At 41.9% G+C, this 259,872-nt stretch overlaps 2 protein-coding genes across 5 annotated transcripts; one reads left to right on the top strand and one right to left on the bottom strand.

The window, feature by feature from the left end:
• Positions 1-28,629: 28,629 nt before the first annotated feature.
• HEATR1 (HEAT repeat containing 1) lies at positions 28,630-76,519 on the top strand. Of its 2 annotated transcripts, XM_060127095.1 has the most exons (44): positions 28,986-29,142; positions 29,700-29,916; positions 31,759-31,900; positions 33,427-33,528; positions 33,970-34,110; positions 34,903-35,114; positions 35,270-35,403; positions 36,646-36,748; positions 37,660-37,770; positions 38,176-38,293; positions 39,391-39,498; positions 42,062-42,157; positions 42,599-42,687; positions 43,760-43,971; positions 44,306-44,427; positions 45,005-45,196; positions 46,831-47,014; positions 47,165-47,301; positions 48,057-48,249; positions 52,736-52,905; positions 53,508-53,666; positions 54,994-55,236; positions 55,495-55,626; positions 56,717-56,820; positions 56,992-57,135; positions 58,237-58,355; positions 58,451-58,572; positions 60,107-60,235; positions 61,915-62,145; positions 62,915-63,041; positions 64,481-64,641; positions 67,384-67,430; positions 67,536-67,659; positions 68,252-68,392; positions 68,902-69,191; positions 69,846-69,996; positions 70,959-71,117; positions 71,279-71,413; positions 71,540-71,644; positions 71,730-71,898; positions 72,632-72,786; positions 73,328-73,486; positions 75,129-75,237; positions 76,214-76,519. In XM_060127095.1, exons 1-44 carry the CDS (start codon positions 29,001-29,003, stop codon positions 76,300-76,302), a joined length of 6,429 nt encoding a protein of 2,142 aa, XP_059983078.1. In that variant the 5' UTR covers positions 28,986-29,000; the 3' UTR covers positions 76,303-76,519. The 2 variants fall into 2 exon arrangements, with proteins under 2 accessions (XP_059983080.1, XP_059983078.1); XM_060127097.1 differs by lacking the exons at positions 69,846-69,996; positions 70,959-71,117; positions 71,279-71,413; ... (4 more) ...; positions 75,129-75,237; positions 76,214-76,519 and adding an exon at positions 28,630-28,666 and having other exon boundaries at positions 28,969-29,142; positions 68,902-69,839.
• Positions 74,088-176,407, bottom strand: LGALS8 (galectin 8). Of its 3 annotated transcripts, XM_060127101.1 has the most exons (14): positions 176,358-176,407; positions 172,787-172,826; positions 166,573-166,631; positions 144,755-144,800; positions 107,530-107,904; positions 87,631-87,719; positions 86,528-86,738; positions 85,479-85,598; positions 84,601-84,657; positions 83,799-83,825; positions 83,566-83,677; positions 82,981-83,101; positions 82,081-82,246; positions 74,088-79,317 (listed from the first exon to the last, which is right to left on the bottom strand). In XM_060127101.1, exons 3-14 carry the CDS (start codon positions 166,584-166,586, stop codon positions 79,168-79,170), a joined length of 1,488 nt encoding a protein of 495 aa, XP_059983084.1. In that variant the 5' UTR covers positions 166,587-166,631; positions 172,787-172,826; positions 176,358-176,407; the 3' UTR covers positions 74,088-79,167. The 3 variants fall into 3 exon arrangements, with proteins under 3 accessions (XP_059983084.1, XP_059983082.1, XP_059983083.1); XM_060127099.1 differs by lacking the exon at positions 83,566-83,677 and having other exon boundaries at positions 82,981-83,069; positions 176,358-176,399; XM_060127100.1 differs by lacking the exons at positions 83,566-83,677; positions 107,530-107,904; positions 144,755-144,800; ... (1 more) ...; positions 172,787-172,826; positions 176,358-176,407 and adding an exon at positions 97,787-97,929 and having other exon boundaries at positions 82,981-83,069.
• Between the last annotated feature and the right edge of the window lie 83,465 nt (positions 176,408-259,872).

The raw sequence follows: 259,872 nt of genomic DNA, 5'->3' as shown, positions 1-259,872 counted from the left end.
CTGGAGCCCAGTGCATATGACGCCATCGTGGACAGAGAATGTAATGACGTCGCCTGTTATTCCCTGCTTCAAGTGTCCTGTCTAACGAACCTACCCGTTAAGGAGAAAATAAAGCTTTAGTTCATCACCATTTGATGTTGGAAATGCACTCTGGAAGAGGATAGAGTTTACTCATTTAAAGGGTATGTTTTAGCCAAACTTGTCCAAACCCAGCTTTTCTGTGGTCATCTTTACCATTTTTGTCCAGCAGGCAACAAACAACTAATTAGTCCTCACTATGGTCAAGGCAGTGTCCTAAAAAATCAGACAAATAACAAAGATAAAACAGACATGGAACCTGCCCTAAAGAGGATCACAAGCCAGCAGGAGAGGACATATGCATAAACTGTGATTCTGCATGTACACGTATAAGTATATACTTATGTATCTGACATCTCAGAGTAGTGGCCACAGCACCTTCCATCAAGTAGGTTGTACACAAACAAGTGGATCATACACATGTGAGCAGCGCTATTTTAATGGAGGATGCACAGAAATAACGCTTCTAGAAGAGTTTTCCCCAAGAATTCTGGAAGCCAGGGCAAGATTCCAGAACCTTCCTTTTAATAGATATTAGTTTGTAGTATAACAAAACAAACCGTGAAATATAATGCTCAAAAAATTAATAAACCCTAGTTATAAGCTTATGTATATTCCTTACATAATTGAATGGATGATATCTTTTATTTTTGAGGTTTTTGCTCTTTCTCCATCTGTCTTTTTTTAACCATTCTTAAAATTGAAGTATAGTTAATTTACAATGTTATGTTAGTTTCAGGTGTACAACAAAGTGATTCAGTGATTCATATATATGTATATATTCAGCTTTAATGTTTCAATTCTATGAAAAAGTACTGGTATTGTATAACCACATAGTTCTTATACTTTGACTTTATAATATATATACGTATTATATTTATCTAAATACTGTTCATTTATGAGGTTTCAATAATTAAACTGACTCCATTAAAATTTAAGTTTAAACAGTTACTTCTAATAGTAATGGAATGAGGTCTCGGTGGAGAAGGCAACTTTTGCAATCCAAAATCTTTTTTGTGCTGTTTTAGGAAAACAGTGCATAGAAGTGGAACTAGTCTAGGAGTTTGGTGAAAAGGCTTAAAAGCAAATTTGTAATATGTCTTCTAAGCTTCTTAATTTTAAAAAAAAAGCAATCTGACCAGCAAATGACTAGCATACTTTTCTCTAATTTACACCCTCTTGGTCCTGCCGTAGGGGAGCCAGTACCAGTTCTGTGGGAGTGCATCAAGAAGCTCTTGGCAAGAACCTCCGAAGCCAACGCGGTAGAACCACGGAGCCAGGTCATGTGCCTTCCCATCTGCTAGGTGGCTCCGGCCCTGGGCTGCCGGTCCCTGACAGCATGACATTAATCTGTGCTGCCCCTTGTACCTGCCTCTTTCCCTCCCACCCACCTCCCCAACTGGGTGATTCCAGAGATTCCCTCTCCCTCACTTCATAACCCTGGAGGTCCGCGTGCATGCGCGCACACACACACGCTTTGCCTCTCTTTGCCCAGTTCCTTTGCCATTGCAGAATCATCGCTGCATCGCACCATGTCTGAGGTTAGCCAAGTCTCCCACGTGACAACCCCGCCCCCAACTCCTCTCCTTGGTTCTACTGTGAGTATCTGTTGAAAATAGGACCGGACATCCCTGGTGATGCAGTGGTTAAGAATCCGCCTGCCACTGCAGGGGACACGGGTTGGAGCCCTGGTTCAGGAAGATCCCACATGCCGCGGAGCAACTAAGCCCGTGTGCCACAACTACTGAGCCTGCGCTCTAGAACCCGCGCACCACAACTACTGAGCCCACGTGCCACAGCTACTGAAGCCCGCGTGCCTAGAGCCCATGCTCCACAACAAGAGAAGCCACCGCAACGAGAAGCCCGCTCACTGCATCGAAGAGTAGCCCCCGCTCGCCGCAACTAGAGAAAAGACCGCGCGCAGCAACAAAGACCCAACACAGCCAAAAATAGATAGATAGATAGAAATAGAAAATAGGACCTTTGGTGGAGGAAAGGGGGAGAGAGCTTCCCTCTCCACCTCCACCTCACCCCACTCCCTCTGTTCCTCTCTCCCCAACACTAGTCCCTGGTATTGAATGTGGAAAGGAAAGTCTCTCACCGACGTCCTGCCACTGCACCTCCCTCTCCTCCCCACCACCTCGTGCCTGCCACGTGTCCATGGTGAGAAGAACGACAGGAAGATGTGAAAAGATTGACCCAAGGAGGTTGGGGTGCAGTGCTGTCCCTCACGGCCCCTGACCCCCTGGACCACACCATTACTCAGCACCCACAGGGCCCTCTGCCCACCACCCTTGTCCAGTCTTCCCCCAGCCCTTCTTTGCTCCCACATCTCCTGTCATAGTCCCTTCCTCCTTAGGGTCCCCAATCCTTGTTCCCCACTTCTTCCCAGCCTCTGAGGCTCAGTAACTTCTGCCCTGGGCCATGAGATCCTTGCTAGTGGTGTACACCTGGGAGGACTGCAGGGGAGGAGACGTAAGTTCCTGACATTCAGAATTAGGTCTCTGTCAAAGTGGGGTTTGCGGGCTTCCCTGGCGGCACAGTGGTTGAGAGTCTGCCTGCCGATGCAGGGGACACGGGTTCGTGCCCTGGTCCGGGAAGATCCCACATGCCGCAGAGTGGCTGGGCCCGTGAGCCATGGCCGCTGAGCCTGTGCGTCCGGAGCCTGTGCTCTGCAACGGGAGAGGCCACAACAGTGAGAGGCCCGCGTACCGCAAAAAAAAAAAAAAAAAAGTTCAACAGGGACTTTCCTAGTGGTCCAGTGGTAGAGAATGTGCCTTACAATGCGGGGGATGCGGGTTCGATCCCTGGTCAGGGAACTAAGATCCCACCTGCCGTGGGGCAGCTAAGCCCATGCGCCACACCTACTGAGCTTGTGCACCACAACTGCTCAGCTCCTGTACCTCAACTAGAGAGCCTGCGTGCTGCAAGCTACAGAGCCCACGCACCCTGGAGCCTGCGTGCCACAACTGGAGAGAGAAAACCTGCAAGCCACAACTAGAGAGAAGCCCGCGCGCCGCAATGAAAGATCCCGCATACCTCAACAAAGATACCGTGTGCCACAACTAAGATCCAATGCAGCCAAAAATAAATTAAATAAATAAATAATAAATCTTAAAAAAAAAAAAAAAGAAAAGTTCGACAATGTAGGTGTATTGTAGATTATTCATTAGATTAAAATTTACACCTACCACATGCTGGGAACTATTCCAGACATCAGAGAAACAGCCATAAAAGTGACAGGTAAGTTGCCCATCGTCGTGGTCATCACATGGGGGGATATGGGCAAAGAAACAAGTAAACAAATAGAATCATTTCAGAGAGACTTCAGTTCTGTGAATGAAACACTACAGGGTGATGTGGTGGAGTGGCCAGGAGGCATACTTTACAACTGGGTGGTCAGGGTAATCCATGCTGAGGAAATATTAGTGACATTTTCTCTGAGATGAATGATAAGAAGGAAACGGTGAAGGTCTGGATGGCACAATATTTCAGACAGGGAACAGCAGTTACACAGCCCAAGGTAGTAATGAGTGTGTCATGTTTGAGAAGCTGAAAACTTAGTGGTGATGGAGAAAAATGAGAGAGGGAGTGCTGTGGACTGAGTTACATCCTCCCAAGCTTCCTATGTTGAGGCCCTAACTCTCTTTATGATGGTATTTGGAGGTGGGGTCTTTGGGAGGTAATTAGGGTTAGATGAGGTCATGAGGGTGGGGCCCTTGTGATGGCATCAGTGACCTCATAAGAAGAGACAGCAGAGAGCTCATGTGTTTTATCTCTTTGTCTTGTGAGGACACAGCGAGAAGGTGGCTGTCTGCAAGCCAGGAAGCATCCTCACCGGAAACTGAACCTTGACCTTGAACTTCCAGCCTCCGCAACTGTGAGAAAATTAATTTCTGTTGTTTAAGCCTCCCAGTCTGTGGTATTTTGTTATAGCAGCCCCAGCTAACTAGCACGGGGATTAATACCAGAGGAAGTAAGAACAGCAGGCAGAGGAAGAGATCTTTTAGGACCTTGTGCACTGGGGTAAGGAATATGAAAATGTCATACCATCTGTGTGCTGCCTAGGGCTAGGTATTTCAGCCATCTCTTTCTGCACGAAAACCATCTGAACCCTTAGTGTCTTGAAGCAAACACCACCATTTATTTGCTCCTGATTTTGCAGTCTAGGCAGGGCTCCATGGGGATGACTTGGCTCTGTTCCATGAGATATTGGCTGAGGTCCCGCATGCAGCTGTGCTCAGCTAGGGGCTCCCCTGGGGCTGGAACCACAAAGAAGTTAACTGTGTGTTAGGGACCACACACTGCAACCAATGAAGCTGGATGGCTGGGGACTGGCTGGGTCTTTTGCTATCCATGTGGTTTCTCATCATTTAGTGGTCTATCTTGAGCTCCTTTTTAGGTAACTGGATCCCAAGAGGGTGAAAGCAGAAGCCACAATGCCTTTTTAAGTGCTGAGACAGGAAGTCCCAGAATGTCATTTCCACCACATCTGCCAATATTCAAAGGGGATGGAGATGCTGAAAATAAGAAATAGTTTTATTTTCCAACCCAACAAATCGAGAAATATCTCCTCTAACTTTTGCTTGAAAAGAGGACAGGTGTTTTTTGTTTGTTTGGTTGGTTGGTTTTTTTGGCCATGCTGTGTGGCATGTGGGATCTTAGCTCCCCAACCAGGAATCGAACCCACACCCCCTGCCGTGGAAGCTCAGAGTCTTAACCACTGGATCACCAGGGAAGTGGTTCTCTCTCTCTCTCTTTTTTTTAAAATGGTTAGGATAGTCGAATTTATGTTACATGTTTTTTACCACAAGGAAAAAAGTGATACAGCTTCTGCCTGGTTCTCTTGGGATCCTTAGCCATGTTGTGAGGAAGCCCAGACCAGCCCTGGCAGAGGGACCACGTGGAGAGATCTCCCCAGGTATGGGGTCCAGCCCCACTGAGGTCCCAGCCACCAACCAGCATCAACCACCAGGGTGTGAGTTAAGGCAACAGCAAGTCCCCCCTGCCTTCCAGGCTTCCCAGCCCTAACACTGCTGGAGCAGAGACTAGCCAATTCCCTTATTAACTATAGACACCATGCTGTACATTGCATCCCCAGGGCTTACTTATTTTATAACTGGAAGTTTGTACCTCGTGACTCCCTTCACCCATTTCTCCCATCCTCCCACCCTCTCACCCCCATCTCTGGCAACCACCAGTCTATCTATGAGTTCAGTTGTTTGTTTGTTTTCAGATTCCACATATAAGCAAGATCATATAGTATTTGTCTTCTCCGTCTGACTTACTTCACTTAGCATAATGCCCTCAGGATCCATCCATGGTGTTGCAAATGGCAAGATTTCCTTCTCTTTCTATGGCTGAGTAATCTTGCGTAATATTTTTATGAGTAATAAAATATAAATATATAAAATATACTTTACACCATAATATATAGCACATTTTTCTTTATCCACTTATCCATTAATGGACTTTTAGGTTGTTTCCTTATCTTGGCTGGTGTAAATCATGCTGCAGTGAACATTGGGGTGCATGTATCTTTTCAAGTTAAGGTTTTTGTTTTCTTTGGATAAATACCCAGAAGCGGATTTGCTGGATCATTTGGTAGTTCTATTTTTTATTTTTTGAAGAATGTCTATACTGTTTTCCATAGTGGCTGCACTAATTTACATTCCCATTGACAGCACACAAGTGTTCCATTTTCTCCAAGTGTTGTCCTTGCCACCACTTGTTATTTCTTGTCTTTTTTTAAATTTATTTTTTAAAGTAGAGTTGAATTACAATGTTGTGTTAATTACTGCTGTACAGCACAGTGACTCAGTTATGCATATATATACATTCTTTTTCATATTCTTTTCCATTATGGTTTATCACAGGATATTGAATATAGGTCCCTGTGCTATACAGTAGGACCTGTTGTTTATCCATTCTCTCTATATATAACAGTTTGCATCTGCTAAGCCCAAACTCCCAATTATTTCCTCTCCCACCCTCTTCCCCTTGGCAACCACCAGTCTATTCTCTATGTTCCTGCTTCTGTTTCTGTTTCATAGATAGGTTCATTTGTGTCATATTTTAGATTCCACATGTAAGTGATATCATATGTTATTTGCCTTTCTCTTTCTGACTCTGAGCACATTTTCATATACCTGTTGGCCATTTGTATGTCTTCTTTGGGAAAATGTCTATTTAGATCCTCTGACCATTTTTAACTTGGACTGTTTTTTTTTTTTTTCCTACTGAGTTGTGTGAGTTCTTTATCTCTTTTGGATATTAACCCCTTATCAGATACATACTTTGCAAATATTTTCTCCCATTTGGTAGGCTGCTTTTTCATTTTGTTGATGGATTCCTTTGCTGTGCAGAAATTTCTTAGTTTGATATAGTCCCACTTATTTATTTTTGCTTTTGTCACCTTTGCTTTTGGTGTCAAATCCAAAAAATCATTGCCAAGGCTGATGTCAAGGAGCTTACTGACTATGTTTTCTTCTAGGAATTTTATAGTTTCAGGCCTTATGTCCAAGTCTTTAAACCATTTTGAGTTAATTTTTGTGTGTGGTGTAAGAGAGTGGTCCAGTTTTATTCTTCTGCGTGTAGCTGTACAGTTTTCCCAAGACCATTTATGGAAGAGACTGCCCCTTCCCTATTGTACATTCTTGTCTCTTTTGTCATAAATTAATTGATAATATATGTGTAGATCTGTTTCTGGGTTGTCAATTCTGTTCCGCCGTTCTTGTCTCTTTTGTCATAAATTAATTGATAATATGTGTGTAGATCTGTTTCTGGGTTGTAATTCTGTTCCGCCGATCTATGTATCTGTTTATTTTCCAATACCATTCTATTTCCAGTCTTCCCACTGTTAGCCATTCTGGTGCATATGTAGTAAAATCTACCGTGGCTTTAGTTTGACTGTTTATAATCGATGCTAAGAACATATCCATATATTTATTACACCTTTAGAGACTGTCTTTTTTGAAATGACTGTTAAAGACTTCTGCCCAGTTTTCTATTGGGTTGTCTATCTTTTCTTTTTGATTTGAAGCCGTTCCCTAAATATTCTGCATATGAGCCATTTGTCAGATATACATATGGCAAATGTTTTCTCTCTAATCTTTGGCCTGCCTTTGCACTATCTTAGTGGTGTTTTCGAGAAACTTGTCTTTTAAGTATCACTACTCCTAGATGGCCAATTGCTAAACTCGACTTCCCAGTGGGGTCCCCCCATTTCTCTGGGTTCTCTCTAACCTAACTGCTGCCTGTGCCATTGCTTTCAGGACAATGTCTCCTGCTGGCTATGTTGAACACCCTGGAAGTGCAGTGCACCTGTTCCTGTCCTTTCAGGACCTGCCCCATCTCAGTGGGCAGATCTGGTTCCAAGTTCTGGTATTTTCCGGTCTTCTCAGACTCCCTGCAGTTAACTAGCTGTGCCCAATTGTGTTCTGAAAATAAGTTCAGGATGTCCAAACAATTGACTTATAAATGAACTTTGGAGCCCACGACTTTGTTCATTGGGGTAGCCCTAGATATTCTATTTCCTTCTGCCTTAGTCACTTAGGATCAAGTATCAATACTTCTAGCCAAAACGAACTGAAATATTAAAACCATAATTGTGGATCATCAAGACACCTCTGCAACTTAGTACCAGCCTACCAATCCATGGGAGAAGTTACACTATGAGAAAATGAAACTTTTAAGCCAAGTTGAGAAATTCAACAAGTAATGATTGACATGTGTCAGTCACTGTTCCAAACTCTACAGAAGTAACAAAAGAAAAAAAACCAGACACCAATCCATGCATACACGACACATATTTTAGATGGAGCAACAGATAGCAAACAAGCTAAATAAGTAAAACATTTAGCACGTTAGGTAATAAGTGCTAAGGGGAGGTAGGTGTGTCATGACAGAGGAGTTGGGTTGATAGTTTTAGATGGAATTTCCAGGTAAGGGCTCACCAAAAGAGTGATATTTGAGCAAAGACCTGAAAAAAGGGAAAGAGCCATGGAGATATCTAGGGGAAGAACATTTAAGGCAGAGGAAACAGCAAGTACAGAGGCCCTGAGATGGAAGTGTATCTCTTGCGTTGGAAAAGCAGCGAGCATCAAAGAGACAAATGTGGCTGAAATCAAGAGAGAAAAGAAGAGAGAAATAGGAGAAGAAGCCAAAGAAATGTAAGGGGTAAGTAGGGCCTTATAGGTCATTGACTTACAATACGCATAAGACTACACCAATTTGGTATGGTGATGTTCAGAGGCCAAGTTCACCTCGTGTGTAGATAAGAAGGATGGTTGTAATTTGGGAGTCGTTAGGAAAAGCATGCTGCAGCCCTGACAAAAAAAGGAAAAATGAGCCATGGAAAGGGAAGGGCTAGAGGCTGCACTACTGGATCAAGGGTTTGGCTGGGGGTAAGTGAGGAACACTGAGATCCTGAGTCCACAGAGACAAGAAGATTCAAGGAAAGGTCAGGACATAGGGCAGAATTAACAAACTCCAGACACAGAGGTTCAGCAGTGCCTGGCTGGCTTCTTGCAGAGAATTAATAAATGAGGAAATGGGCTGAGGTCACATTAAGAGATCTTACTGGTACATGGCTCATTATTCAAGGATCACGTTCTCTGCAGTGTCTGCCTGCTATGGGTCAGTCTTTCTAGTCCCTTAAATTATTAGGTTTTTAAAAAATATTTTGTGAAGATGTAATGATTTTTATCAGCAAAAAAATTAGTCCATCTTAGGTACTATACCAGTACTGGAAGTGAGACTTCTTTTATTACTTTTTTTAAATTCAAGATGTTGGCTGTCATCTTCAGCAACATGTGTTTTGTTAGTTTTGACTTAAACTCCTCTTTTTGGTAATTCTTCTGAAATAAGATGTATTTTTCTTCGTTGGCTTATTGGGCTCTGGTCTGATATTAGATTGCCTAAGTTGATAGCTCCCTCTGTGTAATAAAAGCTGAAGCTGTCTCTCCTCCTATGGCCTGACAATATAGAACAAGGTAGGTGGACAGTCCCATTGAGGATCACAGACAAAATCTTTCTGTTCTCAGTTTCTTCTTATTTCCTAGCCTCAGGATCAGTGATGACTCAGGACATTATTGAACTGTGTATCAGTAATCATTGCTAGGTACCAATATTACTGCAAACAGTGGTTTAAAACAACACATTTATTACCTCACACTTTCTGTGGGTCAGAAATCCAGGCACAGCCAGGCTGGGTCATCTGCTTCAGCATCTCACAAACCTGCAATTAAAGTGTCAGCAGGGGGGCTTCCCTGGTGGTGCAGTGGTTGAGAGTCCGCCTGCCGATGCGGGGGACGCGGGTTCGTGCCCCGGTCTGGGAAGATCCCACATGCCGCGGAGCGGCTGGGCCCGTGAGACATGGCCGCTGAGCCTGCGCGTCCAGAGCCTGTGCTCCGCAACGGGAGAGGCCACAACAGTGAGAGGCCTGCGTACTGGGGAAAAAAAAAAAAAAAGGATCAGCAGGGGCTTAGGGCTCATCTAAGGCTCAAGGGAAGGACCCATGTCCAAGCTCATGTGGTTGTCGGCAGCATTCATTTCTTTGTGGGCTATTGGACTGAAGGCCTCCATTTCTCTCTGGCTGTCAGCTGGAGGCTGCCCTAAGTTCCTTGCCAGGTGGGTCTTCCCAACAGTTCCTTGTTTCCTCAAAGCCAACAAGGAGGAGAGTCTCCTGGCAAGATTAATGTCACAATTGTATGCAATGTAATCACACATATCTTGTCACCATTGCCATATTCTGTTGGTTAGAAGCAAGTCATAGGTCTCATCTTCACTCAAAAGGCGAGTGTTATATAAAGGCATGAGGACAAGTACAGGGGCTATGGGGACCACTTTAGGACCTGTCTGCCTCTTGGGGCCAGGAAGACCAGACACACTCATGCATTCGAAGTCAACCTACCATAGGAAGGAACATCGATTTTAGCAGTACATGTTCTACCCAGGAGCCTCTCCTTTGTGGTCTTCACGTAAGAGTTTCCTGATATCTTAGCCTCCATGCTCTTCCCTGGTACCTGGAGAGCAGCTCACCCTCACACGTGGCAAAGGGTCTACTTCTCCTAGCTGCTGCTACAGCTACCTGGTCCAGGTGAGGCACAGAAAGTGAAGTTACAAGTGAGCCTCCCTCAGGTGGCACATACCCAGAATTCTCTCTTAAATATATTTTTTAGTAACATGGAATATTTTCCACAGCTTAAGTGTTTGGAAAATATTTAAATAAATTTGACACCCATAAATTATAGTACACTCAAATTATGTAGCTATTAATAGAGATTTTACCATGGAAAAATGTTCCTGGAGAGGGGGGAACAGTTTGAAACAACAGTAGATATTTCAAACATGATTCCTTTTAAATATATGCATGTATGTGTCTATAAATGTTAAAAGTGGTTATCTCTAGGTGATAAGGATAATAGGTGATTTTATAGTTTTTTTTTGACTTAGCTATATCAAAAAATACAGTGAAATGTATTACTTTTGTATTGAAAGTCCAAGCTTTAGAAGTTTTTGCTCATTTTTATTTGAGAGTGTGATCTACTGGAGATTGAGGACTGTGTTATGTATCTCTGTATTTCTAGCAAAACTCCCTTGGACATATTAAGCTCTTAATAAATGTTTTTTGACAAACATATGGGTTTCAGAAGATTTAAAACCAATGTCAAGATATTCTGTGGAGATATGCAGCAATACTAATTTATATGCAGTGTTACAAACAAAAAAAATATCTCCAAAACTTGCACTCCACTTCTTCTAAGGAACCAACTCCACTCCACCTTCCCCAATGCAATCAACTATTATAGGAGGCAAAGGTGGCAGATGGCATGGTTCCTGGTTAAGGATAGTTTAGACAAGTGAAATTCACAGATAATCTAGTTTTTCTTGTTTTAATCTATAGTTTCAACCATCTTCCTCGATATGACTTCTGAAATGAGTACTAAGAAGAAAAATGGAAGGAATTGTCATTACATTTCCTATTTCGGACCACCACTCTAGGAGTTGGTAATAAGTATACAATTGATTTTGAACTTTAGGATGAATGAGGAGGAAAAATAAGGAACCAAGTAAATAACCCTTGTAATATTGGGAACTTACTATAAATAATTCCTTGTTATTTTTTACTTCACCCAAAACAAACTGTTTTTCACCAGGAGTGAGTGGGCTAGAGAATTTTTCCCCAAGAGTACTAGATGGTAACATATCACGATATGTTTATAAGTTGTTATTTCAGCACTGAATTTTAATGCTTACATTATTTTTAAGGAATATGGGCAAGTATAACTTGGGTCCTATTTTACAGAGGGGAATATCAAAGCATGGAAAGAGGCTAAAAAATTTTTACAAGATGGAAAAGTCAATGGCCTATTAAATAATAGATATTTTTACTTTGAAAGTCAGTGGTCCATCAAATAATAGCTATTAATATCATTGATCAATCTGTCTTTAGTATGACTAAGACCTTTTTACCTCCTACTCAATGTTTTCTTTCTTTTTTTAATGTATGAAAAAAAACTTTTAATTTTATTGAAGTATAGATGATTTACAATGTTGTGTTAATTTCTGCTGTACAGCAAAGTGATTGTTATACAAATATATATTCTTTTCCATTATGGTTTACCCCAGGATATTGAATATAGTTCTTTGTGCTATGCAGTAGCACAAAGTAGACCTTCTTTGTGCAGTAGCACAAAGTAGACCTTGTTGTTTGTCCATCCTATATATAATAGTTTGCATCTGCTAATCCCACACTCCCAATCCTTCTCTCTCCCCGTCGTTTGGCAACAAGTCTGTTCTCTATGTCTGTGAGTCTGTTTCCATTTCGTAAATAAGTTCGTTTGTGTCCTATTTTAGATGACACATATAAGTGATATCATATGGTATTTGTCTTCCTCTTTCTGACTTACCTCACTTAGTATGATAATCTATAGGTCCATCCATGCTACTCAACGTTTTCTTGATTCCTAGGAAAATAAAACAACAAATCAATAATTAGATCATTGGTCTTTTCTTTTTTCCTTTTACAATCCTAATATTTTATGATGATTAGCTCAGTTTCCCCTTTTTAGTCTACTCGTTGCCTAATCGTTTTCTCAGGACCCAAGACGGGGCTTTCAGCTACAGACTCTTCAGCCTTGGCTTAGAAACAGAGCTGTCCACCAACATCATGATCCCAGCAAGCGTTTGCTGGTGTGTTCCATCTTGGGTTTTCCCATATAATTGTAACTACTACCTCAATCTCATCTAGGTTCAAACAGCTGCTGCACTTTCCTCATTTATCATCCCTAAAAAAAAAAAACAGACCCTGCCATGTACTAGACACTGTGTAAGGCCTGGCTGAAGGATGGGGTGAGGAAAGGAAAACCCAGTTATAGCTGCTGCTTTCCCGTGGCCAGAATGTTTTTCCTTTCCCTTTCACTCTATAACACACCTTCTTTCTCTACCATCTTCCACAAGTCCCTGCTTGGAAGTCCCCCGGCTTTGTACGTCCTATGTTTGAAATCTGAGCTCCACCCAGGCAAATCAACAGTCTACTTACCTCTTTTCTCTCTTTCCTTGTCTTTTAGTCTCCTTTTCTCTCTCTCTATTGAAGTCCACTTTTTCTTTGAAAAGGTCAAACTTCAATTAGACCTTGCCTCATATTAACAAATTAATATGAGGTTATGTCATGCCCTTCCAGGAGTGCCTAAAGTTGACTATTGTTCTCAGAAATGACATTCAGGGGACTTCCCTGGTGGCGCAGTGGTTAAGACTCCACCTGCCAATGCAGGGGAGACGGGTTCGAGCCCTGGTCCGGGAAGATCCCACATGCCGCGGAGCAACTAAGCCCGTGCGCTGCAACTACTGACCCTGCATTCTTGAGCCCGTGAGCCACAACTACTGAGCCCATGTGCCACAACTACTGAAGCCCGTGCGCCTAGAGCCCGTGCTCTGCAACGAGAGAAGCCACAGCAATGAGAAGACCACGCACCGCAGTGAAGAGTAGCCCATGCTCGCTGCAACTAGAGAAAGCCCGCGTGCAGCAACGAAGACCCAACGCAGCCAAAAATAAATTAATTTTTTTAAAAAAGAAATGACATTCAGGAAGTATTGTTTTAAGTTAAATTGGCTTCTAGGTCTTCAAACATTTTTTTCTGATGTCAAAAGTAAACAAACATTCTTTCAACAAAACCAGAAACTGCAAGGAACACAGAGAAGAAAACAGAAAACAGAGCTTCGTCATCCTGAGTTAATGCTAATATTGGCATACATTTCTTTCAAGATCTTATTTTATGCATGTATGATTGCATATAAAAATATATGTTTACTGGGCTTCCCTGGTGGCGCAGTGGTTGAGAGTCCGCCTGCCGATGCAGGGGATGCGGGTTCGTGCCCCGGTCCGGGAGGATCCCACATGTCGTGGAGCGGCTGGGCCCGTGAGCAATGGCCGCTGAGCCTACACGGCCGGAGCCTGTGCTCTGCCACGGGAGAGACCACAACAGTGAGAGGCCCAAGTACCGCAAAAAAAAAAAAAAAAAAAATGTTTACTGAGTAGGGATAATTTGAGATACACACTTTTGGTATCTTTTTTTATTTAGCATAGAGACATTTTCCAACATAATTAAATGTTCAATTAAACAGGCAATTACCCTTGAATTACTTTCAGATGTTTCTCTTCATCTATTAATTGGGAAAAAGATCAGCCCAATAATTATGGCCATTCCTAAAGTTTGAAAATTCTAACTCCACACTGGGAAATTTTTAATCACTAAAAGTAACTTAAAACTTAAACATACGGAAAAAGCTACTATTGCTGTAGATTTTAAACAAAGATTTCATATATTTTATTTTACTTAATGCTGCCATTCATCATGAATACCAAAATGCAGCTAAAAATAACAACAATAGTAAGACTGCAGAAGATATTCTAAGGACAGATGAGGAAGCATGATAGCAAATACCTCTGTAGTTTGAGAATAGACTTTTGAGCTCTGTTGGAAAGTCTGGGTCTTCTGTTCAACTATGAAATAATATCCAGGTTAATTTCGATCCTGCCTTTGTGGGCTAGTGGTTAGGGAAATGGTCAGAACTGGTCATCTGAGTAAAATATGGTAACCATCAATGAATATTTCCATGATGATTACAATAGTACATAGAGAAAAAATTTTTGAGAAGGATATATTGTTGTTTAAGAGACCCAAAAATTTATGTGCCTTGATAAAAGCAGGAAACCACACATTTTACCTACTTTCTTAAGAAATATGAGATCTGACTAGATCTGTGGGAAGCTAGATGTTCAGGTAGTCTCTCAAGGCCTTGCTGTAGGAGAAAAAGCATCTGATTGGAATTAGAAAACCTGGGTTCTCGTCCTGTCATCTTCACTAACCATTTGAGTGATATGAACAAGTTACTTCACTTATCTGAGGCTCAGATTTTTTTTCCAAAAAAAGAAAAAGGAAAAAGAAAAGACAAAAATAATGCATGCTTATTGTAAAATTTTAAGCAATATTTAAGTATGTAAAGTAAAAATGTACTTTGCCTCACTCTCTGAGTCTACTCCATGGTATAACCCCTGTTTAAAATTTGGTGTACATCACTCTATACATTTCTTTATAAGCAGTTAAATATATTTTAAAAATAAAAATAGGATCAAACTCTATATATTCTTTTTTTTTAACATCCTTATTGGAGTATAATTGCTTTACAATGGTGTGTTAGTTTCTGCTTTACAACAAAATGAATCAGTTATATATATATACATATGTTCCTATATCTCCTCCCTCTTGTGTCTCCCTCCCTCCCACCCTCCCTATCCCACCCCTCCAGGCGGTCACAAAGCACCAAGCTGATCTCCCTGTGCTACGCGGCTGCTTCCCACTAGCTATCTACCTTACGTTTGGTAGTGTATATATGTCCATGCCACTCTCTCACTTTGTCACAGCTTACCTTTCCTCCTCCCCATATCCTCAAGTCCATGCTCTAGTAGGTCTGTGTCTTTATTCCTGTCTTACCCCTAGGTTCTTCATGACATTTTTTTCCTTAAATTCTGTATATATGTGTTAGCATACGGTATTTGTCTCTTTCTGACTTACTTCACTCTGTATGACAGACTCTAGGTCTATCCACCTCATTACAAATAGCTGAATTTCGTTTCTTTTTATGGCTGAGTAATATTCCGTTGTATATATGTGCCACATCTTCTTTATCCATTCATCCGATGATGGACACTTAGGTTGTTTCCATCTCTGGGCTATTGTAAATAGAGCTGCAATGAACATTTTGGTACATGACTCTTTTTGAATTATGGTTTTCTCAGGGTGTATGCCCAGTAGTGGGATTGCTGGGTCATATGGTAGTTCTATTTGTAGTTTTTTAAGGAACTTCCATAGTGTTCTCCACAGTGGCTGTATCAATTTACGTTCCCACCAACAGTGCAAGAGGGTTCGTGGACATTCCAACTGCAGTCTTATATTTCGTGGTACAGAGATACCCTAATTGGTGAAACAGTTTCCATTACTGATGGACATTTACTTTGACCCCAATTTTTCACCATCTAAAAGTCATGAAACAGGGACTTTCCTGGAGGTCCAACGGTTAAGGCTCCATGCTTCCACTGCAGGGGGTGTGGGTTTGATCCCTGGTTGGGGAACTAGGATCTTGTGTGCCTAGCGGCATGGCCAAAAAGTAAAAAATAAAAAATCATGAAACAAGCACATTGGAACATATATTCTCATGTGTATGTATTAGGTTCCGTTAGGATAGCTTTTTAAAAATGAGCCAAAAGGTATATATATTTTAAGTTTGTGTAGGTGGTGAGAAACTGCGCTCCAAAATCATACCATTTGATGTTTCCCCTAATTCCCCCTGCACACTTTAACCAACATTAAATATCACATATCTTCTTATATTCTGCCAGTCTGATCAGTGAAAATGGAACCTTATTGAAACTTTCTTAATCTATAAAAGGAAGAGTTGGATTGCATGATCTCTAAGGACGTCTGGGTTCTAAAATGTTACATGTGGAATTATGTGGAAAACATAATTGCTTTCCCTAAAGACATAAATGTCTGCCATCATAATGGACTTTTCCGAGCCCTTCCTGACCCATCTGCAAAACTATAATGCACAGTCCTGAGAGTTTCTGCTGAGGGTTCCAGAGGAGGTTGGACATCTATTTAGAGATATGGGACCTGACAATCTCATCTGAAGTGAACGAAGACAATTGTTGCTATTTTCAGCAATTTTAACTAAAAGGGAGGAAACAGTACCAAAAAAAAAAAAAGTAACAAAAAGGCTAAAAATATATAATCCTTCCTTCAATACTGTATGTTATAAATAAACCAAGGACAATAGCTCGGTACTTAAGATCTAGCATTTGACAGGGACTCTGTAACTATTGGTAATAATTCTACTGATGAAACTATCTCTGTTAATGTCTTCTTTCTGGCTAAACTTTAGATATGTAGATATTAGGCTAATGCTAATAAAACTTTCAGTTAGCTCTAGGGGAAAAGGATTATGACAGAGCAATGGAAAATCTACCCAGGGGAAGGTTAATTTGATTGATGTGCCCTTCTGGCTTTGGCACTTAATTGCTCTATTAAGAGTTACGTCTTGCAAGTAGCAGTTTGGAAGCTGTCTCCTAGATTTAAGGTACTCCTGAGTTTCCCTCCAGCTCCGAAAGTTGGTAAAGGCTTATGTCTTAATTACCATTGGGTTTTGTTTAATGCTTTCCTTTCAGGTAGATTTTTTTTTTTTTTTTTTGCGGTACACGGGCCTCTCACTGCTGTGGCCTCTCCCGCTGCGGAGCACAGGCTCCAGACGCGCAGGCTCAGCGGCCATGGCTCACGGGCCCAGCCGCTCCGCAGCATGTGGGATCTTCCCGGACCGGGGCACGAACCCGTGTCCCCTGCATCTGCAGGCGGACTCTAAAGCACTGCGCCACCAGGGAAGCCCCAGATAGCTCTTTTTATTTCATAAAATCCTTGTGCAGTTTTAAAACTTTTACCTTTCAAATTTTCAATCAATCATACTATAAAAATGGAGGAAATAATTTCTAAACGGCACCTGTAGGGATTTTTTTAATATTTTATTTATTTATTTATTTTTGGCTGAGTTGGGTCTTAGTTGCATTGCACAGGCTCCAGAGCACGTGGGCTCTGTAGTTGCGGCACCTGGGCTCTCTAGCTGTGGCCCACGGGCTCAGTAGTTGCTGTGCGCGGGTTTAGTTGCCCCGCAGCATATGGGATCTGAGTTCCCAGACCAAGGATCGAACTTCAGTCCCCTGCACTGGAAGGTGATTCTTAACCACTGGACCACCAGGGAAGTCCCTGTAGGGAAATTTATTAAAATGTTAACATAACCCCAGGACTGAACCATTATAATCACCTCCTACTGGCCTCTCTGCCACCAGCCTTCGCTCCTTTGACCCAACCTACAACGTCCCTGCCTTATAGAAGATTTGGCTTAGAGCATCTTCCGTATCTGATCTTGGTCTCCCGATCCCACTTCCTTCCTCCCCTTTTTCCTTCCAGCATACCCCACGTTCTGGGCATGTCAGCCTGGCAGTTCTCCGAATTCTCTATTCTGTATCTCCATGCCTTTTCACAGGTGGACCCACTACCCAGAATGACTTGTCCCCCGGCATGTCATCCCCTTGTTTGTTTCTATTCAACGTTTCAAGATACAGCTCAAATGTCACCTTCTCTGGGCAGATGACCTCCCCAGGGAAAGCTGACCCCTTTTGTGCCCTCAATGTCTGGTCTAGTGCCTGTTAAACAGATGGCAGAGGTTATTTTCAATGGCTGCTTTCTGTACTAGACTCTGCTAACGCCTCTTTCTGGGTAAATACAGGCTCTGTGTATCGGTCATCTTTCCAGCATTTATCAAAGTGCCGGGCATACTGTACAGACGTAATTAGTGTTCATTGAATTGACTTGAATGACATAGTGGCAAATCTGAGTGTATTTGGAGACTCATTTTATTGGCGATCATGGAATAAGTTCCAAGAAAGCATTGTCATATAAACTACACTTATAAATCATGCAAACTCCGAACGAATCACATCTGTGGCACAGTGATCCTAGTCCCCTTATTATTGGGAGAAGGAGGTATGAGAAAGATTTCATTCTGTTATTTTTACAGTCTTCTTTGATGTACTTCTTGTACAATAGCCATGGTTCCCTAAAGATTCTGTGATCTTTTGAGCTGTTTGAAAGCACATTCAATGAAAACAGAAGACTAACCACATGTGTGAAGTAAAATACAATTTACTTTGTTAGTTTTCATCCAATTAATTTTTTAAAGGTATACCACCATCCCCAACCTTTAAAATGTTCAAAGAATTTTGACGTGACCAATTTTGGAGCTTTAATGAAATGGATTCCCCCTCTACCTATCTGACAGTCCAAAATAATAACTGCCTATACATAAATACCTCACCCTTTAATCTAAGGCCTTCAATTCCTTAATGTCTGCAATTATGCTGATAGCTTAAAATTTTTATAAGTATAATGACTTTTACAGAAAAGTCCTCTGAGATACATACTGAAAAATTTCTCAGTGTCTTTATAAGTATATTAAATGGAGTTAATTCATTTCATTACTCCGTCTGTAATAGAAACCTGATTCCCAGAATGGAATGTCTTTTTCAAAGTATGCTGTTTGTTCCCAGGCTGAAGAAAAGCCTTTAAAAAAGAATAGCATAAGGTGTAAACTTCCGGTTATAAAATAAATAAGTACTAAGGTTGTAATGTACAACATGGTGACTATAGTTAGCACTGCTTTATGATATATAGGAAAATTAAGAGAATAAATCCTGAGTTCTCATCATAAGAAGAAAAATTTTTCCTTTTTTCTTTCCTTTTACTGTATCTATCTACATGAGAAGATGGATTTTAGCTGTACCTAATGTGGTGGTAGGTTAATTATTTCTCAATCAAACTGGAAAAAAATAGCATATCACAAAATGTCCATTTTTATTTAAATACTTGTTAATAGATATTCTCTAATCAATTATATGGAGTTATTTATGAAGAAAAATGTTAACTATATTAATTAAGGTTTAAATATTAGAGGCTGACTTAAAATGGAAAATGACATGTAAAAATGGTTTGTATGCATAGATAAATTAGAAAAAGACCTTTGATTATATTTTTCATTTTTAGTTGATCTTTGATTATTTTTGTTTAAAACTATCAAATTATAGTTTTAAGTTTATAATTTAAATTTTATACTTATATTAACTGTATATTTAATTATATATAATTATGCTTTTTAAAATCTACCATTCCACACAATAAAGTGACAACAGTCTGTTTACAGCTGTGGAACGTTGGATTGTTACAGACTTCCAGATATGGAATTAGGAAGTTAATGGGTCCAAACATATTTTGAATTCCTGATGCATATTTCTGAATTGCTTCTGAAAGGGTGACACCACTTTATAGTATCACTGGTAATGCATGAAAATATAAATTAAAAATCTGCTTTTTCCAGGAATAAACAATATTACTTTGTAAAAAAAGTTTGCTAATTTAGTAGATATTTGGTGCATTATTTTCATCTACATTGTTTGCTTTCTAACAGAGTTCAACATTTTCCTGTAAATTTAATAATTGGATTTTGTGTGTGTGAATCATTTGGTTCTGATTTTTGGCTGTTTGTCTATTGAAATCTTAGTGTTTTTCTCATTATTATTATGAGCTATGTGTTATATGCATACATATATAATATCTTTAATCTTCTATATTTGCTGTTTTCTCACTCTGTTGATTGTCTTTTAAAAGTTGTTTAGTTTGTTTACATGTTATTTTGAAAAGCAGAACTACTTAAATTTGTCATTTATATGTAGTTATACCTGCTGACCTTTTCCTCAGTAATTGTTTTCTGAAACTTCTAGGAAGTCCTCTCTCATGACGTCCCCCAAATTGATAAATACGCAATTCCATTATTTTCTGGGTTTTCTAATATTTAAGTTTTTATATAAATTTTTGCCATGTGATTATGATGAGACTTGGTGTCATTTTCTTCTTGTTTCCTGTGTGGGTGTTTATTGAGCTTCCTGGATCTATGGATTCATCATTGTTCATCAATTTGGAAAATGTCCAGCCATTATCTCTTCAAATGTTTTTTCTGCCTGCTCCCTTCCTTTGGGGGGTCCAATTACAAACACATTGTCCAATTGAAGTTGTCCCATAGTTTACTGATGCTTTGTTCATTTTTTTAAAAAATTTTCTTTGCCCTGGGTGTTTCATTTGAATAGTTTCTATTGCTATGCTTTCAAATTCACTAATCTTTTCTTCTGTGATATCTACTTTGCCATTATACCCATGGAGTGTATTTTTCATCTCACACATTGTAGTTTCCTTCTCGAGTAGTTCAATGTAGGTCTTTTTCTTTTCTTTCTAATATCCATGTCTCTTTTAACTTATTGAACATACGGAATATAGTTATGACAATTGTTTGTTGTCCTTGTCTGCTAATTCTAACACCTGTGTTAGTTCTGTGTCTGTTTCAATTGATGTTTCTCCTCACTGCATGTTGTGTTTTCTTCCTTTTTTTGCATGCCTCATAATTTTTTTTTATTGCATGTCTCAGACATTGTGAAATTTACCTTGTTGGGTGCTGGCTGTTTTTGTTTTCCTTTAGACATGCTTGAGTTTTGCTCTGGAATGTGGTTAGGTTACTTGGAAACAGTTTCATCTTCCATGTCTTGCTGTTAAGATGTTAGGTGGGATTGGAGCAGTGGTCAGTCAGGGGCAATTATTCCCCACTTCTGAGGCAAGATCTTTCCATGAATTCTACCCAGTCATGAGACTTTCATCTCGCTGGTGACATGAGTGAGATGAAAGCCTCATGATTGGATAGAATTTCATTCCTGGCGAATACAGATATTGTTCGCTCTGATCCTTTCAGATGACTCTTTCCTCAGCTTGAGATAGCTTCCTCACAAGCAAGTGCTGACCATTACCTGAGGCGGACCCTCTGCATATCTTCAGAGCCCTCTCTGAGGTTTTTTCTTCTTCATACTCTGACCCACAATCTCCAGCCACCTTGTCCTCCCTGGACTCTTAGCTCCATTTCTTCAACTCTGAGGGTCCATTGTGTTCTGCCTGGGTTTCCTCTTCTTGGGCTGCAGCCAGGAGACTCTCCCAAGGCAGTAAACCGGGAGAACCATGGGGCTCACCTCGTTTATGTCATGTCTTTCTAGGATCACTGGCAGCTTAGTTGCCTGATGTACAGTGTCTTGAAAACCATTGTTTCATATATTTTGTCCTCGTTTTGGTTGTTTCCAGTGAGAGTGTAAAAATGGTACCTGTTACTCCATTCAGTTCAGAACTATAATTTCTTTAGGTATCTGGAACCCCTTCTTTCATATGGGTTGAAGTGCGTATCTATTTTGATTTTTTTTTTACTCCATCCAAATTATTTACCCCAACATTAATTAGTGAAAATTTTCTTCCCTGATTGTTGTTGATATTTACATTGCACTATTTTAAACATGCACTTAAATTGGGGTTTATTTCTGGATCACCTCTTGGGTACTGGGGATCTATTTGTCTAATTTTGCCCCAGAGCTATGCTCTTTTACTGACAGGTGCTTTGTCATATATTTTTAATATGTGATAATGCTAATCTTCCCTATTATACTTTTCCATTAAGTGTTCCTCTGAGAATTTTTAATTTTATTCTGTTATTCTTTTATATCCGTTTAAGAGGCATTTTGTCAAATTTAAAAAACCATTCTGGGATTTTTCTTAAGACTGAATTAAATATGGAAATCAACTTGAGGATGGCCTACAGAAATTTCATATAATATTTGTCTTCCTATCCAGGAGCATAATATAGCTATCAATCTTCACCACTCATTCAAATTTTTCATTTTAATTTTCTAAAGGTTTTTATAGTTTCTTCACAAAGATCTTGTGAATATAAGTTTTCTCTCAGGTACTTCTGTGTATGTGTTTGCTATTGGAAATTGACCTTTATTTTTTTTAATTTTTTTAGAACATGTTGAGGGTAGGAGTTTATTAATTAATTAATTTATTTTTGCTGTGTTGGGTCTTCGTTTCTGTGTGAGGGCTTTCTCTAGTTGTGGCAAGCGGGGGCCACTCTTCATTGCGGTGCACGGGCCTCCCACTATCGTGGCCTCTCTTGTTGCGGAGCAGAGGCTCCAGACGCGCAGGCTCAGCAGTTGTGGCTCACGGACCCAGTTGCTCTGCAGCATGTGGGATCTTCCCAGACCAGGGCTCGAACCAATGTCCCCTGCATTAGCAGGCAGATTCTCAACCACTGCGCCACCAGGGAAGCCCGGAAATTGACCTTTATTTTGTCAATTTGTTTTGCTACAATTACAGATAAAATGTTCTTGACGCCACATGTGTGCCTGTGCGTCTGTGTGTATATACTTGCACTGATCTGGCTTCCCATATTCCATACTATATCCAGTTGTTTTTAGAACTGAACCCTTGACTTTTCTAGGTATATAATCATGTCACTAGGAAATAATGGTATTTTTGTCACTTTATTTACAATACTTAAATAATTCCATAAAATGGGTCGTGAAACTGGCTACAACATAGAGTTACACAAGAAATATTAGTCTGGATCCCAAATTGAACTGAAAATAATTTGAAATCTTCATAGAATCCTTTTAAAAATACCAAAGGAAGAATCCAAATGTAACACAAAACAAAAGGTTTTTATTTTTTCTATTTACTTCTTGTCTATCTAATATCATCTCACACAGGGAACTGCTCTTCAATTTATCCCCAAAACTCCTCTCTCTGCCCCACATTCTTCTTCAAATCCAGCTCACACAGAGCCAAGTCCTTCCCCCACCAGCACCACCCAAAGTTTCCTGGATTTTCGGATAACCCTATTAATTCCACTTTGCTGGCTTTCTTGGTTCTCTACATCACCATTACCCTAACCAACAAAAAAAATCTTTCCAGTGGCAAATATTCAATGGAATTTAAGTTAGGATGGGCCTGGGGCAGGGGCAGGAGGTGGATTCAGGCTACCCACACCTACCGTTTAGTGTACTTATCAAACAGATGACTTTGAATGCTTCTCATTAGCTAAGAAACTATAAACATTTTAAAGTCCCGTGGTTCTCTAAAATAATTTTGAAAACATTATTTTTTATTACATGTTATAATATATGGAAGAGTTAATGAACCAATTTTTATATGATTGTACATAATTTTCAAATTTAAAAAGTTTGAAAACTGCTGCTCCACAGAAGGTACCTGGAGGTATAGCTGAATGCACTCCGGGGTCAGGAAAATGCTCTGGTGCCATCTGCTGGTTCCTGAAATTATACCAGTTGATTTCCAAACCACTTCTTTCAACTCCCAGCTCCCTACCAATGGCTTTCAAAATAACCAGAAAAATCATTGCAATTTTGGGTGGCAAGACCACAGTGCTCAACCTCATAATAATGTAGATTACTTTGTTTGGGACACAACATGAAGAAACAAATTCTTAACTTCTCAGTCATTGAACTAGTCATGTATTTGTTGGCCCTTGACTAAAATGTAGATTTCACATGCTGCATTTACAGTGCTAATTAGGTACATCTTACTTGGTTTGTCATCAATAGATACATTTTCAAGGAGACAGTATGCCATCAGTTGTAATATATGATGCAAATAATCTGCTAAAAATACAATTTTGAATTTTCTGAATGATTTACTTTTATTATAGTTAGAATAATTCTAAGTTATTCCTGTAACAATGCTACTCTTACTTGCATTCTGATACATATTTCCTGAACAGGAAGGAGATACAGATAGAGCTTACACACATTTACATTCATTCATTCATTTGTTCAGCTCATAAATATTTATTGTCAACCATACACCATGCACTTTACTGTGTAGCATGGATTCAGCCATAAACTTGAGGAAGCCCTGTCTTCAACACCATCCTTGGACCAGCATAAGGTCTGAACATGGATATCACAAATACATAAGAAATAATTTTTTTTTTAATGTGGAAGCCTGTCCCTCAAAAACTGCCACTTAGGTCTGCACATCCTATAACTCTGAATCTCCAGTCTCTGATTTTTGTATTTAAATTTCAGGGAAACAGGTCTCTTAACCTGCGTCCTCAAATAAAAGAAAAAAGCCTGTTTGAATGTTCTGGTTTGTGGATTGTACTGTTTCTGGACACTGCTTCAGAGTAGGGGGAAGATTTGAATCTGGAAGTGCTTAGATAAGAGAAAGGATAAATTGATGAACTTGTCACAATCTTCCTTTCAGACTGCATGTACACATTAGATTTTTGCATAGTAAAGTATTATTCCTAAGTAGTTCCAAACATGTAGTTTCTTGTTTCCTTTTTTTTTTGCGGTAAGCGGGCCTCTCACTGCTGTGGCCTCTCCTGTTGCGGAGCACAGGCTCCGGACGCGCAGGCTCAGCGGCCATGGCTCATGGGCCCAGCCGCTCCGCATCATGTGGGATCTTCCCAGACCAGGGTACGAATCTCTGTCCCCTGCATCGGCAGGTGGACTCTCAACCACTGCGCCACCAGGGAAACCCATCTTGTTTCCTTTTGTTTTCCAATTTATGGTTCTGGAGGTACTCAGGAATTACTGTACTACATGTTCTCAAAAATTGGATGTGGTAGCTGAGGATCCTTTAACCACATTAAACAATTCATAGGACTCTTACATTTAAAAATAGGTAGATATAGATATAACATGAATGAAGGGTGATACTGATTCTTTACACTGGCAACTAGAAGGACATGGATTAATAAACTTGTGAATAATTTTTTATGAAAATATTTTATTGAAATAAGGTTATAAAATTTTCCAAAAAATTTAAAAAAAACTTTAACTTAATTTAATTTTATTTAAAACGTTCTCATTATAATCTGTACTTTTGCGTTCTTGAAGATAATTCTCTTGAAAAATAATGTATTTATTTTTACATAATTTATATTTTATGAAAATATATTCAAATTTTGTACACTTTGAATGTAATTAAATTTTATTTTTAAATCTCTTTTATCATTTTTGCCAATAGAACACAAATAATACAAGTCTGGATTAAACAACATAATTGGTAATTTTGCTGAAATGAAGGCAAAATTTTATGGGCTAAATATATAGGATATGTATTAGCTCTACATATCTTTATTACTCATCCACAATCATCAGCCAATCAATATTGTACCCAGACAGTTACAATGGTAATTAAATGCTGCCATCTTTTGTATTTCGCTGTCTTTCGGCAGTATGAAAACATTTTCATGTTATCATTATAATTGTTTACTTGTCAAAATTGGAGGTTATAAAAAAAAATTGGAGGTTATAACATATCCGAGGTAACAGTGTGTGAGGTTGATTTATAACTCTTAAGTATTTAGACTGACAGGTGTGTGCCCCTCTGTATCCTTGCCCTGGCTCCAATATCATAGGGGCAGGCTCCATGCCAGCCTATATGGAGACAGTATTCTAGTGAGGGGATACGAGAAATAAATAGATATGCAAACAAATCAGATCATTTCAGGTAGCTGTAAGTGACATGAGGAAAATACAAGCATGGTGTATTTGATGGGCAGAAATTTGCCCTCTTGTGATTGGAGTAAATGTCAAGATCAACCCTAGCTGAGATATCTCCACTTTATCAAGAATTGTCACTCAGGTCTTAGCATAAATGTTCCCTCCTCAGAGGGTACTTCTCCAACCACTCAGACTAATGATGCCCTCCCTCTGTGACCCCTATCATATGGCTTTGTATTATTGTCATCAGACCCCTTATTACATTGCCTGATGGTTTTCCGATTTATCTGTTTGCCTTTTATCTGTGTCTTCCTGGTGGGATGTAAGCTCCACAAGAGTAGAGAACTTACCTGTCTTGTTCACCACCATATGCCTAGCCTGGTATAAAGTACACATGGAATGAATCAAAGTAGCCGTGCTCTGGATTAAAGGGGAGTGGAGTGAGGAAGGGCTTTTTAAAAGTCCTTTATAAAAATCCTTTTAAAAAGAACTCATTCATTCAAATCACTTATGAATTTGCTTTTTGGGGGTAGAGTCCTTGCTATGAAGAGTGATTGAAATAAGGAGTAGAATCATCACTCTGCCATATGACATCCCTCATAAGATGTAAGAATGCATGGTTAAAATACCGTCTCTGAAAACAATGTTTACACTTGCATCAAGAAATATGTATCACGGGCTTCCCTGGTGGCGCAGTGGTTGAGAGTTCGCCTGCCGATGCAGGGGACGCGGGTTCGTGCCCTGGTCCGGGAAGATCCCACATGCCGCGGAACGGCTGGGCCCGTGAGCCATGGCCGCTGACCATGTGCGTCCGGAGCCTGTGCTCTGCAATGGGAGAAGCCACAAGAGGCCCGCGTACCGCAAAAAAAGAAAAAAAAGAAAAAAAAAGAAATATGTATCACTACGGCTAAAATTTTGGATTTAATGAATGTAAAATGGCACAAGGCATTAAAAGGATTATAAGATAGGAGGAATTGCAGAGCTACAGATGATCTATAACCAATATTTTAAATTCAAATAACAACTGAGAAAGGACACTTGCTCTGGTCCTCGGCTGAATAATCAAACCAGGAGACAGGCTTATAATCACAAAAACTGAGGTGGTAATAATCAGAAAACAATTAGGAATATATCAAAAGAATTCTTTTTAAATTCTGGAGAAATTAGATGAGAATTCTAGAGAAATTCTGGAGAAAAAGATGCAACTCAAGATCACAGCATATTTTTTTAAATCAAAGCTTTTTGAAATGAATATTACGTTTATGGATCTCTGACTTGTTCTTTTTACTTTGCTAGTTTACTTCTTTTTAAAAATATATACTTATTTATTTTTGGCTGTGTTGGGTCTTTGTCGCTGTGCGTGGGCTTCTCATTGCGGTGGCTTCTCTTGTTGCAGAGCACGGGCTCTAGGCATGCGGGCTTCAGTAGTTGTGGAACGTGGGCTCAGAAGTTGTGGCTCGTGGGCTCTAGAGCGCAGGCTCAGTAGTTGTGACGCACGGGCTCATTTGCTCCGTGGCACACGGGATCTTCCCTGACCAGGGCTCGGGCCCGTGTCCCCTGCATTGGCAGGCGGATTCTTAACCACTGTGCCACCAGGGAAGCCCTGCTAGTTTGCTTCTAAAGTAAAATTCACACGGTACCATCCACCATTGGAACTGACATAAAAATGGTTGAACCAAATACTTGCGGTAACTTTCCATTTATTTTCACTTTGATGAAGCTTTTAAAAATATGAGGATTTTTTTTTTAGGCAAAAAACCAAATATGTCTTTGTGGATAAAAATAGGCCTGATTTTCATTTCTCACTACTTTCACTTCTCCCCAAACTGACTGCTTTTGTAAAGAAAAAAAAAATTCCTTTGAGAGATCTGTTGTTAAGGATGAAAAAGATACCACCAGAACTTGAAAAACCACACTACAAGGCAATCAACACCCCATGCAAAAGGAGATTATTAACTCTGTAGAAATAACTGAAAAGATTTTTTTGGTTGTTTTAGTTGCTGTTAAAGCAAAGCACAACAGAAGATTGTGTTCACAAAAGGGAGAGATCGGCACGGAGTATAGAAGTGAGCCCCCCAAACTGTAACTCTGTTTCCAACAGTCTCCAGGGAGGAATACTGACACCCTGGCATCGAAGAGCTCCACATCCTAAGAGAAACGAATGCATCCAAAAAAGATAGGTGGGATATCCAATTTCACTCCTGTGTCCTGTGCAGCTTCTTGGAGAGGCCAGTTCACTCCACTTGGGCACATACTGCTGCTTTGGGAACAGATTGTTGTATATCCATATGGGACACTCGTCAGGAACACCAATCTATAGTGACACCAAGAAGACCAATGGTTATCTGAGGCCGGCAGTGGGGTGGGCATCACAGCAAAGGGGCAAGAGGGAACTTTTTAGGGGCGATGGAAACTTTCTATGTCTTGAATGGGGAGATAGTGTTACCTGCTTATTCTTTTGTTAAAACTCATCGAATTGCTAAACTGAAGTGTGTGATTTCATTTGTAAATTACTTCTCACCAGGCTTAGTTTAAACAACCAACCAACAAACAAAAAACAATGTGTGGCCTCCAAGAATGCAAAGTGGAGGAAGGGATGGCCCCCAAGCCCCTAGACGGGTGTGTCCAGAATGTGCGGAGCGGCTCGCACCGCGATCAGTAGCTCATCGCCTGAAATTCGTAGCTTCTTTTCGTTTTATAGAGGAGGTAAGAAACAGAGAGATGAGAATTCGGTGTAGCTCACACCGCCCAAAGGCGTTAGCGTGGGTATACGAACCCGGGCTGTGACATCACTGCGCGATGCTGCTGGTACCTAGTAAAAACGGACCACTAGCTCCCAGCTGGCGGACCGCAGATCCTGAGCCTGAAGTCCCGCGCGGCGGAGGGGCGGGGCTTCACTGCCTGGGGGCGGAGTCGCCTTTTTTTCATTCCGGCAAGCTTGTACCTCTTCACTTGCCGTAGTGCCTGAAACCGGAAGTTCGCCCGAGGAGTGGTCCACATTTCCGGGCGAGAGCTGGACTTTTTGGTACCACGTGGGAGCTGCTGAGAAGATTCGTGGGGCTCTGAGTCCTGCCCCAAGTCGAGCTCCGGGTGAGCAGGAGCTGTGGGTCGGAGTGGTATACAGGGGAACGTAAGGTGCCCGCGGGTTTTCGAGTCTCCGCGGAGTCGGGGTTGAGAAACGTTCGGCGCGGCCCCCGGGGCTGTAATTAGCTGTTAACGCTGTTGCTTTAGTGTTTGCACCTCCGGCGTCCGCGAGTCCCTGGGCAGCAGGTGATGTGCCCGCGACCGCGTTGAGTACGGAGGAAAGTTGCTTGTACGTGAGACATTTGCTGCTTACTGTTAAGCCACCTTCTTAATTTTGTAGAGGCTTCTCACGGGGTTATGTTTCTTAGCCTGTGTGTTTAGAAATCCGCTGGCCTGAAAGATGACGTCCTTAGCTCAGCAGCTCCAACGACTCGCCCTCCCTCAAAGTGATCCCAGCCTCTTATCTAGAGATGAAGTTGCCTCTTTGTTGTTTGACCCCAAGGAAGCGGCCACCATCGACAGGGACACCGCCTTTGCCATTGGTGAGCTACCCTTTAACTTAGGAAAGCTCTGGGAAGCGTGTGTTTCCAGAATGTTGGTGTATTTTCTTGTTTTCTTTTCTGACCCGGTTTCTAACTTGCTAACCTCATTTACGTTGTTAAGGGGAAAGAGAATAACAAAAAGCCATGCGCTAAATGCGTGAAATGTATATAGGCAGCGGCATCTGAATGTCACAGGTGATAAACAAGGTTGGGGGGTCGTCTAAGCTGTAGAAAGGAGGAACAGTCAAAAGGGGCGGGAGGCTGTGGCTGGAGGGTTGGGGAGGAGCCTTCCTAGGACTGGCCTAATTATTGCATTGAAATTGTATTGTATTGAAAAAAGAAAAAAGGCCCCCTGCCAGAAGGTACTTTCTGTTCTCCTAGTTGGTGAGATGAAATTTATTCTCTATGTTGGAAACTAGAAATCTATGTTTGGGACTGTATTACAGATTATATATGCTAAAAGAATTCAGAGAGTTTTAGGCGAAAATAACACTGTAAAAGAGGGGTGAGATGAGTTTACTCACAAAGAATTGTTAAATAAAGTGGCCTTTTCCTAGGATGCACTGGCCTGGAAGAGCTGCTTGGTATCGATCCTTCCTTTGAGCGTTTTGAAGCACCGTTGTTCAGCCAGCTAGCAAAAACCTTGGAGCGGAGCGTTCAGACCAAGGCAGTGAACAAACAGCTGGATGAAAACATTTCATTATTTCTTATCCACCTATCTCCTTACTTCCTGCTGAAGCCGGCACAGAAGTGTCTGGAGTGGTTGATCCACAGGTAGCAAATGGAATTACGGAAATAATTATGGGCTAATAACATAGATTTTTTTAAATTTAAAGTTTAAAGTTGAAAAATCAGGTGTATTGAGATTAACACAATTTGTATTGGGTGAGGTAAGCATGCCCTTCTCCTGTTGAACTCATTTCTGTTGATACTAAGAAGTAGAACTACTGAAGATCTTGAGTAAATAGCCTCATTAGTTCTGAGGGGCTTGTGTCAGTTTGCCGTTACAAATTGTTACTGCATGTTTGGGGCAAAGAGTGTTATTAAACTTCTTGCCAAAATAACAACAAAAAAAAAGGTTTGGGAAGAGGGTAAGAGTATTCTCTAAAATACCATAACTTAAGAAAAACAATAATAGCTAATATGTATTGAACATTTGTACACCAGGCCTTCTGGTAAGCACTTTGTGTGCATTATCTCAGCGCTCACGACATTCCTGTGGGGAGATGCTTCTCTTATCCCCATTTTACAGTTGAAAAGACAAGTGTAGCAGAGTTAAGTTGGCTGAGTCACATGACTGGTAAGCAGAGATGCAAATTTTGTTTCCAAGGTCTGATCTTTACTTTGGAAATTGTCTCAGTAAGTTTATTCAGTTTATTTTCTCATTTATTTGTATTACATTGGTATTACATCATAGTTGACACATTTTAATTTTTTCTCCTATGTATGTTTTAAAAGTAGAAAGGCTTCCACTTCATTATTTAGAAGCATGGGGGTAAGGGAAGCCAGTGAATCATTGAGAAAACATAAGTGTAACCTGGGTCTTCTCATTATCGTATCATTAGATTAATCAGACAAAAAAAAAAGAATCAAACCTGTACTATTTCCCTCTGTCTTCTAGCATTTAATTTACCGCAAATAGATCGTTACTGTAAGGAGTACTTTTTGCGTTTGGTTTTGCATTTATTAATTCAGGTAACTTATTTATTTAGCAAACAGTAAGTTCAATACAAGGATGAATAGGCTGCCCTTTCTTACTATTTTGAAAGAAATGCCACTATAAGGGTGTATACAAAGTTTGGGGCATGTGGTGCTGCCTGAAGTAGTTGAGGAAAGCTTCATGGAGAAAGTGATGTCTTGGCTAGTACTAAAGCCATATTATAGAACTAATAAAAGGCAAGGGGTGTGGTGCTGTAAGAAAGGTACAGGTGAAAGGATAGGAGAGTTTAGACAGATGTAAGAGGGATCACCTGGCTGGGAGAATTAAGAAAAGCATCTTGAAAAAGAATGCATTTGAGCTAGATCTTAAAGACTAGACAGGATGTAATGGATCTGACAGAGTTAATAAATCTGTTTTACGTTATTAGGGTGGCGTGACCAATACCAAGTTTTGTAAAGTTCATGTACAAATTAAATATGGTTGTAATTTGATCTTTTTGTTTTATTCAGAGAAGATAATATGATTTTCTTTATAATTAGTCTTCTGGTTTTAGGATTATGATAGTTAGGTGAAGTGAGGAAACTAAGCTGTGGAAGGTGAACTTTGGAGCATGGAGAGAAGCTGAGTGTTGCTGCCTACTTGACCAGTTTGGTTTTCTGTTGGTTTGACTGCAATGATCCCAAAGTCACGTTAATGTAATAATGGATTTAAAAAAAAAGTTGAGAGACAGTGAATGGATGTCAATTTTGATAGTGAATATTTTAAAATGCTACTGCATGAGAATTGGCAAACCCTGTTGAGTACTTTCATGACTATGCTTTAAGTGAGCTATACCTTGCTTATAGTTGTATGGTTGCTTTAAGTGGGTTTAGCTCATTGGTACACCGTTTGGACATGTAAGGACATCACGCTTGTAAGTTTTGTGTCAGTTAGAAGTGTTTGCTTTTTTCCCCCAGGTTCCACATCCATCTTTATAATCAGGATAGCCTCATTGCCTGTGTTCTCCCATACCACGAGACAAGAATATTTGTGCGGGTTATACAGCTTCTAAAAATCAATAATTCAAAGCACAAGTGGTTCTGGTTATTGCCAATTAAGGTATGATTGTTGAATGACATGTATCTATAATCATTGCAAACCTTCATTAAAGGTATAATTTGGAAAAAATTAAGTCTTTGGTGCTCCTGAGAGTAGACCAAGTATTACCTCCATCACTTTTATTTCCTAACTTCCAGTTGAAACTGTTATGAATAATAGCTGGCTTTCATTTAGTACCTGATATCAGGATAGGCAATTTGTATTATCTTGGATTCTCACAAAATTCTGTTTTTACAGATGAGGACAGGTTGAGAGAATTAAGTTACTTGCCAAAGTTCATGTAACTCTAAAGTGGCAGAGTTGGGATTTGAATCCAGATCTGATTATAAAGCTTGTCTTTCCACTATACCGTGCTGTCTGGCATTTTAAATTTTGGAACTGAGAAGCTTAAAACAAGTTAGAGGTGAAGAAATGCATAAAATACTTACAAAAATTAAAGGGGTAAGGATAACTTGAAGGACTTTGGAAATTATTAAAGTTGTGAAGAAGATGCTAGAAAATTAATTTATAGATGAATAATAGGATGGTTGTCTTACAGGATAGCTCTGGCTGAGATCAGATAGCATGATTTTGTAGTAAAACAACTGACTTGCCATTATCACTTTGTTTGCATCTATAGTAGAGGAAAGTAGATGTATGTTGTTAGCAAGAGTTTTACTGAATGTTGAGCACGGCGATTCCGGCCAGCAGGAGGGCAAATGGGGATGAAAGTAGGTTAATAGGCTGGGCCTGTGGAATGAGTTAACTTGATGGGTGATGACAGGAGGTCCATGGTCAGAATTAGTAAAAAGAAAGGGAATGGGAATTTTTAATTAGAAGAAAAATTTAAGTGTTTGAATGTAAAGCACTTGAACTTAAAGAATGTTCAAGAAGAGAAGGCCAACCTAAAATAAAGCTTCTTAATCCAACTACTCCAACTACTCGACGTTCACTCTGCTAATAACATCAAAATTATTTTTCCCCTAGTCTACACACAGACCCTGCTGTTCTCTAGGCACACTTGTTTCAGGTATCCAAACCCCCCTTACCTATTAAAGTTCACTTCAAATTATTTTTTCATTGATTTATTCAAAATTTATTGAGCACTAATACATGCCATGCACAGTGCTAGGCAGTGGGAAGAGCAGTATAAGTTGACCGTGTTCCTCTCTGTTTCTATTACTAGTGTTATTGTGAAGCAGTGACAGAACCATAGCACATTGGCTCAAAAACCAAATTTAACCAGTAGAGTTACTAAGAATCTAGAGAATCCAGATTTAGATAAATACATATCAAAATGCAACACGTAATAAGTAAGCGTTTTTCACTGAGTACATCCACACTCATTGCTTGGCCTTCTCTTGAATTTCTAAAGTTTGCACAATTTCATGTGTTAATTTCATCTTTACCAACAGCGATAAGGAAAGACTATATTTCGTATTTATGAACTGCAGCAGTTTGAAGCTGTTACTTTGGAAGGTACTTTAAAAGTAATGATGAGTTGATGAATGTCTTAAGTAATAGCTGGTCCTTTCTGTCTATAATAGCAATCTGGAGTGCCCTTAGCTAAAGGAACTGTGGTTACCCACTGCTACAAAGATCTCGGATTCATGGATTTCATTTGTAGTCTGGTGACAAAATCCGTGAAGGTGAGTAGTAAATTGTTTCATGAACATATAATTCCATTAGCAGGTTGCTTCCTCTTCATACAGAAAACAAATGAAGACCTTCTCTATAATGGTGGGACTTTGAAGAAGTGCCCTTTTTTTAAAGGATCTGCTGTTTTGGAGCATGAGCAGTGATCAGTCTTTCATCAGCAAAGCTGTTTTTCTACAAAAATAAATTATTCTCTTCCTGGCCAGATTCTATTTACAGTGACTGTTTAAACAAAGACACAGTCTAAAAATGTCAGGAAGGTTGTTCATTCTTGTCATATTTCATTGAACTGTTAGATGCGTTTATGTAATGTTACATATGGTAAAATTAAAGTGTCAGCCTGAAGTAGTTGAGGAGAGCTGTAAATATTTTTATACTTTCATCTGATTGGCCTTTCACTCTTAAAACTGTGTGTGGTTTGTGGTTTTTTCCAGGTTTTTGCTGAGTATCCTGGGAGCTCAGCTCAGTTGAGGGTGCTCTTAACTTTCTATGCTTCTACCATCGTGTCTGCTCTGGTGACCGCCGAGGACTTATCCGACAATATAGTCGCCAAGCTGTTCCCATATGTTCAAAAGGTTGGCCCTGCTCATGTGTAACAAAGTAGATTATTTTGTACCTGAAGGAATTTTCTTGCTTTTGAAAATTTCACGTAGACATCAATGTTTTCACATTGACAATTTATTTCAGGTGGTTAATGAGATTTAATTTATAGGTAAAAAATATGACTTCTTAAAAACTTACCAGAGTGGGATCTTAGGGCTCCTTAGGGATGAATGTTGGCTGTTTGGCCCTGCCATCTTCTCCCAGATCTGTTTTCTTAGTAGTCATGTTACCTCAGCGGAAAGAGAACGGATTAGAAAATCTCTTCAGGGCAGAGGCTCTCTTACCATTCCGTTTGCATTGACTTCTGCTTCTCAGTGTTTCTTCTCCCCAAGTACCTCATTGCGTCCCACCGTCCCAGATTCCCGATGGAGGAACTGCTTTGCTTCCCACCAGTGTCCCAGAATTATTGTCTTTAATTAGGCACTGTTTTGTTCCTGATTGAAGTCTCCCTTACACAGGTGGATGTTTTCATATAAAAGAAGACTCCTTGGCTCCTCTTAGGATGTGTTGTGGAGGTTTGAGTTGGGAGACCTTCTGAGATCCCTTCTGTCATTCAAGAGACTTGTCTCATTTCCATGTCCCCTCAGGAAAAGGGGCCAACATCTTGATTTTTCACTTCCGAGGAGCGTTGACTCTCAGTGTGTGTTAGGTTGTATTAATCTCTAATTTATGACGTTTCCAATTTGTCAAAGTAAAGTAACATTTTAAGTAGGATACAATAACACAGTTTGTCATTTTTCCCTTATATTTTAAAATATATTTAGGGATTGAAATCATCTTTACCAGATTACAGAGCGGCAACATACATGATAATATGTCAGATTTCGGTGAAAGTGACCATGGAAGATACCTTCGTCAATTCCTTGGCTTCACAGATCATCAAAACACTGACCAGAATTCCCTCTCTGATCAAGGATGGATTGGGGTGCTTGATAGTGCTCCTGCAGAGACAGAAGCCAGAGAGCCTGGGGAAAAAGTACGTATAATTGAATTGGCAATGATAATAATTACAAGTGAATGGAGTTATTTTGAATAGTTTTTTTTCATAAGATAAATTTTACACTATTTTTAAAAATTGCCATTCATTGTCTAACTTGTGAAGTCAACATCTTATGTCTTGCTTCTTCAAAGGCCATTTCCTCACTTATGTACTGTTCCTGATCTTGTTACACTACTTCACGGGATTTCTGAAACATACGACATCAGTCCTCTTCTGCGTTACATGCTTCCCCATCTGGTTGTCTCCATTGTTAATCATGTTACAGGTATGTGGTTTTACGTGTTGTGTCCAGAAACTTCCTTTCTCAGATGCGATTCTCTTAAAATAGGAACCATATCCTTGTTAATATCTTTAAGATATTTAGAGTTTCTGCTAATTGTTTTTGTGTAATGTATCTATTTTTATGAATAGAGAAACATTTGAGGTGGGGAGCAGGTTTAAAGGAAATCCTTGTTAAATGAGTAATATGCTCAGTTTTTGTTTTTTTAATATGTGTTCTCACACAGTCTCTACATGAAAAAGACTGGAATTATTTAAAACAGAACACTACTCAGTACAACTTTCCCTTCTCATTTAGGTATTTAATGAACTTCAGTGATTCATTTACAATAAATATCCAGTTGCCAAAACAGTTTTTCTCCCTTGAGTCATTGAAAATATAAGATCAAGAAAACCTCATGCATGAAAATCCAAATTTAAAAAAAGCCCAAAAGTTAATTAGAAGGTGATTATTTGCATTATACGTTTTTCACCCTTCAATAAATATAGAAAGACAAGGAAGAAATACTTGGTCCTGTTGCTACTGGACTAAGAAAGACATACTAAGAAAGTCATTTCTAAAGTTATATCCATTTATTGGAAAATAAGATTTGCTTAACTCCATCTCAGTTTAAACGTGAGTTTCAGAAACATGACTAGCACGAGTGAAAGTGTACTTTTCCTGTTCTGATGGTGATGAGTAATAAAGCCAGGGCTCACGTTCATTCATAAATGTGGAATGGAAGATGACAGCTCTTGGTTCGGTAAGGAGGCTTTGAGATGAAGTTTAGCCTGTATTCAGGATAGTTTATTGAGATGTAGATTCAGATCCCAACTTCACCGCTTGTAGTGTGGCCTGGGGAAAGACTATATTCTTTGGACTTCTGTTTCATTCACGAGAGAGGCAAAATAGTACTTGTTTTTTTTGTTTTTTATATTTTTATTTATTTATTTTTACATCTTTATTGGAGTATAATTGCTTTACGATGGATAGTACTTGTTTTTAAAAAATGTAAAGAATTTCAGGTAAAGGATAAATGAGGGTAATGTATACAAAAGTGGTTTGAAAAGATATAAATGACTAAACAGGTGAAGTACACTTTTGAAAATAGGTAAAAAGCTGGATGTCGTCATATATATGTTTTAAAGTTATTCCTGTAGAAAGATTTTCTGCTGTAAAAAAACTTAATAGCATACACATGTGGGAAAAGTTTTCCCCAATCAGTTTTAATTTGTTGTATATGCTTAGGGGAAGAAACTGAAGAGATGGATGGTCAAATCTATAGGAGACTCTTAGAAGCCATACTTAAAAATATATACCTGAAGAACAACTTAGACCATTTGTTGGCTAGGTAAGCTGTTACTTTTGACATGCTTCTGATTTGTATTTTTGTGGCTTAGTATACTTTTGAGGGTTGGCTAACAGTTTTCCAGTATCCCTTTATAATGTATTTCTTGCTTTGTCCATGCCATTTCATCTAATTATAAGTACTTAGTCCAATAATTGTGGCAACAGAAAATGTAATTTCTCTTGTTTGTCTTTAGTGCTTATATGTGGTCATGGAAAGTTAATAGTGAAACTAAATTTGGGTTATACTACATGTAATTTGTGGTTGTTTAAAATTTCCTAGTACTAAGTGGACCAAAATGCCTGAAACAATACATCACAGTTGGTAGTCAGTAAATATCAATTAGAAACTTAATATTGAGGGTTGGCATGAAGTAAAGATAGTTCAGCCTCCTGTTTTCTTTTCTCATTTGAAGGGCAACTCGATGCATTGAAAAGAATGTAGTCATGGTGGTCAGATGTAGGTTTAAATCTTACCGCCTCCGGCTAGTAGAATAGTAACTTCTGACAGTCAGGCTGTGTGGATCTCGGTTTGCCGTTGTGTATCGTTGGGCAGGTACCTATCTGGTGGGCGTGTCATTTGTGTCTCTTGCTCCCGTAGTTGGCTTGTGAATTCAATGAGGTTAAATATGCAAAGTACTGTTGAGAGCTTGGCTCTGGACTCAGACAGGCGTAGAAAACCTGCTCTACCTTTTATGGCTCAGTAGGGCTCACTGAGTATTGCCTCTTGTTGCTGTTCTTGTTTGACCTCAGGCAAATTATAAGACTTCTTAGTCTGCGTTTTTGTATCTGTAAAATGAGTCTAATTTCTATCTTGTAGATGTCTGACAGAGAGTATTTCTAAAGTACCTAGAACGTAGTAGGTATTCAATAAATAGTAACTGTCATGTCTGCGTTATTTGTTTTGTTCTGCAGCCTTCTTTTTGAGGAGTATATTGCATATAGCTCACAGGAAGAAATCGATTCTAATAAAGTATCTTTGCTTAATGAGCAGTTTCTTCCACTTATCAGACTTGTAGAAAGCAGGTGAGTTGTGTGTGTGTTTGTGCCCTTCTTAATGTGTACCTCTTGTTTTATAAAGAGATGATTCACAAGTCACAACTTAATATGGTGAATGAATTGTAAAGATACTGTTCTGCTTTTCAGGAAGGGACAATTATAGGATTTAAATATATTTGAAATATAAGGGAAAATAGGGGTTGTGTGGGGACTATGGAGAGTATAATTTTTTTAATATAGAATTTCTGTTGTTGAAAGAGTCATAGTAACAAACTTGATCAATATCATTTAGTTTTATATGTTCCATTTGTCAAAAATTTAAGTCTCAATCTCAGTAATTTAAAAAATTATATATATTTTTTATACATATATGGTGTGTGTGGTTAATAACTTTGTTACGAATAATGAACTAACTCTTTAATTTCATCCCAGATATCCCAAAACATTAGATGCCGTATTAGAGGAACGCCTAAAGGAAATTACAGACCTAAAAAAACAGGAGCTTTTTCACCAATTTATCTCTCTTTCTGCAAGTGGTGGAAAGTATCAGGTAACTTTTTTCAGGGGAATTATGACACTTATGGGTATTTGTGTGGTTAGTTGAAAAGCTCTGGAAGGAAATTTGCTACTTCACTTCTGTTTGGGAAGTTTCATAGAGAGAGAAGATTTTATACAGTTTGCCTAGTTAGCTGAAGTAAGACTCTGAGGCAGGAATTAAATAATTGGAGAAGGGTACAGTGACTTTTAGATAACTGTGAACCTGGTACTTATTTCTGGAAAAGCGTTTGGAAATGTTGTATATGATGCCCATCAGCAATCACCAAAAGATGGCCTAACGTAGGTCTCTAGTGTTCCTTATCCTTCTCCTGTACCCTTATCTTCCCAGTGCAGAACCCACCAGCCACGTGTGGCTTTTTAAGTCATTGATTAGGAAAAGGGAAGTGGATTTTGTTTCATGATTATGCTAGAACTTCAGAAATTTTCTGGTGATTCGCCCTAAGTCTTTATACTAGAAGTTAGACATTTAAGTAGTTCTTATAATTAGCCTTGAAAATAAATGTTAGGAAGAGAAATATGATTGTTTGGGTTTTTCTCTTCCATAATTAGACAGACTTTCGTCTTTCATGGTATTTCATTTCCAAAACCATATGTTGATAGACTTCCTTCGTAGTCTAATTATCAATACATAAATAAAGTTGTCACTAATTTGAGTGTCACTGTTACATCATTTAGATGAATTGCATTCTCTTCAGTGATCAATTTTTTTGATTTATATTTTCATTTAGGCGCTAATACAGTGATTTATCTTAGGTGCTTTTCACCTTGGAATCAGATATACATAAAGAATACAAAATTACTTCATAGAATTACTTCACTAATTTAAACCTACATGTAGACACAAGTATACATGAAATCACAACATTCACAAAACAAATTTTTATCTGCTGTTACTCATACTATGTTCTGGAGACAAAGATTTTTGCTTTACTTTTTACTTTCAGTTTGGTGTACTTTTTGGTTTCTGAAATTAGATGGTTGTTACTGAATAAGTTGGGCAGCTCGGGGTGGTTTTCTCTGGTTCTTCTTGATCATGTGCTGCTCAGATTGAATGGCGAGATCATGTGGTAATTGTGCTGAATCCTGTAGTTTTTAGCAGATTCTGATACCTCCTTGATGCTCAGTCTGAATCATCCACTTGCTCCTGTGAGACTTCTGGCCGTTAATCATCTGAAAAATGTCATGACAACATCAAAGGTTTGTGTCAGATAGCCTTCATTTGTGATGTTTTTACCCTTATGATGAGCAGTGTAATTCTAGAATAAGAAATTGAAGTTACCACCTAGAATCAATACTGTTTAATTATAGAGATAAGCCTAATAAAGAATATGGGCATTCACTGGACAAAGATTTAGGACCATACATGCCAGAAGCCACCATTTTAACCTGTATATGTTTCCACGTTGCAGATGATTAGGTTAGCTTTAGTTGAGAGTTTTTCAACCTGGGATTTATAGATTAATTTACAGAGGGTCATAAATTATCTGAGAATTTTTTAGTTTTGAAATTTGAATTTGATAGTCTTAAGTTTAACATGAGCGTGTTTGGGGACATCAGAATGATAGCTTTTGGAGCCCTGTTCATGATTTCGGTACCTGCCAGTTGCATTTGGCTTTAAAATTTTGGTGGCTCCTAATAGTTAAGTACAGAAGCTGACTTAATTTGTAAATAAAGCCTTTAGAACAAAATGATATTTTACAAAGACTTTGCAGTGATTCAAATAGAGCAGTATTTTCCAAACTTTAGTCATTCAAGCAAATATTTTGCTGTATTAGCTGACCACTGATGTTATTATTTTTTTTAATTTTTCTTTAGTTTCTTTTAAATGGACTCATTTTTTCACATAGCTTTCTTTTTTTTAAATTGAGTTATGGTTGATTTATAATATTATATTTCAAGTGTACAACATAGTAATTCAGTATTTTTATAGATTATATACTTCATACAAAGTAAATACAAAATTTTGACTATATTCCCTGTGCTATGCATTATATCCTTGTAACTTAATTTATACCTAGTAGTTTATACTTCTTTATCCTCTTCATCTTTTTCATAGCTTTTAAATCATGCGTTTGAAGTGCTAATTGTATGTACATTTTACTGTGGGTAATACAGTTTGAAATAAGAATGTTCATCTGTTAATATCTAAAATCATCTCATGTACTACCATTTGCATATTTGGAAAATTTCTAGACTAGATAAAAATGCTACCGGAGTTTAGTTTCTCCATAGCACATAGTAGTATAAACACACTGAACTCTAAACTTGTGTCATGGCCATTAAAACCAGATTCATATTACAAGTAGAATTTAATTTCAGCTAATCATAATTACCATGTTAAGTTTATTTAATTTTAAATTTTACTGTTTTTCTTTAGTTTTTTTACTTTTCAATTGGTAATTTTAAAAATATTTTTGTTCTCATATTTTTAAAGAGTTATACATAATTTTTAAAATGGTAGACGTATTCAAATTTGAAAAATATTGCTTGGCTTGATTCATTTCTGATCTGGTACAAATTATGTTTCTTTCATAAATTGCTGGTAGGTTTGTCTCATTGATTTGTTGGATAATTAAACTCAGTGAATACTGTTCTTTGTTGTAATAGGAAGATTTCAGTGCCTAGAATAAAAAGCGAGATTCCTGGAATCTCTTAATATTCTTGAAGCCATTCTTATCCTTCCTGCTTTTACTCTTAATCCCGTCCTACCCTGTCCTCCTCTGGATTTGTTAGTTTTTTCAGTGAAGGGCAGTATATACATTCAACTTACAGGCTTTAGTATTGTAATTGCAGTTAATGTCTGTCTTTGCATACTTTGATTTCCTTTTCCCTTCACTGTTAATGTCTGGACACAGGTTCTGTTCTGTTCTCGAATTCCAGATTGAGCTATTTGGCTACTTGTTAGCTTTTGAGAAAATTTTGGCATTTGGCATTAAACTTTGACTTCAGTTTTATGAATTTTAGGGATTTTACTTTTTGTCTCCCAGTGTTCCGACATAAATTATCTTTTGTGGGATTATTTACTTGTTTTTTTTCTTTTCACCACCTACAGGTAGAGATATATTCACTTTGGTTAGCAGTCTTATTTTTCTGTTATTGTGAATGATTTTATGCTTTATTTTCTTTTGTTACTTAAAAGAAAAATATGAACTTTTGGGGGCAGACTGCACTGTCATCAGCACTTGTCATCATCCTTGTAAAAACCTTGAAAATTAAAAGCTAACTTTTAACACTGCTTACTATGTCTAAAGTACTATTTTAAGTATTGATATGTATTATTTGATCCTGTAACAACCCTTTGAGGTAGGTATTATTATTAGCCCTGTTTTATAGATGAGAATAATGAGACCTAGGAAGGTTATGTAACTTGCTCAAAGTCGCACAGCTAGTAAGTGGTGGAACTGGGATTTAAACTTAGACATTCTGGTTCTTTAGTTTGTGCTCTCCCAAAATCTAGGTTCTCATTTTAACAAGATGAACTCTTTAATGCAAAATTGTATTTTAATTGCACATCTTATTATATTTTCAATGGAAACTGGAAAGAGTTTGTACCAAACAATTATTCATCTAAAAAGGACTTCTAGAGTTTGCCTAGTTCAACGCAAGTGTGCTTAGTTTTGAATTCGCATCTGGGGCAGCAGAACCTGTGTTCCCTAACTGGAATTTTGGAGTGCTTTTCACAAAACCATACTTTCTTTCTAATGTAAAGTCTTCAGAGGTTTTAGCAACAACTAAATTAATATTTTTTTCTATTGCTCAGGAGAGTATCGATGAGTCTTTCATTAAAGAAGCTATTTTAACCCGATTAGGTGATGATAGCATAGATGTTGTCTTGTCAGCTATAAGTGCATTTGAGGTGAGTGAATTTGTTGTTCATTGATGTGCATGTTTTGTTTGTAAATTTTTACTTACCCTTCTCACATGAATCTCTGCTCTAGGCAGCAGCGTATTTGGAAATTATTCTTTCACTGGAAATTTGTTCTGTTGAGAGCACAGACTTAAGCCTGCTTGGGGAAAGCACATGGGAGTAATTAGATCATACAACTTTATATATTTGGAAGTTCTTTCAAAAAGGAAAAGTGCTTTGTGAGTTTTTACCAGTAGTAAACACGTAGGGATCCTGGGAAATTGGATCCTGAATGGCACTTTGGCGAAATTGCTCTCATAGAACTTTTAAATTATACTGGTATTCTTGGGAGATAAATTCTTTATAATTCATAATTTTTTTAAGTTCGTTTAACAAGCACCATATTTGAAGCAAGCAAAAATTTACTTATGGGTATTTTTTTCTCTCTAGATTTTCAAACAACGGTTTAGTTCAGAAGTGACAGTTTCAAATCTCCTGAATCTTTTTCAAAGAGCAGAACTTTCAAAAAATAAGGGATGGTATGTATTTGTATCTCCTCATACAAATAAATTAATGAAATTCTTTTTTTTAATTAATTAATTAATTAATATTTGTCTGCGTTGGGTCTTCGTTGATGGGCGCAGGCTTTCTCTAGTTTTAGTGAGTGGGCTTCTCATTGCGGTGGCTTGTTTTGTTGCGGAGCACGGGCTCTGGGTGCACGGACTCACTCGTTGTGGCTCGCGGGCTCTAGAGCGCAGGCTCAGTAGCTGCGGCGCACGGGCTTAGTTGCTTCACGGCACGTGGGATCTTCCCGGACCAGGGATTGAACCTGTGTCCCCTGCATTGGCAGGTGGATTCTTAACCACTGCGCCACCAGGGAAGTGCCTGAAATTCTTATATTAAGTTCACTTTTATTTGGGTTTGTATGGATTTGTTGTAATATTCTCTATGTTTGAAATTTTTCTTAATAAAATGGAAAAAGAAGTGTATAATGTATGATATAATACTGAGATCTGGGAAGTAGGATGGGAAGGAGCTTCAATTTTTTACTTCATATAATGTATTTCTATTTTACAAGGATAATATACTTTATAATTAAAACAGTTACAAATATATTAAGTAAAAAATAAGCTCAGAATCACATGATACCTTCTGTAATGTTTTGATGAGCTTTTGTTATTTCATTTTTGGCACCTAAGCTTTTTGCATGAAAAAGTGACTAAGCTCCTTAGAGGATGAGAGCATGTCTTACAGGTTTTTGTGTCCTATTTAGTTCTTAGCATATAGTATGTGTTCAGATAATATTTTTTGAACTGATGAGTGAATCTCTGCTTTCTAGTGGAGTTGAGATGTATAGTGTGATACGTTTTATGTTATAGTTAACCTAATGATTTCTCAAAAAGAAAGATTTGACAGAGTTGGTTTAAAATTAATGTCCCAAATAACTCCTTTGTTAGCATGGATTTTAAGTGTTATCTTGATGTTTCTCAATAACGTGTTTGGTAAAGAGACTAGGATGGTGTCAGTTGAGCTGGAAAAATGTAACGATGATTTTTTGCTGAACTGAAGTCTCTAATGTGTCTCAACCAAATGTGTTTATGTATCTTTTAGGTACAATGTGCTTGAGATAGCAGCAGACATACTAATTAAAGCAGAGATACTGAGTGAAAATGATCAGTTGTCGAATCAGGTGGTGGTGCACCTGCTGCCATTTATGGTCATCAACAATGATGATATGGAATCTGCTGAGATGAAAATGGCTATATATTTATCAAAATCAGGAATTTGCTCTCTGCATCCTTTATTGAGAGGCTGGAAAGAAGGTAAGAAATTCAGTTGCTTTTTAGAAAAAGTGAACAGGTGACACTTTAAAAAAAGATAACCATAATTAAAAATTGGCAGTGATTGTTATTTGAAATTGTTCATTGTGTTACATGCCAGCAAGATATTTTAAAATTTTTGCTAATATGGAAAGTATACAGTGAAAAGGACACTGACCCACTGAAGAATTCATAATTTTATGAAAAGAAAAAAAGCAAACCTTCGTAGGAAAATTGTAAAACTTTTGCCTAAATTCATTACTTGACATGATATTTAGGTGAGTGTTAGTAACATAAGGGCCCTCTGGTGTTCAATTCCTTTTTTTTTTTTAAACAGCTCTTGAAAATGTGATTAAAAGCACAAAGTCAGGAGAACTAATTGGTGTAGCAAGTCAGAAGATGATTGAGTTGCTGGCTGACAATATAAATTCAGGGGATCCCTCTTCAATGTTAAAGATGGTAGGTATGTTGTCGAAGTCAACCCCCTGGGTTTCCTTCTCATAATCTTATTGGATCCTCAGTGTTTGCTTTACTAGATTCTTCTAGTTATTTTAAAATAACTTTTCCATTCTTGAGTACTTTGTTTTGTTTTAAAAACATAGTGTTTAGTATATTTTGCAGATTGTTTGAAATCCTTAACGTTTTATGTAATTTATTTCATCCTGGTTGTATATTGGACCAGTAGGAATATAATGTCTACTTTTTAACCTTTTTTCCTCTCATTTAAAATATTGAAGTCATATTTTTTGTTAAAATAGCAAAATATCTAAAAGAGGAGAAATTTTCTTTTGCCTTAGTAAATCTTTTAAAGGCATAAAAACATCCAGTTGGCAAGTGCAGTTGTGTTCGTTATAATTTCTGAAATTATTTATTTTTATGGTTACCCAGAAATCAATGCTTACTACTTTTTTAAGGTTTTATATTTATCATCTCACTCTAAATATGAAATACATGATACCTAGATACGCAGAGGTAGAAAAAATTGTTTTTATGCAAACCAAGAGCTACCATTCACAGAGTCTGTCTATTTTTCAAGGTGGAAGATTTAATAAGTGTTGGAGAAAAGGAGTCCTTTAGCCTGAAGCAGAAAGTGACTTTTCACGTGATCATGGCTGTACTTGTCTCCTGCTGTTCGTCTTTAAAAGAAACTCATTTTCCATTTGCGACAAGAGTCTTCAGTTTGTTGCAGAAAAAAATAAAGAAGCTCGAAAGTGTCATTACTACAGTGGTAAGGAGTGCAAACTCTCTGGAAAGTTGAATGTTAGAAAAGTGACTGCCTGGCCTGTTAATCGCAGCAGAACTGAAAATTGGGGGCTGAGATGCTGAGTCTTTGGATTCTAGGGGTGAAATGTGAGTCAGCCTTGGGTAGCAGTAGATAGTGGATTGATTAGGTGCTGTCTTCCTTTTGCAAGAAATTTAATTGAATCATGGAATTTCACGTTTGTGGCGTTTGTGTCTGATAGTTGACTCTCCCCTGTATCATCTTTATTGGGTAAGTATCCAAGCTATACTTAACTACGTCTAGTGGTGAGGAATTCACTAGATATATTAGTGCTTGAATAAAGTATTGTTTCATTCTGCTGTTTACTAGAATAGATCTTTTGTATTATTTTTTGGATTTTGCCAGCATACTATTATCTTTGACAGTCTTACTAAGGAACGTGTTTCAGTTGTTGATATTTTTACGAAACACCACACCTTGGGGTTATAGATTATTTCCTTTAATACCTGCCCTGGAATAGTGTCTTGTTTTTATTTGTTTTCCAGACTTCAGAGGGTTCCTTGTTGTAGGAGATGCTCAACAAATCCTATCTTTTTGACGTTCACGTATACTCTCAGGATTTTATAAGTTCTGGTCATAGCCATTATAGCTAAATTTATGTAAACTTTAAGAGACTGAATCTTCATATTTTAAAAAATAGCCCAGGGAATTCCCTGGCAGTCCAGGGGTTAGGACTCGGCACTCTTTTACTGCCAGGGCCCAGGTTTGATCTCTGGTCGGGGAACTAAGATCCTGCAAGCCACGTAGCGTGGCAAATAAATACATACGTACACACCCACATACCCAGATGAGCCCTTCTTAACTTCTTTCTTTATTTTTTGAAAGTGTGGTGACCCGGACTGTATTTGTTCTCAGTGGTAAAGTGTGGACAAATCGAGTGTTTTATACACACGTAGATAACAGGTGGTTTTATATTTGATGCCCTTTCTGAGAGACCCGAGCATCTTTTCGGCAGTAGCAGCACTTTGAGCCAATGAAATCCCTCACTAGAGATATTATCTTAAAAGTCTGGCTTTGGGTTATTTTACTACCAAGTTATTATTCTGCGCTCACCTACATGGAGTCTCATTTGTTGTTTTCCTGCACCATTTCTCATGCTTCCTTTTGGCGCTTGTAGTGTAACATCTAAACACCTTAACGTTTTGCTTCTTGTTTGAATCATCTGCAAGTTTGGGGATTTGACCATGTACCTTCTTCAGATAAGCAGGAAAAGTATGAAATGAGAAAAGTCCCTTTAAGGATCTCTTGAAAATCCAGTACCTTATTTTTCTGTTTAGAAACGTGCCTACCCTTTATTTGACAAGGATGAATTACATGAATAACATTTGTTTTTAGGGATGATGTTTTAAGAAAACATAGATAAAATGAAGCCATGATGAACTTATTTGTGTCTTGTGAATAGTGATGGTTAGATCGCTATAAAAATCTGATTAAAACTATCATTCTTCTCCCCACCCAAATACACATATAGACAAGATTTTGCAAATTACCCAGTCATATAGCCATTGCAGTCCATCTGTATAACCCATGTTCAGAACCCCTTTAAACTTGTGCTATTTTTGCTTCCTTTAACATTTCAGGAGATCCCCTCAGAATGGAATTTTGAGCTGATGATGGACAGAGGGATACCATTGGAGCTGTGGGCACATTATGTAGAACAGCTCAAGACTGCCCGGAGGATTGCTGTGGAGGACTCAGTTTTACTCGTGTTTTCACTGAAAAATTTTATTCATGCACTAAAGGCTCCTAAATCTTTTCCTAAAGGTAGGACAAGCTGTGAATCCTTTGAATGTGATACTGTGGAAAACTGAGTTATTGATTCCACAACTTGTTCTTTGTCTTGAATGAGAAGTTCTCAGCGGTGTATTTGCATAAGTTTATGCACCGTTTCTCCTTCTCTTAACATCCCCGTAGACGATACCTGGTGGAATCCTGAGCAGCTGAAAGAAGACAGCAGAGACTACTTGTGCTTGCTCATTGGGCTCTTCGAGCTGGTTCTCAGTGGTGCTGACACCGTCCATTTTCGGGTTCTGATGAAACTTTTCATGAAGGTACTAGCTCACCTTTTTCAGGCAGACTCTCCCCTTGAAGAAGATGTTGTAGATTCTTTGAGTTATGACAGTTTTTAATGAACATGAAAGTAGACTTTTAGACAGTGACGAGCGTGTGGTGATGGATGCAGACCCTGTAAAGCAGTGCTGATTCGTGACACCTGTCGGTAGGTTGGACGGAGACTGACATTGCTGCCGGCCTCCTCATGCGTTAGGCCTGCTCAGGTGTTTAGTAATCACAATGGCCAGATATGTTCGGTTGACTACTGTCATTACCAACGAGAAACTGCAGTTCAGAGAGGTGATTTAGGATATGCAGTCGCTCAGTGAAGAGATTTCATCACGGCACCGTGACCTCCGTGCTGCCACGCCCAGTGGTCAGTTCTTTGCTCTTGTCTTACTTGCCCTCTCGACAGCATTTGACACAGTTGACACTGCTCACTCCACCCTCACGGTACTTTCTTAGTGAGGCTTCCCGACATCACTTTTGTCTTGGTTTTCTGCCTGGCAACCTCATCCTTTCCATTGTTGTTAAATGTGTTCAAGTGCAAAATTATAGTGAATCGTCTGAATTCTTTCACACCCTTCCCAGTCGGTTAAAGTACCAAGCAGAGAATAATTTTAAGTGACTAGACAAAGAAAAACGTTGCGATAAATTGTTTTCTGTAATTGTACACTAGTGGAAAGAGGATTTGGAACCAGCTTATGTGAGTAAAAATTAAATTAAACTTCACTGTGTTTTGTTTTTAATTTAGGTACATCTAGAAGATGTTTTCCAGTTATTCAAGTTCTTTTCTGTTTTATGGACCTATGGTTCTAGCCTTTCAAATCCACTTAAGTGCAGGGTGACAACAGTGCTGCAGACTCAAGCTCTTTATGTGGGCTTTGCAATGCTGTCTTCTCAGAAAGCTCAGTGTAAACATCAGCTGGCATCCGCATCTTCTCCAGGTACTACAAGTAGCATCGTTCCGTTCTGTCGTGACCAGATGGTAATTCTTTCTCCACGTGTGGTGTGTGAAGGTTGTAGTTTGGAGAATTTCTTTTTATTTTTTTATTAGTGTGGGTGGATACTCTTTCTGTCTGTGTGTGTATGTATTTGTGTGCGTATGTATTTTTGTGTATTTGTAGACTGTTTTTGGTTACTTCTAAGTATTGCTTTTAAGTTCTAAACGTCAGTGGCAAAATCTCACCAAAACAGATAATAAAAATGGCAGGTGGTTAGTAATGGGTTTTTAATATCCATCTGTTCATTTTTTGAATAGTAACTGGGCTGTCTAGGGAAGCCAAACCATCATAATACAATTCAGCATTCAACTGATTAATTATTAAATTGGGCTCCATTCAAGCAACCCTCCTGGATTTATCTCTTTTATCAGGTATAAAGTAATTTTCAGGTTGGACGCTCACTAATGAAACACCCAAAAATAAAACTTCTGTTTTTATAAAGTAAATTGTAAATTTTGCAAAAGATGCAGAATTTCACAAAGTTGATAAATATGCTGTTGAGAAGTGGATTGACTTGCAAAGCTATTGACAAATGAGAGGATCTGTCAGAATTAGACCCTATAGTGATTGACGATGAGAAAGTTGACGAGGATGATGGAATCATTTAAGTATCAGAGGAATGAGAGTGGCCTGTGGAGAATTTGAACATGCTCTTGATTAAGGTTTTTATTCCCAAATCACGTGTTATAAATTTTCTATGAAAGCAAAGTGAATGATCATACATTTTCCCCAGAACAATTTCTCAATATTTATCTTTTATTAGCTCCTTGAAAGAGCACATAATTACAGTTGTAACCAAAATTTTGTTATATGTGAGATAGATACACAATTTTAAGTTTTACTTACACAATAAAATCCCACGAATGTAATTTTTTCTCCACTACTTACTGAAATATTGCAGTCCCTTTTTAAGGTGGATTTACTTTTAAGAAGGTTTATTCAGGTTTTTCGGATGTGAATTTCCTGGACTTTTTTTTTTAACATCTTTATTGGACTATAATTGCTTTACAGTGTTGTGTTAGTTTCTGCTGTATAACAAAGTGAATCAGCTATATGTATACATATATCCCCATATCCGCTCCCTCTTGCGTCTCTCTCCCACCCTCCTTATCCCACCTCTCTAGGTGGTCGCAAAGCACGAAGCTGATCTCCCTGTGCTATGCAGCCGCTTCCCACTAGCTATCTATTTTACATTTGGTAGTGTATATATGTCCAGGCTGCTCTCTCGCTTCGTCCCAGCTTGCCCTTCCCCCTCCCTGTGTCCTCAAGTCCGTTCTCTACGTCTGTGTTTTTATTCCTGTCCTGCCCTTAGGTTCATCAGAACCTTTTCTTTTTATTTTTTAGATTCCATATATATGTGTTAGCATACGGTATTTGTTTTTCTCTTTCTGACTTACTTCACTCTGTATGACAGACTCTAGGTCCATCCACCTCACTACAAATAACTCAATTTTGTTTCTTTTTATGGCTGAGTATTCCATTATATATATGTGCCATATCTTCTTTATCCATTCATCTGTTGATGGACACTTAGGTTGCTTCCATGTCCTGGATATTGTAAATAGTGCTGCAGTGAACATTGTGGTACATGACTCTTTTTGAATTATGGTTTTCTCAGGGTATATGTCCTGGGCATTTTTTAAACTTTTTGAATGAATACATTGTAAGCATCTTTCTATATTAATATAGAATTATATATATTTTTTAAATGTCTGCAGAATATTTTGTATGGAGATACCATAGTTTATTAAAATAGTTATCTACTGTTAAACTTATGAGTTTTCAAAAAAACGAAGTCATAAGTAGTTAGATTTTCTAATTAGGTGTGAAATGTGCTATCCTTTGGCATCAAAGGCAGTGGCTTCTGAGGAATATATGCCTCTTTGTACATAGCATGACCAAAGGACCTAACTTTTCCTCTGGTATTGCTGCAAGACGGGCTCCCTTTCTACCCCTGCTGTCTTGCCTTCTGTCACCTCCCCACTTCCTGAAGTACTTTTGCATTTATGCTGCCTAGATATGTCACAGTTACTCCACTGAAAACAGGAGAGATGCACTCTGTTCTTCATGGAAGCTCCAGGACCACTAGAGTCCCCCAGGGCCTCAAGCAGAGGGCTGCTTCCTCATTGCACCTGTCCTCAGAGCACTCCACTGTGAATCCACAGTGAGCTTCTAGCCATACCTTTTCCCTTAGGAGTCTAGGAAGTGTTGGCTGGTATTTGTTTTCATATATTTACAAGAAAATATTATGCTGTGCAAAAGAAAAAGGGTTTGCAATATTAATATAATTGTATGAGTTAACTTTTTGTCAGTGGCTTGGGAATCTAACCAGTTGTTTTACTTTCTTTGCAAATATGTATTCCAGCTCAGGCTTGCATAGAGCAAGTCTTTGCTAAATGAATAAGAGTTTAACGTTTGTAAGCTGGAGGCTGCTGTTGGTTTGTTATGCCTTATCAATATAGTAAGTTTATCTACATGTTTAAAAGCAAAACTCAAGTATTTTTTTTCAGCTTTTATGTAAAATATGCTATTTCAAATCTGAAAAAAATTAGTTGGGAGAATGAAGTCACATAGACTTTTAAGTGGAAGGACATACTTAACAGCTGATTGCTTAAATAATGTAGTTTAACCCACCTTGGGTTCCAGTAACTTACTTGAACATAGTAACTATAGTAGTTAGTACTTTGTTTTTGAATTTGGCTTTTTCCGAAAGCTCTGTACCACTCTACTGGGAATTTTAGCAAACAGGTATCTTGGCCTGATGCTGCCCTTTGTATGAATTCAACTTCTCAGCTGTTCATTTTTGCTTTACTTTATAAATTAATGTCATGGAGACCAGGAAGGATTTCCAGCTTTCATATGACCTTCTTGGAAGAGTATGAAAGCTTATCACACTCTTCCTTAGCATTCCAGAAGTAGTGTATGTAGAATGGATCATTTCCAGCAAGATAAAAATCACCAGAATTTGCCCCAGTAAATAGTATGGAATAAAGCTTAAATAACTAATTACCATAAAAGGAATTTAGATGTCTCTTTATCCTGGAGACTTTTCTTCAAAAAACCCTGATTCACTTGATTTCTACCAGGTCCTTGAAGCCGGTTATTTCAGTGTTATTGAAGTGGGCGGGGCATAGAACCAAGGAAAACTTCCAGATTCTTTGTCTAAAACCAGCACAACATCCTTAACAGATAAAAGGCGATGGCTGTATTTAATAATGATGCAAAAATTCTAAATAAAATACTTGCTGGGTCCAGCAACATTATTTTAGAAAATAAACATTTCCCCAGAGTTCTTTCAAAAATACAAAGTTGGTTCAAAACAAGGTATTCTATTATATAACTGGCTAGAGAAAACCCATATAATCATGTCCAAAGATCTGAAAAGGCATGAGATAAAAATCAGTAATTACTCCTAATTAAGTGACAGCAGAGTAGGAGTAACATGATGAAAATACTTCTCAAATCAAAAGCTAGTATTTTTGCCACGTAATTGGCGAAACAAAAGCATTCCTGTTAAGTGCATCATTTTTACTGAACATGGTTCTAGAAGTATAGTTGGCAAAAACAGATACGTTTCAGATACTAATGAGATGCATGAATGGCAAAGCTGATATCCCAGGTCTGTGGGGTTCTTAGGTTGACTGTTACGTAGGACATCTGCTAGCCATTTGCAAACATTAAAGAAGCTTGACTCCAACCTTATTCTTTAGACAAAAATTTCACCTGAACTAAAGATTTCACATTAAAAAACACTTAGTTTTAGTGTTAGAAGAAAATATGGAATACTAGAGGTAGATACTTTTAAAACTCTTTTAGAGTGGGGAGCACCTTTCAAAGCAGCATGTAAAACTAGAAGAAAAATTCTTCTATAAAGCTATAAAATTTCCGCATCAAAAAGAAAGTGAAAACAAACATCTATTCAGGACAAAATATCTGCAAAGTGTGATGCACAGATGGGTTATTTCCTCTGCACTCTTGTGCAAGGATGTATGTACAGGGTGTTTGTTGCAGCAGTTTTAATGCCAAAAGACTAGAAACAATCTAAACTTTTACCAGTAAGGTAAAATACAGTAACCAGTAAAGTAAAATACAATGGAGCATTTGTATACGGTTTTAAAAGGATATTTAACGTAGATATGTATGTACTTATATGGAAAACCTTTCCAGTATACATTGAGATGTGATAGCAGTTGATGCCCAACAGGATATGTATGCTGTGGTCTCATTTGTGTGTTTTCAAAAGAATATAACAGAAAATGTCTAACACTTCTCTAGCATAGAAAACAAATAATTCAACAGTGACTGGTCTTCAGAGAGGGAGCTGGAGCTGAGAGGAAAACTTGCATCATGCACCCTTTGGTACTATTGAAGTTTTACACTGTTTCAATGTTTTGAATCGTTACTTAAATTTTTTTCCCTTTGATTTTAGTGGTGACATCTCTACTCGTTAATCTGGGAAGCCCCATAAAAGAAGTACGTAGGGCTGCCATTCATTGTCTCCAGGCCCTCAGTGGAGTGGCATCCCAGTTTCATCTGATCATAGATCATGTGGTTCCTAAAGCAGAGGAGATCACCTCAGATGCCACCTATGTTGCTCAGGTAAACTCAGTAGCAAAGAAGATTGAGAGTGTGTATGCCCATGTGGACACATGAACCTCTTTCTCCTTTCTTGACATTCTGCTTTGCAGGGATTTTTTTTTTTTTTTTTTGCGGTACGCGGGCCTCTCACTGTTGTGGTCTCTCCCGTTGCGGAGCACAGGCTCCGGACGCGCAGGCTCAGCGGCCATGGCTCACGAGCCCAGCCGCTCCGCGGCATGTGGGATCTTCCCGGACCGGGGCACGAACCCGTGTCCCCTGCATCGGCAGGCGGACTCTCAACCACTGCGCCACCAGGGAAGCCCTGCAGGGATTTTTATTGACTAAGTCATTGAATTTAGAAATTGATACATCAATGTCTGCACGTCTTTCTTCCCCCATTTTAAAAAGATAGCAATGCCATGTTTCATTTCTGCTATCTTTTTACTGGCTAAAAGGCCAGTGTTTAGCTTTTGATAGTAAGCTACCTGATGGGTAGTGATACCCTTTCCTATTAAGGGTATTGCAAATCATGAGCAGTGTCGCATCATTTGGGAAAGAATCTTCCATAAGTAGTACATGTAACTTTTTTTTTTCCAATCCGGTTTTCTTTTTTTGTATACTAGGATTTGGCTACTTTATTTGAGGAACTACAGAGAGAAAAGAAGCTGAAATCTCATCAGAAGTTGTCTGAAACTTTGAAAAACCTACTTTATTGTGTATATAGTTGCCCATCTTATATTGCAAAAGATTTGATGAAAGTACTTCAGGACGTCAGCAGTGAGGTATGTGCAGTTTAAGTGGGCTGTCCAATCCATGTGATGTTACTAAAGATTATTGTAACTGCTCACATGTGCGTAAGACTTTGTGAGAGTTGCATGTATACACTCAGATGTGAACATTTTATTAATTTGGGAGGGGGAAGAGTTGAAGTGGAGAAAAGAGATACAGGATACAAAAAGCAAGTATTAGTGAGTTTCTTTCCATTTTAAAATTGTGTGTTATCCCTGTCTCATCACTGATGTGATTTTAAATGAATTTTACAGTTACACAGGGAAAAACACTGGCGATGCACTGCTGAAAAACTGTCAGTTTTTGTTTGTTCTTCAGGTGAAAATCCTCCACAAAATAATATATTTGAACATAAAAGTCTGTGCACATTCCAAAATCATTTACTCATTTTTAAAATGTATGTGGCTGTACATTTTTCTGTGGGGAGAATCCAAAGCTTTCATTATGTTGTCAAGGAAGCCTGTGATTCAAAAGAAAGAGGTTGTGAATCACATGTTTGTGTGGTGGTTTGTGCTGGTACAGAAAAACTGCTTCTCATCCTTGTGTTCCAAAAACGCCCATGGACCTTACCGTTCTTGGACTGACTGCAACTTGAACTAAAAGAGGGATCAAATGGAGTAAAAGCCATTTGATTATATTGTCTTGTTGTAAGCAAACAGATGGCCTTTATCAGCTCTGTGTCGTCCCTGGTATAAACAAGGAATTGACGGTCTTGGTTTGTAAAAAACCAAGTAGTAAATATTTTAGGCTCTGTGGGCCATACAGAATGTGTTGCAGCCACTTAGCTCTGCCATTGTATTGCGAAAGCAGCCTCAGACAGTATGTAAACAAATGAGCATGCCTGTGTTTCAGTAAACAAAATTGACAAAAACAGATGGTCCTCTGGACTTGGCCTGCAAGCCGTAATTTGCTGACTCCTGGTTGAGTTATTAAAGACTTCAGATACATAATTTGAATTAATATTAATTACATAGCATTGGAAATGTAGTGTAGAAAAACTACAATTTATTTTTATAGTCCAAAACTTGAGTTTGTATTTCCTATTTTCAGAAAGTGTTAGGATGCTCACAGATTATTTTTCCTGTCATCTCTAAAGGGTTTGGAGCTTTTGACTGTTACAGACTGAACTGTCAGAGGGGACCTGGGTGCCTTAGTTGGATTAATAGCTATCCCTGTGTCTTAAGAGGTCATTATTTTATTGGTTTTTTTCTCCAGGCTAAGCTTCCAGTCTTGCAGCATATCTTTGGATATCTTTGTACAGCTAGCAAAAACTTGTATCCATATAGATAACTATTTACTAATAAATTTTCCAAACTTCAGATGGTACTTTCTCAGCTGTTGCCTGTGATTGAGCAACTGTTAGAAAAGATCCAGAAGGAGCCCACAGTTATCCTGAAAGATGAGGTCATTGCTCTGCATCTCATTCTGGGAAAATATAATGAATATTCAGCTTCCCTTTTACATAAGGACCCGAAGAGTCTAGATATATTTATAAAAGCTGTGCACACAACAAAGGAACTTTGCACAGGAATGCCAACCATTCAGATTACAGCCCTCGAAAAGGTCAGTGATTTCTGTCAGAAACTAAAGCATGTTCAGGGTTTCAAAGATCTGTAATGTCTTACTTCAAGAAAATAGACTGGGCATATCTTAAAGGAATATGATGTATTTGACCCATTTTGCAAAACTGAATGATGTACATGAGTCATTTAAACTGACAAAATGGAGACCAGTTTCACATTGTAAAAGAGAATGATAGAAAGATCATGTTTGGAATTGAAGTTTGTTCATTTATCTCAATTGCCTTTTTTCTGCCTCTAGATTACGAAGCCATTTTTTGCAGCTATTTCAGATGAAAGGGTTCAGCAGAAGCTTTTGTGCACATTGTTTGATTTATTGGTGAACTGTAAAAACTCACATTGTGCTCAGACTGTTAGCAGTGTTTTTAAAGGGGTAAGTTGCAAACTTCCTGCCATGTGTTTATTGATGTTTACTCTCTTCCAAGTAATACCATGTTTAAGTTTCCTCCATTTTATAATGCTTTTAGAAGTCAGATGTTCCCATTAACCAGAATCATGGAAAAGGAAGTCATAGAGAAAGTGCAAAATCAATGTTATAAGTCTTCATCGTTATTTTATTATTATTATTTTTTGCGGTACGCGGGCCTGTCACTGTTGTGGCTTCTCCCATTGCGGAGCACAGGCTCCGGACGCGCAGGCTCAGCGGCCATGGCTCACAGGCCCAGCTGCTCCGCGGCATGTGGGATCTTCCCGGACCGGGGCACGAACCCGTGTCCCCTGCATCGGCAGGCGGACTCTCAACCACTGCGCCACCAGGGAAGCCCCATCATTATTTTTATTGTATGAAATAATTATAGTTTTGAACACGTAGGGTGTATGTTAGTTTGGATCTTACTCGTATTAGGGAGGATCTCCCTCTTATGCAAGAACAGGAATGAATGGTGGCTTCATGTTCAGCTGGGTCGTGGATTATTCTGCTTGATTTAAATAGCTGTTTAATGACATATAGAATGGAATTGAGAATCTGCTCATTGGTTTATATGTATATTGAAACCTAGCTGTAGATCAGAATAACCACCTAGTTACTTAGTGTTTTGTTTTGTTGTGCTTTTTTAGGAAAATACTTTCACAAAAATAGATAATAGTGTGGTAAAGTCTTAGTATCCAGATTCTGCAGTTTTCAGAATTTTAACATAATTACTTAGATTTCTAAGATGAGTTAAGTGGAACAAATTAAGGCACAGAGCAGTGTACATAATATGCTCCTCTGTGAGTTTGTGTGTGTGTGTCTGTCTGTCTGTCTGTGTTTAATCTTTATAGAGCTGTTGGTATATGGAAAATTTTGCGAACAATACATAAGAAATTGTCAGTGATATTTGCCTTTGGGCATTGGACTGGGCTGTAGGGTTGTAGGGGGACAAAGTGGACAGAAACATGTTCATTGTATCTGTTTGAATCAACGTAAACTGCTCTAATTTTAACCCATGGAATCCTGTCATCACCGTTCTTCCTTCATATTCCAGATTTCCGTTAACGCTGAACAAGTCAGAATAGAACTGGAGCCACCAGATAAAACTAAGTCCTTAGGCACAATTCAGCAAACAAGGAGGCAGAAAATGCAGCAGAAGTAAGAGCCATGAATGCAGTGAGAACACTGTTGTCCCCCAGGCCTTGGATGTTTTGGAACCATTGTGATTTTTTGATACCCATCAATTGGGCATAATCGGATACAGTCATTTTTACTTATTAGCGTTGATAATGTTTACTCTTCTAACTTTCTGTCTTGTCTGTTTCCCAGAAAATCACAAGATCTGGAATCTGTTCAGGAAGTTGGAGGTTCTTACTGGCAAAGAGCAACCCTCATCCTAGAATTACTGCAGCACAAAAAGAAACTCAAAAGTCCTCAGATATTGATACCAACTCTTTTTAACCTGCTGTCAAGGTAATGACACTTGCCTTTGATCTGTGAGAGAGTGAGATTCTAATTCTTGCCCATCTTATTTTATTTAACATTCTGTTTTCACATTCACTTCTTGCTTAGCTAGTCTGTAAAATAGAGCAAGTTGAATACTATAGTTGAAAGATTTAAAGAATGATTATAGGAACCCGTTGCCAGGGCCCGAAACTAACCTTCATCCTGTATTACGTAATAAATGAGCGCTTTCTCCGGCCTACTTTCCTTCCTCACTTTCAACACCATGTCCCCGGGGGCATCATTACTTGTATTTAAGGATATAGTGTGACACCCGCTATATTTTTTAGGTGTGCGTTATTAGATAGCTGTAGTGTATGCGTTGCATCGCGGATGTGTGCTCTCGTCCAAAAAGAAAGTAATTCCCAAGGTTGTCCTCTAAGGAGATTTAAAATAGGTTGATGGAAGGTGCGATAGAGAGGAGAGGTAATGTGACATAAGCGCCTGCCTGCACCAGAAGAATCAGAGTTAGAAATCTTACATCATGTTTATAGACTTGATGTTTTTTGGTTTTTTTAATAAGTTTATTTATTTATTTTTGGCTGCGTTTGGTTTTTGTTGCTGCTCGCAGGCTTTCTGTAGATGTGTCTAGCAGGGGCTCTAGGCACGTGAGCTTCAGTAGTTGTAGCATACGGGCTCAGTAGCTGTGGCTTGTGGGCTTTAGAGCGCAGGCTCTAGACTTGATTTTGTTTTGTTTTTTTTTTGCGGTCTGCGGGCCTCTCACTGTTGTGGCCTCTCCCATTGCAGAGCACAGGCTCTGGACGCGTAGGCTCAGCGGCCATGGCTCACGGGCCTAGCCGCTCCACGGCATGTGGGATCTTCCCGGACCGGGGCACGAACCCGTGTCCCCTGCATCGGCAGGCGGACTCTCAACCACTGCGCCACCAGGGAAGCCCTAGACTTGATGTTTAAATAATGTTAATATTTTATTAACATTAAATGTTTAATGTTAATGTTTTATTTTAAATTAAATGTTTATTTAATATATGTTCTGGACAGTGGTCATTAATGCAGCACTGAAATTGTACCACTCTTTCATTTCCCATCACTTCTCTTCCGGGCATCCTGAAGGTGTTTAGAGCCTTTGCCACCGGAGCAGGGAAGTATGGAATACACCAAACAGTTAATTCTAAGTTGTTTGCTTAACATCTGCCAAAAACTCTCTCCAGATGGCGGCAAAATACCAAAAGGTGTGTAATTTGTTGGAAGGAAAGGGGGGAAGGATTATCTACTCTGAGTATGAATGTACTTACCACTTAGAGATTTTTTATTTCTCGCCCTCTAGATGTTCTCGATGAGGAGAAGTTCAACGTGGAATTGATAGTTCAGTGCATCCGCGTTTCCGAGATGCCTCAGACCCATCACCATGCCCTTCTACTTTTGGGTACTGTTGCTGGAATATTTCCTGTAAGTGTTAATGATTTTAGACTTAAGCAGGTATTTTTCCCGTGGAAATGCGTAGGCCTGCACTGCTCTGAACTCAGTGGACATTCTGGATCTTACAGCGCTGATGGGACTCTTGGCCCTGCTTCTTTGATAGCTGAGACCGTAAGCTGGTTGATCTTGCTAAGCTTTGGTTCCCCTTTTTGTGAAGTGGAGAATAATAGTAACCTTCTTCGTAGGATTGTTGTGAGAATGGGATTGGATAATTTATTGTTAGCACTTAGCACGGTGCTAGGTGCAATGTAGCTATCCAATAAGTGGTGGTATTAGTGTTATTTGGAAAAAATCCCGTGAATCCTCAGGTAATCCTCACACAGCTTTCAACCAGTGACTTAAAATTAATTTGATTATAAAGTACCTCAGTTAAAGAAATTGTGTTCCTTATAGAAATACGTCATTTAAAAAAGTTTGAAGAGATTGAAAATATTTTCATGTAGGGGATTTAGGTCAGATGTACTTAACCTGGAGTTGGTTCTCCATGACCTTTAGCGGGTCTCTCAATCTACTAAAATCATATACAAGATTTAATGTGTATGGGTTTTTTTTGCCCTTGGTGTAGAGTCAGTAGATCTCAAAGGGGTAGATATTCCAGAAAATATTAAGAATCATTGATATTTTTCTTTTGTTTTTATTGAAATATAGTTCGTATGCCATATGAATATATAGTTAAATGCCACCCATTTAAAGTATACGATTCAGTGGTTTTACTTTATTCACAGAATTGTACAATCATCACCATTATGTACTTCCTAAACGTTTTCATCAACCCCAGAAGGAAACCCCGTGTGCATTAGCATTCACTGCCTGTTTCCTTTACCACCAGCAACCCTGATCTACCTTCCCTATCCTAGACGTTTCCTGTAATGGAATCTTATAATACGTGGCCACTTTTGTGTCTGTTTTGCACTTCATGTAACGTTTCCAAGGTTCATCCGTTTTGAAGCTTGAATCAGTATTCTTTTTATGGCTGGATAATATACCATTGTACGTGTATACCATATTTTGTTTATCATTAGTTTACGGACATTTAAGTTGTTTCCACTTTTTGGCTGTTAACAGTTACGCTGCTGTGAACACTCGTATAGGAGATTTTATGTGAATATGTTTTCAGTATTTTCAATAGGAGTGGAATTGCTGGGTCATAGGCCAACTTAACTTTCTGAGAAACTGTCAGACTATTTGCCAGAGCAAATTGTACCTACCAAGTAGTGTCTGAGGTTCTATGTCCCCACTCCCTCACAGCTGTTATTGTCTTACTATAGTCATCCTAGTGGGTATGAAGTGGTGTCTTCTGATTTGGATTTTGCATTTTCTTAATAAGTGATATTGATCATCTTTTCATGTGCTTATTGACCGTTTGTTTATTTGTGGAGAAATGTCTTTGCAAATCCTTTGCCTATTTTTAATTTGAGTTATTTCTTTTTATTGCTGATTTTAATGAATCTTGATACTTGATGTGCTTAAAATGGAAAATATGGAAAAATGTGTTTTCTTTCAGGATAAAGTTCTACACAACATCATGTCTATTTTTACATTTATGGGAGCCAATGTGATGCGTCTAGATGATACTTACAGTTTTCAAGTTATTAACAAGACAGTGAAAATGGTAATTCCAGCACTTATGCAGGTAAGCTGTCTTTCCACCATTATGGGTGTTATTTTTCTGATTTTTAAGATTTTACATAGCATGAAATTCAAGTAGTGGTAAATACATGACATGAAAAGCCTTTCTGAAATGCTCAGTTATTTATGCCCCTTAAATTTTAAAGTGGTGAAGCTAAGGAGTACTCTTGGAAATAATGTCTTTTCCAGAAATACCTATAAACATGCCGAGCTGGTTCTGCTGTACTGCCAGTATAACTATACAAGTGCCTTAACATTCCTCTGACAAAGTGCATTTACATTTACCGTGTATCTCAGGACGTTGCGTCAGTTTGATAAGACCCCTGTGTAGGTCGATGAAATAGGAAGTTTTAGAGCAAATGTGTTAACATACAATTCAACAAACATTTACCAAGCATTCCCTTGAGAGCTCAGTACGCAAAGAGATGAGTGAGACCTGGTCTCTGCCGGACTAGTCTCAGCAAGGAGTGAAGACTTGGAAACTAAAAAGTAGCCTTGAACATGAATGGGCATGGCTGTCCGCTTGCGTTTTCTGTTTACCCCCACTGTTGTCACTGTCTTTCCTCATGCTATTGACCATTTCAGCGATGACCATATCCAGCACCTCCTCCTTTTAATCTTGGTACAAGGTTGGTATTCTCTGTCCAGCAAGTTAGCCACTACAGGAGACGTATATAAAAAGGAAAATAACGGGGCTTCCCTGGTGGCGCAGTGGTTGAGAGTCCGCCTGCCGATGCAGGGGACACGGGTTCGTGCCCCGGTCTGGGAGGATCCCACATGCCGCAGAGCGGCTGGGCCTGTGAGCCATGGCCGCTGAGCCTGCGCATTTGGAGCCTGTGCTCTGCAACGGGAGAGGCCACAACAGTGAGAGGCCCGCGTACCGCAAAAAAAAAAAAAAAAAGGAAAATAACGATATGCGTTAATATAGTATATGCCAGTGGTATTTGATAAACACTGAAGAGTTCAGGATAGGGGAAGGTCCACGTGGGCCAGGATGACCACACAGACTTTATTAAGAAGTGGACTTTGAATGGGTCTGAAGAGGAGATAGGATTTGCCCCCTGAAAGGGCAGGCAGTCCCGGCCTGGGGGTGGTGTGCGCAGTGTGTGTGAGGGACGTGGAGAGCCGAAGGGGGTGGAAGTAGGGGCACCGGGCTAGCCATTCGTGCAGGTGTCTGTTCCTTCATCCTTTCATCCATTAGGCTGTTATTTCTGAGTACCCACACCAGGTGCTTTGAACTTTATTCTGAAAGCAGCAGGGAGCTGATGGCCTTGCCACACTCTGCTTTTCAGATGAAACCGTTCTTCTTGAGGCACAACTCACATCCTGCTTGGTTTTTGCAGGACGGCCCGAGAGCAGCCTTGCTCTCAGGGCCCGTCTTTGGCATCTGCCATCTAGTGCCTCCTGTTAACCTTTTCACAAGTGTATTGTGTCTCGTGGAGATGATACATCTCCTTTGGGGAAGTGCTCACGCCGTGCACTTTGTAGTCCCCTCAGGGCCACAGAGTGCCGAGGACATAATCTATATATGTTCCTTGAATACTTACCGATTGGTCTTTGATTATTAGAATTCCTTTGATAACTTTTTGGGGGCACATCTGAAGGCCTTTTCGTGTCCGCTTATAGCTTGTCTCTCGGAGGGTTATTTGCTTCTACTCAGTGTCCCTGCTTGCTGTCCTGCAGTCTGATGGTGGCGACTCTGCAGAAGTCACGAGGAACGTGGAGGGCATCGTGGTCAAGATCATGAACGTGTTTGTGGACGCGCTGCCCCACGTGCCCGAGCACAGGCGCCTGCCTGTCCTCGTCCAGCTTGTTGGCACCCTGGGCGCAGAGAGATTCCTCTGGGTTCTCCTCCTCCTGCTGTTCGAACAGTATGTCACCAAAACAGTGCTGGTGGCTGCCTTCGGAGAAAAGGTCAGAGCGTAGGGCGCGGTGACAAGAAAAAACGGGGGGTGTTTCACACAGATTTTGTGTTACTCTCCACTTTAAACGTGGGGCTGGTGGTGCTTAGTGTGCACTACTTAACGGTGTGTGCTCAGAAGGGCTCTTAAAGGTGTTTCTAGCATTTTCTGAAATTGCGTCCAGAGCCTGAGGCACTGAATGCCCTCAGGAGCAACAGGGCTTCTCCTGAGGGCGACTTGACTTTTCTAAGAAACTAGGCTGGTGCCATGCTGGGTGGGTGTATTTTAATTAAGCCCCAAAGAGTACAGCTGTACAGGAATTAAGCTGTGTCCTGAACATGGTGTTGAAGCCTTTTAGGGGGCAGGGGAGGAGGGTCGGTGTCACTGAAGTCAGTGAGATGCAGGTGACAGTTTTGAAGAGCCCTGTTTTGAAGAGAGATGAGGGCAGAAGTTACATGTCCAGGGCTGTTTTTAAATGGCTTCTTAGACGTGGGATCCAGGAATAGATCTAGAGCCTACTCCAAGTAAAGTAATATGTTCATTTCTGCCAGATATCATAATGCCGTTTATCCTGGAATTATGCCTCATAATTCTCATAAATTGGCTTTTTTATGTAAGAAGCTCAGTACCTGATTCCTCTGGTCATACACGTGCCATAAGGAACAGCGTGGAGTGGCTTTCTGTGCGAAGAAGTACTTTTAAAACGTTTCCCTTATTTGTACTTACTAAGTAACATAAATTGGAGAGGTACAGTTTACGACCTGTTTCTCTCCTCTACACAGGATGCTGTTTTAGAGGCAGACACTGAATTCTGGATTTCAGTCTGTTGTGAATTTACTGTGCAGCATCAGATCCAAAGCTTGATGAACATACTTGAGTACTTAATGAAGCTGCCAGAGGAAAAAGAAGGTGGGCATTAAGTCTGATGTTAATTACTGTTTAATCTGGAAGCTTGAGAGAGGCAGAAGGTAATGCAGCTTGTCTTCAGAACCCATGGTGTGTCCTTAGAAGGATTTTTTAAAGTTAGTAATTTTTATTCGAGTATACGGTTGTTACCTTCTCAAATGTTTATGGAAAACAGTAAGTGGGATTTCTGCTTGCTGTTCCTCACACGTTGACTTTCAGACCTCTGTGCCTCTGTGCCTCTGTGTGGGCTGTGGAGTGTTCCAAGTGTCTGGGATGAATTGATGGTAAAGTGACAGCAAGTTAGCAGCATCTTATTAGCTGTATCTTAGTTTCCCCTTAAAATGTGAAGCTTTTTTTTTTGTTTTTTTGTCCTCGCCGTGCGGCTTGAGGGATCTTAGTTCCCCAACCAGGGATTGAACCTGGGCCACGGCAGTGAAAGTGCGGAGTCCTAACCACTGGCCCGCCAGGGAGTTCCCGTGAAGACCTTTCTAAGAAGAAAAATAAAGCAGGTACCACAGCAGTGGTAACTAAATATGAAAATTTTATGACGTCGGGGTCTTGAAGAAAATTCCGCTAATTACAGCACCAATGAGGTTGGCTTAAGAAAGGGCTGACGTGTTGACTGTTCTTAGTTCTCTGCCCTTTGGAGCAGAACAGTGAGGTACACTAGAAAGAAGGGTCTGAAGACTCCGCAGGGACTGTTGTCTGGGTGACCGGCCCTTTACCTTGTCTGCCCTGCTTGGCCGGGTTTGGGAGGGACAGAGCTGGGAGGCGCCGGTGAGCTGTGTGTGGTGACGTGCTGAGGACGAAGCCTTCATTCTGAGTCACTCTCTAGGACAGTGGTTTTTAAGTGGCCCACCACGGACCCCCAGCCATGGCACCCCAACCCCTTTCATATTTGATACATTTGAATGTGGGATTCTACAGAGTTTTAGGACAGACATCTGCAGCTTTTAGAGTTAAATGTTGAAGGCAAGGGATGACCCTCCTTTAGTCTGTTGTGGGCCATCAAAGTAAATGTCTCTGCAGCTTTGGAAATGGGGCATGGAGCCAGTTCAGACTCCTTTTGCAGTATCTTTGTCTTCTATTTATTTGTCTCAGTTACCTTATTTTTTGTTTGGTTGGTTTTGTCTTACATACTGTATTCTCAGGGCTGTTTGGGTACTTTCTTGGTAAATATACTCCTATCTTTCACTGATTTAGAAGAGGAAAAACTGGGTATAACAAATTATATATACACATGCATATGTATAATAATATACATGTTGTATATTATGTGTATAACAGAGTAACAGATTTCTCTCTAAAAATTGTATGCATTTGAATGTGGGATTCAAATTTGAATTCAGATTCAAATTACCCTGCTCATTATGTCTGTATCTATATACCAAAGAATCAGGTCGAAGATGAGTGAGGTCACTTGTTTTGTTGCTCTTTTTCAGAAACCCTTCCCATATCAGTATCTTACAAGAGTGAATCACAAGAAGAAATGCTCCAGGTTTTTAACATAGATGCTCACACTAGCAAGCAACTGCGGCATTTTAAATTTTTGTCAGTGTCCTTCATGTCTCAGCTCCTGGCCTCCAATAATTTTATCAGAAAGGTGAGATGTTCTTTCAATGTGTTTGCTTTTTCTGAAGGAACTGTGTTTTAGGCTAGTAAAAACAGCTCGGCAAGTCTCTCATGAAAACGTGAGGCATGCCTGTAATAGAAACAGGTAGTGCTCTTCACCTCAACATGAACACCCGTTGGGCACGATCTACTCAGACTGTATATACGTACACCCTGTGGCTCAGCAGTTCTGTTCTCAAGTGGTATATACCCGCACAAGTGTGTGAACATGTGCACCAAAAGACATCGACAAGAATGTTCGTGGTAGCATTGTTCATGGTGCCCAGAACTGGCCACAACCCAAGTGTCCATCATCAGTGGAGTGGACAGAGCGTCTCGTCATAGCTGGACGTGGGTGAACCTCAGTGACACACAGCATAACATCGAAGGAGAGAAGGCAGACACACAGGAATGCATCCTGTGATTCCGGTTGTATGAAGTTCAGAAACAGGCAAAGCACACCTGTGGTTTTAGCCGTAACAACAGTGTCTCTCTTTGGGAAGGAGGAAAGGGCAGGGTCAAGTAGCGGAAGGATTCCGAGGTGCTGATAACATGCTGTTTCTTTACCCAAATATAGTGAGCTCTACACACATGGTTCGTGCACCTTTCTGTTTGTGTGCTAAACTTCAAATTAGAGAGAAAGAAGGAAATACAGAAACAAAATGAAGAAATAAAGAAACAGAAAGGAGGAGCCAGGGTCATGACCAGGAACGTAAGAATGGCTGAGCATTCAAATATCTGTATTCTGTTTCTGTTATAATGCATGAACAGATCCGGGGGGAAACCTAAGATCATTGAAATACTTAGAGAAAGAATGTAGTGAATCCAGCGCTTATTCGTGATTTCAGCAAAATAATCCTCACCACTGTGAGATGGACAGAACTCCTCAGCCTGAGGAAGACATCCGTCAGAAGCCTGTGGCTTACAGCACACTTCATGATGAGACGTCCACACGTGCCTGTTAAAGTCTGGAGCAAAAGCGCCCCCGTCACTATGCCTACTCAGCATCAGAGAAAGAGAGGCCGGATGAACTTGTAGGACTGGTAATTAGCTCAGCAAGCTCACTTGAGAGTGATCAGCGTAGACGTTGCTCTGTGTCCAGCAGGCTTGCCGAGGACGGCGGTGCTTCCCAAGCACACGGGCGGGTCAGCGTGACTGGACATCAGGCGGACACACCCATGCGATGTAAGAAACCTGCTCCACGGCTGGTAGCGCCACATGGCGGTGGGGCGAGAAAAGGCCCAAGAACTAGAGCTGGCACGGTCTGTGTTCCAAGTGGGGGAAGAAAGACTGACCTTACACGTAAACAAAAGACCTTACACGTAAACAAAAGACCTTACACGTAAACAAAAGACCTTACACGTAAACAAAAGACCTTACACGTAAACAAAAGACCTTACACGTAAACAAAAGACCTTACACGTAAACAAAAGACCTTACACGTAAACAAAAGACCTTACACGTAAACAAAAGACCTTACACGTAAACAAAAGACCTTACACGTAAACAAAAGACCTTACACGTAAACAAAAGACCTTACACATAAACAAAAGACAGTTCTGGGCGGATTAAAAACTCCAGAGTGAAAAGAATTACTTAGCACTTTGAGAAGAAAACCAAGGGAGAAACATCGTTGTACCTGGAGGGTGGAAAAGAATTTCTTAAGAACTTGAACCAAAAGCCACCATAAACAATGAAAAGAAAGCCACAGACTAAAAGAAGGGTATTGCTGTTTATAAATCAAGAAGTATCCGTTTCTGTTAGGACAACTGGCAAAGAATATGAATTCATTGAAGAGGAATCACAAATGGCCAATGTGACAAAACAACCTCCCTAGTAAGAAGGAAAATTCAGATTATAGAGGATACCACCATGATGTTATCAAACTGGCAGGAAGTTTAAAGTTGTTAATACAGGAAGTGGCAAGGCTGGGGGGACACGGTCATTTTTGTACAGTGATGGGTAGCAGGAGTTGGTACAGCCGCTTCAGAAAGTGCAGGGCAGTGTCCATTCAAAGTGAAGATGCTCACCCCTGCTATCTAGCAGTTTCCTTTCTCTATGAAAACTTGCCTAGATGCTCAAGGAGAAAGGTTCTTTTTTAGCACTGTTACTAAAGGGGGGAAAAAAGGGCCATAAAACTAAATATCTACCAAGAGAGGTGAATGAATAAATAAGTCGTGGTACATGGAGAGGAATACTGTGTGCAGTTAAAACGTGAACTAGAACAACATAAGTTACCATAGATAGATCTCAAAAATCTAATATAATCAAGAAAGCATGTTGCCGGCTGATACGTACTCTTTGATAACATTCAGCCACAGATGCAAGTTTGTGGGGCTTGGGGTGGAAGGAGGTCGGGATTAGGGAACGATACAGAGGGGACTACAGTGTGTCCTTAAGTTTAATATCTTAAAATTAGATATGGGCTAACGAAAGATTAGCACTTTAGAAAACTAATAGGTGTTAATCGTTTGCTGTATTTTTCTGAATTTTTGTAGTACTTTACAGATAGTTTGAATATCTATAGAATGTAATCAAAATAAGTGAAAAGACTAATTAAATTAAGGGAAATGGAGTTATTACAGTATGACGGGGTGATCTGGACCTGATTAAATTGTAATGTCAGAAAACACTGGGGAGTGAGTTGGTCGGTCTCTGATGTTTCATTGCACTTCAGATGATTTTTCATCATCGGCTGTCATATTGTTCTAATGATGCCTTCTTTAAAAATTAGGTAGTTGAAAGTGGCGGTCCTCAGGTGTTGACAGGCCTTGAACAGAGGTATGTTACTTTTTAAAATTCGTATTTGGAAATAATTTCAAACTTTTAATCAAAAAGCTGGAAGAATAGTACACAAGACTCTCTTATGAGTCTCCTGTGTTTCAGGTTGCTGGAAATGGTTCTTGGCTACATTAATGCTGTAGCACAGTCCATGGAAAGAAACGCAGACAAGCTCACCGGGAAGTTTTGGCGAGCACTCCTCAGTAAAGCTTACGACATGCTGGACAAGGTGGGTGTTTATTTCTCCCTGTCTTCTGTGTTTTGTTGCTGTTCTATGTCACCGTAAAGTTATTTAACAGAAAGTTTTACTTTAAGAGTAAACTTAGCAATAGCTTAACAGAAGGCAGTCCAGATTCTTCTTGGAAAAGAATCTCTTGATGACTGGAGATCATTTTATCTGGAAAACAGTTGTTTCCCTACCAATTATGAGAACATGTGCCTCAATAAATATGATGCTTTAAATATTGATTCATGTCCCGCTGTATAATGTTCGCTTTATTCAAGTGGAATAAAAGATACCTATTCAGTGGAGTTTCTAGTTCATCAGTAAAATCACTGGCCAAGACCACTGTTTAAGGTCTAGCTGAATTGCTTAGCTCCATGGCATTGAGCAGTTCACTTAGTGTGAGCATCTTTTTGTTGTTGTTTGATAAATCTGGTTAGTAATGCCTCCCTAAAAGGTTAGTCTAACAACTAGATAGTGAGTGAAAATGCCTCGCACCTAGAAGGTGTGCAGCGAATGGAAGTCTGTCTTAAATGAGTCATCTTCCCTTTTGTATTTTTTATTTTCCTTTTTTGTTAAATGTAAAACTGCTGTGTAGGTCAATGCCTTGCTGCCCACAGAAACCTTCATCCCTGTGATCAGAGGGCTGCTGGAGAACCCACTGCCTTCTGTTCGCCGGAAAGCTTTGGATCTTTTGAACAACAAATTACAGCAGAAAACCTCCTGGAAGAAGAAAATTGTAAGTGAAGACTGTGCTACAGACCCATTTCCCATTCTTTGCTTTATCAGAGCTGCATTTAACTGCTTGAAGTTTCTCCAGCGGTACAATTTAAATAAGTGTATTATTATCCAAATACAATGCTGTGATGCGTGTGTGTTTAAAATGTGATGCTAATTTTGATAGGAGCCACGTATATACGTGTTATAAGAGCTCTTAGAGTGGAATTGCACCCTAGCAGTATTCTTGCTTAATATGGACCATATGTTGCCTTAACTTTAGCACGATTCTAATCCTCTTTCACTCCACACGGGTAGGGTGCTTTATATAAATACAGAATTGGTCACAAGCACATGCGTCCATTTATCAGTAAATAAAGCAGATGGAGAAAAGGTCGCTTGTGTTTAATCGTGTGGCGCAGGACGTCTTGGTCTGATCTCCATTTAGGCAGAGTCTCAAGCAGTAAAACTGGAGAAAAGGACTAGCATTTGTAGCTTTAGTTATGTGGGACGGTGGGCTGTCTTTTTCAGGTTTACCACTTCCTGGAACTGGTCCCAGTCCTTGTGGCCATGGTGAAGCATAAAAGAAAGACATTAGAAGAACAACCAATCAACAGACAGACAGCTTTATACACCTTAAAGCTTCTATGCAAGAATTTTGGTGCAGAAAATCCAGAGCCTTTTGTCCCTGTGCTGAACACTGCCGTGAGGCTGATTGCTCTAGGAACAAAGGAGGAGAAGAACGTCCTGGGGGGTGCCCTGCTGTGTGTGGCCGAGGTGGTCTCCACGCTGGAAGCCCTGGCCATCCCTCAGCTCCCCAGGTATGTCGAGGGGACCGGACACAAGACCACCGCACGAGGTTTCTGGTATCAGCTGGAAAATAAAACCCTTAGTGACTTTTTCCCGAGTGTCAGTAGAAGTTTCATAAAATTAGATTTGTTAGAGAAGTGACCGTTTCTTCAAACCGGAAAATAATAACATTCTCGTTTACCTGATGTGTATTGTCCCCCAGTTTTTGCTCCCCTTTGACTAGCGTTCCTCGGAAGCAGTAGGTGACAACACTGCTTCGTAGAGGGGCCCAGCCGGTTGGGCCACAGCTGCCAGGTGCTGGCTCTCTCGTCGGCTCTGGTGTTTGCCAGCGTGCAGCCTCGCCAGCTGGCCAGGGTTACGCAGCCTGTTAGAGCTTTGCCGTCTACAAATCGAGGCAGCACCAACCTCGCAGGATGCCCGTGGGGCAGTGCGTGCAGGGCTTTTTTGCCCGACACACAGCAAGTGTTAAACTGCAAGGTGGTGGTGTTATTTAAGGTGATGTTGTGTCAGTACCGTGGGCACTGGGAGAGCTCTCGCTCTCAGTCACGTAAACCGTGTAGACGTTTTGTGGGACGTCAGAGATGTAACGGACACGGTTATTTGGATTTTTGCAGAGTGACTTCTGCTCCGTTCTCCTCAAAGAAACTTGTGCCCTTCCTTTCCAGCCTGATGCCGCCATTACTGACAACCATGAGGCGCGCCCGCGACCTGGCCTCGGGCGAGGTCTACCTGCTCAGCGCCCTGGTGGCCCTGCAGAAGGTGGCTGGGACCCTGCCGCACTTCATCAGCCCCTACCTGGAAGATGTCTTGTTGCAGGTGAGCTGGTGACCACAGCGGGGGAAGGGGAAAGCTTACAGATTGGATTGTTTTATTTGTGCTTGACGTCTTTCGTTTGGCAGGAGGATTCTTATTTCTGAAAAGAGGTGCTTGTTTTTAGTGAATGTGTCCCTTTTTCACTGCCATCATCCCTCCTGTTTAGTCGTGACGTTGGTATGGGTGTCACTCTGTCATGAGGCTCTTCTCTTTTTTGACTTTGCAGGATGTATTTCATTGCTTCCCCCCCCCCCCGTGAGCTCCTTGGCCTTGGTCTGGTAGAGCTTCTTGTAGAAACAGGCATGCCCACTTAGTTCTTCACGACCCTAAGGCGTCTGTCAGGGCGGAATGCCTGTGTTGCAGTCCAGACGGCGGGCTAATGGCATTTCCAACTGAATGCAAATGCCCGAGAGTGGCCTCCTGCCCCGCCCCGTGCTGTTGCATTGATCACTGGCCGTTTATGAAGTTAGGAGCCTTAAGTGCCGTGATGCAGATGACTTAACCGATTCACATACTCTCCAGCCAGGCCTTGAAGGTAGACTTCTTATAGAAAGAGGCCTCTGCATCTGAGGAGCTTTCTAGATTCTTCAGCAAAGGAGAACGTGACTGTCTCTCCTCACGGGCCCCGGATTCCTGTTCTCTAAGATGGTCGTTCTGAGAGCTCTGTGTCCTGCCTTCCACCATCTGCCTGCATCCCTGACTCCCTCTTGGAAAGAGGCATCTGTCCATTTTTATCTATTTAATTTATATTAAATACTACAAATAAATTTTTATTTATTTTATTTTAACATTCGGGGTTGGCATTAAAAGGAATCCTGTGTTGATGCTGAGTGCACTGAGCTTTCCCAGTCACCAGCGTTTGGACTGGCTTTTCCATCCTTACCAGGACTTTCTGTAAGTGTGTAGACAGATGCTCCCGGCGAGGACCCGTGGTGGCCTTGATCGTTGTTGTTATATTCCTACAGGTGATTCACTTGGAGAAAGTCACTAGTGAAATGGCTCCTGCCTCCCAGGCTAATGTCCATCTCATGTCCCTTAAAAAGACCCTGGCTACCACGCTGTCACCCCGAGTCTTACTGCCAGCCATCAACAAGACATACAAGCAGATTGAGAAGAACTGGAAGGTTAGACCGTACTGGGTATTAGACTTTGGAGGAGGGAGATGTGGTACTGAAATGTTTAGATTTTCACTTAAAGAAGAATATGGTGGTTTAATTCCATTATAAATGCATTAATGAACTAGAGGAATATTAACAATTGGCATGTCTCTTGACTGTGTTTTCAGAATCTCATGGGCCCATTTATGAGCATCTTGTGCGAGCACATCGGGGTGATGAGGAAGGAGGAGCTCGCCTCCCACCAGCCCCAGCTCACCACGTTCTTCCTGGAGGCCCTGGACTTCCGCGCCCAGCACTCTGAGGTAGGCGTGTTCCCTGCCCCCGACGCCCCGTCCTAAACTTCTCACCTGACTCAGACCTGTTGTACTTGTCAAAGTTAGGGCTAGATGTCACTACTCTGGCTAACAAATCAGCTTTTCTGTTTTCAGAATGATCTGGAGGAAATTGGAAAAACGGAAAATTACATCATTGACTGTCTCATGGCCATGGTTGTAAAACTTTCTGAGGTCACATTCAGACCCCTGTTCTTCAAGGTGAGCTCTTTTCCTCTACTTCTCCTTTTACTCACGTATCAGTTATAAGATCTGAAGAAGAAACTAATGCTACTTTGTCTTTTAGCTGTTTGATTGGGCTAAAACAGAGGACGCCCCAAAGGACAGACTGTTGACATTTTACAACTTGGCAGATTGCATTGCTGAAAAACTGAAAGGGCTTTTTACCCTGTTTGCTGGCCACTTAGTGAAGCCTTTTGCTGACACCTTGAACCAGGTGAACATCTCCAAAACAGGTAGGTAGCTGACTCCAGGTCAGCTGGTGCCCTTGCTCTGTGCACCTTAGCGAGATGCAGTAAGTGTAAGGAAGGTGAATTCTTTATAGTCAGTTGTCAGACACTGAAGTGTTTTAGCACTTTTCCTTTAGCAGTTAATTAATGTTATTAACTGACTCACTTGGGAGGAAGAATAAATGGGCAGTCCTGTGTTATTGGAAGTAACTCTAAAACATTAAGATTGGTTTATTTTTTAATGCTAATAAGCAGTCTACTTGCCAAACTAAGCAATCTTAATAACCAAGAATCTTTTTTTTTTTTTTTTTTTCCGCGGTACGCGGGCCTCTCACTGTTGTGGCCTCTCCTGTTGCGGAGCACAGGCTCCGGACGCGCAGGCTCAGTGGCCATGGCTCACGGGCCCAGCCGCTCCGCGGCATGTGGGATCTTCCCGGACCGGGGCACGAACCTGCGTCCCCCGCATCGGCAGGTGGACTCTCAACCGCTGCACCTCCAGGGAAGCCCTTAATAACCAAAAATCTTAACAACTCTGAAAGAACAGATCACTCCCCCGCGAGACCGTCCATTTAATTTGTGCTCTGCCTTCATCCTGATTGTGATTTCTAGATCATTTTAGAAATAACCTTCTGGTTATAGTTCTGTTAATAGCGATTTGAAGTTAAACACTGGAGATCAAATTGTGAAATTCAGTTTTTTGTTATTTTTGTTTCCATTTGTTTCTCTCCCCTATCTACAGATGAAGCGTTTTTTGACTCTGAAAGTGACCCTGAAAAGTGCTGCTTGCTACTGCAGTTTATTCTGAACTGTTTATATAAAATCTTCCTCTTTGACACCCAGCATTTTCTAAGTAGAGAGAGAGCAGAAGCCTTGATGATGCCCCTGGTGGATCAGGTAACCAGTGGAATGATCTTTTGTTAAAAGATAAGGAAGCCATCAGTGTTACATGCCTGCGGGGTTTATATCAACCAGAACCGCAGTTTGCTGGTGTGTTTTTCCTTTTCATGAAATTTTTATTTCAAAATTGATTTCTCATTTTTCATGGATATATTAATAACTTATCTTTGTAGCGGCATTTACCGAGTTTTACTTTAAATATTTTCAAATAAGAGATATGATGTAAGGTGTATTAAGTTTTTAATTCTTAAAAACTGGGTTCATTGAGAATGTGTCAGGGTCTGGCTGCCCTCCTCTGAGAGGTTCTGCAGGGGGAAAGGGATGATGCTAAGCGCTGTGATTCCATTTGAGTTCTTATAAGGTAGTAAATTTGCTCTCTTTCTCTTGAGAGCAAATAGTACCTGGTTTTTGAGACTAAACAGCACCTTGGTTTTTGAGCCTGCTGATACCAGGAAGGGTAGTAAAGTACTATATACATTGAGTATTTTCTCAAACAGCAATGAGACCCGTTGCTCAGTCCTTGTCTCACTGTTAACAGCTGGAAAACAGGCTTGGAGGAGAAGAGACGTTCCAGGAACGGGTGACGAAGCACCTGATCCCGTGCCTTGCACAGTTCGCAGTGGCCATGGCAGACGACTCGCTTTGGAAACCACTGAACTACCAGATCCTGCTGAAGATGAGGGACTCCTCACCCAAGGTTAGGAGCCGCAGGGCCAGCAGGGATGCTGTGCGCTCTCCCTGGGGCCTCACCGGTCTGCACTAATGCGTGTCTTCTAGCACCAGGGTTTGGCTGTGTCAGGCAGAAGGTTGAGCCTGGGAAACTTAGTTTTCTCTTACAGGCCATTTATAAATAATGGCAGTCCTCCCCCACCCCCATGGTGTGCTAGGCACGAGCACTAAAATACTTTACACTTTTAAATATTGAAAAGACTTGAATTCCTCATGTTTCTTATGCACCATTTAAATGTCAGTGTGCTCCCAGAGACAGCATGCTTTGTCTACAGAACATTCCTTTGAGTTAGAGCAGAGTCCCTGTTGTGTATCGATCTCAGGCATAGGACTTGGTGGAGTAACGCACGGTAAGGGCTAGCGGTTGATGCCCATTAACGTGGGGGGCGGGGGGAATGAGCGGAAGTTTGGAAGTTTTCAAACTGTTCTAGCAATGAATTGCCATTCCTCAAGCTAATTATCACACTAGAACCTCAGGGGATAAAACAGACTGAAGCAGAATTTTGTTAATAAATTTATTAGTTGAAATTCACAGCATTTATTAGGAAGTAATGAAAACAATGAGGCTGTTCCAATGAACCCCCAAATTTTATTTATTATTTTTCAGATTAATGTTTTTATTACTTTAATTTTTTCTAGTTCAGTTTCCTTTTTACACATGAAAGGATCACAGTGCCCAAAGTTTTCTTTTTCTACATTGGCTTGAAAGGTCTTGGAAGTAAAATGTAATTAACAAAATGTATTTTTCTTCTTATTATGCTAATTCTTCTTCACAGATGTATGGATGGGAACCCCCAAATTTTAAATTGTAGGATCTTAACAAAGTTGCAGCATTAAATTTGTTGTTTTGTAATATGTTGTTTTGATTGTACAATATCAAGAAAATCCTGATTGAACATAGGCAGTAACAAACGTTTTTTCAACAACTCACTTTGCTCTATCCAAACCAGAATTACCCAAAACCAGAAAGAAGACTAACATAGCTTTTGTTTCAAAGTGAATCACTAACAAAACAAACAACTGGTTGCATTCCTTGTCAGAGACAAGTCGTGAGCAACACTCCAATCTTTTAAGTTCCAAAACTAGGACATTTATGACACAATGAGTGTGTTTTTTAGTCAGGCTGAGGTGAGGGTGTGGCCAGAGCCGGCGCCTGGCCCCTCACACAACCACACTGTGACCCCAGTCAGGGTCCTGAGGACGGGAGTCCTGCCTGCAGCGGCTGGGGACGCGGTCCTGCCAGGTCAGCATCACCAGCGGCCAGGCCAGCTGGCGGCTCCAGTGCAGTCACATTTGATGACACACTTGAATTTGCAGGTGGCATTTTTACTGGTTTAAGAAAAATGTTATAAAAAGACATTCACATGAAAGGCTTGTAATTCTAGAACACAGATTGAAAAGCACTGATATATAAGGTTGCCCATATTATAGATGGATCCCGTATTGTTAAACAAACTGGTATTCCAAGATGAAAGTTGGCCAGAAAGTGAAATAAACTCACGTGAGGCTAACAGTTTAAAATTCGGAGCTCATCTCAAGTTAGATCATAAAGTAATACAAGAATACTAGTTTTTTTTTTAATTATTCTCCACCTTTTTTATCCCTTTCAGGTTCGATTTGCTGCTCTGATTACGGTGCTGGCACTGGCTGAAAAACTGAGAGAGAATTATATCGTCTTGTTACCAGAATCCATTCCTTTCTTAGCTGAATTGATGGAAGGTAATTCCCAAACTATTAAGAAATAATTAGAGTGAACTTCTGTGGGAATGTGCCCAATGAGAATGCACATTTGGATAGCCTGTGATGAGCTCGTGTCTCCAGCCCTCTGTGCAGAGGCTGAGCTCCTGGTTTGAGTGGGGTGCACGGGCTGCCTCATTGTCATTTGAGATTTGTTTATAGCATAATCTCACTATCTTTATTTTTGTGTTTTTTTTGCTGACGGTGCAGACTATGATACTGTTTTTCTTTAACCTCACGCATGTCTGTGATTGAATATTTTGGTCCACAGATATAGGGTTATTATACCAAAACATCCAGTGCCACTAAGGCTGCAATGGGGTGGCTGCCTGTTAATGACCAGCACTTACTCTGTGCTCTACGTGGATGATGTCGTTAATCCTCACAAGGCATATGCCGTTATCCCCCTTTTATAAAGGAAAAAACTAGAGGCTTTAAGAGATTAAGTAATCTAGCTGATAAAAATGTGTGACAGGTGGAACTGGGGTTTAAGTCCAGGTTTGCGCAGTTCTGGACCGACGGCAGAACGAGCACTGTGCCACCACGCAGCCCAAGAAATAACAGTGCCGCTTATTAGTGGGGTGATGGAGGCGAGTAGACAGATGCCTTCACGTTAGCGATTCACTGCTGATCCAAAACCAGGTGCCTGCACCTTTGTTTCCTCCCTCCTGGAGAGGGGCTGTGTGAACTACTAAGAGTGGCATCGCTAGGCATCTGGAATTTTCGTTTGTGCACCACTTTTTGGGGTCTGTCTTATTCTGCTTCCCCAGTCCTAGACCGAAAGAAGGGAATGAAGGCAGGAAGGAGGAAGGCAGAGGAGGGGTTTCCAGGATGGCTTCCGCCTCAGGACTGTGCTTCATTTCTCTCTTCTGACTGACGGCCAGCGAATGCGAGATGTGAGGAACCAGGCTCTGAGAACTGAGGCAGGAAGACTGACTCATTTTGATTTTGTTTTTAGATGAATGTGAAGAGGTGGAGCATCAGTGCCAGAAGACTGTTCAGCGGCTGGAAACGATCCTGGGAGAGCCGCTCCAGAGCTACTTCTAAAGCCCTGATCTCTGGTATTTCATACTGTTCAGAGGTCAGACCTACTTTTCATATTTTTATTTTGGGTGTTTAGGACCATATTACTTTTGGTGCCGCTAACACCTCCTTGGACTTCTTTACAAAATTCCCACCTGGCTTGTGCTACCACATAAGCCTCTCCTGCCAGTTGTACAGAATATACAAAAAGAGTAAATGATACCTGGTATTTTTATACAGACTGCTGTTTGTTTAATTAAGACCGTCGATGAGGGTCTTTTCTGAGTGATGTTATTACCATTACATACATGATTAATTTTAGCACCCAAAGCTAACCCCCGTTTAGACTGTAAAGCCTTAACTTTCCTGGTAAAGGACTGTCTTTTGTACGTAGCATCGGTGTCAGAGATTTCACTCAAAGCAGCTCTTTACTTCAAGAAAATGAGAGTTATTCAGCACCCAACAAGAATGCATTCAACTGTAAAGCCATTTGGACTTTTACTTTTCATTTTGGGTAGATGACACTGCAGTCTTAATTTTTGCGTGTGCTCATGGAGGGGAGTAGTTGTGGGATGCATTTTCTGCTCTAGAATATGATCGTCTCTCCTTTATCCTTCAGTCTTTTGGGGGGCAGGGGGTGGAAGCAGTAGGCTGTTTATAAAACAGCCACACCTCACTGCTCCCACAAATAACGAGGGCTCAGAAACACCAGGTGGTAAGAGGGAGCCCCTTCAGGGTTAGAAATGCTCACATTTCTATCGGTGGTTAACCAAGGATTACTTTTATGAGGAAAAAAGTAAACAACAGATTTTTTTTCAAAGCTTTGAAGTTCTCTAATCTCTATACTATGTCATGGTGAAGCTGCAAAGTGAGGGTGCAAATAAAAGTAAACAAATCTGCCTTTATTTTGTTTAAGGCATTTTATTTATTTATGCCTTTTTAAAATTTAAGGCCTCTAAGCACTGTTCCATAGGTGTTCAAATCAAGTCTGAAAGCCCTTGATCTAATTTAATACAGAAACTTAGTGTGGAATCATGACAAGCAAAGGCTGATTTGCAGTCTGGAGACGGAGTTTGCTAGGAACACATATTTCTCTTTATGAAACATCTCAACAGGATTCATTAATAAATGCTAATGGCTTCTTTTCAAAAAAAATTTTAAGATTTTGTATTTATTCTATCAAAGAAATGGTCAGACTTCTTAGTATCATCCACATAAAATGAAAATGAACTATGTTTAAGACTTACAGGAAACAAGGTAAGTGAGCTTTTCTTTTTTCCGAAGTGGTCCACCGTTTCCACCATCTGCCAGGCCCTCTGATGTTCTTTTCTGGAGGAAAAAAAAACCTTGGGGGATACTAGACCCTTCTTGCCTTCTACAGCTTTCCCAACATCCTCTCCTCCACCAGTGTTTTTTTGTTTGTTTTAGCTTGGCAAGACTGGGCATAATAAATTAATATGACAAGGTGGAAAAGAATTAAGTGCTACACTGAGTACTTTTTAAAAGTAAGACTGGTAACAGTATTTTTTCCACTATAGGGATACAAATAATACCTAACCAAAAGCTGTTATGAAAATATTCCCAAATCCTGGCAGAATTCAGCCCAGCGATTTAATATAAAATGATCTGACTGATCTAGCTTTTTACCTCCCCACTCCCAAGGCTTTGAAATTCCCTGTGACAAGATCTGACCTGTAAGAATTCTACAAAGAACTTCTGCCAACTCTCTTCAAAGAATAACAGAAAAAATTACAGAAATGCAACAACAGTTTAACTTGCTGATACAGGTTTGATTTTAATCACTGAAGGGAGAACAGCGTTTTGATCTCAGTCACTAACGATGACGGGGTCGTCTTGGAAGAGGAGAGGCAGTGCTGGTCTGCGTGCAGACAAGCAACAGGCACACACGGCCTCTCTCTACTTCACTGGTCTCTGCTGGTGTATTTTACTTTCTGATAGGGCCTGTTCTATAATCAATCATTAAGTCTAATCTTGACATTGCTTTGTTACCCACAAACATTTTACAAATTGAATCCATCTCTCGTCTAAAACTTTCAGAGGAGACCTCTGACTCACCCTAAATTCCAATATTCTAAAATAACCATTTACTGGTACAGAAGATCAGTGGCCTGGAGATTGACATCAAGTTAATTTCAGTACCATTTGGTTTTGTTCGTTTTGCTTTGTTTTTTGCCTCTATCTTGTGCTGTGTTCCGCTCTCATAATGATAATTATTTGGTAATGCTTACAGCTAGAAGATATAAATATTATGCTAAAGAAAACTGCCAGATGTAGGTCAACATCAATCCTCTCAATTACAGGATACAATAAAACACTGGGTATGAAGGGCAGCACTGCAGGAAGAGTGGTGTCGCCTATAGTGTCCTCAGGTGATCTAACAGAATAATTCTTTTAAGTGCCTGGTAAGTTTATGTAGCGCGTGGAGGAGAAACAACGGCACAGTGGCAAAGCACGGAAGGTTCTGAGCTGAACAGAACAGGGAACGTACGTGCCTCACTGTGTCCTCCCAGCTCCCAGCACAGCGCTGGCAAAAGACAAGCGCTCCATGCAGGGTGGCTACTGTGTTACAGCAGGCTCTTAATAAACACTTGTTGAATGTGAAGTAGGTTTAAAAAAGAGGCGGCCAGGGTACAGGAGAGAGAGCAGAAAGGCCTGTTATAATAATGGCTATAAGCTGCTGTTGCCTCAAATGTCCTCACTTTTTGCTTGACAAAGTCTCACTGCGTGACATGGACTGAGGACACCCAGTAGGACTTACAGCTCATTTTAACAATATATATAAACCGTATCATGAGAGTAAGATGCATTTTAACAAAGCCAGTGTTACAGAAGTCATCTGTATTTCAGTTTTTGTAGCACACCTGTCAGCTACCAGCTCCTTACTTCCAGTAAGTGGATATCGCCATCGATTTCCAGCGTGTCGATATGACTCAGGTCTTTAAATCTGTGTCTGTACTCCAGGCTGTGTACACCGTTTACTGCAACCTTGAATTCTCTAACATCACAATAAATTATCATCTGGAAGGAAAGTATACACAACATTAGTGGTGCCCCTGGGCTTAAGAGTTTGTTTCCCCGCACATGAACAGGCGTGTCAAGTAAACCATTTGGTTTCCTCTCCCAGCCTGCCAGCGCCGACTCCCTGCTGCAGTTTCCAGGATCTGACTAACGTGTATCTGTAGTGGCACTTTCTGCCTTGTCCCACTCCAGGAAGTGGCTCTCATGTGCCTGGACCCTCACACTGTCCCCAGGGCCTGCTGGTTTCCTGTCCTCAGCACGCGCCCTCTCCTGCCCTGTGCTCCTGGGGAAGTGGCAAGCCGCCCTCCTCGCCGACACTTGGGAAGGAGAAAGTGGCTGACCGTGGCACTCGTTCACAGAAGAGCTGGTTCCCAGTCACAGGCTGGTACCAAGGGGCTTGGATCCTCACTTTGCTGCCTCAAACTCTAGGGTCTTGGGCAACTCAGACAATATGAAATCTCAGAAGTTTAGGTCACTTGCTAGGGATTGCAGAGCTGCTTGGTGACCCTGATTCCCATCCTAGCTCAGCACCTCTTGTCTGTTTCTCCAAAGCTCTTCAAAGCTCAGTGTTCTATGAACCTCTGAGTTTTGGAAGAGATTCGGTTCAGAGTCCTCACTGGTGTTAGCCCTTCAGAGTTAACCGCGATCCTTTTAAATTGCTCGTACACCTAAACCTCTTACTTCTGCTACCATGTTCCCCGTGCCAGTCTGGCCACTGACTACCATTTGTTTCCCACCCACACTGCAGAGGCCAGTTGGGAGAACCCACACTGTGCTCTCCCCGGCACTCCCCGCCTCCATCCCCGGAGGCCAGACTGAGGCACAAGATATCTGGATCTGCAAAGCAGCCAACTGAGTGTCTTTTTTCTTTTGCTAGGACTAGTGGAAATGGCTGCTGGGGGAGATTAGGAAGAGGGGGAAATTCCATGGATAACAGCAATAACTGACACAGATGAAGGTGCAGGGCTATACAGAGAACTGGGGAAAATAGCCATAACTGGGGATTATATGCCCACAACAATGGTGGAAATCCCAGTTTCAACCAGGTGGAAGGGACCTTTGGTGATGGACATTTAACAAAATCTCAAGAGAACACAAAACACACAGCCTTATGCTCAGAAGGGAAAACAAACTGGCATTAGACGGATACAGTGGGAAAAGAGTTCTCTAGACTAAGTCAGAGCAAGTGCAGAGCCAGCACCTTATGTTACAAATGGAAGAGAAATGGCAGGCAGCCTAGTGGACACACTGTTGCAAAACAAAGTACATACATGCAAACATGGAACACCAAGATCCCTCAACCACCTGAACAGCTCCTAAGAACATGAATTTGATAAAGAGCTCACAGATGACATTACAAAACCGAAAGATAGTTTTTAAGTGATTCCAGCTGGAACTAACAAGTGAATCTGAAATGCCACGGAACAGAAGATACTGTTTAAAAGCAAAGCAATGGCTTTAATGGAAAGATCTGAGAATCTCAATGAAAGCCTATTAAAAAGGCAGGAGTTTAAAGCTATCACTACAAAAAAACTGACAACAGTGATCCCACATGAGGACAACTACTCTTCCTGAAGTAGAAAACTAACAAAAGGAAAAGATTATTTAAGAGAATGTTATTTTCCTCTTTTATTTTGATACAGTAGTCGCAAACTTGGGGCTCAAATAGGCCAGAAAACAGGTCACGAGTTTCCAGTCCCCAACCACAAGGATCAGCTTCCTGCCGGAGCAGCCACCTCTCCCTCCAGTGAACCCACGTCACCCTTCACACCCTGACTGCCGCCTAGTCAGCAACCCCTGTGCCGCCCTTCCGACCTCCAGCAACTTGTCCGTATCATCCCCGAAATCTGTAAAACCCAGATTACCTTCACACCCCCACCTCCTTCTGAATTCCAGACGAGTACCCACCACTTCCAGGGAACCTATGATGAGCTCGCTCCTGTCTATCACTCCCCAAACCAGGGAGGGCACTGCATTAGACAGGAACTTACGGATAAATACTAATGCCAAATCACCACCTTCTGTTCAGCCTGATGTTCACACTTCTAACAACTCTGAGGAGTCTTGCGAGCTCCAACCGTCCAGAGCATGTGACAGTTTAAAACGCTGGAGAAGCCACGACCCAAATCAGTGACCCTAAATGACCACGTGAGCAGTGAGTCACGTAAGCTGGTGAGGGCACCCAGCCAACCATGCAGCATCCACGTGGCGAGACTCCCCGGAAGCACATCTGGGGAGAGGCTGTGTTAGAATATTCGCATCTCTGGGGGCTCAGGACTACATGCCTTCAAGTCCCGGTAGTCTAAATGTGTCTGTCTTTGAATATATACAAACAGGACCGCCTGGAACAGAGTACTGCCACCTAAGCTGTGTGTCACCGAGACGATGGATAGTGCCGGCAGTCTCATGGCTCCTACGTCCTCACGTTCACTTAGGATTAAACGTGCTACTCCCGCCCTGAGACAAGGTTCCTGTTCAAATTCCTATTAACTAATATGGGGTTACACAGAAATTGTCATTATGAAAACATGTCAGATAATTCCAATGCAAATAACGTGGCACTCGACTGGCTTGGCCATTTATGCTGATTATTTGCGTTATAAAAGACGGCATTCAAAATACAATCTCCAAATAAACAAAAACCACACACAACCTCCACATATTAAGTTGGACTCAATTTAAATGGACCATTTATCTTGCATCTTACCCCTGCCCGCAGGATTCTTTTTCCTGTCCCATTTTCAAAAAAGATAATCATCTCACCTCAAAGTACATCCCAGGACTAAAAGGGAAACAGGTAATATTTCTCTCTTCTTCTCCCCAGGACTCCTGAAGAAAAGAATTTCTTACAAATGCTTTAACATTCAGGCGTGGGTTCAGGTGGAGAGCAATATCCCTGGATTTTCCTGATAGTAGATCAACAGCAAAGCTTTTGAGAGAATTTTTAAAAACTAATTAGCCAAGTAGAAGAGAGGAGTCGAGTTTCTGCAATTTTAACAATCAGAATTAAACTCTGATTACACAAAACATGTACACACAAGGACCCAGGAATGCCGATGAAGGTGAAATGTAAAATTCCGAGTCAGCACACCGTTGGTATAAGTATGTTATTTGCAAAATAAAAATATGAAAAGCTTTAAAAATCCACGTTTAAGGCTACAGGAAGAAATTAAACGGTTAGAGCAAGCGACCCAAAGGATCACGTCTGCTGCAAGAACAGGGTCCTTCCAAGCAGGAAGTCTCAGCATTTACAATGCCCTGTTCTTCGAAGTGTACTACTTGCTAGGAAATAGCTCTCATTTCAAGCTTTCAGAACTCTGAACACCTCTGGAAAAGGTTCTAAAAGCAGGAATCTTATAAGACCCATGGCAAGGGGAACGAGCCCTAATAAAAGTGACCTGCTCTCACAGAGCTGCCCTGCAGTTCTACAAGGGTGGGCCTCGTGGACAAAAATGCCACCCTCCAGTCTGGCCACAAAAAGCCTAGGTGCCGCCAACTGCTAGTTGTCAGCAGTCTAACTTCATCTGGCTTTAACAGTCTCACTTTTCAAATGAAGCTTATGACATTAGCCCGACTTACACCTCACGAGATTGTTGACAGGGTTACAGCTGTAAGAGACACGCAGCAGCAGCCCTGTTATTACGGCCACTTACTGATACTGACCCTTTGGCGTTTGTATTTACTTCTCCTTTTACGACAACAGTCCGTCCAGGGCCCATTGAGGAGTTCAACCTCGCTACGAATGGCAGAGTCTGCAAAGAAATCCCAGTTAGCATCAGGAAGCCTGCAAAAAGGGATCATGAGGGAAAACTGCCAGAAGACGCTGGGAAATGTTTAAAGGCCGTGAACCCCATGAAGGGACAGACCAAGTCTGCCTTGGTCCCAGGTGGGTCCCTGGCTCACAGCAAACACTCCATTTTTCAGACAATGAAATGAATGGATGTGGGGAGGGACCTGACATCCTCTGCCTGAGTGAAATGTCCTCTGAGAAAGTCACCTCTGCTGGCCTGAAGAGTGCACTGCCTTCAGCCCGGAGGGGAAGTGGCTGAGGTAGGGGGAGCTACAGAAACACACTAACGGCTCAGGGACCTGATGTCCGGTTGACTGATAGCCGTCCAGGACACCAGTGCAAACACAGAGTGGCTGCTTTGGGCTTGTACTGAGGGTAGCAGTTACGCATATCAGCTAACTAACATTAAATACTTGTTAGACAGAATTAAGAAAATTTTGGCTCTTCAAACCTTTGACAAACGGTAGGTAGTATTTTGGAGCAAGTCAAAGTGTGATTGGCTGGCGAACCTTTGCTCTTGGTGTAGACAGTTCTGGGGACGATTTTAGAAATGTCTCCTCTATTACTAGGCTGTAGGGAAACAGTTCTGCAATAAGGTATGGAATGAATGAACCTGTCTTCCAAGGCTTCAACTATTCATTTCCTGGGCAATCTTATAAAAGGTTCCACAGGTTATAGCAAAAATACTTACAAACTGTGACATGCCAGACTTCTGTACCTATTGGAAGAGAAAGACAAAATACAGATGATTGACAGGGAAGAAATACGTTTTATAACATGAGCAGTTGGATCTTACTGGCTGTACCACCCAGAGCCTGGGCCGGTAGTGCCTGCTCCACTCTGCTGGGGGGACATGCAGGTGGCCAGTGCTTCCTGACCAAGTGCTTTGGAGCTGCAGAGTGCCACTCAGGCTGGGAACAGACTGACTGTCCTGTTCATCTGAATCCTATAGCCTCCGCCACAAGCTGAGCCTTTCCTGAAGGCCACATGTGGGCTTCAAACACATTTTCCTTGTTCTTCCCAGGGTGCTCCCCAAATGCTGAGATTCTAGTCTGTCTAGGAACGTGCTGAGATCAGTAAGGCCTCACTTTCTCCACACTAATAACAGCAAAAAATGTCTGAACTGCAGTTGTTTCCACAGGGGGAGAAGATACACGTGGAAGTTCGTTTGCCCATGCACTGGCTGTGCTCACTATTTATAAACACCTCCGGACAGGCCTATTTAGCAGTTCAGAGAGTTCTTTGTACAGAAGATTGGTGGGTAGTGGTCAGATCCACTGAGAGTCTAAACAGCAAAACTTATAGCACCTGGCACCCTGAAGTATATGCCTCAGTTTTCGAACGATTACTTCCAGCCTGTTAATTACTAAAAATATAAGTTTTCATATTAAAAACATAGTGTTTTTAAAACTCAGCCTGCCTGCCACCTAATTTACATGGCAACTAAAAAAACATTTTTAAACTGGTGGTTGATTAAGAGATTTAATATTTACATTTTCTTCACTTATCTTTGTCCATTCCAGAGTAGATGCTTGGCTACTTCTTAAATCCTGAAGAAAAGTTCAGATTAATATTTAACATCCATCAGAATTCTAAATATAACCTGCTTGACATATCAAAAAAAATTATAAATGGTATTAAACATGAAAATATGACAGAAAATTATCCAAAAATGCATGAACATTAGCAACCTTCTCCCCTCTGTCAAGCTGGCAAATGTTAAAATCAGAACTAATGTCAAGAAGAATGTGAGCAGGGGTTTCCCTGGTGGCACAGTGGTTGAGAGTCCGCCTGCCGATGCAGGGGACACGGGTTCGTGCCCCGGTCCGGGAAGATCCCACATGCCGCGGAGCGGCTGGGCCCGTGAGCCATGGCTGCTGAGCCTGCGCGTCCGGAGCCTGTGCTCCGCAACGGGAGAGGCCACAGCAGTGAGAGGGCCGTGTACCGCAAAAAAAAAAAAAGAAGAAGAAGAATGTGAGCAAATGAATACAGATCTTGAGACTACTTTGTTTTACTCTCTTTGGAGGACACGTTAGCAATTTCAGTCCTAACTTAAAATGCAGTTACCCTTTGACGTCCCGCTTCTAGGAAACAATCCTAGCGAACTGCTCCACTATGCTCCTGCGTCAGGGAAACGGCCCCTCTCCAGCTGTAAAGGCTGTTTGTTTTGTCGTTACTGTTTGGGTTTTTGTTGGAACCATGCTAGATTTGAGATCCTACAGACAAGCAAGCCCTGGTCAATGGTTAGCATCCTACTAGTCTGAAAGATTTACTTCCAAGAAATTAACACACTAACGAGGGACATATTTACACAGTTTTCAAGAAAACATCACCAAAGACCCCCTGCCACCCCCCATGGAAGGGGACTGACCGAGCTGAAGCTGAAACCCACGGAGTGAATGATAACTTTGCCATAAATGCCCAGGGTGTCGATCTTCTCTAGGCTGATCCTGTGGGCGTAGATCAGGGTATGTTTTCCATTGACAGCCACCTGGAAAAACACAGAAGACAGGTCCCCCCCACGAATAAAACAGTTAATAAATGCATTTTAGCGGGTACCAGTGCACAGGGCGCCTCCCTCTCCCGCCAGATGTCAGTACTTGTAGGAGTGTTGGGAAGACACGCCGAACACAGTACAGTCTCTGATCTCAAGGAGCTGAAAATCCCATTGGCGGGCAAAAGAAACACAGGAAAAAACCAAAGCTCAAGAGCACGGACAAGCATTAAAAAGAACGATCCAGACCCAAGTACTCCAATGGCCAGAGGAGGGATGAGGGGAGAGAGGAGGTTTAGGGGAGAAGTGCTGGTGGGAGCAGGCTCTGAGGGTCAGAGGGGTCTGCACCTCGGGTGGGGAGTCTCCACCTGAGCCGTCAAGTCCTCCACAGGCTCGTGGGCCAGGAGGTGGAGGCGCCTCCAGGACCACACACACCCGAGGAAGCAGCGGGAGCACTGACGACACGCAGCGGGGTTGCTATGAGCTCCTCTGGGTCTAGAATCTCAAGATCCTACGGGACTAGGCTGCGGCAGGATGCAACTTTACAAACCCCGACTCTAAGGCCAGGATCCCATCTGTCAGTTCAGACTCTCCCACCCTGCGGGTCCTGCTGCCTGGGGTTTACTTTCCCATCCTGAGTGTGAGGCTGTGCCAGGTCAGAAGGAAGCTCAGCCCTGCGAGGAGCAACGATCTAACAAAATCCCGCTGCGCTGGCCTCGCCCTCAGCCAGCACGGCGACCCCGGCAGGGATGCTGGCTGTGCCCGCCTCACAGCGAGGTCCCCGCCGGGCCCTCCTCTAGAGGAACATGATAAAGGCAAACTCTTCCTCTGGATTTAGGACACGCAAGGGTGAGTTCACTCATGTGAAAAGCTTCCCTCGTGCTTATTCTCATGAATGAGGATCTAACCCGTTCTCCAAAACCTGCCTGGAATTTGTCTTTCAGCACCATGATCACGATCTCAAAAGATTTTTCTTTACTGAAAGGCATGTCATAGGTGATCTCTTCCCTGCCCCACTTCTCATTTTTCAGAGTGTTGCAAACAATGCAGTTGGCCCTTCTGAACCGTGGATTGAAATGAAAGGCCGCGTCCGCTCGAGGTTTCACGCTGCTGCCACACTGCAAGTCCACCTGGAACCTGAGGAGGGGAGGAAACACAGGCCGCGTGAGGACTCAGGGAGGAAGGCGGCCTCGCAGGCCCGGCAGCGCAGAAACCCAGGCCGAGCGACCGCTGACGGATCTTCTGGTCACTCCCATGCTTCTGGTGGCGGTCCACCACAAGCACCCACATTGCCCAGTCTCCCCAAGCTCTGCCGATGGGGTAGAAGTGAAGTGTGCAAGGAAGATTCCTGGAAACGGTCTCTAAAGTCAGTTGGCATCTGCCTTCTGCCCACCCCCCACCCCTTCCCCCCAAATAGCACACGGTCCCAGGCAGCTACCCAAACACAACGTGAGGACCAGAGTCCTAGCTTCCAAGAACCACGAGAAAGAGGACCTCACCCTGGCATGGCAGGGTGAGAGCGTGAAGAGGCCCACTCCTCCAACAGCTTGCTGGCATGCGCCCTCAGCCCTCCGGACTGTCCCCTTTAGATGTCACGTTCACATCTTATTTAAACCACTGTTGTTCAGGCATCCACCACACAGAGCCGAGCCCAACTCTAGCTGATACAGCCTCGTCCAGACTCTACCCAAAGCAAGCATTAGATAAAACCACCCAGAACAGGCCTTAAGAGATGGTGTGGGAATGTTACACTGTAACTAGACTGTGTCCCCGTCATCTGACCACAGTTCCCTTCATTAACCATATCTCTAATTCTTTATACTAAAATCAGACTGACAGCAACAAAAAGTCCAAATAACCTGTATTTCAGTTTTTCATTCCAATTTCCTCAGCACCTTGGCCAGGGCTGCTATGAAAGCAAAATCAGGCCTCCGAGTATCCAAACGGTCTCTCCCTCATGATTTTTTGTTGTCCCACAATCACAACGAGTTTATTCTTGTTCTTTTCTCATCTAACAGAATGACTTTACCTGTCTGAGTCACTAGGAACATGCCCACGTAGTACAATCAAAGTTCCAGGCTCCAACTGCTCAGAAATGGTCCCAACATAGGGGATTATCTAGGAAAAAAATAATTTTAACAAATGTTAATTTACAGAATCAAAAGACTACATTCTTAAAGGCTGCACATAAATATTACTCAGCCATAAAAAGGAACAAAACTGTGCCATTTGCAGAGACGTGGCTAGACCTAGAGACAGTCATACAGAGTGAAGTAAGTCAAAAAGAGAAAAACAAATGTTGTATAGTATCGCTTATATGTGGAATCTAGAAAAACGATACAGATGAACTCATTTGCAAAGCAGAAATACAGGCACAGACGTAGAGGACATATGGGTAACAGCGGGAAAGGGGGGGTGGGATGAATTGGGACGAGGGGATTGACACATATACACTACTATGCATAAAATAGATAACCAATGAGAACCTACTGTATAGCACAGGGAATTCTACTCAGTGCTCTGTGGTGACCTAAATGGGAAGGAAATCCAAAAAGGAGGGGATATATGTATATATATAACTGATTCACTTTGCTGTAGAGCAGAAACTAACACAACATTGTAAAGCAACTATACTCCAATAAAAATTAATTTAAAAAAAAAAAAAGGCTGCACACAAGTCTGCTCAGACCCTAGCATTTTCCGGGTCCTTCCTCCCCACCATTCAAACAGCTACACCGGGACAACACGGCTAGGAGGCTCGCAACACCTGCACACCACTCCGAGTTCTTTAGGAAAAGACACATATTATTCCCAGTACTTTTTATGTGGCTGGGGGTTCTGTGACATGCCACACCCCACCCCTCCGTCCTTCCTAAAGTTCCACTGATCCCAACAGCAGGATCCAGAAGAGGCCAGGCCCTAGGCCAGTGCTGACAGAGATAATGACAAGCACTTACTGCCTGCAGAGGGTGCTCCAAATGCAGCCGCTCTGCTGCAACTGGGATTGCGTGCCTCGCCTTCCCTGCTGGGCTTCCAAGCTGCACCCTACAGGGTACTGCCAGGAACCAGAGAACTGCTTGATCTGAAGGACGTGCTGTGGGTGCCTGTGGATCTCTCAAGACACAGCACCTCCATGCCCCGACTGGTGGTCCCACAAAGGATTCAGGTCTCCCCCTCCCCCCAATCAGCTGGAAGCCAGCCGCTTTGTCTGGGGCCTGACATGATCAGATCTTGTCACTCCCCTCCCCCAGGTGATCCGCCATCCTCCCGGGCCACTGGCTATGTGGATGCATCTCCTGCACCACAACCACCTCCCTCTTCCCCCTGGGAGCCTCTGACCGCACCATGCAGGCCAGACACCAGCATACCTTACACCAAGCTCACCCGGGTGACATCTATGCTAAAATTGATCCAGGGTAGCTCTGATTGTCAAGAAGAAAGAAAGAAAACAAGAGAGGTCGTATAAAAGTAGTTGTAAACCAGTGGCTCATCGGCTGAAAATCTCAGCTCAAGCACAATCTCCTCTGTGGAGCCTTGCTCAGACTCCCTGGGCCAACTGAGTTGGCCGCCCTCTGAGGGTCAATCACGGCACTCTGTACTCTGTTCACTTGCAAACAAAAGCCTACACTGCGAGCTGCATGGGGCAGGACTGGGGCATCACCTTTACACCCCCAGGACAGAGGCCAAGAGATGATCAATAATCATTTGGTGAATGAAGGAGCTCTCACCAGCCCGGAAGCTGGGCTCTGGCAGGCCTCACATGTGCAAAGGAGCAGCAACTAAGCGGCTGCTGAATGGAGCGTTGCTGCCTTAAGCAATAAGACAAGAAATCGCCAAATCCAGCTGTCACCTGGTGTCACGGCAACCGCTGAAAGCAGCATGGGGGAGATGAGCAAGCGTATCAGACCAGAAAACAAGAAGCGTAACAGAGGTGTAGAGCATGGCTACAGCTGCACCTCAGAGTGGGCGGTTTTCACGTGTAGAGAAGGTGGAAGCAATTACTCCTCTTGGCCACAGCCCAGGAATAAATAGCAGCATGTTCCATTTTCTAAATCTCCTAATAAAATGAGAACCATTTTTGTGACTTGAGATTTTTTTATATGTTCAACTTGTATTTATGCAGATTATTTAATAACACAAAAATGTCAGTGATATAATTATCAGTGAGGAAGTGGCCTACAAAACCCCATACAGTACGGTCTTAACCAAGTTAATGATAAACATGAAAAGGGAAAAAGAAAACACTGTAAAGAAATAAGCCAAAAGGGAGCTTCAAGATGGTGGACGAGTAAGACGCAGAGATTACCTTCCTCCCCACAGATACATCAGAAATACACCTACATGTGGAACGACTCCTACAGAACACCTACTTAACGCTGGCAGAAGACCTCAGACCTCCCAAAAGGTAAGAAACTCCCCAGGTAGGGCAAAAGAAAAATGAAAAAAGAGACAAAAGAATAGGGACGGGACCTGCACCAGTGGGAGGGAGCTGTGAAGGAAGAAAGGTTTCCACACACTAGGAGCCCCTTCGCGGGCGGAGACTGCGGGCGGTGGAGGGGGGAAGCGTCGGTGCCATGGAGGAGAGCGCAGCAACGGGTGCGGAGGGCAAAGCGGAGAGATTGACGCACAGAGGATCAGTGCTGACCAGCACTCACCAGTGCAAGAGGCTTGTCTGCTCACCCGCCGGGGTGGGCGGGGGCTGGGAGCTGAGGCTCGGGCTTCGGAGGTCAGATCCCAGGGAGAGGACTGGGGTTGGCTGCGTGAACACAGCCCGAAGGGGACTCGTGCGCCACAGCTAGCTGGGAGGGAGTCCGGGAAAAAGTCTGGAGATGCCGAACAGGCAAGAGACTTTTTCTTCCCTCTTTGTTTCCTGGTGTGTAAGGAGAGGGGATTAAGAGCGCCGCTTAAAGGAGCTCCAGAGACGGGCATGAGCCGCGGCTAAAAGCGTAGACCCCAGAGAGGGGCATGAGACGCTAAGGCTGCTGCTGCCGCCACCAGGAAGCCTGTGTGCGAGCACAGGTCACTGTCCACACCTGCCTTCCAGGGAGCCTGTGCAGCCCGCCACTGCCAGGGTCCCGGGATCCAGGGACAACTTCCCCAGGAGAACGCACAGCGCGCCTCAGGCTGGTGCAACATCACGCCGGCCACTGCCACCGCAGGCTCACCCCGCATCTGTACCCCTCCCTCCTCCTGGCCTGAGTGAGCCAGAGCCCCCAAAGCAGCTGCTCCTTTAACCCTGTCCTGTGTGAGCGAAGAACAGATGCCCTCAGGCAACCTACACGCAGAGGCGGGGCCAAATCCAAAGCTGAGCCCCTGGAGCTGTGCAAACAAAGAAGAGAAAGGGAAATCTCTCCCAGCAGCCTCAGAAGCAGCGGATTAAATCTCCACAATCAACTTGATGTGCCCTGCATCTGTGGAATACCCGAATAGACAATGAATCATCACAAATTGAGGAGATGGACTTTGGGAGCAAAGATGTATTATTATTTCCCCTTTTCCTCTTTTTGTGAGTGTGTATGTGTATGCTTCTGTGTGAAATTTTCTCTGTATAGCTTTTCCTTTCACCATTTGTGCTAGGATTCTATCCGTCCGTTTTTTTTGTTGTTGTTGTTTTTTACTTAAATTTTTTTCTTAATATTTTTTAGTTTAATAACTTTATTTTATTTTATCCTCTTTCTTTCTATTTTTTCTCCCTTTTATTCTGAGCGTGTGGATGAAAGGCTCTTGGTGCTGCAGCCAGGAGTCAGTGCTGTGCCTCTGAGGTGGGAGAGCCAACTTCAGGACCCTGGTCCACAAGAGACCTCCCAGCTCCACGTCATATCAAATGGCGAAAATCTCCCAGAGATCTCCATCTCAACGCCAAAACCCAGCTTCACTCAACGACCAGCAAGCTACAGTGCTGGACACCCTATGCCAAACAACTAGCAAGACAGGAACACAACCCCATCCATTAGCAGAGAGGCTGCCTAAAATCATAATAAGGCCACAGACACCCCAAAACACACCACCAGACGTGGACCTGCCCATGAGAAAGACAAGATCCAGCCTCATCCACCAGAACACAGGCACTAGTCCCCTCCAACAGGAAGCCTACACAACCCACTGAACCAACCTTAGCCACTGGGGACAGACACCAAAAATAACGGGAACTACGAACCTGCAGCCTGCAAAAAGGAGACCCCAAACACAGTAAGATAAGCAAAATGAGAAGACAGAAAAACACACAGCAGGTGAAGGAGCAAGATAAAAACCCACCAGACCTAACAAATGAAGAGGAAATAGGCAGTCTACCTGAAAAAGAATTCAGAATAATGATAGTAAAGATGATCCAAAATCTTGGAAATAGAATAGCCAAATACAAGAAACATTTAACAAGGACCTAGAAGAATTAAAGAGCTAACAAACAATGATGAACAACACAATAAATGAAATTAAAAATTCTCTAGAAGGGATCAATAGCAGAATAACTGAGGCAGAAGAAAGGATAAGTGAACTGGAAGATAAAATAGTGGAAACAACTACTGCAGAGCAGAGTAAAGAAAAAAGAATTAGAACTGAGGACAGTCTCAGAGACCTCTGGGACAACCTTAAACACACCAAGCATTCGAATTATAGGGGTCCCAGAAGAAGAAGAGAAAAAGAAAGGGACTGAGAAAATATTTGAAGAGATTATAGTTGAAAACTTCCCTAATATGGGAAAGGAAATAGTTAACCAAGTCCAGGAAGCACAGAGAGTCCCATACAGGATAAATCCAAGGAGAAACATGCCAAGACACATACTAATCAAACTGTTAAAAATTAAATACAAAGAAAACATATTAAAAGCAGCAAGGGAAAAACAACAAATAACACACAAGGGAATCCCCATAAGGTTAACAGCTGATCTTTCAGCAGAAACTCTCCAAGCCAGAAGGGACTGGCAGGACATATTTAAAGTGATGAAGGAGAAAAACCTGCAACCAAGATTACTCTGCCCAGCAAGGATCTCATTCAGATTTGATGGAGAAATTAAAATCTTTACAGACAAGCAAAAGCTGAGAGAGTTCAGCACCACCAAACCAGCTTTACAACAAATGCTAAAGGAACTTCTCTAGGCAAGAAACACAAGAGAAGGAAAAGACCTACAATAACGAACCCAAAACAATTTAGAAAATGGGAATAGGAACATACATATCGATAATTACCTTAAACGTAAATGGATTAAATGCTCCAACCAAAAGACATAGACTGGCTGAATGGATACAAAAACAAGACGTGTATATATGCTGTCTACAAGAGACCCACTTCAGACCTAGGGACACATACAGACTGAAAGTGAGGGGATGGAAAAAGATCTTCCATGCAAATGGAAATCAAAAGAAAGCCGGAGTAGCAATTCTCGTATCAGACAAAACAGACTTTAAAATAAAGACTATTAGAAGAGACAAAGAAGGACACTACATAATGATCAAGGGATCGATCCAAGAAGAAGATATAACAATTGTAAATATTTATGCACCCAACAGAGGAGCACCTCAATGCATAAAGCAAATACTAACAGCCATAAAAGGGGAAATCGAACAGTAACACAATCATAGTAGGGGACTTTAACACTCCACTTTCACCAATGGACAGATCATCCAAAATGAAAATAAATAAAGAAACACAAGCTTTAAATAATACATTAAACAAGATGGACTTAATTGATATTTATAGGACATTCCATCCAAAAACAACAGAATACACATTCTTCTCAAGTGCTGATGCAACATTCTCAACGATAGATCATATCTTGGGTCACAAATCAAGCCTTGGTAAAATTAAGAAAATTGAAATCATATCAAGTATCTTTTCCGAACACAATGCTATGAAACTAGATATCAATTACAGGAAAAGATCTGTAAAAAATACAAACACATGGAGGCTAAACAATACACTACTTAATAACGAAGTGATCACTGAAGAAATCAAAGAGGAAATCAAAAAATACCTAGAAACAAATGACAATGGAGACACGACGACCCAAAACCTATGGGATGCAGCAAAAGCATTTCTAAGAGGGAAGTTTATAGTGATACAATCCTATCTTAAGAAACAGGAAACATCTCAAATAAACAACCTAACCTTGCATCTAAAGCAATTAGAGAAAGAAGAAAAAAAAACTCCCAAAGTTAGCAGAAGGAAAGAAATCATAAAGATCAGATCAGAAATAAATGAAAAAGAAATGAAGGAAACGACAGCAAAGATCAATAAAACTAAAAGCTGGTTCTTTGAGAAGATAAACAAAATTGATAAACCATTAGCCAGACTCATCAAGAAAAAAAGGGAGAAGACTCAAATCAACAGAATTAAAAATGAAAAAGAAGTAACAACTGACACTGCAGAAATGAAAAGGATCATGAGAGATTACTACAAGCAACTGTATGCCAATAAAATGGACAGTAGGATACAACCAGGAAGAAATGGACAAATCCTTAGAAATGCACAACCTGCCGAGCCTGAACCAGGAAGAAATAGAAAATATGAACGGACCAATCACAAGCACTGAAATTGAAACTGTGATTAAAAATCTTCCAACAAACATGGGCTTCCCTGGTGGCGCAGTGGTTGAGAGTCAGCCTGCCGATGCAGGGAACACGGGTTCGTGCCCCAGACCAGGAAGATCCCACGTGCCGCAGAGCGGCTGGGCCCGTGAGCCATGGCCACTGAGCCTGCGCGTCTGGAGCCTGTGCTCCGCAACAGGAGAGGCCACAACAGTGAGAGGCCCGCATATCGCAAAAAAAAAAAAAAAAAAAAATCTTCTAACAAACAAAAGCCCAGGACCAGATGCCTTCACAGCCGAATTCTATCAACCATTTAGAGAAGAGCTAACACCTATCCTTCTCAAACTCTTCCAAAATATAGCAGAGGGCGGAACACTCCCAAACTCATTCTACGAGGCCACCATCACCCTGATACCAAAACCAGACAAAGATGTCACAAAGAAAGAAAACTACAGGCCAATATCACTGATGAACATAGATGCAAAAATCCTCAACAAAATACTAGCAAACAGAATCCAACAGCACATTAAAAGGATCACACACCATGATCAAGTGGGGTTTATTCCAGGAATGCAAGGATTCTTCAATATACGCAAATCAATCAATGTGATACACCGTATTAACAAATTGAAGGAGAAAAACCATATGGTCATCTCAATTGATGCAGAGAAAGCTTTCAACAAAATTCAACACCCATTTATGATAAAAACCCTGCAGAAAGTAGGCATAGAGGGAACTTTCCTCAACACAATAAAGGCCATATATGACAAACCCACAGCCAACATCATCCTCAATGGTGAAAAACTGAAACCATTTCCACTAAGATCAGGAACAAGACAAGGTCTCCCACTCGCACCACTATTATTCAACATAGTTTTGGAAGTTTTAGCCACAGCAATCAAAGAAGAAAAAGAAATGAAAGGAATGCAAATTGGAAAAGAAAAAGTAAAGCTGTCACTGTTTGCAGATGACATGATACTATACATAAAGAATCCTAAAGATGCTACCAGAAAACTACTAGAGCTAATCAATGAATTCGGTAAAGTAGCAGGATCCAAAATTAATGCACATAAATCTCTGGCATTCCTATACACGAATGATGAAAACTCTGAAAGTGAAATTAAGAAAACACTCCCATTTACTACTGCAACAAAAAGAATAAAATATCTAGGAATAAACCTACCTAGGGAGACAAAAGACCTGTATGCAGAAAATTATAAGACACTGATGAAAGAAATTAAAGGTGATACAAACAGATGGAGAGAGATACCATGTTCTTGGATTGGAAGAATCAACATTGTGAAAATGACTCTACTACCCAAAGCAATCTACAGATTCAATACAATCCCTATCAAACTACCACTGGCATTTTCCACAGAACTGGAACAAAAAATTTCACCATTTGTATGGAAACACGAAAGACCCCGAATAGCCAAAGCAATCTGGAGAACAAAAAATGGAGCTGGAGGAATCAGGCTCCCTGACTTCAGACTATAGTACAAAGCTACAGTAATCAAGACAGTATGGTACTGGCACAAAAACAGAAATATAGATCAATGGAACAGAACAGAAAGCCCAGAGATAAACCCATGCACATATGGTCACCTTATCTTTGATAAAGGAGACAAGAATATACAGTGGAGAAAAGACAGCCTCGTCAATAAGTGGTGCTGGGAAAACCGGACAGGTACATGTAAAAGTATGAAATTAGAACACTCTGTAACACCATACACAAAAATAAACTCAAAATGGATTAAAGACCTAAATGTAAGGCCAGACACTATAAAACTCTTAGAGGAAAACATAGGCAGAACACTCTATGATATAAATCACAGCAAGATCCTTTTTGACCCACCTCCTAGAGAAATGGAAATAAAAACAAAAATAAACAAATGGGATCTAATGAAACTTAAAAGCTTTTGCACAGCAAAGGAAACCATAAACAAGACCAAAAGACAACCATCAGAATGGGAGAAAATATTTGCAAATGAAGCAACTGACAAAGGATTAATCTTCAAAATTTACAAGCAGCTCATGCAGCTCAATATCAAAAAAACAACCCAATCCAAAAATGGGCAGAAGACCTAAATAGACATTTCTCCAAAGAAGATACACAGATTGCCAACAAACACATGAAGAATGCTCAACATCATTAATCATTAGAGAAATGCAAGTCAAAACTACAATGAGATATCATCTCACACTGGTCAGAATGGCCATCATCAAAAAATCTAGAAAAAATAAATGCTGGAGAGGGTGTGCAGAAAAGGGAACCCTCTTGCACTGTTGGTGGGAATGTAAATTGATACAGCCACTATGGAGAACAGTATGGAGGTTCCTTAAAAAACTACAAATAGAACTACCATACGACCCAGCAATCCCACTACTGGGCATATACCCTGAGAAAACCATAATTCAAAAAGTCATGTACCAAAATGTTCATTGCAGCTCTATTTACAATAGCCAGGACATGGAAGCAACTTAAGTGTCCATCAAGAGATGAATGGATAAAGAAGATATGGCACATATATACAATGGAATATTACTCAGCCATAAAAGGAAACGAAATTGAGTTATTTGTAGTGAGGTGGATGGACCTAGAGTCTGTCATACAGTGTGAAGTAAGTCAGAAAGAGAAAAACAAATACCATATGCTAACACATATATATGGAATCTAAGAAAAAAAAGGTCATGAACAACCTAGGGGCAAGACGGGAATAGAGACACAGACCTACTAGAGCATGGACTTGAGGATATGGGGAGGGGGAAGGGTAAGCTGTGACAAAGTGAGAGAGTGTCATGGACATATATACACTACCAAACGTAAAATAAATAGCTAGTGGGAGGCAGCCGCATAGCACAGGGAGATCAGCTCGGTGCTTTGTGACCACCTAGAGGGGTGGGATAGGGAGGGTGGGAGGGAGGGAGATGCAAGAGGGAAGAGATATGGGAATATATGTATAACTGATTCACTTTGTTAAAAAGCAAAAACTAACACCATTGTAAGGCAATTATACTCCAATAAAGATGTTAAAAAAAAAGAGATAAGCCAAAAATATTACAGCACTTTTCTTGAGGGATGACATTTTAATTTTCTTCTTCATATAGTTGTATATTTTCCAGATTTATATAATAAGTACTTATAATGTTTATAACCACAGATTTTTTTATTATATATTTAATTTTAGGGTGAGAGTTTTTCTTTTTAATTTAAGTATAGTTGATTTACAATGCTGTCCCCATGTCTGCTGTACAGCAAAGTGCAAAGAGCTTTTTGAGACCAACCATCTATTCCCATCACTGCTAATAGATTGTTACAACCGTTAATGAGTTGTTCCAGTCTGAGAAACAACTGCGCTGCAAACTTGGGCCATTTGCTGTTTCAGTTGTCCATATTAACGCTGTCTACTTAGGAAAGTACCCTAACTTACATCAACAATACTCAACTTTTTTGGACCATGTGAAGGAAACAAATGCCCGACAGCCCGCTCACTTACTCACAAACATTGCTCCTGAGGAAAGGGAAAAGGGTGGTTTTCTAGGCAACTCTAAGCTTTGAGGCTTTGTTGTTTCAAAAATAATTGATGTAAAACAATAAAGTACAGATCTGAACACATTAGAGACAATACCATAAGCTTAAGCCCTAGTTAGGTTTGGTGTTACCTGTCCAAACATCCTAGCTGATTCATATTGCTTTGCCTTTTTTATGTCATTCATTAAATGTCTGCTCTACACCAGGGTCATGTTAAGGTAGCCTGCAGCTGGAAAGAAGTATGAGTCCCGTCCATCCGGGAGGAGCTGATACAGTTGGGAAGAAGTCAGATACCTATGGAAAGATTAGAGAGGAAATGTGATACTGTTTAGCGGTTCAAATTGGAATCTCCTTCCACAGGTGGAAAATCCTCTACCTTATAAACATGAGACCTCATCTGAACTGTGGCGAGAGCATACGATGAAAATCTGTCCATCAGTACCCCCAGCTCAGACTCTGAGTTAGAACTCGTGACAAGCAGCAGCCAGAATCATGCAGTATTCACTCTGGCCAGGGGGCAGCAGCTACATCTAGGGTCAGAGGCAGCAGTGGCACCGGTGGTGTCGCCAGTGCAAGAAGTACCACGTTTGTTCAGTGGTGGCGACAGACGTCTCTTAGTGAGAACAGCCCTGCAGCCTGATTTTGGGTGTTGTCTGTGATGCTGTAGTTGACAAGCCTGGTTCTTCAGTCCTGCCTGCTGATAGATATCACTTAATAAATTCCTTTTCTGCTTAAATTAGGGGTTGGCTTCCATGTTTACAACTACAAACCCTGACCAATTCTACATCCACAGAAATGGGCCAGTAAGTAACTGTCGAATAAATGCTTCAGAAAAATGTATAAACAATAATAACTGAGGTGGCCAAAGTCTATAACGAGGTATGATTTGAGCTGGGAAGAATATGGTTAGGCAGAGAGGAGAAGGAAGCCAGTTCAGGTAGAAATGTCCGTTTACAAAAGCAGAGAGGCAGGAAAAGATAAAACGTATCTGGGAGCCAGTAAATAGTAAGGGAGCAATTAAAGACAGACAGAGTTAGGGTCAGATTTTAGAAGGACATAAGGAAAGTGGGGGTTGGGAACAACAATCCAGTGGGGGTAAAATTCACTGGAGGGCAGGGGATTATTTGTAAGACTGACTCCTTCCCGGAAGCCTAGCACAAGGAGATAAGGACATAATCCAGGCTGATGGCGGCAGACACTGAGGGGGAAGGGGAGGCAGGAGATAAACACGAGCTATTTCAAAGGAAGCTGCCTATCCCGGGCCACCACCTACAATGGTAACACTGGGGAAGAAAGATTTCAGAGGGAAGATGCTGAGTTTGGCTTGGAATACTTTTAGTGTAAAGGGTTGGCAGGACATCTAAAGGAGTGGAACACTCAGGACCAACATTAAGTGAATGGCCAAGACTCAGAAGTCAGAGTGGAGATGATTACTAAGTACAATGAGAGCTACTAGATAAACTGAGAGAGAGGAAAAGTCAGGAGCAAAGCCTCAAAGGCTGTCAGATTAGGGGGTGTGCAGAAAGAGTTAACACAGCACACCTGGCTGCTATCTTTGAAAGGCCTCCGTCCAAGGCTGGCCCATAGCTGCTGTCTAGGAACTTGGATTTGGAGAGAGCACCCACCACCCTAGGTGAGAAGGGTGGGTTACCTACCTAAACTGTTTGTGCAAACACTATGGTTTATGCTAAAAACCTGCTTTCCTGTTTAGAGTCTGGAGTTTGGCTATGTGCTAGGCAGACGCTATCTACGCATCAAGCCCTCAATAAAAACCCTGGGCAGTGAGTCCCTAATGAGCTTCCCTGGTAAAGAACATTTCACACGTGCTGTCACAACTAGTTGCTGGGAGATTTAAGTCCATCGTGTGTGACTCCACTGGCCGAATACCCTTGAAATCCTGCGCTGTTTCCCCCTGGACTTCGCCCCATGTGCCTTTTCCCTTTGTGATTTTGCTTTACATCCTTTCACTGGGATATATCATAGCCATGGGTATGACTCTATGCTGGTGAATCATCAAAACTGAGGGTGTGTGGGAGACCTCGATGCAGGGGGTGAGAAGAGAAAGAAGAGAGAAGGATCCATCAGAGAGGGCAGGTGTATCAAGGAAGTCGATTTCAAAAACGGGAGGACTGTCAATGTCTTTAACATGGAAAAATAAGGAAGATCCCCCCGGCTTCCCCCCAAATGATACTAAAATGGATATCATACCCTCTGATCCAGTGATTCCACTTCTACAGATTTATCCTGTAAAATACTAGCACATGCGCAGAAAGATGCATCTACGAGGATGTACAGCACAGCACTGGATACAATCATGAAAGGAAATAGCTCTTTAACAGGGGACTGGTTAAATAAGTTACAGTACCTCCATACAGTGGACAAATTATGCAGTCATTAAAAATAAGTGAGTAAACTCTAAACATGCTGGTATCTGCAAAATGTGTTAAATGAAAAAAAGCAAGGTATAGCAGCTTATATGGTATGATACATGCATGTAAAGAAACAGGGTATACAAAAGGTGACACACACAACACACATATTCTCAGGAAGGATATACAAAAATCTGGGAGGAAATGATTGCCTTTAGGGAGGGCAACTAAGCACCAGGTAGAAGGAAAATTCATGTGTTTTTTTTTTTTTAATAAATTTATTTATTTTATTATTTATTTATTTATTTAGGCTGTGTTGCGTCTTTTGTTGCTGTGCACGGGCTTTCTCTAGTTGCGGTGAGCAGGGGCTACTCTTCGTTGCAGTGCACGGTCTTCTCATTGCGATGGCTTCTCTTGTTGCGGAGCATGGGTTCTAGGCACATGGGCTTCAGTAGCTGTGGCACACGGGCTCTAGAGCACAGGCTCAGTAGTTGTGGCGTATGGGCTTAGCTGCTCCGCAGCATGTGGGATCTTCCCAGACCAGGGCTTGAACCCGTGTCCCCTGTGTTGGCAGGCGGATTCTTAACCACTGCGCCACCAGGGAAGCCCAAAATTCATGTTTTAATGAAACCCTTAAATACTGCTTGAATTTTTAAAAATGATTTACACATATTTTCTTTATACTTTTAAAATAATAATAAAAAAGGAAAAGCCACTGAGTTTGATGACATCAATGAATTTAAAATTTTAAAGACAGATTATCTTCAAACTGTTAGGGGCTTGACAGCGTGGAAGGACACTGAGAGAAATGGAAAACCACAAAACGGAAGCTGGTTTGGGAAGGACGATGGGAGTTTCATTTTGAACTCACAGTCTTCAAGGGCTGGCAGGGCATCTAAGAGGGCTGGAGATTCACCCTGGGTGAGAGGGCAGAACTGTACGCAGACTGTATGCAAACTGTATTCATATTCTGGTCAGTAAAGACATCAGAGAAATAAAGACAGACACTGAAGACAAGATTGATAAAGAAATTAAGAGAGTAAAAAATCAGAGGGCAGGGAGGGATAAATTAGGCGCTTGGGATTAATAGATACACACTATTATATATAAAATAGATAATCAACAAGGACCTACTGTAGAGCACAGGGAACTCTACTCAATATTCTGTAATAACCTATGTGGGAAAAGAATCTGAAAAAGAATAGATATATGTATATGTATAACTGATTCACTGTGCTGTATACCTAAAACTAAAAGAACACTGTAAATCAACCATACTCCAATATAAAATTAGAATTAAAAAAAATTAGGATTCAGAAAAAAAAATCAGAGGGCAGAGCCATGGTGAGGAAATTAAGGCAGCAGAAATCGACTCTCTCAAGATGGAGGTCAGGGACTTCCCTGGTGGTCCAGTGGTAAAGAATCCGGCTCCTGAGGCAGGGCACGCGGGTTCGATCCCTGGTGGGGGAGCTAAGATCCCACGTGCCGTGGGGCAACTAAGCCCGAGTGCCACAAACTACAAGGCCCACACGCTCTGGAGCCTGCGCCCCACAACTAGAGAGAGAAAACCCACACAACTCTAGTCACAACTAGAGAGAAGCCCGCGCACCACAACGAAAGATCCCGCGTGCTGCAACTAAGACCCAACACAGCCAAAAATAAAAATAAAAAATAAATAAAATATTAAAAAAACAAAAAAGGTAAGTAAGCAAAAGAAGAACAAGGGAACAAAGATGGGGAAGGACCTTCAGAGGTTAAAAAGAAAAGATTTTATTGTTTTGTTTTGTAAGGTTAAATTGCAAGGTAGAAACGGAGGTACTTAGAATACTAAGGAAAAAAGGATCAGTGTGGAAGTAAGGTTCTGAAGGAAATTGGAACCCATGAGCTTTTCAGGGCCAGGTGGGATTAATGTTAATAAGTGGTTTGTTAATTAGGAGTGACAACCAATCGGTTTAATTTCTAAATAACTTCTCAACTAACACTTAATCACGTTTTAACTCTATAAACAGCAATAATAAAATATTTAAGCAGATACTGAGTTGCCAAACAAGAGATTTCACTGAGGGCATTTCTGGTATGAAGATACCGTCTTCCAAATTATTCACTCAATCTGAGCGGAAAGAAAACTGAGCCGGGCTCCTCTGGTGGTGCAGTGGTTAAGAATCCACCTGCCAATGCAGGGGACACAGGTTTGAGCCCTGGTCCAGGAAGATCCCACATGCCGTGGAGCAACTAAGCCTGTGCACCACAACTACTGAGCCTGTACTCTAGAGCCCATGAGCCACAACTACTGAGCCCGCGTGTCACAACTACTGAAGCCCATGCACCTAGAGCCCATGCTCCTCAACAAGAGAAGCGACCACAATGAGAAGCCCGTGCTCTGCAACGAAGAGTAGCCCTCGCTTGCCACAACTGGAGAAAGCCCACGTGCAGCAACAAAGACCCAACGCAGCCAAAAATAAAATAAAATAAATTAATTTTTTTAAAAAAAGGAAAAAAAAGTGAGCCAGACTTTTTTAAGTCTTGGAATTCTATCAACTGAACTAGTCAATGAAATATACTAAGTAGGAAAAAATTACACAGGCCAGTTATACAATTTATCTTTTCCAAGAGTTAATATGGACAGAGGGCTTCCCTGGTGGCGCAGTGGTTGAGAGTCCGCCTGCCGATGCAGGGGACATGGGTTCATGCCCCGGTCCGGGATGATCCCACATGCCGCGGAGCGACTGGGCCCGTGAGCCATGGCCGCTGAGCCTGCGTGTCCGGAGTCTGTGCTCCGCAACAGGAGAGGCCACAACAGCGAGAGGCCCGCGTACCACAAAAAAATATATATATATCTATATGGACAGAATTTGTCTACCACAATTTTTAAAATATATTTTAAGTCATTTTTATTGAATTAATTTTAATAACACTGTTTTACCTGGTTGGCAGCTGCCCCAAACCAAGCTAAAACAAAGTCATTGTGAATGCTATTCAACATCCTCAAAGTAATCCAGCTTGTTTTTGGAATATATTGTTACAATAATTACACTTTTTTTAAAAAATAGTTACACTTTCAACATCACATAAGTAAATCGAGCATACTCTATTATTCAAAAAGATTTTATGCATTTCATTTAAAAAATCATTCTGCAAGAGGCTTCAGCTTTATCATTGACACATTCTGTACTTCATGCTCTCAAAATAAAAAAGTGCCCTAAAGCTAAGTTTTTTACTGATATTAATGAATAGTATTCAGGGTTATACGAACTAAAATTTAACATTTTACAGTATAAGAGGCAATAAATGTGGACCAAAACTTTGGAAACATTAAGAAATAAAAACAGAAAGATGGCAGTTCCCTGTCTTCACAAGGCTTAATAAAGAGTATAGTAGAAACTCAATAAACACTTCCCTGTTGTTGAACTGATCACTAACAAAGTAACCAGAATGCAACAAAATATTTACTTTGGAAAGTTATCATGACCGATCCTCAGAACAGCACAAGGCCACCGGGAGCCCTGAATGCAGCTGCTGCTCGAAAGCAGCACTACTTCTGCAGGCCCCTGTCCTCAGGAAATGAAACGTCAGCTGATTTTTGTTTCAACTCTGTAGTCGAGGGTGCTAACCCCAGAAATTACAGGAATCATCATTACACTCTAATACCAAGACATGCAGGAATTTTAAGCTATAAAATTATTTTCTAAATAACATTCAAATAAGACATCTCTGTGATGAAGGGCAGAGCCGAAGGGCATTAACCCGACCATCCAAGCCTCCTGGCTTGCACCAACATTACTTCAGTCCCCCTTGGCAGGCAGCGTTGTTTTTTTTTTTTAAATCTTCGCAGAAAGTCAGTCTACAACTTTGAGATGTTTTTAACTCTTAAGATGCGCAAAATTATTTTAAATGTCTAGCTGACTTCAAATTCATCGTCTTCCTTTTTAAACATACTACAATTGAAGGCTATTTCTTCTAAGCCTCTTTCCTGCACAATGACAGTAAACCTTAGGGGGAAAAAAAAAGAGCTACAGCTACAAAGTAAATAACAAAAACTTGAATCCACTTACACTAATAAGACTGGTTTAAAGCCTTACTTGAAGCCTTACCAAGAATCTCCTATAAAGGGTTTATAAGAAAAAACAAAAAACGGCAGCAACTTTATCTCAGACCTAAATTCAGGATTCAGCTTCAGACACATGGAAACTAGACATTTCTAAAGATTCTCACACCACATGAAACTGAACAAGTTCATTACTTCCCAGGACGTACACTGAAATTTCCAGCAATTACATTCAGGGGTTCCTGGACCAGCCTGAGGCTGGGACGTGACCATTAGTTTTTCTCATTCTCCATCTCACCACTGGCTTTTGACATTCCCCTGCTCAACTACCAAGCAGGATTTGAAAGGCAGAGGGAAAAGCTGAGAAATTAACTTCTCGTGAACAGGTCTAATTTAGAAAAAAAATTAAAATGTGTAGACAAAGAAATCCACTCTCCCCTGAAAATTATGTCTTAGGATGGTCTGAGCCTTCCCTCCACTGTCCTCCCAAGTTCTCCGTTCATAACACGTCTTATCGTCTTATACAGTTGACCCTTGAACAACACAGGTTTGAACTGTGCAGGTTTGAATCCACTTATACTGATTTTTTTCAGTTTTTTTCAACACCACCTGATGGACGGTTGGCTGAATCCTCAGATGCAGAACCTTGGGTACCGAGGAGGGCTGACTAGGGAACTTAAACATCTGTGGAGCTCCAAGGGCTGGATCTGGTTTTCAGTCAGGGCCCACTGCAGTCCCACCACATAGCAGGTGCTTTATGTTTACTGAATTTTACTTCTGCCCCTACCCCCCAGCAGTGGATAATTACTATCCAGTTGGACTTGCTCTCAACCCTGGCATAGGCAAAAAGTGATTTTATAGAAATTACTTACCGGGTTACAAACGACATTCTGTAGACTGTTTAAGGACAACATCATTCTTTTCCACCTTACTGTTGACTGGGGTCTCTCTTTTGGGTATGGTCTAAGATTTTAAACAAGTTTCATTTAAAGAATTCCCAGACTGAAACTGAGGCACCTGACCTGTGTAAAATCAAAATAGAGGGAAAGGAAAATAAGCACCATTTTTCTTCATAACTATTTTTAAGTACATAAATTATTTTACTGATATTTACCAAATAACAGGATGCTATAACAAAGATCTGACTCCGGTTCTCATCTAATGTACTTTACTAAATAATTTTGGATTATGAGTACAGGAAATATTGATTTTAAAACTACATCAGTAGAAAACTTCTAATTTGGAAAATTTATTAAAAATACTTATTACTGGGAGTTCCCTGGTGGCCTAGTGGTTTCACTGCTGTGGTCTGTGTTCAATCCCTGGTCGGGGTACAGGGAATCCCGCAAGCCAGGCGGCACAACCAAAAAACACAGGAACAAAAACTTGCTATTAAAATACTATATCAAATAATAGCAAATACTCCTGTACAGCTATCTGAGATATTCATTTAACTTTTCTCATCTGTATAATGAGAATAACAGTATTCACCTCACAGGTTTGTTCTGCGGATTAAATGAATTAATAAAGCAATGGAATAGTACGTGCTTTATAAGTTTTATCTATTGTTATTAGTAGAAGGGATTGCTCTTCCTCCTCCAAATTAAACAAGTCAAAAGGAAAAAAAAATCCAATGCCTCAAATATTAATTTCCATGTGGCTAAAAAAAAGATAAAAGCTTTAAAGGTAAAAGTACCCATCAGTACTACATATAACAGCTCCAGGGAAGACTTGAAGACTAAGCAGAACCAAAAGAGAAATGAAACTCAAGCTTCCTACATTTTACTTCCTCCAATTCTGTCATTATACCAAAGGGCAAAACGCACTGATCACATGTATTATTTTTTCTCTATTAAGAAAAAACTGCATCTCCAACCCTGGATGTAACATAAACTGAGTGGTTAAGTTACAGCAAGAGGTGTTAGCTGAGCAGATGTAGGTTGTGAAAGAATTCACAGAAGTATTAACAAGGGAAGAAAAGAAAGTTTTTATTCACTTTCCAAGGGAGGAAAGGGGCCAGACACATAGAGTGGCATCGGCCCTGAAGGGTGGCGGTCTGAGTCTTTTAACGGGTTTCAAAGGGCAAAGTGCAGGAAAGAGCGGGTGGGTTCACATCTATTTTGGCCCACAGTTGTATTCTGGCTTGCTGTGTTTCTATAGGATGTGGTTTTTCTGAGAATCTGTAACTTTTTGTCTTCAGTAATTTTTCAGTCCTTGGGTGTCTCAAAGAGACATGATAGTGGCCTTTGACAGGCATTACTCTATTTTGAACAATGTCAGATGGGCTCACAAGAGGGATTTTGCAGGTGTAATTAACATCAGCTGATGTCAAGATAGGGCGATTGTCCTGGATTAACTGGTGGGCCCAATGTAATTACATGAACCCTTAATAAACAAAGAAGCCTGAGAGATGCAGTAGCAGAAGAAATCAGAGATTTGAAGCCTGAGAAGGATTCAACACATTCTTGGTGGCATTTCGATGGAGTGCGGGTGGGCATACACGGAAACTGCAAGAAGGAAACAAACCTGGAAAACAAACTGAAGTATCCCGGAAGTTGATTCTTCCCCAGAGAATAGAGCCCAAACTGGATAACACCTGAACTTCAGCTTGTGACACCCTAATCAGAGTACTCAGCCTGGTCTGCCTAATTTTATTTTTGGTCCCCCTAATTTTTGATCTAAGATCTATTAAGAAAATAAGTGGGTGTAATCAAAACATCAAGTTTTATGCGCTAAACGTATACAATTTCTATTTGTCACATATACCCCAATAAAGCTGGGAAAACAAAAACCCTGCAACCCTCTTGGTTTATAAATGTAACCCCATCTATTAACTTACACATTAGTCAAAACCTCAAAACTGTTTTGCTCCATCAAACTCGGGAAGCATCAACAAGAGCAAAAACAAAGGATACAGAGATGCCACAGCCACATTCATAATTTACATCGTTAGTAGAGAGTGACCCAATTTAAGCCACGGGCCCGCGTGAAACCAATCATTCCCAGAAACATCCACAGGCACGGGTCCTGGTGTTATTAACTCTTCGTTCGCTTCCCAAGAAGCCATCACGATGCTGTTGCAATTCAGAGGACAAACGTTTCCTAACGTTTCACACTGCAGTAAATGACTCTGCATCTCAAAAGAGGATGTTCAGAGCCCGGGAGGGCCACGGAGGTCTGTCATTAAATTTAAAGAACCCGTCATTTAAAACACCAAGAAAGAAACGTCCCCGGATTCCACTGCGCGAAGGCGACGCTCGCTCCCGGGCGAGGAGGTCGCACGTGCCAAGACAGCACCGGACGAGGCGGTGGTCGACAGCGGGGCTTCCTCCGGGGACAGCGCCGGTTTGCCCGAGGGCTGCGACTCCCGACCATCCCTCGTTCCCGGGGCGCAGCGCGCGGGGCACTGCCAGCCGCCCAGCCCGACCCTCCGCGGTGAAGACCCGCGCGACAGGGTTACCGGAGCCGGTCCCGCCCGTCTGACTCTGACACGGGGCCAGAAACACCGCATCCCCTCCTCGGCCGACGAGCCCACCGCCGCGACCGCCCTCAGACTCACCCCTGCACTGGCGTCGCGCTCGGCGTAGGAGGCTGTTCTGCGGCCGCGGCGCGTTGTCCGGGTTCCCGGCCGGGCGTGCGCGGGAGAGAACGGGAAGCGAGAGGAGTCAGTCCGCCGCCATTTCCTGGTTCGCGCGCCCCTGGCGTCGCCGTCGGCCTTGCGTCTGCGTGCGGGGCGCGCTGGCGGCTCCGCTGGGCTAGTGGCTGGTCCGCTGCTGGCCGCTCCCCCGGCGGGGCGCCCTGCACGGCCTCGGGGACTCGGACCGCCAGTGGCTTGCTGCGAGACGAGCAGAGACGGAGGGGGCAGAGTGTGTGCTTCCAAAATTCCCGGGTGGATCTGGCCGCCTCTGCCCCGCCTCCGGGGTTGGGGGGCCGGGAAATGGGGAAGCGAGAAGGAGAGACCTTCTGCTCCCTCGGCCCGCGTGTCCCCGGCCTGCAGGGCCGGTGTGGACTTCGCACAGGCCCCGCCTCGACCCGGTGATGGCCGAGAGGGGCCCACGCGGCCAGAGGGGCCGTCTGTGACCTTCCCTGGTCGCCCGGCTCAGCGGGGTCAGTGCCAGGTATTTATCAAGGTCTGCTTCCTTGTCTGCCATGGGTTAGAGTCCAAACAGTACATACAGTGCAATAAAAGAGAAGCTGACTTGGAGGCATCCCGGTGTTTTGTTTGCCACACCTTTGGGTGTAAATAAAATGCGGGGGGAAATGGGTTCAGTATAGCTGGACTGAGTCCAGCCCGGAGCCTCCATCCAGTGAGTCTAACTTGGACTTCAGCCACTGCGGCTTATCTGCCAATTTTGTTGTTGTTTTCTAAATTATATACTACCCCGGGGGAAATGTCAGCAGTATAGAGCACAATTCTGAGCACGGTAGATGTTCAGAAATAACCAACTTTTCAGGCAAGTGCCCATAATGACTGCCAGTTTGACCTGTTGGCTGTAAAAAACGTCAGCGAGAAATACAAATAAAGTTATGTAAGCTACCTTGAACAGCTGGTACAGTTTGTTTTCTGTTAGGGATCACAAAGTTCTTATCTTCCTACTTGTCTCTACTTGATTTTTATCCACGTTTCCTTTGAGAGACATGTTTTGGTGTCCCTACTCTGGGCTTTCTCCTCTGTAGCTTTGGGTTTTATTATTTTTTATTTAAATTGAGAAATTCATTACACACCCAATACCATCGAACTCACATTCTGATTCCCTATTACTTTGCTCTCGTATTCATTTTCCAAGTTTGCTTCACTCTTTAGGATCCAACTTCAATAGCTGTATTTAACCCTTAACATACACTGCCTGTGATTTGTACTTATCTTTCTGTGTGTTGTGTTTTATCTATCCAACTCGAATTTAAATTGAGAAGAGGATGTCGTGAATATTCCCCAATGCCTAGTGTAATGCTTTGCATGAAGTAGACATTCTGTAAATATTAGGTTGGAATGATAGGTTATTGATAAAGTGAGGAGCAATTGAATGTCTTCACAACTTTGCCTGGGTTGATTACCTCCCCCATACAAAGTAAGCTGAAATAAATACACATCAATGCTCCACTTCTTTGGTAAGTAGAATTTCGGTATAAATAGGACTGTGCAAAAGGGCCAGAAATCCTGTATTGGTGCAGTAATTCTGGATTAAAAGATCCACAAATCCAGAGAATTTATCTTAGAAAAACCCCTTCGTTGGTCCGGTTTTGTTCAATGAGCTCCGTATGTTTTTTATATCTTTTAGAATGAACACGTATGTACTCGATGTCCGCCATGACAAGGCACAGTGATAAGTATACAAAGGGCTTTGTAACATTTGCCGTACCGAGCCGGGCCCTCTAGACGCAGAGAAGCGATATAAATATACGGAAGTCCCACTCCTCTTCCTTGGATTATTACAATAGCCTCTTCATTGATTTCCCTGCTTTTTTTTTTTTGCGGTACGCGGGCCTCTTATTGCTGTGGCCCCTCCCATCGCGGAGCACAGGCTCCATTCGCTCAGGCCCAGCGGCCATGGCTCACGGGCCCAGCCGCCCAGCGGCATGTGGGATCTTCCCGGACCGGGGCACGAACCCGTGTCCCCTGCATCGGCAGGCGGACTCTCAACCACTGCACCACCAGGGAAGCCCAGATCTCCCTGCTTTTACCCTTTTCCCTGCAGTCTGTTCTCAACACAACAGTCAGAGAGTTCATGGGGAAACACAGCCTAAACAATGTTACTTTGCTCAAACCTTCCACTAGCTTTTTCTCGTTCTTTGAGTAAAGATCCAAGTCCTTACACTTCATGACCCGCCTCCACCTCCACACGCTCTGACTTCATTTCCTACTACATTCCTCCTCCCTTGTTCTGTAACAACCGTACTGGCCTTTGTGGTGTTCTTACCGCCTGCCTGTCACACTCCCAGCTCAGAACTTTTGCATGTGATGTTTCCTTTACCTCCTTAAAATTGAGTAATGACAGTGAGTAATGTCCATTCTTAGTGAGGCCCTTCCTGACCACCGTATTTAAAATTGCAAACACCCTCCCAAAACACACACACACACACACACACACACACACACACACACACACACACACACAATCCCTATCACTCTTTCTTTATTTCTCTCTAGCATTTACCACATTCTAATACGCTACATTATTTACCTTTTTATTTTATATTACTTCATCCACCAGACTACAAAATCCATGAGGACAGGGAGTTTTTTGGTTTGTTTTTTTGTTTCTTTGCGGTACGCGGGCCTCTCACTGTTGTGGCCTCTCCCGTTGCGGAGCACAGGCTCCATTCGCGCAGGCTCAGCGGCCATGGCTCACAGGCCCAGCCGCTCCGCGGCACGTGCGATCTTCCCGGACCGGGGCACGAACCTCCGTCCCCTGCATCAGCAGGCGGACTCTCAACCACTACGCCACCAGGGAAGCCCGGACAGAGAGTTTTGACTGTTCTTGTTTCAATGGTGCTTAATCCAGTGGGGGACACAGATAGTGATACCTTCCGGAGAAGATTAAGATAGGATGATGGCGCTTCCCTGGTGGCGCAGTAGTTGAGAGTCCGCCTGCCGATGCAGGGGACACGGGTTCGTGCCCCGGTCTGGGAGGATCCCACATGCCGCGGAGCGGCTGGGCCTGTGAGCCATGGCCGCTGAGCCTGCGCGAACAGAGCCTGTGCTCCGCAACGGGAGAGGCCACAACAGTGAGAGGGGCCCGCGCACCGAAAAAAAAAAAAAAAAAAAAGATAGGATGATGTATAATTGGGAGCACTTGGGTGTCTACATTAGTTGCATGCCTAGGAAAGCTTCTCCAAAGAGGTAAAGTTTAAGTTGCTAGTGCATGAAAGAAAGGAGACAGCTAACCAAAAGGAAAAGACAGCTTATGGCGTGGGAGAAATATTTGCAAACAATGCAACCGACAAGGGCTTAATTTCCAAAATATATAAACAGCTCAATATCAAAAAAACAAAAAACCCAACAACCCAATCAAAAAATGGGCAGAAGACCGAAATAGACATTTCTCTAAAGAAGACATACAGATGGCCAACAGGCACATGAAAAGATGTTCAACATCTCTAAGAGAAATGCAAATCAAAACTACAATGAGGTATCACCTCACACCAGTCAGAATGGCCATCATCAAAAAGTCCACAAGTAACAAATGCTGGAGAGGGTGTGGAGAAAAGGGAACCCTCCTTCACTGTTGACGGCAATGTGAATTGGTGCAGCCACTATGGAAAACAGTATGGAGGTTTCTTAAAAACTAAAAATAGAGTTACCATATGATCAAGCAATCTCACTCCTGGGCATGTATCCGGAAAAGACAAAAACTCTGATTTGAAAAGATACATGCACCCCAATGTTCATAGCAGCACTATTTACAATAGCCAAGACATGGAGACAACCTAACTGTCCACTGACAGATGAATGGATAAAGAAGATCTGGTTCATATATACAATGGATTACTCAGCCATAAAAAAGAATGAAATAATGCCATTTGCAGCAATATGGATGGACCTAGAGATTATCATACTAAGTGAAGTAAGTCAGAGAAAGACAAATATATCACTTCTATGTGGAATCTAACAAAAATAATACAAATGAACTTATTTACAAAACAGAAACAGACTCACAGACATAGAAAAAACATTTATGGTTACCAAAGGGGAAACGGGGGGAGGGATAAATTAGGAGTTTGGGATTAACAGATACACAGTACTATATATAAAATAGATAAACAACAAGGTCCTACTGTATAGCACAGGGAACTATATTCAACATCTTATAATAACCTATAATGGAAAAGAATCTGAAAAAGGATACGTATATGAATCACTTTGCTGCACACCTGAAACTAACACAACATTGTAAATCAACCATACTTCAATTAAAAAAAAGAAAAGAAAAGAAAGGCAGCTACATGAAGATCTTGGGGGAGAGCATTCTCAGCTGAAGGAACAGCTAATGCAAAGTCTCTAAGGCTCTTGAGAATACATTTAGTGTGTTCAGGCACAGAGAGGCCACCAGCATGGCTAAGCATAATAAAAGAGGGGGAAATTATATGACATGAAGTCATGGAATTGGATGAGGTCACCTGGGCCAGTAGATAGACCGAGGAGTTGACCTAGGACAGAGCCCTAGGGAGATTAAAAAACAAAACAAAACAATAAAAGAGGCTGGGAAGAGGCGACCATGGAGACCTGCTGAAAACGTGTCTTAGCAACCAAAGAAAGGAAGTGTTTCAAGAGAGTAGAACAACCAGTTGTGGTGTTAAGAGGTCAAGGAACACAGAAGTAACCAATAGATTTAGCAACATGGAGGTCACTGGGGACTGACTCTGAAGTGCGTTGAGACGTGAGGTAAAGAAGTAGTGGGACTAATGACTATAAATATCTCAAGAAATGTCGCTGTGAAGAGGAGCAAAGAAGTGCAGAGGCTAGGGAAGCAGTGGGGTAAAGGGAATATTTTGATTGTCTTGTTTTTTGTTTTTATTTGTTTTTTAAAAGAGAAGATACTACAGTGGTGCCTTTTAGACTTTTATCAAGTAAACCACAATAAGAAATAAATACATTTAGGGAACCTAAAGGTATTTAGTCCAGTGGTTTAGTCCTAAATTTAGTCCAGTGGTTAGGACTCCGTGCTTTCACCGCAAGGGCCCAGGTTTGATCCCTGGTCAGGGAACTAATATCCCACAAGCCATGCGGTGCGGCCAAAAAACTAAAACTAAAAATAAAAACATTTACATTGTGACTTGTTACATATGTACTTAAAATCATGGAAACAAAAATTTCACAAAACGATACTCTTGTTATGCATGAAGCATTCTAATTTTTCTTTTTCTTTTTTTTTTTTTTGCGGTACTCGGGCGTCTCACTGCTGTGGCCTCTCCCGCCGCCGAGCACAGGCTCCGGACGCGCAGGCCCAGCGGCCACGGCTCACGGGCCCAGCCGCTCCGCGGCACGCAGGATCCTCCCGGACCGGGGCACGAACCCGTGTCCCCTGCATCGGCAGGCGGACTCTCAACCACTGCACCATCAGGGAAGCCCTCTAATTTTTCATTTTAAAAAAATATTGTTTATAACTCACTAAAATGTTTGCAAGACTAGATGTTACAAATTATTTGTGGATAATTGCCTTAGACTTCCAGAGATGAAGGGATCATTTTGGTTGGATCAATTTCTTTTCCATCTATCTTTTTTTTTTGGTACCTGGGCCTCTCACTGTCGTGGCCTCTCCCGTTGAGGAGCACAGGCTCCGGACGCGCAGGCTCAGCGGCCATGGCTCACGGGCCCAGCCGCTCCGCGGCATGTGGGATCCTCCCGGACCGGGGCACGAACCCATGTCCCCTGCATCGGCAGGCGGACTCCCAACCACTGCGCCACCAGGGAAGCCCCTCCATCTATCTTTATTGTCCTCTTTCCTTACCCAAGAAGCCACATTCACAAAGTACAAATTTAGAAATAGTGTGATATAAAAATATTAAATATACACACACTACTATATAAAATAGATATACAACAAGGAGCTACTGTATAGTACAGGGAACTATATTCAATATTCTGTAGTAACCTACAATGGAAAAGAATATGAAAAAGAATATATATATAACAACAAATCACGATGATGTAAATCTGAAACTAACACACCATTGTAAATCAACTATACTTCAATTAAAAAAATTAAAATGTGAAGTAATATATATTGCCCCAATTTTCAAAAAACTAGTAAAAAACAAATCACATGATTTTAGACTTATGAATTGAAACTGTATATACACTTGCTACTTGGCAGGATTAGTTGACTAAACGAATACCTGCCATATTTTGTCAACAATGTGAACTATGTTGTTTCAAGCTAGGAAACACCTCTGGTAGTGATTTTGCTTATTGTTGTGTTGCTGTGTTATTTTTGTTATTATAATAATAGTAATTTTTTTAAATGTTGGCCTTCCATTCATTAAATGGTGGTGCCATTGATGGGAAAATATGCTCCCAAATAAGTCTGAAATACAAGTTAGATGTGATAAAACATTGTAAAGAACTTTAAATAATTACTTCTTTTTCACTATGAACTTAGGAGCCAGAACTCTAGAACCTTTAGCAATAATAATGATAAATAAAAGCGATATTAAAGTAAAAATTTGCCACAAAAGTTATAGACTTATGAACTCTGAGAACACATACTCTGTTCCATTTATTCTCATGGAAAAATTAGTCTTGAACTATGCAGGTTTTAAATTATGCAGTCTTTAGGAGTGCATTCTTTACAAAATCACAGCACTCACATTTCTCATGCGTACGTCTACTTCCCAGGGAAGTTTTCATGGTTGGCGTCATCTTCCTCCTCTATCTTCCCCATTCTCAGTGGACTCATTTCCTCTTTGAATCGTCATGCTTTGAACTAATGTCTCCCACACACCAATACTAGTACCACCTATAAGGACTCAAACTCTTTTCTCACACTCCAGACACCCTGTGTTCAGACTGATCAGGCTTACCTCTTATGTTCTACAGGATCATGTCCCAAATCTAGTCTTTTCAGGTGTGAGAAACAAGCTTCTAGAACTATGGCTCTGTCATAAAATAAAAGAATCTTGGAGATGGGAGAAATCTTCAGAGTAGTGTGGATTAATTTACCCCAGTGGCTCAAAGAATGAGATGCTGTCCCATTTTTAAAATACTTTTCTTGAATGGCTTGGCACACTATGGTATGTTAACTAGAAAATGTTGTATTGTTATTTGACATGAAAATGTATCTGAAATTATCTAAAAGTCAAAACAAAATAGAATCCTTTAAAAGTTTATATACATATATATAAATTGGGCAACATATTAGGCTCTAGAGACACGGTAGGTAAAAAATATAGCTTTCCTGGAGCTTAAATCCAGTAGGAGTTAGACATTCAGTAAACACATATATGGATTTTTAGAAGTGCAAAAGAGTGCTGTTAGTAACTGTTAATGTTCATTGTGATCTTTGTTCCTGCAAAGTTGCTGCAACTCATAAAACCATTAAAAGGCCTCCCTCAGCCTCGCTCTCTCAATATTTAACCAACCCGCCATGCACATAGCTAATCTCCTTCCAGCTTGTATTTACACAGCTCATTATAAAATAAACTGACAAGCGAAACCTCAAGGGAAGAATTTCTGTGACAGGTTGAAGCAAGTAAGAAATCCAGGTGGTTTTTCCAAATAGAAAAATGTTATTAAGTCCAAATACTTAATTTTTTATTTTGGAAATTTCAAAACATACACATAAGAGATAGTGTGATGAATTCCCATCCACTCATGGTCCAGCTCCAAAATGGACATGTCTTATCAACATGCCCTATCTTAGTTCATCTACTCCTCACCTACTGTCTCCCCACCCCAGCCCACTTTGAAGCAAATCTCAGACTTCATTTAATCTATAAAACTTCAAAACTGGTTGTTAGACTGTAAGGTTAATAAGACCCAGGTTCAGTTTTTTTGGCCAGAAGACTTCATAGGTGGTATGTATTTCCAATCGCAAGTCAGCAGGAGAAACTGAAGGTCTGGTTGTTTTTCTATTAGCAATAATCACTCCTTGGATAAACCTCCCTGGCGATGACATTGCAACTATGCAACACTGGTTGTTTTTCTTTGTATGATATCAAGACTGGTCAGTGGTTTCCGCTGTTCTCAGCCTGATCCATTCATCTATTACAAAGTTCCCATCAGTTTTTGATCAAATGGTTTTAGCAGCTGCTATTCATGTTCACTGCCTAGAGCCATTATTTCACTAAAAATTGAAAAGTGGTGATACATCAATTCCAACATTCCTCCTGCATTTATGAGTTAGAGTTCTTCTATAAGGAAATATTGTTTCCTATTTGGTGACACCAAGGTGAAGTTTATGCCAGAAAGGCAGGCCAAAAGCTTGATTCCTTCCCTTTACTTAGGAGTTTTCTTAATAATAAGCTGCTTTCCTAGCCTCCACAAAAGGTAACCAATGAGTTGGTTTTTTAAAATGTCATTATGAATTCATGAATATTAATATATTTGATGTGTTTCTTTTTTTCCTGATACTTAAATTATCCCATCTATAACCAAACGGGACCCCTTTGAGCTGGCATCTGTCTTCTTTTGACACAACATAGTAACCTTAGTTTCCTTGCTTCCTGGTATGACAAAATATCCCAAGATATCATTTTCATTTCCTGCCAAACTTGGACTTAGCAGTTTCTCCAAGGAAAGTTTTAGTGGGAAATGGTATAGAGAGACTACAATTTTGGAAAGGAGTGTTCATGGCAACTGGGTTGGTTTCTAGACTTCCTCAGTGGATAGAGCTAGGAAAAAAGTTTTTTGATTTTTGTTTTTAATATCTGAGTTTATACTAATTTCACTCAATTTAGGATTACAATGTTTTCATTTAGCTTTTTTATATTTATACCTCATTTTTCTTATGAAAATCTTAGTTTCTAACAAAATTACTTATTTGCTTTATCCTGTCATATATAATAGTTTCAGGATAAAAAGATAAATATTATCGTAACAATATGATTACATAACCAAACTCAGGTTTATTTGCCATCTTTTTCTCTCCTGAGGCTATATCTCATAAGATATATATAATCATATTTTTGTGTTTTAAAGTAATTTGACAATACTACCCAAAGTGATCTATAGATTCACTGCAATCATTATCAAAATCCCAACAGCATTTTTTCAGAAATAGAAAAAAAGAATCCAAAAAGTTATATGAAATCTCAAGGGAACCTGAAAAACCAAAACAGCCTTGAACATAAAAGAACATAAAAGTTGGAGGCCTCACGCTTCCCGATTTCAAAACATATTACAAAGTTAGTAAGCAAAACAGGGTAGTACGGGCATAAAGACAGACACACAGACCAACATGACAGAATAGAGAACCTTGAAATGAACCTTCGTGTACATGGTCAAATGATCTTCAACGAGGGTGCCAAGACCACTCAACGGGGGAAACACAGTCTCTTCAACAAATGACACTGGGAAAATTGGATGTCCACATGCAAAGGAATGAATTTGGATCCTTACCATACCATATACAAAAATTAACTCAAAATGGATTGAAGAACTAAACAAAAAACTATAAAATTCCTGGAAGAAAATAGGCAGAAAACCTCATGACATTGGATTTTGGCAATGATTTCTTAAATATGACACCAAAAGCGTCGATAATAAATTTAAAAATAGACAAATAGGACTACATCAAACCTAAAAATTCTGTGCATAAAGGACACAACCAACAGAGTGAAAAGGCAACCTGTGGAATGTGAGAAAATATTTGTAAATTATATACCTGATAAGGGGTTAATATCCAGAATATATAAAGAACCCCTACAACTCAACGGCAAAAAGACAAATAACCCAATTCAAAAATGTGCACAGGATTTTAATAGACATTTCTCCAAAGATGATATACAAATGACCAACAAGCATAAGAAAAGGTGCTCAACATCACTAGTAATTAGAGAAATGCAAACCAAAACCACGAGATACACCTCACACTCATTAGGATGGCTGTTATCAAAAAACAATAAGTGTTGGCAAGGATGTGGAAAATCGTTAATTCTTTTGCACTGTTGGGAATACAAAGTTGTGCACCCGCTATGAAAACCAGTATGAAGGTTCCTCAAAAACTTAAAAATAGGGCTTCCCTGGTGGCGCAGTGGTTGAAAGTCCGCCTGCCGATGCAGGGGACACGGGTTCGTGCCCCAGTCCGGGAAGATCCCACATGCCGTGGAGCGGCTGGGCCCGTGAGCCATGGCCGCTGAGCCTGCGCGTCCGGAGTCTGTGCTCCGCAGTGGGAGAGGCCACAACAGTGAGAGGCCCGCGTACCGCAAAAAAAAAAAAAACTTAAAAATAGAATTACCCTATGATCCAGCAATCTCACTTCTCTGGGTATATGTCCAGAAGAACTAAAAGCAGGATCTCAAAGAGATATTTTCATACCCATGTTCACAGCAGCATTATCCACAATAGCCAAGAGGTGGAAGCAACCCAAATGCCCATTGACAGATGAATGGTAAACCAAATGTCATATATTCAACCTTAAAAAAGGGAGGAAATTCTGTCACATGCTACAACATGGATGAATCTTGAGGATATTATGCTAAGTGAAATAACCCAGTCACGGAAAGACAAATACTATGTGATTCTACTTATATGAAGCATCTAAAGTAATCAAATTCACAGAAACAGACAGTAGAATGGTAGTCGCCACTGGCTGGGGGAAAGAGGAAATGGGAAGGTGTTTAATGGGTAGAGAGTTTCAGTTTTGAAAGTTCTGGAGATTTGGTGCACAATAGTATGAATGTACTTAATACTACTGAACCTTACACTTAAAGATGGTTAAGATGGTAAATTTTATGTTATGTGTTAAACACAATTTTTTTAAAAAAGTAATTTGAGGGCTTCCCTGGTGGCGCAGTGGTTGAGAGTCCGCCTGCCGATGCAGGGGACACGGGTTCGTGCCCCGGTCTGGGAGGATCCCACATGCCGCGGAGCGGCTGGGCCTGTGAGCCATGGCCGCTGAGCCTGCGCATCTGGAGCCTGTGCTCTGCAACGGGAGAGGCCACAACAGTGAGAGGCCCGCGTACCGCAAAAAAAAAAAAAAAAAAAAAGTAATTTGAAATAATGTATCTCTGTGAGGAAGCCACCATCTCAATACACCATTAGACTCATTGGTTTCATCTTGCTTTCAGCTCCTGGGCCTTGCTTTTCATTTATTTCATTTTGGTTTAATTTTGGTTTATAATTTTGTGAAATATAGTACATGGTTTCAAAGCCAAATTTACAGACAAGATACATTCAAGGAAATCTAACTTCCACCCCTGTCCTCTCCATGCTGTTCCCTCCCTCTTTCTACAGGTAACATAGCTCGATGGTTACCTCTATCTCTATTCATATTCGCCCCTTAGACAAGAGGTGGCACTCCATGAATAGTTTTGCATTTGGCTTTTACTTCACATATAGCTTGAAGATCTCTCTGCACTAGTATACTACAGAGACATTCCTCATTTCTTTTCATAGCTTCATATTACTCCATGGTGTCAACATACCATAGTTTACTTAACCTGCAGACATTTGGATTGTTTATCTATCATAAGTAATGCTTCAGCACATAACTTTGTGTACATGTCCTTGTATATTTGCCACACTGCCTCTGTGGGATTCCTAGAAGTGGCATTTTTATGTCAAAGGTTAAATGCTATGTAATTTTGCTAGGTATGACTCCAAGCACTTTTTGAGAATTCATTCAAATTCTCTGTCCCTACTCTACTATAGAAGAAGATCCAGGCTACTCTGATGGGAAAGGGGTATTGGAGGTGAGGCCTGAGAAGCTGTACTGAGAAACCTCTCACTGGAGATGAGAGAGGAACAAAAAAACCAAAGGAGTAAACAGGACCAGGAAACACATGGAAAGTCAAAGTCAAGAAGTCAGGAAGGAAATCTAGGGGAATTCAAATAGGGACCACGAGGAGATATGGAAGCTTCAATGCAGGAACAGAAGTGTGGGAATAATGAATGCCCAAAGGTTGGGAGCAAATTGGGAAGTAGTCAAGGTAATTACCCAGAAGAGCAGCTGCTCTTCTCCATTCTTTTCTTGGCTGGCTGGAGCATAATGCAAAGTCACAGAGTCATTGCATATGTTCATAAAATGCACAAGGGCAATTAGCTGAAGGAAGACTTGGTAGCTGAAACCCAGTTTGTACTTTACTCACCAAACCGATAAAGTGCTCCATCTTCAGGTGCAAAGGAATAGTGGTAGGGTGTAGACCACCTTTTTCTAACTTGTACAAAGGTGTCACGTGGTCCAGCCACGGCCTTGCTCAAGTTAGCTGGGCTTATGGGCCATGCAGAATGGGCAACAATCACTCAAAATCTCCTCCCACCTTAGTAGTTATATTCATTTTTCTTCTATAATTTAGCTATAATATTGCACTTTTAAAGTGCAAGGAACTTTAGGAAAGTGAGGGTAAATTTATAGTCTTTTGCACTTGAGCCATAAGTAGAGTTGTTTATTTTAATAAAATGGTTTGTTTTAATAACAATGGTTTCCAGGTTAAACAGCCAACTGGTTAAACCTTAGGGTTGTGTGAGGTGAGGCATGTTAGTACTTTTGTTTATTTGGAGATGGGAGAAGCAGGAAAAACAGCAAACCATGAGATACCTGGAGATGATATAGATCTTTATGCGTAAGATCTTGAGCTTTGGCGTTGAGAGAGACAAGGAACTTAATCCTAGCTCAACGATACACTAGTTCAGATAAGTGCTCTTTAAACACTTCTGCTCACATAACCTCTAATAGAATTTTGAAAAACTATGTAAACTTCCCTTTAACATTGTTCTGGAAGTCCTTGCTTACACAATGAGGAAAGAAAGGGAAATAAAAGGTATACAGCGGGGCTTCCCTGGTGGCGCAGTGGTTGAGAGTCCGCCTGCCAATGCAGGGGACACGGGTTCGTGCCTCGGTCCGGGAAGAGCCCACATGCCGCAGAGTGGCTGGGCCCGTGAGCCATGGCTGCTGAGCCTGCGCGTCCGAAGCCTGTGCTCCGCAATGGGAGAGGCCACAACAGTGAGAGGCCCGCATACCACAAAAAAAAAAAAAAAAAAAAGGTATACAGGTTTGGAAGGAAGACATAAAACTGTCTTTGTTCACAGATGACATGATCATCTACGTGGAAAATTTGAAAGAACTGGCAAAAAAATTTCCTGGAACTAATAAGTGATTATTTCAAGGCTGCAGATACAAGATTAATGTACAGAAGTTATTGCTTTCTAATATACTAACAATGAACACGTGGAATTTGAAATTAAAACCACAATATCATTTATATTAGCACTCCCGAAAATGAAATACTTAGGTATAAATCTAACAAAATATATATGAGAAAAACTACAAAACTCTGGTGAACGAAATCAAAGAACTAAATAAATGGAGAGATATTCCATGTTTACGGAAAGGAAGACAATATTATCAAGATGTCAGTTTTTCTCTACTCGATCTATAGATTCAACGCAATCCCAATCAAAATTCCAGCAAGCTATTTTATGTATATTGACAAACTGATTCTAAAGTTTATATGAAGAGATAAAAGACCCAGAATAGCCAACACAATATTGAAGGAGAGAACAAAATTGAAGGACTGACACTACCCAAATTCAACACTTCAAGCTACAGTTATCAAGAATACCATGGTATTGGCGAAAGAATAGACAAATAGATCAATGGAACAGAATAGAGAGCCCAGAAATAGAGCCATATAAATATAGTCAGCTGGTCTTTGACAAAAGAGCAAAGGGAATAAAGTGGAGTAAAGATAGTGTTTTCAGCAAATGGTGCTGGAACAGTTGGACATCCACATGTAAAAAAATGAATCTAAATACAAACCTTATGCCCTTCACAAAAAATAGCTCAAAATGGATCTTAGACCTAAATGTTAAATGCAAAACTTTTATAAAACTCCTAGAAGATAATATTGGAGAAAACCTAGATGACCTTGGGTATGGTGATGCCTTTTTAGATACACCAAAGACACGATTCATGAAATAAATAAATGATAATCTGGACTTCAATAAAATTAAGGACTTCTTCTTGCAAAAGACAATGTCAAGAGAATGAGAGGATAAGCCCTAGACTGGGAGAAAAAATTGTTGGCAAAGGATACCTCTGATAAAAGACTATTATCCAAAATATTAATATATAAAGAACTCTTAAAGCTTAACAACAACAAAAAACTACCCAATTTAAAAATGGATCAAAAACCTCAATAGACACCAAAATATACAAGGAACCATTAAAACTCAACAATAAGAAAATGAACAACCTGATTTTGAAACAGGCAAAAGACTTGAGCAAATACCTCACAGAAGAGGACATGCAGATGGCAAATAAGCGTACGAAAAGATGCACTACATCATGTGTCATCAGGACAATGCAAATTAAAACAACAATGAAATAACACTACATACCTATTAGAACGGCCAAAATCTGGAACACTAACACCACCAAATGCTGGTGAGGGTGCGGAGCAACAGGAACGCTCATATATTGCTGGTGGGAATGCAAAATGGTAGAGCCTCTTTGGAAGACAGCTGGGAAGTTTCTTACAAAACTGAAGTCTTACCATATGATCCAGCAATTGCACTTCCTGGTATTTGCTCAAAGAGGCTGAAAACTTATGTCTACACAAAAAGCTGCACATAAATGTTTATACAGCAGTATAATATAACTGTACTTATAACTGCCAAAGCTGGGAAGCAAACAAGATGTCCCTCAGTAGGTGAGCGGTTAAATAAACTGTGTTACAACCAGATAATCAGTGCTAGAAAGAAATGAGCTACCAGGGAATTCCCTGGCAATCTAGTGGTTAGGACTCTGCGCTTTCACTGTGGAAGGCGCGGGTTCGATCCCTCATTGGGGTCTAAGATCCTGCAAGCCACGTGGCATGGCCAAAAAACCCCCCAAAAAACAGAAATGAGCTACCAAGCCATGTTCCCACTGACCTCTCCCTCACCCTCCTCCTTTAGACCTAAAGATGCCTACATCTGTTAGCTCCTCACTGGTTTCCTTTAACTCTTGTAATTAGTTCCTTTATTAAATTCCCCTGATGGAACTTACCATTTGTTTCTCCAAAAAGAAACTGACTGAAACAACTAGAAATTCTAAATTCTAGGTATCAAAGACAAACTTCAGCTTCCTAACAGGACAGCTGCCTGTCTTCTTGTCTGTCTTCATTCCTGGACTTGTTGGCCCCTTGGGGCTGGGGACTGCCAAGAGCTGTCATTACATTCTCAGAAGTGAGCTGAGGGCCTGACCACAGTAAACGCTCAGTAAATGTTTGTTGACCGAACTAATGTGATTTCTTCTATTAGTGTCTTTTTTATTTTTTTGGCCACGCCACACACGGGGCCTTAGTTCCCCCACCAGGGATCGAACCTGCACCCCCTGCAGTGGAAGCTTGGAGTCTTAACCACTGGACCGCCAGGGAATTCCTCTATTAGTGTCTTTTTAACATTAAAACTAGAAACAGAAATCATCTAAAAGAGGTAAAATCTGTCCGAATCGGTCACTCCAGAAAAATAACCCTTTTTTTGATCTGGCTTGTTTCAGAGACATACATGTAGAGGAAGAACCAATTTTTGCCATTTATTTCTCTTCATTTACCTGGTCCGGTTGGTTCTCCCATGTTGTTATTTACTGAGTCCACAGCAAACATATGATGATTTTCTGTAACTCGGCCCAATCCAACAGCTACTGCCCTGATCACTTTGGCCTCTTCGGTGTTTTGGCCTGTGCTGTCCCGGGAGAGGGGGGCAGGGCAAAGAGGTTAGATGGATGGTGGTATTTGGAGCAGGGTCCCTAGCTCCACAGACTGTCTGAGGAGCGGGATCTTCAGCTCCCCAGAGGACAGCAGGGGTCCAGAGCGCTCTCATCATCATAGCTGTCACCAAGGAGACGGAAGGCGCATTGTTTTAGCTGTCACCAAGGAGACGGAAGGCGCATTGTTTGGTTGGACTCACTGAGAAGTCCTCATGGGCTTCAAGACCAGCCTCTTCCTCACTTAGCCCTCCACCTTCACCCCACTCCCCTCAGCCACAGACGCCTGGCTCTGAGCTGGGAGCTGCTCTTTCTGCCTTACTCTCCCCTGTGGGAGCAGCTTTGGTTTTTTTTTTTTTTAACGTTTTTATTGGAGTATAATTGCTTTACAATGGTGTGTTAGTTTCTGCTTTATAACAAAGTGAATCAGCTATACATACATATATATACCCCCATATCTCTTCCCTCTTGCGTCTCCCTCCCTTGCTTTGGTTATTTTTTATGTGTGTTTTTTTGTGGGTTTTTTTTTCCCCCAATTGGGATACAATTCACATAACATAAAATTCACCCCGTTAAGCATTTTAAGGTGTACAATTCAGGTGCTTTTTAGTATCTTCACAACGTTGTGCAAGATTCACTACCATTTAATTCTGGAACATTTTTGCTTTGATCTTTGAAGCCCAGAAAATGAACGAAACGGGTTGAACCTCATTAAAATAAAAGCTCCCCATGTCCGAGAAGCATTCATGGTTTGGTATGTAAACCCCCTCATTTTGTATTTATATTTATAAGCATTTTTCCTCCTCAAGGACCACGATATTGTAAAAAAAAAAAAAAGTTTTTGCTTTTTTAGAGTATTAATTCATTAGTTCCATTTCATTATTTCAGCATATTTCCAATTGCTTCTGGATCAGAGGGTGCTGATGAGAAAGAGTGAACAGCGAACAATACCCCTGTCCTCTGGGGTGTGCAGTCGGGCAGGGGTGAGACCAGTAATCAAGTTATTACTGTTGGGATGAGTGTTACGGGGTGAATAATAGGAAGGCAACCAAGTCTGGAAGTCAGGTGCCCTTTCCCTGAGAAAGTGGCGTTGACGTGAGACCTGGGGGCTGAGGTGGCTGAGCTAGGGAAGGCTGGTGTGTCCAGGTCTGAGTGTGGCCAGGGTGTGGACGGGGCAGATGAGGCAGCTCGCAGTGAAGTCTTGGGTGGGAAGGGGACCTCACGGTTCATCGTGGCTGAAGCATCAGGAGCTGTGGGCGAGTGGAGCACGACGACATGCCACACAGGCAAGTCACGGGCCTTGGAGGCCACGCTGCCAATTTGGGACTTAATGTTCAATGGGAACACATCAAAGGCGTTAATGTGGGGATGACAGGATCCGTCCACCGTATGGAGGCCACTTGGGAGACCGTCATCGGGTGAGAAAGCGTGGCTGCTTGGGTGAGGACGGTCATGACGATAGAAGGGAGGGAAGAGATTTAAGAGATATTTGGGAGGTGGGAGAGAGAGGGATGGAGAGGGGGATTTGATGATGACTTAGAAACAAGGTGGACGGTACGATAGGGAACTCCGGTGAGGAACAAGTTTGGACGGAAGAGTCATGGATTCCCTTTAGGACGGGTTGGGTTTGAGGTGCCTGGGAAACATCTGCATGCATGGAGATGTCAAGCTGGTAGTTGTGGGTGTCTGGCAGCTCAGAGGACAAGCCTGGACCAGAGAGATAAAGTTAGGAGGGGCGTAAAGTAACCATGAAACCGCCCTTCACATAGAGATATCACGGCATCTGAAGCACTTCGTCAGACTGCTTATTTACTTGTCTTTCTTTCTACGTCAGTGATTCTCACTTTGTTCTGCCCATTCCTGGACGGGTGTGGCATTTTCTCCAGGAACGTCTCTCATCGTGTACGATGACTCACTCTCCCTCGTCTAAGGTTCCTGGAGGGTAGGAAGGTGTTGTTCATCTTTGCATCCCCGGGACGCATTTTAGAAAGTCACTAGGTTTCTGACTGATGACTGACCAAGAGAACACATGAATCAACAACTGTGTTAGAATCTGCATAAAAGCACCAATTAGAGATACGGTTGACATCAATTTAATTTTGTAGTACCTGTTATTACAGTTTCAAATAATTTCTATTTATAAAGAAAACATAAAATCATGCAGGACATCAAAATGAAGGCAGCTTAAAAAGTACAGCACGAAGATATAGAGAGGATCACAAAAATTCAGTCGTTTAAAAGCATAGCTGAAGAAGTGTCCCCCATGGAGCTTCCAAGGGTCTGCCTCAAAGGAAAATGGTCACTGGCGGTCACATCAAACAGGAGAGCATGGCTCAGCTCAGGAAGCCATGAGAAGCTACCCTCTACGTTTCCAAAAGGGTGGATAAACTCAATCATTTCGTTTCGAGTTGCACCGTTGACTACTTTGATCTCTTCGATTCAGCTGTGGAGTGATTTCCAGGAGGCATCCTCGGCAAACATGGCCACGGGGAGAGAGAGAACAGCCTCTCCTCCTCTGCTGTGGTGCGTCCTCTGGGTGATCTGGACCCCCAGGTGGGGCCCCCCACTCGCCCGGCACTTGGATCAGCGTCACGGCCGTGACCCTCTAAACATGAGGGAAGCAAGACAGACCCTCTCATCCATTTATACCCAAGTGCACACGGTTCAGTAGGTGGAGTCGGAATTCCCAGGTAGGAAATCATAGAACAAAGGGGGAAACTGGTTCTCAGTCAGTTCCTTGGGTGCACGCAGCTCCGTATGTTTCAGTTACAAGGGCAGAAAACGGTTTCAACGTTCTTAGGGCCAAAGTGTCACTAAATATGAAAGACAATCCAACAAATTGTTTCTGCCTGTCTAAGTGAAAAAAGGAAGCCGATGTCAGCCCGTAGCTGGGAGAGAGAAGGCCACAGGCATACAGAAGAAATCTGATTCAAGGAGTGAGGAAATGGCCCTAAAACAAGCAACAGAGCAGAAACATGGACCTGAAGGAGAGGAAAATTCTAGAACAGAGAGGGCAGATGTGGAAAAATGTTATAAGGAGGATAGTCATGGCTCAAAACTAAATGAAACATATTCATTCATCTGAAAAAGGGAAAGAAAATTTGCTAGACCAGTTATTAGGACTGTATTTAAAATAATGTGTTTTTCTATCATGTATCATAGAGGAAGAGGAAAGTCTAGTACTCTGGTTGAAGTTCGCTGTAACTGAGGGAGATCGATCCCTTTGTCTTTTTGCATAGAAGCCACTGTTCTCATGATGTTAGAGACGGAGCATCATTAAATTGAGAGCCAAAGAGACTAACTATCCCCAGACAGCTCACCTTAAATCTCCACAGAAGAAAAGTCCTTCTGAGTGTTTAGGAAGAATCCCCAGAGTGAGGAACTGTTATGACGGGGACCTTCAGGGGAATGGAACCCTCATCTCAATCATGCAGGCCCCATTCCACTTCTAATATTTGTCAATTTGTAAAATAACTGCACTCTTCCTATCTTTTAGTGGGGCTACTTCTAAGGGTTCTAACATAAAACCAATAATCAATGGAAGGTTGGTTCTAGGCTGGTCTTTAACAAGCCTGAAAGGATGTGAACAGATTTCATCCTCCAGCAGAGGGCAGCACCACATTAAAACTACTATTCAGAAAAAAACAGGGGTGCAACATCTTTTGTCTATTACCATGCATTTCCTATACTATTATTTTTTTTTTCATTTTTGCCTCACCAGGTGGCTTGCGGGATCTTAGTTCCCCAACCAGGGATTGAACCCAGGGCCCCTGAAGTGGAAGCACGGAGTCCTGACAACTGGACCACCAGGGAATTCCTCTATATTATTGACTAATTATTTAGTGTCACAAAAATGGAAGACTTGTTCATACAAGTTATCTGAAATATTGATGGGCAATCCTGGCATACAATTGAAGCCCTAACAATTTTAAATCTTATAATTTTAAATAACCCTGTGCTTTATTTATTTATTTATTTTTGCAGTATGTGGGCCTCTCACTGTTGTGGCCTCTCCCGTTGTGGAGCACAGGCTCCAGAGGCGCAGGCTCAGCGGCCATGGCTCACGGGCCCAGCCGCTCCGTGGCATGTGGGATCTTCCCGGACCGAGGCACGAACCTGTGTCCCCTGCATCGTCAGGCGGATTCTCAACCACTGCGCCACCAGGAAAGCCCTGTGCTTTATTTTTGTCTACGTCTACTTGAGTCTTCCTCTGTGCGTATACGTCCTGGGGGTGTGTGGTGTCTAAAACAGCTTTGCTTTCCATTCCCTTGCAAGCAGAAATTTTCTATTGCAACCAAATAAAATGCTTATTACATAGAGCCTCATCACATAACATCATAACATGGCAGATGGGAGTTTTGTTTAAAAGAGTGTATCTCGGAACTTAGCTAAAGAGATTTCATCCTTCTAATAGCAAAAGGACCTCATCAGAAGCAGTTTAGTTTATAATGTGGTCAATTCAACATGGATCCCTACAGAGAGTATAATAAGCAAAGCTCTTAAGTATTTTTTTTAATATAAATTTATTTATTTATTTGTTTTTCGCCGCACTGGGTCTTCGTTGCTGTGCGCGGGCTTTCTAGTTGTGGCGAGTGGGGGCTACTCTTTGTTGCAGTGTGCAGGCTTCTCATTGCAGTGGCTTCTCTTGTGGAGCACGGGCTCTAGACGTGCGGGCTTCAGTAGTTGTGGCATGTGAGTTCAGTAGTTGTGGCTCACAGGCTCTAGAGCGCAGGCTCAGTAGTTATGGCGCACGGACTTAGTTGCTCTGCAGCATGTGGGATCTTCCCGGACCAGGGCTCAAACCTGTGTCCCCTGCATTGGCAGGCGGATTCTTAACCACTGCGCCACCAGGGAAGTCCAAAGCTCTTAAGTATTAATGAACTTAAATAATTTCCTTTCTTTCCACTTTTGCCTTTGTAAAGTATTGGGTTGGCCAAAAGGTTCGTTCGGTTTTTTCCGTAAGATGGCTGTAGTAGCACTTAGCTGTCTTTAACTTCATTCGAAACAATTTTGTTAAGATTGTATGTGACAGCTGTCATATCAGCGTGCATTTAAAAAAGAATTATCAAAATTGGTGAATTTTTGTGTAGCCATTTTAATATTGAAGATGGAAGGAAAAAAGCAACATTTTCAGCATATTATGCTTTACTATTTCAAGAAAAGTAAAAATGCATGGAAATGCACAAAAAGATTTGTGCAGTGTAGGGAAAAGGTGCTGTGACTGATCGAACATGTCAAAAGTGGTTTGAGAAGTTTCGTGCTGGAGATTTCTCGCTGGACGATGCTCCACAGTCAGGTAGACCAATTGAAGTTGATAGCGATCAAATCGAGACATTAATTGAGAACAATCAACATTATACCACGCGGGAGGTAGTCGACATACTCAAAATATCCAAATCAAGCGCTGAAAATCATTGGCACCAGCTCGGTTATGTCAATCGCTTTGATGTTTGGGTTCCACATAAGTGAAAAAAACCTTCTTGACTGTATTTCCGCATGAGATTCTCTACTTAAAGTAATGAGAACATTCCGTTTTTAAAACAAATTGTGACAGGCAATGAAAAGTGGATACTGTACAACAATGTGGAATGGAAGAGATCGTGGGGCAAGCAAAATGGACCACCACCAACCACACCAAAGGCCGGTCTTCATCCAAAGAAGGTGATGTTGTATATATGATGGGATTGGACGGGAGTCCTCTATTATGAGCTCCTTCCGGAAAGCCAAAAGATTAATTCCAACAAGTACTGCTCCCAATTAGACCAAATGAAAGCAGCACTCGACGAAAAGCGTCCAGAATTAGTCAACAGAAAATGCATACTCTTCCATCAGGATAACGCAAGACCGCATGTTTCTTTGATGACCAGGAAAAAACTGTTACAGCTTGGCTGGGAAGTTCTGATTCATCCACTGTATTCACCAGACATTGCACCTTCAGATTTCCATTTATTTAGGTCTTTTTTTTTTTTAATTCATATAGTTATTTATTGATTTTTGGCTGTGTTGGGTCTTCATTGCTGCATGTGGGCTTTCTTTAGTTGCGGTGAGCAGGGGCTACTCTTTGTTGTGGTGCGCGGGCTTCTCATTGCGGTGGCTTCTCTTGCTGTGGAGCATGGGCCCTAGAACATGTGGGCTTCAGTAGTTGCAGCATGTGGGCTCAGTAGTTGTGGCTCGCGGGCTCTAGAGTGCAGGCTCAGTAGTTGTGGTGCACAGGCTTAGTTGCTCCGCGGCATGTGGGATCTTCCCGGACCAAGGATCAAACCGGTGTCCCCTGCAATGGCAGGCGGATTCTTAACCACTGCGCCACCAGGGAAGCCCCATTTATTTAGGTCTTTACAAAATTCTCTTAATGAAAAAACTTCAATCCCCTGGAAGACTGTAAAAGGCACCTGGAACAGTTCTTTGCTCAAAAAGATAAAAAGTTTGGGGAAGATGGAATTATGAAGTTGCCTAAGAAATGGCAGAAGGTAGTAAAACAAAAGGGTGAATACGTTGTTCAATAAAGTTTTTGGTGAAAATGAAAAATGTGTCCTTTATTTTTACTTAAAAACTAAAGGTACTTTTTGGCCAACCCAATATCAGCATATTTATGCTTTTATAGTATTTATTTGTTAAAAATTAACTTTAAACAAAGTTATTTTGGGTTATTTCACAATTGAATTATAGTTCTACTTTAGTTGAGATTTACTTTTGATACTTCTGTATGTAACACAAATAAAAGTCATCCTCCATTTGGTCAAGGTCTAGAATCCGAATGAACTTTAATTAAAAACAATGTTTGGTTAAATCTCTCTCTGCTAATATCATACTCTTAATAATTAAAACAACATATTTTTATCAAATCCCATATTAAAAAAAAATCCCTTCTACCCTGGCACGTCCCCTATGCAATTACAATAGAAATTTAAGCTTTCATAGCCAGTGATGGAAATTATTAGCCATCAGGGCTTTCAAACTAATGCTGCCAAATGGAGAGATGAGTGGGTGGTGCTCTGTGTTCTCACAGTTTTCCTGTAATTCCTGATATAAAGGACAGGACTTCCCTGGTGGCGCAGTGGTTAAGAATCCGCCTGCCAATGCAGGCGACATGGGTTCAATCCTTGGTCCGGGAAGATCCCACATGCCGCGGAGCAACTAAGCCCATGTGCCACAACTACTGAGCCTGCACTCTAGAGCCCGCGAGCCACAACTACTGAGCCCACACGCTGCAACTACTGAAGCCCACATGCCCTAGGGCCCGTGCTCCGCAGCAAGAGAAGCCACCGCAATGAGAATCCCGCGCACTGCAACGAAGACCCAATGCAGCCAAAAAAAAAAAAGATAAGGAGCGTGCTTAGCTCTGCCCATAGCTAATCCACCTGAATTCTGTGTCTTAACGTTTTTGATCCAACTCAAAGATAAGTTCAGCTGACACTTATGAACAAGAGCCATGTTCAAGAAATCTATGAGGATAAATTCTGCCTAAAGTCAGTTTTGAAACTGAAATCTGAAGTTTGGAATTTTGGAAACATGTCCCACAGAAGCAGTGCCAGTAGGGACTAGTGTCCCTAAGTCAGCCCACAAAAAGCTGTTAATCCAGGAATTTGTGAAGCACAGAACTGTCCATTCTACAGAGCCTGATCACCAACAGTGTTTCCATGAGAAAATTTTCATCATTTTCTGGATTTCAAGTCGGGGATGTTAGGAACTGGTTCTTTTTGGTTTTGTTTTGCTGTACGCGGGCCTCTCACCGTTGTGGCCTCTCCTGTTGCAGAGCACAGGCTCCGGATGCGCAGGCTCAGTGGCCATGGCTCACGGGCCCAGCCGCTCCGCGGCATGTGGGATCCTCCCGGACCGGGGCACGAACCCATGTCCCCTTCATCGGCAGGCGGGCTCTCAACCACTGCGCCACCAGGGAAGCCCCGGGCCTACTCTTTGTCAACACCTTTCCCATGGTCCTTATTGCCCTGCTAACTCCTGACTCTGTTCTCCCAATCACCATCGGTTTTTGCATTTCTTTCAAAAACACTCAAGCAAAGTCCTCTTTGATAGTGCCCAGATTATACAAGTATTTGAATAAGAAAGCTGGCATGTGTCCTGAAGAATATCACCACGCGATGCCAGCAGCCTGTGAATTCACCTAAGTACTTCACAACAAAAAGAGTAACAGACTAAAGGGAAACTTCCCTCTGTGGTTTCCTTCTAAGCTGTGGGAGTGTCATTAATCACAAAGGATCTTGTGGATGATGACTTTTGGTTCTGAGTTCAGTCTTCAGTTTTTAAGGGAGAGGATACTTTTATTTTCATCATGGCATGAATCCACTCTGACTGTAGCTTTGGCCCTGGTCCCTATAGGAGCCTACAACATATTTTTCCCAATTCCAGATTCAAATATTAAATAAAAACAGATGTGCAAAACTAAAGGAAAATCCGCCACCAAAAACATACCCTACCCTCCACAAAACCACCAGCTTTGGGGAAAACTAAGGTCCGCTGTCCCACGTCCTTCGCCTAAACTTAAAAAAGAACAGATTCACATTGCCCCTTAACCTGTGCTCGGCTCAGGGTCCGAAGAGGCCGATGAGAAGGAGCTGAGGGCTAGAAGTTCCTGGGGTGCTCTCCACGCCCCCTCCTGGGCCATTCTTCGTCCACCCACCTGCGCAGGACCTTCTCCACATCGGCCCTGTGGTAGAGCCGGCAGAGCTCCATCAGCTGGCCCACCGTCCTCTGACTGTTCCGGAGTAAGAACTCCAGGGTGGGGCTCTGGGGCCGCTGCTCCAGGAAACACAGTTCATCGTAGGGCATGCCCCACTTGCTTGCGAAATTCCTCCAGTTTTTGACTGTTGGGTGACAGGGATCCAGCTTTATCCTGATCACGTCTAGTAAGTCCTGGTCATTGAGCAAGTCGCTGATGGTGGGGGCCAGGAGCAAGCAGGACGAACACGTACAGTTTTCAGCGCAGGACGTGTCCTTGCTTATATCTGCGGGGACAAACGATACGGTCCACGTGTCAGCAAGAGGCGTGCTCATCTCTTCCGTGCTCTACTTTCCCGCTGAAAGGTTCATAGCGTCAGTGTAAGTACAACAGCGCATCTTACAGAGATATTTCAGGACACTCATTTCTACATACTCACCAATAACGTGTTCTTCTTTATGGCCAAGGATGGCTGCTTTGCGGAAGCGGTGGCAAGATTCTATAAAGCCAGTTTTCCTTTCTTTCTGAGACTCTCTGTCGCCCAGGCTGTGCATCTGTGAGACTGCTGGCCAGACGAGGGCCCCGAGGAGCAGGGCTTTCTCCATGGGCAAACTGCCAGTCCAGGGCTGTCGGACTCTCCACCCTCCCCCCTTCCAAGTTACAAGTCAGCCCCGACAGCTTCTTAATGCCAAGCACAGCATGTGAGGGTGTAAAGGATTGCACAATTCTTTAAAAGGTCTTTTTTTAAAGAAAAAAAAAATACACACACACCCCAAACTGGAATATCCACTCCATATGCGTATTTGAAAATTGAGTGATAATTGATAATGCCAGAAAACGTACTTTTTAGATTTATGGCCACCTTATCATGTCTTTGCCTTTATCTCTGGTTTTCTTCACCCATGGGGCTGCCTTTAAAGTGGAGCCAACACCCTGAGGTGCGCAGCAGGTGGGACGAGTGGGTGGCTTTGAGCTCAGCCTCAGCAAGAGCAGCCCCAGCACGGAGGAAGGACAACCTTCCCCATCGGTCATCTTTGGCCTCATGCAGTACCCGGCAGCGTGTTAGCAGGAGGGTGAAGTCAGTAGGTAAGTCGTGAGTAGGTCAGAGGTCAGAGGTTAGTAGGTAAGAGGCAAACCAGTTACAGTAAAATTGTAAGCAGGGTCTGTACAGCATGGCAACCCAAGCGACTTAAAATATGAAACAGCACTGGGTCTCCTGACCCCTCTGACCGGGGACATGAACAGCCAAAGGGGACACTAGAGATCACTGGCTTGGAAAATTCTGGGAGGTTATGATGACCTTTTCTGCACTAAGCCGTGTGGACTTCCCAATTTAGGAAAGTAAAGAATTCAGAAAAAGGGCTCACTTTAGTGACTGTAAAATTGAGAACCAGCAAGTTTGAGGCAAGCACACAGTAAAAGATGACAAGGGCCGTGAAAATTATGTTCGTTCTCTTTGGCCTACGAATGTAACTGCTGAGAATCCAGCCTAAGGAGATCATCTAGAATGTGTATATACACGAACATTTTAATTAGTTTATTCATATTATCCATTTTTTTCAAAAACAGTTTAAAAAGTTAGGGGACTAGTGGAATAAATTATTGTGCTACGTGATGGGATATTATTTAAGTAATTATGAAGACTACGTAGCAACCTAGAAAATGTCTGTGCTCTCACGTTAAGTGGAAAACGCAAGATGTGAGGAATTTATGTACTCATTACAACTATGGAAAAAATCTCTGTTAATATTACTATGGAAGGAAATGTACAAAAATAATAATAGCTGTTGTGGTTAATGTGGTAGGATTCTGTTTCTATTTTCCAAACTTTCTCTAGTGGTGGTGTTATTTCTATGATAACTAAAACAATGTATTACATTAATAAATATATTGTTTAGCACAGAGAAGGCTTAGCAGTGGAGTGACCCTCCTCTTTGCCAAGCTTCACTTACGCCTTTGAGCCCACCCCTTACTTCTTTCCCCATGATTTGTTTCACCAAACATCTCCTTTCCTTCCCCTCATCTCCAGCCACCCAACTCTACTGATTCTCTTTCCTTCATCTACAAATATGCACAGGGCTCCTCTATCATAAAAAATAAGAACCTCAAACTGCCCTCCTCTGGCTTCATAACTCACTGAAGTGACTTTCTCTTAACTCTAATTTACTGTTTTTATAAAATGTATCTATTTATTATTATTCTTTTGGCCACACCACAGGGCACGTGGGATCTTAGTTCCCTGAGCAGGGATCGAACCCGTGACCCCTGCAGTGGAAGCGTGGAGTCTTAACCACCCGCCAGGGAAGCCCCAATTTACTATTAAACTTCTAGAAGGAGAATTCAAAACCTGTTGCTTCCAATGCCTCATCATGTTCTTAATCTTCACCTTCTTTGGCTTTGAGCAGCATCTGACCCAGCCTAGTTCTTGCCAAACCCTGTAGAGACCGGACCCAGTTCCCTGCACCGCAACTGTGGGCCAGAGTCCAGTTCTGATGGGGTAGAAAAGTCCAGAGAAGCAGATCCCCACCTGCCTTTGAGGATCACCCAGACCTCCTGCTGCTGCTGACGCCCCCATCACACCAGCTCCCCTTGGATTTGGCTGCCTCTGGAACTGGGTCCAAGACTCTTTTGCCCCTTTGGACACTGTCTATTGCCCTGCAGGCTGTGTTCTCCCTGAAGGTTCCTTCTGAAAGCCAAGCCCCACATCCCCAGGCATATACCCTACCATGTCCTGGACACATCCCTTCTCTTGTCAGCCTGATATGCTAAGATCCCAGCCTGTCTCATTGCTGAGTCCTTGGGAGTTCCAAGGAAGCGCTCTAGCCCTGTTCTCAGCCCGAAGTTTTCCCCTTCCACATTCTCTCCCTTTGGTCACCCTCTCCACTCCCAACAACCTCTACAAAACTCTCCCACTAGAATAGAAGACCCTTTCTTTTTGCATCTGCAGGACCCAGTATAGCCCTCGGCATATAGTAAATGCTTAACCAACGTGGACTGAATGAGTGAATGAATAAATGAATGGTCAGCCCTGCCCACTCACTTGGGCTCCAGAACTGACTACTGGAAAGCTCCTCTTGATGTTCAGAAGACAACTCCAACTCAAAGGACCCGAACCAGTACTTAAACTTCTCCCGCTATGCACCCAAAGCACCTCAAGTCCCCTATTTACACTCGCAGTTCCCCAGCATCCTTACAGACTTCTTCTCTCTATCCAACCAGTTACCAGGGTCCCAGCCTTTCCTGGAAGCTCTCCACACCTCTCTTACTATTCCCCGTGAATTCCTTGAATATATAATCTGGGCTCCAGAGAAGGGGGACTACTCAGTTCCCTGAACAGACAACCTGTATTCTCCTTTTGTTCAAAGTTTAATTAAATGAAAAGAAAAAAACTAATATAAGCTCAATGTAGAACATTTAAAAATTATATACAATTGTGAATTTTGTATACACTTGAACATTTAGGGTTTTCCCATATTTTCATGACTATGAGGAACAATTTGATGCAGATCCTTACATATAAAAATTTGGGGCACATCTTTAACCATCTCACCAGTAATGGGATTATTGGGCCAAAAGTTATGAGCATTTTTAGGCTATCAATGCATATACGCTAATTGCTTTCCAGAAATAAATGCTGCACCAATTTATACTCCAAACAGAGTATAGTGATGGTGCTTATCTCACTTCACTTTTATCAGCACCAAATATTACTTTAAAAAATCTTTGTCAGTTGCATAGGTGGAAATTAACAAAGATTTCCTCCATGCCTTTTCTGGTATTTTTTCTCTGATCAGTTATCCATCTCTCTTCTTTCTCTCTCCCTTTCACTGGACTTCCTCTAACTGGACTTCCCTTCAGCTACTGAACGTCATCCATTCTATAAAACCCACCTCAGGGCTTCCCTGGTGGCGCAGTTGTTAAGAATCCGCCTGCCAATGCAGGGGACACGGGTTTGAGCCCTGGTCCTGGAAAATCCCACATGCCGCGGAGCAACTAAGCCTGTGAGCCACAACTACTGAGCCTGCTCTCTAGAGTCCACAAGCCACAACTACTGAGCCCGCAAGCCACAACTACTGAAGCCCACGCACCTAGAGCCTGTGCTCCGCAACAAGAGAAGCCACTGTGATGAGAAGCCCGCATTCCACAACAAAGAGTAGCCCCCGCTCACCGCAACTAGAGAAAGCCCACACACAGCAACGAAGACCCAATGCAGCCAAAAATAAATAAATAAAATAAATTTATATATAAAAAAAAACCCCACCTCAGATACACCCTTCATGAAATCCCCCAGCTCCTGCCTAGAATGCTGTCTCTCCCAGAATCCCATCATTTTGTTTGCATCTCCTGACTCTGCCTTGCAGTGAGATATTCTGTATGGTTTTTGTTGTTTTTATTCCTCATTTACCTTAAATGCCCTGAGAACAGATCCATATCCTTCTGCAGTATGTCCCACATCTTACAGTTCTAAAATGTTGAATTACATTTACATGTAATATAGTGAGAGTTATTCTTCAGCTTCATTAATAACGGTATACAAAGAAATAAGACTTTAGCTGCATGGTGGGACAGAAGTTTACTTATTTAAAAAAAAAAGAACTATCTAATGGTGAAGGTGGTTTTGCAGTAAAAGGGGGAAACTGTGCAATTTTCTTTGCCCTTATTTAAAGGTAGGGCCAAAATAATATTCTGTCAAGTGGAAAAGAAAGCAGCTTACCAAAGGGTATGTATAATTCAGTTTTTGTAAAAATAAAATAATACAGTCATTTATATCCACATAAAGTATATGTTATGCACACATTCATGGGCATAGAAAAAATCTGGAAGTACATATAACAATGTTAACAATGGATATTTCCTAATTTTCTATAGTTACTGTGTTTATTTGGCTACTTAAAAATATTTTTTAAATGTCACAGAAAAATAAAGTAGGATTTACACCTCTAAGTGCAGAATTAAATGTATTAGTGTCTGAAAGTGTGCTCTGTATTACCTCCATAAGACTCAGGGTTGGCAATGTTTTCTCCTTTAGTGTCAAGAAGAAGAATGAAAACACCATTAAGGGTTCTGTGAAGCTCCTCTAAGCCTTCTAGTGTGTAAGAAGCTTCTATTTCTTTGAACAACTACACAGACTACAAAATTATCAGTTTGTTTTAAAATACATGATGTGTCAAAAAGTCTATTGATGTTTTCCTTTTGTATTTTCAATGACACAAATGCTAAGCCATTTAGTGAACTGGAATCTACCGAAACTGCCAACAGTTGTGAATTTCAAGTTGCCTTTTAGAAATCATAAACTATAATTAGCTCTCTGAGGACTTCAACAGAGAAACGTGTTTCTTTTCCCATGAAATAAATTTTGTCCTGCCCTGCTATAAACACCTATTATGTAACAGTGCACATGAAAGGAAAGATTGGGTAATGCCTTGGGGAAGAAACAACTGTGGAGAGAGACAGACTCAGGACCAAAGAAGTTTTCATCAGAAATGGGGAAAAATGGGATTATTATTTGATGCTTCTCAATAGCAAGCACAGGGTGGTTGTACGGCAGAAACTGTTTACTAAACGAATGAATGAGAACTGTGCTTTCTCCTCAGGAGACAAGGTAGGTTTCTTACGACTGTCTGATGAATTTTAGGACCTGAAAAGAGACTTACTAGTAAAGGGAACAGAACGTTGCTGATATCTGCCGGCAGTTAACAGATATGGTGGAAAACAGAACAGAATTGGTCTTCAAATACAAAAAGACGGATTGATTCTAGATTTGGGGGAAGGAAAGGAGAGTGTTACTGAGAAAAGAGAAGTTAATTATGTATAAAAATTCACTTAGATTCTCTAACAAGTAGGGTCCTCACTTGTCATATTTTGACACGGGTATTTTCCACCGATGCAAAACAAGAATGTATTACACCATTAATTTATGATGACTTCTCATTGTAGTGGCTAAAACCCTGGAAGGACTTGCCCTCTGTAAGTTCAGTTTGAGTACTGGCTTAAACTAAGGAAGAATTTATCAGCAGAGAAAGGGCCAAATTTCTCAGCGATTTTCATCACCACAGTAACTGTCATTTATCAAAAGCCTAACGTATAACCAGCCCTGCACCGAGTCCTTTACACACATAATCCTGAAGCATCCGATTCTGCATGTGTATCAGATGGGGCCCATCAAACACCGGTGCTCCAGCTTCCCAGAGCTTGACCGCTCATGGCACTTAACATCCATGGACTTTAGATTCCTCATCTATCAAATGGAGATGATAATAATTCCTATAGCTCATGAATTAAATGAGATAAACGGGGCTTCCCTGGTGGCGCAGTGGTTGAGAGTCCGCCTGCCGATGCAGGGGACATGGGTTCATGCCCCGGTCCGGGAAGATCCCACATGCCGCGGAGCGGCTGGGCCCGTGAGCCATGGCCGCTGAGCCTGCGCGTCCGGAGCCTGTGCTCCACAACAGGAGAGGCCACAGCAGTGAGAGGCCCGCGTACCACAAAAAAATAAATAAATAAAAATAAATAAATAAAATGAGATAAACGATGTGAAAGCATTTTTGTCAAGTCTTATGTAAATGTTATTTAATGATGTTAGGTTTTACATTTTTTTTTTTTTTTAAGTAGACTGGAAAAAAAAGAATCCCATGTCATCTGGCCTCTGTTGACACCTCCTAGCTCACCACCTTTTCTACTGCTCCTCACTGCCCGCGCTTGTCCCTAGAATACTAAGCTCAATGCTGCCTCAGGACCTTTGCACCAGCTAGTTCTGTCCCCTGGAGTCCTCCTTCCTCAGATCTCCACATGGCTAGCTTCTTTGCATTATTTAGACCTTGGTGCACCTTCTTAGCTAAAGCAGTATCCTTTCCCTGCAGGCAAAACCCATTGTATTCATTTATTTTCCTCAAGGCATCTACCACCATATGAAATTACTTATTTGGGTTTATTGTCTGTCACTCCCAACTAGTATATAAGCTCCAAGAGGAAAGGGATGTAGATGTCTGATGTCACCACTTCATTACAGGCACAGAGTAGGCACTCAATAATGTCTGCTGAGTAAATCAAATGAATGAAGAATGGGACACAGAGAAACAGTCAAATTAGATACCTCTGGGCAGCCTATGAAGAGCTATCTAGAGATTTTCAGACGAACTGAAAGTTTTTTAGTGCTGAGTATATACAAGGCGGAAGAAAGATGACTGGTTGCTATGGAGACAGAGTACACTGAGTACCACAGAGGTTATCCCCATGAGCTTTAGAGACGTGCCGACTGACTGTCAATACAATCGACACTGTGCAGGTGTGCAGCTTGGACAGGTTACTGAGCTTGCTAACGCCATGGCCTCCCTCTCCGAACAGGGAGAGCGATACCTATTTCATAAGGTTGTTGAGAGGATTAAATGATATCATCCCTTAAAGCCTCATCCTAGTGCGTGATAAGTACGCAACAAAGAATTAGTAGCTGCAGGTAAGGAACCATAACCAACAGCCTTTTTTAAAGCAGTGGTTCTCAACCTTGGCCAAAAAATGGAACTCTCTGATCCCCCTTACCCTACCCCTCCTGCAGAGATTTACAAAATCCTGATGTCTGGTGCCACCCACGAGGTCCTTATTTATTTGGTCTAGGGTGCAGGCAGGACATGGGAATTTTTTTTAAGCTCTCCTGACAATTCTGATGTGTAGTCAGGGTTGAAAACCATTGCGTTAAAGACATCTACAGAGTTAAGTTCTTCGTCAGAAGGGCCTGCCAAGAGTAGATTTTGGAATGACAGCTACTTCTCTTTGAAAGATACCGTGTCTGCTTGGTGATTAGGAGTCTGTGGGTAGATAATACCACAGAACACAAGCTCACAAGCAGAAGAATGGATTTTCCTATGGGGCTTTTTTTGCCCCTCTCCCCTTATTCTTCATCCTCTCTCTCACACACACTTCACATCAAACCTTAAAGAAGAGTTCAGAAATCAAGCATGTTCATCGACAAGGTATGTCTATGTCATTTAAAGCAAAGTAAGAAACAGTTCGTGTCCAATGATGCAGTGTCTAACTCTCAAGTTTGAGGCTGGCAGGTTACAAAATGCTGGTCAATTAACAGTTAATTGGAACAAGATGCAGAATTCACAAGGGTCATGACTGGTTGAACCTAGAAAATGGCTTCAGTCAGGATGTCAGCAGTGGATCACAGATTGACTTAATGTACCTCCCTGCAGGGGAGGTGCCGTTTTATCTTGTACGTCCTGGCTTTTCAAGAGCTATTACCACACGGGTGTTTTCCTCCAAAGCGCTCAGTGCCACTGCTGGCTCTCAGATCGTTTATAATAATGCTCCTCATGATAACTAGCTCTTGAGTTAGCTCACACAATTAAACAGTAAACATTTTACATTGGCAGCTTTGCAAACAGCAAGACATCGTGGTTCTAAAATAAAATAACTCTCTCCTAGGTGTCTATTAATTATGAGATTTGGAAAATACCAACAAGTGTCAAACTACAGTCAAATAATTCTGCAGTTATGTTTGTTAAGGGTGTCAAGGGTGTTAAGGGTGTCATGCTTTTTTCTGTGTGTGGTGTCCGATGTGGTTGGAAATAAATATATTTAAAATGCCAGTTTACGGCTTTGAGAAATCACGGGGGTGCCCACATACCACACGACTCATCAGAGGTAGTTATTTGATATGAGCTGGAAAATGATGGAGAATTATTTTTATCTACTAAGAAACTGACCCAAGGGCTTTTGGTGGGTGTTTGATCTCTTAACCAAAGGGAAAACCAATATGGTTTCATTCTCCCTCTCTGAAATACCCTTTTAAGAAGACATCAAGTTGCTAACATCCCTGGGGAGGCTAACTGACAAACTGGATGGATCCCGGCTAGTAAACCATGCAGGGCATTCTGTCATCAAACAAAACTGGAGTGTAGAAGGCACGTTTCAAAAAAAAGAAACACACATAAGAAAGGACCCAGGTTAAAATTCAACATAGAATTTTACATAAATTCTGAAATTATGTGACACAAGCATATTTACTAAGTGTCACTTTATGGACCTAATTTGAAAAAAATGAAAATCCTATTGTACATTCACTTCTATGGGGAAATTAGGTTTAGATTAGGCAAGTGCTGAATTATACAAGGTCGTCAGAAAAGTCAGTCTTGAAAAACAGGTAACTGTGGAGAATAGATGGGGAGGCGGGTCATGGTCTGGGTGATAAACACCGCCACCAGAAGGGAGAACAAGAAGAGGTTTTTAACTTTACTATTTGGGAGTTTTGTGGGGGTTTTTTGTTTGTTTTTATAACTGAGGCTTATTCCTTTAATGCCCAAATGTTTTCATTTTGAAAAATTGCCTGAAAACATTGTAAAACTTTAATGTCTCCTGGGGGCTTGCTTCTGTATTCAACGGTTCCACCCAGGGGGCTTTGCTTTTCTAGTAGTAGCTGATTCTGAATTGTACTCTTATTCTTTCCTTGATTACAAACTGTCATTTCTCACTCTGGTCAATTCCCTCCTTCTATCCTAGAGCCCTCCGTTCTGCCCATATTCCTTATTTTAACCAGATATAAACTGGATTGCAGGTAACTAAGGTTTTCAAATTGCAAGCATTAAATAAAAGCCAGGCTCTGAGTTAAGGCTTGACCAACTCAGCAAGCTTGCTGTGTGTGGCAGCAAGCTTCTGGGAAAGGTGTTTCAGAGGCTCAGAGGCTGACTCTGTGGGAGTTGGGGTGGACCTTTGTTCCAGATGGAGACTCTGAGCTGGAAGCCTGACCTTCACCCCCATGTGTGACACTCAGGTACTCAACACGTGTGCTACACAGGCGATGTGTCTGACCGATAGAGAGGCAGCCTGGTCTGGTGGGGACGCAAGTGTTGGGTCTGGCCTGGGGCTTGACTCCCACTTAGGACCTATGTGATGGGCACCAGCCACGGAACCCAGGGCTACTTCTGTTGCATCCACCTGGTGAAGAAAATAACTGGACCCCCAGAGTTGTCGTGAACGCTTTTTTTCCTGAGTATATCTCTCAAAGTGCTTGAAGGGGGCCTGGTACATGGCAAATGCTATATTAGTGTAAGTAAAACAATAAGATAAATCTTACTTAGGTGGCTACTCTCATTCAAAGAGGAAATATAGGGATCTGCTTTTGCCCTTTCTTCCAAGAGCAAAGCCAATAAGTCAATGTCTCTCATTTGCTTGGTTATGGGAAAAAAACACCCCAAACCCAATCAAACACCTGTACACTCCTCTGGGCAAAGCACCGTGCTGGGTGGTACAGCTGTTGATTTCAGCAGTACAATTTCTGCTCTCAGTAATACTTGCTATCACTGTGAAAAGTTTATTCTCTTTGACAATCTTCCACGTCATTTTTTTTTTTTTTTTTTTTGCAGGCGTCTCGCTGCTGTGGCCTCTCCTACCGCGGATCACAGGCCCTGGACACGCAGGCCCAGCGGCCATGGCCCACAGGCCCAGCCGCTCCGTGGCATGTGGGATCCTCCTGGACCAGGGCACGAACCCGTGTCCCCTGCAACGGCAGGCGGACTCCCAACCACTGTGCCACCAGAGAAGCCCCTTCCATGTCATTTTGACACAGGTAAAAATTTTTAGAGACAACCCGAAATTTGATTACTCTATTAATGACCTTAACTCATAAGAGTCTTTGAACGGTGTATAGATGTTCCTAAGCAACTTACTTGATTCATTCTCATTTTAGCTGATGTTTCACATTAGAGTGCAGGGTGTTAGTCTTTAGAAAGTTTAAATGTAGATTTTTTTTTAATTAGAAAAGAAATATGTGCTTGTCACAGAAAATCTAAAAACTCAGGTGAACATATGGAAAAAAAATTTCATGTTCTCATCATCCAGGCCCATCACAGTTAGGCTTTTAGAGATTTCCTTGGTTATTTTACCACGTACTGTACGTATCTGCCTACACTGGATCATTTGTTATATATACATTTGTATATACAGATTAAAGTTCTGGGGGTAGATTTTTCTGATACCCACTCATGTTAGAAATTTTTAAAATATAGGATAGTGAAAAGATTATTAAAATTGCCTCTGCCTGTATGCAAAGATGCTTTCCCCTCCTCTACCTCACTCAGCTAGGTGCTTCTAATTTGAGCCTGTGTCTGCTGCAGTATTTGTGAAAGAGGGAAAATTAGCCCGTGGCCTTAGCCTCTAGTAGGGGCGGATTCTGGTCCAAAGAAGGTGAGTTCCACTGGGTGCCTGGATGGGACCCCAGACATTGGGCCTGTCCCATGAAACCTGGTGGGTAAGCGCCACTGGAAGTTCTCCTGGCCCAATTTCTCCTGGATTTCTCTAATCACAGAAGGACAGTAGCTGAACTGGAACCAGAATCCCAAATACTGTCTTCCAGAACTATACCTTTGTCATTTGGCCTCCTTAGAGAGCCTGGCACACAGGGGGGTCTTTAAGAAATAAAAATCTGTTGCATGACAAAAAACCACCTGGAATCTCACCACCCAGAGATAAAACTGCTGCTAACATCATGCTTCTAAGGAAAAGAAATTGATTATGCACCACAGGTTCTGATTTTCAGCATTGTTACCTGGGCACAGCCTGGGATTGATGACAGATTATCCTAAGGCTTTTATGAGCCACCAACCTTTCCATAAAAAAGAAACAAACCAACCCCTGATGAATCAGGCCATTCAATATGTGTTTTGAAAGATATTTTAAAATGTTGGTGAGGTTCTTTTTTCCTAATTATTATTTTGGTAGCTTATTTTAATACTCACTCCATATTTTCCCCATGATTAATTAATGAGGAATCTAAACATTGCCAAAGTTTCTGTCTGACAATAAAGAATAAAAAAGGCAGCGGGGAGGGCTTCCCTGTGGCGCAGTGGTTGAGAATCTGCCTGCCGGTGCGGGGGACACGGGTTCGAGCCCTGGTCTGGGAGGATCCTACATGCCGCGGAGCAGCTAGGCCCGGGAGCCACAGCTGCTGAGCCTGCGCGTCTGGAGCTAGTGCTCCGCAACAGGAGAGGCCGCGGCAGTGAGAGGCCCGCGCACCGCGATGAAGGGTGACCCCTACTCGCCGCAGCTGGAGAGAGCCCTCGCACAGAGACGAAGACCCAATGCAGCCAAATAAATAAATAGCGTTAAAAAAAAAAAAAAAAAAAAAAAAGGCAGCGGGGGATGAGGCAGGGAAGACGAACTTTAAATGTTTCTTGGTTAAACACACTAGGAGCAGAAAACGGTGGGCACCAGCACATGGTCTAACGTCAGGAGGGGCCCCTTTGGCTCCCTAAGGGCCAGAGGAGGGAAGCGGGCAGCAGGCGGCTGAGCAGCCCTTCCCACGCTGACTTGGTGTGCCTACATCCCATTGTTCGCTTCCACCTGGCAAAGTTCTCCGCCAACACTGTGGCTCCCAGAACTCAGAGGGAGGGAGGGTCAGTTCGACCCTCACCTGATCCTAAACCCATCCACTTGAGAAGCCTGCTGTACCCCACCCAAGCGAAGGAGGGTTAACACTGAGAAAATACTCTCTGAAGTCTTCTGTGAAATTCCGTAAGATTTCTTTGCACTTCACTGTGGTGTGTGGTTGGAAAGTTTCTCTAGTGTGTAATACAGATTTTGAAAGTTAATGATAAACATCTCAAATGATCTTGAATTTAGCCACACTAGCTATCACTGAAGCCCAGATACCTTTAGAGTCAATCATTTACCTGAAAGGGGATCTCCAGTACTGTCTGGAAAGCCATTTTCTTCTCCCTTAAAAAACAAAAAGCAATCTTCGTTAAAACCGTACCCATACATGATTGGAGATGCTATCAATTTTCCAATTTAGTTAAATTTCCACCAAAAACTGTGGGTGGGGGAAGGAGAATGGATCTTAAAAATGGTATTTTAATGGGTAGTAAGGCAGACAGAGAAAGACAAATATCACATGGTATCACTTATACGTGGAATCTAAAAAAATGGTACAAATGAAGTTATTTACAAAACAGAAATAGAGTCACAGATGTAGAAAACAAACTTATGTTTACTGGGGGGAAAGCAGTGGGAGGGATAAATTAGGAGATTAGGATTGACATCTACACACTACTATATGTAAAACAGGTAACTAATAAGGACCTACTGTATAGCACAGGGAATTCTACTCAATACTCTGTAATTACCTGTATGGGAAAAGAATCTTAAAAAGAGTGGATATATGTATAACAGATTCACTTTGCTGTACACCTGAAACTAATACAACATTGTAAATCAACCATACTCCAATAAAAACATTTTTAAAATGGGTAGTGAACGATGTGTCTCTCCCTAGAATATAAGCTCCTGGAGGGCAGGGGCCCTTGCCTATTTGCTCTCCATGCTGGATCCTCAGTGGCCAGAACAATGCCCAGCACACAGGAGACACTCAACACATGTTTGTTAAATGAATGACTGTCCTTATTTTAAAAAAAATATAAGTGCACGTAACAACATGCTACTGTTTTGTTTCTTTTTTAAATTTCACATTATGGACTATTCCCCTTATTTTATTTCCTATTTACTTTTTGTTGGGCTTGTTGTTTGTCAGTGCAGGTTATAATTCTTTCCTGTATCTATTATACTTTTTAAGTGCATATTAGAAAGCAGCAAAGAGAAACTGTTAAAAAGCAGCGACAATCCCCTTGAGAGGTAATTGCGTTTCTGCCTGCCTGAGGTTCCATGTTTACAACCTAGGCCATGTTACAGGATATACTACCTGGAGGGATTTACTTGATCTTCTTGGTGTGTGTGTGTGTGTGTGTGTGTGTGTGTGCGCGCGCGCGCGCGCGCGTGTGTGTGTGTGTTTTACTTGATCTTCTTGTAGTGTGTGTGTGTGTGTGTGTGTGTGTAAGGGTTTTCAATGAAGTCAGCAGAGAAGACTGACCCTAGTATATGTCTATGTTAACTCCATCTTTATAAAACTAAAATCTCTCAGCAGCTAACAGTACCCCCTCCATCCCTAGTATTGCAGAAGTAGCACTAAGAGTTGGGTCAAAGCCCTGGGTGTAAGTCCACCTGCACTCATAACCTCAGGCACATCACTCACCAGCACTGGCTTCTGATCCCCTATTTGTATATTGAGGTGGCTGATGGATTCGCTTATCGCTAAGATTCTCCACATTCCCAGGTCTCTGAAAGTTTCACCCTTAATGATGTGTTAACTCCCCGGTGTATCAAACATTTTAAACAGTCTCTTCCTCTTAACCTCCTAAGAAGCCCTTGTCCTTGCTCCGAGCTCATAAATGCCCACGTCTCGGCAGTGCATAGACACTGGTCTAATTACAATCCTATTTTTTTTCACACAAGAAGTATTCCTATGTCTTACCAGCTAGATTTTGTCCCCTAACTCATCTCAATACTGTTTTCGTTTGAGTCCTGTTCCTTCCCACTATCCTCACTAGTACAAAAAGCAAACTGCTCACCATATGTATATACAGTTTGTAAGAGTTTGAGCAGTTTCTAAAAGAACAAAAATTCCTCTCTGCAATTTTTTACTTCTGCAAGGCGGAACCCAGAAGCTCCGAGATGTTAAGGCCACTATTCATTATTCACCCGGTCGTGTGGAGACCTGCCTTTTAGCATCTGTGCAGCTCCTGCAGGACCAGGCAGGCTTGCCCTCCCATCAACACAGTCACGGTTCTGCTCACTGAATTGGAAACTTGCGCGGAAGAAGCAAAAACAGGACCTTCAGTGTCGAGACACACAAGTGTTAACACTTGACAGATTTTTGTGGTACTAACGAGGTCCTGCTAAAACATGAACTGCCCTTTAAGTAAAGACCATATTGCACGGCATATCTGACTTGATTTCTCATCATCTGGAGAAAATGTCACCAAAATCAGTGTCTGGCCAGACTCATCACCCTGATGTAGACTAGGGACATGACTCAATTACTTGTGAAGGTTGATGGGGACAGAATTTAGATCTGTGATCTCTATTCTCGCTCTGATTATTATGTTATGCTACTTTTTAGGTTAGTTTTGTAAGAGTGAAATCAGAAAAGACTGATTTTTGTGGTTTTTAGGGTCCTACTGAAACCTCATTCATCACCTCTTTTCTGAGTAGCTAATAGGTACAAGCTCCTTCGGGGGAATCCACCTACAAAGATAAAAGGACCTGAACCCTTGACCTCAAGGCCTGCCCTCAGATATGCTGGGGAAACAGAGTCGCACACGAGTAACTAAAATACAAGGCAAAAGATGGTGCATTTCAATAGGGAGGAATAGATCAAGTCAGAGGGCAGAGGTTGCTTCCAACAAAAACACCCAGAGGAGCTTTCTTCGAATCAGAGGCATCTGAGACAAGCCTTGATGAGGGTCTGGAGAGTGGGGATGGGGAGGAAAGGGCATTTAGCCAGAGGTCCATGTGAGCCCAAAAAGAAATGGAAACAGATGGGGCCCCTGTAGGGTGTTTTGTCTGAAGCAAAGGCAGTGAGGGGGTGACAGAGGGAGATGAGGTGAGAAAAATGGGCTGAGGCCTGAAAGCCAGTCTCAGGCGATGGAAGTCACTCTCACCAGAGTGAGTCACGATGGAAGGGCTCTCACCAGAAGCAGGGCATCCTCGCAGCTGTAGAGGACCAGAGCGGGAACACGCGCCCAGGAAGAGTGGGGCGGCCAGGCGATTTGATGGAGGGGGGGAAGCATGACTGACTCAAAGGCAAGAATTATGAGGCCCCCAAACCACTCCTTTGGGAGAGGAAGGGATAAAGCTAGAGCCACGGCGGGGATACGGCCAGGACGTGGGCAAGTGAGCGGAGGTGAGACGAAGAGCGAGTTTGGAAGATGAGATGGATGAGACAAGATCACGGCAGGAGCTGAGGATGTCTCTGGTCCTTGGGAGAGGCCGGGGCAGGGGAGAGACATGGATGCTGACATGGTCACGGGAGGAGAGAGAGGCCGTGGAGGGCATGCAGTGAGGTCACAACCTCGAGGAGCACCCAACGGCCTACATTCCGGTGTGAGGGAGGGAATGAGAAGGAAAAGCAGAGGAGGGAGGTCAGAGAGGAGGAGAGAAAAGGTCAGGGCTCCAAGGGCTACGTGAAGATATGGTTTGGTGAGGAGAAGAGTGGTTTGTGAAAGCAGCTCTAGCAGAGTGGTGGAAGCCAATGCACAGCTTCTAGCTGCCTCATTTTCTCCTGTCTTTGAAGCCTCGGCTTAGACATCACCAGCTCTAGGAAGCTTCTCCAAAGTCTCTGTCTGGGTGACGGGCCCTGGGTGCTCCCACAGCATCCTGGACCTGCCACTCCCCAGGGCGCTCGTTACACTGGTTTGCAGTATCTCTTCTGCACTAGACTCTACATTACGAGGCAAAGGGTCTTGTCCATGCTGTCCCGTAGTGATCAACACGCGTCTGAGACAGATAACACAGAAGATCTGCGGGAAGGGAAGTGAGTGGGAGGGAGGGAGGAAAGAAGACTTAAATACAGCCCAGGCTCTGAGTTCTCCAGCCCAGAGGATGCTGCTCTTCAAGCTGCTGTCCTTACCCCTCCCCCATTCCCTTCCACCCTGCTCTCTGGCCTCATCTCCTTGGTCACCAGTTGCGCACCTCCACCCCCAATCCATCCTTCCCACCTGGCTCCTGTCACTTAGTCACTGTCAACCATCTCAGTGATATGTTTAAAAACACCCTAGATGTGTCCGTCAGCTGTGGGCCTTGCCAGTCCTCAACTCTGCATGATTCTACTCCACCAGTCTTGCTCTAAATGCTGAGTATCGCTGGGGAAAAAGAAATGACAAGCCTCACACATTCATGAGCTCACAAATCTGATCTCAGCTGGGTCCCAGCTGCTTTCTGGTCATTCTTAGTTTCCTTTCAAATCGTCCTCATCAAGGTCCTGTTCCAAAGCTGCTCTGTTCAGAGATTTCTGTTCAGAGGACTCGTTTTAATTCTGAGTGAAGTTCAAGGGCAATCTGTTGGCTTTTTGGAAACAACCTAAATGTCCATCAATAGATGAATGGATTAACAAAATGTGGAATACAATTCACCCTTTAAAAGGAAGGAAATTCTGACACATGCTACGATAAGAATGAACCTTTAGGACATTATGCTAAGTGAAATAAACCAGTCACAGACATACAAATACTATATGATTCCATTTATATGAGTTACCTAGAGGAGTCAAATTCAGAGACAGAACGTAAAATAATGATTACCAGGGAGTGGGGCAAGGGAGAATGAGGAGTTAGAGTTTAATGGGGATAGAATTTCAGTTTGGGAAGATGAAAAAGTTCTGGAGATGGATGGTGGTGAAGGCTGCACAACAATGTGAATGCACCTAATGCCTCTGAACTCTATACCTAACAATGGTCAAGATGGTAAACACTGCACGTGTATCTTACCACAGGGGTCCCCAACCCCCAGGCCGCAGACCGGTACTGGTCTGCGGACTGTTAGGAACTGGTCCCTGGTGCCAAAAAGGTTGGGGACCACTGTTTTACCACATACAAATTTTTAAAAATCTCCTTAGAAAATATGAAGGTAACCACAAAGTTGAACGCCAATGGTTTATATATCCAAGTAGGCTAAAGAAAACCCCCATTTTGTAAAACCTTTCCATTGTGAATACGAGGGAATTACCCTATATTTGGGCAAATTTGTTAACCTCTGCTGAGAATTCTTTGAGTAGAAAGGTGGCTAGGTGACACTAATTTTGCACTCTGGTGAGTTTTATAACCTGGTCGTTGGGTCCCATTTCTGCTTAGGGAGCTGCAAGAACCAGGTGCTGAACAAGAGTCCCCCGTGGAGACTTACACGTGGTGATTTCACACCAGGCTCCGAGCAGTAGCAATCCCAGGGCCAAGAAGACACTCAGGGAAAAGCTCTCAACTCAGAGATGAACGTACTCCATGTGCCGTCCACACGGGGGGATGGACTGATGGGCCGAACATGCTGACAGACTGATGGGGAGCGTACTAACCAGCACCAGATTGATGGGGCCAGGTACTGGGTTTCTGGGAAACGTGCTCTTCTGGACTGTTCGGTTCTTCTTTAAATGTCTATGCTTAGGGACTTCCCTGGCGGTGCAGCAGCTAAGAATCCGCCTGCCAATGCAGTGGACACAGGTTTGATCCCTGGTCCGGAAAGATCCCACATGCCGCGGAGCAACTAAGCCCGTGCACCACAACTACTGAGCCTGTGCTCTAGAGCCCGTGAGCCACAACTACTGAGCCAGTGCACCACAACTACTGAAGCCCATGCGCCTAGAGCCTGTGCTCCGCAACGAGGGAAGCCACCACAATGAGAAGCCCGCGCACCGCAACAAAGAGTAGCCCCCGCTCGCCACATACTAGAGAAAGACCGCGGACAGCAACGAAGACCCAACGCAGCCAAAAATAAAATAAATAAATTTATTTTAAAAATGTCTATGCTTAGCTAGCTAATGAAGAGCCCCATCTTTATAATTTTGCAAACTAAGGGGAGGATAACTGAGTGGGGAAGCACTCAACAGGTTGGTTAATCGGACTGTAGCCTAAATCTGGTTGGAAACCACCATGAAGACCAAAGCTATCACCGCCCACCTGGTGGCAGCAACCTACACGACAAAGAGCCTGAGAAGAAAGGCCTCCCTTGCAAATGACGTAACACCGGATTACTTAACTAGCTGCTTTGGGAGAACAACCGATGCTAAAGCTTAACGTCCCTGCTTTATGAAAATATTTTAGTAAATGGTTTTCAAACTAAGATTTTAAATGCCTGAGCGTGCCAGAGTCACAGGGCTTCTGCGGCGTGGATTCAGGCTGTTCTAAGTCTTCTCCCATCACTCAGCCAGCGCAACTCAAGCACCTTTCAATGCTACGAATTCCCAAGACAGACCCAACATCCGTGTAACTCTTCCGAATGTGTTTACTGATTATCCACTTCTAAACATCAGGACCAGACTATGTCTCCTGTTGGGTTTTTCTAAGCAATTTATACTCAATATGTTTTTTGTTTTTTGGCTGCTTCATTGCTGCACGTGGGCTTTCTTTTAGTTGCAGCGAGCATGGGCTACTCTTCGTTGCAGTGCGCAGGCTTCTCATTGTGGTGGCTGTTCTTGTTGCGGAGCACGGGCTCTAGGTACGTGGGCTTCAGTAGTTGTGGCTCGCGGGCTCTAGAGTGCAGGCTCGGTAGTTGTGACGCATGGGCTCAGCTGCTCCGCGGCATGTGGGATCTTCCCAGACGAGGGCTCGAACCCATGTCCCCTGCATTGGCAGATGGATTCTTAACCACCGTGCCACCAGGGAAGCCCTATACTCAATTCTTTTCCTGCAAATTAATTACTATTGCAGTAACTGTTTACTTTCATTTTTATTTTTTACTGAAGTATAATATACATATAGAAAACTGGACATATCTATTTATTTGAAAGTATACAGGCATAGCCTGGAGATACTGCAGGTTTATTTCCAGACCACCACAATAAAGCGAATATCTCAATCAGGCAAGTCACACGAATGTTTTGGTTTCCCAGTGCACATAAAAGTTATGCTTACACCATCCTGTAGTATTAAGTGTACAACTGCATTCTGTCTAAAAAAGAATCTACATACCTTAATTTAAAGAAACTTTACTGCTAAAAAATGCTAACCATCATCTGAGACTTCAGCGAGTCATAATCTTTTTGCAGTAGTAACGTCAAAGATCACTGCTCCCAGATCACCATCACACATGATAATAATGAAAAAGTCTGAAATATTGCAAGAATTACAAAATGTGACTCAGAGACACGAAGTGAGCAAATGTGGTTGGAATAATGACGCTAATAGACTTACTGGAGTCAGGGTTGCCCCAATTTGTAAAAGACACAATATCTGCGAAGCGCAATAAAGTCAAGAGCAATAAAACAAGGTCTGCCTGTATTCCAGCAACTGGCTTTTAAGATGTGTTTCAGTCAGGATACATTCATCAAGCACCTATTCAGTGTTGGCAACAATGCAGACCCCTGATACTGCAAGGTTACAATCCAGTAATGGGACAAAAACATGCACATAAACACTGTTACCACAAGGAATAACGTGTGAAAAAGGCACAGACCGAGTGCCAAGGGAGCACAAAGGTGGGCAGGAACTCGACTGAGACCTCAGGAACAGGGCAAGTTTCACTGAGGATGAAAGAACTAAATCTGGAAGAACAGGAATTTGAAATGAATGTTATGGTGCTTTGCTAGGATGAGAGCAAACCTGTGGGTTTGTGTACATTTAGTTCTTTCTTCTCTTCAGCAAGATTTCTATCCAATTAAAAGGGAGACCTGCTACTTCTGGAGTTGAAGTGAAGGTCAAAGACTGCAGTGGCTGTTCCTGTGACTTCAAGGCGGGGACGCTGAGGTGTAATTTCATACCTTCTTTCATGAAAGAAGGAGGGGGCTTCCCTGGTGGCGCAGTGGTTGAGAGTCCGCCTGCCGATGCAGGGCACACGGGTTCGTGCCCCGGTCCGGGAAGATCCTACATGCCGCGGAGCGGCTGGGCCCGTGAGCCATGGCCACTGAGCCTGCGCGTCCAGAGCCTGTGCTCCGCAATGGGAGAGGCCACAACAGTGAGAGGCCCACGTACCGCAAAAAAAAAAAAAAAAAGATGAAAGAAGGAGGGGTTTTCCCTTTGGGGGTGAAGTATAGCTGGTTATTGTTCAGAAATATCACAAAGTATTTTACAGGAGATTACGGCCTATGTTTCTGCCTATGTTTCTGTCATTCACAAATCCTGGGCCGGAGGATACAAGCGACGCTAGAGCACAGACCAACCGAAGGTTCGAGATGAGGAAGTGCATTCGTGAACTCTTCAGTCTCTGATTTTCCTGTGCTGCATAATTGTGTGCTAGCTGAAGAAAGCCCACCTGGCTTCAAAGGCCAAAATATGAAAAGTTTACTGAGCCAAAATACCACCTAAATGTCTGGATGATTTAGTCCATCACTTTTCTTTTTTTTTTCTTTTGCGGTACGCGGGCCTCTCACTGTTGTGGCTTCTCCCGTTGCGGAGCACAGGCTCCGGACGCGCAGGCTCAGCGGCCATGGCTCACGGGCCCAGCCGCTCCGCGGCATGTGGGATCTTCCCGGACCGGGGCACGAACCCCTGTCCCCTGCATCGGCAGGTGGACTCTGAACCACTGCGCCACCAGGGAAGCCCCATCACTTTTCTTTGAAGAAAACACCAAACACACACACAAAATAACAAGTACTCAAAATCATACTGTTTTTCAAAAAAGCAGCAAGAGAAACAAAAATCTTTTTCTCCTAATCTCTTATCCCAGCTCCCTCCCCAGAGGTTACAACCTGGGGCACATGCTTCCTCTGTCCTTACTGACAGCCACACTCGCAACCTATAGAGAGATGTTGTTTAGCCCCAAACCATACTAGTCTACTGGTTTATTTGTTTAACAATATATTCTGAGTATCTTTTAAGGTCAGTGGTCTCTCCTCTTTTCAATGGCTTAATAGTATTACACGTGTCAAAGTACCAAAATTCATTCAACCACTTCCTACCTATGTGCATGTAAGATACCCACAACTCTCCTCTGTTTCAAACACCCTCTGCTGTGATGTCTGTGAGATCAAGTCCTTAAAGCGGGACCACTGGATCAATGGGTAACAGATGGCTGCCAAATAATTTCCTGAAAGTTGTTATCAATTTATACTCTCAAACGTGTATAAGGGCAGCTACACCCTGAAACCCACACCAACAGGAACTTTAAGTGAAATTCTAGCCCACATGTGAAATTCAAAGGCATTACAGCCCACAGGGCACTGAACAATAATGAGAACAGAAGCTGTTAGGTCAATTAGAGCAGATAAAGTAAAGGACCCGTGCAATTTAATGATTAATAAACAAACTTCTTTTTATGCTGCTCTCAGGGAAATAATTACTAAGTGCTAGGAAGCAGGCATTTTTGCCCTTTAGCTTGTACCTGTCTTACCACATTTTCTTTTGACTCAGTCCCAAAGTAGAAATAAGTCAAAGACACAGACATGAATAGACGCTATCAAATTAGAGTACTATGATTTTTCTTTTAAAATTTCATTTCAGGAAAGCAATCTACAGATTCAAAACAATCCCTATCAAACTACCAATGGCATTTTTCACAGAACTAGGACAAAAAACTTCACAATTTGTATGGAAACACCAAAGACCCCAAATAGCCAAAGCAATCTTGAGAAAGAAAAATGGGGCTGGAGGAATCAGGCTCCCTGACTTCAGACTATACTACAAAACTACAGTCATCAAGACAGTATGGTACTGGCACAAAAACAGAAATATAGATCAGTGGAACAGGATAGAAAGCCCAGAGATAAACCCATGCACATATGGTCACCTTATCTTTGATAAAGGAGGCAAGAATATACAATGGAGAAAAGACAGCCTCTTCAATAAGTGGTGCTGGGAAAACTGGACAGATACATCTAAAAGAATGAAATTAGAACACTCCCTAACACCATACACAAAAATAAACTCAAAATGGATTAAAGACCTAAATGTAAGGCCAGACACTATCAAACTCTTAGAGGAAAACATAGGCAGAACACCCTATGACATAAATCACAGCAAGATCCTTTTTGACCCACCTCCTAGAGAAATGGAAATAAAAACAAAAATAAACAAATGGGACCTAATGAAACTTAAAAACTTTTGCACAGCAAAGGAAACCATAAACAAGATGAAAAGACAACCCTCAGAATGGGAGAAAATATTTGCAAACGAAGCAACTGACAAAGGATTAATCTCCAAAATATACAAGCGGCTCATGCAGCTCAATGTCAAAAAATCAAACAGGACTTCTCTGGTGGCACAGTGGTTAAGAATCCACCTGCCGGGCTTCCCAGGTGGTGCGGTGGTTGAGAGTCTGCCTGCCGATGCAGGGTAGTGGGGGTTCGTGCCCCAGTCTGGGAGGATCCCACGTGCCGCGGAGCAGCTGGGCCCGTGAGCCATGGCCGCTGAGCCTGCACGTCCGGAGCCTGTGCTCCGCAGCGGGAGTGGCCGCAGCGGTGGGAGGCCCGCGTACGACAAAAAAAAAAAAAAAAAAAGAATCCACCTGCCAATGCAGGACACACGGGTTCAGGCCCTGGTCCGGGAAGATCCCACATGCCGCAGAGCAACTAAGCCATGCGCCACAACTACTGAAGTCCGCACACCCCAGAGCCCTGCTCCACAACAAGAGAAGCCACAACATTGAGAAGCCCATGCACCACAACGAAGAGTAACCCCTGCTCGCCGCAACTAGAGAAAGCCCTGTGCAGCAACGAAGACCCAACACAGACAAAACTAAATTAATTAACTGAAAAAAAACCAAACAAACAACCCAATCTGAAAATGGGCAGAAGACTTGAATAGACAGTTCTCCAAAGAAGCTATACAGATTGCCAACAAACACATGAAAGAATGCTCAACATCACTAATCATTAGAGAAATGCAAATTAGAGCTACAGTGAGGTATCACCTCACACTGGTCAGAATGGCCATCATCAAAAAATCTAGAAACAGTAAATGCTGGTGAGAGTGTGGAGAAAAGGGAACCCTCTTGCACTGTTGGTGGGAATGTAAATTGATGCAGCCACTATGGAAAACAGTATGGAAGTTCCTTAAAAAACTAAAAATAGAACTACCATAGGACCCAGCAATCCCACTACTGGGCATATACCCTGAGAAAACCATAATTCAAAAAGACTCATGGGGCTTCCCTAGTGGCACAGTGGTTGAGAGTCCGCCTGCCGATGCACGGGACACGGGTTCATGCCCCGGTCTGGGAAGATCCCACATGCCGCGGAGCGGCTGGGCCTGTGAGCCATGGCCGCTGAGCCTGCGCGTCCGGAGCCTGTGCTCGGCAGTGGGAGAGGCCACAACAGTGAGAGGCCCGCATACCGCAAAAAAACAAAACAAAACAAAACAAAAACTCATGTACCACAATGTTCACTGCAGCACTATTTACAATTGCCAGAACACGGAAGCAACCTAAGTGTCCATCGACAGATGAATGGATAAAGAAGATGTGGCACATATACAATGGAATATTACTCAGCCATAAAAAGAAATAAACTGAGTTATTTGTAGTGAGGTGGATGGACCTAGAGTCTGTCATACAGAGTGAAGTAAGTCAAAGAGAAAAACAAATACCATATGCTAACACACATATGTGGAATCTAAAAAAAGAATTAAAAAAAGATTCTGAAGAACCTAGGGTCAGGACAGGACTAAAGACACAGGCGTAGAGAATGGACTTGAGGACACGGGGAGGGGGATGGGTAAGCTGGAACAAAGTGAGACAGTAGTACTGACATATATACACTACCAAACGTAAAAGAGATAGCTAGTGGGAAGTAGTCGCATAGCACAGGGAAATCAGCTTAGTGCTTTGCGACCACCTAGACGGGTGGGATAGGGAGGGTGGGAGGGAGATGCAAGAGGGAGGGGATATGGAGATATACGTATACATATAGCTGATTCACTTTATTATACAGCAGCAACTAACACAACACGGTAAAGCAATTATACTCCAATAAAGATGTTAAAAAGAAAAAATAAATAAAATTTCATTTCTGGGAAGTTCATTATAGAAAAAAAGGACTCAAGGTCCTGAAATGATGACTGTGGTTGGGTGGCATGAATTTGTAGTGGGAAGAGCAGTTTGCGTTTCATCATTTTCTCCAGGAATCAAAAACAGAGAAAGGAGGAGGTCCTAGTCCACCCAACCTAGGGCTGGGCAAGACAGTGTCCACCCAGAATCAGCAAGAGCATCACCAAAATGCCTGATGAGTGGAGGCTGTTAGCAGCGAAACTTATGGGCAGAGGGAGTGAGGAGGAGGAAGAAAGAAAACAGACCCGGTTAGGTCTCCGATGTGGGAGGGACTGTCCCCAGGGATAAGATGTGATGGTTCCATGTATGGCAGAGCACAGTGAGAAGGCAGGCAGGTCACTGGAAGATACAGCCCAGAATAAATAAATGTAGGCTAGAAAAAGTAAGGTGACACAACTTGAGGTAGTTAAATACCAAATGGGAGATAGAATCAGATCATTATCTGTTTTAGGCAAACTTGTCTAAGGTATTAAAAGGCAGGAAGAAAAGATCCACAGCTCTTAAAGACCCTAGTCAAGCTCACCTGGTATTATTCACGTAATTTTCACTTTCTAATGGTCAGTGCATCTATTCATTGATTCTAAGGTAGCACCTTCCATCACCGTGTTAGAGGAGAGATAGTCAACTCTGTAGGCTGATGGGAAGGTAGATAAATGAAGCACAAAGGGAGCAGGGAGACTAAGGAGCACAAGGCAAGAGAGATTAGAGACTGAAATTCATAGAATCGAACAGGTGATTCCCATTCTAGCAAAACCAACCCCTTGAAATTCCTTCTCCCTCCTCTAAATGCCCAGACAGCTCTGTCTCAAGAACCAACCTTCTGACAGCCTGTTTAAAGAAAGTGCAGCCTGTTTGGACTGGGAGATGGTGATTGCAAGGCTAAAGGGAGTCCCTCTCACCAGAGTTAAAAATACCAAGTGTAAGGAAATTCCCTGGCTGTCCTAATGCACTTCCATTGCAGGGGGCCCGGGTTCGATCCCTGGTCGGGGAGCTAAGACCCTGCAAGCTGCATGGCACGGCCAAAAAATAAATAAAATAAAACAAAGGAACTTAATAAAATCCAGATCAATAATGTAAAATTCACAATGTGTGCCATGCAATAAAAAATTAATAAACATACAAAGGAGGAAAATCTGATTAATAACTAGAAGAAAATATGTCAGTAAAAAAAAAGAAACCCTTAAAAATACCAAGTGCAGGTTCTGGGCAAAGTTCTCTAGTTTTATCTGGTTCCCCATCTCTAAACTTCACATCAGGGGCAAAGTAAGGAATGACCAAGTATTTCCTAAAAGCAGAACAATCTGATTTTCCCTTAGAGAACAAACGAAAGGACTCGCCAATCTATCAAACAGATCTTGTTGGAGCTTGAAAGGATTGCTGCATATCCAGAAGGGCAGGTAGGGGCCTGCTGGGCTGACTCAGAAGATACCATCTACGGCAAGTGCTGGTGGGGTCCATTCCCTGTCATTAAAACACACGGACCTGCTTCGGGTTTGCAGATGGTCTCTGCCAAGGCAATGACGCTGCTGGATGGGATTCTGCCACCCACCTCTCAGTCCACTTTAAAGACAGGAGCAACCCCTCCACTTACCAATTTTGTTCCAGGAGTGTTTACCCTAGCGCTAGTCTGCCAGACTGACAGCACTGAGAACTGTGGAAAAGCCTGTCTCCCTAGATTTAGGCCAGGCAAGAGGCCCAGCAGCCACTGGTAACACCAAGTGCTACCGATTCAGAAATGCTAGGCATGAGGGGGTGGATGGGGGTGGAGGGATGATGGACAAGGCCCCAGGTCCCAACTCAGCCTCTCAACCACTGGCTCAGGTCCCCTCTGTGAAACAACATGATTTCTATGGTCCCCTTCAGCTCTAAAGATGCCAAGTTGTCAATCTGAGCATCTGGGCCCAAACCCACTTTCTAAATGGTCAGGATTAGCAATGCCAAGCCTCCCCGCTGATTTAGTACCAGGAGGCACCAAGCTCAGGAGATAAGGTATAATATAGACAGGGCTCTGGCCTCTGTCAGAACAGAGGGTGTGCGGGAGAGCTGGGAGGAAGGTGAGAGCCCAGAGGGTATGTGAAGGGCCAAGGCTACAGGGGAGAGACCCGCCTGAGATACAAAATATGTGTCCTTGGAAATAAAAGACTTCTGTTTCTTTGGTGAATAAATAAGATACAAAATTAATCTCTTGGGCCGCTACTTTAGCATCAGTTGTTAAAGCCACTTTTCTGTCTTGGCTATCCTATTATACTTTGTATAATACTATCAACGGACCAGCATGCTTGGAGTTTCTGTGGTTTAAAACTGGATGTATGTCCCCCGCCCGCCATTTACTCTGGGTAATATAATGTGGAACGTTAAAAGGCTTGTTTAATTTCGAAGACATCAATTAGCTGTTGATAGGCTTTCGACAGATAAGACAACATGTTTTTTAAAATTTGGTCGTATTTATGACTAGGAATTGACTTTGAGTCCTTACAGCTTGCTTAGTGGAAGAACAAACTGTCAGCGTGGCCTATTAGGTCTAGCCTGGAAATGGAGATGTAAATGCAGTCTAAGGAAATATATAGCCTTATATGGTGGGGACGGACACTTGGACATCCACCATAGCAGTACTGAGGACAGTAAAACAGCTGAAACAATCTCAAAGTCCCATAACTGGGAAACTCAAGTAACTCTATGACATAGAATATAACAGGATAGGGGATGGGATGTTTTCCCACTGTCTTAAGAGTTTTGATTGGGGCCCCAAGCTCAGGACAATGGTATGCATACACCCCACGGAGAGGTCCCAGGTAAACCCCAAAGGACCAGCTGAGAAGGGCCAAGAATAGTGGTATGAGCCCCACCCTCAGCTTATAGAAGAGGAAGAGATTTCTCTGAAGGACTCAGTGGAAGAAGTGAGAGCGGGGGCTGCTTTCCTTCCTCTGCCCGTAAGGAGGAAGGGGCAGCTCTCAGCTCCACCCCCCAAGCCAAGTGAAGGGGGCCTCAAGGTCACCACTTGTTGGGGGTGCATGCCGGAAGGGGAGACGGCCTGTCACTCCTTAGCCTGATGCTTGTTGATGTGTAGATACCCACAGTGCCAAACCCTCTGCCACTGGGAGACACTACCCTGTGTGTATGAGGAGAGAGCAGCCAGCTGGAGCTTTCCTGACGGTCGGACAGTGGGGTGAGCTTGCCACTGCCGAGTGGACCAGAGCCATCACCATCTTGAAAGGACCCTGTCCAAGGTAAGAGGTGCAGGATGTAGGCCTGGGAGAGAAGGAGCTGGGGCTAGCTGTTGGGGGCAGCTGTGAACATTCTGCTGGGAATGCTTTGCCTGTATCAGGTAATTGCAGTGTTGAATTCCCACCTGCTGGGGAAGAGGAGGAGAACCAAGGTCACCTGCCCCTCTTTCGGGCCTCAACATTTCAGATCAGGCCTGAGTTGGAGGTGAAGAGAAAGGCTTTGAACTTGGATGAGAGATTTAATTACTGTATGGAGTTCATTTCATTTAAGAGCTTAAAAAAAAGATGAACTCACTTTTTCCCCACTGCCCAGATAAGCTACTTTGTTATTTTTCGACAGTGGCCCCGCTATGCACCTGGTCACCAGCTGGAACTCTCTGAAGCAGATCTCCAACCCTCCCTTCTCTTCGTTCCAAGTCCTGTCAGACACTGAATCCCTGACTTCTCTCCCTCAAAGTGTGTTATGTCTTGGTTCTTCTTTTTCTTTTTTTTTCCAAGCATTTTTAGGGGTTGAATGGTGTCCCTCCAAAGACGCACACTGGAGTCCAAACCCCCAGTACCTCAGAGTGAGACTGTATTTGGAGAGAGGCTCTTCACAAAGGGGATCAAGTTAAATGAGGCCACGAGGGTGGGCGCTAAACCAATATGACTGGTGTCCTTAGAAAAAGGGGAAATTTGCACAGAGACAGGCACACGCAGAGGGATGATGTGAAGAGACACAGGGAGCAGACGGCCGTCTACACACCCAGGAGAGTAACATGGCACAGATCTTTTCCTCATGGCCCCCGGGAGGAACCAACCCTGCCCACACCTTGATTTCAGACTCACAGGCTCCACGCTGTGAAACAATGCATTTCTGTTGCTTACGGCACCCTCTGCGTGGTGCTTCGTTACAGCAGTCACAGCGAGTGAACACTAACCCCTTGGAATTACAATCCCCGCTCTTCATTCTTCCTTCCACAGCTGCACTGGGGCCCCTGGGATGAGCTTCCTATAACAGGCACTTGGGGTCTCCCGGCCTCAGTCTTTCTTCCTACCCATCCCCTTGACGAGCCACTACAAGGATAACCTTTCTAAGACTCTCTTTTTATCCCATCATTTCCCAGGGCCTGGAAGATGAAGCCCGTACTTCCAACGTGGCCCTCAAGATTCCTCTAGAGCAGCAGCTCCCTCGGTGGCAGTTAGAGAAAATGCTGACTGTTGGGGGACAGGTATGCTGGGGTGGGAGAAACAAGCCTTTCGCTGATCAAAGAAGCTTGCTTACCTGTTGAATGACCTCAGTAAATGTCTTCTCTCTGTCTTTTCCCTCTGTTTTTGTGCTGAGACTCTCTGAGAACCTAAGGGAGAGTCTCTTAGCTTAAACATTCCGACTCAGCTTTCCTTGCTGGAGATTTAAAAACGCCCAATTTCACTGAAAGCTCTAAGTGTGTATCACTGTCCCCCCAGCACCTAGGAGAGTAGTGGTGAGACATTCTTGGACTCAAATGCTGGATGGATGGATGGATGGATGGATGGATGGATGGATGGATGGGTCATCATCTATCCACTTGCAATCTATTTCCAATTTATCAAGCACTGTCATACCACCACCTAGTTCACGAAGGCCTATGGCCTCCCTGCTGTATGAACAGAACAAACTCTTTAGTCCCCTAATATCTTGGTTGGATTTCTTTTTATTTATTTATTTAAAATTTTATTTTATATTGGAGTATAGTTGATTAACAGTGTTGTGTTAGTTTCAGGTGTACAGCAAAGTGATTCAGTTATACATATAAATGTACCTATTCTTTTTCAAACTCTTTTCCCATTTAGGTTATTACAGAATACTGAGCAGAGTTCCCTGCACTATACAGCAGGTCCTTGTTGATTAGCTATTTTAAATATAGTAGTGTGTATAGTCAATCCCACTTCGATGGATTTCTTCCCTTCCTGCCCCATCCAAATGTCATCATTCAAGGCACAATTCAAATTTGACATCAACTAATTCAACTTCTTGCCTTTACATCTAAAAAAGAAGTTTCCATCTTTCCCCTTCTTCTAGTCTTGCCTCTGAAAAAGAGTTGAGGTTCTTACTTTTAAAATGCTAACTCATCTCTCTGTACCTTTGATAACTTTATTTATCTAACATAGGGGCACATGTATCTCACCTTCCAGATTACAAATTCCTTGAGGGAAATCAATGTGCTGTGTCTTCTCCACAAGATATTGCTAAGGATGTTATCAATAAACAGTTGCTAAGAAAATTAATCCTCTCTACCTTCCACAGTGAAAACAAATCCCATTAATTATTCCACTTCTCTTTCTTCTCCCTCTTAATTTTTAATCTCTCCACTCCTGGTGATAACTTATCCTTTAAAATCTGTTGTTTCCCAACCTTAAAAAAAGAAGCTTTTCCTGTATCTTCCAACACCTTCAAATAAAAGTTTATTATTTTTTCCTTGCTACCTTAATGAATTTGACAGAACTACATAAACTTTCTTATCACCCACTCACTCCTTCAGCCTTTTGCAATTATGTTTTTGTCCCTATGATCGAGCTCCTTCCTGAAAGGTCCCAGTAACGTCTGAAAGGACAAATCCAAAGGTGTCTTTGCAGGCCTCGCCCTTGACCACAGGATGACGTTGACGGCCTTTTCCTTGGCACGTGAAGCAATGCCCAATCCTGGCCTTTTTCTCTCTTTACTCAACATGTATTTAATGAGACTTTACTATGTGCTAGGGATGGAGGATACACTTACAAGCCAAAAAACACAGCAGTCCCTGCCCTCGTGGGGAGAGACAATGAAGCCATCAGCAAACATGTGACTGTAAACTGGGAAAGTGCTGCAAAGGAAAGTACAGATGCCTCGACCACTGACAGTGTTCTTCTCTGACCACTCCTCTGTCTGCCTCTGAGCTCCTTTTCTTCCTCTGGCCTCCAGACTTCTTCAAGGCTCCATCCTGGGCTCTCCTCTCTGCTTTTGCACAAGGACTCTCTCTCTTATCGACAGTCCCATCCTCCCCTTGGGCTTCAAGTGTAACCTCCTGATGCAGGAATCCTAAACCAACCCCCAATGCAGCCCTTCCTATCACACATCTCACATACCCCAAACTCTATAGACCATTATCTCCTTTTTCCACAGCCCACAAACAAACAACTCTCAATCCTAAAAACACACAAATCTCATCGTCCTCCTGAATTCTCTATTGATATTGTTAGTAGCATCCCTCTCCCAATCACAGGCCTAAGACCTGGTCTCATCTTCTCTCCAGTCTCCCAGGGTCCCAGATACAGTCATGGGACCATCCCTTAAAACCACCAATACCTTCCATCTGCCTCTCTCTGGCATTCAAGGCTGTGGGACCCCAGATCCAACAGATCTTCCAGCCTCACTGCCTACAATCTCCTAATACTTCAGCTCCAGGCAAAGTATTTGTCCCTGACTCTTCTCAGAGCCTTTGCTTACAGCATTCCTTCTACCAGGAGTGCTCTCACCCTGCCCTCAGACACACATGCTCGAATCTATTTCTGTTATCAATAAACATCAGAGGTGACAGCATCATGCAGCCATTCAGATGGATGGTAAGGCCATGTAGCAAACTGGATGAAATGTTTGTGAGATAATATTATATAACAAAAGCAAGATATAAAATTGTCTGCAAACAGTTTCTATAATTATCCTTATGAAAAAAATGTATAAGTGAATACATCAAAATGACAAAAATAGAGTATTAGAGTGGTGCGATTTTGGATGAATTTTTTTGTTTTTCTAGATTCTAAATTCCATTTAGTGTGGTTTTTAAAATATATATATACTTCAAAATAGTTTTAGATTTACAGAAAATTTGAGAAGATAGTATAGAGCATTCCTGTACACCCTACACCAGTTTCCCTTATTACCAACACCATAAATTAGTATCACACTAATAATACCATATCATACCAATAACTTAATGTGGTTTTTAAACATTAAAAAAAAATTACAGTTTGGTAAAACCAAAAAACCAGTATAAATAGAAGAAAATGTCATTTTCTTCATAACTTCTAACTCCAACTTAGCATCCTAATATTTACTGTTTTTCTTACTACCTCAGTTTCCTCTTGGCATGGATCCTTGGCTACAAACTGGAACAAATTTTGCTTTACATAATTTGCCATACATGTGTGCCTGTAAAGTAGTTAAAATTTTATTGTTTGACAAAGGTTCTGGGAAACATTTTCTATAACATAAAGAACCGTGAGGGTGAAAGAGACTCTTCGCTCCCAATGCAGGGGGCCCGGTTCAATCCCTGGTTAGGGAGCTGGATCCCGCATGCATGCTGCAACTAGGAATTGGCATGCCACAACTAAGGAGCCCATCTGCCACAACTAAGGAGCCCATCTGCCACAACTAAGGAGCCCATCTGCCACAACTAAGACCCAGCACAACCAAATAAATACATAAATGAATATTTTTTAAAAAAAGAACCATGAAAAACTTTTAAACAGCTGAACCATATCCACATTTAGAATCTAATGCTGCGTTCACTGCTTCTCCAGGTCTGGAAGCTCTGCCTGGGGTCTGCCTCCCCCCACTCCCCCTGGTATATTTCATGTCCAAGAATACCCGGTTTCAGAACATATGCTCGACAAGTACCAGCTGTAACAAACTGTAGAAGTAGGATAGCTCTAATAGATGGGGTATTGATTTTAAATTACTAAAAGTAAAGGGTCCTTTATGAAATTTTATGACATGTCAGATTTCCATTTTGATGCCAGGACACCACAATGTTTTTCCGTGGCATCATTCAAAAAAGGTGGCTAAAATTAAGTCTTCAGTGAAGTGGATTTTAGTTTTTAAATTATAAAAATCAATGAAACGGCAAATGGTAATATTCTAAAGAATGTATTTTCAACTTGCTTTTAATGTCTGAGCTATAGAAAATGAAGCGTGGGGATGTTTTTGTTTTTGTTTTTTTTAAACGTTTCTCCCCTAGTGAGTTTTCTTTGTTCTAACTGCCAAGTTGGTTTCAAAGACTCTTTCTGGATATCTAGCAGTTAGAACAAATCCTATAGATTATGCAGAGAAATAACCAACTGCAGTAGGTAGGTACAGTGCTACTTTTTATAAGAATGTAAGACACCCTGTTTTAAAACAGAACTTAAATAAAAATCTCAAATAGGTTTTTCCCGCTTTCTTTAGCTGATAAATCTTTTCCCATCTTTAAAGATAGTCTACTTGATAAAGCCAGAACTATAACACTGAAATCAGAAAAAATACTGAACAGTGTCCTAATGCATATTCTGTACCTAATCTTAAATGATTTTGGAAAATCACTAAAACTAAACAAACAACGTAACATTTTTGTATCTTCAAAGGAGTCTGTATTGTGTTGCAAAAAATGTGGGGAGCGAAACTTTATTAAACAAATTAAGGATTTCAAGAAAGGAAAAATTTATACTTTAGGTTCACTAAAATAGCTCAAATTCAGTCAATATCAAAGTCAATCATTAGATTGTAATTCCAAGAAAAATGCTGAGTATCAGGATTAATAAGAAAATAATATTCTCAGTGGGCGACTGAAGACCCCCAAATCAAAGTTAAAAGTAGCACCACTGGCTTCCCTGGTGGCGCAGTGGTTGAGAGTCCGCCTGCCGATGCAGGGGACACGGGTTCGGGCCCCGGTCCAGGAAGATCCCACACACTGCGGAGCGGCTGGGCCCGTGAGCCATGGCCGCTGAGCCTGCGCGTCCGGAGCCTGTGCTCCGCAATGGGAGAGGCCACAACAGTGAGAGGCCCGCGTACCACAAAAAAAAAAAAAAAAAAAAAAAAGTAGCACCACTGACGATTTTCAAGAGAATCGTGTTTATGATTAAAATTGCTTGTTTTATCAACTATTGTATAACTCTGCTTTACTAAAAAAGTGATTTGATTATCCAAGAATATCACTATTAATGATTACTGACTGATGTTTTAAAAGGAAGACTAAACAAAGCTTCAAATTTGTCTTGCTAAAAATTAACTTGGTATCAATATTATAAAGAGAGCAGGACCCAACCAGTCTATCTTCAGGCAAGACATCCTTTTTGAGACATTTAGTGTTCTAACTATAGTTTAACAGATGTGAGGTATTGTGCAGTTTTGCTAATGAGCTTTGAGTGAGTAAACAGAGATAGGCTGGAAAGTACAAGTAGTAACTGAAGCACACGGTGACCCCAGGAAGCTTCTGGAAGGATGTACCTCAAAAGGTGAACAATGGAATGTGACAAGCGATTCTCAACCTTTTGGTACATTTTTGTTGTATCTGAAGTTAAAAATAACAGTCTTTTATAATCAGAAAACAATAGATGTATTTTGGAAAAGGATAATTAAAATAATATGTTAAAATTTGACATCTGATATCTGAACAAAGTAAAAGTTTTATAAAACATTGCAAAAATGTTTTTAAACTACCCAGTTTTGTTGAGGCTTCTTTAAAAAGTTCCTATCCACAGCATAGCAACTACACACGAAAGAAAGCAACTCTCTAACTCAGTAACACTGATGGTTTTTGGCATCTGGATAAGTATTTATTTCCAAAAAATGGATTAAAGCTACCTCAGTTACTCAAAGTAACAGAAGTTGTATAGATGTGCTACATTACTGGGATGCTTAAAGATCATTTCCAAACTTATTATCTAAAAATCCTGTTCTTGCTTTATTTTTAAAGCTCTAGAAGACAATTCCTAAATAAATTCTAGTTAGATTAGCATGTACCTAAGGGTAAAAATATAACTGAAATTATTCTTACCTGGTGTTGCACATCAGAATTTGTTGGGCAGTTCAAACTAATTGGATCACACACCTCTGCTAGGGATTAAAAAAAAAAGATGCAAGCTTGATAAAGAAAGCACATACTCCGTGGTTGTAAGGCCTAAAATTAAGACTCAATATTACGTGCTGTTTACATCTGGTAAAACCAGGAGGACCCTGAATGGCCCAGCTGCAAGTTCCCCTCCCCGCTCTGCTCCTGTGGATAAGACCTCCAGCTAAACAACGCTCCTTTTCAAGGGGACCAGGCACAGTCCCTGCTTATCCCTGAGCAGTGGGTTTCAGTTCCCTGCCAGACCACTGAATTATTCAGACAAGTCATCATATCCTTCCCTGGGAACCAGGGGTCACACACCGTCTTGACAGGACAGTGCTTGTCACCCACAGCCCCTGGTTGTTCACTCTGTTCCCAAGTGCAACCCCCATGAGACCCTGCATGGGGTGCAGCGTTCTCCCTCCCCAGGCGGTGAATATCCGTGACTCACAAGCTACTGTCAATCTCATCTGCCCAGTGTCAGGTGTCCTGTGTGTGGCCATCCCCATAACCCCAGGGCAGGATCCCTCCCTCACCAACAGGGTGAACAGGAGGTAGTCCAAACACGTTCCCCTCTGATAACCTTACATCAGATTCCATGGTGTTCACTGTTTGACAGTTTACTAAATCTCTCAGAGAGCAGAGTGGGATTATACTTGTCTTGATAGCTCACCCTCCTAAAAGTCAAACCGAAACCATTTCAGTTCTATGGTTAAAGTGGGGATTGCCAGTGAAAGTCAAAGGAACATGATAAAAAAAAAAAAAAAGGAACATGATAGGCATGTGAAATGTCTAACACCTTTCGGAATTAACTGGTAGGAAGGAAATTCCATCCTTAGGTTGTCTTACATATGTGTTAACTTCACAGTTCCCCAACTTGTGGTGAAGACTGTACAAATGCATTAAAAACTGATTTTGTTCCATCAGATTTTAATCTTTAACCACAGAATTCAACATCCCACTCTAACCTTGAAAATCGCCAGTAATATATTATGTTATGAAAGAAATGTTTAGTGGCATGTAAAATTTTAGAGTTAATAAAGCCCTTAATAGAGAATCATTTAATTCAAGGTTCAAAAGTTAGGACTGAGTGACAGATTAATTCATCTATTTATTTTTACATTCCTTAACATTCATTGACCTATATAGGCTGGGCTGATAGATTTATTCATATAAGGGGCTATATTTATTGCTGCCTACACAATTCTGACTAAAGGCCATTTTTTCCTGAACATTATTATCTGCAAAATTTAAATTAAAAGCACGGTCTCTTATTAAGATTCCATATGGTATCTTTTTAAGCTGGAGCAGTAGAGAGCTTACCTAGCCTTCTGTTTCTCAAGATAGTCCCAGCTCTCTTGCACCAGAATCACCTGGGCTGCCTGTTAACAATGCAGATTGCTGGGCTCCACTCCAGACCTTCTGAATTGGAATCTCAGGGACCCCAGAAATCTGACACCTAACAAGCACCCCACAGAATTCGGATGCACACTGATTTTTCACAGCAAAAAGTCACAGACATGTGACTTCAGTCATACTAATTCTCACAATGGCCAGTGTCATAATTGTTAACCCAGCATTATTGGACAAGTGGGGCTTTTTATTTCCCAACGCAATGTTAGCCTGAAATTAAAAAGCAACTTTTCTTACATGGTCCCCCAAGCACTCCTGTGGTTGCACCCCTCTCCCTCCCCGCTACCCTCCATAAAAGAAAACACCTTCGGGGCTTCCCTGGTGGCACAGTGGTTGAGAATCCGCCTGCTGATGCAGGGGACACGGGTTCGTGCCCCGGTCCGGGAAGATCCCACATGCTGTGGAGCGGCTGGGCCTGTGAGCCACGGCCGCTGAGCCTGCGCGTCCAGAGCCTGTGCTCCGCAACGGGAGAGGCCACAACAGTGAGAGGCCCGCATACCGCAAAAAAAAAAAAAAGAATGGCCATCTTTGTATGTGTGTCATAACTGGGGGAGGGGTTGGTTTGCTAAAACAGGAGACTGTCAGGACTCTCCGTCATGGCTGGGTGGAAGGCAGTGAACTTGTGGAATGAGCGGGACCAGGTCACGGTAAATCGTGCGGGAAGGAGGGGCTTTTACTTTCATGTTACAACAAGGAAACCTATCAGCAAGATACTGTCGGTCAACTGGCAAGATGAGAAACCGTCTAAAATACAACACATTGGCCTGCTAGTTTTCAGGCAGACATTTTTACTTAGGAATTATTTTGGTGATCTCCTGAGTACTTGTTTATTTTCTCCTTTTTCAAACGGAACTACTACTTCTACATTTAGTTAACGAATTATTCCAAATATCATCCATACTTAAGTTCAAATTTCTCAAAATAATTAACAATAAAATCAGTCTACTTCTCCTTAACTTTACATCCGCTATTTAAATTTTTTGAACAATGGAAGGGCAGTAATGCCAGAGAAGATGAAGATGGTAAAATCTTGATTGCTTTATGATATAGTTATGTGCCATTTCCCCTCACTAGGAACAGTGCCTCAAAAATCAGAATTCTTTTTCCAAAGACATTTTTCTCTCAAAATATGAAGAGTCACATTCCCTTCAGAACCCTCAAACCAGCAGTTTCTACGAGATACAGGAATTCTGTGATATAAGATAAACCCCAATCTTAAATTAGTCCTGAGTTTGGTGCCTACAGATCCTCACAGAGCACCTATCATAACAGAAGCCTGATAGAATGAACCTCCCGAAATCTCTAAAATCAGGGGAGGCAGAAGCTACACATTTGTTCCCGACAAGAAAACAGGTATAATAACACGTTTCACCTCAAAAACGTGCTGATCATTGAAATCACACTAGAGTCCCACAGTTGATTTATGGGTAAAAGCACATTATTGAGAGCCACTCTAGTGTGGACCGTGTTAAGGGACTATGTTGTACTGTCCAGGGGAAAAGTAGGAGTATACTAGAATTATAATGAAGGCTTTGTGAAACATGCTAATTTTCTTAAGAAAATACATTTTGAGGACTTTTAAAATCATATGGAAATGGTTCAAGCTAATTACAAATGACTCCTCTATTAAATACAGTAGCCCCCCTAGAATTCACTTAAGTGTCAGAGCCTGAATTGTTCTTAATATAATTAGATTACATTTACTTTTTTAAAAAATAAATTTATTTATCTATTTTTATTTTTGGCTGCGATGGGTCTTCGTTGCTGCGTGCAGGCTTTCTCTAGTTGCGGCGAGCAGGGGCTACTCTCCGTTGCAGTGCACGGGCTTCTCATTGCGGTGGTTTCTCTTGTTGCGGAGCATGGGCTCTAGAGTGCAGGCTCAGTAGTTGTGGTTCACGGGCTCTAGAGCGCAGGCTCAGTAGTTGTGGTGCACGGGCTTAGTTGTTCCGCAGCATATGGGATCTTCCCGGACTAGGTCTCCAACCCGCGTCCCCTGCACTGGCAGGTGGATTCTTAACCACTGTGCCACCAGGGAAGCCTACATTTACTTTTAAGCTGTAAATTAGTCTCTTCACTAATTATATATGGGCTTTGTTTCCCTAAAAACAACTTCAGTGAGAAAATTACCATAAGCATTTAACGATGATACTGGCTCCATTATGGTATGTTTGAAAAAAATACTGCACATTAAATTGTTATTAAATGCAAATGTTGGATATTACATAGAAGACGATGTATTTCTTGGAGATAAGAAATTATGTGCTTAATAACACTTCCCCTCCCCCCCTCATGAACAAGGACAGAGGAAAGATCTGGAGTTACTTGTCAACTCACCACCATTTTAATTAATTTTAATTAAGGTTTTGTAAAACTCAAATTCTAGGAGAAACCCAACGGTACAGTTACTGTATTATCAGGCTGCTAAGCAACAATCTTCTCTTAAAACAGAAAATCATGTTCAAGAGTGATAGAAAAGGTCTTCGAATAGTTGCTGCGGCCCAGTCTACCTAAAACGGTGGTTCCACTCTTGCCTCTCCGCTACAAAAGCTTTCAACAGTCCTCTACCCTGATGGCTCACGATTCTTTTGCCAGATTTCCCTCCACACCTGTCAGATGCTTGTTGGGAGTCAGGTGCTGTTCCAGTCTCGTTTCGTTGAATTCTCACAAGCACCCTGGGAGGTCGGTGTAATTCTTTCCTCTCTGCACTGCAGACTGGACACTGGGACCCGAGCCATGAGGTCAACTGCTGAGTCCTCTCAGAGCTGGCGGTCTGGCTGCAGCTCGGTGTCTCTTACATGTCTCCTACATGTGGCACGCCATATCCTTTTTTTTATATAAATTTATTTATTTATTTATTTATTTTTGGCTTTGTTGGGTCTTCTTTTCTTCTCTAGTTGCGGCGAGCGGGAGCCACTCTTCATTGCGGTGCGTGGGCCTCTCACTGTCGCGGCCTCTCTTGTTGTGGAGCACAGGCTCCAGACGCGCAGGCTCAGTAGCTGTGGCTCACGGGCCCAGCTGCTCCGTGGCATGTGGGATCTTCCCAGACCAGGGCTCGAACCCGTGTCCCCTGCGTTGGCAGGCAGATTCTCAACCACTGCGCCACCAGGGAAGCCCCCACGCCACATTCTTGAAGCTTCTTAGGAAGGCTCTCAAAGGGAGGTCTGTGTCCCACCCCCTCAGGTTTGCATTAAAAACACAGGTTTCTGGGCCAGACCCCAGACCCACCACATCATGATTTTGGGGTAGCAAAGCCCAGAATCTGCATTTTAAACTAGCTCCCCAGGTAATTCTTCACTGCACCCTAAAAATCCAAGGAACACGGCCCAAGACTGCCTCCGATTCGTCCTGGTGGGCTGGCTTGCACCTTCCACTTTCTTGCTGAACTAGGCAATCGCAGCTTGGGGAATTCAGGACACTGAGAAGTCATTCATGGAGAGGGGAAAGGGCAAAGCGTGCCTGGGAGAAGCCTCCCCTAGTACAGCCAGGATTTGGGCTCAAACCTGGCCTTCAGCCTCTTTTCCCTACACCACTGCCATTCCTGGGACGTGCACAGGGGGCAAAAGGAATGAAACTCTAATGATGCCATTTCAGAGAGCAGGAAGAAGAGTCCGGTGAGTAGAGAATGAGGGAGGGGGACTTGGCAGAACTACAGACTTAACCACAGGTGGGCCCTGCCAGGGAGCTCCCAACCCTGCAACCCAGTGACCCTGTGATACCCATCACCACAAGGGCTGCTGGGGAACCCCACAGCAGGCTGTGCTGGGAAGTCCTTCCTCTCCAGGAAGCCGGGGTATCCCTGCCATCTCTGAAGCTGCGATTGTTCCCCACCCCTCCTCTCTGGCTGGTCAGCAGAGCACAAGGTAAACGCTCCAGTGCGATAGCGGCAGCTCAGCCTCCATACTGGATACAGCCTTGGAGACTGCCCAGGGGAAATTAGGAAAGGCTCAGGCCTTTATGGTCTGCACCACGCCTGAGACATTCGCCTGTGGATCATAAAAGCAAGCTCTTTTGGCTTTGGGGTCTGACAGCATCCCTTGCCCCTTGTCTGCTAACAGAACCCTCTTTCCTGTGGTTTGAGTACAACTGACTTCATGCCCTCCGCCCCCCACCCTCCAACCTCAAGGCTCAGACCTGGTCACCCCTCTATCCTCCAACGACAGCAGCTGATACAGGGATGGCCACATGACCAAACTGCTCCTCCCACGATTTGCCCCTAAAATTGTGCCACGTGTGCTGGGGGAAAGGCTCCCTCTTGCCCCGGCATCTTTAGCTGCACCAAGTAAAGCTGGAGGTGTCAGAGACTATCTTTCCCACCAAGTGGGGAAAGCCTGCTCCAGTATGGAGCCAACACAGAAGACAGAGCCATTGTGGGGGGAGTGGGGGGCTGAGCCTGAGACATCGTTTAAATGCTTGGATTTAGCAGCACCCAAAGACTCTAAGCCACCAGGTCCCGCCCCCCATTTTAAACTAATTTGAGCTCCACTTCTGACACTTGCAACCCACAGTCCTGGCTTTCTTCATTTTATGCATGTTAAAAAACACCATAGGAATTTGATGTATAATTTGCTATAAAATAATTTCTACATTTTAATAAGAAAATTCATACCAGAGAAGGTCAAATCATGCACTAAATTATCAGTATGCTTCTGTTTTACAATTTTAAAAAATGAAAAATTACTGTGACTAGTGCTTTGTTCAAGATATGAAAGTAATCACAAGTTTAAATTGCTACTTCAACCGTACATACCTTTAGGGAGTCCCGTGTCTTGAATGGGATATTTGTCTGACTGTAGAGACCAACAAAAGAGGAGTGTTATTTTTAAACACCGTAGTCAATTATAAGATCAAAGTAAAGAGAAAGCTTTGTCTTGGGAAAGTCATGATTTTAATTTAAATCCTTGCAAGTTTTTAGCCTTGGATTTATCAATATGCCTAACCCATTGCTTGCTTTCATTCTCAATTTTATAGAAATGAAACCAAGGTGGATGAGAAGTTAATGTTGGAACATGAAACAGAAGAAGCCTTCAGCTCTGACCACTAAACCACACTTCCTCTCTTTTCTGCAGTGCTCTTCTATTTCCTGCAGCTCAAAATTGAGGGACATTTCTGTTAGTGAATTATGGGGACAGATCCATCTCTTCTCACCATTTCTGTGACATTCATTCGGGCCAATAAGCATGTGTTCTGGGCAGTACTCACAATTGGAGAGCTCTGCCACGGGCTGACTAGGACAGGAGTCAAAAGGTAACTATCCCATTAATTGCACGAAGATCTACAAATTAGTTACCCATTATGCACAATTATACACAATTCCCCAATGGTTTAGTTGAGGGCAGTACTGTTACAGGGAATTCAAAATAGCAAATGCTCTTATAATCACATATTTATTTGTTGGTACCGACAAATATGCAGGTATCTAAGCTTCTGGAAGCTTCTACTGCAGATTATACAATGTAGTCATTTTCTAAAGACTTCCATGAGAGGAGTGGGGATGCACCCAATCTCCCTAGCCTGTCCTCTGACCCCGGCTCAGTTCCCACCATCATCTGCATCTGGGCCTTTGGGTCTATAGTCCTCCAGCCTAAAAAAAAAAAAGCTGTACCTCCCAACTCTCCTGTAAGTCTCATCACTATCTTCCTTGGACAGAGGAGGAAAAGAAACAAATGTGGAACCAGGGATTCTGTTTTAAACGCCTTTCCTTGGAGTTTCTTTGGAGCTAGGCAGTAAAGTTTCAGAACCTTCTAGAAGCCTCCAACCCCTTTCCACAAAAGAAATCAATCAATCATCTTTACGGTATCAGTTCAACCTGTGAAGGGGCTGGAGTCTAAGGTCAGACACACTGGTGGTCAAGCGTGTCTACATGACTGAGCCCCAATAACACTCTGGACCCCAAGCGTGGGGTGAGCTTCCCTGGTTGTCAATACTCTGTGTGTATCATCAAACATCATTCCTGAGACAAGTAAACACAACGTCACTGACAGAGGGTAGCTGAAAGCTCCATGCTTGCAACTTTCCTGGGCCCTGTCCTATGCCCCTCTTCCTTTGGCTGACTTTAATCTGAATACTTTTGCTGTAATAAACCACAATCCTGAGTGAAAAAAGAAATCAATCAATCAATCAATCATCAATCACAGGGAACTTAAAAATCAAATACTTTTCCCCCAGACTAAATCCTTATCCATACTCTGCTCCCCAGAGCATGGAAAACACATCTGTACCATAGTGCTTCTCGGGCTCTTTTCAAAGTATTTGTCTATTTCCTCAGACAGACTGTGAGTGTTTCAAGAGAAGGGACCATGATCTGTGCATCCCCAGATTTTGACTCTGTTCAGACTACATGAACGAACAAGTGCAGGTTTCCTGGAGAGACTGACAGTTGAGATGGGCCTAGAGAATGCCCAGGACTCAGAGGACCGCAAGAAAGGAGGATGGTGATTGCAGATGGTGGACACGGAGGAGCAAGGCCAGGTGGTTGGAAGACGGGCCAGCCTGTAGGACGGATGCATGCTGGAGGTGGAAAAGGAAGACAGGGTTGGACACGAAATAATGGAGCCAGTTTCCATGGAAGACGCTGCAAAGGAGGCAAAGGGATTTAGGAAGGCTGCCATTCTAGGATCTCGGGAAGCTTGGCTCATTTAACACTGCTGCCTGCTTCATGCCCCACTCTGCATATGGGAAGACGGTCAGCACAGCCTCACAGGAAGTCAGGCAAGCAAATAATTCCCACACAATGCGATAAAAAGTAGGGACCATGGGGCTTCCCTGGTGGTGCAGTGGTTAAGAGTCCGCCTGCCAATGCAGGGGACGCGGGTTCATGCCCCGGTCCGGGAAGATCCCACATGCCGCGGAGCGACTGGGCCCGTGAGCCATGGCTGCTGAGCCTGCGCGTCCGGAGCCTGTGCTCCGCAACGGGAGAGGCCACAGCAGTGAGAGGCCCCGCGTACCGCAAAAAAAAAAAAAAAAGAAAGAAAAAAGTAGGGACTATGGATAAGGCAGCACCTGAAGGCCCCAAGGCTGAGAAGCCTTCCCAGATAAGGAACACCTGGGCTGAGTGGCGGGTTGCATAGGAGTTCATTATGTGAGGAAGCAGGGAGGGGCCAGCACTATGGGTATCCCAGGACGGGGGGGAGGGCGTGGGGCATTTGTGGAGCAGCAAATAGCTACACACAACTGGCTCATCAGGGGGATGTTGAGACATGGTCATGGAGGACCTCATCTGCCATGTCAAGGACCATGTATTTAATCCTGGAAGGAATGTTATAGTTGAAATGTGTCCCCTCCAAAAATACCTCGAAGTCCTAACCCCTAGTACCTCAGACTGTGACCTCATTGGAAATAGGGTCATTGTAGATAGAATTACTTAAGATGAGGTTATACTGGTGTAGGGTAGGCCCTTAATCCAGTAGGACAGACGTCCTTGTAAGAGGAGAAGAGATAACAAGACACAGACACACGGGGAGAAGACAGCCACGTGCCACCAAAGGAAGAGAATGGAGCGAAGCAGCTACAAGCCAGGGGACACCAAGAACTACCAACGACCATCAGAAGCCAGAAGAGGGACTTCCCTGGCAGCGCAGTGGTTAAGAATCCGCCTGCCAATGCAAGAGACACGGGTTCTAGCCCTGGTCCGGGAAGATCCCACATGCCGCGAAGAAACTAAGCTCGTGCGCCACAACTACTGAGCCTGCGCTCTAGGGCCCGCGAGCCACAACTACTGAAGCCTGCATGCCTAGAGCCCGTGCTCCGCAACAAGAGAAGCCACCACAGTGAGAAGTCTGTGCACCGCAACAAAGAGTAGACCCTGCTTGCCGCAACTAGAGAAAGCCCACATGAAACAACAACAAAGACCCAACACAGCCAAAAATAAATTTTAAAAATTAAAAGAAAAAAAAGTGGTAACAGAGGTAAATCAACAGTGTATGCCCATCTGACACATGAGCAGGCCGCCTTTAACTTTAAGGTTGTCCTATTTTTTCTTTCGATCTCAAGTTAGATATTTTGATTTCTGAAGAACTGGTAATTAAAAATAGTATTAAAAGTAGACAAGCAGATAAAGACCTCACGTAACCTAAGAAGACCACTTCTGATATGTGCAAAATGAGAACAGAGTCTAACACCATTTTTAACCTGGAGAAACCCCAAGTTTATTATGTCACAGAGAAATATCATGAAAAAGAAATTTATCTTGGAAAACCTTATTTTAGGGTTTCAAATTTCATGTAAGTACTAAGTAATAAAAAATATAAAGAAATAACAAAGGGGAAAAAGGAAAACCAGGAGTCATCACCATCACCATTAATGTAAAAGTTGTAACCTACCATATTAAGGGATATAGTGCTAGGGTCTGTGTCTTCCACTGGCTCCTTTGTCAAATGATCTGTAAAGAGAACAAATAGAGAGCATTTTCTTTAACTTAGAAGCACAGTGTGTCCTTTGATAACGGTCTTCATATAGACACAAGCTACCCCAATCAGTTTGGAGAAAAGCTTACTTTCAGTCATTAGTGGAGACAAAATAAGAAGGAATGGGTTCAGGCTGCATCAAGAAAGTGATGATGACGAATAAACTACATTAAAAAATATTTTGGAACAGTTTACTTATAAATATCTACAAATACTCAGAGGTACAAACAACTACAAATTAGGTGAACATGATATTAATGACTCTTTTGCAGACTGGATTTTGAGACAGGCTGGGACCTGGGACTCTTTACTGGAGCGCTTGCACCTGGACAAACATCTCCTCAAGCAACAGAGTACAAAGAAACTATAAAAGACTAAAAATAACTGCATGCAAGTGCCGTTGGGCAAATTATGAACAACATACAGAAAAGAATACAAAAAGGGCACAGACCAACTGCCATTTCTGAGGTCCCTGGAGCACAAGCAGGGTACTGCACGTGCCCCCTGCACACAGCACCACCAAGGGGTGGGCAGGCCACCTAAGCCACCCCTCAGGCCGACCCACCAGTCCGCTCCCACCCTCACCCCAGCTCACCGCGCCCCCCCAGGACAGCAAGCAAGGGCTCCTGTTTCTTGTTTTTACCTCTCATGCTGCAGCACGAGTCCCAATAAAGCACTGCCTGAGTTTCTCGTCTGGTCTCTTATCAATTTCTATTGATTAAAGAGTCCAAGGACCCAGGTCGGCAACGATCTGATTATAACTTTGAGCAAGAAAATTAGAAAAAAAAGCTCCCCCTTTCCAAGACACTTTACGAAACATCTGCCAGAAAACTATCTTGCTCGACAACCACATCTGTCTGAATGGGATCCTCCGTATTTTGTGCAGTCACCACACGACCTGCAAAGCCCCAAGGGGCCAGCCTTGGGCCAATCAAGATTCAGCTTTCATTTTCTCCCAAATCTTCATTAAGTACATAGTGTGGGCCAGGCACGAGGTCCTGGGAATGCCTTGGGGGATCCAAACCAACAAAACAGGTCCACTTATGGAGATCATTTGTTTGTTCTCCCCAGATGTTTCCCATCCGAGAATGTGTCCAGACTTCTCACATTTCTCTCCCAGCAGGTGTTGACAATGCCCAAAGGAGAAGCAGTGTGAAGGGAACATCTCTTTGTTTTATGACAGGCTATAGTCACTGAAGAGATTAAAGGAGGTGGCGCAGAGGAGCGGGGGCAAAAGGAGAGAGTTTTTGCCAGTGTCCCCCCATGGAGCAGGGGACAGACACTGCAGCTCCACGAGTGGGGTCTGTGCCGCGGTCCTTAGCAGAGCCCAGAGGTGGCAAGGCCACATCAGGGAATGCACAAAGGGGGCTAACCCCTGGGTCCCAGGGTTCCCAGCCCCACAGAGAAACAAACCCGCGATTTGGGTCTGCAAGAGAAGCAGATGGCTCCTGGACCTCAAGAGTCTTCTCAGACTTGGACAACAAAGACATCAAGCCCACCCGGATGCACTAAAAATTCAAGGCCCCTCTTTTTCCAAGCACCACATCATCCTCTTAGGTTCCTATATGACCCTAAGGAAGGGGCCAGGCCCCAGTTTGGACTGAAATGGAATTTCCTGCCAGCCCAGTAGATGACAGACTCAGACCTGGATTTAAGTCAATGTAAAGAAAATAAGAACAAGTTGTGTTGCTAACTCCACCCTGAGTTTACAGAACTCCTGCTGCCCAAGGAAAGGAGAAGGCAATTATCATACAGAGCATTTGGTGTTAAGATAGTAGAAATGCAGAATGATATGGAAACACAGGAGGAACACAAGCCTAGCCTGGGGTGTCTGGTGGGGAGTGAAGAGAGGGTAGAGAGGAGCCTATAGAGGAGACGACACGAGTCCAGAAGGATGAGTTGAAGCTAGCCAGGAGAAGTCAGGGAGGGAAAAGCATTCTAGGCAGAGGGAACAGCATAGGCGAAGGCCTAGAGATGAAAAAGAACGGGACACATGAGCATACTTCAAATAGATCCAGCTGGACACCTGCATTCGGTTTTCCAGTTTTTCCTTTCTATCCTTCTCATGTCTAGCTCCTGGCTGGGGAGCGGGTAGTAGAAGCCACCATGAGTAGCCTCCAGTCCTTTCTTTCCCTCCTATCACAGCCTAGTCTCAACCGCTTAATTTTCACCAAAGTGTATCTGGATGATAAAACTTTTTTTTTTGGCCACGCGGCCTTGTGGGATCTTAGTTCCCTAACCAGGGATTGGACCTGGGCCTTCAGCAGTGAGAGCGTGTTGTCCTAACCACTGGACTACCAGGGCATTCCCTGGATGATAATACTTTACAAGCTTACCTCCACTAGGGGAGTGGAATTTTAATAGGAATCCTGTGCAGCTACTGCCCACCAAGTCTATGACAAGTTAGGCCTGTTTCCTACAAAGACATTAGTACGCGAGGAAGGAAAAAGATGAAGAGGAAGAAAATGGAGGAGATAGCTGGGAAAGGCAGAATTACCCCCAAAAGCAGCAGTGAGAATGCAAACAGGACAGTTAAAGGGAAGGCACACAGGGCCTGGGAGGAGAAGGCTTGGGTCCTCACCGCCACACCGCTGAGACCTAGTGGCCTGACCTTGAATGAGTCTAGCTGTATGACCTTGGATGACTCATGTTAAGTGTTCCCGGCCTCTGGCTCTTCCTCTGTAACAGGAGCGGGTCCACGTGGCTGGTTCCCACACCCAGCTGATCATCATTATTCTGGTCAGGTCAGGTTTGGGAACGACTCCCCCTGAGAATCTGTGCCTCAGAGGATGATGGGGTGAACAGGACCACAAGTGTTTGGAGGCCCAAAGTCTCTTGCTTTGGTCTGAAACCTCTGAGAATAGATGGAACTTAAGATGGGAAGGGCACAGAGAATTTAGGGGTTTTTTTTTGTTTGTTTTCTGAAGCACAACAGCAAAGTGAGAGGGCAATGAGGAAAGGCTTAGGCGATCAGGAGAGGTTTAGGACCAGTCTTAGAGGCACTTTCAGGTCTTTTATTATTTTCATTCGCACGGTTGTGACTGTATCAGCTTCTGACGTAGCCCAGGCTGGGGATGAAGTTCTTCCTTATGTGTTATTGCCAAATCCGCTCACAGACCCAGGCCCACGCTGTCTCTCCACTTGTTCTACCTGATCCTGGGCCTTCCCCCGGCCCTCGCTGTAGTTCACGCAGAAACACCTTTGTTCTCCCAGGCCCGTGTTGTGTAGGTTATTTGGAGGAGGGCTGATCCTGGTTATTGGAGACTAGCCTAGAAGCAGTTGTCCTCAAGTATTTCTGAGAGCTCTTCGAGCCACGTGTTTACAACATTATTAGTATGAAATCAAATAGTTTACTCAGGAGCTTTAAAATGTTTATTTTTACAGGCCCCAGGTAACAGCAGGCTGGGCCTCTAGGCAAGGCTCTGATATCAGATGGGGCACGAAGAAGCTGAAACAGAAAGGGGGATCGTGCGAGCTCCGAGGTGGCAAGGCCGGCAGCTCAGCCAGGGGTGGGTGGGGACCTTCCTCCTGATCCTGGCTGTTGCTCTACTGTCCCAAAGCTGCCTCCATTCTCCTGGATTGGTGACTCTAAAGAAGGCAGAGGTCACCCCAAATTAGCTGGTAATAGATCAAAGGGGGTCTCATGATGGCAATGAGAATGATGTTTAATTCACATGAGCATCTTCTGGGGAGGTCCTCAAAAGGCCTGAGTGAAACCCATGGTGAGCTGATGCCGCTCAGCTGCTGGAAGGGCACCCGGCCTGGCTCCCGGAGGCCCCTGGGGAGAGCAAGCAAGGCCAGCTGCAGTTACTTGTTTCTCTGGGCCTCAGGTGCCTCATCTGTAATATTCAGGGGGAGGGGGGACACAGAGCCTCCACGTGCCCTTCCAGCTTTAAAAGTCCATGAGTGGTGAGAAGTAGGGGCCCCAAAGGTGAAAAGAGCATCTTCAGGTGAAGGTCACTCCAACACAGGAAGCCCAGTTACAATTAGAGCTCCCACTTACCCAGTACCCCTCCCCGCCCACCCACCCCATCGCCCCATGCTGCCTGGTTTACACACAGCCCCGTTTCATCCTCACAGTAAGCCTGAGAGAGGGCCAAGTGTCTCCTTTATCCATACTGAGTGCCCAAGGTCACAGGGCAAAGGAAGCAGCAGAATTTGGATCTGGGACTTTCTGACTTCAAAATCTACCCGTTTTCCACTGCCTTCGGGTTGCCTGAAGTGGTTCATGCATTGACCACCTGATAACAGACTGTCCTGGGGGATCTCTGTGTCCAAATTTTCCCTTCCTATGAGGGTACCAGTCACATTGGATGAGAGCTCCCTCTGATGACCTCATTTTAACTTGACTGCTTCTGTAAAGACTTTATTCCCAAATCAGGTCACGTTCTGAGGTACTGGGGGTTAGGATGCCCACAAAATTTTTTGGGGGTGGGGAGCACAGTTCAACCCATAACAGTCCACTCTCTGGCCCCCAAATTCATGTCCTTCCCATGTGCAAAAGACATTCACCCGACATCCCCTAAAGCTTTCATCATTCCGGCATCAATTCTAAATGCAAAATCTCACCTACCCATCACCCACTCAAAGACCCAGCTCTCGTCAGCTCCTGAATCAGAATCCCCAGGAGCCCTGGAGACTGTGGGCTGCACCCGGCAGCCTCTCCACCAGGAACGATCTCGGATTGTCCAACACAGATGTGGGTACGCTGCCCAAGAGCAGCACGGTCACGTCCGGACCTCTCCCTTTAAGAATCACATTAGATAAGGGCCAATAGTTCCTCAAGACAGTTCCTCAAAGGAAGTTCAAAGATCTCCTCTAAAGATGTCCTTTCAGAGAGACAAAGAGGGAAGCGTGTCAGAGCTTCCTGGCTTTCCCGATCATCAGGAAACAAGAGTGGGGCTTTTTGTGCTTCTTAGTGAAAAAGTAAAGGCAATTCTTTGAACTCGGTGATTTCAGAGTTCATTTATTTTTCCTCTGTTATTATTTTTTGTACCCGAGCTTTTCTTTTGACCTACAGCTGTTTTCACTACTGATTCTAAGGAAGCCCTAGAGTCCTAACCGTATTCAGGATTACAGAAGCTCTCAGGGCAGCAGCGCTAACAGGCTGCTAAGTTTACCTTCTTCTCTGTCTGGCAGCAGCCCTGCTCTGTCATCCCTGCACCTCAGAGCAGGGGCTGAACAAGCTGAGAAAGGTCCAGGGATCAAGAAGGTGCACCTCTAGAGCGACTTCTCTGGATGATGGCCAAGCTGAGGGAGAGGGGAGGGGAGGGAAGAGATGAACCAAGGGATGAAAGAGGAATGCAGACAAGGGGGAAATACTTGGGTGGAGAGAAGAAAACTTAGAGGCATTGTAAGAAACGGAAAGAAATGAAGTGGGCATTGGAAAAACCCACGGGACCGGGAAGGAGAAAGGGAAGAAGGAAGGGAGAAAGGAAAACCGCAGCCTATCAGCACTCTCTGGTGGATGTGAATGAACTGGCTGGTCCAGCCTTTCAAATAAGGGTGCTGCTCGAAGTAGTTCCCCCTTTAGTCCTGGTTTCTGCTACTGGAGTTTGCAAGAAGGACAGGGTGCCACATCAGACCCGTCCAAGCGCGGAGGAGGGCTCAGAGGGGTGCATGAGGGGTGAGATGCCACCTATGGGGCTGTCCTGGGCCGGTCTCTAGAGCCAGGGCTCCCAGGGAGCAGCCCTGTGTGCAGTGCAAACAATACCCCGAGGATGAACAAAGGCAGAACGTACGCTGATGTGCTCCCTGGCCAAGGGCACTTACTTAGCTCACTGCGATGAAGCAGTGAACTGTACCATCTCCCCAACTCTCGCGACTTTCAAAGCCTCTTTCTTTGTTTCTGTCCTTAATATATGTATGAACATGAATCAGATTTTATTCACTTTCAACAGGCAATTCTGACTCATTCCACGATGGATGGTTTATTAGTGGTAGAGGTGGAATGAGATGGTCACACTGTAACCAGCATGACTATTTTCCTGCCAGTGTAAATTTTCTCAGGGCAAAGAGTTGTTTTTTTAATTAAGTTCATACGGTATAATAATAGATACCCACCTTTGTTATATGCATGTGGATATACAAACATCTTTTTTTTTTTTAACTTTACAAGGTAAACCCAGTTAACATATCTAACTGAATCAGTTCCTAAGATGCCAATATGGGAAGAGCTTTTTCTGCCCAGTTTGATGAATAGGTGGTTACATTTTATATCTTTCATTCATTTACTGAGGTAAGTATTTAACCAGGGCTTACTAAGTGCTGGGTACTGGGCCAGGCGTTGGAGAAAAACGGTCGAGCAAAACAGACATGCCCTCTGTCCAAGAACTTATAGTCTAACGGGGGAGAGAGAGAATGGTGAAATCTTCACAGCTAGAAAGGGTGACAGGTGCTGGAAGGGTGCACGAAGATTGTGTAACATGGAGCTGAATCTACATCGGTTTTGATCTGAAATCTGAAGGGTGGGCAGGAGGTAAATGGACCGGCGGGGGTTGGGGGGAGGTGAAGGGAGCCTTTCAGGCAGCAGAAACAACTTGTGCAAAGGCCAGGAGGCAGGTGGTCCAGGGCTCTCAAGGAAACAGAGGAGGCAGGGTGGCTGAGGTGCAGACGAAGAGAAAGAGCAGGCTTGCCGACTGAAGGGAGAGCTACAGGCCCACGTAGAGTATGGACACCACTGAAGGACTGAGGATTTACTGGAAAGTCAGCACAGGTTTCTGAGAAGAGGAATGGCGAGATCTGATTTGTTTTTAAAAGGTCACTCTGGCCACTTTTAGGTGAAGAGGTTGGTGGAAGGTGAGAGTGTGTGTGGAAATACCAGCTGGGAGGTGAGTGTAGGAAATCTGGTGAGACAGCATGGTAACTGGGTCTGGGGTGGAGACATGAAAATCCCACGTAATGAGTTTTACACATTATCACCACTTGTGGCTTCATTACAGAAATGAAAGGGATGTGTCCTGGAGGTTATAGAAATGATATGAGATGTTAGAAAGAGGAAGTCATTTTTTTGGTCATATTTCTGTCCAACCCTTTGTTTCTATATGCAAGTGTGGAGATATTATATATCTTTTTTTAAACTGGAAGAACCCTCATCTAATTGATAGAATTCCAGAGTGGGAATGGACATGAGAGTATCTTTCAGATGCCTGGAGATGTTCTTCAACATCGCTGCAAGAGAGATGGAGATCTCTACTCAGGAGGTCTCTCCCCTCTTTGTCGGAAGCCAACAAAAGTCCACCTACAAGTTTGGGTTCTACCTCTCAAAGTCAAGGAGACAGGTTCTTTCCAAATGATGCCCTCCTATCATCATATCCTCAGGTCTCTCATCCCGCCACATGTGCTGGGATTTCCTAGTCCCTTTGTTCCAGGTTGTGAGCTTCCATTTTGGCTGGGCCAAGCAGGCTAAGTAGCATCACCGGACTTCTAGATCCTGCAGTACTATTACTGTCATCTAAGATCCTATTAGCTGCCCTGGTGGCCTTATCACACTCTTGACTCACTGAGGCTTTTTATACGTGAAGCTGTGTTTCACCCACCCAGCACCCGTGAAGCTGTGTTTCACCCACCCAGCACCCACCTCCTCTGGTGCCATTGATTTTGGGGGTCCCAAGCAGACCTTATATGTATCCCCATTCAGTGGGTCCCGATCAAGATCTTTTTGAATCTCCTTCACCATGATCATTTAATGAGATGCGAAACCACTGTTAGTAAAATCTAGCTTAACACCTCTTGGCAACTTGCCAATTACATTTTCAGAAGAGGAAGTGGATGCAGAGGTGAGAGCTGGGGGGCAGGGGTAGGATTTCTCCCTTAATTTCCCCTTCTGTTTTTCCAAACAATGAATATGGGGGAGGAGAGGGATATCCAAACCATTTACTTATCTTCCATCTCCCATGGATAAAATGTTTACCATTCCTCACTTAAAGAAGAACCACTTGAAGGAGAATTCAGATCTTTCCTAAAATCTCCAGGAAACTCTCCCAGACCCAGCACATCACAAGGCCAAGTTAGCAATCTTCTGACCCACCTCCAGATACTTTCTATCTCATTCTCCTAACTGCTCAAGCCCCAAATGCACAATAAAATATTCAAGCTCCGGCCCTGCCCAAGCCCAAGAAATAAAATAGGGAACACGTGTCTCTAAGTAGGTATCTGTGGTTCTGTATATCTGGCTCTCTCCCTAGCCTTTCCAGCCTCAACAAAACTAGAAAAAGCCCCAGTGTGCTCTGGGGGATACATCATTCATTCATTCACGTGTTCGACAAACATTCACTGAGGATCAGCCTAGGGTATGGGAGAGCAAGGACAGCGAATTCCTGAAAGGTTAAGTCTGAGGAAGATTTTCAAGTGAAATTAAAGAAAAATCGAGAGCCTGGTCTCAAGAACAGACACAGTATTCTACGGTTTTTCAATTCAAGTGAGATCAAAGAAAAATCTAGATTCTGGCTTCAGGTGCAAACACAATATTTAACGATAAGGACAGAACTAGAGGCCATTCTAACCAAAGGCCTCTACAGGTGGGATCAGCCGCCTGGTTTTGTGGATACTAGTTTATGAAATAGCTCCGAGGGCCAATATTTAGAACAAAACCATTTAAGAAAAGTGAAACGAGGAGAGAAGAGGAGAAATGAGAAGGCACGTGAGTAGGGAGAAAGGGAGAGCTCGGGAGGAAAGAAAGAAATCCACCCCTTGCGCTCTTTTCTGCCGGAAAGGTTTGAGAGGCTTGTTTCAACCTGGCATTCCCGGTGCAGAACAAAGACGCTGGGGCGAGAGAGCAAGAGGAGAGAAGGGGCGTCTCAGGCACGCTTGGGGGTGACTGGGGCCAGGGGGCCGCGCGCCACCAGCAGCCGCTCGCGGGGGTAGCCTCGCACCTCGCCCTCCGGGACCGGGCGCCGCCGCTGTCCCCCGTCCGGCCCCGCGCGGACCCGGGTCGGGCGCCAGGGTCCAGGGTGGTCCCAGGTCGCCCCTCGGGGCTCGTGGGGAGCTCGGCCCCGACAGCCCCGCCGCAGACGCGGACGCCTCGCGATCTAGCGACCCGCAGTCCGCGCTCCGGGTGAGGGTGCGGCGCGGTGTCAACTTACCCGCGCGCACAGGGTCGTCCGGAGAAGCCATGGGGACGGAGTGGGGCCAACGGGCGCCAGAGCAGGGCCGGGCGGCTGGCGGGACAGGGGAGGAAAGCCGGGTTGCAGGGCTCGGTTGCCCTGCGTTTCGGACGCGTGGGGAGCGAACCTCGGCAGCTCCGCGCGCCCCTCCTCCGCCCGCTCCTCCCCTCTCTCCGCCGCTCTTCCCGGCGCTCACTTCCTGCTTGGCAATTAGCAAAGCCCCTGCCGTGCGCGTCCGGTTCCACCCCCCGCTCCCAGACGCGTAAGCTGGAGCCCGGGTGCAGCGGACCAGGGCGCGGGGAGAGTCCCCGGGTGCCCCGGAGTCGCCAGCACCCGCCGCGAGCGCCCTTCCAGTCCTGCGCCCAGGTCTCCCAGGGCAGGTCCCGCCGCGGAGCTCGCGGGAGTGCTGCCCGGAACCTGCTGCGAAGCGATTATTAGCCTTAAAAGCCGGCTGCAGTCGCGGGTCGCTCTCCTGGCTCCCTCCTTTCGGCCTGAGCCCGGCCGCAACTCTCCTCCGCGGACAGGCCTGTGCTGAGATGCCTGGCGGCGGTCTGATGTTTAGACCGTTTCCTGCTCTTTAGGCAGAGTACGCCGCTGCATGATGGCACACGCTAATAATTTCTATTTTGATTTTTCTTTGGCATTGGTTATTACATGACCTCCAGGGTACTGACAACACAAAGGGAGTGAAAAGAGGAAGCCTGACACACACTCGCACAGCCTCGCTAGAAAAATAGCTTAGGGCTCCCTCGGAAATGCCAAGGTCTAATTTTTTTAATTTTAATTTTATACCAATTACGTGCGCACAGATTGGAATCTTCCACTAAGAATATTTTTAAGAATGTTATATTTTAACTAAACCTATCATCCATCATAAATCTATTACTATACGAGGGTTACAGGCAATTTAAATTTAATAGTGATCTCTTAAGGGTTTAAAATAACCTTTGTCTTCACACATAAGAATTGATAGAGAGGAACTGATTTGAAAGCGATAACACAGCTTTTAGTCAGTTTATCGTGAAGGAGCAGCCTCTGGCTAAAAACTCAGCTCCGAAAAATGCAGGAAAGCAGCAAGTGTGTACATACCCTCTTGGCCACCAGGAGCGTGCTTTGTGCCTCTCCCCCTCTGTTGAGTAGTCCTGAGGCCCATGGCACTCTCCACATCGGCACTTAATATGCCATGAAAGAAACGGGAGGCTCAGAGAAGAGGGTCCGGCTGGCTGTCGACCTTCTGGTGGAAAGCTCTCGGGGGAATCTGTGGGTGGGAGGATGAACTTCCTTTTTGGTCTGCCTTCTGATAGGAAGGGAAATTTTTTTAAACGGTGTTTTCTCTTAGCATCCATTTTGAGGTTTGGTTTGTGGTTCTTTCTGTACTTCTCATGATGATGGAATTATTTCTGAGGTTGGTTGTCAGGAACCACATAGCAAGTCGGCAACACAAGCTCAAGCATTGCTCTGAAGCTGGTTTGCTTTTCAAAACCCTGAGTTAATTGTCTTATCACTCCCACTTTTATTATATCAAATAGAAGAGGGGTGGCAGAAACACACTTCACCATTAATTTTTTAAAAGAAAATTGACTATATATATTATTCCCTTTCATTCCATTTCCTTGTACCTACTTTTTGTGAATTGCAACCATAAGCCCTCATTACCTTATTTTTCCCATGTGCTTTGTGAACTCTAAAGTGTAATGCAAGTGGAACTTTTTTTTTAATTTACAAAAAGCTAATTTAAAAACAATTATCTTTATTGGAGTATAGTTGCTTTACAATGGTGTGTTAGTTTCTGCTTTATAACAAAGTGAATCAGTTATACATATACATATATCCCCATATCTCTTCCCTCTTGCATCTCACTCCCTCCCACCCTCCCCATCCCACCCCTCTAGATGGTCACAAAGCATGGAGCTGATCTTCCTGTGCTATGCGGCTGCTTCCCACTAGCTATTTTACATTTGGCAGTGTATATATGTCCATGCCACTGTCTCACTTTGTCCCAGCTTACCCTTCCCCCTCTCCATGTCCTCAAGTCCACTCTCTAGTAGGTCAGCGCCTTTATTCCCATCTTGCCGCTAGGTTCTTCATGACCATTTTTGTTTGTTTGTTTTTTAGATTCCATATATATGTGTTAGCATACAGTATTTGTTTTTCTCTTTCTGACTTACTTCACTCTGTATGACAGACTCTAGGTCCATCCACCTCACTACAAATAACTCAATTTCGTTTCTTTTTATGGCTGAGTAATATTCCATTGTACATATTGCTACATCTTCTTTATCCATTCATCTGTTGATGGACACTTAAAAACAATTATCATCCACTGGAGTTGCCAAAGGGCTACCATACAATCCATTTGCTGTCATACTGTGTCCTTCTGCTTTTCCTTCTATTGCTACCCAAAGAGGGTTTTAAAACACTCTTTAAAATAGACGTTTTTGACTTTTCTTAATAGCACCTAAATTAACTCACGAATCTCGGAATCACAATAAATGGGAATTGGTAACCAAAGAGTCAGATGTGCTGGATTTGACTCACAGGCCGGTCACCATGAGTTTGTGTTACTTTAGCACAAAAAGTTACTAGTGTGCTTTGCGTGCACACTTTAGCACACAAAGTTTTGTTACTCAAAACTCTTGAGTCTGTAAGAATTTGTAGGATTGTGAAAGTTAAATGAAATATTGCATATATAAATTTACCTAAAAGTGCCTGGCTTATAGTAGGTACAAATAAACCAACTACTTTCCTGCCTTCATTCTTTCCTTGGAATTTAGTCTATTATGAGAAGCTCCTATTGCCTTTGTTATAAGAAATGAACCAGTATTTATTATACGGTTCGTGTACAGCACAGATCAATGGATTGATTGATAGTCCCCTCATGCCCCAAACAAAATGCCAAGCCCTGGGAAACCAAAGTGAGAAGTCCCTGACTTTTAGGAGTGTGTGGTCAAGAGAGATCTGCAGATACTCTTTCACTGTAGAACCAAGATAATGAAAGTTTAAAACAGGAAGGGGTATGTGTGGAAGAAAGGGATTAAAGACCTATGGAAGCCAAGTGGCTTGGTGGTGACCACCCTCAGACTGACAGTTTGCCATGGAAGTTTTCATGCAAATTTTGAGACGTTTGTTTATGATACTATGGTTAAAGCCTTAAGTGGGGGGAAAACAGTTGGTCTTGTGTCTTTTCACAGACAATGACGGTGATCAGGAATGTTATCTTCAAATGGGGAAAACAGCAACTCAAAACATAAGTTTATTTGAGTCATCATTGAAATATGTTGTTTTTGTTCATTTTACATCATTTTGGGTGTTACTTAAATTTATGCAACCTGAGATAAAAAGTTATATTGTTGAACCACATACTTCCTTATTTCAAAGGGTTGTTGTACATTGTGTGTAAATGAACCCAGCAAACTGGTTAGACCTGCAATGATAGCATATGGATTTAGGATAATAGGAGACTCCTTATGTTCCAGAATGGGACAGTCTCTCGTTTGAATTGGCTTGATATACCCTTGGGGAATTGTGTGTTGTAGAAGAGGCGCAAATGAGAGTTAGTAAGTTCATTTGTCTCCTTTTTGGAACAGATATTTGCGAACGTTTGTCTAGAGTATGTTAAGGCAGTGGTAGTGGGTCTCTGCTGTTTTGCCACATAACTTCTCATAGTAATGCCCCAGTGTACTCCCGGAGAACCATCGTTCCGCTCTCAATCCATGTGATCAGGCTGTGGCACCATCACCCCTGCCTCCTGACTCTGGGGGTTGGCAAGTGACCCAGGAGTAGCCTTTCCAGACACTGCTGAATGAGCCAACAAGCCTGCTACCTTTGCTGGGATGGCTGGGAGATGGGCCTGTGCATGGTGAAAGAAATGAGCAGGACTGAAATGTTTGGGAGGGTCCATATCCTGGACAGCCTTGAATGCCATACAAAAGCACGTGAAACTATTTTTCAGCAACAGGAAGCCAGGAAGCTAGTTTTTGGAAAGTGGCATATGAAAATCGGTGTTTTTGGAGGATGGGTGTAGCAGCTGTGTGTAGGATAGGATGCGGCGAGGAGAGAATGCAGGCCAAGAGACCATTTCATCTTTACAATACGCTGTAATTTACTACAGGGTTGAATTTACATCCTTGTCCCAATGTGAGGGAAACTCAAATCGGAAATTTTAAAATGTCTTTTTGTGGCCTTTTTAAGCATTCACCGTCTCACACAAATTGATTGCCTTGTAGATTTGCATATATGCACAAAAAATGATGTATTCAAAAACGTTAACAGAGAGACTGAAAAACTTAAGGAAAATATTATCATTTTTGCTGCTTTGAATACTGTTTGACAGGAGCACAACATTCTGGTGCATTTGTTTAAGCAGAAATAGTTCTTTTTTTAATTGAAGTATAGTTGATTTACAATGTGTTACTTTCTGCTGTACAGCAAAGTGACTCAGTTATACACACATATACTTTTTTTTTTTTTTGGCCACGCCATGTGGCATGTGGGATGCGGGATCTATCTTCGTTCCCCAGCCAGGGATCGTACCTGCACCCCCTGCATTGGTAGCATGGAGTCTTAACCACTGGACTGCCAAGGAAGTCCCTATATATTCTTTTTTTTTTTTTAATTTAATTTATTTGTGGCTGCATTGGGTCTTCGTTGCTGCGTGTGGGCTTTCTCTAGTTGCAGCAAGCGGGGGCTACTCTTCGTTGCGGTGCACATGGTTCTCATTGCAGTGGCTTCTCTTGTTGCAGATCTTGGACTCTAGGCGTGCAGGCTTCAGTAGTGGTGCACAGGCTTATACATTTTTTTTAATATTCTTTTCCATTATGGTTTATCTCAGGATATTGAATATTGTTAACTGTGCTATACAGTAGGACCTTGCTGTTTATCCATTCTATATGTAATCGTTTGCATCTACCAACCCCAAACTCCCAGTCCATCCTCCCCAACCCCCTTCCCCCTTGACAACCACAAGTCTGTTCTCTGTCTGTGTGTTTCTGTTTCATAGATAAGTTCATTTGTATCATATTTTAGATTCCACATATAAGTGATATCATATGGTATTTATCTTTCTCTTTCTGACTTACTTCACTTAGTGTAATAATCTCTAGTTGCATCCGTATTGCTGCAAATGGCATTATTTCATTCTTTTTTATGGCTGAATAGTATCCCATGGTATATATGTACCACATCTTCTTTATCCATTCATCTGTCGATGGACATTTAGGTTGTTTCCATGTCTTGGCTATTATGAATAGTGCTGCTATGAATGTAGGGGTGCATGTATCTTTTTGAATTATAGCTTTGCCTGAATATATGCCCAGGAGGGGGATTGCTGGATCATATGGTAACATTGCTGGATCATATGGTAACTATTTTGAGGTTTTTAAGCAACCTCCATGCTGTTCTCCATAGTGGCTGCACCAACTTACATTTCCACCAACAGTGCAGGAGGGTTCCCTTTTCTCCACACCCTCTCCAGCATTTGCTATTTGTAGACTTTTTAATGATGGCCATTCTGACCAGTGTGAGGTGGTACCTCATTGTAGTTCTGATTTAAGCATAAATCATTTTTCAAGGTCTTCTACTTCTCACTTATGCAATGCCTGCCCTTCTATCTACAGGAGGTTAAATCTCTCTTGTCTTCGCCTATCAGCTTACTTTGAATTATCTATGCATCAAGATACATGAGCTAGAAAACCACAGTTTTTGTGCTGTGTTTGGTTTCCCCAAAAGGGAATGACACAGTGTGGGTGATTCTCAGTATGGTATTTGGCTAAAACGCTTAGAATGCTGTGGGTGGAGCATGGGGGATGGGAAGAGGAAAAGAGAGAGGAAAAGGTGAGGCTGGGCAGCAAGCACTTTTGTTCTAGAAATCCTCCGCCAGCCTCAGGATCCTCACTCACCCCTCACACATGTGTCCTGGTGCCTTCACTTAGGCCCTATCATACTCAGTATGATTTCCAGCTGCTTTCTTATATATCTTTATATATAACAATTGACGTCTTGCTCCAGATTTTGAGAGAAAATCTGTTCAAAGAGACGATCTTTATATGTTAAAAGCTGAAACCCAACTAATAAGAGTCAGCCAGAGGAGATTTTGTTTTGTTTTGGTTGTGAGGAGAAAAGGGCAAATGAATATTATCAGTGATCAACTAAAAATTGCACAGTCAGCACCCGAGGGCATAGTTTCCTGTGCTTTGTACCCCCAGAATGTAGAACACAGGTTCAAATTGGTGACTTAGGAATCTACAAAATCACCAATCATTTAAAAAGTTAGTTTAACAACTTGTCATTTAGAATTTATTCTAAGCTAAGACACAAAGGTGGATCCAAGTGAGTCAACTGAGAACTTTTAGAACTAATAGGTGACTTTCGCTTGAAGGAGAGAGAAAGTTCAACAGATTGAACACCAGCAGCTTTCTTGTATACCAACGATAACCAACTGGGCAAAAATGATCCCATTTACAGCAGCAAAGAAAGCTATCAAGTAACTAGGAATAAATTCAATAAAACTGAGTAAAAAACATAGCAAAAACTACAAAGATTTACTGAAAAAATCTGAAAATAAATCTCACAACATAAAGAGCTATACCACGTTAATAGATTAGAGGTCTCAATACTAAAGATAGTTATGATTCCCTAATGAATTTAAAGATTCACTACAAACTCAATCACATTAACGAGATTTTGGGGGGAACATGAACCTGATTGCAAACTCACATGGAAGGGTAAATTCAACATAATATTGAAAAAGAGTAACAAAGAGACGGGATTTGCCTTCCAAAACAGCAAGATCTTACAAACCAATAGTAACAGTGGATTAATTGAACAGAAAAGAAATTTAAGACACAGACTCGTGTATCCTTTTGGAATTTGCTATATGATAGAGAGAGTTAAATGGTGAAAAGATGGACAGTTCAAAAAATTGTATTGGGATATTTTGATATTTATAGGAACAATACAATTTGTATCCCTGCCTCACTGTATACACAAAAGTAAGCTTTAAATAGATTAAATATCTGTCAAACATTTTAACTTTAAAATTATTAAGAAATAATGTAGGAGAATCTCTTAATAACTTTGGTAACAGGAAAGGCTTTCTTAAGTCGAAAAATCAAAAGACGTAAAATTCTGATAAACCTGACCAGATAAAATTCAAATTCTGTGCCATAAGAAAATAGAAAATTATAAAAGAGGGTATAAACTTAGAGAAATTAATTATATATGTAATGTTCTATTTTATAATTATGAAATATAAAATAAAATATAATTATAAAATACTTGTATTTATAATTATATTCAATAAAATAGAATATTATATATAATTTTTATATATAAAATAAAAGATTAGTCTCTAAAATTTTAAGCATTTATTCAAACAAATTAAAGTACAATAAACATAATTCAATATAAGGTTAGGCAAAGACAAAACAGAATTCCTAGAAGAAACAAAAATGGCAAATAAAAATGTGAACAGGGACTCAACCTTCTAAAAATAAGAGAAATACAGATTAAAATAATAATGAACTGGCAGGTTGGCAGAAACTTAAAAGGTTGCCAATATAATGTATTGGTGAGACTGCGGAGGAACAAGTCTTCGTACATTGTAGGAATGTAAACTCCTATGGTCACATTGGAGAGCAATTTGACTTCTGTACTTTCCCTAAAGGAACTCTTACACATGATGCAAGGAGACATGCATGAGATTGCTGGCTGCAGCATTGTCTGTAATAGCAAAGATCAGAAACAACCTAAATGTCCATCAATAGGAGAATGGATAAATATGATACAATCATGCAATGGAATATTTTACAAAGGTAACTAGAAATAAGCTTAAATTTTTTTTTTAAATGAAAAAGCAAGTTGCAGAATGATGAGGGATAGACACAAACCAATCTATGCCTTTTCTATAACATGTAAATATTTTTAAATGGATACATGCCAACTTTACCTTGCAGCCAAGACAGAGTAACAGGAAGCAGATTTACCCTCATGTCTGAAGCAATAACAACAGCAACAAAACAGACAAAATATTCAATATATGAAACAACAGTTTTTAAGGCACTGCACACCAGGCAAAGAAGAAGAGTGATTCCCCAAGAGCTGGCATATAAACAGGGTGATTCCTATGACTGCCCAGCTTACTGCCTTGAGAGAATTTCCAGGTTGCAGTGCAGAGAAAGGCAACCCAGGCAGAGCCCAGTGGACTCCCTGATTTGAAGAGATGTAGCTAGAAGATCAAGACAGCTGGAAGTCACAGGACAGAGTCCTATAAAGACATCACAGAAAGGGTCCCTGGAGATCATGGAATGTCCCCCTTGACTACTCAGCATAACACTTACTGATAGGTACATTCATGTTGGACATAACTCAAGACTGGGGAAAGGACAACTAGAGGAAATACGTGAGAGGATTAGAGGGAGCAGTACCTGGTGCTCACTCAGGGCCAGTAACAGTGCTTGTTCCTATCAGGGAGACTGGGAAAAAAACCTTACATTTCATGGGCATTCAGTAGAGCGTACAGAAGAGTTTTGCCTCAGTAGTGTGAAATAATTATCCCTAGACTAAGCAAGCACTGTCTCAGGTCCATCTAACAGATCTTAAAAGCAAGACCCAAAAGAATAAAACTCTTTTCAAGTAACTTAGCTGCATCCCAAGAAGCTCAAGAAATACAAATATAAGCTATAGAAATATACAAATATCCAGTACCCATCAAGGTACATGCCCAATGTCTGGAATACAAAGATGGCCAGGCTTCCAAGAAGGAGGAAAATGTAGGCTCATAATCAGGAGAAAAATTAGTCAATTGGAACTGACACAGATGTTAGAATTCACAGAGAAGGACATTGAAACTTTTATCATAACTGTATTCCACAGGTTCAACAAGCTAATCAGAGACATAGGAGATATTAAAAACCCAAAATAGAACTTTCAGAGATTAAAACTGTAATACCTAAAATGAAGTATACACTGGCTGGGATTAACAGCCAATAAGACATTGCAGAAGAAAAGATTAATGACTTGAAGACATAGCAACTGAAAGTGTTGAAAATGAAACTCAGAGAGAAAAAATAATTTTTTAAAAAAGTGAAAATTAACTGTGGGATAACTTCAAGTTACCTAGTAAATATGTAACTGAAATCCCTGAAATGGAAAGAAGGAGGGGGACCAAAAAATGTCTAAAGAAACTGAAAGTTTTCCAAATTTGATGAAAACCTTAAACTAACAGATCCAAAAATCCCAGGGAATACCAAGCACCAGAAATATGAACACAATTTCACCAAGGCACAGCATAATCAACTTGCTCAAAGCCATGGACAAAGACAAAATCTTAAAGCAGTCACAGGAAAAAAGACACATTACAGAGGGACAAAAATAAGGATGACAACAGATTTCTCATCCATGCAACCCAGGAGACGGTGGAGCATCTTTAAAGAATTGAAAGAAAAAACTGTCAACTAGAATTGTGTACCTGGTAGAAATGTCTCTCAAAAACAGAAACAAAATAGGCTTTTTCAGACATACAAAAGTTGAGAGAGTTCGTCTCTGGCAGACCTACATTACAGGAATTGTTAAAGGAAATCCTTCAGGCAGAAAGAAGATGACACTAGATGGAAATCTGGATCTATGCAAAGGAATGAAGAGCACCAGAAGTGATGAATATATGATTAAATAGAAAAGGATATTTTTCCTCTTATTAAGAGTACTTAAAAGCTCATAGATTTTTTAAAGCAAAATTGTAACAATGTATGTGGGGTTTATACTATATGTAGGGGTAAAATTAGTGTCAACAAGGGCTCTAAAGCCTAGAGGGGAAAAATGGAAGTGTACTCTTCTAAGGTTGTAATGCAGGATTGTTATAATGTCATTTAAAGATATACTGTGATATGTTAAAGATTTATACAATAAATTCTAAAGCAACCACCAAAATAACACAAATAAGAGTTATGGTTCATAAAGCCAATAAAGGAAATAAAATGAAGTCAGAAATAATACAGCTTGGCAGTTTCCTAAAAAATTAAATGTACACCTACTATATGATCCAGTTATTCCACATTTAGTTACTCACCTAAGGGCAATTAAAGCATACTTAAAAGACATGTACATAAATGTAAAACCTAAAACTATAAAACTTCTGGAAGAAAAGAGAAGAAATTTTTGTGACTTTGGGTTAAGCAAAGATTTCTTAAGTATAACACCAAAAATACAATATCAATTTAAAAATTGAAATATTGGAGTTCATCAAATTTCAATACTTTTGCTTTTCTAGAGAAACTTAGAATAATGGAAAGACCAGCCACTTCTGGGAGAAAATATTTGCAAGCATATATCTGACACAGGACTTTTATCCAAAATGTAAGAAGAACCCTCAACACATAAGGAAACAAACAACCCCCCCCCAAAATGGACAAAACATACAAAGAAACACTTCACCAAAGACGATGCAAACAAGCACATGAATCACGTCACTAGTCTTCTGAGAAATTCTAATTAAAACTGTAATGAGCTACTACTTAACACCTGTTAGAAAGGCTAAAATTTAAGACTGACCATATCACGTGTTGGCAAGGATGTGGAAGAACTGGAATTCTCATACCCTGGTGGTTGACATGCTAAGAGGTACAATCTCTTTGGAAAACCATTTGGCAGTGTCTTAAAATTTTACATATACACCTACCACATGATGTTGCTATTCCATGTATTTACCCAAGTTTTTAATAAGCATGTGTCCAGACAAAGACTTGAACACTAATGTTTACTACAGCTTTATTTGTAATAGCTGTAAACTGGAAACAACTCAAATATTCAACAGGTGAATAGGTAAAAATATTGGGGTATACCTTTATAATGAAATACTATTCAGCAATAAAAGGAATGGACTCTTGATACACATAACAATATGGATGAATCTCAAAATAGTTATGCTGAGTGAGAAAGGCCAGAAAAAAAAGAGTACACACTGTATGAGTCCACTGATATAAACCTATTGAAGTTCAAACTATCTGTAGTGACAGAAAGCTGATCGATGGGTTCCTGGGCCTGAGGATGGGAAGGAAGAAGACGTTACAAAGGGAAATGAGTCACCTCTCGGTGTGATGAATATGGAGCATGTGGTGACGCTTTCATAGGTGTATGCCTATGTCAAAACTTGTACACTTTAAATATGCGCAGTTGATTGTATGACAATTCTTCCTCAATAAAGCTGGTTTTTATTTAAAGAATGGATACATGCCAAACTCTTAACAATGGCTGATAATGGCTATCTCTGGGCAATGGGAAAAGGACCAGGATTGGGAGAAAGTAATATTTACAGGAGACTTTAGCCTTGTCTGTAATGTTCTAATTTTATAATATAAATATTAATTTATGTATACCTTATTTAATTAAAAAATGATTAGAAATGATTTTCATAAATGCGCCTGCATAACAAAATCAGTCTTGCCCCTCCACAAACATTGTTTCACAGATTGATCTGTTTGCAAAGCTTCAGTCACCTGAAAAAATTATCTTCACTTTTCTCATTTTCCAGACTATAGAATGTTCAAATAAATATGAAAGTTAATAGTTGATTGTTTGGCCCTTTTTATAGAATAAGTGGTGATTAGCATATTTGACTTGAGACTATTCCTATATGCAATTGCACAATTAGCGTTTCATTCCTTTGTGTTACATTATTTTGATCCCTTTTATTTATTTTTTTTAACACCTTTATTGGCATATAATTGCTTTACAATGTTGTGTTAGTTCCTGCTGTATAACAAAGTGAATCAGCTACACATATACATATGTCCCCATATCTCCTCCCTCTTGCGTCTCCATCCCACCCTCCCTATCCTACCCCTCTAGGTGGACACAAAGCACCAAGCTGATATTTTGATCCCTTTTAAAAGACAAACAGTTTTATGCTATTATCAATTAGCTTTATCCAATCAGGTTTTCTCTGGGGAACATGGGAACGTTGTGAAAGGAGGAAATAATGAAGAGGAGCCAGGAGATGGAAATGCACTGAAAGGGACGGTAGGGGGCACCAAAGGCAAACAAGAGTGCAGAGGACCTATGCATGAATTACCTCAAACCAGCACCTGTAATGTAGCTGTTTCAGTGGAAGGAACTAGTACTTCTTCATCAGTAATTTACACTGGGCACCATCAGCATGGAGAGAAGTTTAAGTCAGTTGAAACAGAAGGGGAAGATTAGGTTGCGCATTATAGAACAGAATTTCTCATAGGTTAATAGAAGTTAATGGACCTTTCTTTTGTGGTCATTAAGAACTTGCATTTCAGAAATGCCCATCAACAGTAATTCAATAAAAGCTCTCTCAGTTTCAGAACTCAATTCTTTTGTACAGAAAGGGGATTGTGCTGTTAGTTGTTTCAACAGGCAACTTTCTGTGGTGCTCAGAGATTTTCCATTTCAATCAGGGCAGCTGTGGAAAGAGGCCAGTCCCCATTTCTCTCCTCCTCGCCCCCTGCCACAAACGATCTGATCAATTATGAGTAATACAGTCTTTTTTTTTTTTTTGCGGTACGCGGGCCTCTCACTGTTGTGGCCTCTCCCGCTGCGGATCGCAGGCTCCGGACGCGCAGGCTCAGTGGCCATGGCCCACGGGCCCAGCCGCTCCGCGGCACGTGGGGTCCTCCCGGACCGGGGCACGAACCCGCGTCCCCTGCATCGGCAGGCGGACTCTCAACCACTGCGCCACCAGGGAAGCCCGATCCATACAATTTTAAGCCCAGAAATAGAGTGTGACCTCTGACTTTTGAAAAATTGTGTTGGAGGGAGAATAGAGGGAAGAGGAAGATCCAAAACTAGTATAGGAGATAGAAGTAAAGCAGCTGGACAGTGGTGAAACTTGGCCTTGTACAGTAATGAGATATTTTGTTTGAAACTTGATAGAACAGTAAGGAACCATCGTCAGGCATTATCGCCCCAGCATGACCTTGTTATTGTTTTCGCCCATCACAGGCAGTGAATCTTCCTGAAGAATGAGGAGCCATGACATAGATTTTGGTATGACTTGAGCAGCTGGAAGAGTCATCAGCTCACACCCAGCAAGCGCCAGCTTTCTGCACACACATTCAAGGGCTTCTCCATTGACTCCCTGGCTTCTAGCTGCTCTCTGGGACGTTGCTTTTCCCCACGGGCCCTCAGTCCTGTCTGACCGCCTGGAGCACTCCACTGTGGTTACCCAAATGTAACTCAGCTTATTTCCCATCGACAAAATCTACCAGTGCAGCTTCTTGGTATCAGAACCTTAATTAATGATGAAAGGCCATATGTTATGGTGTCAATGGTTATAATATGTTGCCCTTCTCTGAGAATATAGTATTTTTAATTAGAGCCTTTATGCCTAAAATAATTAATCAGCAAATCTTTTTGTCTATAAAGTAAATGATAGGTAATTTTATAATTTAGTTATCATTTCATTAAAAAGGCATATCCCTTACCTCAAAAAACTTACATATTCTTGGGAAGACATGTACAGATAGTGAAATGAAAATACATATAGCTGGATAATGGATTGTCAAATGCTTGATACAGACAGTAAGTGCTATAGAAAGTTTAGAGGAAATAGAAATATGAAAGAGATCCTTTTGAGTTGTAAAGTTCACAAAAATAACAAGGGCAAAAAGTATTGTTAAGCCTTTGAATGATTGAATGGAGAGCTGGGGTGAGGGGGGGGGACAAATATTATGCAGACGAGGACACGGTGTGGACTGTTGCATAGTGAGAAATCAAACAGTAGTGAGGGAACATGTGATTAAAGTAAAGATTCTTATGGGAGATAAGGTTGGAAAGAGGTGGAAGAGCCCAAGTGAGAAAGACATTAAATGTCAGCCAGAGACTTGTTTGTCCTTTTGAAGGTGGTAAATATTATGGGTTATATGATAAAATTTTACAGTTATAGAAATTAATTTTATTTGGATTATAAATGTTTTATAACAGGTACTGGGATTGGGAGTTAAAGACTACAAAAATCAATATTTCATCTTGTTCCTTCTAGAGAGCACATTTACTTTTCAGTATTATTTCTTCAATCATAATATAATCTGGTTTTACACAATAAACTTCTTTCTTTTTTGCAGAATATATGCTTTAATACAAAAGTAACCTAAACCTGTAGTGAAAGATTATTGATGGGAAGGACAGGATTCTAAAAAGAACATCTTGGTATAGTATTTAATTTTAAAACTAAATGGACCATCAATATTTACAGTAGGGGTCTTAACACTATGTTTTTTTCTATTTAATTTCTATCAAATGTATATCTACAGTAGTGTCTGAACAGTCCTCTTCTTATAAATTAATAAGCCAAAAAAATCTTAATCCAAAAGCCCCAATTTGGGTTTTGAAAAATATTGCCACTTTGTTAATGTAGAATTTAGTATTACACACAAACTTAGATATCATCAACCCCAATCACAAGAATATAGTGAACAGTTAAATGGATAATTTCATCCGCAGGCACTAGGCATAAATTTTGGTGCACTCTGTTTTTCTGGAATCTTGATTTGTTGATTTCATAAAATGTTTAAGATAGTATCTTAAAAAAAAAACCCTTAGTTTCTATTTCCAGCAAAGATGGAGTAATATGGACTCAATTTATTGTCCATCCTGAAACAACCCCCCCAAAATAGACAAGATATATGAATCAATGGTTTTAAAGACCCTCCACATCAAGGAAAGAAGAACAATGATCAAAACACAAACGGACAGGGCTTCCCTGGTGGCGCAGTGGTTGAGAGTCCGCCTCCCGATGCAGGGAACACGGGTTCGTGCCCCAGTCCGGGAAGATCCCACGTGCCGCGGAGTGGCTGGGCCCGTGAGCCATGGCTGCTGAGCCTGCGCGTCCGGAGCCTGTGCTCCGCAGCGGGAGAGGCCACAACAGTGGGAGGCCCGCGTACCGCAAAAAAACAGAAAAAAAACAAAGGAAAAAAAACAAAGAAGGTGAGCCCTATGATTAGCCCCACTTACTACCTTGAGAAAAATTTTAGGCCGTGGTGCTGGGTGGAGAAACTGAGGTAGAATCTGTCAAAGTTCCTGTATTGAAGAAATGGAGTTAAGAGTTTAGGGAAACCAAGGCAGCTACTGTCCATAGATCAGAGTACCAGAGAGGAGAGGGCTACACAGAGAGACAAACCTGGGGATCCTCAGAGGGTCCCCCTCAGTACTCACTTGAGTACTAACCAGCACATGTGTGTGAGGAATCCACACAAGGCCATAGAAAGAACCATCAGAAAGGACTAGAGTGAACACTGACTGGTGTCCACAGAGGGCCAAGCACAGTGCCTGTTCCCACAGCCAGACTGGAAAAGCTCATAATTCACAGGGCATTAGGTTCAGGAAGGTCTTATCTCAGTAGTGAGGAAGAATTAGCCCCTGTCAGAGCACTACTCCCGGCGTGCCTAACAAATTTTAAAAACAAGAACTGAAAGATCCAACTGTTTCCAAGAACAACACACAAGAAGATTTATAGGAATACAAAAATATCCAGCACCCAAGAACGTAAAGTCACAATATCTGGTAACCAATCAAAAATTGCCAAGCAAGCAAAGAGGGAGGAATGTATGACCCATAATGAGAGAGAAATAAATCATAACTACTATAGAACTAACACAAATGTTAGAATTATATCCATGACATTTAGAATTACATTTTTATGCCATTAAATTTATTCCACATGTTCAAAAAGTTAGAATAAGCTTAGCGTTAGAATAGAAACAGGGGACATATTTTAAAAATACCTAAATCAAAATTCTAGAGAGAAGAAAATAACAATGTCTAAGTAGAAAAGTACACTTAGATGGGATGAAAGGCAGAGTATACATTGCAGAAGAAAACATTAGTGACTTTGAAAGCAATAAACACTAAACAAAGCAACACACTGTGAGAAAAATAATAGTAACAGAGAGTGAAGACAGCATCAGTGAGTTGTGACATAACAGCAAGCAGACTAATACATGGATAAATTGAGTCCCCCCAAGGAAGGGGCAGATAGAAAAATATTTGAAGAATATACACACTACTATATATAAAATAGACTAATAAGTACCTACTGTATAGCACAAGGAGCTCTACTCAACACTCTGTAATGACCTCTATGGGGACAGAAGCTAAAAAAATGAGTTGATATATGTATATGAATAACTGATTCACTTTGCTGTAGAGCAGAAACTAACATAACATTGTAAATCAACTACACTCCAATAAAAAATTTTTTTAAAAAAGAAAGAATGGGGCTTCCCTGGTGGCGCAGTGGTTGAGAGTCCACCTGCCGATGCAGGGGACATGGGTTCGTGCCCCGGTCCGCAAAGATCCCACATGCCGCGGAGCGGCTGGGCCCATGAGCCATGGCCGCTGAGCCTGCGTGTCCAGAGCCTGTGCTCCGCAACGGGAGAGGCCACAACAGTGAAAGGCCCGCGTACCGCAAATAAATAAATAAATAAATAATGGTCAGAATTTTTCTAAACTTCATTAAAACTATACACCTACAATCTGTATACAGATTGTATACATCTGTATACACCTACAAATCTGAGAAGCTCAAGGAATTCCAAATACAAGACCTATCAAGAAAAAGAAACCAAGTCACATCATTTCAAGAAATAAGGAGAAATCAAGCAATAAAGAGAAAATCTTATACATTTGTCAAAACCTATAGAAAGGCACAATACAAAGACTGAGTTCTAATGCAAACTATGGGCTTCAATTAATAATAATGTATCAATATTGGTGCATCAATTGTAACTAATGTATCACGCCTATGCAAGATGCTGACAATGGAGAAACTGTGTAGGGGTGGCTGGTGGGAGGAGGGGATTTGTGAAAACTCTCTGTACTTTCTGCTCAATTTTTCTGTAAACTTAAAACTGCTCTAAAAAATCAAGTCTGTTATTTTTTTTTAAAGTAGCCAGGGAAGATAGATGTAACATATAGAGAAACAAAGATAAGGATGACATTGGATTTTTCATAGGAAACAATGCAAGCAGGAAACAGTGGAATAACATCTTTAAAGTATTGAAACAACAAGAAATCAAAACCTATCAACCTAAAATCCTATACTTAGAAAAATATCTTTCAAAAATGAAGATGAAATAAAGACATTTTCAGTCATACAAAAAGCTGAAAGAAATCAGCAGCAGCAGGCCTATATACTCTGAGAAATGTTAAAGGAAATCCTTTAGATAGAAGGAAAGCAATTATTGATAGAAATCTGGATCTACACAAAGAATGAAGATCAGTGGCAATGGCAACTACATGAGGAAATATATCTTTTCCTAATGATTTAAATCCTTCAACAATATAATTGGCTGTTAAATAAAATTTACTACAATGTATTATGATAATACAATATATACATATGTATAAGTAAAATACATGACAACAATGTCTCCTGGCATGCAGGCCAGGAGAAAAGAAATGGAAATATATTATTGTAAAATATACTGTATATGAAATGGTATAATATCATTTGAAGGTAGACTGTGATAAGTTAAAGAATAATTGATAAAACAAGTAGGCAGAATATCAGCAACAATATAGCAGACTGGAACAACACTATTAATTATTTTGACCTAATTGACTTTTATAGAACACTCCGTTCCTTAATTGCAGAATACATATTCTTCTCAAATCCACACAGCACAACAGAATCCAATGGATCATATTAAGTACCATAAAACAAGTCTCAATAAAGTTAAAAGGATTCAAGTCATACGAAGCAGGTTCTTTGACAACAATGAGATTAAATTACAAATCAATAACAAAAACATCACTGAAGGGGCTTCCCTGGTGGCGCAGTGGTTGAGAATCTGCCTGCTAATGCAGGGGACACGGGTTCAAGCCCTGGTCTGGGAGGATCCCACATGCCGCAGAGCAACTAGGCCCGTGAGCCACAACTACTCAGCCTGCGCGTCTGGAGCCTGTGCTCCGCAACAAGAGAGGCCGCGATAGTGAGAGGCCCACGCACTGCGATGAAGAGTGGCCCCGCTTGCCACAACTAGAGAAAGCCCTCGCACAGAAACAAAGACCCAACACAGCAAAAATAAATTAATAAACTCCTACCTCCAACATCTTGTTTTTTAAAAAAAAAACATCACTGGAAAATCACCAAATATTTAGACACTAAATAACATACTCCTAAATAACCTAAGGTACAAAGGAGATATCAAAGGAGGAAAATTATAAAGCATTTTGAACGAAGTTAAACTGCAAACACAACATATTAAAATTTGCGGGATTGGGGCTTCCCTGGTGGCACAGTGGTTGTGAGTCCGCCTGCCGATGCAGGGGACGCGGGTTCGTGCCCCGGTCCGGGAAGATCCCACATGCCGTGGAGCGGCTGGGCCCGTAAGCCATGGCCGCTGAGCCTGCACGTCTGGAGCCTGTGCTCCGCAACGGGAGAGGCCACAACAGTGAGAGGCCTGCGTACCGCAAATAAATAAATAAATAAATAAAATAAAATTTGCGGGATGCCATTAAACCGGTTTTAGGGAGAAATTTATAGTACTAACACCTATATCAGAAAGAAGAATGTCTCAAATCGAAGACCCTATTTTCCTTAAGAACCAGAAAACAAAGGAGCAAATAAAATGCAAAGTAAGCATAAAAAAGGAAATAATAAAGGTTGGAATGGAAATTAATAAAATATAAAATAAAAACAAAAGAGAAAATCAATGAAACTAAAAGCTGGTTCTTTGAAAGATCAATAAAATTGATAAACCTGTAGCCAGAATAACTAGGAAAGATTTTCTCTCTGAACATATAAATTGCCAATATCAGGAATGATAGAGGTGACACCACTACAGATTCTACATATATTAAAAGGAAAATGTGAACAATTTTATGTCAATAAATTTAACAATTTAAACAAAATGGACAAATTCCTTAAAAGATACAAATTACCAAAGCTCACTCCAGAAGAAACAGATAATGGGAAAAGCCCTATATCTGTTAAGGACATTGAATTTGTACTTAAATACCTTTCCACACAGAAAACTCCATGTCCAGATGGCTTCACTGGTGAATTCTACCAGTAAAGTAAGAAATAATCCAAATCTACACATACTCTTCCAAAAACATGAAAATGGAGGGAATGCTTTCTGACTCATTCCATGAGTCCAGCATTAGCTTAATGCTAAAACCAGAAAAGAGATTACAAAAAGTAAAATTATACAACATATTACTTAAACATAGATGTAAATGTTCTAAAAAAAACATTAGCAAACTGAATCCAATAATACATTAAAAGGATAATACATCATGACCAAGTGGAGTTTAGCCCAGGATATGAAGTTGGTTCAGTGTTCAAAAATCAAGGAATGTAATACACTATATTAACAAAGTAAAAAAGAAAAGCCATATGGTCACTTCAATAGATGGAGAAGAACATTTGACAAAATTCAGCATCCGTTCCTGATGAAAACTCTCAGTAAACTTGGACTAGAAGGCAATTTCCTCAAACTGATAAAGAAAATCTTCAAGAAAGCTATATCTAACACCATATTCAGTGATGAAAACATGAACGCTTTCTTCCTAAAATCGGGAACAATACAAGGATGCCTGCTTTCACCACTTCTATTCAACATTCTACTGAAGGCTTCCACTAGTGCAATCAATCAAGAAAAAGAAATGAAGGTATTCAGATTGGAAAGGAAGTAAAACTATTGTTATTCTTAAATGACATGATCATCTATGTAGAAAGTGTGATAGATTCCTCAAAAGAGCTACTAGAACTATTAAGCGAGTTTAGCAAATTTGCAATACAAAATCAGTATGCTAAAATGAATTATATTTCTGATTACCAGCAACAATCATAAATAAAACTAAAAACTATCATTTATAATAGAATTTAAAAATTTGAAATGCCTAGGGATAAATCTAAGGATATAAAAGGCCTGTATGCTGAAAACTAAAAAACATTGCTGAAAGATGTTAAAGAAGTTATGAAGAAATGGTTACCTTTTTCATGGGTTAGAAGACTCAATTTTATTAAAATGTCAGTTTTCCCCAAGTTGATCTTTATATTCAAAGCAACTCCAATCAAAATCCCAACTAGTTTTTCTGTGGAAATTGAGAAGCTAATTCTAAAAGTCATACAGCAATGCAAACTTTATAAAGTAGTCAAATTGCCAAAGAAGGACAGAGTTGGAGGGCTAATACTATCTGATATCAAGAATCTGCATACCGCTACAGTAATCGAAACAGCATGATATTCACTTATATGTGGAATCTAAACTATGACATAAATGAACTTATCTACAAAACAGAAACAGACTCACAGACAGAGAGAACAGACCTGTGGTTGCCAAGGGGGAGGGGAGTTGGGGGAGGGATGGATTGGGAGTTTGGGACTAGCAGATGCAAACTATTATATAGAGAGAGAATGGATAAACAAGGTCCTACTGTATAGCACAGGGAACTATATTCAATATCTTGTGATAAGCCATAATGGAAAAGAATATGAAAAAGATTGTATATATATGTATAACTGAATCACTTTGCTGTACAGCAGAAATTAACACAACACTCTAAATCAACTATACTTCAATAAAATAAAATTTTTTTAAAAGCATGATATTGGCATTAAGATAGACACATAGATCAATGGAACAGAGTCCAGAAAGAGACTCACACATATATGGATAACTGATGTTTGATAAAGTTACTAAGACAAGGAATGGAGGTAGGATGGACATTTCAACGAATGTTGCTGTAACAACTGGATATTCATCGCTTAGAGAAAAAAAAGAATCCATACTTTACACCACGTACAAAAATTAACAAAAAATTGGTCATAGATCTAATAAAGCCTAAAACCATAAAACTTCTAGAGGAAACAAAGGAGAAAGCCTTTGTGAACTTGGGTTAGGCAATTTTTAGGTACAACACCAAAAGTGCAATCCATAAAATAATAATAAGATGATAACTTGGACTTAATTAAAATTAAAAACTTCTGCTCTTAAAAAAAAAAACACTTCCGCTCTTCAAAAGACACTGTTAGAAGAATGAAAAGACAAACCACAGACAGAGGGAAAATTTGCCAAGCAACTATCTGAAAAGGGACTTGTATCCAGGATATATAAAAATTTCTCAAAACCTGACAATAAAAAAACAACCCAATTAAAACTGAGCAAAAGATTTAAGCAGACATATCACCAAAAAGATATACAGGTGGCAAATAAGCACATAAACAGATGATCAACATCATGAGTTATTACGGAGATGCAAATTAAAACCACAATTATATACCACTACGTAACTTTTAGATGGCTAAGGTTTGAAAAGATGACAATACCAATTATTGGTAAGTATTGGAGCAACAGGGACTTTCATATACTGCTTGTGAGAATATAAAATGACACAACCACTTTGGAAATTCATTGGCAATTTCTTTAAAAAGTTAAACCTATAACTATCATATGATCCAGCCATTCCACCCCTAGGTATTTTCCTAAGAGAAAAGAAAGCATTATCCATACAAAAACCTGTACATAAATGTTCACGGAAGCTTTATTTATAATAGCCTCAAACTGAAAACAACCCAAATGTCCATCAATAGGTGAAAGGATAAACAAATTGGGGTACAACTATACAAAAGAACATTACTGAAAAATAAAAAGTAACCACTGATACACAAAACAACATGGAAGAATCTGAAAGTAATTATCCTGAGTGAAAGAAGCCAGACAAGAAACAGTACATATGGTATGAATTAATGCATTTGTATAAAACTGCAGAAAACGCAAAGTAATCTATAGTGACATAAAGGAGATCAATGTTGCTTGGGGACAGGTGGTGATGGTGAGAATGGGGAAGCGGGGGAGGGAGGCATTACAGAGGGTTATGAGGAAACTTTCGGAGGTGATAGATATGTTCGTTATCTTGATTGTGGTGATGTTTTCGTGGGTGTATACATGTCAAAACTTATCAAATTTTACACTTTAAAAATGTGCAGTTTATTGTGTCAATTATATCTCAATAAAGCTGTTCTTTAAAAAAACTTAAAATTTGAGAATGTACTGTGTGTCACTACAGGACCTGCTTCCAGGCTCTGGTAACTGGTAACGCTGCCTCTCTCCTTGTCTCACTAGCATCTACTTCCTTCCTTCTTTCTTCACCTCACTGTCCAGTTTGTCTTCTCAGCTCCTCCATCGTCGGTGTAAAAAAAATCCCTGAATGAAATTTCCTCTGTCCTTAACATGAAGTTGCTTCTGTTTGCCTGGCAGTACTGTCTGATATATTTGATCATCAAGCAATAAGTATATTTAATATATATATAAAGATAAATATGTACCTATGCTGGTGCATATATACCTAAGCTAGTAGATGTAGGTCTGTGTGACCTTACAAGAATGTCAAAAGACCTCATTTTCTCTCTTTCCAGGCTCCTGGGTGTCTGAAATCCCCACTATTAGTGTCACTCCTTGTTGGCCTTCTAGAGAGATGTGCATTTATCCTGGTGGTTTTTTAGTGGTTAAAAAGGAGAGTGTGGGACTTCCCCGACGGTCCAGTGGTTAAGATTCTGCACTTCCACTGCAGGGGGCATGCGTTTGATCCCCGACTGGGGATCTAAGATCACACATGTCTCGCTGTGTGGCAAAAAAGAAACCAAAAAAAAACATAGTGTGAAGCCAGTCAGCCAGTAGAGGACTAAGTAGCAGAGGGGTGAAGGTGTGATGATGTCAGAAAAAAGATGGTAGTAGGATAGAAAGGTTCCAAAGGAGTGGTGGAGAATTTGACGATCAAGTGTACCTTCTTCACAACCGTGCTCAGAGCCATTTATTAATTCATTAAAAAATGAAAAATATATTCCTTGTGTGTTAACACAAATAATATATTTTTTATGAAAACAACTACTTTTTCCAAAACAAAAGAAGTAGTAAGAAGTGTAGCAAAGTTTTACATGTTTGCAAATCTCCTTGTGCCTGGCTTAAGAGAAGACAGTGGCATTCTCATATTTGCCTCTGAATTCAATTTCTCGTGATACGTCGTTTTGATCGAAATGTATCAGGAAAATCCAGCCTCACATAGATATACGGTAGGAAAATGAAGGGTTATTTTACTTTATTTCTTTTAAAGTCTTTATTGAATTTGTCACAATATTGCTTCTGTTTTATGTTTTAGCCTTTTGGCCCTGAGGCATGTGGAGTCCCACCTCCCTGACCAGGAATCAAACCCACACCCTCTGCACTGGAAGGTGAAGTCTTAACTACTGGACCACCAGGGAAGTCCCCCCAATGAAGGGTTATTTTAATAGCATTTTTAAACAGTTTTGAATATTCTTCTTTGATACCAGATCAGAACTTGCAAAAAGAAGCCTACATTCAGGAATAAATGTTCCAGTACTAGTACCTTATTTTAATTGGGAATGACCTAGATATTTAATAAACTTCTACCATTTAGCTTAATTTAGTAAAACTCTTCAAGTTATGAAAATCTGGAGAGATGAATTTTTTTTTTTCTTTGGCCACACTGCATGGCTTGCGGGATCTTAGTTCCCAGACCAGGGATCGAACCCAGGACCCCGGCAATGAGAGCGCTGAGTCTTAACCACTGGACCACCAGGGAATTCCCTGGAAAGACTATCTTTAAGTAGATACTCCTAAAACATAATTATTTGTAAAGAGTTTACCTAAAAGTTTTTATCTCATTTACATTAATTTATTTATAAAAATTTCATGATACCAAGTTATTTTTCTTACTGACAAATTTTGCAACAGATATAAGATCTTATTTGACTTCTAGTAAACCTAGGTACAATAAAAGTATTATACTTAATGTTGATGACTCTAAAGACATGCCTGCATTAATTAAAGCAACAAACAAACTAACTTAAATATCAGTTATTAATTTAATGTCGAATATTTCCCAGTCAATATTGAACCTGAAATCTATTTGGATTAGTTTCTTTTATATTTCTGAGAATTTATATATTCCTTTAAGTCAATTAAATAGTGCTCATTTATGAATTAATTTTTGTAATACCATCTACAGGTAAAGATATATCATATCTATAATGTATACACAGACACAGAGATCTCATAGCTTCATTTTTAAAACTTAGTCATGAATCAGGTATTACAATATAAAACTCACTAGTTTATAAATAACTTTTAGAATAAGTTAAGTTTATTCACTTGAGTTCCAAAAGGACTCTTTTTCCTTTTTTTCCCTCAGTCTCAGGAATTGGAGATGATAAGATAAGAATTCCTGAGAGCACTGGTGAGAGCACTGGTAGAACATTTATGTCTCAAGGCACAGGGAGAGAAATGCAAGCTCCTCTAGAAGGATTTGTTCTCTTAGGGTCAGTGTTCTGAAAAAAAAAAGTTTCATAAAGCTGGCTTTCTCTAATTCTAACTGCATATGCAATAAACTGGTGTTGGAATGTCAAAAGAGCCCCATGTTGGCCATTTTCAGGGTGAGATTTTCTTTAATTCCTAATTAAGTAAGTACTTGTAAGTATAAGTTTCATTTGTACATAAACCTGGCTGGGGTGTTAGTTGGAGGTTGGTTTTCTGATGTCCCTTGTTTATGAAAGACATTAGGCCAGACACCCACCTAATCACCCACTCCACACCTCTCAGTGTCTTTCAATTGAGCAAATCCAAATCTTTCAACCAGGCTCCCCCAGTATTTTTTAACTGGGGGGCACTTTTCCCCAGTGTTTTTCAACTGGGTGCCCCCAGTATCTTTCAACTGGGGGGCCAGGTACTTGTAATACACCACCAAATAAAACTCAAGATCATGAACCAATAATTGGGAGACCAGAGAACCAGGAGAGACTCACCCAAATTCATGTGGACTCGCCAAAGAGGCAGATGGACACAAGGGGCCCTGCTGGTACCAAGGCTCCAGATCCTTGTAGAGTTCAGGCAAAGGAGAGAAGTCTGCTCCAGGTCCCTTCATGGTTGCCAAAACTGTCAACTGAAATAAAAATGCACAACATGAGAGCTGTGAGTTTCAGTTTTATTTGGGGACGTACTAAGGACTATAGGCCAGGAGACAGCCTCTCAGATAGCTCTGAGGAACTGCTCCAAAGAGGTAAGGGGGTAGGTCAGTATATGTGTGATTCTGGAAAAGGGGTATGTGCAATTAAACACACATCTTGGTAGAAGGTTACTTCTGGTCATTAAGCACAAATATCTTAGTTAATCATTTTAGTACTTTCTAAGTATAGGAAGATGCAAGAAATTGGGTTTGTAACATTTTCTCTTGAAAATATCTAACTAACTGAAGCTCTTTACTGCCAGTTTTCCCAGGGCACAGAGTGCCTCATTCCTTATCTCCCTGAAGTTCTTTCAAGGTGTGTTAAAGGTCAGTGACTGCACTGGCTAATGACCTAATCCCTGTAAAGCTGAATTGTGAGAGACATTCTCTAATTGGCAATATTTTATACTAAATGTATATCATATTGTTTTTGACTTGGTCCTTAAAAAAATGCTATGATTTATTATTATAATTTTATGGATGAAGGAACTAAGCCTTAGAGGGGTTAATTAATTTGTCCAAGGTCACACAGACCAACAAGTGAAGATGCTGGGTTCTGACCCTAAGTATGGCCTCCAACATTCTAGCCTTTTCTCTTACTCTGACATTTTCACCCAAAAATCCCTGGGTTTCTCATGGCACTTTAATGTGTGTAAGTCATCTGTGCACGATCCAGGATTTGTTTCCTGGGTAGGCGCTGCAAAACCTACTTGGCATTTGAGGTCAGTACATTAGAGGAATAAACTGTGCTGTATCTAGGCTTTTAAGTATCTAAATGATTAAGAGTTCATCTTCAAAGGAGAAAAATAACAGCCTTGTAAAACGGGATTACCAACGCAGTGCTTAGTATCTTAGAATCTTTAAGCCTCAGAACACAGAGAGAAGAGAAAAAAAATACATTTCTAGCTACAAGAGAACTAATGAGCTCCAAAGGAAAGAGCCTGTCTTTTTGCTAAACAACACCAAAAGCTGAATATCTGGTGCCTGCTCTCTGGGCAAAAGGCAGAAAAATCAAGGGATGAAAAGATACCATCTCGTTTAACAGACACTTACAGCATTATTACACGTTTCCCGCAACTTTACCAAAAATAGTCTCCATTTTAAACACTAACCTTAGTCTAACATCTCTTTGTGTCAGTAAGTGTCTTGTGCATGGTGGGTGCTCAGCAGTCCCACAGTCTCAGTGTGAAAATAATTTTTCCCACCACCTAACATAGCTGTGTGCAGATACACATGAGGAAGGAAGGCCAAGAGATGAACAGCTGGCCCAAGGTCACACGGTTCTTTTCAGCAGAGCTCAAACAGAGCCCAGGTCTGTGGTAGGTGGAAGGTAGCCACCCTGGGTTCTGCTGCCTCAATTGAGGGCTCAACTTTAACATTCAGTGATAGAGTTACCCGGGCCAGAGAAATTGATCATGCCCAACTCACAGAGTTATAGTGAAGGGTCCTGTGATACTCTAAAGGAAAGACCGGCCTTGTGGTACATGAGCGCTCTGTAAATTCACTACCCTTAGGGCCATTATTACTGACCAGCTTCTCTGAGCACCTTCTACCACACAGCCTGCCAACTCTTTCAATAATGTCTTGAAGGTGACCGGACTAGCCACTCCAAAGTATGACTATTTGGCACACGGATTATTTTGAGCTACAGGGAATTGAGAGCCAACAGATGCAGGAAAAGTTCTTTACTTCCCCTTAACTGACTATAATAGAGTATAAATTTCCTCTTTTGCAAAGGAAATGTACATTTATAAAGGAAATTTCTGGGACTTCCCTGGCAGTCCAGTGGTTAAGACTCCACACTTCCAATGCAGGGGGTGCAGGTTCCATCCCCGGTCAGGGAACTAAGATTCCACATGCCATGTGGCGTGGCCAAAAAATAAAAAAACAAAAACAAAAAAAAGGAAATTTCCATTTGTAAAGCTGCCTCAGTGTCAGGAAGATGGCTACACCCAGAGACAACTCTTACAATCTGAGACTATTAGCTGCACAAGACAACCTTTCCATATTTCCTCCTCTCAACTTCTTCTAACCTGCCTCAACTCTCCCAGAAGTCCCAAACTTCTTTTCCTTTGTTTAGCCTAAGATGATATTTAAGCCTCAATCACTTGGCCACCATCTTGAGTATATTTTCCTTGTGAAAGTCCCACACGTCTTTTATCAGTTTAATTTCCAAGGCCCTCAGCTGGAGAACCTAGTTGGGTAGAAGGAAAAGGTTTTTTCCTCCCATACACTCTGATTAAAATAAATTCTTCATTGGGCCGACACAGGAGAAAGTTCTGGTCTCTTTTTAAATACACCAGCCAAACTTGTAACCAAGCAGGACCCTATGGGGTTTTCCTGGAAGAAGACCCCTGCCCCCCGTGTCCTCTGCCTGCCTCTTGTCTGTAGAGAAACTTTAGCCTCTGAGGCCTTCCCCAAGTTCCAAAGAGTAAATTTAATCAGAGAAGTGAGAAAATGCAGAAAGAAAGGAAAACAGTCAAACAAGGCAAAATAATAATAGTTCAGCCATTAAACAAAATCAAGGACCTTTCGTTCCTTCTCAAGGGATACAGATAATATTCTGAGCCACGTCCTTTGAGGTCTTTGGCAGATACTGAAACCCTCACCAGGTGGAAGATGTTAACTGTGTGCTGCTGACAAGCACCTAGACCCCAGACCTGTTAGAATCAGAAGGTTGATGATGCTGACTTCCAATAACCTTACCACCAACCAATCCGAAGAATGTCCACGAGCTTATCACACACCTCACAAGTCCTCTCCTTCCCCCTGTCTTTAAAAACCTTCCCCTGAAAGCCTCGGGGAGTTCAGGCCTTTTAAGCACGAGCCTACCTCGACTCCTTGCTTGGCGCCTGCAATAAACGCTGCACTTCCCTTCACCACCACCAGGTGTCAGTAGACTGGCTTTACTGCGTTAGCGCCAGCTAGGGACCCCCAAGTTTGGTTCAGTAACAAAATCTGTAGAAAGTTGTCAGCATCCAGCACTTGGGATTGGAATACTTTAGCACAACCTAAACTTGAACTGGGTTCATTCAGGGATTTTTATCAAGAGAAGGACCGGAGAAAAGGCAGGCACCTTCTGTACAGGAGGTTCACGTGTTGCAGCTTCACCTTGCAGTTCTGTGAGCAACGGAACTTCTAAGGTCTTGGTCCGTGTGTTTGCAAATGTGGGCCGTGCAGGTGCCGGGTTTCTGAAAGCAGCCTCTTTTTACAGTGAGACGAAGCAGAGGAGGACAGCCCTATCTTCGGAAAGTTCAGGCCAAATTCTGGGCCCTCAGGGCCGTGCAAATTCAGGGCAGAAGAAGTGCAGTCTTTAAATGCACTAACGAAGGATGTGGGAGCGCGACCAAGGCGAGAGGAATGGAAAGGCGCACCGCTCCGCGCGCCCGCACCTCCTTGTTTTGGAGGCCCGCGCGGTGCCGCCTCATTCGCTGAGGTGGCCCAGGAGGCCGGGGAGGCGGAGCGGCCCCCTCAGCTGTACATAGCTCCCAGGTTTGCTCCGCCATCGCTCCCCCCTTCTGGCTCCAGGCGGTCTCGCGGCTGCGCGGAACCACAACTCCCACAAGACCCCGCGATCGGGGGCGCGGCCACGGTGAATGGGCGTGGCCTGAAACGGCTGGGCGAGCTGTGATTCAAAGGGGGTCTTGGTGCTCAGCTTCTCTGCTTCCCCGCCGGGCTTCCTAGGGCTCGGGAGCTTTCTCATCCATCGATTGAGATCTGATCCTCTGACGCCTGGAGTCAGTCACCGTCCGGGAGCGTCGCTTCGGACTGGCACTTGACTGGCAGCGTGTGCCTAAGTGTAGGTTGGGGAGGCGCAGGGTGGGACCGGGTTGCCCTGAAGCTGCTGGTGGTCCTGGACTTCCTGGGGGAGCCTGTCTGAAGCCCAGGAAGTTACACGTGCTGGTAGGGGAATCCCGGGGGAAAAACCGGGGCCCAAACGAGCACTACGGGCCGGAAGCCAGCAATAACTCTGGGGAAAAGCCCAACCTCTAAGATGCTTGAATTTTGGCTATGAAGAAGAGCAGGAAAGATGACAGCCAAATCAATGGGATATCTGTGGACCTGTGCTGAAAATTTTAGATCTGTCTTCCAGATTTTTCTACCTGTCATTCATAGCTTTTATCTTTTTATCCCTTGTGTTGCGTTCTGAAACGATTCTTTGCCTTGGTATTCCAGCTCTCTGGTTTGGTTTTCAGCAGTGACTATTCTGCTATTCAGCCCATCTCTTGAAAGGTTTTATTTCAGTAGCTGTTTGTATTTCCAAGATATCTGGTTAACTCTTTTCGTAACTGCCTGCTCTCATTTCATGATGTGATATTCTTGTTTATCCCTATGATTATTTTAATTATGCTGGTTTTAATGTCCTGATAACTTTAAAAGAAGTTTCCTCAGGTGCAAATTCTCTCTTAAAAAAAAAAAGGAGAAAGCATATGTTAAAGCTGTTCTTCTATGTTTTGATTTTCCTGAAATGTTTGTGATTGTTGGTCACTCATTTTTTTTGTACCTGAGATTCTCTGATTTTTACCCTCTTTGCAGAGGGAAGAGAGATAAGGAGAGGGCACTGTAGGGTTTAATTTTTAATTTTTATTTTTTTTAATGGAAGTGGGAAGAGGCAAGGTTTGCAGCCTAGTGGCTATCTGGGGGACCCCAGCCTTCCAGAACCTGGTAATTATCGGGATTTTGCGTGTTTCTCTTGCTGAAGCTCCCATACTCTCTGCTCCCAGCTGGAAGCAGAGATCCCATCTTCTGCTCCCTGAAAGCTTATATTTTGGTGAAACTTCTCATTCTGGCATCTCAGCCAGTTACCTTTCCATTTCCCTTGGCTCCCTCTCTCCAGGTTTTCAACCCCCTTTCCTTATGTACCAATAGGGATGGTAGGAAAGAGTGACCCAAGGAGCCCTCCCCAAATTTTTTTAGTCTCTTTTTTTCAGTACTTAGAAGGGAACCAAGCATCCTCAGTAGGACTCTCAAAGATGAATGAAAAACAATGCCAGTAATAATTCTGCTAAAGAAATGACGACATCAATTCTTTGTATTGCATATAAATATTTTTTAAATTAATGTTATGTTAAGCATAAGAATTTCCTGGAGGTAATCATTTGAAAATTGATGTCTGTACGCTTATATCTTATTAGACAAGATGCTCTGCTAAGCATCAGAGTCATGCTGATCATCCCTATTCTATATAAGAACTCTTGGAGTTCTGTTAAGATAACACCATCCATTTGAAAAAAAAAAAAAAAGGTAAAACTAGAACACTGATCAAATGTTAACTCCTATCTGTGCCCTGAAGCTCAGTTGTTAGTGGGCATAATTTAAAATTTGATTATTTACCCTTTAAATTAAGAAATTTGAGTGTCTGTTGTTTTCAGCACATAAGCACTTCATTGATAGAGGTGTGATTTTCAGCATTCTTTAAGCAGGTAGCAGAAGACACACAAAAAAATACAGATATTGTTTAATCTTGGTTAAAAAAAATTAAATGACTGTGGCATGTAAAACCTTTAGAGTACCTGGGATGGCATAGTACATCCCCATTTTTTTTTTTTTTTTTTGCGCGATACACGGGCCTCTCACTGTTGTGGCCTCTCCCGTTGCGGAGCACAGGCTCCGGATGCGCAGGCCCAGCGGCCATGGCTCACAGGGGCCCAGCCGCTCCACGGCATGTGGGATCCTCCCGGACCCGGGCACGAACCCATGTCCCCTACATCGGCAGGCGGACTCTCAACCACTGCACCACCAGGGAAGCCCGCATCCCCATTTTGAATTATGGCAAATTCAGGTTGAACAAATGTTTTCGCTTCCATAAATAACATCTTCATCATCCTCACTCTGGACGCCTCTGCATCTGCTGTTACAACAATAGGGAGGTACCTAAGTTACCAAGCTCCACTAGACTGCCCAATAGAGTGTAGAATCAGACTTTATGCATTTCAAAATTTAATCCTTTTGTGCTTTCCATTTCCCGTTCTCTTTCAACAGGTAAAAAAAACCTTGCTCAGCAAAACTTTTATTTTTGACCAGTTCATGAGACAGACAATAAAAATACTGAAACCAATTAATTAGCTATTATTAGTTATTAATTAATAATAATTATAATTAGCTAATACTAATAGCTAGTTGTACATAATTTAAAATGTTGGTGGAGACATTGACCATGAAACTTTTTTTTTCACAGCCTGGTAGTAGAGTGAGAGCACAAACAGCTCAGCTATGACAAATTCACACACACACACACACACACACACACACACACACACACACACACACACTACAAATGAGATTAACGGCTGAATTATGTTGGTGGTTTCTTCATACCCAACCCCACCCTTGCTTGGGTACAAGAACTTCAAGCACCTCCATAAATATCAAGTAATTTTAAACCCTGTGTTCCTTAGGGCCCCTCTCATCTTGTAACCTACGATGTTAGACTTTTCCGAATACTGTTTTAGGAAAGCCTGAGTTTAGGATTTCATCCTAGCAATTTATTAGCACACTTCCTAGATTGGGGAAGAAAGAAAGCACAAATGGTGACAAGAATGCCTTGTCCACGGACAGATCACATTCTGCTGTACAGAGGCTGGTAATATAACCCACCACACACTCCCCCACCCCCAAGCTTCCTCGTCTCTCTAGCTCACAGATTTCAAGCAGAAACCCTGATTTTAAATTTTGTTGCATTTTTATTTTCCAGATAATATATCCACATTAACATAAGTCTCAAAAAAGGTAAGATTCCCCTAACATTTGTGCAAACAAATCAAACTCTCGTTTGGGGTAATTGGTGTTTCCTTTCTATATTCCACATGCATATTATATGATTTATGTAGTTTTAATTATGGTTGAATTTGAAAACTGCCTACTAACTTATGCTCTCTTTATTTTTTCAAAAGCTTTGTTGTCAATCTAAGAGTACAGAATCAAAGTACATTGCTTTGCATGTGAATGTTCTCTTGAAATTATATTACTATTTAAACTAATTACCAGGAATTTGTTCATTAATAGAAAATTAATGAACAATGGGAGAAGAGAAAATGCCTTCAAATTTCCCATGCAGATGGAATTTCTTTGAGGTTAGATTATTCTCATGTGAAAGAAAGTAGGACATGAAATAAATTCACTGGAGAGAGGGGAGAGAATAAATGACCAACTTAGGATAAGTTCAAACTTAAATTGGAAAATCAAAAGCCCTTTCTAAATGTCTCTCTTATAAATAATTCTATTAAAATAACAAAGCCAACAGAGTACAAAATTATTTGTTTCCAAATATATACCCTTGAACTTTTGTTATCATGTAGAAAATTACCCATTTGCCTCTATTGGTTGGTTGGAATTTTGAGAGGAAGCTAGTGTATAGAATAGGAGGGTTTTTAGCATTGAGTGAAGGCAAGGAAATGGGTCCCTTAACACTGCCTGCACAGTGTAGCAGCAACTTTGTGAGGTCACAGTCTGATTTTGGATGGCCATCCTTTGCCTCAGGGAGGGAGTGACTGTTTAGCATGAATGTGTATCTTTGAAGGGAGGGCCGTCCAAGCCTCTGGGGGTGTGCCTGTCTCATTCACTGGTCTGGTGACTTACTGCTTCAGAGAGTTGCATGATAAACTCTAGTTAAAATCCACCTCCAGCTACTTACAAATTATTACAGGTACTGGACCTTCAGAGGCCTATGCAACCAGGCACCCTGTTAAAAACACAGAACAGGGTGCTATGTAGCGTACACGGTGTGAAAAATGGACATCAGTATCCACTCAGTGGTTTCAGTCCGTTGTTTTCCACTAGATTGTAGAGGTGAGAAACATCTGGAAGGTTCCCAGGAAGTGGTGGATTTTGGGGGGAAAGAAGATGAGGGTGGGATTACCAGATTTAGGAGGTAACAAATAAAGCATGAGAGGTAGGCCTGGAATCATGCACTTTTGCTGTTGTCTCGGCAGGAGTTGAGGTATTGGGCTGGCCCCAAAGTTTTTTCAGGTTTCCCGTGACATCTTATACCGAGGCTGCGTTGAAGTGGGTCAGCCACAGGGAGGTGGTGGTGATTCCACAGGGGAGTCATCATTTGGGTTTGAGTATCAAGAAACAACCAAAGTAATTTAGCCAGAGAATCCCCCTTGTAGTGTGCGTCTGTGTGTTAACTCTTCATAGCTGAGGACATTGAGATGGATGGTTACTGACATCCTATCCAATTCCAGCATTCCTCATGTCTGGACGTCTTTGTTCTGCTTCTAACCAGATGTGAGACCTCGGGCAATTCCTCAACCTCTAATTCTACCCCCATGTGGTGGCGTCATGTGTACCAAGCCCCAGAGTTTGTTTTCTACGTAACCAGACACAGGTCCTTCAGTTCCCAATCTCTTAACTGGGCTGACCATTACAGTGTAGAAGGTACATGACAACCCTGGATGAGAAGTGATGGTTACTTCCCCTTGAGAAGAGTGGGAAAGCGCTGAGAGGGCGGATCACAAGGGGAAATCCTGCTAGCGCCTGGGGGCACGGGGAAGAGGGGGAGAGTGTGCTGACATCAGACTTCTGGAGGGGATAGAAGGCGCTATCACTGGTTGCACTGCAGTCACAGAATGGGGTTGGGGGCAGAGCAAGGAGGAGTGCGGTAATGGAGCAGCGGCAGGCGCAGAGAATGACCTGGCTGAGTAATTAGAAGGGAAAGGTCTTGTTATGGGTTTTGATTTTGTGAATGTGTGTGTGTGTGTGTGTGTGTGAGAGAGAGAGAGAGAGAGAGAGAGAGAGAATGCCTTACATTTTAAACGAGGGAGATAAGTGATGTTTACTTTTGTTTCTAGTGATATCTTTTCTGTGATAATAAGAATTTCATATGATTGTAAATGGAGTACTGGTGCCGGACTCCACATGCAGGTTCAGAGAGTCGAAGAGGGAGATCTGGGGAGCCATCCTCTTCTTTTTTTTTTTTAATTTAATATTTTTTTAATTGAAGTATAGTTGATTTACAGTGTTGTGTTAGTTTCAGGTGTACAGCAAAGTGATTCAGTTACATATATGTGTGTGTGTATGTATATATATATACACACACACATACATATGTGTTCTTTTTCAGATTCTTTTCCCTTATAGGTTTTACAAAATATTGAGTAGAGTTTCCTGTGCTATACAGTAAGTCCTTGTTATTTACCTGTTTTATGTACAGTAGTGTGTATGTGGGGAGCCATCCTCTTAATAAGAGAAGTAAACACTAGTCACCTTCAGAGGTCCTACAATACAGCATGGCTGATGTCATCTGGACCCTGTTAAACGTGTTTAACCTAAGAGTATGATTCTTCATTGTGTTAAGTACAACAGGCCTTCCGCAGAGCAGCGAGGGAGCTGGGGGCAGCTGTGCCATTGGGGCCTTTGTGGAAAGTACCTGGTAGTACGAATAGCAGTAGTTATCAGTTTTGGAGAGCTTACTCTCCTCTGCTCCAGGCACTGTGCTATCATGTAGGTTTACAGGGGTGAGATAAAAGTAGAAATAAAAATAGATGTGGGCTCTGTTCCCATGAAGCTGAAGCGCATCTGTTCCCTTTTACTGTGCGTTCCCTTCCTGTCTTCTCTGGGCACCATGCAGCCCTACCAAGGACCTGCAGGGTTGAAGTGCCTGATTCTGCAAAAGGACCGCAGTGTCCTGAGCGCGCTCACCACGCTGGCTCTGCCTTGAACGGTGGAAGAAGACACAGGGCATTTCTTCCTTCTGTTTGCCAGTGATTTTATCATCTGGTGGTGGTTTCTGGTTCCTGAAAGTTGGTGACATTATCTGGCGTGACCACGTAGTTAAGTATGAGATAAGAGTGGAGGAAGATAGACTGATATTGTGGAAGAAGAGCTGTCCCTGAGGGGTCCCTCCCACTCGGGGGGACAAGCAGATTCCAAGAACATGATCAGTGACCTGAGGACGGCAGGTGTGCAGCTGTGGAGTGGATGGGAGATGAAAGGCAATGTCAACAGCCCAGTTCTGTGAACTGATTTTCTGAATGCTGTTATGCCTTGTACAGAAGACAGTTTGTGCAACAGAGGGGCAGCCTTATAGAGCAAGTTTTACCAGTCATGGAATGTATTGCATTTTTCCATCCTGGACACAACGCTCATTAGTCCAGTCAATCTGTTGGTTATAAAAATTAGCTTTCCTCTAACAGACATTTCTCACTTTGTAACCTCTTTGAGCGATACGCATCCTTCTAACTTTATCCCCAAATGCCTAATCCTGTCTTGTAAAGAAAACTTGAGAGTTTTATAGCTCCATAAACATTTAAGAAAAACAATGGACTCATTCTAGTTACTTTTTAATCCTGTTGACATGCCAAGAAAGGAATCAGTAAATATCGGCAATCTTATCACCAAGCACAAATTGCGGTTTATACCTCAGTCATCAGTAAATAAATCTTCTGCCTCCTCCAAAGCCTTTTACCCACCTTCTAATATCTCTATTATGCCGTAAAAATAAAAAACAGTTACCAGTGTCCAACTGTCATTAATCACAATTCAGCTTACTCCAGAAGTACAAATAAACTGTTCATTACATTTTTATCCCATTACTTTGACCCTGATACAGAATTGCTCATTAGCCTTATTCCTAAATCAGGAACTACAAAATTTTAATAGAACAACAGTTTCCTTGATGGTATCATGGAAATGTAAGTGCCCAGTGCAATTTTCTTAACTTGTACAATTACTCACACATTACAGTAAATGGGTCAAGGCCATTGTCAAGCCTCCATCAAGGAGAGTCATTAACTAGAGGAATTTCCCCTTGTTCTTCAGCCTCTGAGCTGAAGGCCATTAGTTGGCCACACACATTTGACACCCTTGTAGACTTTTTATAGCTGAACAGCATATCTGTGTTTAAGGCATTATGATGCTTTTTCTTAATGTAAGAATGCCAGTTTTTTCACCTTTCACACTCCTGCCCTCGCTAGGAAAGCTCCTGCCACAGAAGGTTTAACCAGTCCTCCAAGGGGATCACCTGAAATACCTCCAAGATAAAAGTGAAATTCTAAACAACACCCATAATAACTTTATATTAATACTGATAAGGAAAGGATTTTCCCCTCGATACCGTAATACATATATATGTACATATATGGAAAGATAACTAAAAAGAAAGAGCAGTCTGATAAATGGAAGAAAGAATAAACATAAAAATTCAGAGGAGTGAGACCACTGATATATGGGCTCCATGAGAGCAAGATGTTTGCCTGTTTTGTTTACTGCCGTGTCACGGGCACCCAGAGCAGCACCTGGCACTGTATCCACTCAAACTTAGGTTGTTTTGAATAAATCACTTTGGCCTTTGATAGTGAGGTAGTTAGTTTACAGTCCTCAGGCAAGGGGTGGGATCTGTGTTGGGATTTCAAGAATGAGAGCAGCCAAATAACAAAATAGAGATGCTAAGCTGTGCAAGGATACACTTTGCTGGATTGGGGTAGGTCAAAATGCATTTCAAACATGATTCATGTATGACTGTGGTCTGTACACATGTTGATCATTTTCCTTTGAAAATGTGAAGCACGCAGGTGTCGTCCGCAATGAATTGTTTTGTCCATATACAGAATCACAAAACAAGTTATCCTGGGCTTCCCTGGTGGCGCAGTGGTTGAGAGTCCGCCTGCCAATGCAGGGGACGCGGGTTCGTGCCCCGGTCCGGGAGGATCCCACGTGCCGCGGAGCGGCTGGACCCGTGAGCCATGGCCGCTGAGCCTGCGCGTCCGGAGCCTGTGCTCTGCAGCGGGAGAAGCCACAACAGTGAGAGGCCCGTGTACCACAAAAAAAAAAAAAAAAAAGTTATCCTGACTGGCCTCTGCCCACACACTCCAGGAGTATACTTCTCCCCATGGTCTTTCTGACGTCAAGACTAACAAGTTGACCCTCCTCTATTCAGTCCTGCTCCCATCGGTTGTACATTACTCCCAGTGTTTGCAGTCTCGGAGTTGCCGTGCCGTCTGACTTTTGGTCATACAACGTCTTTGAAAACCAGTGTGTGTTTTACATTTACAGCATGTCTCAGTGTAAACTAGCCACATTGCAAGGGGTCAGTAGCCACGTGTGGCTACTGGCTGTAGTATTTGTAGGGTGCAGGTCTAGAAAGACCACACATTTTTCTACTCAAGAAAATGTCATGAGTTACTACACTACATCTTATTTCAATAATTAAGTCAAGTGATGGTAGCGACTCAATCATGGAATCAAATCTGATGAGGTAAATCCTTGCACTGCCCCTGTGCTTACATTTGCTGTTCTTCTTATTGTTGTGGTTGTTGTTGTTGTTTTAATGCTTCTCACTCACTGTGTGTTTGATCAAAGAATTAGGGAAATGTGTGACTGCAACAAATAGGATGGGCCATGACGAAGCCTGTCTGCTTGACCAAAGTGGAGTCACGCTCCTTCGAGTCCTCTTTCTGACGAGACCCTGATCTCGGGCTCTGTTCTTTAGTCCAGTGGCTCTGCCCATTCGGTCCAGTTTTAGCAAGAATCCTGTTGAGTCGATTTGTCAGAAAATCCCCTACCCTTGATATCTGATCAAATTCCTTATCTCCCACCCTTGATGTTTTATTCCCCTGGCCCGCCTTCAGCAATAATCCTGTCCATTTGATTTAGCCAGAATGCCCCCACCCTTCCCCTGATGTTTCAGCCTGCTCTTTGGCTCTAAATCTCCACTTGTCCTTGTTGTATTTGGAGTTGAGTCAGATCTCTCTCCTGTACTACAAAACCCCATTGTAGCAGCGCCCCTGCCCCCAAGAATGAAGTCTTCTTTACCATCTTTACCAAGTGGCATGAGTGATTTTCCCTTAACAGTCAAGAAGGTGCTAATAGGGAACCATGACAAAAAAAATGTAACCTCCTCTAATGGACATATGTTGGGTTTGCCTGATCAATATCCTTCCCTCTTCCCCTGAGATACTACCCTCCTCAATTCCAGACGGTCTTAGCAGAACTGCCAGCTGAGGTTTTCTTCCTCAGGGGTGGGCAAGTGAGCCGCACTAAGCCAAGATGAAAATTCTGTTGGGAAACTGAACCTTGAGGCTTCAAACCAAGGATGAAAACGGATTGATGCTGCGTTAGTCTGATGGCCCATTCATTCTTGCTTTCCTGGTTTTGGGGTCTACCATAGTTCCGCCTTTCTGAAGATAAGGTCCACTTGGGGGAGAACACTGTTCGCAGAGTCCCTCCGCAATGGCCCACGTGGGCCAAGGTTGGGGAGCATAATAGATCTCTGGAAGTTTTTAAAAGATGCCTTTTTCCCTTTTGCACGTGGCCATTCAAGACAAAAGGTCTGGGTAGAGTAGAGGATGATTAGAAAAGGTGAAGTTACAGCTACTCACTGATTTTGTGGTTGATGGAGAAATGGAAATACCCAGGTACAGGGATGGTGGGCAGGGGTGGGGGTGAGGGGTAGGGAAGGGAGAGACATTAATAATCTTTGTCTCTCAGAACAGCCCCTGAGACCTTCCTCACAAATGAAAATGCCCCAGTGAATTCTGGCAAGTCCCTTAAATTGAACTGACTGCTGAGTCTGCCATCCCCATGGCCAGATAGCTCTGACCATGATCTGATTGCCGTCCTCTTAGCCTGACAGAGGAGGCCACCGGAAACAGCAGGGAATGCCCCCAACTCCTGCATCTCCCACACAAACCAGCTGTCAACACCTGTGAACATCTTCCCCACCCCCATTCCTGTAGACATTGCTCAGTCATTCCACGAGGGGCGCAAATGCTGCTAGTTGGTGGCGTGGACGAAATGAGCAAACTGGGCTTGCAGCAAAGCAAGGACTAGACTCATAATCCAAGCTGAACTAAGAACTCTAGGGCTTACCGGCCTCTGGGGAGGCACTCAACCTGTGCCCTTCCACGGATTTGGGTCACCCTAGGGGGTTTCCAACAATTGTCAACAACATTTTCTTTCTGTTGGATCCATGTGACCTTCTGGGGTCACACTTCTTGTGTAGAAGCCAAGCATTAATTTACCTCCTTTCCAAAACCACATGGACTGGTACTTTGGACGGGTGGGCCTAAGAGACCCTCAAGAGTTTAAGGAAGCACCACCAGGAGGTCCTGTAGCCCTAAGATGACTGCAGAGATCTCCCCCAAATGAGGCTATTCTCGGTTACTCAGGGGAACCTTCCAGAGGGATAACTGCCTCATCATTTATACTCACGTTGCAGACAGTCTTCCCTACAATGGGAGTCATCCAGTTAGAAAAGGTGCTACAAAATTTGTCCTGGCCTTAAAGAAACTGATCAGCAGTTTGACCCGAGGAGGTAGTCAGGTCAGCCTCAACTCGTGGGCCAGTTCTAATGGGTGTCAGAATTGTGGGCCAAGGCAGAGGCTGTGCAATCATCATTACATACTGCTGCACCCAAGGGAATGCCTTGCACCACGTGGAAAGGTCAGTAGAGACCCTTAATGACAACAACGGTTTCTGAGATTTGTTCAGCTGGTTGAGTCCAGGACGCTGGGGGGCGCGGTCGAGGTCAGTATTATGGGTTGGTCTCATCCCGCTGCTTGGGTTCTGTCGATCGTAGCTGTAACTGCTGTATGAGACAAAATGAATGGATTTGGTCCCAGCCTCTACTGGTCAGAGTCATCAAAGTGTCTCACTTACGAAAAGATTCCCCAGAAGCCAAGAGGGTATAGAAATAAGGAGTGGATATTATTGGGAGACAATTTTCTGTGGATCTCTTCATTTCTGCACATCATGTGAGCAGAGGCACTGAAAGCCCTTGTTCCAGACTGGCTGTTCAAAGATATTTATGTAGTGAACATCCTTGAAATATAGGAGTGCCTCTTTCCAAAGCAGAGGGGAGGTTTGCTTACTGTCCAGTATAATAAAGATAATGTCTCCATTTAGGGAAAGGTCAGCCAGGCTTATCGTCCATTATAAAAGAGTTGGGGTCCCTATGCTCAGGGCTCCTCAAATGTGATGCAAACCTATTGTGTGCCGAGCATCCACCTGGGCTGCCCCACGTAACCCCCGTGGCACCTGAGGAATGAGGGGAACCGACAGACGTGAACATGAATCTCATGCCACTTGCTGTGCCATGAGTAATAAAGTCCTTTGTTGTTTTGACCTAAATATGCTGTGTTTTCTGACAACAACCATGAAACTGGCAGTCTAGCTTCTTAGTTTTCGGGTAGGGTAAAATTTCAGACCCTTACAGTCCTTGATAAAAAGTCAAGTAGGCAGTTGAATGTACAAGCATGGAGTTCACCAGGGAAGTCCCTAAAGGGTTATTCTAGTTCTGAATGTTTCAATCCTTGTCAGACGTTTACCACAGTGTTTAGCACACACACACAGAAAATGCTTGGCCCTCAAAAAACCCGTTTTCTAATATTAAGACTACTTATCAGTGCACTTTTTACCCACTACCAACTGGCTGTTTTGCCAAGAACTGATTAAAGCAGAATTGTCACGTGAGACTTCTAAGCCAAACAGTGAACGCTGTGAGAACGCAGCACCTGGGAGGTTTGGTCTTGGCTGTGCACCCATGATTAGAAGGTGGCAGAACAGGCTTCAGAGACGCAGTTCACCCTTTCAGGAGCCAGTCAGTCAGGAACTTTCTCAGAGTGTTAAAGCCTCAAATTCCAAAGGCCACCAGGAACAAGCCTGTTGTCTGTTAAAATCAGATTTATTGACTCAATACTGTGAGAGAAGATATTTCGCAGGAACCAAAGGCTGCTGCCCAAGAGGGTGGAGGAAAGCATCTTTCGGAAGCTCCCTCTGAAGGAGTTTGAGGCAGGTCTAAGAGAAGCAGTTCTGGACTGGTTGCTGTTTCTGAGGTGAAATTAGTAGAAGCAGGGATTAATCAGGATTTGAGTGCTGTCTTAGTTCAGGCTACCATAACAAATAACCTCAGACTGGGTGTCTCAAGAGCAAACATTTATTACTCACGGTTCCAGAGGCTGGGAATTTCAAGATCAAGGTGCTGGCAGATCTGATGTCTGGTGAGGACCCGAATCCTGGTTTGCCGACAACCGTCTTCTGGTTCTATCCAGAGAGAACAAGCTTGCATATCTTTTCTTATAAGGACACTAATCCCATTCATCATGACCTAATCACCCCAAAGGCCATGGCTCCTAATGCCATCACACTGGGGGTTAGGATTTTAACATATGAGTTCAGGCAGAACACAAATGTTCAGTCCCTAACAGGTGTGGCCATGAGGACAGGGTGGCTTAGCAGTTGGGTATCCCCAGGGATTTGTTAATTTTGTTGATCCTTTCAAAAAACCAACTCTTGGTTTTGTTAATTTTCTTTATTGTTTTTCTGTTCTCTTTACCTGGGCTGTAATCTTTATTGTTTCCTTCCTTCTGCTAGCTTTGGGTTAGTTTGTTCCTTTTCTAGTTGCTTAAGGTGTAAAATTAGGTTGTTGATTTGAGATCTCTCTTCTTTTTTAATATAAGCATCTACAGCTCTAAGTTTTCCTCTTAGCACTGCTTTCAGTGCATCACATAAGTTCTGTCGTTAATGTGTTTAATTTTTATTTGTCTCAAGATGTTTTCCGGTTTTCTTTGTGATTTCTTCTTTGATCCATTGGTTAAGAATGTGTTGTTTAATTTGCACATATTTGTGAATTTTCCTGTTTTCTTCTGCTGTCGATTTCTAGTTTCATTCCATTTAGTCAGAAAATGTACTTTGTATGATTTCAATCATTTTTTTAAGACTTGTAGCCTAATATATGGTTTATCCTGGAAATATTCCACGCCACTTGAGAAGAATGTGTATTCTGCCCTTGTTGGATAGCGTGTTCTATATATGTCCGTTTAAGTGTTCTATTTTCTTATGGACCTTCTGTCTAGTTGTTCTATTCATTATCGAAAGTATTGAAGTCTCTGACTATTACTGTAGAACTGTCTATTTCTCCTTTCAACTCTGTCAGTGTTTGCTTCATATATTGAGGAGCTCTGCTGTTTGGTACATAGATTTTATCATTGTTATATCCTTTTGGTGAATTGACCCTCTTATCATTATATAATGCCCTTCTTTGTCTCTTGTGACAGTTTTTGATCTAAATTCTATCTTTTATATTGGTATAGCCACCTCTGTTCTTGTCTGGTTACTATTTGAATAGAACTATTCATCAACTCTTTCCTCATTCATTAAAATGACAAGTCATCCAAAAGGCAGTCATGGTAGAATGGCAATACATTTGCCAGTGCCATGGAACTGCAAATACTAAGTGCAACGTAATTCACACAATCACTTAACACTACAGTAACCTAACAAGAAGCTCTGAAGCCTCTGTTGTTAAAAAAACATCCTGGGCTTCCCTGGTGGCACAGTGGTTGAGAGTCCGCCTGCCGATGCAGGGGACACGGGTTCGTGCCCCGGTCCGGGAAGATCCCACATGCCGCGGAGCAGCTGGGCCCGTGAGCCATGGCCGCTGAGCCTGCGCGTCCGGAGCCTGTGCTCCGCAACGGGAGAGGCCACAGCGGTGAGAGGCCCGCGTACCGCAAAAAACAAAAAACATCCTTAGCCAGTTGATACTGACATACAAGATTCACATTTTACTGTTAAAGTTCATAAAATGTATTTTTCTGAAACGGGCCTGAAAAAGAATGTTAAGACAAACTGTCTTAGTGCTTTCTACCTAAAAAGTAAATTTATGCTAAATATATACTGGTGAAGTTATAGAACAAAGGTATAAGGTCATAGTTGGAAAACTAATCATCACAGTGATGATGTATACATTAAAGTTTGGGTGAGTAAATTAAATTTCTACAACAAATGAATTTAAAAATTATATTTCCCAATAATAAACACATAATAAATATAGTATCTTACAAAAACTTGTAACCCTTCACTCAAGGCTTAAATTCCATAAGAGAGGGCAAAAATTTTACACTGAAAAATAGATTATTACAGGACAATGTTTTGCCTTTCACAGAAAAAAATTAGCCAGAAACAACTTCATAATGCTAAAACTTAAAAATTCAGATTACGTTCAGCACTTTACCCCACTTGGCTAATTCTCTTTTCTCTTTGTGTCTTTATGGTGACTGATAAGTAAATATTTTTCAGGCTTCTCATTTTTCTCTGTCCAAGGATAGTGACAAGTTCAGTGTTGCTTTCTCAACAGTGCTTGCATCATTGATCTTATCCTCTCAAGGAAATTTTATACTGATTTTTTTTTTTTTTTTGCCTATGGCATCCAATTTAGTAAGAGCTAAATCAAAATATTTAGGGTTTATAATTTTCTCTTTCTACAAGAGGCACCAATTCTAGGTTGGTCATTTGGGATATCCTTTGAGATCAAAAGGAAATTCAAACAACATCAATGATTCAATCAACAAATGCTTATTGGCAACTGTGTATAGGTACTGTGGTAAATAATCAGAGAACTATTACATGAGTAAGGAATTCTCTTTTCAAGGATGTTACAGTCTGGATAGGCTATTTTTAAAAAATATTTATTTATTTATTTGGCTGTGCTGGGTTTTAGTTGCGGGATCTTTAGTTGAGGCACACGGGATCTTTTTAGTTGCGGCATGCGGGATCTAATTCCCTGACCAGGGATCGAACCCGGGCCCCCTGCATTGGGAGCTCAGAGTCTTAGCCACTGGACCACCGTGGAAGTCCCTGGGTAGGCTATGTTACAAACACACACACAAAAGACCAGTCATACAGAGGAGCTAATGATGAGTGTGAAATAAATGCTATGGACCACAGTTGACGTTGGGTCAAAGAGAGAGGTTTCTTTGGCCTGTGGTAGTAAGGTTGGCTACCTAGAGTATGTAAAGAATCAGTGTAGGATGGAGAGAAGGGAACAGCGGATGTTGAAGGAGGAGAAGGGGAGATATCTCCAGAATAAACCGAAATGATCTGCCATGAATTGAAGTATGCTTTGGTAGGTTAGAAATTAGATTTGAATATATTTCAAATATACTGATCTGTGCATATTTTCAAAATATCCCTTTGGAAAGGTGAAGCATATATGGTTGACTCTCTTGGCCCCATGCAATGCCACAGGGTACTGCCATGGCCAATGAAATCACCCTACTGCAGGCCTTTCCCTCACCCTTAATCTCTTTCGTGTCTTAGACCCTCTTCCATATCCAGTACTTTGCTTCACTGTGGATTAGGATTTATAATCTTACCATCATCAAGTCCTAAAGATAATTCCCAGCCTTCGTCTATGTAACAATCTTTTACATTGCAGCACTGCTCAGAATTTTGTCTTCTAACAGTCCTTGGATCAATGATCATTTTAACTTCAAAAAATTTCATTAACAGCTGCTAATTAAAGATTTGCAGTTTCAGACTTAACCCATGATTTTTATTAGTCAGGATCAGAATAAAGAGAATATAGGGCTCTGGTTATCTGTTTTAAATACAGCAGTGTCTACATGCCAATCCCAAACTTCAATCTATCCCTCCCCTGTCCCCTCCACCCCCCGCCCCATAACCATAAGTTCATTCTCTAAGTCTGTGAGTCTGTTTCTGTTTCGTAAATAGGTTCATTTGTATCATTTTATTTTAGATTCCGCATAGAAGCGATAGCATATGATATTTGTCTTTAAAATAGATAACCAACAAGGACCTATTGTATAGCACAGGGAACTCTGCTCAATATTCTGTAATAACCTAAATGGGAAAAGAATTTGAAAAAGAATAGATACATGTATATGTATAACTGAATCACTTTGCTGTACACCTGAAACTAACACAACATTGATAATCAACTATAGTCCAATATAAAATAAAAAATTTTTTTAAAGTCATTAAAAAATAAAACAAACAAACAAAAAAGCATATACAGGTCTCCAGAAATAAAATAATCAAATTAAAGAATTCAGGAAAAAATTACACGAATGTCTGCCTGTACACAAACACTCCTCCCTGCTCATCCATGTGGAGGGCTCAAGAGAAAGACAACATCTACCCTCTCACCCCACCCCACCGTGTTAGCCAAAGAGTTGCCTTCCTTACTAGAAAAAGCAAATGATCCCTCACTGACTGCATTGCCACTAATTTCTGATGGATTGGGGGCAACTTGCTAAACTTCTTTGTATCTCAGTCCTAACCCCGTGGGGCTGTTGGGAGAATTAGACAGTAACCTGTAAAGTGAAAAGAACACTAGTGAGTGGCAGCCCCCAGCAACTGGAGTAGTAATAGCTGCTTGCCATATAATCCAGTTTCAACCTCAATATAGCCTTGGTATGATGAGGATAGGAATGGTGCAGAATAGGAAGAAGGACGAAAGAAACGGTAAGAATTCACTTCTTTATTTCTTAAAAATTGGTGGAATGTTTGTGGAGTTTGAGTTTTGAAGGTATTTGATGAAGAGGATCATAATTTCAAATCCAGATAAATGTATTGCTATCAGTATAGTCACTACCGTCTGCCTTCAGTATGTTCACCCTATTAGCTGGTTACATTTCGACAGTTTTCTGGGTTTGCTACTGCAAGCTTGGACCTAATGGTGCCCGTGTTAAATTCTATAAATAGATAAGAAATCCTTTGGCATGATGAAGCAGTGGTTCTTAGACAATTTGACAGTTGTCTACAGACATGTTTGATTGTCACAACAAGGAGGGTCCTCCAGGCTTCTAGTGGGTAGAGGCCAGAGATGCTGCCAACCATCCTACAGTGAGCAGGACAGCCCCTCACAACAAAGAATCATCTGGCCCAAAACGACTGCCGTGCCAAGGGTGAGAAACCCTGATGTAGGTGAAGCAATACCAAGACGTGGAATGATGGGAATACTGGCTTTGAGCCGTAGGAATGTTACTCTCATTCATGCCCTCACTATGTCACCGAAAGGCCAAGAAAATTACTTATATCCCATTGCAGAGGACGTGTTTAATTAAGGAGACAAGGCAACCTGTTTTCCTTGCCAGCCCAGTATAATCATGAATACATCATCTCAGTGGCAGGACTTCAAGTTATGTGAAAGTTCAGTAATATGGACTTTCAATCACCAAAGCTGCCACTGTGCAGTGCCTCATCTGTTTAATTTGCGGGCCACCATAATTCACAATAAACTCCCAATCTGGCAGCCTGATCGGAGATGGCCAGCTAGCTACCTAGTGGTAGGCCAGCAACTTTGGACTCTTTCTTCTCAGAAAGGACAGTAACTTTTCCTTCACTGAGACAGATGCATGCTGAATTTGGACTTGCTTTTCTATCTGTCCTGCCTCTCCCAGCATCATTATCTGTGGATTCTCTTTTGCAACAGGAAGTGATCAAGAATGAAGTAACGGGACAAAAAAATCATTTTGGACTGTAAAATGCAGTAGAACACATGAGAAAGAATAACCAAAATATTTTTAAAAGATCCTAAATCTGATAAAAAAATTGTTTCATGATGACTGAAATTTGATTACTCATGGGAAAAGAAATAATATTAAAGCAGGTGTTCGATTAGTATTGAAATGTTAAGTAACAAAAAAGTTTCTAACTTTCTTTTCAGTAATTTGGAAAAACAGAATTCTGCTTTGAGCAGTGTGCTTTTAAAATAAATTAGAAATGAGTTGCATGAACATAGGAATACGAATCTAATAAACTTTATTAAATATTTAAGCAACATTGCAGAGATTGCACACTACCTTCCCTCACAATCACAAGATAGCTGCTAGTAGCTCTTAAGACAGGACACTTCTTCACTTACCCCATCCCAGTTGTAGAATAAAAGCTCTTCCCATAAGTCTGACTGGACCAGCTTTGGTCACTTCCCTATCCCTGAACCAATAATAATTGCCTGATGTTGTCATGTGTTGATTGCTTCTAACTTAGGTTTCTGATTCTATTATTGTGAGGCCAGTGGAATCACCATATTTGTATAGACTAAACAGGACGCCTCTCTGTGGCTGGGAATGGGATTATTACCTCTGAAATCACATGAGTCATAAGGGGAATAAATGGAGGATGGATGGAAATTGGGGTTCTGATGCAAAGGAGGAAAGGAGAAATAGATGCTAGGGAAAGAGTGTCCACGAGGAGTGAAACTCTCTTTCCCTTGTAGAGAGAGTCAAGGTCACATCCCCTCCAACACTTACACCTCCCTTCTCGTCTGTTTTCCAGGTTGTGCAAAAAGCCAAACACAGCCAAATGACAGTGTCAACTTCTGTTTCAGCAACAAACTTACTATGTCTTGGAGATGGGGTGGGAGGAAGGGAGAACATGTCAGTAAAACCTTCAGATCTACAGAACCAAGAGTCCGGGGAAAGAAAGCAAGTGGTTCATGAGCTGTAATGTTGTGAAGAATCCTCTTATCCATCACTCAGCTCTACTCTTGGGTTCCTGTATCTGTGCATTCTGCTGTGGGAAATACAATATATGCCACTAATTCAAAGCATATATTGCATCTGAAAGGCAGCAGCCAATCCCCATTGCGTTGCTTTTGTTAGCACAGATAAAGCTGACCCACGGAGGAGGGCAGAGCCCAGAGAAGATGTGAGAAATTAAGCAGGACCTTTGATCAAAATGTGGCTGAAACCTAATCTATCTTCTGACTTCATGTTCCTGAGAAAATAAAGTTCATTGGTTTTGATTCAGTTTTTTTAATTTTATTTTTTTATTGAAGTATAGTTGATTTACAATGTTGTGTTAATTTCTGCTGTACAGCAAAGTGATTCAGTTATATACATATATATACACATTCTTTTTTAAAATATTCCTTTCCATTATGGTTTATCATATGATATTGAATATAGTTCCCTGTGCTATACAGTAGGACCTTGTTGTTTATCCATTCTGTATATAAAACCTTACATCTGCTGATCCCAGCCTCCCACTCCATCCCTCCCCCAGCCCCTCCCCCTTGGCCACCAGTCTGTTCTCTATGTCCCTGATTCTGGTTCTGTTTCCTAGATAGGTTCATTTTTGTCATATTTTAGATTCCATATATAAGTGATACCATATGGTATTTGTCTTTCTCTTTCTGACTTACTTCACTTAGTAGGATAATCTCTAGGTCCATCCATGTTGCTGCAAATGGCATTATTTCATTCTTTTATATGGCTGACTAATATTCCATTGTACATATGTACCACACCTTCTTTATCCATTCATCTGTCGATGGACATTTAGGTTGTTTCCATGTCTCGGCTATTGTGAATAGTGCTGCTATGAATATAGGGGTACATGTGTCTTTTTGAATTATAGTTTTGTCTGGATATATGCCCAGAAGTGGGATTGCTGGATCATATGGTAACTCTATTTTTAGTTTTCTGAGGAACATCCATGCTGTTTTCCACAGTGGCTGCACCAACTTACATTTCCACCAACAGTATAGGAGGGTTCCCTTTTCTCCACACCCTGTCCAGCATTTTTTATTTGTAGATTTTTTTTTTTTTTTTTGTGGTACGCGGGTCTCTCACTGTTGTGGCCTCTCCCGTTGCAGAGCACAGGCTCCGGACATGCAGGCCCAGCAGCCATGGCTCACAGGCCCAGCCACTCCGCGGCATGTGTGATCCTCTCAGACCAGGGCACGAACCCATGTCCCCTGCATCAGCAGGCGGATTCTCAACCACTGTGCCACCAGGGAAGCCCTGATTCAATTTTAAATGCAGTTTCTGTTATTTATTTTCCCCCCAAAGTATCCAAATAGATATACTCTGATACAGTGGAGGCCGTGAGGAGAGTGATGAGAATCTGAGGTTCACTCTGGGCTCTTCCTTAATTACTATTTCTAATGGCAAAGGTGCATGAAGACCACTCTCCCCCTACACTGGCAGAAGGACCGTGGAATACGGTGGTGCTGGAAGAGAAGTGTATTTTTTCTGCCCAGCACCCATCATTTGGAGATCTGTCTTCACCTACTCTACATGGTACTTGACATTTTAATCCAGTTTCTTCAAGATTAGATGGCAAGATGGAGTTAAATGTGCAAGAAATTTATTGGGAAGTGCTTATCAGAGAAAATGGGGGGGCTGGAGAACTGGGAGCGTGGTCAGACTTGCATGCAGGTCTGATTAAAGAAGAGGGAAGATGGAAAGGAGATGGAGGCGTATGGGGTCTGTGCTAACCTACTGATGGCCTTCAGAGCACAGTATCAGGTACCTGCAGTTGGAGATCTGAGAGGTGCCTTCCCCTTGGCTGCACAACCAGTAGTAGAAGGGAACATACTGGACTACGCACGCCCGCTGCAAGGGCAGTGAGACTAGGTTGGGTCAATGACATACCCTTTCAGGAACTTTAATATGAGGGAGAAAACCGACAAAGGACTTAAGGTGTCAGAAGCAGAGTCACACAATGGCAGGGTCCCCAGGGAAGTTTCTTCTGCTGATGACTTCAGTGCTGCCTTGATTGCATTTCAAGGTTTTATGGTTCAGCATTTTCTTTGACTGCATGGATTGTTCAGTATAATTGCAATACATCCTTTTGTTTTGAATTTAGAGTCGTTTTCTATTGCTTGTAGACATCAAAGAACCCTAGCTGAGGTGGGAGAAAGGGGTTAGTTTTAAAATAAGTAAATGTGGGGACTTCCCTGGTGGCGCAGTGGTTAAGAATCCACCTGCCAATGAAGGGGACACGGGTTCAAGCCCTGGTCCTGGAGGATCCCACATGCCGTGGAGCAACTAAGCCCGTGCGTCACAACTACTGAGCCTGTGCTCTAGAGCCCACAAGCCACAACTACTGAGCCCATGTGCCACAACTACGGAAGCCCGCGCACCTAGAGCCCGTGCTCCGCAACAAAAGAAGCCACCACCATGAGAAGCCCGTGCACCGCAATGAAGAGTAGCCCCCGCTCGCCACAGCTAGAGAAAGCCCGCGCGCAGCAACAAGGACCCAACACAGCCAAAAATAAATAAATAAATAAATTTAAAATAAGTAAATGCTTTTAGAGAAATAAAAGTAGGTATTAGTATTATTTAAAATTTTTTAAAGTACATACACAATTTTATATTGAATATGTTCTGGAAAGTTGCTTTTTTGTTTAAAATTATGTCTAAAACTTCATCCATGGCTACAGTTCAGTATGGAACATTCCATTAAATGGATATGGTTATTCCATTGAAAGATTACAGTATTTTGCAGTTACATAGGTGAATGTATGCGTATGCGTCTTTTGTGCACCTCTGAAAGCATTTCTACAGAATACGTACCTAAGAGTATAATTGCTGTGTCCTGAGGTAACCACTTCTTTAACTATGATCGTATTGCCAATTGCTCTTCATAGTGGTGGTAACAATTTACTCCCCTGTCAGGAATACCGAAGATGTCTCATTGCTTCACATCACCGAGATACTTGGTATCTTTAGATTCTTTTTTTTTTAAAGCAAGAAGTAGATTTATTAATATAGGATGCTCGCTCGTGAAGGTTACAAGCGGGAAGGCAAGAGGGCTCTGCCCTCTAGATTCTTAAGTGTGGTATAGCCATAAAATATTACTTGGCAGTAAGAAATAGTGAAGTACTGATACATACCACAACATGGATGAACCTTGAAAATATGCTAAGGGAAAGATTCCATTTATATAAAATGTCCAGGAGAGGCAAAGCTACAGAGACAGAAAGCAGATTAGTGATTGCCAGGGGCTGAGTGGGCTGGACGGAAATGCAGGATGAATACCAATAAGTATACAGTTTCTTTGGGGGGAAATGGAAATATTCTAAAATTTATTGTGGTGATGGTTTCACAGTTTTGCAAATATGCTAAAGCCATTGAATTGTACACTTTAAATGGGTGAAGTAGATGATATGTAAGTTATATCTCAATAAAACTATTGCAAAAAAAAACTTTGGAGACCACTGGTCTAAACAGAGTAGAAAATATTAGCAGTAGTTAACAGAGTGGATGGTGGAGTAACATGAAGTAAAGAAGCCACAATTTTTGATCGCTTATTAGAGATGGCGTAAAATTAGAGGTGACAGATTGCAACCCAGGTAGACTTGCAGACATGTTGTATTATGAATTGAGATGATACCAACATAGAGAGGGTGTAGACTGCACCATGTGTCTCCAACGGCTGTGATTTCAGAGACTGTCAGAGCCTAGTGATGTTGCAGAGAGCTTTGGGGCTCCTATAACATATAAGTGCATGGCTGCCTTCTATCTTTCTGATGTACTGCGATTAAAGTATTATGTGAAAATTCAAGGTAAACAAAGACCATGAGTTGCTATATAAATATTTTAAAAGAAAGTAACTTTTTTTTTTTTTTTTTTTTTGTGGTATGCGGGCCTCTCACTGTTGTGGCCTCTCCCATTGCGGAGCACAGGCTCCAGACGCGCAGGCTCAGCGGCCATGGCTCACGGGCCCAGCCACTCCGCGGCATGTGGGATCTTCCCGGACCGGGGCACAAACCCGTGTCCCCTGCATCGGCAGGTGGACTCTCAACCACTGCGCCACCAGGGAAGCCCAACAGAAAGTAATTTTAATTGTGTCAATGTGGTACAGCAAGGACTAGGATTGCACATATAAGACTTCAAACTACCATGTATACTTATTGTTCTTTTGGATAGCACACCTGCTTGTCAGCAATGCTTTCTCATTCCCAGTAGAGAAATGATGAATACTTATATGGTACAGTACATGCCCTAAGAGATGTTAAATATAACATAAATCTGTAATTACTGATTACACTCAATTCTGGCTTTGATGATACTGCTGTCTTCGTTCACATCCACTTATATCTAAATGGACTTTCCTTATAGATGGGGCTATAGTTCTAGATTTTCCAGAGATCTTGATTTAGTATGGTTTAACTATTGTCAAGAATAATGAGTTGTGAAGTATATCTAAAAATAATCCAGAGTAGGATATACTCTGAGAGGTATCAAAACATAAAAAAAAAAAAAATCTCAGACCACATATCCCAATGTGGAGGATTGAAAGACTTTTCATAAAGAATTATCATGAAGGGACTTCCTGACTCCACGCTTCCACTGCAGGGGGCATGGGTTCGGTCCCTGGCAGGGGATAGAAGATCCCACATGCCACGGGGCACAGCCAAAAAACAAACAAACAAACAAATAAATAAATAAAAAGACACAAACCGAAAAAAAAATCACATAAAAAAAAGAATTATCATGAAGAAAATTCTCTCTATGAAGGGTTGTCTTATTCACTTATGCATATTCTATTTCAAGAGTTTTCAAGTAATAATCCCTTCCTAAGTTAGCTATACGTTGATCATCATCACAGCTTTCTGCAGGTATGACATTTGGAGCTAATTATCTATATAATTCTGGCACTTCGTTTGTGAAATGAAAACTTAAAAAAACCCTAAGTCTTAAAATGTATATATTTTATGCTCTGAAAATGATTTACCATCAAGCAAATCCTGACAAAAGGCCATTTGATAAAATGGATTTTCTGTATGTCTGAAATCCTCATTATTAACTCCATTCCCTTAATGGCTTCTAAGGAGATGTTTGCATTTTAGCAAGGCTAAGTTTTTGTTTGTTTGTTTTTTTAAACCTGGAAATAGCCCCTAATTGAGTAAATGACCTGAACTGACTTCAACCAGAAAAGTGCTAGGCATCTAGTGAAAGAGACTGACGTCAGGGAAAAGCCCTAAGAGGCTAGAATAGGGGTGGCCACTTTGGTTGCTATTCGGAGTCCAGGAGGTATGAACATTAGTGAAATGGGCTGCTGGGGGTGGAAAGTGGTGTTCAGGTGTGTTCCAATGGCAGCAGCATCCCCTGAGCTCCAGGTAATGGCTGATTGTGGGACTGTTGTCAGACCTTCAGATTTTTCAATAGGCCAGCAACTTGGATACAACTGTGAACTCTTCTTATTGCTAAATGTTGACAGCTAATTACATTAAAAAAAAAATCTGTAGGTCAGCCATTTGTAAGCCAAAAAGTTTAGTTCTGCAGGCTGTATGAGGCCACAGACCACCAATCTGAAATTTTCACAATAGAACATTTGCCAAAGGAAGCTGAGGAATATTGAGGACAAAAGTTGGCCACTTCTCAGTTGAACCTAGAGCTAGCAGCACCAGGAATTCTCACCTCTGCTCTTTGCACAGTAGGGGTCTCTATGGACTAGGCCAGCTCCCTCCCTGAAGATGGAGTTCAAAGGCAATTCTCAACTCTCTCAACATTTTTAGAACAAGCAGAGGCCCCATCCTTTCCCAAAAGTCACAAGCCAGTCTTCTGAGTTGAATAAAATCATAGGGGATACTGTTGTTACTTCTACCAGGGATTTAAGAGCATAAAAGTTCTTAGATATTTACCTTACTCCTCATTCCTCCCATATACTGGTTAGTACTTGTCCTCTTCGATGACAAATCACTGGGAGCTTAGAGTATGAAAGTCCGGCCAGGATGTTGGGAGTTGGTGTTCTATACATGACTAAGCCAATCAAGCTTCTGCTATGGTTAAGAGCATGAGTCTGGAGCCAATCGCCTGGTCAAATTCTGACTCTACTACTGACTTAATAACTGAGCTTAACCTGTCTGTAAAATGGGGATAATAAAATACCTGTCCCTGAGGCTGTTGTGAGGATGAAGTACATTGATACTTAGTGCTCTATACAGTTGTTTGCAATTATAGGAAAAATATTATTTTGGAAATTTGAAGGAAACTGAGGCTCCGAGAAGCTAATTGATTTGTCCAAAGTCACACTACTTTAAAAAAAAGTAGCTGCTGGGATTTGAACTACAGTCTCTCTAATTCCAAATACAGTATTCTGGTCTATTTAGCCCACCCCAGATTTTCTCAGAATAGTGTGGGTTTTGTCTGATTGCTCAATAGAAGTGATTTGTACAAAACCAGCTTTTGCTGCAAATCCTGGTTGCATTGGAATGCAACATTATAGAAATCAATGGTGGTATTTCTAGGCAAATCGCCTTCTAAATGATTAAGTTTGAGCTCTTCAAAGAGGAAAACAGGTTCAGGCAATAAGAGAAGATTCACAAGGCAAAGCTGGTCCCACAACCAGAGGGCAGTGGAGAAAAGAAGTGTCTCTAGAAATAGTGGACTCCAGATTAAAAGATTTGTCCAAAAGCAGAGAAAACTAAAAATTTATCTTTTGATGCTTGTTTTGGGACATAGTAGGTCAATTCAGGGTGGAGTAGTAAAGTAGGCAGTAAAGCCTAGTGATCAAAAGAGGCCTCCTGAATTAAGTGGCCTTGCAAAATTCACCTATATCCAAAAGTTCATTCAGAAACATTTTTATTAATTCAACATCTATCTCACAAGCAGCTTGATGACCACTGACAGGTAAGGAAAGCAAGGCCTGACTTTAACGAATGACTTACACGAGGTCACATGGGGAGTTGCGGCAGAATGAGAACTAGACTCCAGGAACATGTATGTCGGTGGTGAGGCCAGGACCCTGGACTGGTACACAGCCCAGTCCTACACAGACGGCTTTATCGAGCGGAGACAGAAAGGTACTTTCAGACCTTTTCAGCGCTGCCCCGCATCAGCTCACAGCAGCAGAAGCCCCAGGCAACTCACACCTGCTAGATCTTGCCAGGCCTAAGATGAGGCTTCTCAGAAAACAGGCTCACTCAGGGACCCTGAATCCAGCAAAAATCGGTGGCAAGTAGGGTTTCTGTTGGGTAGTCAGTCTGTGTGGACGCGTTAATCTGGGTGCCTTTGGGCTAACACGCTGCAACTCCTTTTGGAAGCTGAGGGGAGAAAAACCAGCCAAGAGGACCACCATTCAGCCTGCATCTTCCCCTTGCTTTATAGGCCCCTTGACTCCCTCCCTTTTTTTGCCCCATGTCATGGGCTCCCTGTGCTTACTACTCTCACAGCAAATCTCCTACTCTGCTGTGGGACCCCGAGACCCTGAGAAAAGACGCCAACTGCCCCCGTGCAACTACCCTGGAAAGGCCTGGCTGGGAAAGAAGGGGGAGGCCAGGGCTTCCCTGGTGGCGCAGTGGTTGAGAGTCTACCTGCCGATGCAGGGGACACAAGTTCGTGCCCCGGTCCGGGAAGATCCCACATGCCGCGGAGCAGCTGGGCCCGTGAGCCATGGCCGCTGAGCCTGCACGTCCGGAGCCTGTGCTCCACAGCGGGAGAGGCCACAACAGTGAGAGGCCCGCATGCCACAAAAAAAAAAAAAAAAAAAAGAAGGGAGAGGCCAGGGCCCCGTGGAGGAAGAAGGGAGGGTGCTGGACTTTACGGCTTTCACCTAGGGCTACTGGAAGCTGGAGGAAGGTTTTTCTGGCGTTTCTGAATGATCGAATCACTGATTCTACAGTCTCTCATCTTGAGACCGACGCTCTAGAAGGAGACAGCCTGGGCCATGGTTGCCAAGAGGCTGCTGGTGGCAGCGAGCTCCCTGGGGAGCTCCTCCGAGGCACCCACTGGGAGGTGCAGGTGAGCACAGGTGTTGGCCAGGGTACAAGGCCAGGTGCCCAGAACAGCCAATGCAGCCGGGCTGGGGCCTATGGGGTGGGTGGGAATGGGCTGGGCCACTTACAGTGATCTCTCTGCTAGAGAAGTTGATGAGGAATGATGATATTATATAAAATATATGTGAGTCAATATTAGAACTTTTAAATGTATCCACCATGCTTCTTTGGCTGAAATTCTTCATCAGCTGCTATCCTCATTCACCTATGTTACCCAAAGTGATTTTTTTTATTGTGGTAAAATATATACAACATAAAAGTTACCTTTTTAACCATTTTTAAGTACACAATTCAGTGGCTTTAAGTACATCCATAATGTTATCTAACCATTGTCACTATTCATTTCCAGAACTTTTCATCATCCCAAACAGAAGCCCCACACCCATTAAATGATAACTCCCCATTTCCCGCCCCCTCCCCGGCCCCAACCCCTGGAAATCTCTATTATACTTTCTGTCTCTATGTAATTGCCTATTCTAGGTACCTCATATAACAGGGGTCATAAAGTATTTGTCTTTTTGTGTCCGGCTTATTTTACTTAGCATAATGTTCTCAAAGTTCAGCCACGTTGTAGCGTGTGTCAGAATTTCATTCCTTTCTAAGGCTGAAAAATATTCCATTGTATGTCTATACCACATTCAGTTAATCCATTCATCTGTTGATGGCCCCAGGGAATTTTTAAACAACTAGATATTTCATTTCTAACATCTCCAAAATTTTAAAAATATGTAATAATCTTTCATGTATATGATCGCTTCTTTTAAATGCTTGAAGACATTAATTATATTTTCAAAATATCCCTGCCCTGTAGACTCTGCTACCTTCATGTTCTCTCAAGTCAGTAAGTCCCTTTATTTTCTCTCTTCCATGGTGTCAGCTTGCCCCAGGTATCTGGTCATTTTAAGGCTCATCTTCCTAGATGAGACTCTCTGTAGAATATCTGTTGCCTTTATTTGTACATCTCTTGGGAGAGGGGGACTGGGAATCCAGAGGAGCATCACGGACTTATATCCTGGCCAAATTCTAGTGGGAATAAGGGAGAAGCAGGGTGTATTACCCACACTCACACCTCCAACCTAGAGGCACATCCCCTCCCCTCTTAATGCCCCAGGCCAGAAGAGGGACAGGGGAGAGCCTAGGGGACGGGGCTACCTTTGCTTCAGTCTCCCAGCTAATCAGCTTGGCTGTTGTCCCAGGTCCTCCTCCTGTGATGCTTTCTTCCACCTCCATTTCCACCTCTGTAAAATGGGTGTGAAAATAGAAAGAATTATTCTAGTAGATTAACCTTAAATTTTTATCCTCTTTTCTTCAATATTTCCATTAGAGAGAATCTTTTCTGGCTATATCAAGGATGAATAATTAACTCTTTTAAAGAAACTACATTGCACCTACGCATGTGTGACTGTGTGTGTGATTTTAAGTAATGCCATGTAAAAAGGAAGCGTGATTTTTAAAATGTGACATTACTTGAAAAGGAGGCATTAAAATATTTCCATAGGGGCTTCCCTGGTGGCGCAGTGGTTGAGAATCTGCCTGCTAATGCAGGGGACACGGGTTCGAGCTCTGGTCTGGGAGGATCCCACATGCCACAGAGCAACTAGGCCCGTGAGCCACAACTACTGAGCCTGCGCGTCTGGAGCCTGTGCTCCACAAGAGAGGTCGCGACAGTGAGAGGCCCGCACACTGCGATGAATAGTGGCCCCCGCTTGCCACAACTAGAGAAAGCCCTCGCACAGAAACGAAGACCCAACACAGCAAAAATAAATAAATATTTCCATAGTGCTAGGGACTGATGGGTCATATTGTAACTTAAACTAACAATAAGACAATGATCCATTCTTCTTAGGTAAAAATAATTCTCTTAAAGTGTGTAAAGAAGTTAACACCAGATACGTAACATAAATAAATAAATATATATATATATATATATATAGAGAGAGAGAGAGAGAGAGAGAGAGAGAGAGAGAGAACATTGGTCCAATATAATTATCAAATTTGTTCTTATCTGGTACAATCACTATAATTTTAAAATGGAACCAATACCTTTAATAGAGAACTCTTATGTGGATAAAGATTTACTCCTAAGCAAGAAGAGGGAGGCAGAAAAGACAAATATGAAATTTCTAAACCTCATATACAGTCTAATGAAAAATAAAAGTAACTGATGATGGAGGAGAAGGCTACAAACTAACAGGTTTTTAATACTGTATTCCTATTTTAAGTTACCATAATTTGGGGATGAATATATTGTTGTAAGACATTATAAAGTCCTGGCTGGGGGGGCTTCCCTGGTGGCGCAGTGGTTAAGAATCCGCCTGCCAGTGCAGGGGACACGGGTTCGAGCCCTTGTTGGGGAAGATCCCACATGCCGTGGAGCAACTAAGCCCGTGCGCCACAGCTACTGAGCCTGTGCTCTAGAGCCCGTGAGCCACAACTACTGAGCCCACGTGCCACAACTACTGAAGCCCATGTGCCTAGAGCCCGTGCTCCGCAACAAGAGAAGCCACTGCAATGAGAAGCCCGTGCACCGCAACGAAGAGTAGCCCCCGCTCGCCGCAACTAGAGAAAGCCCGCATGCAGCAACAAAGACCCAACACAGTCCCCCAAAATAAATAAATAATAAATAAATTAAATAAATAAAATAAAAAGTCCTGGCTGTTTCTAAACCTGCCCTCAAGAAAGCAGGGATTCCTCAGTTCCCAGGCTCTCTGGCCAGGCTCAGCTCAGTACAACCAATGCCAGGATCAGATTTCGCTCAAATTAGAAAATGTAATCTTTCTCTTTCCTCTTCCCTATTTTCCCTCTTTCTTTTCAGGTGAAGGAAATGTTTGCTCCAAGGATCCTAAGTATTTGTCCGGTTCCTAAGATAGAGAGACACAGGACTTTTAACAAAATGACCCAGAAATGACAAAATTTAAATCATTCTAAGGAGGCACATTCAACCCGTCCTTTATTATACAACTATATAACCTGGTAAAAAGAATGGTTACTAGAACCAAAACTGAATGAACCATGAACAACAATCCATCCAGCAAACACTCTAACTTGTACCAAACTACAGTCTACTACCTTCCTAATAAGGCTTGAAGAGCCAGTGATTTCCTTAACTCCATATAATACACCAAGTAATACGTTGCTATTTTGTATAATCTCTAACTGCACTGCTCATATCTACAGCTATACGAAGTGTAGGGTTCAAAGTCAAACATAGAATACTGCTTAATCAAGCAAGTAGAGAGCATTAGTATACATTTCCCAAATTCCTCTCTCTTTGGCTGCCTTCCATATCAGGTAGAACATTACTGTACTCAGACCCTACATATGGGCAACTTTCTCAATTGGCTTCTCCAAACGGATAATCACGAGGGCCAGGCTTCATGGCCATTTGACTGACTCCTTTTTTTATTTTTTATTTTTTTATTTTTGGCTGTGTTGGGTCTTCGTTGCAGTGCGCGGGCTTTCTCTAGTTGTGGCGAGCAGGGGCTACTCTTCGTTGTGGTGTGCAGGCTTCTCGTTGCAGTGGTTTCTCTTGTTGCGGAGCACGGGCTCTAGGCACGCAGGCTTCAGTAGTTGTGGCATGCAGGCTTAGTTGCTCCGCAGCATGTGGGATCTTCCCAGACCTGGGATCGAACCTGTGTCCCTTGCACCGGCAGGCAGATTCTTAACCACTGAGCCACCAGGGAAGTCCCCTGACTGACTGCTTTTGAATTAGCCTCTTGGCCTGGGGCTGAGCATTTAGTTAGGATCAACACAGACCCCTGTTCCTGCCTTCATTAAGGTTAAAGTTTGGTGTCATTAGGAAAGTTTTGCCATTCTTACTTTTGCAATTCTGATAATCCAAAATATGGTTTTAGTTCTAAGCCCTTGTCTTGTAGTATGAAGTTGGAACCTCTGATGAAGCTTCATTGAAATTAAAGGAAAAGTGCCTGGAGATAGCAAGGAGGCAGCACCAACAAATCTTATTTTTTATTTCATTTTACTCTTGCAGCAGCCTTATGAGGCTTAAAGTAGGCAAGTACTATTGACCTCACTTTCCAGGTGAGCGTATATAAAGGGAGGTTATAGATGACTTGATCAGAGTCATAAAAGCTACCAGAGGGTAGAAAACGGGACTGCAACTTTAGTTCCCTGCCAAGCAGGCTACCAGTGAGTGACATTGCTCTTCTTTGCTCCTTTTGAGTAAAACCTCCTTTGTACTTCCTCCAAAGCGTCCAGCTTTGCCTGGAAAAAAAAATTTTTTTTTTCGAGTGCATCACATCCCAATGAAAATGAAGCATTATCAGAATTAGTGTTCCTTAAGGCCCCTTTAGTCAGTTGTCTCATCAAATTCCCACTTTAAGACATCTTTTCCAGAGACTTGCACAAGTTCTGAAACTCTGGACTTAGGGCTGTTTCCTAGAGCTGGTAGTAAAACTTCAAGAACAGAAAAGGGCCTATAGATACCTAGAAGTTTACCTAGGTTTGAAAGATCATAATCTTCATAAAAAGATTTGGTCAGACCTACCTACCTGCCCCCATCCAATCTTTCTCTCTAGCCAGTAGATCTTTAGTGTCATCACTAACCTTAATATCTTTACAAATTTATTTCACATGTAAGGTAGCTATATTAACATACATTTAACTAAAAATGTTAAATACCTACATTCTTGCAAGCATATCAAACTGCTTTCATTTGTCTGTATTTTCTGTCCAGATCTTATCTATGTGTGTACAAATGCCGTATAGTTTTTAATCATGGCCCATCTTTTATTTTTTTTAATGGATATACCCTAGCTGACTTAAAACACTCATTTTATTCACTTAAAAGTTTTCGGATTGTTCTAAAGGAAGGGAAATCAAAGACCATCGCTCTATACTTGAACCCTCAACTGAAGAATAGTCTTTTTAAGATATTCTTTCCTTCATGGATTAGAGGGAATAGAAGAGAGAGGTGCATCAGTTTTTGCATTTAGCCATGGGAAGTACTTTAAGGTGAGATTACACATGGAAGTAGAACAAGAAAAAAAAAAATCCTTGGGGAAGAAAGGGAATAAATGACTCATTAAAAATTATTCTAAAAATTTTTTTAAAAAAAGGAAAGATTGGGCTTCCTGGTGGCGCAGTGGTTGAGAGTCCGCCTGCCGATGCAGGGGACACAGGTTCGTGCCCCGGTCCAGGAAGATCCCACATGCCGCGGAGTGGCTGGGCCCGTGAGCCATGGCCGCTGAGCCTGCACGTCCGGAGCCTGTGCTCCACAACGGGAGAGGCCACAGCAGTGAGAGGCCCACGTACCGCAAAAAAAAAAAAAAAAAAAAAAGGAAAGATCAATTTAAATGCTCTCTTACAACACAGATAATCTTATAAAAATGACAAATATAGTAGAGCATAATATTATTTTCATCAGAATATGTACTTTTGAACTTTTGTTGTCTTGTAATAAATTACCTATGTAGCTCCATGATGAGAATAGCCATTTAACAGGAAAAAAAGTCATGTTTGACATGAAAGGATACCAGAACACAGGGTGCTGATGACTTTTTCACAATCTATTTTTATCCCCTGAGGTTTCTCTCTCCTTTTAGTTGACCATTCTCTCCATTAAGAAACTTAGATAAGATGTAAATTCAAGAAGTAAATACGGTTAGCTCAGTGCTGCCAAAGCATATGTCTTGAATCTTCAGGGTCTAAAACCTTCCCCATAAAATGCCTAACATAATGGTGAGTAAAAAGGGAAAGGCTCCCTAAGCTGTGGATGCTATGCTCACTCATTATATGTAACTCACTCCCACACTGTAGTCTCAAGTGCACTAGATTTTAGATTTGTTCCTCCAAAAGACTGAATATGATTAACCTCTGAGGCTCTTCACAGCCCTTCAGGCCGCTCCAAACCACACCTGGTAAAATCAGGAATTGGAAGATTGACTGGGACCTTGCTGCTCAAAGTGGAGTTCAGGGACCGGCAGCATCAGTAGCACCTGAGAGCCTGCTAGAAATGCAAAATCTTAGGCTCACTGCTGACCTCCTGAATCTGAATCTGCATTTTAACAAGATTCCTGGTGACTGATATGCTCATGAGAGTTTGAGAAACATGTGGCTAAAACACATCCCAATGTCTTAGGATTCACACATCTGGAACCTGCTTCCACACTCTGGCTGGAACTATGTAGGTAGTTCCTAGTCCTTATGGAAGGATTCTTCCTTGAGTTTTCCTATTGAATGGAGACAAAGGAGTGAGAGATTTCTTGAGACCTGGTACAATCTCATATTGGTTTGTATTTATAGCAAATTTAGGGGGCGCAACAAAGAACAAAATAATAACTGCTAATATAATAATAATTCAGAATTTCTAGGTAACAGTGTATTGGTGCAACAGTTTGGAGATGACTATTCACCATTCCTAATTTGTATATTTCCTGGTGGTTTGTTTTAAGTTTTTGTTGAGCAAGTGACATGGATGGTTTATTTTCAGAAGTCTGAACACTTCTGCCCACTGTGTCTTGGTGTGGGAGCTGCCAAGGAAAACAAAATACAGTCAAAGCACTGGATGGAACAACGCTTTACTCACGTGAAGGAGACAGAGCAAGATGGGCTTCAGTAGAGGGCGTCGGTCTCCCATGGCCAGTGCTTGCCCCTTGGCAGCCTATGCAGGGCAGCTGGCTCTCATGCCCGGCTCCTGAGCTGTGTACCAGAAGGACCCCATGCCCTTCCCATATAGGACAGTAGAGCAGTGGGGTTGGCCAAGTGCCGCATGACACACATGCTGAAGCAGAACAAAGGAGTACATATTGAGTCTGAAAGAGAGAAAGATGTTCCCACACAGGGTGACAAGGGCAGCACAGGCTGTAAGGATTCTACCTCTTTGGAAGGAAGTGTTCCAGGCTTACTGGGGCCAAGCAGGGGTTGAGAAACTGCACACAGGAGACCCCTTTCCCAACAGTTTTAACTTTAGTATCCCTCCACCTTAGATTAAGTTTATTAGATAAAGCTATTTCATGTAACAGTAACCTAAATGGAGAAGGTTCACAAACTGAGATCCATCCCATTTTCCCTCATTACGTTGGCCTGGGAATACTATTCCTGTTTCTCTTGAATGCTGACCCAAGAACCACAGCCTCTGAAGATACTTTTTAGGAGATCAGAAAATGCCATTAATAACTGCCCGAGTACATACTGTGAGCCTTATGGTGGCACTAACAAGTGAATTACATCATACACATCATTCCTAGATCGACTGTTAGGTTTTGGTTTTGATCTTTTTTCCACTGAGTGGCTGAGCTAGAACAGTACATGCTGTTCCTTGGCATCATGAAATATTTTTATAGAATTTCCAGTGAACAGGATCCCAGGGCTCCTGGGCTGTTGCTAATGAACTGGACCCATGACAGCCTAACCATGTAACCACGGTGGTACTGAATGGCTACACCCTTAGTACACGTGCTCAGGAAGAATCAAAACAAACTGACAATTTGTGATGCTTACATTTAGATGTAACAAATCTTGTCAGATTGCTCTTACATTTCACACTCTGTCGGGACTCTGAGGATAAGGTGTTTTGTGATGTACTGCAACTTTGTTGATGGTATCCTTCATGGAACAGAAATCATTAATTTTGTTGTAATAAAATGTATCAGTTAAGTTTGTTTTGAAGTTGTGTTTAATCATTCCTTTTCCAAGGATGTTCCAAAGATGTTCTCCTGTATCATTTGCTATTCACTTTAAAGTTTTGCCTTTCAAATTTAGATATTTAATCCACCCAGAGCCCTTTTGTATGGTGTCATGTAGAAATAATTTAATTTTCTTCATATAGTAAATTGTTTTTTTTCTAACAACCTGTAGTAAGTAATCTGTCCTTTCTCCATTGATTTGTGGTACTACTTTTATGGTATACTTGGTTCCCATCTACACCCAAATCTATGTCAAAGCTCTCTCTTCTGCTCCATGGGGCTATTTATCTGTTCTTTGCCCACTATCACCATTTTAAAGTTTATTTAAATGACTTTGAGGTATGTCTTAATATCTGAAACTTTACTGAATAAAGGATGTTCCTTTCCTCTTACTGATTTGCTAAGAGTTTTTTCCCCTTAATTATAGTTACTGAGTTTAATATTTTTCTGCATCCTTTGATGATTATATAGATTTTCCTCTTCTGATCTGTTGAATTGTATTAATTGATTGTTTACTGCTATTCCACTCATATTCCTGGTATATACTCAACTTTGTTGTCTTCTTCGTATGCTGCTGGATTCAGTGTGCTAATATTTGGTTTGATGTTTTTGACATCTTATTCATGAGTAACACTGCCTGTCATTTTCCTTTCCTAAACTGTCTTTATCTGGTTACACTTTTAAGGTTATACTAGTCTAACAGAATGAATTGGAGACTATTTCCAGAGGAGGTTTATAAGTTTGAAATGATATATTCCTTTCAAATTCGGTAGAATTTGCTTTTAAATTGGCCCGATGTAGACATTTTTCTTTTCTTCTCTTTTCTTTTCTTTTTGGCAGCCCCACATGGCTTGTGGGATGTTAGTTTCCCCACCAGGGATTGAACCTGGGCCCTGGGCAGTGAAAGCACCGAGTCCTAACCACTGGACCACCAGAGAATTCCAACATTTTTCTTTCTTAAATATATATATATATATTTATTTATTTATTTTTATTTACTTATATATTTCACATATAAATATATATTTCATATATATATGAAAATGTATATGTATATATACATATATATGTGTGTGTATGTTTACTGAACTATAACATACATCCCCAAAAGTGCAAATGACATAAATGTATACCTTGACTGTCACAAAGTAATTTTACTATGTAATCACTACACTGATCAAGAAATAGAGTACTGGACTTGCCTGGTGGCACAGTGGTTAAGAATCCACCTGCCAATGCAGGGGACAGGGATTCAATCCCTGGTCCGGGAAGATCCCAAATGTCATGGAGCAACTAAGCCGGTGTGCCACAACTACTGAGCCTGTGCTCTAGAGCCCGTGCGCCACGCCTACTGAAGTCCATGCTTCGCAACAAGAGAAGCCACTGCAATGAGAAGCCCGCGCACTGCAACAAAGAGTAGCCCCTGCTCACCACAACTAGAGAAAGCCTGCACATGGCAATGAAGATCCAACGCAGCCAAAAATATTCATTAATTAATTTTTTTAAAAAGCTTTAAAAAAAAAAAAAGAGAGGGCTTCCCTGGTGGCGCAGTGGTTGGGAATCCGCCTGCCAATGCAGGGGACGCGGGTTCGTGCCCCTGTCTGGGAAGATCCCACATGCCGTGGAGCGGCTGGGCCCATTGAGCCATGGCCACTGAGCCTGCGCATCCGAAGCCTGTGCTCCGCAATGGGAGAGGCCACAACAGTGAGAGGCCCGCATACAGCCAAAAAAAAAAAAGAGAGTACTGATCACCCATTTCCAATTTACTTGCTATTACTATCTTTTAAAACTCTTGATTAGATATTAATGGTATTGGTTTTTTTAATGTACAGAATGTATCTATATTAATTTGTATTGATTTCTTTACTCATCAACCATTTTTTTTAACTTTTATGGAGTATAGTTGATTTACAATATTGTGTTAGGTTCAGGTGTACAACTAAGTGAATCAGTTATACATATACATATACATATATCCACTTTTTTTTTAAAAGATTCTTTTCCCATATAGGCCATTAAGAGTACTGAGTAGAGTTCCCTGTGCTATACAGCAGGTTCTTATTAGTTATCTATTTTATATATAGTAGTGCATATATGTCAATTCCACTCTCCCAATTTATCCCTCCCCCCTTTTCCCCTGGTAACCATAACTTTGTTTTCTACATCCATGACTCTACTTCTGTTTTGTAAATAAGTTCACTTGTACCCATTTTTTATCGCTTATCCACATGTAAGTGATATCATATGATATTTGTCTTTCTGTGTCTGACTTACTTCACTCAGTATGACAATCTCCAGGCCCATCCATGTTACTGCAAATGGCATTATTTTGTTCTTCTTTATGGCTGAGTAATATTCCATTGTCTATTTGTACCACATCTTCCTTATTCATTCCTCTGTTGATGGACATTTAGGTTGCTTCCACGTCTTGGCTCTTGTAAATAGTGCTGCAATGAACATTGGGGTGCATGTATCTTTTTTACTTATGGTTTTCTCCAGGTATATGCCCGGGAGTGGGATTGCTGGGTCATATCGTAGTTCTATTTTTAGGTTTCTAAGGAACCTCCATACTGTTTGCCATAGTGGTGGCACAAATTTACATTCCCACCAACAGTGTAGGAGGGTTCCTCATAAACCAGTTTTATATTTCAGACTTTCATTTTTGGAAGTTTTTTTCTTTTTTTTGAAAGTATATAGTCTATGGATTTTTTGTTGCTGTTGTTGTTTTAGTATCTGTTACAGATAATCTCTCTGGAATTAGTTAATATGAAAATGTTTTTATTTTGCCCTCATTTTTGAAAGATAAGTTTGATGGTACGTAATTCTTAGTTGGCACTTATTTTTCTCTCAGACTTTATTGTTTATTGTCATCCCTCTTAACATTGTTGCCTTGAGAAGTCTGCAGTATATTTAATTGTCTTTCCTTCAGAAGTGATCTGCCTTTTCTTCATGGTTGCTTTAGAGGTTTTTTCTTTGACTTTCTATTCTGCAATTTCCCTACATGTGGATTTCTTTTTATTCATACTGTTTGAGATTCACTGTGGTTCTTAAATTTGTAAATAAAAGACTTTTATCATTTCTAGAAAATTGTTTCCCATTACCTACTTAAATACTGCCTTTCTTTCATGTTCTCTTTTCTCTCCTCTAGGGATTTTGATTCAGTGTCTGTTCTACCTCCTTATTCTAGATTTCATGTCTCTTATTTCTTTGTCATCTTTGGGTTTCTCCATCTTCTAGTTTCTATGCTGAAATCTGGGTAATTTTTTCAGAAATATTTTCCAGTTAACTAATTCTCTCACCTGCATCTAGTTAACTTTTTAATCTATCTTGAAATGTAGATTGAAATATCCATGATTATATTTTTCATTTTTCAATGTTGTTTCTTATTCTTTTTTTACATCTACTTTAATACTCCCTTGCTATTTCTTCACTTTTAAAATTTGGCCTTCTTTCAATGTGATCATACTTTAACCATGTCTTACACAGTTATTTTAAACTCAGAATCTGATAATTCCCATACAGGCATACCTCATTTTATTGTGCTTTGCACATATTGCTTTTTTTACAAATTGAAGGTTTGTGGCAACCCTGCATCCAGCAAGTCTATCAGTGTCATTTTTTCCAACAGCATTTGCTCACTTTGTGTTTCTGTGTCACATTTTGGTAAATTTTGCAATACTTCAAACTTTTTCACTATTATTCTGTTTGTTATGGTGATCTGTGATCCTTTTTTTTTTAATTTTTTTTTTTTTTTGGCTGCATCGGGTCTTTGTTGCTGCGCGCGGGCTTTCTCTGCTTGCAGTGAGCGGGGGCTACTCTTCGTCGCAATGCGCGGGCTTCTTATTGTGGTGGCTTCTCTTGTTGCAGAGCATAGGCTCTAGGCGTGCGGGTTTCAGTAGTTGTGGCTTGAGGGCTCAGTAGCTGTGGCTCGTGGGCTCTAGAGCGCAGGCTCAGTAGTTGTGGCGCAGGGGCTTCGTTGCTCTGTGGCATGTGGGATCCTCCAGGACCAGGGCTCGAACCCGTGTCCCCTGCATTGGCAGGCGGATTCTTACACCACGCCAGCTGGGAAGTCCCTGATCAGTGATCTTTGATGCTACTACTATGACTTGCTGAAACCTCAGATGATGGCTAGCATTTTTTTTAGCAATAAAGTTCTATTTAATTAAGGTATATACATTGTTGTTTTTTTAGATATAATGCTATTGCACACTTAATGGGCTACAGTATAGTGTAAACATAACTTTTATATGCACTGGGAAACCAAAAAATGTGTGTGACTTGCTTTATTGCGATATTCACTTTATTGTGGTGGTCCGGAACTGAACTCACAGTATCTGGGGTATGCCTGGAGTTGGAATCCTCAGAGGCCTAAATCTGTTATTTACTGTTTCTGCTGACTTTTACTGAACAGGTGATTCCTGTATGCTTGGTGATCTTTTTCAAAATTGTGAGTTCACATTTTACTGAAGTTAACCTGTGGGAATCCAGAGTGCCTAATTTGGAGGGGGTTTTTCCCTCCTTGTCTACGAGGAGCAGACAAGACTACCAGCATGAGATCCTTTTAGTCTGATTTGAGGGTGTTGGCTACATGGGAGCCTTAGATTAGACTGCTTCTTTATGCCAAGGGCCACAGGTTTAGCCTAATAATCATAGTAATGTTATTTACAGTTGCCCTAAGGAAAGCACATGTTTTCCTTTGTTTTCTGCTCATCAATCAGCTTTCAACTCACTAGGCCTTTTAACATCTTTATTTTCCTTGGTTCCTAGTCTATTAGTTGAAATAACTTCTTCCCAGTATAAAGCATAGAACTGTTTCCTCTTCCTCACAGGATAAGACCTTGTTTTGTTTTGATTATATCAGAGCTCTCCAACCTTGGATTAAGAGAGGCTACTTTCCCTTTCCTCTGGAGAAGAGAAGTGGACTCACAGGGCAATGAAGCACTGAGGAGAGGTTAATCAAGGCCCTGAAAGGAGATGTTCGGAATAGTGGACCCTGATAGAAAAATCTCAAAGTGACATTGAGACCAACCAGGGTTCTTGGCCTCCGTAATCAATAGAAATTAATATGAGGCCAGACAAGAAATTCAGGCAAGGCTTTACTGGGGCCCCTGCTGCAGCAAGGGGGGAGTAAAAACAAGTAACAGGTTCCCTTGCTCACTCCCCAAGGCGAGTGAGCCTAATATGTTCCTTATATGGGGTGAGGGTGGAGGTGTGTCCAGGGGTTGGGCCTGAGGGGTGGCTTAGGTAGTTTGCCCACCCCTTTGGTGGTGCTGTGTGCAGGGGGCATGCACTGTTCCCTGCTTTTGCTCCCAGCTCCTCAGAAGTGGCAGTTGGGTTTCTGGTCCTTTTGTATCGTCTTGTCGATAATTTGCTCCACTTTACAGGCAAGCAGTTATTTATAGCCCCTTATAGTTTCTTTGTATTTTGTTGCTTGAGGAGATGTTTGTCCAGGTGCAAGCACTGCAGCAAAGTGTCCCAGGTCCTTATAAGCCAAAAAGAAGCAGGTTTGAGAGAAAGATGGAGTGGTGCGGCTACAGCAACATTTACAGTGCTCATTTCTGGTAGGAGCTGCTGTCTTCCATCAAGCAAAACAAGCGTAGGTTGTTTTTGTTACTGTATTTTATTTAGTTATTTTTTGCCACACCACAGGGCTTGCAGGATCTTAGTTCCCTGATCTGGTATCAAACCCAGGCCACTCCCGGGCCCCAGCAGTGAAAGTGCTGAGTCCTAACCACTGGACCACTAGGGAATTCCCATGTTACTGTTTCTGTGGATGAGCCAAATGTGAGAGGGAAATTAAGCCAAGGGTAATCACTAATGATATTTGATCTTTTGTTTCAGATATCTGTTTATTGTGATAAGCATGCATACAAGAATGAAAAGGAAAATCCTATCCCAGAACTGCAAACACAGCTTGAAAGAATTGAGAGAGATTGACACCCGAGCCATCTCTGGAGAGACTGATGTGATGGACACAAGAGACTGGTACTTGACAAGTCTATTTAGGATCGTTGAAATAGACCAGGGCTTATGTAATACAGATCCTCTTTAGCTATTTATTCATTCTGTTGCAGGGGTCCCTACTAATGTCAGATCCTCCTGGGTATTGTCAGTTGCTACCACTGCAACATGTTTTAGTTCTATAACAAGGTCAGAGAAACTAAAATATCTGTGCCCTTTAAGGCTTTTATTGAGGAACTATGCCATCCTCTCACTTGTTACTCGTTTTTCCCCCTCCATGTCAGCAGTATTCAATGAGTTTTGTTGAGTCCTTATTGTAACAGTAACAACTGACATCAACAGTCCTTATCCCAGGCTTAATAGGAAATGGGGATTCAGTAGTGAACAAGCCAAGCATGATCCTTGGCTCAAAGTGCTCAAGGTAAAAATGGTTGCCCCAATCTTGCCATAAAATACTTACTACTTTTGAGAAATCAGACTGAACCCTAGCGGAAGCGTAAGAGAAAAGTTAGTATGGTAAATATAACACTTTATCATGAACTTCCAAGAAACCTAAGTATAGTAGAGATCTGCTGGGTTGCCTCAATCAATCTGCACCCACGCCTAAGTATTCTTGCAATGGCCCACTTTCATCTATACAGTTCCAATAGCATACATGTTTATACAAATCTGGTGCTTCTGTGGGGGGGTACCCGGCTCAAGCAGTTTCTGAGAATTTGGAATTAGGACCAAGAGATTATATTCTCATTCTAGAAAGGAAGAAAAGTAAATCTTAGAGAAAATGGCTGCCACGTTCTGCTTATGTGGACACATAAGCAGAGAAAGCTGCTATGCTGTGAAAAGGAAAAGTTGACACCCAGAAAAGGCAGAGATGAAATACGCTGAGATTCCTGAGGAATCTGAGCCCCTAATTCCAGTTTATTCCTCCAGCTGTAATAGGGAAGAACAAATATGACTCCATATTAGACCTGTTTCTTTTACTTTAACCTGTGCATTCTATTGCTTTTGCTTTGAGTTGAGAATGTTGCCTATAGCCTGAAATATACAGAATAGCCCATTCTCAAGGCTCTGACCTTTAAGGGTGTAACACATTTCCATTCATATAGAGATAAAAAGTTGCAGAACAGAGAGTAACATCCTGTTGGAGGTTTACAGGAACATGGTGACCTAACCTACTGGACAGTTGCAAGAACAAAGGATTCCAACACCAAGAAGTTTGCAGCAACCAACCATGCCCCTCCCTCATCTTTGCCTTTAAAAATGCTTTGCTGAAACCCTTTGGGGAGTTTGGAGTTTTGGGGGCATGAGCCATCTGTTCTCCTCGCATGGCCCTGCAGTAAACCTTTCTCTGCTCCAAACTCTGTCATTTCGGTATCATTTGGCCTCAACTATGCGTCAGACGCATGAACTTGTGTTTGATAACACAGACTGGCTGCTTCCTTGCTCCTGTGGCCCCCGAGTCACTCCTGCATCCTTATAGCACATTGCTCCTTTCTGCTTAAATTAGTCCGGGTGGATTTCTATTAATTTTTCACTAAGTTGTAAATTTGCAATAGATCAGTACAACTATAGGGAATGTTTTTCTGTTTGCTAAAGGCTGAAAAGAAAGATGAAAACTAGAAACATTTGCTTTTTGATCAACTCTGGGCTTTCTAAGAACCATCAGCAGGGTAAGTAATTTTGGCAAAACTTACTGTGCTTCATGGGTCAATCTGACCTTTGCAACTGTTCCTTTTCTACCTCAATCCATTTGTATGCCCACCAGATGAGTCCCTGTTCTGAGAGAACCTGAAGAAGTACAGCAGGGAGGCACTAATCATTTATTGGTTAACAAACGATACACTTTGGGTTAATTATGCTGTGATTTTACCTTTTACTTCTTGCATCTGAACCAGCAATAGTATAGAATACTTTTCCCTAGTACTTTCCTGGTGCCTGGAGCACCAGAAATATCATTCATGGGTTACTTTCACTATTTGTCTCTGATACATTGTTTTAATTATGCTGAACAGGAACTATGGTCTTATCCTCAGCCAGGGCAATTGTATTATCCTTACTGATCACAAGGTTACTGTAAGGAACGGCACCAAAAATGGAGGAGAGCTTAAACAAGCTTTATTTGGGTACGCTCCCGGGTGACGTTCACTGGTCCGAGAGAAAGGGGCCAGAGAAGTCACGCCCGGGCGAGGGTTTGGGCAGAATTTATAGGGGAAGAAGGGAAAGGGGTGTGGTGAATCCGGGAGGGCGCAGGGTATTCCATATTTGGTGGTCTTTTCGGGTATCGTGGGGGACCGTTAGTCCCGCCCCTCGAAAGGCGGGAAGGCTGGGTGACCTGGGTGGTCAGTCCCCAGGTCAGTTCCTGGAACTGGGTGGTCCGGAAAGTCTCCAGGTCAGTTTCAACCTGTGAGTCTGATTGCGTTCCCCTGCCTCAGGCCAGTTGGCCTTACAGTTACTTTTGTAACTGAGGATTGTAGGACATTTACTCAGCATGGATTAGAAAGTACTTGACATAAAGTCTACAGTGTTATTCATTCATTCAACAAATATTTATTGAGTGACTACTAGGGGTGCAGAGGAGGAATCAAATAAATATTCCCACCCCCATGGAGCTTACACTCCAGCTGAAAAGGAAAGAAATAAGCAAGATAAGTAAAATTGTATTTTCAAATAGTGCTAAGGAGAAAATAAAACAGGAAAGAGAGGAAATACCAGGGAAAGGGGGATTACAATTCTAGATATGGAAAGCTCACCAAGAAGTTGAATTTTGAGTGCAGATCTGGAGAAGGTGAAGGAGTGAGTTACATAGATATTTGGAGGAGAGTATGCCAGGCAGAGACCAACAGTTGCAAAGGCCCTTGGTGGAAGCTTGCTCACTATGTCTGAAGAAAGTGAGGAGGCAAATATGGCTGAAGATGAATGAGCCAAGAAGAAAGTAAGTGGAGATGAGGTTAAAGAGCAATTATACTCCAATAAAGATGTAAAAAAATAAAATGACAAAGAACGCGGGTTAGATGCTCTAGGGTCTTGTCGTACTCTGCAATTTACTAATAAACCATTATGTGCTACAAGAAAAAAGAAAGAAAGGATGCAGGCAGATTACATAGGGCCTCACGGGTCACTGTGAAAACTTGGGCTTTTATGAGAAGTGAAAAGGGAGCCGTTGAAGGTTGAGGAATGACATGATTGATGTATGCTTTAACACGAGTACTACAGTTGTTTAGTTGAGGAAAAAATTAAAGCAGGGCAAGGAGAGAAGTAAGAAGAACAATTAGGCTGTTACAGTAATCCACGTGGGAGATGATGGTGACTTGAACTTGGGTGGTGTAGTGGAAACGGTGACAAGTGATCAGATTCTGGATGTATTTTGAAGAGAGAGCCAGCAGGATTTGCTATTGGATCAGATTGGAGTGGGAGAGAAAAAGACAATAAAACGCCAAGGATTTTGGCCTGAATAACGGGAAGAAGGGAGTTGCCATTTACTGAGATGGGGACCATGGCAAGAGGAGCATCCCAGGGCAGGGATGCTTGTCAGACATCAAAGTGAATGTGTCAAGTAGGCAGGTGGACATGAGTCTGGAGCTGAATGCAGAGATCCAGGCTGGAGACAGAAATTTGGGAGTCACTGTCATCTGATGGCATGTAAAGTGACGAGGAAATCTCCAAGGGAGTGAAAATAAATAATAAAAAAGAAGAGCATATTTAGAAGTTGTGGAGATGAGGAAGAAACAGCAAAGGAGACAGAGGGAGGAAAACCAGGGCTGTGGTATTCCGGAAGTCAAGGGAAGAATGTGTTTCAAGGAGAGAGCGATCAACTGTACTGCTTTAGGTCACATATGTGAGAACTGAGATGTGACCTCTGGATACAGCAATCTAGAGGTCTGTGGCAAGCTCCGATAAGGGCAGTTTTGGTGGAGTAGTGAGGACAAAAACTTAATGGGTGCAGGTCAGTGAGAAAATACAATGAGCAGACTTGGACACAAGTGAATATAGAGAACTATTTCATGGAGTGTTCTGTAAAAAGAAAGGTGTGGCAGAAATAGGGTCAAGAAAGTGTTCTTAAAGGCTGGGCATAATTACAACACGTTTTTATATATTGATGGAGGAAGGCTGCAGAGTGGCAGGTTGGTACGCCGGAAACAGAGGAGAGAACTGTTAGGGCAACGCTCTTAAATTGGCCAAAGGAATAGGGCTAGTATGTAAGGGGAGGGTGGGCAATGAGGAAAGGTAGATGCAGGCCAGGTACATGTGGTCATAGGAGATATATGCCTATCCTTTGGTTTCTGTATGCTTTTTGCAAATGAAACAAATTTTTTTTTTTTTTGCGGTACGCGGGCCTCTCACTGCTGTGGCCTCTCCCGTTGCGGAGTACAGGCTCCGGACGCGCAGGCTCAGCGGCCATGGCTCACGGGCCCAGCCGCTCCGTGGCATGTGGGATCTTCCCGGACCGGGGCACGAACCAGTGTCCCCTGCATCGGCAGGCGGACTCTCAACCACTGCGCCACCAGGGAAGCCCCTGAAACAAAATTTTTGGTTATCATACTTACATATAATGATAGTGATGGGTGACATACTCACTTTGGGATGACAAGGTTATCTTTAAAATCTGAAAAGTCCAAATGTTGCTAATGCTGTTGCTGTGAACATTGAGGGAAATGGTATGCTAATATTCCAAGACAGTCTGGTGTCCTTTCTCCCAAATAGTTCTTTCTGACACGGCTATGAGGATGTTCTAAAGTGTTTCCTAAATAATCAGCTCTATTAAAATAACCCCACAATAATTAGCCCCCTTCCTCTAAACACCAGCTATTTTTTTAGTTTGGATCTTTGAATCATAAGGCTTTTCTTGTTATTTTTTTTTCCTCAAAGTATCCTACATTCCTGTTTCCTGCGCATTATTATAGGTAGTCTAGTATCGACATACACACACTACCGAATGTAAAATAGTTAGCTAGTGGGAAGCAGCAGCATAGCACAGGGAGATCAGCTCCGTGCTTTGTGACCACCTAGAGGGGTGGGGTAGGGAGGGTGGAAGGGAGGGAGGCTCAAGAGGGAGGGGATATGGGGATATATGTATACATATGGCTGATTCACTTTGTTGTACAACAGAAACTAACACAGTATTGTGAATCAATTATACTCCAATAAAGATCTATTTTTAAAAATCAGGAAAATATGGCTGCTGGCTGCTCCATTCACTGAATTTGCAACTTATAGCTACTTTCCTGTTCAAACTATTAAATGTGGGTACATGGGATAATGGGTCATTTATTGAGTTGCTCATACTGAAAATCAGAGGGATCATTCTAAAATGTTTAAAATATGTTAGAAGAAGGCTTTTTGTTGGTTGGTTAGTTGGTTGGTTGGTGACAAAAGGCTTGGCAGAGCTCTCTGTTTTCTAGGTGGGATCACTGAAAGTGAAGATTGAAAAACTCTTAAAAATCATCTGGCCCAATCATTCATTTGATGCTTAAACTCCCCTATAACACCTC

The sequence above is a fragment of the Lagenorhynchus albirostris genome, chromosome 16 (genome assembly GCF_949774975.1).
Source record: "Lagenorhynchus albirostris chromosome 16, mLagAlb1.1, whole genome shotgun sequence".
NCBI classification, from domain to species: domain Eukaryota; kingdom Metazoa; phylum Chordata; class Mammalia; order Artiodactyla; family Delphinidae; genus Lagenorhynchus; species Lagenorhynchus albirostris.
This window is presented reverse-complemented; position numbering and strand designations above follow the sequence as displayed.

Coding starts and splice junctions, on each gene's coding strand:
- HEATR1 (XM_060127095.1), top strand. CDS start 29,001: ATGACGTCCTTAGCTCAGCAGCTCCAACGACTCGCCCTCCCTCAAAGT. Junction 55,627..56,716: donor TTAGCAGTGTTTTTAAAGGG/GTAAGTTGCAAA, acceptor TTCATATTCCAG/ATTTCCGTTAACGCTGAACA. Junction 69,192..69,845: donor GCCATCCCTCAGCTCCCCAG/GTATGTCGAGGG, acceptor CTTCCTTTCCAG/CCTGATGCCGCCATTACTGA.
- LGALS8 (XM_060127101.1), bottom strand. Junction 83,826..84,600: donor CAAAGATAAGTGAAGAAAAT/GTAAATATTAAA, acceptor CTCTTCCAATAG/GTACAGAAGTCTGGCATGTC. Junction 79,318..82,080: donor GTCCTGGGATGTACTTTGAG/GTGAGATGATTA, acceptor CTTTCCTTCCAG/ATGATAATTTATTGTGATGT.